Source organism: Xyrauchen texanus, chromosome 26 (genome assembly GCF_025860055.1).
Source record: "Xyrauchen texanus isolate HMW12.3.18 chromosome 26, RBS_HiC_50CHRs, whole genome shotgun sequence".
Classification (NCBI taxonomy): Eukaryota; Metazoa; Chordata; class Actinopteri; order Cypriniformes; family Catostomidae; genus Xyrauchen; species Xyrauchen texanus.
The window spans coordinates 30,826,376-31,114,733 of record NC_068301.1 but is presented as its reverse complement, the minus strand read 5'-3'; the positions used below and the strand labels follow the sequence as shown (position 1 = coordinate 31,114,733).

Below are 288,358 nucleotides of genomic sequence, written 5' to 3'. Positions count from 1 at the left end.
CTCTCATCCTCCACAATATTAATCAGCCGGCAGCCTGTGACTGTCATGCAGCTGCATTCATGATTCACTTCAGGGTGTCAGTGCCAGCATCAAGCGTCACTTTAAATTCCACAGGAAAAGCGCTTGCAAACTAAGTCTAGTTCTGCATTTTGTTGGTATTGGTTAAGACTTCTTAAAAACTTCTGGGGTTTTTAAATTGTGCCTTACAGAGGCTGAAAAATACTTTATATCTTTAACAAGTCTTGGGCTTGTATTTACAGCAAACAGCGTTAAGGGGTCCATTTCCCATCATTTAATCACTGACATGACTGTTGTGTGCGTGTTTGTGGTGTGTGCGTCAGTGTAATCACTCTGGGCAGACACATCACAAAGATTCCATCCTCCTCTGACCTGTGCATATTCTGGTTTATGCTTTAGTAAAAGTAACTGTATTCATCTCAATTAAGAAATTAATGCAATAAACATTTTAAAATAAAGATATGATCTGTCAAGGTCCGTTAGGAAGGAACCAAATGCAGGGCTTTTATTTAAATAAACAATTAAAATACAAAATACAAATCAAAACTCACAAGGGAGAAGAATAAATAACAGAAAACAAAACAGAAACTAGACAGACTGAAACTGGAGACAGGGAACAGACCAGAACACGCTCACAGAGTTGCAAAACAGTAAAACAATCCAACAAATACAGAACAAAGGAGAGAAAATATAGGATTTGTTAATTGGAGACAGGTGCCGCTTGGCACCAGAGCTGACATTCTCCACGTGGCACCTGCAAAACACAAGAGGGAGAGAGAGGGAAACACACACACACACACACCAACACACTACAAGACAGACAGAGGGGACTGTCCAGCCTAGACAATAGTTTTTCCTCCAGTGCTGGTAGAGTACTTGTTAATTGTAATCAGGTATTAATTACAAGTTACATGAAAAAAAAATGCAATCAGGATTTTAATCTCATGGATTACATTTTGGGGTAACATAATCTGATTACTTTTGGATTACTTTCAACCTAATTCTATTTTATTTGATGATACATGCATTTGAGTAGGATAATCATATTAATATAAAAGTATAAGGAGGAATAAAATGTATTCCATTCTTTATTACTAACAAAAAGAGCCTCACAAGAAGAGCTACTTTTGACATTTTTAAAAAGTGCTTTAAACATTACATGAATAAAATAAACAATACATCTAAAAGCAATGACAGTGCCAAAGTTTAACTAATTAATTTCATTTTAAGTACATAAAACTGTGAGACTCATCTGTGAGATTTTGTGCTTCAGTGTAAAAGTATGATGATATTGATTTGAAAATTATCAATAAATTATTAGCAATTTAATGCAGTTGCCTTGTTAATATGTAATCATTTAATCTATAAAAAATAACTGTAGTCTGATTATGAGTATTTAAAAAATTGAATCCAATTATAAATACTTGGTTTTAGTAATCTGATTATGTAATCCAGATGACAGGTAATCTGTTACTACCTAGCACTGTTTTCCTCATTAAAAATGTTTTACTGCTAAAGAAATGAATTATAATTTTGAAACATACGTTATAAAATAATGACCAATGTCATGAGGAATCCAGTCATATCAGTAACCTTAAAGCTGTTTTATTCAACATAGATAGGGCCTCCTCATGGTGGTTGCCATGTTGAATTCACACAATGTGTCATATACTACTCGCTTAATCTCATAACCGCCCTGTTATTGGACACATTCACCATATGGATTAAATTAATAATGGCTGACCATGAACAGTGATTTTCTACAATGGCATCTGTAACTGTAAACTATTGATTTTGAATGATGCATCCAGGCCGCTAGGTGTCACTGTAAGACCAAGATGGCATCAACAAAAAAGTTACTGAGTGCACCTTTAATTACACGTGTTAACGTGTTAAATGTGATAGCTCTCATTTTTGCTCTACTGACGGTAAGGTTTATGGTTTTGGTTAAGGAGGTAGAGTTATGAAATATGCATTCCTGTTGACTGTATTACATCATTTACAACATCAAAATCTTGCATTTGGTGCCACTCTGTGGACATTTCAACTGGAAATTGGTTATTAACACTTCCAAATTCAGCAACTGTTTAGTAGTTTGAATTTTGGTTCAAACCGATTTCGGAAGCAGAAGTTTCCACCTCCTCTTGCAAATTTCCGGAATGTGATCAGTCTGGAATGGTTGCCAGGGTGTTGCTATGCATTCTGGTACATTGCAAGGATGTTCTGATTGGCTTCTAGGTGGTTGCTTACAGGTTTAAAACGAGCCACCTCACCACAACAAGAACAATTTGTAAAAAAGAGGGGCATGAGGACAAGTTATTTTTGGATGAACTATCCCTTTAATACACATTTGTTAAATGTTCAGTTTAGTGAGCTAATCGCTTAGAACAGCTGTTTACTGATCTTTCTGTCTGTGAGTATATCAAGGCAGCAGGGAGCATTCTACTCCATACTTGCTGTTGGGATTCAACAGCTGATTTTTTTATGCTGAACAGCTTTAAATTATCACATGCAAAACTGCTGATTAACAGGCTAATTAAGAGCACTCCTCACTGCCTCACCAACTGAAATCAACTGTGCATCAAAGTACTCCAGTAATCCTTTAATTCTGTTTCACTGTTATAACAGAATCTTATCTGGTGCGTTTGGCAGTAGAAATACATTTTAATTACTTGATCCTAATGGCTCTACATTGCTGTTTTATAATGGCCCCTTTTGCTGAGGTTTGTTCTTTGAAAATGACAATCCGTAAGAGGAATGGTTCACCCAAAAGTGATCATTTACTCACCATCATGTTGTTCCATGTCTGTATAGAAAATTGTCAGAATGTCTAAGACGTTCTTTTTTTATGGTGCTCTAAAAAGCACCATAAAAGTGCATCATACCACTAGTGCACTTTATTCCAAGTCTTCTTAAACCATATGATACCTTTGTGTAAGAAACTGAACTTTTGAATTGAATGCAAGCTCAAATAACATTCTAGAGTTATGGTATAGGGGAAGTTCAATCACATCATTTGCTATTCTAGTTTTTATTCAATGCAACTTGGAGTTATGTTCAATATGAGTTTCACAGAGGCAAATTGCCATGATGTCCAGAGGGGGCTCAGCTGCAAATTAAGGAGGGTTATCGACTGAAACACTTTTCCAGAAAGCACTGCCTGTTCAAGGCTTGCCACTTATACAGGTTTTATTGGTCAAGTAAAATTACTTTTTGCTCTTATGAGGAATTTCACTTTGCAGTTGATGACATATGACAGACATTAAATAAGAAAATTAGTACAGCAGTTCTACATAAAGATGCACTAAGCATTTTTTTTCCTCATTAAAAAAGTTTCACTCCAAAAGACATGAATTGTAATTTTGGAATATAAGTAAGAAATCACAAGCACTCACATTAAAATGAAGATTCCAGTCATACCAGTAACCTTATAAAAGCTGTTTTATTCTACATGGAGAGGGTCCACACATGGGGGCTGCCATGTTTGAATCACATGACCAGCTTAATACTACTTGCTTAATCCAGATATTTGACACTTTCACTCATTGATTAATCATGGCTGACTGTGAATACTACATTTCTACAATTGCAGCTGAAACTGAAAACTATTGATTTTAAATGATGCTGCATCCAAACCCCTTTGTGTCAGTGTAAATACAATATGACTCAAAGACAATTTTGCACTTTTAACTACAAATCATTCAAGACCCAATGAAATCAAAATGGAGTTTTGTGACTTTTACTCCATATCGATTAGCTTTGAGGTCTTATATATGCATGTATACACCTAAAAGATGACAACTGTACTTTTAGCAAATATACACTTTCAAATCTACTGTATTTTTCTTACAAGAACACGGACCAAAAATATCGATGACTCATTTTTCTCTACACAGATTTATGTCCAATCAAATGCTCTCTAGAAAGAAAATGTCCCTCCCTCTATACCACCAACCTCCAAGCAAGTATTAAATTATGGGTCATGGCTGTAAAGAAACTATCAATCTTCACTTTCACATTCTTTTTTTTTTTTTTTTGGCAAATCGCATTCTTTGTGCATATCACCGCCTACTGGGCAGGAAGGAGAATGTATAGTAAAAAAGGACTTATAGGTGCTTTAAGTTATTTTTTCCTCATTAAAAAAGTCTTACTCCTAAACAAATTAAGAGTCATTTTGAAACATAGGTATAACACGTCCCTCGCACTCTTTAAAAATGTGATTTTTGCCCCCCACGCACACTTTATAAACAAGCCTTACATAATAGGTCGTCAGTCAGAAAGTCTAATCAACGCGGCTTTGTTCATTTCTACAAAGTTGCTTTCAATTGCTCATTTATCCATGTTTTTCATCAACATTGATGTTGATCTAAATGAATAATCTAGAGATGAGAGTTATTTATTGGCATATTGTTCTTGATTGGCAGCATTACATGAAATGCACTGCAGAAAAAACAAAGGACAATCCTTCTTTAAAACACACATTCATATCAGTGCCAGAGTCTTCATTAAGTTATGCTTTTAACATTATGTCTCTGAGGTAATAATAATAATAACTTTATTTGTATAGCACCTTTCATACATAAAATGCAACTCAAAGTGCTTTACAATATAACAAAAAGAGAAAAACTAAACACAAAATAGAAAAACAATAATAACATGTAAAAAAAAGTAGAAAAAGATAAAGTACACTAGATTAGCTAAAAGCCTGCCTAAATAAGTAGGTCTTCAGTAATAGTTTGATCAGTTGTTTTTGCCAATTTAAGGAGATTACTAGATCTGTGTTAAATATGTAAAGCTTTTTTTTTCATATCAGCTCCTGTTTTTACCTCTATGTTGATGTGCAGTCGACAATTTGTAGGATTTAGGGAAATATAGGTCTGCTGTGTTCTTTGGACACTTACTGATGTGAATAGATATATATAGACAAGCTTTTTATACATGAAAACATACAAATGTTATTCAAACTCATAATTATTATAAGACTATTATTGTTGTCTTTTGATAAAAGTCATGCTCAGCAGCTCACAATCTGTAAGGAAATTATAGATTTGCTTTGTTCTTATAATGCTTAAAACTTCTATTACAGTCTCTTTGTAGGTCTGTAGTAGGCCTGTCACGATTATTAAATAACCGTCTTTAAATCCTTAAAATGAAATCATAGTTTATCACTATTTTATTATTTGATATATATATATATATATTTGAAGTTAAAGGGCACCTATTATGGCATTTAAAATGTTACTAATATTGTTTTGGGAGTCCCCAACAACAGTTTTACATGCATGCAATGACAAAAAACACTTTTATTGTCTTATAATATGCATTTATGTTTACCCGATTTGCTCACCGACTCCCAAATGATTCGTTCAACGACTCATTTTTCCAAACCCCTCCTTTGCGTGACGCTAATCTGCGGTGATTGGTCAGATGACCCAGTCAGTTGTGATTGGTATACTCTGTGCAGAGATTGTCGGAAACGGAACGCCCATCACCGCTTTGTAGTAAAAAAAAATCAAAATCAGAGAAGGAAGTTGATTTATGTTAGCGATCATAGCCCAAAGTTTGGTGGTAAACACCCAATCAGTTATTGTTTGCGTTAGCCCAATGCATAAACATATTGATAAAGCACTGCATTACTACAAGTTATTGCTCTATTCTTTATGACAACTCCAATAACATCGACAAACATTTCACATATTTCAAAAAAATTGACATTGGAGACCTAGTGTTACGAATGGAGGCAGCGAAGCAGACGAGGAGATGCGGATCCAATCGCAGTTCAACTTTATTAAGTAAACAAGCAAGAAAAAACACAAAGGAAAACCCTCAATGGGGAAATAAACATAAACTAGAAAACACAGGCAGGGAACACACACCAGGCTAACAACATTCATGCACATACATCAAACAACGATCGACAAGGACTGAACAAGAAACCAGGGTTTAAATACAAGAGGAACAAACAAGGGAATGAGGGACACCTGGAAGAAATAATCAAGGGAACACAATCATAATAAAAAACTACAAAGGACTACAAAAAACCAAACAGGAACCAGGAAACAGGGGCTAAACTAAACTACAAAATAAAAGCACGAAGACAAAAGACACCAATGAACATGACAGAAACCAAACAGGAAACAGGAACCAGGAAACAAGGACTAAACTGAACTTCAAAATAAAAGCACGAAGACAAAAGACACCAATGAACATGACAGAACCCCCCCTCAAAGGATCGGATTCCAGACGATCCAAAACAAAAAAAAACAAAAGACAAAAAAGACCCACAAAGAAAAAAACAAAATGAGGGCACCAGGGGCAAACAGACAGTTCAAGGGGGCACAAGGGGCACAGAGACAGTTCACGGGGGTACAAGGGGCACAGAGACAGTCCACGGGGGCAATTAGGCAGTCCAGGGAGGTGGAGAGGGTAGACAGGCAGACCAGGGAGGCTGAGAGGGCAGGCAAGCAGTCTATGGGGGTGTGTCAAGGGGCCGGGGTCAGGTGGCCTGGGGGACATCCACTGGGTAGGGACAAGCTTAGGAGGCCAGGGAGGCGTCCACAAGGCAAAGACCAGTTCATGGGGCCTGGGAGGAGGAGTGGCCACTGGGGAAGCTGGTGGAGCCAAGGTGGACTTCTGAGGCGGAGCAGTCGTGGCCTTGGGTGGCGGCGCCGAAGGAGGCGAATCAGCGTTGGGCGGAGCCAAGGGAGGCGATGGCGGAGCTGGGGGAGCCACTGGAGGCGGAGCCAAGGGAGGTTCAGGAGGTGGAACTGAAGGAGGCTCTGAAGGCGGAGCCAAGGGAAGTTCAGGAGGTGCAGCTAAGGGTACCTCAGGAGGCGGAGGCGGAGGCGGAGCCGAGGATGGTGGCTCCGTAGGAGGCTTTAGAGGTGGAGACCTGGAAGACTCTGGAGGTGGAGCCGAGGGAGGTGGCGCCGTAGGAGGTTTCAGAGGCGGAGCCCTGGAAGGCTCTGGAGTCTCTGGGAGCAGAGCCGTAGGAGGCTCGGGAGGCAGAGCCGTAGGAGGCTCGAGAGGCTCGAGAGGCGTGAGAGGCAGAGCCCTGGAAGGCTTGAGCGGCGGAGCCCTGGAAGGCTTGAGGGGCGGAGCCCTGGAAGGCTCGAGAGGCAGAGCCCTGGAAGGCTTGAGAGGCTTGAGAGGCGGAGCCCTGGAAGACTCAAGTGACTTGAGGGGTGGAGCCTTGGGAGGCTTGAGAGACTTGAGGGGCGGAGCCCTGGGAGGCTCGGGAGGAGGAGCTCTGGAAGACTCGAGAGACTTGGGAGGCGGAGCCCTGGAAGGCTCAGGAGGCGGAGCCCTAGGAAGCTCGGAAGGCGGAGCTCTGGAAGGTTCGAGAGGAGCCCTGGGAGGCTCGGGAGACTTGAGAGGCGGAGCCCTGGAAGGCTCAAGAGGAGCCCTGGAAGACTCGAGAGGCGGAGCCCTGGGAGGCTCGGGAGGCGGAGCTCTGGAAAGCTCAGGAAGCTCAGAAGGCGGAGCTCTGGAAAGCTTGGGAGGCGGAGCTCTGGAAAGCTTGGGAGGCGGAGCTCTGGAAAGCTCAGGAGGTTCGGAAGGCGGAGCTCTGGAAAGCTCGGGAGGCTCGGAAGGCGGAGCTCTGGAAAGCTCGGGAGGCGGAGCTCTGGGAAGCTCGGGAGGCTCGAGGGGCGCAGGCTCTAGGACGGGCATGACCATTGGCGCTGGCTTTTGGTCAGTCCAGGCTATTGGCATTAGCCCGGGAACGGTCGAGGCTACAGGCGCTGGCTCAGGGACGGTCGAGGCTACAGGCGCTGGCTCAGGGACGGTCGAGGCTACAGGCGCTGGCTCAGGGACGGTCGAGGCTACAGGCGCTGGCTCAGGGACGGTCGAGGCTACAGGCGCTGGCTCACTGGCCTCTGAGGTGACAGGTACTGGCTCACTGACTGTGGTATGCGCTGGCTCACTGACTTCTGAGGCGACAGGTAGTGGCTCACTGACCTCTGAGGCGACAGGTACTGGCTCACTGACCTCTGAGGTGACAGGCTCTGGCTGGGTGACTGTGGTATGCGCTGGCTTGGGTTCGCTGACCGTGGCTGACGAGGGCTCTGGCTCGCAGACCGGGGCAGGCGAGGGTTCTGGCTCGCTGACCGTAGCTGACGAGGGGTCTGGCTCGCAGACCGGGGCAGGCGAGGGCTCTGGCTCGTGGCAGACCGTGGCAGGTGGAGACTGGGGAGCAGAAGCCTTTCCTCTTCTCCTCCTCTGCCGGGCAGACGAAGCTGACAATGCTGGCTCGTTGGCCGTGGTAGGCGTGAAGGGACGAACCACGGGCGAAGGGAGAGTTACCACTGTGGGAGGAGTGGCAGGGTTCTCCTCGATGACGCCCACAGTAAACGGTGAACCGCAGGCCAGCAGAGTCTCCTCCACGAACGCGTGGAGCGCCCAGCCAGCGTTGCCTGTGGCAACCGCTCCTTGAGCGCACTGTTCAGGCTCGCCCGGAAAAACCCCACCAGGTCGGAGTCAGGGAATTCGGTGGCACTCGCAATCACGAGGAAATCGCGGATGTGGTCCTCCACCGGACGATTTCCCTGACTAAGGCTGAGCAGCTGACAGCTAGCTTTTCCAACCGCTGGATCCATGTTTGGTCGTTCGTTCTGTTACGAATGGAGGCAGCGAAGCAGACGAGCAGATGCGGATCCAATCGCAGTTCAACTTTATTAAGTAAACAAGCAAGAAAAAACACAAAGGAAAAACCTCAATGGGGAAATAAACATAAAACTAGAAAACACAGGCAGGGAACACACACCAGGCTAAAAACATTCATGCACATACATCAAACAACGATCGACAAGGACTGAACAAGAAACCAGGGTTTAAATACAAGAGGAACAAACAAGGGAATGAGGGACACCTGGAAGAAATAATCAAGGGAACACAATCATAATAACAAACTACAAAGGACTACAAAAAACCAAACAGGAACCAGGAAACAGGGGCTAAACTAAACTTCAAAATAAAAGCACGAAGACAAAAGACACCAATGAACATGACAGAAACCAAACAGGAAACAGGAACCAGGAAACAAGGACTAAACTGAACTTCAAAATAAAAGCACGAAGACAAAAGACACCAATGAAAATGACACCTAGAAGCTGCGCTGAGCGTAACTTACACAACACACACAAATACTTATTAAGCATGCTAAAAAACACATAAAAGCAACAATTATTAATAATACTTACAGGTTGTGATTCGGAGGAGGTAGCTGATCCAAATAAACTTGGTACTGAACCTTCCTTCAGTATCAACCGGCTCGCGAATCCACACTTGAAAGCATTCGTGTTCGTAAAGCAATCGTCATTAAAATGACGCGAACACAGCACAAGGTTCGGCTATACTTGTGTGGTATAGTTGTAAATATAAACTCTAGCCACTGATTCTTCACATGCTCGTCCCTGGGCAGTGAAAAAAAGGTCGCTTTTGATATGTACTTCAGAACACAGCGTCTTGTTGTCGACATGATGTTTTCAAGTTTTCCCTGGTGTCTGCGCGCACAATGAGTGGGCGCGGCTAATTTGATAATTTTTCGTCTTGACGTCACAACGAAAAGGAAAATGACTCGTTGGAAAAACGATTCATTACATTGACTCAGAGTCGACTCCTACTTTTGAGAGACAATAACTTTTTTTACGGTGAACTTTCATATATAAAACTTTGCAGGATGTTTTTGTTCACTTAAATCTGTTACACACTACATGAAAGGTAATTTTCAAAATTCCAAAATAGGTGCCCTTTAAATATGTAAAAATGACATCTTAAGGTGTAGCCATCAAGCAGAAAAAGCACACCTTAAAAAATTATGACAATTTATATGAAAATTAATCATAAAAGCCCTTAACGAGACAATTAGCCCTAGAATTAGCCTTAGGGTCACAGCCCTAAAACAGACAATTAAACGTCATAATCGCAATTATTTATTTGACAATTAATTGTCAGCCAAATTTCATAAGTGTGACAGCCCTAGTCTGTAGATATACACATTTTAAAGGATTGAAATCTTTTGATCTTTGATTCAGTGACTAACTAATTTCACACAAGACACTCATTCTGGTATCACCAGAAAAAGTCACTGAATCATTAAATGGATCTGAACGTATTTTGGTGAATGTAGTAAAAAAACTTGAGCCACTTGGATATATTTAATGCTACAATTAAAACATAATTGCACATGCATAATTGTCATTATTGTAATTGATTAAATAATTTATTCAGGACCAGCTTGTGCTCAGTCTTTTATTGTCATGTGTGAAACAGAAGCAAGTGCTCCACAAGATGCCCTTTTATTTTTGCATCTAATTCTGCCAAATTTTGCAATTAATTGGCAATATTTGAATCTTTAAAATACTACAAATATATTTGTATATTTGTACACTTTTAAAATGACTGCTACTACACAAATTCACAAAACACAACACAACAAGATGGTAAAACCTCCCGTAACAATCCAGCTTAATACAATACATGCAATGTTTGGATTATTATATGTGTGTTCTGAATATGCATCAAAATGTTTAAAAATCTTAAAGCAATGTACAGGATTGCTAATGGAGTTTCTATAATATTTTAGAACCAAGAATCCTAAAGGATCCCAATGGGGTCAAATAATATATGAAGAAGTAAACCAAATCCATTTGGATAAAATGTGAAAAAAGGAAGAAAAAAAATAGGATTTTCAGTGAGTATTCATATTTGATCCCATTAGAACCCATTAAGATTGTTGGTTCTGAATTATCATTGTACATTTCTTTATATATATATATATATATATAATTTCAGAAATACTAACTATAAGCATTTAGACTAGTGATCTAAATCTTTCAGACCCCACTGCAATTGACTTTTGGCCAAGCAGGGTGACATTCATGGCTCATGCTGTTGGTTAACTAATCCTCATTGTACTGGGATAGTAACGATGTATTTTAGCTATGATTTGATGTTGCATGTTCCCGATCATTCAGGTCACTATTCTTTCTCTCCTCTAATGTGCATGTTCTGACTGATGCACAGCTGTGGAGGTGGCCCTGAAATCTGCTCCTTGTGTTTCTGTGTCATTACCTCTCAAAGAGTAAGAGAGCTGGTGTGAATACCATTGTGAGCTTACTGGGAGGAGGATCAAGTAGATTTAGAAAGACAGATGATGTGCCATACCTCACCTTGAGATGAGACACCAGTCCAGCATGTTAATCTACCATGATAAAACTGAACTCTATCGTGTCATGTTGAGTGTGAGAACAATCAGTGCTGATAACACCAGAGGTCCCCTCGTAGTGAGACAGATACTGTTTATCTCTAATCTATATGGACTGCTAAATGAATAATTACTGGAAGCTGTTTAAGCCATCTAGTATACTGCTGTGATAAGCAATACAGAGGTTAATCAGTGCAGTAGGGTTTCTTAGCAAGGTTAAGGTTCATATCTCATCTGAGTGAGTGTTGGTCTTTTTTTAAGCATTTGTGTGAGTGTGCATGAGACTTACTGTCAAACAAATCTCATGACTTGCATGCAAAATCTGCTACTTATGCATGTACTTCCATTTATCAACATGCAACCACATATTAAATAACTTAAAGTGAGTACTTGTTTGGATAAATTAAATGAACATTTTGCACATTCTAGACTCGTTCTTGAATTTCCACCACTTTTACACTCTGCAGTGACATATTAATATATGTTTTGGCCTTCCAGACTGAGACAATGTTTTTGACAGTTAAAACTGAGCTTTTTTGAAAATGCTCTTCCAAGTGGATACATTTGAAAATACAGTCTTCACGTTGTAGTGTGGACAGGGGAAATGGAGATATCTAAAAACAATGGCATTTTCTGTCATGTAACGCAGTCAAGTGATACATTGAACCCAAAACAATCAAGATGGTGGCCCATGGTTTAGCGACATTGTTGTGCCTGCTACACACTTTGATACTGTTGTTAAAAGTAAATGTTACTATGTACAACCTTCACATTGCATACCGTCAAAAGAAGTTTACTCGGAATATCTGTCTAGCAAAGAAACACAAGGAGAATTTAGTTTTAGACCGTACATGGAACGGTGATTTTACACATGTGCAGTAAGAGGATTTAAGCGTTTTCATTTGTTTCAGTGTGGACAAGAAACTTTTGGAAAATGCTTGAAACAACAGTGTGAACAGAGAGCGTTTCAAAAACGAAATGCCGTTTTTGGATGTGGCTGGATTAATGTAGACATAATCTCAAGAGTTTTGATTGCTCTAAACCAGTGTTTCCCAAACTGGGGTAGGAGTACCCCTGGGGGTACGAGAGGTGACAATGGGGGTACGCGAATACAATTCTGAGATTTACCTTTCTTTTAAGTTCATCACAGTCTAAAATAACATTCATGTATTTCTCACTGGCAAAAAATATTTTGTGTGCCCTCTAGTGTAGAAACACCAAAATGGCTGTGTCATAAAGGTCAGATAAATATGCAATGAAATAACCCTATCTTTTGCGGTTAAAAAAAATAAATACATCTACTCATGTGTCGTGCTTCGCACAGATTTATTTTTTCACATTAAATTGATTCTTCACTGTTTTACCAGACTAGCACATGTAAGTCATCCACTATTTAAGTTTGTCTGTTTATTGTTTAGTTTTTTTGCAGATTAAAATGTAATTTGTACAGCTACGTTCCTGCAATTCACGGCCAGCAATGCCGTACCTGCAATGATGCGTAATTCCAGGCACAGATCTGAACACTATTCTTGCGTACCCCTTCATGATGAGGGGGGAGTTTTCAAGTTATGCAGTTTATATCATATCCAGCATACCCATCTCAGTCAGTAAGCCATTTATTCAATATGTATATGATTAATATAACATGTAAAAAAAAACATGCACAAATATAACATGTTTAATAAAACTTGTATACTTGTGTAAATGTTATCTATCAGAATCAGAATCAGCTTTATTGCCATGTGTACACATACAAGGAATTTGACTCTTGCTCACGATGTGCTTACTCATACAAAAAAACACAATAATAAAATAAAATCAGACACAGGCTACAGTGTAGACAACACAAATATGCACACTATGAACAAAAACAATATAGACATATTGACAAATAGTGCAGTGATCAGAGTGCAAAGGATACAGGAGTAAAGTTATTATTATCATACATTATGCATACATGTACACAGTGCGATGAAGCATAGTGCAAAGGATGCTGGAATGAATAGTATAGGTATTTTGTGCAGGAGTTGTGACTTGAGGTAGGTGGATTGGTATACAGTGTATACAATATGACAATATAACAGTATGAACAGTATGAACATTATGAACAGCTCTGAAATAGAGAATGATTAATAAAATTAAGTAGTAACCAGTAAACAGGTCGCTGATTAGAGACAGAGTTACTGGGTTATTGCACAGTTCAATTCAATTCAATTCAATTTTATTTGTATAGCGCCTTTCACTACACAACACACATCGTTTCAAAGCAGCTTCACAGAACATCAGCATTAACAGACGACAAAAACTGCAACGTCCATAAAGTCGATTAATCATCATTGTGTAATTTAGACAAAATTTGATTTTAATGGTTTAAAAATAATTAAATGATAATTATATTAACTCTTTCCCTTCCAAACACGGAATTTTCCGGGTTTTATGAAAAAGCTTCCCGCCAAACACGGAATTTTCCTGGTATCCGTGTTTTAGGTGGAATACGGTAAGAAAGACCCGCGACGCATGTTTTGAAAGAGTACGCAACTCTTTGATCAAAGAAACAGACTGCGATCGCCTTAAACGTAAGTGGAGTTTTGAGAATGTAGCTCAAAATGTAGATAGAAATGCCTTTTTCTCAGCTTTTTGTCCTAAATGTTGTTTTTGACAAAGCCTACCTTTAATGCCTTAATGGCATTAAAAATAACAAATGAAGATAAAATAAAATCGTTTTTTATTTGCCTAAAAGCAGAGGCTCAGATCTTTATTTTGATATATAGCATCTTCATATATTCATGGAATTAAATATTCTATGGGCCATTAAAGTTTTGTAAAATCGCCAAAATCCTGGTGTGGCTGGCAACTTTTTTTTTTAAAACGCTGGCGGGAAAGAGTTAATAACCCCAGTGAGCAAGCCGTAGGCGTACTGTGGCAAGGAACACAAAACTCCATAAGATGTAGATTAATGGAGAAAAATAACCTTGGGAGAAACCAGACTCACTGTGGGGGCCAGTTCCCTCTGGCTAACATTATGAATGTAATGTAAATATTAATTATGTATAGGTAAAATCATGTTTTAAAATCATTAAACTAAGTGTTAAGGTGTCAGTGAGTAAAAATCGATTGTGTTTGAACTGTAAGATTAATGACCAAAGTCTTTGAAGTCCATCTAGATTAATTGTAGAGGTTCTACTTGTCCTTGTAGAGGATTAATTGAAGTGTCCCTGTCAATTGGCCGACGAAGGCTTTTGTGGGCAATAGTTAGTCTATGCATTCCATTTCACGATCGTAGTCCATCAATCGACCGCATTTAGTCATCATCATTCAGCGACATGTAGCAGTGGAGTCCAACATGAAGCAGGAATGGTGCTGGATCCAGCCGGTTCTGGTGACCTCAGGATAGGAGTCCCGAGGTTGAGACAGGGAAACAAATAAAAAGATGTAAGCGTAGATGCCATTCAATTTATTGCAGAGTTTGAGATCATGCTCAATGTTTCTAGTTCCGCAGACTCAACTAAAGCAGCCTAAGTGTGGGATAAATTAGGTGTATGCCTGGCTAAATAGATGAGTCTTTAGTCTAGACTTAAACTGAGAGAGTGTGTCTGCATCTCTAACAGTGTTTGGGAGATTATTCCATAGTTTAGGAGCCAAATATGAAAAGGATCTTCCTCCTTTTGTGGATTTTGATATTCTAGGAACTATTAATAGGCCAGAATTTTGCGATCTTAATGAACGTGTTGGAATATAGCGTGTTAGAAGATCACTTAAGTATCAGTGGAGCTAGACCATTCAAAGCTTTGTAACGTAGATAACAGAATTTTAAAATCAATACTGAAATTTAACAGGTAGCCAATGTAGCGATGATAAAATGGGGCTAATATGATCATATTTCTTGGTTCTCGCCAGCACTCTGGCTGCTGCATTTTGAACCAATTGAAGTTTATTTATTGATCTTGCTGGACATCCTCCCAGTAATGCATTACAATAATCTAGTCTTGAGGTCATGAACGCATGAATTAGTTTTTCGGCATCAGCAACCGAGAGCATGTGCCTTAATTTAGCAATATTTCTTAGGTGGAAGAATGCTGTTCTACAAACATTTGTAATTTGATTTTCAAAGGACAGATTTGTATCAAATATAACACCTAAGTTCTTTGCTGTTGAAGATGATGTAACGGTACATCCATCTAGAGTCAAATTATATTTTAGTGGCTTATTTTTAGAGCTTTTTGGTCCAATAATTAGAACCTCTGTTTTGTCAGAATTGAGTAGAAGGAAATTTCTGGCCATCCAATCTTTTATTTCATTGATACACTCTGTTAATTTTGATAATTGTGAAATCTCATCAGGTTTTGAAGAAATATAAAGTTGTGTATCGTCAGCATAGCAGTGGAAACTTATTCCACGATTCCTGATAATATCTCCCAGGGGAAGCATATACATGGAGAAAAGCAGAGGCCCTAAAACTGATCCCTGTGGCACTCCATATTTTACTTTTGTTTGGTTTGACAATTCCTCATTTACATAGACAAAGTGGTAACGGTCTGCTAAATATGACCTAAACCATGCTAATGCCACTCCACAAATTCCAACATAATTCTCCAGCCTATTCAAGAGAATGTCGTGATCTATCGTGGTCTAATGCAGCACTAAGATCTAAAAGCACTAGAAGAGAAATGCTGCCGCGATCAGATGATAAGAGCAAGTCATTTGTAACTCTGATAAGTGCAGTCTCTGTACTGTGATGAGGCCTAAATCCAGATTGAAATTCTTCATATATACTATTTTTCTGTAGAAATGAACATATTTGGGAGGATACTACCCTTTCTAGTATTTTTGACATAAACGGAGATTTGAAATCGGTCTATAATTAGCAAGTTCTCCAGAATCAAGTTGTGGCTTCTTAATTAGCGGTTTGATAATTGCCATTTTAAAGTTTCTTGGGACATGTCCTAAGCATAGCGAGGAGTTAATGATATTAAGAAGAGGTTCTGATATTACAGGAGATACCTCTTTAAGAGCTTAGTTGGTATTGGATCTAACAAACAAGTTGTGGCTTTTGATGTTTCGATAAGTTTTGTTAGCTCTTCATGACCTATGATAGCTAAGGATTGAAGATGCACATGAGGGAAATTAGTCGACTCTGATTTCTGAGGTGCTATGACAGATGATTGCATAATTCCAATTTTATTTCTGATTATTTCAATTTTATCTGTAAAGAAAGTCATGAAGTCATTACTCTTGAGGTGTGACGTAATATCTGGTTCGGTTGAGGCTTTATTCCTAACCAATTTAGCCACAGTACTGAATAAACATCTAGGATTGTTGTGGTTATTTTCTATGAGTTTACTAAAATATGCTGACCTGGCAGCTTTTAGTGCGTGTTTGTAGCTACAGATACTATCCTTCCATGCACCCTGAAATACTTCTAATTTTGTATTTTTCCACATGCGCTCCATTTTCCGAGCTGCTCTCTTGAGAGCATGAGTGTGATCATTGTACCATGGTGCAGGGCTTATTTTTTTATTTTTTTTAATCGAAGTGGGGCTGACAACATCAAGGGTGCTAGAGAAGACTGCATTTAAATTTTTTGTTATTTCATCAAGTTCTTCTGGGCTTTGCGGTTTATTGAGTATATGAGATAGATCTGAAGAGTATTAGTGAAGCTATCTTTAGTGGTCGAAAGAATAGTTCTACCTAAACGATAGCGTGGTGTAGATTGAGTAACAGTAGCTGATCGCAGCATACAAGAGACGAGGCAATGATCCGAGATGTCATCGCCTGCTGCAGAATTTCTATATTATCAACATCAACTCCATATGAAAGAATTAAGTCTAGCTGTATGATTATGGCGTATGAGTTGGTCCTGTTACATTTTGTCTGACTCCGAGAGAGTTGAGAATATCGATAAATGCTAATCCCAATGTATCATTTTCATTATCTATGTGAATGTTGAAGTCACCAACAATTAAGGCTCTATCTACAGTAACTACAAGATCTGATAGAAAATTTGAAAATTCACTAAGGAAATCTGAATAAGGCCCGGTGATCTATACACTGTAGCAAGGGTAAAGGATCTACAGAGATTTTTTATTTATATTTGTATTTGACGGTGTCACATTAAGCATTATTAGTTCAAAAGACTTACATTTATATCCTGTCCTCTGAGTAACACCAAAAACTTCACTGTAAATTGTAGCAACACCTCCTCCTCGGCCCTTCAGACGAGGCTCATGTTTATAACAATAACCTGGGGAGTAGATTCATTTAAACTAATATATTCATCCGGCTTAAGCCAGGTTTCAGTCAAACAGAGCGCATCCAATCTATGATCTGTAATCATTTCATTGACAATTAGTGCTTTGGTAGCAAGAGATCTAATGTTTAGTAGCCCTATTTTTATATGATGTTTATTTTTAATTTGTTTGTTTTGTTCAAGTTTGACCTTAATCAAATTTTTTTCTAAATGATTTAGTGAGGGTATTGTGTTTGGTAGTTCGGGAACAGACACAGTCTCTATGAGATATCTAGGTGATACTGTCTCTATGTGTTGTAGTTTATGTGACCTGTGTGACGCCTCATGGCAGCTAGCAGACGCTCGGATTAACCAGTTTGTCTGCTTCCTGACCTGGGCCCCAGTTAGTCAATTAATATCATTAAGTCTATGAGCCAAATTACTAGAGAGGAGAGCTGCACCTTCCCTGGAGGGATGGAGTCCGTCTCTCTTTAGCAGGTCAGGTCTACCCCAAAAACTTTTCCAATTGTCTATAAATCCTATTTTATTCTGCAGACACCACTCAGACATCCAGCCATTCAGTGACACTAATCTACTATAAACCTCGCCACCACGCCGAGCAGGGAGGGACCAGAGCATATTACAGTGTCTGACATCGCTTTTGCAAATTTGCACACCTCTTTAACATTATCTTTAGTGATCTCCGACTGGCGAAGCCGGACATCGTTAGTGCCGACATGGATAACAATTTTAGAAAATCTACGCTTAGCATTAGCCAGCACTTGTAAATTTGATTTGATGTCAGACGCTCTGGCCCCCAAATGCAATTAACAATAGTGGCTGGAGTCTCTATTTCCACGCTCCTTACAATAGAATCACCGATAACAAGGGCTCTTTCAATATGATTCTCAGTGGGTGTATCACTGAGTGGGGAGAATTTATTGGAAACCCTAACAGGAACGGGAGAGTGGTGTCTCTTTGCTGAACGAGTATGCCGCCGAGACGCCACCCAAATGCCCTGCTGCAGGGGCTCTATAGCCGAACCAAAGTGTGTGTCTTGCTCTCTGTACTGCCCGCGATCCGAAACAGTATCTACCGGCTTCTCTTTCTCACTGACCTCTACTAGCGTTCGGATGCGAGTCTCTAACTCATTAACCTTCTCCGTCAGCCTGACTAATTCCTTACATTTATCACAAGTGAATCCCTCACTGCTGACGGAGGAGGCTATTGTAAACATGTGACATGCAATGCATGAACAAATAACATGAGCCGATGCCATGACTTACCGCAAATTGTTCGTGCTTTGAGATCGATGCAATAATCTGTGTACCGCAGAGGAGAAAAAATTGTTTCTGGAATTGTTTCTGACACTGTGAGTCAGAAATCAGCTGTTCATCAGAGTGATGGTTTGTGGGAAGAAACTGTTTCTGTGTCTGTTAGTTTTGGCATACATTGCTCTGTAGTGCCTACCTGAGGGGAGAAGCTGGAACAGGTTGTGTCCGGGGTGAGATGGATATGCAGTGATGTTTCCTGCCCGTTTCCTGACTCTGGAAATGTATAAGTCCTGAATGGAGGGCAGGTTGGCACCAATGATCTTTTCTGCAGTCCTGACTGTCCGTTGTAGTCTGCTCCTGTCCTTTTTGGTGGCAGATCCAAACCAGACAGTGATGGAGGTACAGAGAACAGACTGGATGATGGCTGTGTAAAAGTGGATCAGCAGCTCCTTAGGTAGGTTGAGCTTCCTAAGCTGGCGCAGGAAGTACATCCTCTGCTGGGCCTTCTTGATGATGGTGTCAGTGTTGGACTCCCAGTTCAGGTCCTGGGATATAGTGGAACCCAGAAACCTGAAGGATTCCACAGCAGACACAGGGCTGTTGAGTATGGTGATGGGGGGCAGAGTGGGGGGGCTCCTCCTGAAGTCCACTGTCATCTCCACAGTTTTGAGCATGTTAAGCTCCAGGTTGTTCTGACTGCACCAGAGAGCCAGCTGATCAACCTCCCATCTGAAGGCCGACTCATCACATCCCGGATGAGGCCGATGACCATTGTGTCGTCAGAGAAGTTCAGGAGTTTGACAGATGGGTCTATGCGTTAGAGAGGGGGTACGTGAAAGGATGTTGAATGTTTGGAGGTGTACGCCACTGTTAAACGTTTGGGAACCACTGCTCTAAACCACAGCAGATGTTTTTTTTACAACAGAGCAGGATTATCTACATACATTATCCTCCAGAGACCCAATCATGAATGCTGTGTGCATTTTCCATTTCCCTTTTTGATTCGTAATTAGTAGTTCCTAAGAAACATGAAAAAAAAATGACTTGACTCGGACTCAAGCCTTTGGGACTCTTTTTGGGACTCTTCTTGGGATTTTTTTCCAAGTCCAGAAGAGTCCATGACATACAGTATGTGATGCAATGGAAAAAATACAAATAAATATAAAAACAGAAATGAATGATCGCATCTCTGTCTGCATGCAACTGTATTATCCCCTGAAGTCATAGACATAGCCAGAGTTTTTCACTGTGTTTAAGCAAATCACACATACACACATACACACGTGCACAGGCACACTCATCAGTCAACCAATATGCTTGAATGTTACTACAGAGACTACTGTATAACATTGATTTCCGAGGTGGCTGGCATGACGAAAACATAAAGATGTGTATGTATCCAATGTAATAGAAACTAAACAAGGCAGTTCCCTTCCGAGGGAACTCGCACTGCGTCGTTGAAAACAACTCTTTGGGGAACGCTCCTTAGCGTGCGCCTCTGAATTATGAATGAAACTATTCCAATCTTGATTGGTGTTGCGTCATGACGTAACATGTGACGGCATAACCGGATGCATAAAAGTGACGCCGGCACACAAACACATTAGCTTTCGCTCTTCAGCAAGCGCTCTATGTGTATTGTTTGTCTTATTTGGTGTTGTTTGTCTGATTTAAAAATATTATGGCCACCCAACAGTTCATGAAGTGCGTGCACCCCTGCCCTCGTTTCATTACGGGTAGGGACACGCACGCTTTATCTGTGAATTGTTTGGAAGCGCAGCATGCACAGGCAGCTCTCGAGGGATCTGCCTGTGAAAGTTGTGAAGCACTACCCATGAGAGTGCTGCGCTCCCGGTTGGCGTGCTTTGATGATCACGGTCAGGCTCGCGTTCCCCACGGATCTGGTCCCGCGTCTGTTGAGGCAGCGCGGCGGTTGAGCTCGTGGGGTTCGCAGCGGGATCTTGCAGATGAGAATGAGACTGCTGCGGCACTTTCTCATTCTTCGTTTGAGGATCCCGAGCCTACTGTGAGTGGTGCAGAAGCCCGCGTCGCGGCTTCTTCTGCCCACGATCAGGTCCCAATGCTTGAGCTCTCTGCTTCCGAGGAAGTGGATATGCTCAGCATTGATGCGGATCGACCGTGAGTCAAGCACGCCAGTTTTCGGCCAAGCTTATGAGGAGCTGATTGAGGTTGTGACGCGTGCCGTGGCCAGACTTGATATCAGCTGGCCACAAAATGAGCAGGAAACGCAAGTTGAAAGACAAATTAGATGAGCGTTTCCTGCGGCACAGATCACAACCTCAGCGCCGGGGTTTGCCGTTTTTTCCCCAATCTCCACAAAAAAAAATATAAATATATATCTCGAGATCGTGGGGTAAACCGCATTCGTCCCATGTCTCCAGCCCCAGTGTGGTGATTACAGACGATGTTTTGGGGGCACGGGATATGGGCTAAAACCCCGGCGCTGCCTAGTAAGCCCTGCAGGGATACATCTGCTTTAATAAGTAGGGCTTACATGGCGGCAGGTCGGGCTGGTTCTTGCCTGCACTCAATGGCTATTGGCCGCTCTATGGCAGCTATGGTGGCCACAGAGAGGCATCTGTGGCTGAATTTATCGGGGATAAAGGAAAAGGTTAGATCTTTTCTGCTTGATGCTTCCCCCGTAAGGTAAGTCTAAATCGAGTAGGGCAAGCAGATCAGCCCCAGCCATCAGTCAGCTCCTCGCACCACAGAGTTCCCCCCCGCTGCAGAGCAACCGAGGTTGTTCTCGCAGCGGCGTCCTCAGGGAATCGGTGTCGGTTTCCCGCCGTCTCTGATGCTTCAGGCCACATCAATTTCCAGCGAACGCACACCGTGCCGTTCGTGTCAAAAAAAAAAAAAAAAAAAGTATCCATTGTGGTCACAAGAACCGTATCAACTAAATCCTGCCGGTCTCTCGCTTCAGGAAGTCGAGAACAGTGCTCGGGAAACACCCGAGACCAGACTCGAGAGGCTGGTTCCCTTAGTAGATTTTGTAGAGGCATGGAATCATCTTCCCAACATATCTGCATGGGTCCTGCATATAATAAATTCAGGGTACAGACTGCAGTTCGGGCACCGCCCCCCAAATTCTCTGGGGTGGTGCAGACTACAGTGGTTCCGGAGCAGACTCAGGTGATGGAACAAGAAGTGCAATCTCTGCTGCTAAAGGAGGCCACAGAACGTGTTCCTCATGCAGACAGGGAGTCCGGATTTTACAGCCGGTACTTTATAGTTCCAAAAAAGGATGGGGGGTTGAGGCCGATTATAGATCTCAGAGTTTTGAACCGGCCTTAGAGGAGGTTCAGGTTCAAAATGCTTACTATTCCTGCCATCGTGAGCCAGATCAGATCCGAGGACTGGTTTGTCACGATAGATCTAAAAGACGCCTATTTCCATGTATCCATCCTTCCATGTCACAGGAGGTTCCTGAGGTTCGCTTTCGGGGGCAAAGCTTACCAATATCGGGTTCTTCCGTTCGGCCTAGCACTCTCTCCCCGCACATTCACCAAATGTATGGATGCAGCTCCTGCTCCTCTGAGACTTCAGGGCATCCGCATACTGAATTATATCGACGATTGGCTCATTCTGACCCAGTCTCGAGAAATGGCGGTTAGGCATCGAGATGTCGTCCTTGGCCACATTCGAAGTTTGGGGTTGAGACTCAACACAAAAAAGAGTGTGTTACAACCATCCCAGTGCACAACGTTTCTGGGTGTTGTGTGGAACTCGGTTACGATGCAGGCACGCATGTCTCCTGCACGTATCGAGTCCGTTCTGGCGATGGTGTCCGGGTTAAAGCTAGGCCAGGCCATCACTGTAAAGCAGTTTCTAAGACTGCTGGGCCTCATGGCAGCGGCATCCAACTTTATACCTTTGGGCCTTCTACACATGAGGCCCCTCCAGTGGTGGCTGAAAGCCAAGGGGTTTTTTCCCCCAAGGGGAATCCATTTTGTAAAATCAGAATAACGTGCAGATGCCTTCATTCTCTGCTAATATGGAAGAAACCTTGGTTCCTGTCCCAAGGGCCAGTGTTGGGAGCGTCATGTCGCCGGGAAACCGTTTCGACAGACGCCTCCCTCACTGGCTGGGGCGCGGTCATGGACGGCCGCTTTGCCAGGGGTCTGTGGCAGGACCATCATCATTCTTGGCACATAAACTGTCTAGAGATGTTGGCTGTGTTCAGGGCTCTGAGGAGCTTCCTTCCAGACATCTAAGGTTACCATGTCCTAGTACGTTCGGACAATACATCAGTGGTAGCTTATCTGAACCGACAAGGGGGACTCAGATTGCGCCCTCTGTGCAGACCGGTGCATCAGATAATTTCTTTGGTCCCAAGGGAAAATACTGTCTATCAGAGCATGTATGTTCCGGGGGTTCAGAATCAGGGAGCAGACATCCTGTCGAGGCAGGGGCTGAGGCCCGGGGAATGGAGACTTCATTCAGAGGTGGTGAAGTTGATATGGGACAAATTTGGACCATCGAAAGTGGATCTATTCGCGTCTCGAGAGACATCCCTCTGTCCATTTTGGTTCTCCCTCTCACATCCAGCCCCACTGGGGTTGGATGCCATGGTACAGGCCTGGCCGAGGCTTCGCCTGTACGCATTTCCCCCGATCGCTCTGCTCCCGGGAGTCCTGGAAAGGGTCCGCCAAGAGGGCATCAGTCTACTTCTGGTTGCCCCGATGTGGCCGGCCCGAGTAGGGTTCTCAGACATAATCTCACTCCTGATAGCTCCGCCATGGCAGATTCCTCTGAGGAGGGATCTGTTGTCTCAGGCAGGGGGCACAGTTTTCCACCCTCGTCCAGAGCTGTGGAAACTGTGGGTCTGGCCCCTGAGGGGTTCAGTACCTAAATGCTGGTCTATCAGCGGGGGTGGTTGAAACCATACTTAACTCTAGGGCTCCGTCTACTAGGAGATTATATGGCCTCAAGTGGAATGTGTTCTCCACTTGGTGTAGAGAACATGAAGTAGATCCAGTTAACTGCCCGGTGGCTTCAGTTCTGGAGTTTCTTCAAGATCGTTTCTCTCGTGGTCTCTCCCTTCCACACTTAAGGTGTACGTGGCTGCCATTGCGGCTTTCCATGCACCATTGAGTGCTGGGCCTCTGGGGAGGCACCAGCTGGTCATTCGTTTTCTCCGTGGTACATGGAGGATGAGACCGACAACCAGGTCCAGGGTTCCTGCCTGGGACCTGGCGGTGGTTCTCGAAGGGTTATCCCTGGCCCCCTTCGAACCCCTTCAGTCGGCCTCGCCCAAGGACCTGACGTTCAAGATGGCTCTTCTCTTAGCTATTACCTCTCTAAAGAAGGTGGGAGATCTTCAAGCCCTGGTAGTAACACCAGCTTGCTTGGAGTTTGCCCCTGGCGGAGTTAAAGCCATTCTGCACCCGAGACCTGGCTTTGTGCCTAAGGTGCCTTCTAACACGGCACGGTCTACGGTCCTGCAGGCATTCATCCTCCACCTCATGTGTCGGCAGAAGAAGAGAGGCTCCATTTGCTCTGCCCTGTCAGAGCTTTGAGCGTTTACCTCGAGAGGTCCTCTTCTTGGAGGAGATCGGACCAACTGTTAGTGTGTTTTGGGTCACCTAAGAAGGGGCTCCTGCTTCGAAACAAACCATTAGTAATTGGATTGTTCAGGCTATTATCTCGGCCTATAAGGTGCGTAATTTGCCTTCACCTTTGGCCATAAGGGCTCATTCAACTAGAGGCATGGCGTCCTCTAGGGCTCTCTTATCGGGAGTGCCCCTCCAGGAGATCTGTGAGGCAGCCGGTTGGGCTACCCCGCACACTTTCATCAGGTTTTCTGCACCTCCCTAGTACGCCTGGCGCACGTGTGCTCTCGTCCTAGCTGAGTGCCTGAGTTCAGTTTCACTCTAGGGCAGGCCTTTTTGGCACGTGGCCTAGTGGGCATTCGTTCCCCAAAGAGTCGTTTTCAACGTCAGGCGAATTCCTCGAAGGGCGTCTATAGTCATAACTCGAGACGCTTGCTTCCTGAGAGGAACTCGACACTGCGTCGTCCTGCCACGCCCCTCAATGCCTGAGAGCGGCTTGCTTCATCGCTAGGCTAATGTGTTTGTGTGCCGGCGTCACTTTTATGCATCCGGTTATGCCGTCACATGTTATGTCATGACGCAACACCAATCAAGATTGGAATAGTTTCATTCATAATTCAGAGGCGCATGCTAAGGAGCGTTCCCCAAAGAGTCATTTTCAACGACGCAGTGTCTCGTTCCCTTCTCAGGGAACAAGGGTTATAGTCATAACCCGAGACGTTTATCTTGACACGGGACCTGAAAATTGCATATGGTTTTTGTGCAGCCAAGACAGTGCTCGCATTGTGGTTTTATCATAGTTAAAAACTGCTTCCATCCGGGCTTTCTACAGCCCTTACTTCATCTTACCCAAAAAAGGAGATGGGTTGAGTCCAATCTTGGACCTGTGAGTTCTCAACCGGGCTCTGCACAAACTCCCGTTCAAGATGCTCACGCAAAAACACATTCTAACGTGTGTCTGGCATCAAGATTGGTTCGCAGCTGAAGGACACATACTTCCACGTCTCAATACTGCCTCGACATCGCCCCTTTCTACGGTTCACGTTCGACGGCCAGGCATAACAGTACAAGGTCCTACTCTTCGGCATGTCCCTGTCCACTTGCGTCTTCACGAAGGTCGCAGAGGCAGCCCTTGCCCCACTCCGAGAAGCCGGCATTCACATACTCAACTACCTCGACGACTGGCTCATCCTGGCCAACACCCGAGAGTTACTATGCACCCACAGGGACCAGGTGCTCAGGCACCTCAGCCGTTTAGGGCTTCAGGTCAACTGGGAAAAGAGCAAGCTCTCCCCGGTCCAGAGCATCTCTTTTCTCGGTCTGGAGTTAGACTCAGTTCCAATGACAGCACGTCTCTCCAACGAGCGTGCTCAGTCAGTGCTGAAATGCCTCGCTTCCTTCAAGCCAGGCGCCGTGGTCCTGCTAAAACGTTTCCAACAGCTCCTGGGGCATATAGCATCCTCCGCAGCAGCTGCGCCGCTGGGGTTGATGCATATGAGACCACTTCAGCACTGGCTCCGGACTCGAGTCCCGAGATGAGCATGGCGCCGCGGCACGCACAACGTAAAAGTTACCTCTGCCTGCCGCCAAACCTTCAAACCCTGGACAGACCTCTGCTTTCTAAGGGCAGGAGTACCCTTGCAGCAGGTGTCCCGACACGTTCTGGTCATAACCGACGCCTCCAAATTAGGATGGGGCACCGTATGGAACGGGCTCACAGCCGCAGGCCGGTGGAACCGAGGCCCGCTGCGCTGACACATCAACTGCCTAGAGCTGCTGGCTGTTTTTCTGGCCCTGCAGAAGTTTCTTCCGTTAATTCGGAACAAACACGTCCTAGTCAGGACAGACAGCACCACGGTCATAGCCTACATAAACCGCCAAGGCGGAGTATGCTCCCTCCACATGTCACAGCTCGCTCGTCGTCTCCTCCTTTGGAGTCAGCAGCGACTGGAGTCACTGTGCGCCACTCACATCCCCGGCAACCTCAATATGATAGCGGACGCGCTGTCAAGACAAAGCTTGCCTGGCGGAGAGTGGAGGCTCCACCCCCAGTCAGTCCAGCTGATTTGGGACCGGTTCGGCAAGGCTCAGGTAGACCTGTTTGCCTCCCAAGAAACCTCCCACTGCCCGCTCTGGTATGCCCGGACAGAGGCTCCCCTCGGGGCAGACGCGTTGGCACACAGCTGGCCGGCGGGGCTGCGCAAGTACGCATTTCCCCCAGTGAGCCTTCTTGCACAGGTGCTATGCAAGGTCAGGGAGGACGAGGAGCAAGTCATTCTGGTAGCCCCTTACTGGCCCACCCGGACTTGGTTTTCGGACCTCACGCTCCTCACGACAGCCCCTCCCTGGCGAATTCCCCTGAGGAAGGACCTTCTTTCTCAGGTACGGGGCACGCTCTGGCACCCGCACCCAGACCTCTGGAACCTCCACGTCTGGCCCTTGGACGGGATGCAGAAGATCTAGCCGGCATACCAACGACCGTCATAGATACAATCAATCAAGCCAGAGCCCCCTCTACCAGGCATCTCTACGCTATAAAGTGGCGTCTGTTCGCGGACTGATGTTCTTCCCGAGCCGAAGACCCGCAGAAGTGCGCAGTTAGGTCAGTACTCGTGTTTCTTCAGGAGAGGCTGGAAAGGAGGCTGTCCCCCTCCATCGCGGCCCACCACGACATGGTAGATGGCAAGCTATCGCGGCCCACCACGACATGGTAGACGGCAAGTCTCTTGGTAAGCACGACTTAATCGTCAGGTTCCTAAAAGGTGCCCGGAGGATAACTCCCTCCCGGCCTAACCTGTTCCCCTCCTGGGATCTCTCGGTCGTCCTTACGGGACTCCAGAGAACCCCCTTCGAGCCGCTTGACTCAGCTGGACTCAGGGCCCTCTCTCTCAAGACTGCCCTGCTGATCGCACTCGCTTCCATCAAGAGGGTCGGGGACCTGCATGCGTTCTCTGTTAGCGACGCTTGCCTGGAATTCGGTCCGGCAGATACTTTCGTGATCCTAAGACCGCGACCGGGCTATGTGCCCAAGGTTCCTACCACGCCCTTCAGGGATCAGGTGGTGAACCTGCAAGCGCTGTCCCGGGAAGAGGCAGACCCAGCCCTTTCACTGCTGTGTCCAGTACGTGCTTTACGTATTTATCTGGACCGCACACAGAGCACCAGACGCTCTGAGCAGCTCTTCGTCTGCTTTGGGGGACAGCAGAAAGGGAACGCTGTCTCCAAGCAGAGACTCGCCCACTGGGTTGTCGACGCCATTTCCCTGGCTTATCATACCCAGGCCGTGCCCCCCCTTGCGGGTCCGAGCTCACTCCACTAGGAGTGTTGCATCCTCATGGGCACTGGCTAGGGGCACTGCCCTAGCAGACATTTGTAGAGCAGCGGGCTGGGCAACACCTAACACTTTTGCGAGATTCTACAATCTCCGAGTTGAGTCAGTATCGTCCCATGTTTTCTCAGGTACCGAGCCCATAGAACTCGGTGGCACGCCCACGATCTGATCGGGTGAATCGCTTGCACCTAGCGCCCTTCCCCCTAACCAGGGGAAACAGTGCGCCTTCATTCCCAGGAGATCTCAGGTCTGGGACACTGGTTGATTCCTCCCTAGCCCTCGTGGGTCGCAGTTCAGCAGAGGAACTCGCTGACCCAAGCCACTGCGGGTACCGCAAGCTACCCTGTACTGGTATAGGTGCTCTGCAGGTAAGGCCTCCTTCGGACTCCCCCTGTGTGTAACACCACGGTTCTGTCCCCTCTGGTGAGCTGACTCCCGTGTTTCCCTTAGGCAGTCACGGCTGCCTCAGTTGCCGTGCTGTATGTTCCCCCTCTATGAGGCTGGATCCACCACCGCACCGACTTTTCCACATAGGCCCTAAGCAGGCCTCTGATGGTTTTGCCAATTAAACTTGCTTCCCCTCTCGGGTAGGCATGGCCTCCGCAGGGTCTTCTCCGCCCTGAATAAGGGCTAAGACCCCCTTCCCTCAATGCGTGTAAGGGCCCCAGCCTTAGTTGCTCTATGAGAGAAACATAGAGAGAAAAGAGGCCCGGCCAGGCTTGGCCCGTTCCCAGGTTGGCGGCCAGCACCTTGTTCCCCCCTCCAGGGTAACGATAAGGAATCCTGATGGCTTAAATGGGGCATTGGGGAAGGGTACGTGCAGCCTGATACAGTTGGTCGTCCTGCATGTAAGAGTACCTGCTCGCTCCTGTATCAGCAGTTCACGTACACGGCTCAGCGCATGGCACTTTTATAAGTGGACCCCTAGTGTCGCTTCTCTGACACAACGTGGAGAAAGCGACAGAAGGGGAACGTCTAGGTTACGTATGTAACCTCCGTTCCCCGATGGAGGGAACGAGACTTTGTGTCTCCCCTGCCACGTCGCTGAGCCGAGCCACTGTTGTGGCCGGACCATTTCCAGCTCCTCTGAAAAATCCTGAATGAACTCCCGTATTTGCACCGCTTAAATACCCGTATGTCCGGGGGCGGGACATGCAAATACTGGTTGCCAACTCTCATTGGCCTTTTTTCATAGTCCAGAGGTGAATATCGGCGCTCAAGAGAGACCCCTAGTGTCGCTTCTCTGACACAACGTCTCGTTCCCTCCATCGGGGAACGGAGGTTACATACGTAACCTAGACTTTATCTATCTATTTTAATATTTTCGTACCTCCACTTACAATGATGGGGAATGTAGTTTTGTTGCGCATGCCAGTCGCCTCATAAACCAGCTAAGTAAGTCTTATTTTCTGTAAAACGTTATCACTACTCTTCATTATCGGTAACAAATATGTACACAAAATGAAATGTACTGTCAAAATCTACAAGTAAAACTGAATTATAAACAATACTGATTTGCTTCTGCCGTGATTATTCAGCATGCCCCCCAAATCAGAAAGTAGGGTCATGAGACATACTTGTATGTCTCATGGATGGAATAAGCTAGAGCATTAATTTGTACATGTTTGAATTCAAGTATGAGAATTTGTTGAATTGTAGAATTTATGTAGAATTTACTTAATATTTTTAAGTTCACGCTTTAACTTATTCAGTGCAGGAAGTACTTATTCATTTCTGCTATATTTACTTCTAAATCTTATTTTTTTCAGTGTACCCTCCACACTTTACCCTTAATGTCTACTTCATATAATGTTTAATATGGTTAATTTTTGCAAAACAATCAAATAAAAGGTGAGTATAAAATACAAAAAGCTGAGAGAAGAACAGCAAAATACTCAGGGTTGCATATTAATTGTATTTCTGCATCTAAACATTTTTACAACTTCTATGTTGTGCAGGGTCATTCCATAATGGCTTTAAATTGTCATCTAATGGTGTGGATGCATCATTACAAAAGTTTTTAGTTTCCGATGTCCTTGTATAAAGGAATACCCCTATTTGCATATGTACAGTATATACTGTATATCACCCATAATTAATGTATAATAGGTAACCGGAAGTATTGTGTACTCATAAAAAAAGGTGAGAGCAATTCAGAGGTTGCATTTTTCAATCTTAAAATAAATGTTTACTCATCTGATGGTTAGGTTTAGGGTTGTTTGGTTTAAGGATTAGAGTTAATAAAATTAATTAATAAAACATTTTTGGTGCCACTCTGTGGACATTTCACCGACACTGGCCTTGCTTTCCAAACGGGATAAATCAGCCTCTTTGAAGGGGGAATGGTCGTGGCCGCCATGTTAAAAGGTCGTTCCAAACCAAAATGCTAATAAATGGCTGCTTTGAAGGGTCCTTTGAACAACCATTTCCATAGGGTTCAACTGATGAACAATTTGTTCCCAAGCAGACCGAAAACGGACCATATGTCATAAATCTGCAGGTTTGCCAAGTATTAAGTAAATTTACCCAGCTGCAACTGCAACACACTCTGGTTCAGTAAACAAAAAACTTTGGTCTGTATATAAAAGCCTTTTATTGGTATAATGAGCCTTTTTTAAAACTATGGTTTTCAGTTTGAAATGGTTATTGCTTATTTTATTTTACTGTAAATTTGTTTAATCTGCAATTGTAATATAGGGGTTAACATTAAATGAGTATGCACAGAGGCATTTTGATTATATAAAGGTGTACTCAGTAATTTTTCCTTGATTCTTTGATTTTTAATGACAACAAGGCTGTGAGGGTTAGTCTTGCCATCACTTCAATGGCACGCACTGTATAAAACGAATCGGTTACCTAACGTAACCTCGGTTCTCTCTAGATGAGGGAACGAGTATTGCGTAAGCTAGCTTACGCTACGGGAAAGATTCATCTTTTCTGAGATATTGAAGCCAAAAAATTATCCTTAATTTTGTATCCATTGTCAACGCAGTGCAGCAGCTGCATACCTTGAGCGGGCTAGCTAGCGAGCTCATTGGTTGCTCTGCGGCAACTGCTGCAGCCTATAGACGAACTTGAGTGAACTCGCATCCAATGACGATGCCAGCGCCGTCACTGTATCAAAGCCCGCCAGAATGGGCGTGGCTAGAGTGCATATAAGCGTAAGTTCGTAGGCTGGAACCCTGGTTTTCATTGAATGAAGCGAAAATCGCTCCTGGCGCGAGCACAGCTGGCTATGCAATACTCGTTCCCTCATCTAGAGAGAACCGAGGTTATGTTAGGTAACCGATTCGTTCGCTTACGAGAGGTTCTCTCGTATTGCGTAAGCTAGCTTACGCTACGGGAACCCATTGTCAATGCCGTGCACGCCAAGCATCCACTGCATGAGCCCCGGGGTTGGGGGGACCCGGGGAGCCCTTGTGAGTGGGGGAATAATATTTGGCCGGCAAGAGTGCGGGTCAGTGTGTGTGTAATACATAAGCACATAGTGGGAAGGGAAAGACAGAGCGGCGGTGCCGGTCTGTGTGGAATGTGTCCCGTCAGTGCAGCTCACCAGGGGAGCTGTAGCGTATTAAACCGCTAGCAGTTTTGCCTGCAGGGCGGGCACTTCCAGATTGTAAAATCTGACAAAGGTGGAGGGGGAAGCCCAGCCCGCTGCCACACATATGTCGTGAATGGAAATCCTGCTGGACCATGCCCACGAGGAGGCCATGCCTCTAGTGGAGTGAGCCCTAATGCCTAACGGGCATGGTAGGTCTTTTGACGCGTACGCGGCAGCAATAGCATCCACTATCCATCTAGACAGTGTCTGTTTCGAGGCGGTGAAACCTTTGGTGCGCCCTCCGAACGAAACGAAAAGCTGCTCAGAGCGTCTGAAAGAGGCGGAGCGCGCAGTATACAATCTCAGTGCTCTGACTGGGCAAAGGAGATTGGCGTCGCGTTCGCTATCGGATGCTGGCAGCGCCGATAGGGAAATGATTTGTGCTCTGAAAGGAGTACCTTGGAGTCACTTGGTCCAAACTCAAGACACGCAGCGCTGACAGACAGCGCGTGAAGGTCTCCCACACGTTTAACTGATGACAGGGCAGTTAGAAAAACGGTTTTGAGTGAAAGGTATTTCAAATCCACGGATTGAAGCGGTTCGAAAGGGGGGGCTTTCATAGCTTCGAGAACTACGGAAAGATCCCAGATAGGAACCGATGGGGGCGCGGGGGGTTCATCCTTCTAGCTCCCCTGAGGAAGCGGATGACCAGCTCTTTTTTCCCAGTGACTGGCCGTGCAAGGGTTCAGCGAATGCCGCGACGGCCGCCACGTACACGTTGAGCATGGATGGGGATCTGCCCTTATCCAGCAGCTCTTGTAAAAACACGAGCAGCGACGACACCCCACATGTCCGTGGGTCCAGGTCTCTGTCGGTGCACCATTTTGAAAACACAGACCATTTGGACGCATAGAGTCTTCTCGTGGAAGGGGCTCTAGCGTGTATGATAGTGTTTATTACTCCTTATGGCAAAGTGACGGGTAGTCGTTGATCACCCACGCGTGCAGCGCCCAGCGCTCTGGGTGGGGATGCCAGATTGTGCCGCGAGCTTGAGAGAGGAGATCTGCTCTCACTGGAATGGGCCACGGGGCTGTCAGTGACAGCTGCGTAAGCTCCGGGAACCATGTCTGATTCTCCCAGCGCGGGGCTATGAGGAGCACCGAGTGACGTGTTTCCCTGATCCTCTGCATTACCTGTGGCAATAGCGAGACGGGAGGGAAGGCGTAAAGCAGGCGGTTGGGCCAGTCCTGGGCCAGCGCGTCCTCGCTTTTCGAGAAAAATACTGGGCAGTGAGAGTTCTCTTCTGACGCAAAGAGGTCTATCTCTGCTCTGCCGAATATGCTCCATAATTCTGGACTGTTTGAGCGTGCAGGGACCATTCCCCTGGGGAAAAATTGTCTCTGGACAGTCTGTCTGGGCCGTCGTTCAGGTGGCCTGGCACGTGCATCGCCCTCAGCGAGCGCAGGTGGCACTGGGACCAACTCAGTATGCGTTTTGTCAAATGGAAGAGGTTCCTGGATCTGACACCGCCCTGACGGTTTAGATAGGATACCACAGATCTGTTGTCCGAACGGACCAGGACGTGGTGACCCTGAATGACCGGGAGGAAGCGCACGAGCGTGTACTCGACCGCTATCATTTCCAGACAATTTATGTGAAGGAGCTTTTCCTGAACTGACCATAGGCCAAAAACCGGAGAGCCTTCGCAGACCGCGCCCCAACCCGTGTTGGACGCGTCTGTCGAGATGACTTTTCGGAGAGATACAGCTCCCATCGTCACTCCCCGCTGATACCATTCGGCCACTGCCCAGGGCTGCAAAGCTGAGATACAGGTCTGAGTCACTCTGATCGGCTGGCGGCCCGTGTCCCAAGCCCAGCGAGACACGCGGGTGTTTAGCCAATGCTGAAGCGGGCGCATGTACAGTAAACCCAGCTGAAGTACTGCTGCTGCTGAGGCCATGTAACCTAGCATTCTCTGAAATTTTTTCAGAGGCGTGAGGCTGTTCATCTGAAAGGACGCGGCTAGTCGCTGAACACGGCGCGCGCGCTGTGTAGATAAGCGAGCCGTCATCGCCATGGAGTCTAGTTCTATTCCAAGGAAGGAAATTGCCTGACTGGGCTGTAGTGAGCTCTTGGTCCAATTGACTGCAAGACCCAAACTGTTCAGATGACTGAGGAGAACTGTCCTGTGAGACAGAAGCTCCGTATGTGACTGTGCCAAAATCAGCCAATCGTCCAAATAGTTCAGAATTCGCAAGCCCTGACTCCGCAGGGGTGCGAGCGCCGCATCCATGCACTTCGTGAAAGTACGGGTGCTAAAGACAGGCCGAACAGAAGGACGGTGTATTGATAAACCTGGCCGTCGGCTGAATCTCAAGAATGGCCTGTGACGGGGATTTATCTGAATCTGAAAGTAGGCATCTTTCAGATCGAGAGAAATAAACCAGTCCCCCTGGCGCACATGCGCGAGGAGTTTCCTGATTGTAAGCATTTTTAACGGTCTTCTGGCGAGCACCTTGTTCAAAACCCTGAGATCTAATATTGGTCTGAGGCCGCCGTCTTTCTTGGGGACAAGAAAATAACGGCTGTAAAACCCCGACTCGCTCAGAGAAGGTGGCACTCTCTCTATGGCCCTTTTGCACAGAAGGTTTGCTATTTCTGAACGAAGCATGCAGGCTGCTTCCGTGTTCACAGTAGTTTCGAGCCAGCTCTGAAGCGGGAGGGCGGCGATCGAACTGTAGCAAATAGCCCTGTTTTATTGTGCTTAACACCCATTTGGATATCCCTGGGATAGCTTTCCACGCTTTGAAGCGTAACGCTAGAGGGTGAATGGCCAAGTCGCCCTGATTGCCGCACACAGCGAGCTGAACAGAATGTGTGAGCGCGCTTACTGTGCTTATGCATGACTGCTCGCAGATAGCAGGGACAGGCTGTTCTGTGAGTGACTTCCCGATTGAGGTGAATGGGGAAAGAGTCACATCTGTGAAGTGATGCGCGAACATAGTCACGGGCATGGGACTTACATACAGAGAGGTGTTTGCTGGCCGTGTGACAGAGCGGGCAGAGAAGGGGCACGCGCACGGATTCGTGGGCGCGTTTATTGACTCTAACACTCGAGCTGGCTGTGCCCGCTTTATGTGAGTGGGCTCTGATAGGGACACGGGAAGTGTAATGCTTGTGTGTAGGGGTGAACACTGGATTGTGGGCACATTTTCTACACATAAGGCATGTTTGCTTTTTACAAGATTTCTTTGGGTCGCCGTGAAAACGGCATTTGAGTGCAGGCAAGCGGGCAGTATCTCCGGCTTGTTGGCTGCTGAATCCACCACTGCAGTAGCCTGAGAGAAGGGGACTGACAGGGGGCGAAGCTTTGACGGTGGTCCGGCTGCGGCGGGACTGAGCCGTCGTTTCCTCAACAAAGCTAGGAGGACTTCGGTTGCTCATGTTTCAGCGCAATCTTAGGCCAAGGCCCGCGGGGGGCGGCGGTCTGCGGCAGCTGTCTGAGCACGTTCTAGGGCGGCCGCCCTGTCGACGCTGAGAAGTCTGGCTTTGCTGAGCTGGGCGCTGTGAAGAGGCTCGTGCAGGAGGCTGGTCACATGGGCGGCCTGCAGAGGAGCTAGCGCGACGAGGCAGGAAGAGATTCATGGCTTGGGTGGCTTTCTGGACTTCCGAGAAACGGTCAACAATGCCACTCACCGCGGAACCGAAGAGACCGGACGGAGAGAGCGGCGCGTTGAGGAACGTGGAGCGTTCAGCTTCTCCCATGTCGGCTAGCGTTAGCCATAGGTGTCTCTCGGTCACAGTCAGCGCGGCAATGCACTTCCCTAGGGCTTGAGCTGCAGCTTTGGTGGCGCGAAGGGCGAGATCCGTCGCGCTCCTTAGATCTGAAACAGCCTCTGGGTGCCTGCCTTTCTCATCCCACTCTCGAAGAAGGTCTGCTTGGAGGATCTGTAAAATGGCCATGGAATGCAGAGCAGATGCGGCTTGGCCGGCGGCGGCATAGGCGCGGCCAACACAGGCGGAAGTAGTTCTGCAGGCCTTAGACGGGAGCACTGGCTTAGACCGCCATCTCGCGGAGGGCGGGCAAAGGTGTGCTGCTACCGAATCCTCGACCGGGGGGATGGAAGAGTAGCCCCTCTCGGTGGCGCCGTCCACCGATGGAGACATGGGATCGGTTCCTGGCCGAGAGAGGTGCGTTCCACGATTTAGAGAGCTCGCCGTGGAGTTCCGGCAGGAAGGGAGCGGCCCGGGCCGCGGGCGCCACGCGGCGATGGCTCTAAAGAAAGCAGCCGTCGAGTCTGTTGGGAGCCTGCTCAGAGGGCGGTGACCACTCGAGCCCGAGGCGGTTGACGGCCTGTGTGAGGAGGCGCGTTAGTTCTTCCTCGACTCCGGCGTGGGTCCTGCTGGATTCCTGGGCCGTGGAGGAGGCTTGGGAGCCTGACCACTCCTTGCTGTCCGAAGCCATGATGGAACAGCAGCCCTTATCTTCCGCCGCGTCATCCGAGATGGCAACAGTGCGGCCGCTCGGCGGCAACTGCCCGTCCCGGGGGGGCGGGGAGGGTGAAAGCGAGGCTCGAGGGAGAGGCTCCGGCGAGGTAGTCGCTTCTAACACCGGTTCCGGCAGCCTTTGGAGCGGCGCTTCTTTCTGCGCGGCGAAACGAAAGGCGGCACGGCGGCTTCGGTTTTGAGTGCTTCGAGTCGAGCCCGCAGGGTCGACATCGGAAGCTCCTCGCAGAGGTCGCATCCGCCGTCAGCGAGGGCGAGCTCTGCATGTTCCAGTCCCAGGCAGAGAGCGCAGATGAGGTGGCGGTCTCCGGCGCTGAGAGGGGCGCGGCATGAGGCGCAGGTGGTGCGAGGCATCTTTAAAAAGACGCTCGTTGCTCTTTTTGTGAAGTTCGCTGAGGAACTAGCTTGCTCTAAAAAGGATACGTCGCCGGATGGCGTAGCTTGCAGGATGGCTGAAGGTGGCGAAGACGGCCGGCTTCTTCGAGTGCTGTCCAAGCTTGCTAGATGCCCCTCGAACGACGACGCGGCTTCTGCAGTTCAGAGATGCGAAGAGCTTCGCTGAATAGATGAAAATCAGGGTTCCAGCCTATGAACTTACGCTTATATGCACTCTAGCCACGCCTATTCTGGCAGGCTTTGATACAGTGACGGCGCGGGTGCCTGTCATTGGACGCGTGTTCACTCAAGTTCGTCTATAGGCTGCAGCAGTTGCCGCAGAGCAACCAATGAGCTCGCTAGCTAGCCCGCTCAAGGTATGCAGCTGCTGCACTGCATTGACAATGGATACAAAATTAAGGATAATTTTTTGGCTTCAATATCTCAGAAAAGATGAATCTTTCCCGTAGCGTAAGCTAGCTTACGCAATACGAGAGAACCTCTCGTAAGAGAACTGTAAAAATCTCCTAGATCACATCTGATTTTCCACAACTCATGTTTTTTGTCAATTGAATGAAAGTACTAGTGAAACATTTCACTTTTGCACCTTTAACAATGGTTACCATCCTGTAGTATTATCTCTTTGGTTTTGTAATTAATAATTTTGTACATTGTCTAAACTGCTTATGGCCTCAGTTATGTTGAATGAGAAAACTTACTTTTTTGTCATTTACATTTTATTCACACACAGGATGAGTGGAGCCAGTGGTTAAATTCCTCATAGATTCATGTTGATGTGGAAGGTAGTAACAGTGGCCTAATTTGCAAATGTGTGGATAGAAGTGTGTCTCTTTCAGATAAATATGATGTTGTGTCAAGATGAGCCACATCCCTGTCAAAATAACATGATTAGGACCAGATTACACCTGGGGGTGCAATATCCCACACATCTCTCTATCTCGCTCACGGCTAGATTCTGTAACTGTTCTGACATTTTTGTTCAACTTGTTTTCACTGAGATTATTACTTCTGTAACTGTCTTCTTGAAAGTATCTTTTGTATGGCTGTATCTTTCATGTTTTTGCTATTGATTGCATAGTGTCAAGCCCTTAAGTGGAGATATAAATTAGATTGCAGATGAATATATTTAAATATAAAGTATGGTAGATAGGTAGAAAAAACAGAGATGGTCCTAAAAAAAGTGCCCAACGTGGTCTTCAGCTATTGTAGCCCATCCGCCTCAAAATTCAACGTGTTGTGCATTCTGAGATGTTATTCTGCTCACTACAATTGTACAGAATGATTATCTGAGTTACCATAGTCTTTCTGTCAGCTCAAACCAGTCTGGCCATTCTCCATTGACCTCTCTCATCAACAGGGTGTTTCCGTCTGCAGAACTGACACTCACTAGATGTTTTTTGTTTTTGGCACCATTCTGAGTGAACTCTATAGCAGGGGTTGGCAACCTATGGCACGTGTGCCAGCATTGGCACACAGAGGGGTAATCACTGGCACATCAGCAACAGCGAGAAAGGAGTAGACCTTTTTAATATAAATTCTGCACCTGCATTCCAATCTACATCTTGATGTAATCTTTCCTCAGCAGCCATTGACCAGGAAAAGAAAGAATTACAAATCCATGACATTTGACACTCCATGTCAAAAAGGTTGTCGACCACTGCTCTAGAGACTGTTGTGCATGAAAATCCCAGGAGATCAGCAGGTACAGAAATATTCAATCCAGCCCGTCTGGCACCAACAATCATGCCACGGTCAAATTCACTGAGATAAAAAGGTTTCCCCATTCTGATGGTTGATGTGAAAATTAACTGAAGCGCCTGACCCATTTCTGCATGTTTTTATGCACTTCTAGCGAAATTGAAGAAAGAACTGGTGTGACATCATTTCGAACAAAATCTTGACAATACAAAGTTTTTGAGTTTGTTGCATCAACATCTTTTCCCAGTGAATTGCTTCACTCAGTTGAGATCAGTAAACGCGAACACACTGGAGTGCCATTTTATACAACCATCTTTGCAGTAGTATCAATGTCTTCCTTTAAAAACTTTTTTCATGTGTGTATTCTTTTAACAAAATTTAACAAAATTCAATACCAGTGCATATTATGACCATGTTAGCATTAGCTTCATGAATTCAGAATGTAAACATGATCGTCATCGAGTGGTTAAAAGAGCTTCATTTACTGAACTTATGTGGATTATATTCATTAAATGAGGTATGTAGTTATTGATAACATATTTTAATGTCACTTTATGTTTCACAAGTAGTTTTTTTTTTTTTTTTTTGTCAGGACAGCATGCATCTCATATTAAACTTCTCTTCTAAATGCCTCCCCCAGCAGCATGGCCTGAGTCTGAATGTTTGCAAACAGTATTGCTCAGCTGTTTCTGCCTTCTTTCTAGCTCTGAGCAAAGAATGGCAAATAACTTCACTGTGAGTGTATCTGAGCCTTAACTCTAACCTAATCAGAGGGAAATTATAGATTGGAAAGAAATATTGTTGTTCAAGTCCCTGTTCCCAGCCCTAACCCATTAAAATTTGATTGGTTGATAGGAATGTGGAATGTTGTTCCAGGACCTACAAGGAACATGTCCTATTTGGGTTTTAAGGCAAACATAACCATTGAGGATTGGACATTCTGTGACTTTCAGAGCTCTTTCCCATTTGATAATTTGCCAATTGGAACTGTTTTTGGAAAGCTATTCACTATAAAAGATAAAATATGCCAAATCCCCAACATTGGCAATAGGATGCTGTACCAACATACCCAGCACCCTGACAAATACCATTTTGTGGCTCCTATAATTAATAATACACTGGTTATGCAATTATTTCTAGCCCTGAATTTATCAGTTTTACATTCTTTGGTTCAGAGCTGGAATGTCACATGTTTCTCTATGACATCATTGTAATGTCCTTCATTCTCCTCTGTCCAGTCTCACAGAGAGCGGTAATGCATGTTCAGCTCTAAATCCATGGAAAACACAGATGGGCAATTATCAGCAACCATACCTCATCAAAACCCAATATTAGTTAAAAAACAATCAGCTACATTTACAGCTTCACCAACCTGATCTGATAAAATAAATAAATGTTTCATTCAGTATGCAGCACACCGAATGTCGGAACTTTCCCGCTCATATGTGGTGCAGTTGAAGTCCACGATGTAGGAATAGGCCTACGATAGGTATTTAAAAATAACGTTTACCCAGTTTGCAAATTGTGACGAAAAAAAGTCCTCAGGGAATCCTCCAAAGTTAATTAATTGTCAAGTGTCAAAGTTACTGCTATATTATACATGACAAAGTTTGTAAATTGCAGTGCAACATTTAGCATACAATGTGTATATTACTAATACATTTTATTTGAAAAGTTGAAAAAGTGCTTAAGGCATACAGAAAATAAAATGGCTGTGCTAGTCCAAAAAAGAAAAGAAAAGAAAAACACCAACAAATAAACAGCAAATTAATAATAATTTTTGATTGTAATAAATGCTAATGTCTGAAGAAAAAGTGTATAGTTCTCTTTCGATTATGGTTCACTCGACATTGCAGTAAATCCTTTCGTGGAATTCCTTCTCCGACGACCTAATTGAAGCCCTTGTATAATAATGCCAATCCTATGACTGGCTATGGTGTTTGAGGCCGCCCCTTTAGGCAAGCAGTTGGCCTATATAAGTGGGTGCCCAATCATCATTTCTTCAGAATTTTCTTCCTTCAAGATCGACATCGTCTCGTCTTGACTGCAACTACATCTCGTCTTGAAAAGCCCTCTTCGTCATTGACATACACCCTTCATTGGACGGCAGATGCAGAAACGTACCCGCCCCCTGCAGTGTTCAGGCGAAGATTTTCTCCGCCTTGCCATAGGCAAGGGGTTCTTTGCTTCAGACGCTCATCGCCTTGACAACAGCGCCTCAGCGAGACTCCTACCTGCTTCCCACAGTGTTCTGGCAGGAGCTGTATCCTTTATATATAAATCCATCCATGAGATGTTAAAAGTTCTAAAAAGAGCCACTTGCATGTTTGCATCTTTCTCAAGATGTCATTCTGTAAGTGTTCTGCATGCAAGGCGACACATCGCTCTGCCAGATCAGCTGCCTGGGCCGCACCCATGTCAAAGCAGCTCTCATGGGGACAGATTGCCCTCACTGTGAGAGCTTGAGTCTCCAGATGCTCCACTCAAGGGTTGCCCTTGTTCTGAGGGATGATTCTGCCTCCAGCACCCTCCCATCCATGAGGTAGAGATGCCGGCACAAGCCCCTGGTCTGGTCACATTTAGCGGTTCTGAAGGTGGAGATGATGCCATGTCCCTCGCAGCATCAGACATGGGTAAATAGTCCATGGAGGATGTTGCCGCCCCTTCCCCAGCAAGGGTGAGGAATGTGCACAGGCCACTGACAGAGAGCTCATTTGCATCCTCACATGGGCAGTTGAGGATCTCGGTATCAAGTGGTCCCCTCCAGAGGAGCTGGTAAAGTCCCATCTGGACGAGTGGTTCCTGCAGGCCGGCCGTCACCAGCAGAATGCGGTCCGGAAAACTGCACTATTTTTTCAGAGGTCCGCATAGATCTCATGAAGACCTGGCACATGCCCTACTCGTCTCGTGTCCAGATCAGAGGAGCTGCAGTTCTAGTGGACCATGCAGAGTAGAAAGGATATTTGATGCTTGCCCCTATTGAAGAGGTGGTTGCAGCCCATCTCTGCCCAACTACCACTATGGGATGGAAGTCCCACCCTACCCACCCCTCCAAGTCATGTTGACTAACGTCCACACTGGCTGGATGAGCATATATACAGTTGCGGGCCAGGCCAGCTCTGCACTTCTTAGCATGGAGGTGCTTCAAGTCTTCCAGGCCAAGCTCCTCAAAAATATAGTTAAGCAAGGCCTGAACCCTGAAGTGTTTAGCCTTTTTGCTGAAGAGAAACGTTTCTTCTCATCCATCCCACTCCTGCTCTGCTTCAAGCTACCACCTGGCGAAGAGCCCAACTCCTGCCGCCTCAGCGCTATGACCATGTAAACCATAGCCCAATTGAAAGCCTCACCCACTTCAGCCCTCCAGGGCAGCAGGCGGGTTCCTGACCGGCTCTGTGAAGAGGAATCTGGAGACCACTGTTCTACTAGGCCCATATCTGAAGAAAGTCCGGTTCGGGATGTTATGCAAAATGTTGTTTCTGTATGTTGTGTACAAATAAAAAAAATTCAAAAGAAAAGAGAAAAGTGCTTGTTGCGGATGCACATACATTCTCAAAGAAAGGGTTAATTTCTCAGAAATGCCATGCACACAAAGTGTTTTACAGCTGCTATTTTCTCATTACAAAAACAGATGGCGTGCTTCGACCTATTTTAGATCTGACATGCTTGAATCGCATGCTTGCAAAACACCTGTTCAAAATGTTAACTCAGAAACAGATCTTATCACATATCTGTCCACAGGATTGACTTGTGTCAATAGATCTAAAGAATGCATACTTTCATGTTCGAATCACAGTCTTTTCTTGAGATTTGCATTCGATGGAACTGTATATCAATTCAAAGTCCAACCCTTCGGACTGTCTTTGGCTCCCCGCACATTCACGAAATGTGTCGATGCAGCGCTCGCCCCTTTGAAGATAAGCGGCGTGCGTATTATAAATTACCTTGATGATTGGCTATTAATTGCCTGATCAGAGGCTCTGTTATGTGAGCAGAGAGACTTGATACTTCACCATTTGAACAGCCTAGGTCTCAATGTCAACTGGGCGAAAAGCACACTTTCTCCCAGCCAACAAATCTCCTTTTTGGGAATTAACTCGATTCCGTGAGTATGTACGTGCACCTCACGACCGAGCGCGTTCGGACCATTCATCAGTCGCTGTCTCTGTTCAAACTAGGGAAAGCATTTCCACTGAAGTAATTTCAGATAATGCTGGGTTTTATGATGGCAGCATCCACGCTCATACCGTTAGTTCTTTTACACATGAGACCTCTCCAGTGCTGGCTCAAACATCACGTACCACGGCACACCTGGCGCCAAGGGCTTATGCGCTTCACTGTGACTCGTTGCTGTCTGGCTGCTCTATGCAGGCTGTGCAATGGATGCCTGATTTCGGCATCTGGACAGGTGCAAAACTGGCGTGGCACATAAACTACATGGAACTTATGTCTTCTTAGCCGTGAAGGCTTTTTATTCTGGCATAGTGAATGTTCTGATGATTATGTTCTGATCTGGTCGGACAACATGTCAGTAGTGGCGTGCATAAATCAAAAGGGCTTGATCTCTACCAATGATAAGCCAGGTGCAGTGCCTCAGCATGTAGAGCAAGTGCCATCTCCTTTCCTTGCAAGCGACTTATGTCCCGGGCCGATGAACTGTGAAGCGGACAAGCAGTCATCCCAGGACCGATGGTGAGGGAATAGAGACTTCATCCTCAGACGGTTCTGAGGATATGGGAAGTACTCAGTGAAGCAGAAATTGACCTTTTCACCTCCATGGAGACCACCCACTGCCCTATTTGCTATTCCATGACCCAAGCCCCGCTGTGGGTGGATGCATTGGCTCATAAGTTGCCGGTGAAACGCAAATACGCATTTCCCCCAGTACGTCTACTTCACTCTGTCATCTGCAAAGTCCGAGAGGATAAGGAAGCGGTTCTGTTGGTCATGCTGAAATAGCCCAACCAGTCCTAGTGTCCGGAAATAATGGATATATTAGACGGCCCTCCATGGGAAATACAGCTGAGGAGGGATCTCCTCTCTCAAGCACAGGGCACGATTTGGCATCCCCAGCCAGAGCTGTGGAACCTACTTGCGTAGCCCCTAAACGGAGCACAGAATTTTCTTATTTGGTAATAAACACCGTTTTGCAAGCTAAAGCATCATCCACAAGACGCCTCTATGCACTAAAATGGTGCGCGTTTGCAGATTGGTGCGCCTCATGTGGCAAGGACCCAGTGAATTGCTCCATAGCAGAAATTCTTACATTCCTTCAAGAGCGGCTGGACACAGGTCTTACTCTGTCAGTGCTTAAGGTCTATTTAGCAACTATCTCTGCATTTCACGCCCTAGAGGCTGGCTCCTCTATATGCAGACATGATCTGATCATAAAGTTCCTTAGGGGAGTGAGGCGCTTGTACCCCCCTCGCCCTGCTACATTCTCAACGTGGGAATTAAATATGGTGCTGAGGGCACTCACAAGCCATTTAAACCATTAGAATCCATTGAGTTTCATGTTCTTCCTCTAAAGACCGCACTTATGTTGGCACTGGCCTCAGTTAAATGGGTGGTGATATACAGACACTGTCTTTTTCCTCTCTCCTCCACCATTTAATTTGGATGAGGAGCTGTTAGCGCATTTATTATGCCCTGTGCGGGCATTACACACAAATGTGAAGTGCAGTTGCCAGTTTAGGCTTTCAGATCAGCCCTTTAGTTGTTATGAAGGAAGCACAAAAGGCATGTCCATATCTAGGCTAAGGCTCACTGGATCGTTGATGCAATCGCCCTTGCCTATAATTCACAGTGCGTGAAATACCCTATTGTTGTGAAAGCGCATTTAGCTAGAGGCATGGCCCCTTCATCTCAGGGAACCAAGGTTACGTGTAACCAGAGATGTTTCACATTGTCGGTGAAGTAAATGTTTTTATTTTTAGGAAGGTAAGCCAATTTAATATTAAACTAAACTACAAACGCAATTACTGAATCGAATACACAACTGTTGCAGGGCAGTATCATTGAAATGTATTCTTGTTTTTAAATATAATTGTTCTATTATTTAATATTAATAATATTAAAATGCACCTTAATACCTTGATTATTTGTTTGTTTGTTTTTTGTTTGTTTGATTTTATTTTATTTATTTTTTTTACTGTTATCACTTTATTGTCTTTGGGAGGCATTTCAGTTGGTAGACAGTAGCCAATAACACAAAAACAATTAACATTAAAAATATATATATTATCTTATGAGCTATTTATAAAAGTAGGCCTAACTGCCAGAATAAAATAAATAAAATTGGCTTTCATGCAAATCTCTTACAGGGGTCAGGGAGACACACCATCCTTGCGTCAGATTAGTTTACCATACGTAGTTTATTTGTTTACAAGATGATGAAAGAGTACACAATGCTTTAGACGTCTCACCGTGATGTCACTTTGGTCTTTACGATTGTTCCGGGATGTGTGTGAATATGAGCACAGATTACGGGAATGCTCTTGCACTGTGAATGAACAGATTTTGTAGTCCGTTCTTGAGTTAAAGGTGAAGTGTGTAATTTCTGCACTATTAGTGGCACCAAATGGAATTACCAAAAATAAAGTATGTTTTCAAACAATCTTTGCCAACGCCCCTCAGACTAATCATGCCCTTTCACTCTCTCTGATTCCCTATGAACAAATAAGCTATACTAAATAAAAGGTGATAAAGGTTTAATGTCATAATGAAAAAGACCACTATAACATATACACACCAGACAGAAAGAGTGTCTTTCTCCACTCTGGTTTTCCTCCGTTTTCTGTCTCTGTGTCTTTTAGCAAGCCTTCAAATTTTGGCGAAGCTAAATTTATTTTCCTCTGTACACATCTGCCAGTGTTTTTCATATTCCCCTGGCTGAACAAGTAGCCACGCCCTAAACTAATATCATATGTTTAGCTAGAAAGGGATGGGCAAGACTGGGCGGGCTGCTCAATCTTTATACTTTTGGAGGAGGTAAACCCACAAATGACTTACTTAAAATTGTCAATAAACGATAAACTGGGATAATAGAATGTATTTTGACATAAAAACATACTTCACCTTTAACTGAATGGCGATGTCTGTATCTACTGTTGAAGTCAGAAGTTTACATACACTTAGGTTGAAGTCATTGAAACTCATTTTTTTACCAATCCACAGATTTCATATTAGCAATCTATAGTTTTGACAAGTTGTTTAGGACATCTACTTTGTGCATGACACAAGTAATTTTTCCAACAATTGTTTACAGACAGATTGAAGAAGATGCATTCTGTCTCCTAGAGATGAACGTAGTTTGCTTTGAAAAGTGAAAATCAATTCCAGAACAACAGCAAAAGACCTTGTGAAGATGCTGGAGGAAACAGGTAGACAAGTATCTATATCCACATAACCTGAAAGGCTGCTCAGCAAGGAAGAAGTCACTGCTCCAAAGTTACCAGAAAAAAAGCCAGATTACAGTATGCAAATGCACATGGGGACAAAGATCTTTCTTTTTGGAGAAATGTCATCTGGTCTGATGAAACAAAAATTTAACTTTTTGGCCATAATTAACATTGTTATGTTTGGAGGAAAAAGGGTGAAGGACACCATCCCAACCGTGAAAGGACTGGTGCACTTCACAAAATAGATGGAATCATGAGGAAGGAAAATTATGTGAACCTATTGAAGCAACATCTCACGACTTCAGCCAGGAAGTTAAAGCTTGGTCACAAATGGGTCTTCCTAATGGACAATGGACCCCAAACAAACCTCCAAAGTTGTGGCAAAATGGCACAAAGTCAAGGTATTGGAGTGGTCATCACAAAGCCCTGACCTCAATCTGAAAGAATATTTGTGGGCAGAACTGAAAAAGTGTGTGTGATCAAGGAGGCCTACAAACCTGACTCAGTTACACCAGTTCTGTCTGGAGGAATGGGCCAATATTCCAGCAACTTGCAGTAAGAAGCTTGTGAAAGGCTACCCAAAACATTTGACCCAAGTTAAACTATTTAAAGGCAATGCTACCAAATACTAACAAAGTGTATTTAAACTTCTGACCCACTGGGAATGTGATGAAAGAAATAAAAGCTAAAAAATATAATTCTCTAATTAATCTGACATTTCAAATTTTTTAAATAAAGTAGTGATCCTAACTGACATAAGACAGGGAATGTTTTTTATGATTAAATGTCAGGAATTGTGAAAAACTGAGTTTAAATATATTTTTTTATGGTGTATGCTAACTTCTGACTTCAACTGTAAAAGTAAACTGGCTCTTTAACCTGTAAGACGGGGCTTCCTTTTCTACACCAGGCACTTTTTTCTCCAATTTCTCCCATTCATTTTAATACAAGTGCTCCGTTTCCGGCTAAACAGTCTTGTGCTAAACAGTCTCTGGCACAAGCCATGATTATCCGTAGTGCAAGTGAACCTGTACATAATGTAGTTTGGGTTGTAACTTTTACCTTGCATGGTTTTGTTCATGGTCTTGCAGACAAAGGCATGACTCACAACTCGTCCATGTTGGCATCTGCTTAATTTGACTAGTTTATTTGAATTTGCTCAAACATACTGTAGTGGACAGACAGCCTTTGAAGTAAAAAAAAAATATGGAAAATGTTTTCTCTTCCCTTTTAAATGTTTATCCTAACTATACACAAGGATATAGTTAAGTGCATTTTATTATTAGCTTCTGTATTATTTTTTTCCTTACATTCGTGACCCCATCAGAACAGTCCTGCGATCCATTTTTGGGTCCCCCCAGTTGAAAACCAATGATATAGAGAACACCTACATACACAAATTCTAGTATCTTGCACCAACAATTCAACTTAAGGGACACATACTGTCTGTGCACACAAATTTATCAAGACTGTTGTCATCTTTTGCCGTGAAATTGCATGGAGAGAGAGTTCTGAACTGGCAATGTGTGGGCAGGCTATGGTGAGCAGAAAATATACATCTTGGCATCTCTTGTTTGTTGTTTTCCTCTCCAAGCAGCCTCAAGTGCTCTGCCTATCCTGATATGATGTTCAGGGAACAGTAAGTGGTGTTTGGGAACAGGCACTGGACCAAAGGGTGACTGTTCCGGGGCTGTCTCGCACAACTCTACTACAAGGTTATTCTGAGGTCTATAAAATATAGAAATCCCTGTGGACTGTATATGCTCTGTCATGACATGCAGAACATTAGAATGGAAGGTACATAGATGCTGACTCTCAGAATATAATTTGTTTATTTCTTATTTTATTTATTTTTTGCCTGTTTTCTTCCTGCAACTTAAATATTCATTATCATAAGCTTTTTGGGTGATGTCTCACTCACAGTGTCAACACACTCTTCAAGGGAGTGTTCCAGGCAAACATGCATAATACATGTGCAATGTAATCTCAAGTCAGTAGCATGCTGGCACTCACTTTAGCTGTCCTCTGGCACTGGACAAGATAGAAGGCTTTAGCTCAGGTCCACTTTCTCACTCAAGAGATATATGCTAGGGTTTACTGAAGTTTCCTATAATGATTCATCCATCAGTCAATCCATCCTTCCATCTATCCATCCATCTATCTATCTTTCTATCTGGTCACTCTTTTCCCAATAATGATTCATCCATCCATTCATCCAGTCACTCTTTACCCTATAATGATTCATCCATCTATCCATTCATCCAGTCACTATTTTGCCTATAATGATCCATCCATACATCTGTCTATCTGGTTACTCTTTTCCATAAAATGATCCATCCATTCATCCTTCCATCTATCTATCTATCTGGTCACTCTTTTCCCTAAAATCATCCATCCATCTATCTATCTTTCTATCTAGTCACTATTTTAAATAATTAATCCATCCATCCAGTCACTCTGTTCCCAATAATGACTCATCCATCCATCTATCTGGACACTTTTTTTCCTAAAATGTTCCATCCATCCATCCATCTATCCATTAATCTAGTCACTCTTTTTCCTATAATGATCCATCCATACATCCATCTATCTATCAGATCACTCTTTTCCTAAAATGATCCATCCATTCATTAATCCATCTACTGTATCTATTTTTCAGTCTAGTCACTCAATTTAATATAATGATTCATCCATCCATCCTCCATTTATCTATCTTTCTATCTGGTCACTCTTTTCCCTATAATGATAAATCCATCCATCTGTCTATCTGGTAACTCTTTTCCCTAAAATGATCCATCCATTCATCCATCCATCTATCTGTCATTATATCGGGTCACTCTTTTCCTTATAATGAGTCATCAATTCATCCATCCATCTATTCATCCATCTGTCCATCTATCCATCCAGCCACTCTTTTTCCTTTAATGATTCATCATCCATCCATCTACATGGTCAATCTTTTAACTATATTGATCCATCCATCCATCTATCTGGTCACTCTTTTCCCTAAAATGATCCATCTATTCACTCTTTCCCTATAATAATTCATCCATCCATCCATCCATCCATCCATCCATCCAGTCACTCTTTTCCATATAACGATCCATCCATTCATCCATCTATCCAGCCATCTGTTTATCTATCGGTCTAGTCATTCTTTTCAATACAATGATTCATCCATTCATTCATCTGGTCACTCTTTTCCCTATAATGATTCATTCATCCATTCCTCCATCCAGTCATCCGGTCACTCTTTTACCTATAATGATCCATCCATCAATCTATCCATCCAGTCACTCTTTTCACTATAATGATTCATCCATCTTCCATCTATCCATATCTCTATCTGGTCACTCTTTTGCCTATAATGATTAATTCTTTCATCCATTCATCCATCCATCCAGTCACTCTTTTCCCAATAATGATCCATCTATCCATCCATCCATCTATCTGTTCACTGTTTTCCCTAAATTTATTCATCCATGCATCCATCTATCTGGTCACTCTTTTCCCTAAAAATGTCCATCTTTTAATCCATCCATCTATCTGTCATTATATCGGGTCACTCATTTCCCAATAATGATTCATCCATCCTTCCTTCCATCCATCTGCCCATCTATCTATCTATCTATCCATCTATCTATCTATCTATCTATCTGGTCACTCTTTTCCCTATAATGATCCATCCATCCATCCAGTCACTCTTTTCCCTATAATTATTCATCCATCCTCCATCTATCAATATCTCTATCTGGTCACTCTTTTCCCTGCTATGATTAATTATTTCATCCATTCAGTCACCCTTTTCCCTATAATCATCCATCTATCCATCCATCCATCTATCTGGTCACTCTTTTCCCTAAAATTATTCATCCATCCATTTATCTATCTGATCACTCTTTTCCCTAAAAATGTCCATCTTTTAATCCATCCATCTATCCATCCATCCATCTGCCTATCTATCTATCTGGTCACTCTTTTCCCTATAATGATCCATCCATCCATCCAGTCACTCTTTTCCCTATAATGATCCATTGAATAAAGCACCATTATCCATTATCATCCATACACCTACGTATCTATGTTTCTACTTTATCTAGTCACTCATTGTCCTATAATGATTCATCCATCCTCCATCTATCCATATCTCTATCTGGTCACTCTTTTCCTTATAATTATTTATTCTTTCATCCATTCATCCTTCCATCCAATCACTCTTTTCCAAATAATTATCCATCTATCCATCCATCTATTTGGTCACTCTTTTCCCTAAAAATGTCCATCTTCTAATCCATCCATCTATCTGTCATTCTATTTGGTCACTCATTTCCCAATAATGATTCATCCATCCTTCCTTCCATCCATCTGTTCATCTATCTATCTGGTCACTCTTTTGCCTACAATGATCCATCCATGTCTCTATCTGGTCACTATTTTCCCTATAATGATTCATTCATCCATCCATCCATCCATCCATCCATCCATCCATCTTTCCAGTCACTCTTTTCCCTATAATGATTCATCCATCAAATCATCCATCTATCTAGTCACTCTTTTCCCTATAATGATCAATCCATCCATCCATCCATCCATCCATCCATCCATCCATCTATCTCTCTTTCTATCTGGTCACTCTTTTCCATCAATCTATCTATCTACATTTTAAAGACCCCCTCTAGTGAAAGTCAAGTTTGCAACCTTGTTTAAGGAACATCTCGTCAACTTGCGGGGTGGGGTTTTCCATATCAATAGCATACGCTACGGTGAAGTAGCAGGGTATCAGAAGAAGCCAGGTGTAGTTATGTATCAGTATTTTGCAAAACATGTCCCAGCAAAACTTCCAGAGAAAACTCAGGTTTGCAGTAGTCATTTTCCAGAGAACTGTTTTGAAAATTTTACCCAAAAACAGATGGGTTTTGCCTCTAAACTTATATTGAAGCCCAACGCAGTTCCATCAATTTATCTTGGGGACACAGCGAGAATGAGCCAACATGTCGATCAAATGGTAAGTTTGTTTTTCTTGTGTTTTATCCGTTGACTGTGTCCAACAAATCTGCAGTGTGCTAGATAAAGTTAGCCAATGTTAGTGTGACGCTCTTGTTCTACCCTCTCTGTAGGGGACTCGAACCACCATCTCTGGCGTGGGAGGCGGGTGCTCTAACAAGGATGCTAAAGGCTACAGCCTCTAGCATCAGTCGCTAGTGCACCTCTTGAGGTCAGGAGAGTGAGGTTTACACACTGCACAGCTATCTACCAGCTGGCTCCCGTTACATTAGCATGCCAAGTTACATGATGATTCATTTCAAATGCTGTCAGGAAATTGTATATGGCTTGGGAATGTTGACAAACAATTCACTCTTCTTCTTCAGAATCAGTTTACGGTTCGAACATATATGGCTGAATTACCACTTGCCATTGTGTAGTTTTTAGTACTTTTACAGTGAACAGAGTTGAAGGTGAGCAGTGCAGGGGCAAGTGGAGATGGAGGCGGGGACTAATTTGCATATTAATAGATCTACGCATACTAAATGAGGCAAAGGTGTAGAGTTATACCTAAGCCATTTTAAGGCATGAAGGGATTATTTTCATGGAATTTATTTTTTAAATATTTAATTTCGATTAACAAAGATTAGTTTTTAGGAGTTAAACCAGTGAGAGGGACTTTAAGGGGTCATGACATGTCTTTTTTATAATTTGTATATGTTCCTTGAGGTTCGCTTATAATATTAGTAAGGTTTCTTGCACATATATTTTTCCACCCTCATTCTGACCATCTGTCAAAATGAGGGTTTTGGTGTTGCTTCGACTTTAAGACTTGACATTAAATGCCCACTGTTATGACTGGCTCTTTGCCCTTTACTGAGCTGCTCTCACTTGCCATCTCACTTCTCAATGCTGCTGGGCAGCTGCGAAAGTGATAAGGTAAATGTGGCGTTGATGTGTTATCGTGGAGGCAGTCAGATGTCTACCATATTGTGACATCACAATTTGGAGGAAGTGTTGAACATTTCATTTTTGGCACTCTTTTTGCAGTGAGGGGGTAGTGTTGAGTTCTTAGGATTTTTTTATTATTCTTAGACTTACCGTATGCTTGTACAATTACCTCATAAAATGTCAAATATCAAGGAAAATATGATTCCTCATGTCATGACTCTTTAAAATTCTACTAATAGAATACAACGCAACAGTAGAGGATGCTAGTGGTGTCTATAATACTACAGTTTTTCTCAGATGCTTTGGCTTATTTTTTTAAATAGTCTTAACATTCTCTAAACTGTAAGTGCAATTGTCACAACTGTTTTATGGGACATCACAACTTTATTGCATGTCTGCAAAATGTAGTAACCCACCCAAAACAATTAATTCATGCTTCAAAACCTAGTTATTGTGTCAGTAAATTGGCCAATGCCACCAAAATGAAACTTCTTTTTTTTTTTTGTCATTGTGTGAGCTGTACTGGTCAAAATGTTTAGATGTTTTTTCACCATGGCAGTCAACCCTGGAAATGTTTGTTATATACAAATTTTATTTTTGTTCTACTTTTTTGATGACAATGAGTGCTTACTGTAATATACAAGAATGTCAGTTTTGTCTAGCTGAATGCTATTGTGTATCACACTGAGCTTTTTGGAAACCGATTTCAACAGTAGGTAAAAGTTTACTGGGAAATGTCAATAATGTACAATACTGTGATACACAGAAAAAAGATATGCACATTTCTGTGTATACAGTAAATGTATTTTTGTAGCAATGTGCAACGTGTAAACAGAAAATTCACACTTGAATGTCAATTTTTACACATTTCTTACATGTAAAGTCATATATAGTGAACAGAAAATTGCCACAAAATGACACCCATGCAAAAACTAAATAAAAACACAACAACAAATAAGCCTGCGGTAGTTCTGTAAAAAACAATAAATTGTACTTCTTCACACTACGTAACACTACAAGTTCCCATCTTCTGGGTGGACATCCTGTCACTCTTGTTGGACTAGCCAGAGATTTAGCAGACATCACAAACATTCCATGTTATAGATATTCAAATCAAAATCAAATCACTTAATTGTCACACTACCATGTACACAAGTGCACAACAGTAGGTGAAAGTCTTGTGTGCAGTTCCGAGCAACATAGCAGTCATGACAGTGACGAGACATATACCAATTACAATAAACAACATACTTACACAAAACAATTTACAAATCAAATGTACACATACTTACACAACACAATAATTATATACAATGTACAGTAAACAATACACACAATATACAATACACAATATACAATACTTATATTTATGGAACATACATGTATGGCCTGTGTCTGACTGCATGCGATGCCTCACACAATGAAAGAATGTTTAGAAGTTGTGAAGAGTATGACAATTTCACTGAGAATCAACTCATCAGTTTTAATCAGCAAGCCATGTGCATTTAGTTATTGTGCAAATTGTAGACAATTGTACTTAATCTTTTGTATATGTGCCAAAACACGTACAGTTTGCTTAAATGAATAAGAAATTAAAATCTGGTGTGAACAAGAAACTAATTTTTCAGAGATTTGAACTTAATGTTTTGACAAAAATAATTCTCATTCGAAAATTGAGCCAAAGCGATAGAGGAAAAATTGCTGTTGCTGTCAGAGCTTTCGCCCTAGGCTATGATACGCATATTCTGATTGGCTGTTGTGGATGTAGGCGGAGCTTAAATGTTGCTTGTTTAATATGGAGCAGGGCAACGCTGAGCTCAGAAAGGAACAGAAGGCTTGAAGAAAGTGACCGAAGGGCTGATGTATGGTTCTCAGAGAGGAGAACAGAACAGTGAGAGCTGTTTTTAGTGTTTTTCACAGAGGAAGAGTAGACCAAAGACAAAACATCCCTCCAAAATGCTTTGCCATGTAACTCGACCGGATTCGGTGGTAATGGAGATTGAAGTAGACGCGAAGGCAAACGGAGAAGACTGCCTGAACAAGGTAAGATATAATGCTTGGACATCTCAATGTGAAACAAATGGGAATTATTGTTAGAAATATGTTGTGTTACGATCTGAAATGCGCACACTGGTGCTTTATTCCATATATAAATAGAAACAAACAACAACAACAAAAATACCTGTGGTGAACGCCAAATGAATGAGTTGATGTGAGACACAATGGAAACTTGATGTTGTTTATCTCTTCGGTTGCATGTTTATTTGGGTAAAAGTGAGAGATCGTATTTTGCACGTTAAATTTCTGTGTATTTATATATATTAAGAGTTGTCACATTCAAAGTTTGCCCGTAAATCAATCAGTCTAATTATCAAATATTAGGGTACATGTATGTATATAATGAAAATAAGTTGCCGTGATTATTAACGGACACGTGTTCTAATTTACACTTTTTATAGTTGATTATTATAGCGATTGAGTTTGAGCTACTCTAAACAAAAGCGGGCTCTTTGCATGTGTGATCTGATGCATGCTCGAGGTTACTAAAGTTCATTTGCTGCAGCGCAGATGAGTCTCGTGCATTGAACTTTTTCAAACATAAATTGGTAAAGTGAGAGATTTGACACCTTAATATAACTTTTTTTTTTTTTTTTTTTTAAGAGTATTTTAAAGATATGTGCGATCTTACAAATTTATGTTTTACAAAAGAGAGCCTAATCAAACGTTTTAGTCTGACAGCAATTTGGAAAACTAAGAAATCATATTTGTGTGCACAGAAGGCTTCCGAACGTGGCTTTAATTGGATTTAAGTATTTATTCCGCTTCTCTCAGCGTGTCATTGCAGTCTATGTTCATTAACTTTGCGGAGTACTTTCTAGCCACACAACAGTGCAGTAATTGCTTAATTTTGTAGTAAAGCACTGGGGATTTTCGCTTCATACCGGTTCTATGAAGGTTACGTAATGACTCATTTAAGTAGCCTACTTATTTCACACTTCTGACCCTTTTACACATGCATATGCCTACTTTGTTGGATTTTTGGTCTTGTTTTATTACAATAAACTGCTGCATTTTCCCTAATGAAACTTCCAGGTGAACAATACATGCATGCGCTACAAAATTCCTATAAAAATAAGAATAATTAATTTTGTGGGGCTTGGAGGAACCGTTTACCCCCAAATGAAAACTGTCATTGTTTACTCCACTTCATTTCATTCCAAACCTGCATTAATTTCTTTCTTCAATGGATATATGTACTACTTTTATAAACTTTTTGCTTTAATTGTAAATGTTGCACTTTTCAAGGCAGCCTTCAAAATATTTCCTGTATTACACAGAAGAAAACCGAATCATATGGGTAGGGTGTGATAAATGATGATAGAATTTTCCTTTTTGGATCAACTATTCCTTCAAAACAAGTGAAAATCTTTCAATTGAACAAAACAAAATGCACTTAAATTCAAGGTTCTTTTGCAGAAAACAAGTCTTAAGATGTTAAATTTAAAGGGATACTTCACCCAAAATTACAAATTGTCTTCTGCTGAACACAAATGAAGATTTTTAGAAGAATATCTCTACTCTGTAGGTCCATACAATGCAACTGAATGGTGGCCAGAATTTTTATGGTGTCTTTGTTATTTTAGGATCTTCAAAGTAATTTATAAGACTCATGTGGTTTAATCCATGGCTTCAGAAGCGATATGATAGGTGCGTGTGAGAAACTGATCAATATTTAAGTCCTTTCTTACAGTAAAGCTCCACTTTTTCATATTTTGACAGTGAAAGTGGCACTTTATAGTAAAAAAAAAAAGGACTTAAATCTTTGGGTAAACTGGCCGTATAAGGGGTTTTACAAGGATGTTTAGACATTTTTACTGTAGAATAAGTTAAGTATATGCTAATTCTTAAGAATAGGATTGTTTGCCAGGTATGCAAATAGAGTTCTGGAATACTCCTTGCTGCCTAATCTTGCCTAGTGAAGTTAAATATAACCCTCTCTTTCCCGAAAAGGTATGTCAGAAGTTGGGAATCATAGAAATTGATTACTTCGGGCTGCAGTTTTCTGGCAGCAAGGGAGAAAACCTGTGGCTGAACCTGAGGAACAGAATCTCCCAACAGATGGACAATCTCACACCCTGCAGACTACGACTCCGAGTGAAGTTCTTTGTGGAGCCTCATCTTATTTTGCAGGAACAGACGAGGTATATAAACACGTATGCACATTACAATGATCAAAATAGGCATTGTTTGAGGAAGCTGTGAGAATGAACATTTCAGCATAATTTGTGGGTAGACATTTTTCTTTTTTTAAACATCCGTTCCAGTGCAGTGTGAAAAAAGAGTTTGAAGATGAAGAACAGTAGGAAAATAAACTTTCTCTTCTGTGTCTAATGTGAATTCCATGCCTGAATCTAGCCGTATCTCGTATTTGGAGCATGCCTGTGTTAAGATATAACTGCAAAAATCTAGGGCATGTTACATATTAAAAATTAATTTCACAATGCTGGTTTTAGAAGCGTTTTTCAGATACACATCAACTATGGTCATGTGTCTTGGGCAGGGCGAAAGAGAGGCTTTGCACAGTAGCCTGTAAAGTTTTTTTTCTCCCCCAGTACAGTGAACTGCCCTGTAGTAACCCTGCTCCCTGTGGGTTACTGTAGGTCATTGTGCTGTGAGCGGTAGCAGGAAATGTAATTCACCCCCAGCTCACAAACTCATACCCACAGAGACCGAGCTAGCAGTGTCACCTACCATGGTGCTCATTTATTGTAAATGACTTTTTTTTTTTTTTTAACTAGGGACTTTTTGTGGGGCAGGGTTCCGGCTTCAACACAACTTTGACATCTGTGGCATAATGTTGATTAGCTCATCTCTCAGTTAATAAATAGGCCATTGTTAAAAATTTTACATTTAAAATACAAACTTTGTGGAAGTAAAGCAAAGTCTGTACAAAGTTATTTCCATAACTCATGTCATGACCAAGCTGGTGAACCTGTAATTTTCATATGATATGTGCAATTTTCGTAGAACAGTAGTTCCACTAAAGTGACTATTTAGACAACTTTATTGCTAAAATGAAACTTGTTTTATTTTTTAATGAATGTGTTACAAGCTCAACAGTTCTGCTTTTTATGGCTCTGTGTGCTCCTATTGTAAGTGTCATAATGTAACTGCATTTAAAAAAAATTATAATAAAAATACTGAGGGATGAGGTAACATCATTTTCTGTAGTAATGGACCTTATGCCACAAATGATGTCAATATAGCTTAACTTGTTTTAAACCCGGAACATTCTTTTAATAATGTATGAAAATGAAAGTACCAATTTGCTTGATCTTTTTTCTGAACTCGTTTTTGTAGAAATGTAACCTTAAAAATAGATTTAAGCCATCATTCCAAGATATTTATGCACATTACAGACTCGAACTTCAAAAACCTCCCAAGAAAGTCTGAGGATCATTTTACTGGGTAGTTACCATGCTTGTCATGTAAATGAACTCTGCTTTGTTTCAGGATGTCGGACCCAGAAATGTTTGTCTGACAAAGATGCAGAAACAAGTTTTAACAAGCGTTTTTCCACTCTCCCTTTCTTTGATGTTATAAATAGTTTCGCCCATGAACTGCACATACATGGTTCATTAGCATCAGATTGTGCGTAGCTTTACTTTCCAGTGGAGTAATTTATCTGCAGCTTACTCTGATAATCACAATTCTTTCTCAAAATTATACTAGATTGAATGATCCATGATTGGAATTTTATACAGGCAAAGATTACTTGCCCCTATGCTATTACCAAAAATTGTGTTTTTGAAACGGATCGTGATTCCCTGACTCAAAGCAATTGTGTAATTTTAAGGTTTCCACCCCTAGAGTGAACTCTCTGTGCCAGTGCCTGCCATTATTTAATATTCGCCCCATTTTGAAGTCTGATGTTCCTTGCACTCCAAGCTCAGCTGGTTTCGTTTCATTAAACTAAAACCAGTTTGTTTGCCAGCTCATGCAGGCATTCCCACAGCCATGTGCCCTCTAGGCAGAATGACTCTTGGCAGAGTAGCATGTTTCCGTTTCCTGGTTCCTGGACAGTGTATTTTTGTGATTCAGAAGCCACTTTTTTTTGCGTTTAGAGAATGATTGCTTGGTCTTGGATGTTGGTGGGGGCTTGGACTGCTAATTAAAAGTTGCACCCCCCACCCCCCCAGAAATGCCACATAAAAGATCATTAAAGCTGTTATGGAACCTGGTTGGGTTTCCAATTGGCAATGATCAATTGGATCATTGTTCCAAGTGGCTTTCAGTGTGTGAAAGCTGATGTGTTGGGTGAATTTGATATGGCAAGGGTTGAGACTGTTTCTCAGCTGACATCAACATAAGAGCAAAGCTTTGATCAGCTTTTTGATTCAGTGTTTAATAGAGGAAACATGTTAACTTTGTATGAAAGTGAACACCACTAGATTAATTGTAGATGCATATTTGGATCCCACTGTATGTTTTTAGTAATTCATTTGTTCCTATCATGTCTAACAGTTCAATAATGACGTAGGTTGACTAAAGCACAGTTTTAGTCACATTCCAGGAATGATATTGTGATGCATCATGATAAATTGATGACAGATGTGTTGCGATTATGAGAGCATATGTTGTGATGTGACATGACCTCGCCCTATTAAAAAAAGAGCTTTCAAAGTATACTCTTTTGAACGTGAGGTCTTACGGACCGGTTCGAGCACACTATAGCTGCTTTGTGAACTCTTTAGTACAGTCAATGGCAGGCACATGTGCTGGCGATACTAGAAAAACAAGGTTCCTCGCGGACCGTCCGTGGAAACTGCTGATTATGAAAGTTGTATTATTCAAAATGTGCACGAAAATCAAAGTATACTTAAGTAAGAGTAGTAAGCTATATAAGTAGTATGCTATATTTCTAGCTTCTGTCTTTGCCTTCACAGGCATACTTTCACACATTCTCTTTCTTTATCATGGTGAATGATAGAAGAATGTTGATGGACTCAAGAAAGTGACGCACATGGCCGATTATTAGATGTTTGCCAGGAATTTCTAAGTGTTACTCAGATTGCTGTTCCATTAAACCAGTCCTTTGTTCACCCTCTGGCACTGTTGTCGACTGTTTGTGTGTGAGCGTGTGCGCACATGCATGCATTATGCACCCCTGCCTCCAGCCACCAGGGTCATGATTTCCAACCTTCTTTGTGCAATGACCTCTGCCCTACTTTGACACTGTGTGCCAGTATGCATCGCATTGACCGCAAGTGAGCTCTGGCATGTATTCACTACATGCTCCTACAAACACAGCCTGCAGCCACATATTTTTCCCTACAAAAAAATGTAAGCAGAATCGTGCATAAACATCAGGTATGATCTGTGTTCACATTGTGGACACTTTTGCTCCCGTTTTGTTAGCTCTGGAAAAGTCAACATCTTGTAGACTTTGGGAAACTTTTGGGATCCAGAGGACCAAACGCTCTGATTTACAACTGAAGAGAGTGCAATAGTGTATGCCCATGCATAACAGGAAAATACTGTTCCAAACATGAGAGGGGCTGATTGGGCCTCGTCTGTCACTGTCAAAATGTACTGTGACAATATATAACTTTTCAAAGTCAAAGAGCCCACAACACATTTTACTTTCGTAATGTGATGCATTTCCAAGTGAAATGTGATATTCAGTGCAGCAGCAACAACCAAAAAAAGGATTGTGAGCCATAATTTTAACCATGTGAAATCATTGGATCAAAAAAAGTGTGTGTTGCTCACCAGAACAGAACAAGGTGGTTTGAGGGGAGGGGTTTTAAAATAAGAGGACTTTGTAACATCACCCAAAAACTAAAGTTATTTCATAGTAAAAACGTATTGCATACTCATTCATTATATTGGATTAATATGTCGGTAATGTGGAAACGAGAGAGGGCCGAGCACGGAGCCTTGCATTCAGCTCCTCTCCAGGGCTGGAACCTTATTCATGCTTTCACACTCTCTCCAATTCCTTTCTATCTCTGTCCGCTCTTATGTAAGATGCACTAAACTGTGCACAGGCCTCTGAATACAGGCAAGCTGCTTATGTAAGACCTGGAGCGGGCTGAATGAAAAACTAGCTTCTGTAGTCCTTTTATTATGACAGTCCCTCATGTTCATTAGACTAAGTGCATCTTCCAAAAATAGATCCTTATACTTTCCCAGTGCAGAGTGCTGGTGGATGATTGCCAGACATATTTAGAAATATTTACTAGTATGGAAAAGGCACCCAGCAGAAATTGTTATGTTTACAGTCCCTGGACATCCACATTTTCTGTTTTTAATTACAGGTTGGATAAAATCCTTAAACGAGGTATAGTTTAAGGATAAGTGCCGGCCTTGGGGGCTTTATCCTGCTTGGAGCATTACTCGATCCTTTGAGGATCAGGGCAGCCCCACCCCTCCTCTTCACCACAAACACTCACACTCTTGCTCTCACCATGTGTTAAAAAAAATCCAGCTTCCTAAATGCCTCTTAATCTGCCCTGCTCTATTTTCACCATGAAAAAAACAACGTGATATTCAGTGTTATCTGACTGCTTTCTAAAACACTGTCTTGCAGGGCTGCATGCAACCTTGGATTCCGAAACAAACGCAGCTTCATGTGATATAGCGAACAAACTTTCCTGCCAAGGGCACTTGCATACTAGTGAAATTTCTGAAGCGTTTACCAGACCGAAATGCATAAGATCCTTTTTTTTTTAGGGCGCGAAAAGAGCCTTGTCTGTTTGAAATTAAGCGGGAATGTGGTGAATTGGAATTTTGAAAGCACAACTGGACCAGCATCTCTGAAATTCTCATTTGTCTGTTAAATTGTGTTTCAGCAAAATGTTCATAACTTTAAGTTGCATCACAGACTATCACAAACCCTCGAGTCAACAAATTTCCAAAATGTAGAATGGCAGGGCAAGAGTTGTTTATGTCCATGAGGAAAATGCTACCTCATTGGTTGGAGAAACTATAACCCAATCCTAACCGTTCCCCTAAACCCAACCATAACAAATCAGGTAGTGCTTTAAATGCCCTGCTGGGAAAAAAAACCCCAGCTAAAACTGGCCTAAGCTGGGTTGCTTGTCGACCAGCATGATCAGGTTAGTCAGTTTGCTGGATTTAGACTGGTTTTGAACACATTTTAGTTGTTCAGACCAGCTTGCCTCATCTAAACAAGTTGAGCACAAGCTTGGTACCATTGCACAGTACACTTTTTAAATAAAAAAAAAACAAGGGCTCTTTTAAACATTAGTCAGTCCACAGATTTAACAGCAGGCTCTCAGGAAGGGGAGCAAATAATGCTTAAATTATTAAATTGTGCACCTACTCTGACCCTGATTCCTCTTCAAAAACATGAAAACATCTACACCATTCTCATACATGCTGCAACCACTGGTTTTCTTTACGCCTCAAAATATGCAAATCACACCTCCATAATCTCATGGCTTATGTTCACAGTCCTGGCCCTGGGTATTGTCATCAGGAACTGGTACTCTGTGCTATTCAGGGTCAACATGAATCTGAACAGGCAACTGCCGAAACAAACCTCGCCACTCTCACCTCACGTCCAATCCTAGCAAACAGGTCACCAGCAATCCCTGTAAGCTCCTGATTACCTCCTTAATACAGGACATCTCTTGAAAACACGGAGTACAGTGACTTACAAGACCCTTCCACAAAGAACACTGTTTGTGCTGGAGCCGTAGCCTAGCGGTTGCTGCAAATGCTTTAAAACATGTTGTGCTGTGGCACTCATGCTGAAAACATGAATTCGAATCCAGCTCTCTTCATTTGCAAATCTAGTGTCCCCTCTCTCTTTCACATCATTTCCTTTTATTCTCTCTCTTCTCCCCAAATACGGTGGCCCAAAGGCCAAAATAGGGGGGGAAATTACCATCACCAAGGCAAAGGTGAATGTGTGCTGTTCCAAAAGCCAGAAATATCCCTTTCCGACAAAATTTTTAACCAATTACTTAATTGCTAAACCACTTCCTTTGCACCAAACACATGTATATTACTAAATAAATGTGGTAATATTAGGTTAAATTTACATGTTTGCATAACAGGATAAAATTTCACATGCTTCGCTGTCATGTTCAAATGTTTGATACTCGTTGGCTGCTTTTCTTTCACATTCTGAACCAACTCAACCGTTAAAAACAAATAATAAATCTTGATTACAATTGTAGTTGTGTAAGGAAATGTATATTTCACTACAAGGCTAATCTCAAGCATTTTAAGCTTTTTTAAAAAATTTTTGTCAGATGTTCATTTACTAGTTAAATCACTAGAGCAGTTGGTGTCTTGCTGAGTTACTACATTCAGGGCTCCTGACTGCGACTAAAAATAATTGATTGCGACAATTATTAAAAGAATCTAGTCACCCTGGCGACAGTCGGGTTGTATGCGGTTTTGTCACATCATCTTGTGAGTTATTCAATATGTTTAATGGGATTTCATTCAGTTTGCACTCTTGTAGTGTCTGAGGCCATCCGTAAAAAAAAAGACTAAGGCAATATTTTAAAACAAAATATATATAATATATAATATATATATATATATATATATATATATATATATATATATATATATATATATATATATGTGTATATATATATATATATATATGAATGATCAAGCTTTTGACACTTAGGAAAATTGAGGGACTTGTACACAAGGTGTAAACATTAATTGATACTCAAAAAGACAACACACTTCTATATGAATAATATACTTTTATGTAAATATCTGTAATGTAGATTCTGAAGAGCAGTACTAAATGTTTTTTTTTTTTTACAAATTTTTTATATTTGTATAAATTATGAAAGGGTTGTGAACATTGAGACAAAAGAAAATGCAAACTTACCTTGTCAACTATATTTACTGTTTATTAAAACTTTCGTTCTTGTTTCGGAACAGCTATTTAAATTGAGAAAATCTGTGATTTGGCCATTTGGTCCCTAATGTTTTAGTTTAGAATGGCTCCTAATTCATTTATTTTTGTCAAGCCCTGTACATTGCTGAGGATGACATGCGCTCCAAGACCTCAGAACCGGTTTAACCACCTCTGTGGATGAACTAAAGTAACCTCCAGCTTTCTTAAAGTAGGTATCATTCAGGAATGAAGTTTGTGTTGGCAATTAAGTTTTGTGGGTATTTTATTTTTCGCCCACATTGATTGCTGTTTGCAGAACCCTTCCCTTACCAGAGGCATTTACTCAAAACATGTCTTTGTTTGAATATCGGTTGTTGGTTGAATACTTCTCTTAATTCGGATTTCAAGTTTGGACGAGTGATTAACACTTTTTGTTTTATCAAGGAAGTGTTTACCTGTGATGCACAGAACTGATGGCAGGGTTTACTAAAGTGTGTTGACTGCAAGTAACCCCCGCTGCATGGCTCAGAGCAATGTTATTTGACTAACTCTGAAACCACATTGTTTTAAAGGGCGCCTGAAAAGAATGAAAGTCCTGTTTGGATTTGCCTCGTTGTTCTAGTCTCTGGGCAGAAGCATCTCGTTTCATTTCAGAGGAATGTTTTGTTCTTTTGGGGCCAGATGTTTGGGAGTCTGGCACAGTGACTCTGTGTGTGTGTGTACAAACATATTATATATACGTTTAATTACACACCGCATTTATTTGTTAATATAAATGAATAATTAACACTTGTATAGTAATTTTAGATAGCTAATTAAAAAACAATCTTTTTTTATTTTTTTTTTCCCCCTTTTTTTCTTTGTTTTAAAGTGTTAATTTTTGGTTTAGTTAAGTGGAACTAAAGTTAACTAAACTGCCTTTATATATATTTATTTATTTATTTATTTTTCAGTTTATTTTATAGAAATATAAGTTTTAGTTTGGTTGGTTTTTGTCCAGAATCCAAAGATTAACTGGAAAGACTTGCGACATTTTCTCGATTGAATTTTTTTCTTCGACATTGGTTACTCAAAAATGTACAATTCTGTAGATTTTGCTAAAAAAAAACATAATACTGCCCATGTCCAGCCTTTATATGTAAGCCCTTTTAATGTCTGGCAAATCCACCACCAGCAATTTTTTATGTGAAATTCTGCTTGGCTTCTATTTGAAACCAAAAATTGTGCTGATAAAAAAAAACCTGACGATTCGCTAAATTGAATCATTTGATAACTGGATGATTCTATAAACTTTCCCTCGAGCTGTCATATCTCACACAGTGACCCATTTCTTGTCAGTTAAATGATGCAAGCATTTCTAATTGAATTCTTCGACATAATCAAGTGCTAAGCATTTTAGCTACAAAGTGAAGATTTTCGTTTCTTTTTGTGGGGATATGATTGTGTATTTTTATTCTGAAATCACATCAAATGCTTTCTGTGAAAAGCAAAGGAGAGTTTGTTAATTCTGGGATGGTGTAGGATGGTCAAAGCAAAGGGCTGAATAAAAACTATGTGCATTAAATTATTTTATTTTCATTTTATTAGGTTGTCTGTAATTGCTATAGTTTCACTTTGAAATACTTCGATGAGGTATGGCCAAACTTTTCAGTTAAAAACCTCCATGATCTGAAAGTAAACGCAATAAAATGGGGTGTGGATCTTTTTTTTTTTCTAGGCAGTGTATGTACACGCATGCTTGCAGAGCTGAATGGAAAAATGGACTCCGTTTTGTGCTCGTCTATTGTTTAAGGCCCCTGGCAGATGTTTTCATTGCTGATAAAAGTTATGGACAAACTTAATGATGTCTGTTTAAACTCGAACATGAAAGCCCCAGGCCTCAATCCCATCTTGTTGAAAGGACCAATAGAATTCAACAGGTGGAGGCTCTTTAGATGGAGGGTAAGAGAGAGTTGGGTGACACCTGTTCCCTCCAGACCCCCATTAACCCCACTAATCTGATCTGATAGTATAAAGATACCTGATTTTACAACAGCCAGATTCTTTTCTTTTCTCACAGACAAGAGCTTTGTGGCTGACATTGCAATTCCACGTGCCTTGTTTGATGTACACGAGCCTGTCTGTAACAACTGAAAATGTTTAAATCGTAAAACAGATGGTTTACATAGTTACTACAAAACATTAGGCTAATGAACTATATTACTTGGTGGTTTATTGTGATTTGTTATTAGTGGTAGACCAAAATGGGTCTTTAACTGCAGACCTTTATGATATCTTTTCATAAAATGTATCATATGTTTTATTTCAGTTGTATGTTCACACCAGCTTAATAGACCTGCACATGCAGTGTAAGCTGTTGAAGAGCACATAGTGTGCCAGGGCTTGTTGATGGTGATTAACTGCATCATCACAGCTGCGTGTTTCTAAGATTAGCAGTGTAAAAAGCTTGACTGAACCGGTGCTGCATGTTTCATCCTAGACAACTGCATTTGACCGCTAGTAACCTTTCCATGCCCCCCTCCCTGCTGTCCCCTATCGGCTGCCTTTGTTTTACCTGCCAGGTAATTCATCATCACATGAGTGTGATGTCACCAGGGAAGTGCCGGGTGAGACTCCCTTTGTCAAACTGCAGGTCTTGTTTATTTGTCTGGCCTATGAATCAACCTCCATCTTTTACTTTAACAATTTAACTTTTCATCCAAACTCAGTGTTTATCAGTACAGGGTTTTGTCGGCAACATTGTGTGAACTGATATGCTGGTGTTTGTTTTTCATAAAGATCCATCGCCTGCGTGCAGGAATATATCCCAGCCTGTTTTCAGAGTTCCCATGCTCCTCTGTTGGCCGGGGGGAAAGAGGCATGCTGGGGGAAAACATCAGTTCTGTTTGGTCTAAACTTCATCTCAGGAGACATGCTTAATTTGACATTTGTTTTGTGAAGTTGGACATAAGGGTACAGGGACACAAGGGCTTGGGGTCAGATTTATGTAATCGAAAATAAGCTGGTTTTAACTTTACACTGCAGGAAGAATAGAGAGCAGTAAGGATGTTTCGACGGTATATCACCCGTCAAGCTGTTTGACAGGTTTGTAAAGAAAACCACTGGAGCAGATGAACATCTGATACAGCTTGTGATGTGTTCATTTGTATTTTGAAATAGCTTGTTTTCTCCTGAAGTGAACTAATGAAAACACCTAAACACACAATGCTGTTTTTTGTTTTTTAACATTTATTTATTTTTAATTTGAATTGTTGGTTTGGTTTTATTTTTTGTTTTGATTTTTCTTTACATTTTTATGGTTTATTTTGTTTGTTTTGGTTACATGTTTTGTGGCATTTTTGTTTCTGTTTTAGTTTTGTTTACATGTTTTTGTTTTATTGTTTGTTTTTAGTATTTTTATTTTGTTCTGGTTAATTTTGTTGTTTTGTTTGTTTTTGGTTGTTTAAATTTTGGTTTTCCGTTCTTTTGTGTTTTGTTTCCATTTTATTTTTTCATAGCCATTTTATTTGAGTTTCTAGTTTTGTTTTTTCCAGATTTTCAGGTCCCTATAGATATAATCAGCATTTAGTGACTATTGAACAGTGACTATCATTACAATGGAATCTGTCTACAGTATTCTTAATTTGCCACTGAGCAGGAAGTAGTCGGACTCTTTAAATGTGAGAGAGAGAGAGAGAGAGAGAGAGAGAGAGAGAGAGAGAGAGAGAGAGAGAGAGAGAGAGAGAGAGAGAATCAATAAAAAATATAAATAAATCAATGAAAACTTGTGAGGGGGGGGGAAAGCCTGGTTTATGTGACTTTAATGTCAAGGTTTAACCCTGACACCTCCCCATCCATTGATTGATCAAATAACAAATGCTGACAATCCCGCAGACAGCTGAAAGGACACTTGTCTTCACAAAAACACATTAGCACTCCTGAATTACAGGTATTTATGTCAGCTTATGTCAGTACTTGTCAGCTGTGTGTAATGAGTGCGATATTCATGTTTTCTGGGAGGATGCAGGCTTATCATTTTGCAATATGCTGTCGGATTGTGTGTTGGGGACTGTATAGCTGCTAGGGTCATTTCACTGCCAGATAAGAGACACAAGTCAATGAGAAAGGAGTGAAAATCAAACCGCTTCACACATGCATGAACATACATGAGTTACAGGTTTTCAAGTTTGTTTTTAAAGTGAAAGTGACCATCAGTTGTTTGTGTGTTTGTGTGTGTGTTATGGCTGATGTACAGAAGATGGTTGGTTCTTCAAAAGGTTACATTTTTAAATGTTTTAATTTTTGGGGGTAAAGTGAATGTTACATTTAAAATTGTATTTCTAAGTTAGTCAACTGGAACAAATGTGAGAGCATGTGTAAGGCGTGTGTTTGTAATCCAAGTTCCCAGTCACCTGCTCTAGTTTGCACGCACGCTAACTTTCCTGTCGTACCACCTGTTGAATTCTTCCATGTGTCGCCCTCACGTTCCACAATACGACCAGCCAACTGCCTCCAATTACAAACACTCACTTTCTTTATCTCTGTCTTCTGTTCTGCAGACACTTGTTTTTTATGCATGTGAAAGAAGATCTTCATCGTGGACATCTGCGGATGTGCTCTGAACAAGCCGAAGAGCTCAGCGCCCTTCTCGCCCAGGCAGAGTTTGGTGACTACAACCAGAACACAGCCAAGTATTGGTACACTGAATTGTGTGGCCAAGAGCCCAACCAAGCAACCATCAACAGGTGAGCCTACATGCCAGTCACATTTATCTCTCAGACTTTCATCTTTGTGTTTTTATGACAGATTGTTAATATCCTGTAATGCATTCAGGTCATTAACACGTTATAAATCGATAAAGAAATGAAGATCATCTGATGTGGAGTAATGTTTGTCTAGCCATTTGCACTTTTGTATTTAGTCAGATATTTGTCTATAATTAAAAATGTAAAAAGTCACATAGTGAATGAAAAAAGCAAGCCTAACATGCATTACCAAGAATACATTGCAGGCTAGTATTCTGATAACAGGATGTAAACATGCCTTAATATGAACGCAGATGAAATCATTGTCTACAGAAATGGAAGTGAAACCCACAGCTTCTGTTAAAATGAAATTGCAGATCCTATAAACTGCAACCTAAAAGAAGCTAACGGAGTCCTTGCTTTCCCATAGTATTTCTTACAGTTCACAATAGTGGCAAAAGGGGTCATTTCACCCTCAATTACTTGGTCTACTCTTCAAAAGAGAGCTAACAGCTGACTATATCCTTAACCCTCGAGTATGGGCAATAGTAATCATATAGTAGTCTCATAAAGTATGTTTAAGACTACCTTGACAAACTTGGAAACTGAACAATAAGACACTTAACAAGAGAATACCACATTTTACCACCAAGCTTTGCAAATAAAAGGATCGTTTGTTTGTGCTTCTGCACAGAACGCATTCATATATTGACTTTAAGACATGCATGAACTGTAACATTTCTAATCTGTATGCAAACACACTGATGAACACTTGTTTTGGTTAGATAATGGACGGCCTAAGCAACTGCAATCATAGCGAATTAATCAAACCTGTCTGCAGTGATTGATCATCATATTTAAACTTGCTTTAATATCAAAAGTCTCATCAAGACTGATGTATAGAAGAAAAAATGTCAAAAATTGTAAATGGCAACACAGAGATTTACTTTTTTGGTGGCTGAAATGCTAGATATTAATGTTAGATACAACATTTAACTTATTTATTTTTTAATTTATTGACGAAAATATCTGCAGTAATTCCACTTATTTTTTAGATATATATATTTTAATTTTCCAATTTATCTGCCAATTAGATATTGGCTGTGGTACTTTCTACATTCAACTCCTTCTCCCTCTCTTTTCATTTGATCAGTCATTTTCATCCCAGTCTCAAAGTGTTTCTGTGTTGTTTTTTGGCAGTATCATAGCCAAGCACAAGGCTCTGGAGGGTCTGAGTCAGGGCTCTGTGGAGTATCAGGCCCTGCAGCTGGTCGCATCACTGGATCATTATGGAGTGGAGTGGCACTGGGCGCGGGACGCAGAGGGACAGAGGTTGGCGATTGGAGTGGGGCCAGAGGGTATCGCTATTTGCCGAGATGACTTCACCTTAGTTAACAGGTTAGAAAACATTGTGATGACACAACCTAAATTTGCTAATTATATATCAAGAACAGTTACTTAGCCAAAAGCACAATCAAATCTCAAATAGTACCTGACACTGTCACATATATTATATAGTACAGGGTAAACAAAGGCTTTGTTCACACTGCACCCAAATCCAATATGATTTTAATCTTTTTTTTTTTTACTTTTTTTTTTTACTGATTGACTACACTCTCATTTTGCAAGTGGAAAAACTAGCTAATGTAAAACGGAGTGCAATTCCTAAAATCTGATTTTTAATCCGATTTCAAAATATATGTGGATGTGGTTTGAATTGAGTTTGTAAAAATGTCATGTTGTTTAGAACAATGTTTCTGAAACTTTTTTGCCATCAATACTCCCAAAGCGCCATCAGTAAGGCTGAAGTACCCCTTCATCAACACAACCAAAAATATGTACCAAGGACTATAAAATTAAAATGTATTATTTTTAATGATAATAGTCAATTATGTTTCAGGAATTGTTTTTAGTTATAATGTGTATATTTGCTTACAAATGAAAAGGTTTCTCTGAGCTAATGCTGTTAATTATACAGGGGATTTATTTTAGCAGTAGTTTTTCTTAATTTGTCAAATTTTAGCTTTTTAAAAATTAAAAAATTCCATGTATTCTATCAATATAATATCTTGAAATTGAATATATTATATTGCATAAATATGTTTTATTGTCTTTATTGTTTACCTGCATAATTTGAACTATTTACAAGTATTAACATCGATAGAACAAGACATTATTCAATGACGACTGGATTACGTGGATCTTGTCTTTGGACACATTACACAGGATGTTTAACCAAACTTTTACTCTGAACACGCAGTAAAAATTACTTCGCTTTGAGTAAACAATCGATATCATGGTCAAATAAAGATCTTGATTAATTGGAAAATCATTATTTTTAATATATTTATTTTTATTTAAAGCCATTTATGTGATTTTTATTAGGTTCAACGTAGCAAAATCTAATTATTTTTGCATACCCCCTAGAACCTACTTGTGTACCCCTGGTAGAGAATTACTAGCTTCGAGAATGAACAGTTTTACAAATTCCCGATACCCCAAATCGAATATTGGGTACCTGTTTTAGCAAAGCCGAAGAGCAGCACTGCAAAAGTAAAAAATAATTATCTATTAGGGCTGTCACTGCCTTTTGCATAATGTCTCTTATTGTTCCTTTTATTGCAGGATATCCTATCCCATAATACAAATTGCCACGCAATCAGGGAAAAGTGTGTACTTAACAGTCACCAAGGAAACCAGTGACAGTGTGGTCCAGCTGTTCAAGTTGATCAGTAATCGGGCAGCCAGTGGACTGTACCGGGCGATCACAGAGACGCATGCCTTTTACAGGTGAGATGAATTAAAACGCATGAACAATCAAACCCTTGAGTGAGCACAACGATGCATCATTACATTATTAAATGGTTCTTAGTTGTTATTTGTTCCACTTTAAAATGCCTTTAAGCAGTTGTCACCTATTCACCAGTCTCACCACTACAAGCCTTGTGCACAGGACTTCTGTTTCTTAACTTTAAACTCTATTCTAAAACCTAGTGAGCTGCCAACCTTTGGATGCATTTTAATCTTACGCACACTCTTGTCATGATGGCTGTTCCAAAAGATTGGCTGCAGCATTATGCTGCCCTATACCTCATTTTGGCCAAATTTGAGGCAGCATAGCTTGTCTTTCATAGAGAAGGCAATCTTTGAATGCATTGCGATGAGATTTATAAATATGTTCATCCAAAATGGCAGACGAGTCACAAGAAATACAGACTACAAATATAATCAAATATACCGGATTGAATACTGAATGTTCAATAAAAATGGTGTTATAGTATTTTATACTAATTTTGCATTGTTAGCTTGGTAACATGCTAATGCCAGTGTTCATCCAAAATGGTGGACATTGTTGGTGCGGGTCAAAGCGGGTTGCTCAAAACAAACGCAGGAATTTTTAGTGCCACGGAGACACTGTGTTAACAGTCTTCGAGAAAATGTACCTATGAATGGCTTACTTATAGTTGTCTTTGCAAATCTGGGGTAGAAGTATTTTAACACTGAAAAGTTAAATATTTCAGCTATAATATACTGAACATTTTCAATAGAAATTGTGCCATGTATTGTTATGCTTATTGGAAAGTTCTGTTAGCTTAGCAACATGCTAATGCCAAACTCTATTGGAAACATTTGTTGAGTCTTCTGTGTGTTTATGGATCATTCCAAATCAGGTCAAGATTCTGCTTTAGAAGGTAGCTGCCTCTGTAGGCAGTAGACCGCAAGGCGGCTCACTAGGTTTGGGAACAGAGTGTCTATCCTGGTTTAGCTTATCTGTTAGCCTCCTGACATAGTCTAAACCACTCAAAAAACAAATTATAGACATTATCACAGACAAGTAATCTCTTTTTGGCCTAGTTATTGTTGGTATAGCTCTCTTGTTGAAGTGTTGTTTCTTAGTAGAAGCCAACTGTGTCAGCAGTTTGAATTGTTATATTGTAAGCTGCAAAAGCATGAGTTTTGTCCTTGTTCGGTTGTTATTGTTTTGCACTTTCTCTGTACATGGTACACTTATTAGGAAGAGCACCGTACGCTGTTAAAATGATACAAAGTAACCAAGAACAATATATCTGTACCAAAAATCTACGAATTAAAAGAATATTCTGGGTTCAATACAAGTTAAGCTCCAATTTGTTGCATAATGTTGATTTTATTTTTTTTCACCCTCCAATTTTTTTTTACACATTTTAAAAATAATAAATAAAAAATTGGAAATGGAAATAAATTAGATCTGTCCATAAACCCTAATATACAGTTTCAAAAGTATAGCTTTACACAGGTAAGGTTAGTAGTGGTTTGTTTACATATTGTTGCTGTACTTTTGGAGAAAGAAAAAAAAATGTAGCTATTCACTACATTGTAAGTCTGTTACTGTAACTGCTTTTGTTTTTATAAACGAGTCAAAATAATTTTTTGTTGTAATCAACGGTATGCCACAAAAAGCAGCTAGATACCAGTGATCGAATTTGCACTGTAGCAACACATGTTCCCATTAATCAAGCTAGACAGGAGTGACAGCATTACATAACCCTCGACATAAAATGGCATGCTTGACTCTGTTGCCTTTCACCTATTTAATGTGTTTGTGTGTACATTCATGACGCTGTTGCATCATACTTCAGTCCTGGATAAAAGCCTCAATTGCCCAGTCGTTGGAGAACCCTGTCAGCTAGTGCTCTTTGCTCTTGAACGTCTAGCAAATGGTGCCATCTTTTCATTTCCATAACAACAGCACCTGTGGCCCATCTGTATACTGCATCATGGATCACTTGATCTGTTTTGTGTCTGTCACTGAGCAGATAATTTGCTAACGTGTAATGCGCTAACCGGTAATGTTTTTTTGTTTTTTTTCCCACAGATGTGACACTGTGACCAATGCAGTAATGATGCAATATAGCAGAGATTTCAAGGGTCATCTGGCTTCACTTTTCCTTAATGAGAATATCAACCTGGGCAAGAAGTATGTATTCGACATCCGCCGCACCTCCAAGGAAGTTTACGACTACGCCAGGCGTTCGCTCTACAATGCTGGTATCGTGGACATTATGTCCAGGCCAGGCGAGTGCACCCCTTCATCGCGCTCGCCCTCACGTGACCAGGAGGGGGTACTGGACTGTGGGGGCTGCCAGCAGAGCCGCCTGCTGCAGGAGAAGCTGCAGAAACTGCGGGAGGCGCTGCTGTGCATGCTGTGCTGCGAGGAGGAGATTGATGCCGCATTTTGTCCCTGCGGTCACATGGTCTGCTGCCAAAACTGTGCTGCACAGCTGCAGGTAAGGGAACTTGCATGTCAAAGGGACATTTTGCTCTGCAACTTTGTAACTGTGTTCCATATAACTTTGTATCAGGGGCATAGAGGTGTGCACAGGCCTTAATTTGAAGCCCGATTCCAGAGACCATGTGACTCAAACTGTATCATCAAATTTTAAACCTGAACCTAAAATCGCTCGCAGTCCTTTTTCGGAAAGCCTTAAAATAACATCGCTCACGGGAGCGAGTTCCTATTTGCCTACGATTTCAGGCTTTTGTCGCGATCTCCACAAAATTGTTGGCGAGCAAAATCGGGCTTAAAATCGTGTAAACTCTGCATAAGTTTTGCAAACGCATCGTGGCTTTCTATTTCTACCCCATATGGTTTTTTTTTGTCTAGTCATACATAGTTATGTAACAATGCCTAATGCCTGAGTGACTATGCCCCTGCTTTATATCATTATATGAGGGCAATATAACAATATTCCTGGCATGTTGTAATTAAGCAACTGACCCATTTCAAGATGTTTAACCAAGTTAATTGTGTTCTCTTTGCAGTCATGTCCAGTGTGTCGGTCAGATGTGGAACACGTCCAGCATGTCTACTTGCCCACATGCACCAGTCTGCTCAACCTGACCATCACTGGTGGCAATAGCCCTGAACCCATCCACCGCGGAATGGCGGCCCACACCTGCACTACCAATGACTACTCAACCAGTGAGAAGATCTACCAAAACTAAGCTTGCCTACCGGTCCTCCATGAGACTTCTATTTAATTTGACTTAGTGGCCGACTAAGAGTCCACACGTCATTATGGTTGAGTCACAGGGAAATGTTGTTTTTGGAACCATTGACGGACCCTGGTCTTTAATATTTGTTTGTCATGTGACTTTGTCTTTTTTTTTTTTTAATTAATTGTATCAGTTGATCTGATAAATATTTGTTTGTACTTTAAAAAAATATATAATTTTTTACTTTTCAGTACTCCATAGCATGCTGCAAACATTTGCCTCATAACCTGCACAAATCTGTTTTAAGTGACGAGGAATGATATTGTTTAGATGGTAGCTTTTGTTTTCCTAATTTAATTGAGTTTTACATTGTGCTTTTAATATGCAATATCCACTTTTCAATATGTTCCTTTTGCAGGGGATTTGAGTTTGTTTTAGGTTTTTTAGGTCTTTGTGGTTTCCATGCCAATGACAAGGTATTTATGGTGAGGGGCGCCAACCCTCGCAGCACTTTGAGTAGAGAGAACGTTGTCAAACTACTGATCCTCCGTTTACATGTTGATTCACTGCTTCTATAACCAGCACTCCAAACCCTGAATGGGCATTAGTGGATTGTGTTGCCCAGTGGTTTTTGCTTTCTTAAGCTTTTATTTCACTATTATGGTCAATCTGTGATTTGCTTTGAATTGAAAGGGTACTGAATTCTCTTATCAGTGCAATGCTAACCCTAAGAGATTAACTTTTTTTATTATTGCTTTTTTTGTGTGGAATTTATCTGTAGGAAAGTAAAAAATAAGATATATCTTATCGCCACTGTCACTTTACTAAGGAGTTTCCTAAGTGTATTGTTCTTAGGGGTTTGCCTTAATGTAGCAGCAACACTGTGTGTTTGACATGCATTCTTTCTTTGCACAGACTATTATTGAAAAATGAAGAGAAATATTTTCTCTTTTTTTTTTTTCAATTTGTACAAGTAGGATTTGTTTCTGTTTGTTTGAAGCAAAAACTATGCGCTGTAAATAGAGAAATAACTCAAACTTTTATATTTCTTTGAATGAGCGGTATTAATAAAGCTGTTTTTTTTTTTTTTAACCTGCCTTGCTTTTGTGTTTTAGTTGTGTGCTTGGTCATGTTCTTGGATAACTGTCCTAGTTATCTGCTTTTTGTTAGTGAGGGAAAAAAAAAAAAAAGTAAATTTACTGGTATGAAATGAACTGAGTTTATACATTTATAATAAAGTAAAAGTTTAAGCTAGGTTTATTTTAATACGCGGTGAGACACTTTTGTTAGACAAATCTACGTCAGTGTGATGTAATCAAGTCATTTTGTTGTTATTTGACAAGAAAACAATTAATCAGGAAATAATCTCAAAGAGGACCCCTAGAAACCCATGACTGTGTGTTCCATTCAGAAGTGATCATTCCTATGCCCTATTCACTTTTGAAGACTTTACCATCCACTGTGAGAGCTTTGGGGAGCTTAAAGGGATGGTTCAAATAAAAATTAAAATGTACTCCTTTATCGCAGAGGATTTTCTTTCTTCTGCAGAATGCAAATAAAGATTTTTAGAAGAATATTTCAGCTCTGTAGGTTCATACAATACAAGTGAATGGATGCCAAAATTGTGAAGCTCCAAAAAGCACATAAAGGCAGCATAAAAATAATCCATACGACTCAAGTGGTTAAACTTGTTGATATGAGGCGATATGATGGGTGTGGTTGAAAAACAGAACCAGTTCTTTTGTACTATAAATTCTCCTCACAGCCCTGTAGGTGGCGATAAACACAAAAACAAAATAAGTAGAAAGTAAAAGTGGAGATTAATAGTAAAAAAAGAAAAGACTTAAATATTGATATGTTTCTCACACACTTCTATTGCCTCTGAAAACATGGATTTAACCACTAGTCATATGGATTACTTTTATGCTGCCTTTATTTGATTTTTAACCTTCAAAACTTTGGTCACCATTCACTTGTATTTAATGGAACTACAGAGCTGAGACATTTTTATAAAAAATGTCATTTTGTGTTCAGCAGAAGTAATAAAGTCATACACATTTGGGATGGCATGAGGGAGAGAAAATGTGAGAAACAGAATACAAATATTACATTTTTAAGAACTTGACGCATGCATTTTAATCTAGATTTATTTTAAAGGTAAGTCATCTTTACATATTTCCTTTTTGAATCTGATGATGGCTAATATGCAGTAAGATGTGTCACTGAACCAATATACTGTAAATAGCACGTGTCTATAGCATCAGTTGTTGTTCATGAAGGCCACAGTTGATCTCCCTTTGTTTACCATACTTCTGCTTTTGGGCAAATAGCTTTGACCCACATGACATCCTACATACAGACTGTGTCTTTCATGTTTAAATTAAGTGAGGTTGCTTCAAAACAACCATGTAATGACCAGCCTACTTAGAGAAAATGTAACTTTGAAAGTCATGGTCGTGTGCTTTACCTCTTTAAATTGTGCGTCTACTTGCAATGGACTCTTATAGGATTGCCACCCATCCCTTAAGATACTGTATCGTCCCGTATTTAAAGATAAAGTGATTTGTCCCGTATTTAAGCTGGTCAGATGGTGTCACAGTGAAATCGTTACAGATTGCCAATTTAACATATAAATTGGAAAATGTGCCTATGGTGGGTAAGGGACCATCTGAAAAGTCCACACATTGTGCTAAAACGTCCTAATACTGTGGAGGGTGTGGTAAGGGACTGTCTGGACAGTCCACAAATGGTGGTAAAACTGTGGAGTTTTTTTAAATGTTAAAAAGATCAAAATAAGTCCAGGTGTAGGTGGAAAAATAAACAAATAAAATTAATAAAATTATAAAATGTTTTTTTTATTATTTTAAATAAAAATACAAAATTAAACAAATATATTTTTAACATATAAAAGATATATATATATATTTTATAGGTCATGGGTGACGCGTTTCCGCCTTCTTTAACGACATATATGTAGCGAACTTTTTTATATTACCTATTTAAAAAATATTTAGTATAAATGTATAAAATTGCACTTTGTAGGCTATTATATGAAAACGTTTATTAATACGTTTTTAACCACTGCTGAGGGAGTGACAGAAAATGTGTCCGGTTTCTCTCTTGTTATTGCTGTTATCTAGCATTCTAAATTTTTAATCTTCTTTTGCAAAATTGTGGAAGTGTAATCGTTGATTATTATTATTTTTTCTTCTTCTTCTTTCTTGTCTTTTGCTGTTGGAGCAAACGGGTATTCAAACATTTGCTGTGGTTCCCCATTCGCCGCATTCATGTTTGCCCTGCTATGCGTCTACTTCCGCTCTCCAGAAACACCTACTCGTTAACTCTAATTTGAGTGTCAAACAGAAGTATGTTTACCAGTTTGCAAACAAAGATAATTTATTTCCGTTTACTCTGGTCATCGCTATTAATTTATCAGCATGGATTGTTGTATCAGAACTATTTATTGTCAAGATTTCCTACATAAAATGTTACACCTACAGAGATATTCAACAAATATATGTAGGCTAATATTAAAAAAAAGAAATTGTATCAAAGGGCTGAATAGGGTATGGATGTCTACTTACAGTCTGACAGCACCCTCTAGCGGTTCAGGTCAATGTTGCTGTCAAAATTGGCTAGCCGCTGTTGAAAATAACGAGGCTTAAAGCTAAATGTGATTTCAGATTTCTAGATGTTTAAAGACCATATTCCACAGTGAATGGTGGATATGCTGACATTTGATTCCATTCATAATGTCCAAGCAAGTAAAGTAAGATCCACCATACCTACAAAGCCATTGAATACTCTCTGCATATTGACTCATATGTCAAGATTTGGTTCTGGCAGTGATGTGAAAGTAAATGAGATGATGAGGTGCTTGACAAAACTGATAAAAACAGAAGTTACATTTAAGGTTAAAAAAAAAATCACTTGTAAATAATGCACCGAATCAAGTCAGTGTCAAATTCAGATACTGGCCAATGCTCAGAATAATAGCATAGTAGTTTTACTATTTCTGCAGTATATGGTATATGGATGCACGTCTTCTGGGATATTTTGAACACATGTAAAAACACTTTAGACAGAAGGCGGCGCCAGTGCTCCAAAATCACATTGGTTTTTGCAAGTTATTATAGATTTGGGTTTTGTTTCCATCTTCTTGCCTGTTTGATTTAAGGGATGTGAATCAATAGATCATAACCACAGAGACCAAGATAACCACATTTGCCTGTGTATGTATATAATTTCATATTATTCTTCGAAGTAGAATTGTAAACAACATGGTAGATTAATCTGGTAAACATTTCTTACCATGGTGTATGTATATCAAAGTACCATGGTGTTACTATCTGATAACATCACTAAATAATTATACCATCACTACTTTTTATAAGTGTGATCAATTAAATTGTCTACAGTCTGACAAAGTGTCATGAGGGACTACATGTATAGCAGGTAAATGTATATCTTCAAGGGAACTGTGTTTGACCTTGTCTTAGTGAACTCAGTAGAGCTCTTTCTGCTTCAGCTCACAGTAACTTGGATGGGTTGACTAAAAAAAAAAAACATTTGATTCAATAAAGTGCATCTGCAGAGGCTTCATAAACATAAAATGTGCCTGCTCGGACCTGAACGGCCTCTAAGCAGACATTTATTTTGGTCTTATCCACAGTGTTTACGAGACCAGATCAGCCCAATTATCCTCCTGTGGCTGAGAAGATGGGCTCCCTCTAGCCAAAGTACTTTTTTTTTTTTTTGAAGTACATTTGCCTTCAATGTGAAAACACAGATAGATTTCAGACCAGGGGAACAGTAATAATATGAATCTGTATATGGATTCAGCCATATTTGTGATCAAACAGAATGTTGAAGGTGGCTACCTATAGGCTAATGTTTTAATTAGGGCTGTGAATCAATTAAAGTTTTTTAACTAAGTAATCACACAGTTTCCTGTGATTAATCAAGATTCATTAATTGGGAGGATTAATTAGTATCCTCCCATATATGTTCATTTCTAAAGAGAAATAGAATATATGAACAATTTCAGTCAGGATTTAGGCCCCATCACAGTATATGCACTGCACATATCGGAGATACAAATGACTTGCTCTTATCATCTGATCACAGCTGCATTTCTCTTCCAGTGCTTTTAGATCTTAGTGCTGCATTTGACAAGATAGATCACGATATTCTCTTGAATAGGCTAGAGAATTATGTTGGAATTTGTTGACTTGTATTAGCATGGTTTAGGCCCCATTTAGTCCCATGTAAATGAGGAATAGTCAAATCAAACAAAAGTAAATTATGGAGTGCCACAGGGATCAGTTTTAGGGCCTCTGCTTTTCTCCTTGTACTGTATATGCGTCCCCTGGGAGATATTATCAGAAATCGTGGAATAAGTTTCCACTGTTATGCTGATGATAGACAACTTTATATTTCTTCAAAACCTGATGAGATTTCACAGTTCTCCAAATTATCTGAGTTTATCAATGAAATAAAAAGATTGGATGAAATTTCCTTCTACTCAATTCTGATCAAACAGAGGTACTAGGACCAAAAACCTCCAAAAATAAGCCACTAAAATCTCATTTGACTCTGTATGTACTTTTACATCATCTTCAACAGTGAAGAACTTAGGTGTTACATTTTATATTTGAAACACATTTCCAATGTTTTTAGAACAGCAAGTTACATCACATGCTCTCTGTTGCTGATGCCAAAAAACTAATTAATGCATTCATGACCTCAAGACAAGATTATTGTAATGCATTACTGGGAGGCTGTCCAGCAAGATCAGTAAATAAACTTTAATGGGTTCAAAATGCAGCAGACAGAGTGCTGACGAGAACCAAGAAATATGATCATATTAGCCCTATTTTATCATCGTTACAATGGCTACCTGTTAAATTTTGTATTAATATAAAAATTCTGTTAAATACATATAAAGGTTTGAATGGTCTAGCTCCTCAGTACTAAAGTGACCTTCTGACACGCTATATTCCATCACGTTCATTAAGATAGCAAAATTCTGTCCTGTTAATATTTCCTTGAATATCAAAATCCACAGAAGTTAGTAGATCCTTTTTATATTTGGCTCCTAAACTATGGACATCACTGTTCGAGATGCACACACACACTCCCTCAGTTTAAGTCTAGACTAAAGACTCGTCTAATTTATCCTTCAACCCACAATTAGGCTGCTTTAGTTAGGTCTGCCAGAACCTGAAACATTGATCTTGATCTATAACTCTGCAATACATTTAATGACATCTATGCTAATATGATTCTATTTGTTTCTATGTCTCAACCTCGTGACTCCTATCCTGAGGTCACCAGAACCGGCCGGATCCAGCTCCATTCCTGGTATCAGACTCCACTGCTACATGTCACTGTGTGATGACGACTAAATGCAGCTGGTGCCAGCCAGACATCACTTCAGTCTATTACAATAGACTTTAGAGGATGAACTGATGCCAACTTCAACCATAAATCATGGGATACTTCATATGCCATTGCCTGAACCTTGGATTTAGGACAGACCTCACTGAAATTACCGGCCGGTTAAACTGTGATGCACCTCACCGATCTCTGCCTTCATCACCTCGTTCTAATGATGGCCTAACCTCTTATAATGGAATACATCAACTATCAATTAATTGCCAACAAATAAAATGACGTGACTTCATCATGATATATCGTACATTAAAACAAACATCAACATATAATCATAAATATATTTTTTACATTGTCTCTAAGAACTTGCAGGAAAATGGTTAGTCGTCATTTATTTTCCCTAAAATCAGTGGACATGCTGTAATAAAAAATAAAAAGATGTGTTTTACAGTGAACTCTATTAATAATAGGATGAAATGGTCAGATTCAGTCCCGGCGCCATGGGCGCAACTCTACGTCACGTCTCACATCTCATTTCATCGCGATCTCACAAAGCTCTTTTATTATGCAGCATGCAGAATTCAGCACTGAACAAAAACTCCAACGTTTTGAGCGGTGAGTGGATTTTATCTGAAATGCATCTGATTGGCCATTGCGTTTCTGAAATGCATCTGATTAGAAATCAACACATATGTCTGTGATTGGCTACATTGCACAACGCTGCAAAAACACGTTATAATGAGAACATCTACTTATGCTTGCGACTGTAAATCGTTATTTTGTTTAGATGTTCTTATTGCTTTTGTGCAATAGATGAATAACAATGTATTTGTTTTTGGATGTTTTATTTAGATAGGGAGTCCCACGAATCGTTTTATTCTCCCGCAACCCATTACCGCCCGCGACCGCACTCGACCATAAAATCTAGTCGTGAATGTTAGTAGTCCCGCGGGAGTCGACCAACCAGTCCTTGCTTGTTTGCACTTTTATTTATATATTTTTTATCAATAGGCTACTGTAACTTTCGTTACAAGTTGGTAAGTTGTCTTTTTGTATATACATGATGAATAAACTCCTGAATAAAAATAAAAATGTGTTTGGTCTGATTTAAAAAATAATATTTTTAAATGGATTTGATTGGTTTGTCGATAGTGAGCGTGGGAATGTTTGTTTGTGTCCTAAGCATAGTAGCGCTTAATAACGATAGCTGTTATTTTTTTTTAAAACAACTATGCTGAGCTATTTCGTGTGACAGTTACCATGGATATACGGCGTTTCTTTAATCAAAGACCACCAAAGTTGGCAGAAGAGAGCAGCGAGGTAAGGGGAGAAGACCCAGCGTGTAGCAGTTCACAAGAGGTCGATCCAACTCCCAACACTGCGGAGGCTAGCCATTCCAGCGATACTAGTTGGTCTATCGTTACTTGCCAAAGCCATAGCATCAAGCAAGGGACGTCACGGCCACAGGTGGGTAAGGGATAAGCGGCTGCGGTGTTAAGCGAGTCATTGAGTCATTTGTTCAAACGATTCGTTCAAACAGCTGATTCATCAAGAATAAAGTAGTCGTTCATGAATGGGTCATTGAATCTTTGACTCAACCGATTCGTTTAAACACTGAATCATTTAGTAATTAAAACACGGTTGACTGTGAGATGCGTTCTGTTTCTGCTGGGATCTTTGTTTTAAAATAGAACAAAAAGTCAATATTGAACTAAGTGACTTAATAAGTGACTTAATATGAATTACTTGTTTATTGAACTGTCGAAATCAGTGTTACATTTTCAATCGTGATGGTATTCAGCACTTGGTTGTATGGTGTTGCTTCATGTTATAAATATAAAAACTAACTTACACATTTTGAATTTTTTACCGCAGTATGCTAACTGAGTTTCTTTGTGTGAGCTGCAGTTAGGCCTATTTGTTTCATCGAGAGGCTGCGCGAGCCTAAACAGCACAAATCTTTAGCGTCAGTTATGAATTTGAATAGCGTCAGTACATTATGTAACAGGCTACTATCGATCATTATCATTGTATCATACATATTCAATTCATAATCGGTCATATCATTTAATGTTATTATGTAATTAGGGAATTAGGTTTATCTCAGTTGTGCCCCCCTGAAAAAAATGTAATGCCAGTCCGTGAATTTGTGTCTGGCGCCGGGTCTGGTCAGATTCAATTTATGTCAAGCTTTATTGGCAAGATAAACTTCAGTCTACATTGCCAATGCATTATTAGAAACTATACATACCGATATTAAAACAAATTTAATGCTGACGTTTAATTTGCTGAAGTTTAAAATCTCAAAACTATTATTCTCTCTGGCTGCTGTTCAATATCTATCGGGTCTCTCTGGTTTTGCTTTTGACACTGGTTCAGAAGACAATGAGTGAGCTTTTTTTTTCAGGCAATGCAAAGAGTTATGGCAGCTTGCCCGTATCTCTCCCACACCTGGCTCACCACTTGCAGGTGAAGTCTCTGTTCTCTGTACAGTGAATCTTCTCCTGTGTTTATTATGCCCGGAATATGTGTCACGCATAATTAATAACTATGTTGTAATGTTGTAAATCTAACAAATAAAACTATGTCAGATCTCTAAAAATGAAGTGATGGCTTTGACTTTTATAAAACAACCTTAATTAAATACACATAATAAATCATGAATAAACGGTTATTAGCCATTATACTATTAAAAGATCGATTTTGAGATCGTGATTAAGGAAGTTGTCTATAGATATTATGTCACATGGACATTTCTTTTGTGAAGTACCTTTGCAACCCTTTAAATATGTTTGTATACCAAGTATTTCTTTAAAACCAGAATTTTAGAAATATGCTTTTCAAGCTCAGACACTTAAACTTTATCACATATTTCTTGATTATTTTCACAATGGCAAGGCATTTTAACCATCTCTCGAACTGTTTATATTTTTATTCTGATATCTGTGATTTTATCAAATTGAATGTAGAGTTTTAGAGTTAGACAAACTAATACAACAAAACACAGAATTCATAAAATCCATTGCTAATACTTACCAATTTCATCCGCAAAATCAAATTAAAACAGCATAATTGTTTAAAATGTACCCCTAGTATGTCCATTTAATTGTGATATTGTGACAAAAGACAAGTACTCATATGATTTCCATCTTTAAAGTTGAGTTTAATATATTATCTAGTATATTCAGACAGATACAGTATGATGGGGACATGAAAATACTGCATATTGAACATATCCTTTGGATGTATATTAAACTGATATAGTAGAACTTTTCCATGATATCATCCTCCAGGTATTTTCGTTATAAACATAGCACCAATCTGAATAGCAGCAAGTCCCAGCACAGACACTGAAGCACAGCAGGGGTAATTATATTAAAACTGAATTAAATTAGTCACATACAGCCATTTCTGTTTTACCTTTAAATATATTTGTCCACATATCAGTGCCAGAACTAGATAGTACACATTAAAATTTCTAAATGACCAGCCGTAATTGCAGATGATCAAACCAGAGTGTTAAGCACAATAACTGAACGTCAATAAAACATAACATAATCAATTTCTTGATTCATTCCCCTTGGAAACAATGCATCCAAGTGGAATATTCAAAAGGTTTCACTAGATTTATGAAGCATATCAATGTTTAAGCTAAGGATGGATCTGATTTTAAAATATAACAATGTTTTTGGATTATAATACGAAGTTCTGGGCTTTGGGGAGTATATTTGGTAATAAAATGAACTGGAGAACTCTTTATAGGAACTCTATTTGATCTTGAGGTGCTCAGCAACTGTTCCCTCTGTGTATCTTTTAGTTTCTCTTCAGCTCTATCTAGCCAGCTATTATTATAACCCTTCTCTCTAATGTCTAGACAAATGTCAGTTTTTCTAAAATTTCAAGAATTCTTACTTGAATGGTGGTGGTGGTCTAATGCAAATAACTGGTAAACTGGTAATCAGAAGGTCGCTAGTTCAATTCCCACAGCCCCCACCATTGTGTCGTTGAGCAAGGCACTTAACTCCAGATTGCTCCGGGGGGATAGTCCCTTGTAACGGTTACCCTGTCTTGTCTCACTGTTGCCCTTTGTTTGTAATTTTGTCACTTTTGTTATTCCTTAGTTTTCACTTTTGTCACCCTTGTACCTCCATAGTCTTCCTGTCAGCCCTCGTGTTCACTGTTCATTGTTTTCACCTGGCCTTGTTAAGTTTGCCATTTGTTTCCCTCGTTATCTTGTTTGGTGTTCTGTTTGTTCATTGGCCCCTTAGTTCTATGTTCATGTGTATATATATATATATATATATATATATATATATATATATATATATATATATATCCTGGTATTTGGTTTAGTCCCTGTCTTTCATTGATTGTTTGTGAACGTGGTTGTATGTAAGTGATGTTCGTTCCCATGCCTGTGTTCCCAGTTCCAGTGTTTTCGTGTTTTGTTTTCATTTTTGCCCATCGTGGTAGTTTTGTTTGTTTGTTCATCTCTGTTTGTTTCCATTTGTTTAAATAAAGTTAACTGCACTTGGATCCTCAACCTTTGTCAGCCTCAGTCCTCAATCGTTACATCCCTGTAATAAGTGCACTGTAAGTCGCTTTGGATAAAAGCGTCTGCCAAATGCATAAATGTAAATTAATAAATGTGCTTTATTCTGTGTAACTCACTGGAATGCTTCTCTTAAGAGAATTTGGATGACAGCTGTGGGCATGTAGGAAATTATTTCTGTCTGTTTTTATTTAGTTTTTTCTTAAAAAGAATTCATTTCCTAACTTAGTTATTTCTTCTTCCACAAATTCCAAAGTGTCTCCATTGAAAGTCATGGGAAATTGTAAATGTTCAGTTACAGAATTCAAAAACTGGTGAAAGGAGAATAGCCATGTATTTTTAATCAAATAAAATTGTAGATCTATTTTTGCTTAAAAAGTGAGTGTTGCACCTCCCTCTTTTGAAAGAATGACATTTTATAACTTTGGTTGCACCTCCTCTTTAGTTGGCTGAGCATCTTTTTTCAACATGTTTGTAGATAATCAAACCAGCCCATTTTCAGATGGAGGTAGAGAGCATGCTGTTGGTGGATGTTAGTGAAGGGGCAGCACAGGGATGGAGCTCTATTGTGCACTGTGGAAAGCTGTTTACTATTGATAATCTATATGTTCATGTCTTACTGACCACAATGCCAATAATTCTTTCATACGGTCTGTCCTTTTCATATCTTACCTTCCCCCTTAAATCAATAGATGCAAAAACTACAGCTTACACAAGACTAGATCTTTAAATGTGCTGTTTTATCGTCAACCATGTGAAAATGATAAGGCTGATTTCTTAGAAAGAACCTTTCCTCAACAAGCAAAATTTTTTAGGGTGATATTCATGTTTGTAGCCAGACTGATCACACTGAACTCTGCAAAAGCAGGTCAAAAGTTCTGGAGCTGAAATCTGTGCATCCCCCAGTGGTGAAAACTGGAAGTGTTTCCATTGTGAAATATCCACAGGGTGGTGCCAAAAGCAAGTTGTAATGTATTTTTTATTTTAATTTGATCCCCTTTTATATTCCCTATTCCCACTACTTAGTAAGTACTCGTGGTGGCGCGGTTAAGTAAGTAATCTGGATGGTGGATGAAAAGTCTCAGTTGCCTCCGCTTCTGAGACCGTCAATCCATACATCTTATTACGTGGCTCATCGTGCATGACACCGTGGAGACTCCACATGTGGAAGCTCATGCTATTCTCCGTGATCCACGCACAACTTACCACACGCCCCATTGAGAGCGAGAACCACTAATCGTGACCACAAGAAGGTTACCACATGTGACTCTACCCTCACTAGCAACCGGGCCAATTTGGTTGCTTAGGAGACCTGGCTGGAGTCACTCAGCACACCCTGGATTTGAGTTTTCGACTCCAGGGGTGGTAGTCAGCATCAATACCTGCTGAGCTACCCAGGCCCCCAGAATGCATATTTAATTAACTCTACCCTCTAACTCAAATCCTTACCCTTAACCATAGGCAGACTAGGCAATTTTCTAGGACCTCTGCATTGCCAGGGGGCCTCCAAAAGACATGTGAACTTGGTAGTTGTTAGGTTGTTCAGTGTTATGATTACAAATTATGTATAAATATTATTAAGTTCGAGCTCCAGAGCAGTTATTTTGTTTGCCCGCAATTCTGTGAGTATCTAGATCCTTCACTTATAGAGAACGAGCTTAAAGATGGTGAGCTTTTACTCAGAAACACTGAATTGAGCATATTTCTTAGAGAACACAAATTTTTCCTAGGGCCTCTTAATGTCTAGAACTGGCCCTGAATGAAATCCTCCGAAACACGCTCGTCATTAATTGTGTGAATGTAATTACTTCCTGGTTTCCATAAGACCAGACCCATATTTCAGAGATTGTTTGTGCAACACACTATCAGTTACGCCACTGGAGAAGGTGAAAACATTTAAATTGATGCAAAAATGTCTGATGGGTTAATTTGTCAGTAATTTACCAGAATGTTTTTTTTTTTTGCAGGGTACATAAAGAGCTCTAACGTTGTGGGACGAATGATGTGCCTAATTTCAAAATATAGGGTAAGGGATTTGAAAAAGTAGGGCAATAGTAATAGTCATGCTTACCTTAGCACTACATAGAGCCTTTACACATTGTATGCGTGGATTGCCTTTTATTATATTTAGGTTTAATAATTAGTCCAGACAAAATCTGAATCAAATCACGAAGTCGTATGGATCTTTAGCAGAAACACATGACGGGAATCACACTGAGCAAACAAGTGATTACACCGTGCCCATCCTCTTTCTTGTGTTTGTCTGTGTATGTGTGGAGGATTGTCTAATCTGACTGGCAAATTATAACTTTAACTGCTATCAGCTGAAAGCCAGGGATGGATTACCGACCGGGCCAATGGGGCCAGTGCCCAGGGGCCCTTGACTGCCAGGGGGCCCTTGACTGCCCGGGGGTGCCCTGGGCTTTAAGGCTCCACGATCTAGTTTGGTGATCCCCTGCTTGAAAACCCTTTTGGGCATGAACAACGAAAATGTAATTGATTTTAAACTATATCTTATAAACCTTTTAAAGAAGATGTCTATCATATTTTGTAATATCTGTGAAAAGCACCCTCGTTCTCTCTCTCTCTCACCCACACTTTCACACACTGACAATCACACACACACACACACACACACACACACACACACACACACAATAAATCAATAAATTGTTGCTCCAATAAGTGCTTTAGTAACTGTGGTATAAGCTAAATAATTGATTCCAGCCCGTTGAATTATTGAAAAATAAGTTGCTTCATGTCGTGACCGCATTACCACCTTGGGTGTGCTTTATTTTTCAATTATTCAACGGTCCGTCATCAATTATTCCTTACTTATGCTTTATGTTTTCTGAATGTCTCATTTATTTCAATTGTTTCATGCTCTAAGCAGCCAATAATTCACAATTTCTATAATAATTTTGGCAGTGGAGGCATGGTTGAGCGCCCGTCTGGAGAGAGAGAAAGCGGTAAGGGCGCTTACACCTGAGCTAAATTATGTCTAACACCTGTCTGTAATTCCAGTGAGCATGGGTAGAGGGGCATTCAAACAGCCACGCCACCGCCATAAGTGAGAGAAAGCGATGGAAGTGTTTTCTCTATTTATTTTTCTATCCTAAATATGCACAGTTATGGTTAGTTACATTTTATTATTTAACTTTTAAAGAGGGGAATAAAATAACTGCAGAACTCAGAATACAGGCTCATTTATTTACTCAAGGTACCTTGAGAGAGGCTGATGGCCAACACGTTGGTAAATAAATGAGCCTGTATTCTGAGTTCTGCCATTTTTGCCATAATTTGCACCCTGAATTTAAGGTGTGCATTTATTGAAGTATCTTCTAAAAATTATTTAACATTTAGCATGTTTTTCCCTGCCATCCGTGGAACTCTCAGAACAGACCTGCACCCATTTATATGTTGTGACTTACCAGTTGAAAAACACTGCTGTAAACGACTCAGTGCAATACTAATTGAATAGAGATGTATTGTATCGACCAGTGGTCAGACCCCTGCTTGTGTTTATTTAATAATGAGCAACCATTCTTCAAGAATAACAAAGCATTTTATTGATCACTTTCAACAGATGTTCCCACTAAAATGTTCAGTTTTCTATTGGTAATAAATGTGAATGAGTGAAATCACTATATATTGCTCAACAAAGAGAGTGAGTGAAAGTGATTTTGCTCATTCACAATTATTTAGGCTGTGTTCTATTCTTGGTTAAATTTCTTTGAGCTCATTAATGCAATGTATGCATATATAAAGCAATACAAACATAATATGTCATAATTGGAGAAGAACAGTTAACTTACTTTGGTCAAATGGACGCAAACAGTTTGTGGTGGCGGAGGAGTGGTTGAGTGTCGGCAAGTTTTGTGGTGTTTATACCAATAAATTACCTTTTTGAGTTGATTTTCGTCCTGCTTCCTCCTTGCACTCCATCACAAACTTTGTTATACTGGTGCTGAAACCCAGGAGTTGAAGGAGGAAGAACACCGGCATGGAGGCCTCACCTCTGGAGGAAACATTTAAGACCCTCGCCAGCATCCACTAGTCGCAGCATCTGGCCCTTCTCCAGCTGTGCACGGAGCAGGTGCAGCGGTTCGTCATGCTCCTCCAGGCCCAAGCGGAGGACCATCAAATGCACCAGAGCTTGCTACACCAGAAAAGGGCTGCCTCTGCGACCCCATGTATGCACCACCCCATGCTCCCCTGGTCAAGATGGGCCCCCAGGATGATCCAGAGGCTTTCTTGGAAATCTTTGAATGGACAGTTTGGTAACCCCTCCCAAACTGACTCCTCGTCTCCGGGTACTGCACAGCCCACCAGTGTTCCCTGCCCCTCTCTGCTCTAACACCCAGATTTCACTGCAATGACAAACAGCTATTAGAGACAATCATTGCCAGGTGATGATACTTACATTTCCCATCTCCTGATCTCGCTCTCCCACCACCACACATAGTTGACAAAGATTGAGTCATAGAGACTAGAAGAACAGATAAAGGAAAACATTTATTAATTAAATAAATAAATATTATTTAAAAAAATAATACGAACCAACCAAAACATATTGTATATATAATTAAGATTAAGAAGATAATCGAATAAAATACAAATACACATATTTTTACATGTATTTTCCATGGGTCAGGAAAGTTCTCATTTTAGCATATAAGAAAGGAAATATTTTTTTTATTATTAATTAATACTCTTTATTGCTAAAACTATGAAGCATGTGGTAAGGGGTCATGATATCTGTGATTTAATTTTTTTTATCTTTCTTTTTTTTACTTGTCAAAATGACAGAAAATATCTGGTATTATCCATTTAAAAATCACGGAAGACTGACAAGCACTAGTCTCGAGAGAGCGATCTCTCGCTCACACACAGAAGTATACGCAGAGAGAGAGAGAGAGAGAGAGAGAGAGAGAGAGAGAAAGAGCACACGTGAAAAGGGGCATATATATATATATTAGTTTTTAACACAGATGTTCCTCAAGTTTTCAGACTGTCTAGAAGCATGTGCAACCATGAAAATATGTTAATGTACTCGCACTAGGAAATATGAAATGTTGGCAATTCACATTCTTTGTGCATATCGTCACCTACTGGGCAGGGAGGAGAAATTATAGTAAAAAGGACTTTTATCTGTTTCTAACCAACACCTATCATGTCTCTTCTGAAGATATGGATTTAACCACTGGGGCCTTATTGATTACATTTATGGGTTGCCTTTATATATTTTCTGGAGCTTTAAAGTTCTGGCCACGATTCACTTGCATTGTATGGACCTACAGTGCTGAGATATTCTTCTAAAAATCTTCGTTTTGCAGTAGAAAGAAAGACAAACATCTGGGATGGCATGTGGGTGAGTAAATCATTTTTGGGTGAACTATCCCTTTAAGGGTCAATAATAGAGTGAAAGGTGAAGTGTCTTTTATTTACAGTGTCAAATTCTTATAATGATTTATTTACATTATTACATATAGCATATTTTGAATTGCTGTTTAAATTTGTTGAAGAGATGGGAAATGTATTTAAATGTGAGGCATACTTATAAAACTATTAAAACATTTAAAAAGTAGGAATGTGATGTGATGTATTTTGCTAATAGTCCCATGTATCATTTCTGTTTTTATTGCAGCCAATTGTGGACAGTCAATTTTAATGTCACTATGACTTGGATTCCTCCAATATATGCCTACCCAATGGCTCATATGCTTATGCTTGGTTGGTGTGTCTGGATTGTTACACCTGTTTTACATTTCATTAATCAGTCTTGTTCTGACTCATTGAAGTGCAGTATGGTGAAAGTTTCATTTTTACATAAATGTTGTTGTAAACATGCCCTTAATTATATTTCATGATCAAACAGTTGAAAAGACTTTTCTTCCCCTTCCCAGACGACAACATGGATTAAAACATGGATTTAAAACAGAACTTTTAACAAGATCGTGAGTCTCAGAAGAGATGTCAGTATTTTTGGGGGAATTACTGGAACCTCTACCTTTTTTAAGGACAGCACTTCATTTATTTATTTTTTATTTATTGCTTGATTCACTCAGTAAGGTTGGTCTCAGTGATGCCAAATGCCAGTCAAATGTACAGGTCTTTAAATGAAGTACTTCCGTTAAAGTTTTCAAATGAGCAGCCATTGTAGTTCTACTTTTCTCATCTGAATAAACATTTTTAGAAGTAGGTTTGGCAAGGACAGACAGAGTGCAACTGACAGTGCTTAAGATATTAGTAGAAATGTAGTTTTCCAGATGGAATTTGTGAAACAAATGTTGCTTACCAAAGTTTGCAGAGACCAGGGAAGAAGTTCTGAATTTATTAGTAGCAGAACTGTCAGATTCTTAAGGTCCTCTATCATAGCAGGGACCACAGCAGAAGGAAATTGCTTCTGTTTTGACAGAAATTCAGATTCAAAGGCCAGTATTTTTCCCCACAGATCTAGTTTCTTCTTGGTGACCTGTTTCATAGTGAACATGAAACATGGTGACCCCCTTTCCTTGTAAGCCCAGACTGAGATCATTCAAGTGGCTGAAAACATCAGCCAAGTAGGCCATCTTGCAGAGACAGCTAAAATCACAGAGTGATGCTCATTTCCCATCTCCTTATATAATAAGTAAAACAGATGTGTTTGTAATGGATGCATCTTGATAAAGTTCATAATTCTGACAGGTTCGTCCAAAGCAGATCTTAAACCTGCAGATATATTCCTTGCGACCATGCTTGGCGATGAGTGCAATTTGCAGAGCCATGTCTTTGGTCCTGTTTACGCCCATTATTAACATCTGTCTCAGGTGAGAAAATCAGTGCACCACTTCAACCAAATACAATGGCAAGAAAAAGTATGTGAACCCTTTGAAATTAGCTTATTTTCTGCATTAATTGGTCATAAAATAATTTGAAGAAACATATCGAGGTAAATTTAATATTTCTGCTTACTAGATTCTGTGTGTCAATAACGTAGCCTGTAAATGAGCTATCTATCAGTGAGATTATTGGGTTTCATATGTGAGATTAATGCAATGTTATCAATAGGGCTGGGCAATAAAACAATCTTAATGTTTAACTGAAAAGAAAAAAAGATCGATATCGATGATAAATATTTGAGTAATTTTTTATATTTAGCCTATGTTCTATATCTAGAACAGGGGTGTTCATTACATCGATTGCGATAGCAAGAGCATCACTGGTTGGATGATCTAGATAAAAAATAAAATATTGACTTTTTATTTCATGAAGTCTGTCGCTGCACGCTGTTTGATTGACAGGCGGCTAATGTTTGAGCGCTAATGCCGGTTTGCGCCTAAACTATCAAATACACTTTATAATTCCGTCAATACCCGTCTTGGTGAGGCATTGATGTAAATGCAGTTGGTTTGGTCTAAAGTGAGCTTAAACAGTGGGACAAAAAGTTGGACTTGAAGTGTACATGTAACGGCTTAAAAGATACAACTAAATCAATGCGAGACATTGTATCACAAAAGGAGACACAAATTAAGATTTTTTGAAGAATATTTCAGATCTGTTGGCATACAATACAAGTGAATGGATGCCAAAATGTTGATGCTCCAAAAAGTACATAAATGCAGCAAAAAAGTAATCATATGACTCCAGTGGTTTAATCCATGTCTTCAGAGCTGATATGATATGTTTGGGTGAGAAGCAGATCAATATTTAAGTCCACATTTGCTAGAAATTCTTTACCCTGCCCAGTAGATGGCGATATGTATGAAGAATGTGAATCACTAAAAACAAAAGAAGAAGAATGTGAAAGTTTAAGTGGAGATTGACTGAGCAGGGAAATTTTGGCACCCATTCACTTGCATTTTATGGACCAAAAGAGCTGAGATATTCTTCTAAAAATCTTAATTTGTGTTCTGCAGAAGAAAGAAAGTCATACACATCCAGGATGGCATAAGGGTGACTAAATGATGAGATTTTTTGATGTGGCCCATGTACCAAACCACTTCTCTACTGCCTCTATTGTGCAGGACATAACGCACCAAGTTACCCTGTTTTTTTAGTGGGTTTTCATAATTTATTTTATGAAAACCATATCTTTATGGTATACTCACACACACTGGGGTCCAACCTACACTTTGAATGTTTAAATGTACAAGAACAATACAATAATTTGTGTGTTATTAGTTAAAACAAATTGTGTTTGTTCATTATTGTAACTTAGATAAAGATCAAACCAGATTTTGAGACAAATTTATACAAAAGGGGTTCACATACTTTTTCTCGGCCTCCGTAAACTATAGATTTTTTTAGTGGAATTCTCCATTATTTTTGAGTCTCTGTATTAAATGAACTTTGGAAGAGCATGCTTTACATCATCTGTGTCACTTCATGTTTATATCACTGAAGAAGTGCTCTTGACTTCTTTTGATTTAGTGCAATGGATGATTTACAGGTGAGGAGGTCATCTTTCACTTCTGTCCAGAATGCATTAGAATGGATTACCATTTACACAACAAATGCGTTGTGGTCATATGCATTTTCATCCACCTCTGAGTGTGGTTTGTGTGATTGGATAACAAACATTTTTGGATCCTGTTAACAATTTTATTTAGAGCTGACCACTTGAGATTAGATCACACGAGACTAGAACTGTTAATACCAGGAGTAGACATAGTTGCCCAAGCATAGCGCAAGTCCCACACATTTTGTCCAAGCAATACTATTGGACACAATATATTTGTTCAAAATATCAAAAAATAGCTTCAGCTGTTGCATGGGAAGATAAATGTTTGCCAAAACAAATAATATTTCTCGATTTAGCCATCGCAGTCGTAACAAATGAATACAAGTAAGTTTAGCAAATAATAAAGCCGTCTTACCATAATGTTGTTTAGAAGCTGCTGGAATACATTCTCTCTCATGTCACTGATTCAGTGCTATCTGTCAATGGAATCAACTTCAGTTGTGTAACTGCCCTTTCTTCCAGCATATCACTGACCATAGCTTTGTCAGCAGGTAAAGTTACATCCCTCTCGGTTGCATGTGACTTTCCAGCTTTTGCTAATAGTTTTGAATCTTCATAAGATGCTGTTACTGATTTCGTAATTTCTTCTACAGTCACAAATAAAGGCTCAATAACATTTGTACAGTTTTAGTGTTCCTTCAGCATATTGTCAGAAAAATCTTGTTTTCTAAATGTTGATGCTGTTTGGTAGTTTGAAATCCTCATTAGCTGTCCTCAGATACAACACTCGTAAATCCTAAGGACAGTTATTCACTACTATACAGTGGTGAAAAGAGTACTTAAAAATAATACTCAAGTAAAAGTACAGTTTCATCTTAAAAAATGTAGTATAAGTACATGTCCTAAAATCTACTCAAGTAAGAGTAAAAGAGTATCTAATTTAAAAGTACTCATGAGTAGTGAGTAGTGAGTATTGATTACTGAGTGTACCCCTTTAGAATAAAAACTCTATGCTGCAATTTAAGAATGTAGCACACATACCGTAATTTACATTCCCTTTTATGGCTGTTTGCCAGGAAAAAAACATTAATGTTATAGGTGTTTGTGATTGACAACTGTAACGCAGTTCAATGGAAAGGAGGAGGCGAGAACCGGCCTGGCGATATAAACAATATTTTAATGATTAACTTAAACAAAAGACAAACACACACACACACACGATGGACATGTCCGTAAACGAACTCTCTCTCCTCGCACCACCGCCTGCCATCTGCCTTTATCCCTCTCGGAGGCTTAATTAGCCTGATAAGGGACCGGGTGTGTATAATCACGACCCGGCCTGCCCTCCGCCCTGTCACAACAACTTTTTAAATACATCACTTATCTATGATACTGTAAACACTACATGAATCTGAATTTTAAAAAAAATAAAAGGGCGACATGATTACAGAAATGAAAAGATGAAAGTAATTTTCAATATCATAATGTATGAAACAATTACATTAAATTTGGTTTATGTATAAGATCTAAACTTCTCTTAATGCAGACAGAGCGTTATTGTTGTGCATAAAACATGTTTAAAACAATGCAAGGGATGCAACAAAAAAATAAAACACTAAAAAAGCAGGGTCACACAAAAAAAAAAATTTGTGTGAAAAAATATTTTTTTTATGCCATCCCAAATGTCTATGACTTTCCTCAGAAGAACACAAATTAAGATTTTTAGAAGAATATCTCAGCTCTTTTGGTCCATACAATGAATGGGTGCTAAAACAATCACATAAATCAGAATAAAATTAGCCTAATCCACGTCTTCAGAAGAGATACTGTATGATAGGTTGGGTGAGAAACAGATCAATATTTAAGTACATTTTTGCTAGAAATTCTCCTTCCTGCTCAGCCAATCTCCACTTTAAAATTCACTTTCTTCTTCTTTTGTTTTGGTGATTGACATTCTTCATGCATATCGCCATCTTTCTAGCAAAAACTTAAATATTGATATTTTTCTCACCCACACCTATCATATCACATCTGAAGTCATGTATTTAAACACTGGAGTCATATGGATTACTTTTGTGCGGCATTTATCCGCACAAAAGGAGATTATTGGAATCATTCACTGGTATTGTATGGACCTACAGAGCTGAAATATTCTTCTGACAATCTTAATTTGTGTTCTGAAGAAAGAAAGTCATAGACAGATGGCAAGAGTGTGAGTAAATGATGAGAGAATTTTCATTTTTGTGTGAATTATTTCTTTAAGTAGCACATGGGGGGCCACCTTGTCCTACTTTTGTGATACAATGTCCCGCATTGATTTAGTTGTTGCATCTTTTAAGCCAAGAAATAGTTGTGTTCTCATTCTAATGCATGATGCACCATTTTCTGAAGTTTGTGTCTGGTGGAATATTCTGTCTGAAATATTGCTCAGCAAATGTTGATACTTTTCTATCAGGCATTAAAAAAAACATGATAAAAGTTAAGTATAATTATAAATTATTTTATCATCTCTACTTTCCTGGTAATTTCTTATACAAATTAACACTCTGCATCAGGGGTCGGTATTATAAAAAAAACTAACAATATTATAAAAAATATCACTGTTTTATTACATTGATATTTTTATAGCTACTAAAGTTATTCAGCCAAAAGCAGAGAGTGGTTTTCTCGTTTCCTTGTTAATGTTGTTTGATTAATAGACTTTATATGACATAGCCGACTAGACAGTGCTCAATTCGGTTACATGTACTCTTCAAGACAAATATTTTGATGCAAATACTCTTTTTGTCCCACTGTTTATATTCACTTTAGACCAAACCAACTCCGTTTACATTAATACATCACCAAGATGGTTATTGGCGGAATTATAAAATGTATTTGACCATTTAGGCACGTACCCACATTAGTGCTCTCCGAGCACACACACAGCTGTTATTAATCACTCAATCAATCAATCTGTTATCATGTATTAATAATAACTATTGCTAATGTGATAATATTTTTCATATTATCAATTGCTAAATTGAATATTGTTTTTTATTTTATTGCTGAAATAGTTTTTGGCCTAAATTATATATAAATATATATAAATGATGTGTATATTTACAGGACAGTGGACAAGGGGTTCATATGTGCCCCTGTTGGATATTTTGAGGAGTGGTGAGGGCATAGTGGGTTAAAGCACAGAACTGGTAAGCAGAAGGTTGCTGGTTTTAATCCCCACAGCCACCACCATTGTGTCCTTGAGCAAGGCACTTAACTCCAGGTTGCTTCAGGGGGATCGTCCCTATAAGAAGTGCCTTATAAGTCACTTTGGATAAAAGCGTCTGCCAAATGCATGAATAAATAAAATCATGCAAGAAGAATTTCTCTTGATATTATTAAGAGACCTTTGGGTACTCTCTGGACCCTCTATTCTGATATAATTTCCTGTTATATAGTTTCCTGCTTCCTGCATGTTGGTTACACCCAAGGGTTCAAGGTTTGGCTGGTTAACGTGGGCATTTAGTCCCTGTTGGTATATGCTGTAACTTCATCATTATTCAGATAAAAATATATTTCTCCATTGACAGCCATTCTAAAAGAGCCGTGTATGCACTTGCTGAAAAATGCACCAATGCGATAAATGAGACAAAAATGGCAATGAGATAAATAGGAATGCTAATGAAAAGCTCTCTCCAGGTATTATAGACTGTTTACACCACACTGATTTTACTGATTTCCTGAGCAATGATACTCGGCCAGATATCAGGTGGATAATTGCCAGCAGCCGATAAGATATATTTCACTTGCCTTCTAGTATTTCCACTAATAGAGAAGATTTGTGGGTCATAGAGGTTATATGGTGAAATAAAGTGGTTTCTCTGAATCATTTTGACTTGGTTTAAACTTCTTAAAACTGGAGTAGAGCAATTAGTGATCGTGTCATTTACAAACTTCATATGCATTAATCATTATTGTTTCACAGAAATTCATGCTAAGAAGTTTCACTTTCATTTGCTTTGTGCCTGTTCTACAAATTAGGTTTGAACAAGATCATTCTTAAAATTAAGCTTGAAGTGAAGACAGTGGTGACCATGATCTTTCCATGATCCATGAGTTTTAAACATTGATAATTGCTCCACTTGTTGCTTAAGAACATTATGCCAGTTATAGTACCTAACACTTGCCTTTATAGGATAGTGTACAGAAGGATTTAATAAAATCCATTAAACTTTCTCTTTAGAAATCTTTTAAAAAAAATCAAATCAAGATATAATAGTTGTTTTGTTTATTATTTTGACGTATGTCTGTAGCACGTGTGATTAATCCTGACGACTTCTGGTTACAAGGCAACTGCCCAATAATGGTTGCCATGGGAAACTTGAGTATGAGTAGGAATTGAGCTGTAAGAGAGGCCACAGGTTATTTTTGTGTATGTGTACTGTGATTCAGATTATACTAAGATCTGCTGATATCTCTACCCAAATTATGCACCATTTCTGCCTAATGATCTCCAGCAGCAATAAAATGTGTGAAAATGATGGTTAGCCCACGAGATGACACCAAATGTGTATTGTAAAACCAACAGCGCTTGAGAGAATATGCTTGTTGCACAGATTGCAAAATCATCATTCCATGTTATTATTTAAAGTAATAGTTCTGTCACCAAATTCACTGTGTGATCAGTTTGAGAAAATTGCAATCATCAAGTCATTTCATGGGGTCTTTAGATATTAGACAGGAAACTAAGTAAAAGTTTTTTGTGAGGAAATAGAAAGGAAGAGGGAGAGCTTCCGCCCACATACATACGCAGGAAATTACTGCTGAGCAGATGCAATGCGTCATTAGTGCAGCTGACTTATTTGTGCTGAGGTAAATGGACCAGTTTTCCATCCAGATGAGAGATAGGATACAGATTAAATATTTAGATAGCTATTAAGATCAAGACACTTGACACACACTTACACACAAAGACTCTTCCTCCTTGTTAATTTCCGGACCGTGATTCTGGGCCTCCTCATGCTCCATTGTGAGGTTGAGAGGGCAGTGACCAGACACCACAAAAAAGACAAAAGATCAGCCCAAACATCCAAATAAGCAAGAACAGTACATGCGTATGCTATTTTGTTTTTACCTTAAAGGGATGATTACATACATCTTTACTGAAGACCACTTGGAGTCTTTTGTAGTGTGTGTGTGTGTGTGTGTGTGTGTGTGTGTGTGTGTGTGTGTGTGTGTGTGTGTGTGTGTGTGTGAGTGAGATGGAAAATAAAGTTTGAATGTGTAGGTATTGGATGTTCAACTTCTCTAAGTTTGAGTGAGTAATACTTAAGAATGCTGGGGAGAGGCAGGAGAGGGATGCGATGACAGGAGGTTACCAGTAATAACAACCGGGAGATGCTAAAAAGAGTTGGGCTATGTTCAGAATGGAATAGCAGCTTATTGCATACTGTGCAGCATACACTCACTGCTGCCTACTATTTTTAAAAGTAGTGTGTGTAAGAGAATGTATTATGCAAAAACATTTAAAAAAGTATCAGGAGGCGTTCACACAGAATGTGCTTTTGCGTCCATCTGCTCTGTTTTATAAATTGTTTTTCTTTGTGAATAAGCACAAGCTGGGCATCTAAGATGCTGTGTCAAGTTAAATGAATTTCAGCTTTTAATATCACAACTCAACTCTCTCACCCCTTTCTGCCTCATTCATTGCACTGTGGCTAGATTTTGGGTCTGAATAGCCCGTTATGCTACGTAGATGTCACGTGACCTTCTTATGTTTGTTCTTTAATTCTGCAAGTGGCATCCACTTATCATCTATTGAAAACGGTTATTTCAGTACTTGCAAGGAAGCACTATATAACCGATAATACTAACACTATATAAACCCTATACTGTATATCACTATATGTACAAATTTTTTTTTGGAAAATCTTGCATTAATATAATTTACAGCATGTAACAAATGTAACAATAATGATGAAGTCATAATTTTTGCATATTGATTATGATTGGCCTTGATTCTTACATTTATTTGCATAACAAATTGTGATTGGTCATCTCTTCCTTGCATATATTAAAGCATTTATTACACCACACAGTGATTTTGTTAATTCTTCTCGCAGCCGAATGTAAACAAAACGTGTGCTGGCATTTCACTGATGCAGAACCAAACCAAATCTGAGCTTACCTAAACAGTTAACTGTTTTGTCCAATCAAAGATACAGCTGATATTACTTTTGTTTCATATGTCACAAGAAAATGAAAGGTAAAATGAAGTGCATTGCATTGTGAGATACAGTCTCCCATGCAGTGTGCTCTGTGGTATACTGCACATTTTGGCAAAAATAATAAGTCGTCTATGGATTTAATGCATACAAAAATGTGCTATACATAGTTTACATATTATATGCTGCAGAAAAATAAGAGTAGCTTACTTTTGGTAGTAGTATGGTAGTGTGCTACTCCGAACATTGCTAGAGCAAAATGGAAAGAAAGAGAGAGAGAGAGTGACAGAGAGGGACCGGGTGCATATTCGATGTATCCTGTTTTGGAAACTGTAGTAATTATTTTTTCTCTGTCTTTCTCTCGCTGTGTGTGTGTGTGTGTGGTTGACCGGATGAGGTCAAAGGTACAAGGGGCTCCGGATAAGCAGAATGGGCAGTCAATAAATGAATGGAAGGGCAGTTGGTAAGCTGAATCACAAGGGAATTGGAAGAGTTTGAAAGTAACAAAACATTGGTCCTCATGCAGGCTTGGAAAGGGAAAGTACTTCACAATATATCAGCCATCAACCACTCATTTACAACCAGCTTTAACTGGGAGGTGCATGGCTGGCACGCAGCATGTCTTTCCTGGCTCGCTGTACATACGGGAAGCCAGCAGCCGAGGTCCTCCCTGCGCTGTATTGATCTGGAAGTTGTGACTGCTGAGTACAGCGCAAGATGAGACACTGTGGGAGAAGGCCAAATGAAGAACAGAACAAAGGCAGCAGAAGTAAAGGTGATGGACAATATATAGAACATTCACAGTAATTTTGCTAGCAATACAAAACTAAGGACCAAATAAGGTGTTTTAGCCCATACAATGTAAGTCCAAAACTTTCAAGCTCCAAAAAGGACATAAATGCACAATAAAATAAAATGTATTCCATACAATACATTTTTTTTTAATCCATGTCTTCTAAAGCGATACAATCACTTTGGGTGAGAAACAGACCAAAGTATTTATGTCTCGGTTCTGTAAATCCACAGGTTTGTTTTGTTTGTTTTGCCATTTTCTCTCACTCCTGTTTTGCAGGCGTGCTCGACTGGCATGATCAGCTTTTCCATGGGAATGTTCATTGTTCTCTGGGAGGCACTGATCATGCCACTGATTGCTTGTCGAGCAACACCTGTTCTGATTGCACTCCCTACATATGCCCTAATGTTTCTCTGTTTCTTTGCCAGATTATGCTAAATTGACTTCTAACCTCACTGTCCTTGTCTAGCTGGTCCTTTCTTGTCACTCAGTTGGTTTGTCCGTGTTGTTTGGGTTATGGTTCGTCTTCCAGTTCAGCCTGGCAATCCGCAAAGGAATTCTACTCTATGCCCGCGTGCTGGGGATCTACACGTCTGCTGTTGCTCATATAGTCTGCGGGATATCTCTCTCCACTTAGGATTCAGCCAAGCTCTTTCTGAATTCCACGATGCACACACTCCACTGACGAACACACTACTCTCTACTCTGCGTGGTGGCACATTACTGATTTTATTAATAAATATTTTTGTAACTTTTACCTCTGCTCCTGGGTCATTCTGTCCAGCACCTACACGTTACACCTTATTCACTACAAATCTTCACATCCGCAGTCTCCTTCGCTCGTTCACACACTTTTACGTGCTCGGATACAGTGTTGCCAGGTTCACGGGTTTCACGCCGTGAAATATAGGTGTGAGTTAAAATGATAGAGTCACAGGTTTAGGTTTTTTGGGATACTTTTAAAATGTCCCCAAAATATTGATGAAAATCCAATATCTTTTTTATGTATAATGATACAGGGATTGAGAGAAGGCAATTGCGTGCAACAAAGTATCATTGTACTAAAGCCTACTGTGTTCCAATCAGGACGTGTGCATAGACAAGTATAAGGACTTACATTTTGGACCTTCAAAACATCTTTGTTTGTGTTCCGCAGAAGAAAGTCAAATGAGTTTGAGACAGCGTAAAATGATAGGAGAATTATAATTTTTAGATTAACTATCCCTTTTTTTTTCTGAAGAGTATTTCATTACACTAGTTTTACAATCCTGTCTTGTTTTACAACTCCTGAGGATGAGAGCGTTAGAACATGTTTCAACAGTGTCTCTGATTTAAACCTCAGTAGCAAAAATGGTGTTAGAGTTGATAAGATAAATTCATGTACATGAATTTGTTCAAATTGTCCATTTCAATTCATCAATTCAGAACTCTGATTAAATTATTAATTCACTGAGAAATGTTCACTTGAGACCCTACATTGTATTTTTGATTTAGTAAAATGTTTTAGTAAAGGCATATGTAGATATTTATTGTTATTTACTACTATGTACTGTTATATTGTTTCATGTAAATGACTATAAAAAATATCAATCTTCCTTGTGTTTATTAGTGAAAATGGAGTGGACATTTATGTTACAGTATTTTGCTTTCAATATTTTTGCTACAACATTTACAAGTTCGGTTGAAATGATTCTTCCTCTGATTACTTTTTTTCCTCAATCGCTTTGGCACAATTGTTGAATGACTATTACATTTTGTCCAAATATATGACTAACTATATGGACATTAGGTCATTTGTTCACATGACTAAAGTCATTTATAATTGCTTTGGCACAAAATGCATTGAGTGAGCCTTGCAGATCAAAATAGTTTGCATTCATTTGCTATTGAATGAAATTACTCTAAAATGCAATTATACACATGTCCATTGTGTAAATCCCTACATGCTAAATAGAACAACCAACAATCACAATAACCTGTCACACTTATATTAGATACATCGTAGTTGTATCGTTGTGGTATTGTTGTAATAGTTGTCAGATGTCAGACTTAGGCTAGGTAGGGAACAATTCAGTTTCCTCACAATTTAAAGCAACGTATGTACAGGTAAGAATTCATCATTGTACAATACACAGTGCTGTAATCTCCTTGTCTTTCAGTATTGACAAGTACTGTAATGATTGGAGAATAAGGGAAAGGCAGAAGGGTGTGCGGATCCAAATGCAGCTTTATTACAGTACCAAAACAAACAAACACTGGAGCAAATAAACAGTCCACGAGGGGAAAAGCAAACTCAGACACTAACTAACATAACACTGAACACGAGGAGACAGAACATCCACGGAGGGCTGGGAAACCTGGAGTAAACACGCATAGAGAGAACACATGCAACGGCACATACAATCAACGAAAGACAGGGACTAAACCAAAAACCAGGATATATATACATGAACATAGAACTAAGGGGCCAATGAACAAACAGAACACCAAACAAGATAACGAGGGAAGAAACAGAGGCAAGTGGCAAGTTAACAAGGGACAGGTGAAAGCAATGACAGAAAACACGAACGCTAACAAAGAGACTATGGAGTTACATAAGGGACAAAAGTGAAAACTAAGGAATGCAAAAAGTGACGCAAATGGTAAACAAGAGGGAACAGTGAAACAAGACAAGGTAATAAAAGAAACTACAAAGGACTACAAAAACCAAAACAGGAAACAGGAGCTAAACTAAACTTCAACATAAAAGCACAAAACAAAAGACAACAGTGAACATGACAAGTACAACCTGTATATGCAGAATATGTTTCATAATGTGGGATATGTGTAACTGCATGATTTACAATATCTACTGTAAATTATTTCCTTTATATATCTTTTATAGAGAGTGATGAAGCTGGAGGCTCATTAATCCCGACACATTTTTGTGTATGTTGTATGTGGCTGGATTCAACTTGACCAAAGTCAGGAGACGTGGCCATAATATTATTGGTCTCTGAGCCACTGTTGATGTGCCAGGCCAGCGTCGAGGGAACATTACAATGTGCGCTGCCATATGTGGGAAAGGTGTTCTCAGCCACATTCCCATCACTGGGCCCTATAACACACAACGTCTCCTCAATTACCTGGAAACTCTTTACAGGGATCTCATTCCTGAGAATGAGAGGAGGTTGGTAAGAAATGATTTGCCAATGTATGTTATAGTTTGGGACAACGTACTTTTCCATTGTTCAAATACAGTCAGAGAATGGTTTGTTTCCCACCCATGTTTTTTGATGGAGTTTCTCCCACCATACTACCCATTCCTAAATCCCATTGAGGAGTTATTTTTTGGAAAATGGAAGGTCTATGATCACCGTCCTCATGACCAGTTGTGCTTACCGGGTGCAATGGATGCTGGTTGTGAGGATATTACAGCAGATTGTTGTTGGGGGTGGCTATGTCATGCCAAAAGATTTTTCCCTCGTTACATAGCAAGGGAGGATATCAGGTGTGATGTAGATGAAATGTTGTGGCCAGACAGAGAGGAGAGAATGGAAGACCCATGATGTTGATGAACTTGCAGCAGATTTTCTTTCTTCTTGCACATATTGTAGTTCCTGAATTTTGCTGTTGTGTATATGTTTTCTGTACAAGCTTTCTTTACGTATTTTCGGTTGGCTGTAAAGTGTGTACATACAATGATGAGAAATGTTTGAATAAATGTTTTATTGAAAGTATAGTGTGTGCCATGACTTTTTGACGTCAATACTATTCAGCTGCCTACATGTACAATGTTTGCAATTGGACAATATTACATTGTGGGTAACTATCACATGTTCAGTGTACACTGTCATTTGACAAGATGTCTTTGCATTTTGACTGTCTTGGTCTAAACAATGATAAAGGAATCTTTAGTTTTGATGGCAATGATTTATTCATTGATGGATTTGTTTACATTTGAAACATGGGTTAATTCTTTTGATTGAGTAATAATCTTTTGTAGGTCACATAGAGTGGTGTGCTGAATGTACCATGTGATGTGAGGATTGTACCTAGAGTTTTGACAATTATAAGTTTGTTTCAGTTAATGTGCCAAATCGATTGAGAAAAACTGTAAAAATAAATAAAGAAATAAAAGCCTTTCGAAGCCATTTCAAAGTAAATACATAAACATGGAGATTTGTTTATACTGAATATTGTCAAGATATGATTTGTTCTTGCTACAGTATATCTCCCCATAAGCAGAAGCCAATAAAAGTGTAATGGACTCAACAAAAATAGAATGTTTTAATTGGGAGGAAGCTGGAGAAAAAGCTGGAACAATGAAGAGGAAGACAGACATGCGATTAAAATGCCGGAGGTCGAAAAGGACCCCACCTCACCTAACAACAAACACTCACACAGTGTCAGGGACAACAAGGCAAGTCCTAACCCTATCATCTCTCCACAGAGTCGTTTTTCCTGTGTATTCCCATGCAAGTTATTGTTGCACAATGATAAAGTGGCCATTCATGCTGTGAGGGGCACATTGAGTTTTTTGCTACAACAAAAGTGTCAAGCACCAAGTTAGTACCCAAAATAATTCTATCTATTTATCTTTCCATCCATCTGTCTGTCTGTCTGTCTATCTATATATCTACTCTCCATCCAACCATCAATCCATCTCTAACTATTATCAGTCAGTCAGTCCTTCTGTCTGTCAGTCAATCTGTCTGTCTGCCTGTCCATCTGTCTGTCTATTGTATCTCCATCTATCCATCCATCTGTCCATCCGTCAATCAATCAGTCCATCCGTCTATCTATCTGTCTGTCTATCTGTCTGCCCGTACGTACATCTACTGCATCTCCATCCATCATCCATTGATCTATGTCCGTCCGTCCGTCCGTCCGTCCGTCCGTCCGTCCGTCCGTCCGTCCGTCCGTCCGTCCGTCCATCTATCTATCTATCTATCTATCTATCTATCTATCTATCTATCTATCTATCTATCTATCTATTAGGGGTTCTCATGACATAACAGGATAATAATACCATATTCTCCAAACTCTCTCTCTCCTCCTCACACCTTGAGCTCAACATAGCACTGACTGGACCTAACACTCAGTGGATGAGGGTGAATGTATGCCCTATGTGTACCTGTAGAGTTCAAAACTTAGTGTTTAATAAATAAAGCTGAACATTGGATCTTATTGTTTTTTTGAGGATGCAAATGTGAGCGCTTATTTTACTTAGATTTCACTTGAATGTCTTGAAATCGCGCATAGTGAATGAAATCCATGTCAGCTGGAATTTGCTTATCTTCTCTGGTCGGGAAAACAACAGGGAGGGGAGGACAATGCTGGACAATATTTAACAACAGAAGCCTCAACACTCATTAACAAAGTTTCCTAGAAATTCAATCTTCTCTAAGGAGAAGATTTCCTCTTTGCGATTTCCAGCTTCCTCTGCACACACACACACACACACACACACACACACAGAGAGAGAGAGAGAGAGACAGAGAGAGAGAGAGAGAGAGAGAGAGAGAGAGAGAGAGAGAGAGCTCATGTTGGCTTCCATTAAGAGGATCGACAGACGAAAGTTTCACTGCTGTAAATTGAATGCGTCGCTTTGAACTGCGATAGTCAACGCGTCTGTTTTCTCTGAGGGAATAAGAGTTTTGCCGCCACCTTCACGAGAAGCGGATTATAAGAGCAACGGCAGATATTTACAAGGGAACATGACTCCAGATGACGTCCTCATCTTTGGTAAAATTAAAGTTTATGTATTTTCTTATTGTTAAAGTGATGCCTATTGGAGTGTTTTATATAATGTTGAAAGGTTGCAGCGCGTTCACTCCGGACATCTCTCCGTCTGTGAAGTGTTAATGTAGACATGCTTTAGACGGATGTCTTGGGAAGTTGCGTCATGTGTGTCTCACAGTGTTTTTAAGAAGTGTCAAGTTTAAAATAGTTAATCTTGTAAAAAAAAAAAAAAAAAAACGTCCCTACGTTGTTTCATTCCTTCACGCTTCGTATTGTTGTTTTTGAACGCAAGAACGCATCCTGTTTGAACGCGGTTGAAAACGCGTCATTGCTTTTCAATCGTATTCTTATGTCAGCACGCGCAAGGGTCTTTGACAGTTGTGCCGCATCCAAAGGTTATTTCAGCATCTCGATCGCTGCGGATTTTAGAAGCCGTGTCAGGAAAAAACAAACACAAACTCAAAATAAGTCAACTTTTGAAAGCTTGTCTAGAGACACCTGCGTTCTGCCTATGCATTGCGTTACGTCTAGCTTTTTTAAAGGAATATAATCAATATGCATGTTAACAGGATTTTAGTGCAATAAAATCGCGTTCTTTTCTGTGTAAAATTATAGCATATTTTACAACTTCGTTGCAATGATGATGTAATGTCAATAGATCCTAAAATTACCTTAAAAATTACGATTTAAACAACTTTGCAGCTCAAATAATACATGAGGTTTAACAGAAGAATTAATGTAACCGCTTTTATCAAATTAAAAGCTTCACGTTTCTGCCTTTAAAATCTAAAAAGAATTGGCCCCATGCGTCGCTTTGGATGGACAAGTCTAAATTATTTTTTGTGGTTATCAACATTATGCACAAATGCAGTCGATTGAGCTTAACTTGTATTGCTAGCTATTCCTTTAAGATCTATATCACATCCAGTTAGAATGGCCTCTAATGAATTAAACTTATTTTGCTATGTAAAATCTTAAACAATGAAGTATAGACCTATATGTTTTCCCAGTTTAACGCATAATACTTGTAATGTTTAAATCATCTAATAGGTTAATTTTACAGTCTTTATCTAGCTTTGTCTTGTTTTTTCATTTCTTTATTGAGGAACTGATTTTTATTTGAATGTTTTTGTGGCTAATTTGGACATTTAGTGTTTTCAACACAGTGTTTCCACATTTATTGAAATATCAAATGTTGCTAGAATTATTCATGAAAATATTAGATTAGGAAAATCATACACTGTCATGTGGATGTACAACTTGTAGTGTAGAATTACAGTGTGGGCCTTATCAGGATTAAGAGAATTAAGCTTACATTCATGATATCAAACGTTTCTCAAGTGTCTCTCTCTCTTGATGTTTCTAGATTCTTAGTCCATCCCATTGGTTTTGAGAATGAAAGAATTCTGGATGGGGCCATTGAGGCTCACTCTTCTAGTTCTGCTGAGCGGTGTGTCCTTTGGAGTAGTTGAACTTGAGCCTCTCCATAAGAAGCAACCTCTGTCTCTCAGTCCCCATATTCCTCAACAGAACATCACCCTGGCTGTCATCCTACCTTTACACAACACAGAGTACCCCTGGGCTTGGCCCCGGGTGGGCCCTTCCTTGCTCTGGGCTCTGAATAGGGTAAACTCTGACCCCAACCTTCTGCCTGGTTACCATCTACAGGTGGTGTTCAACAGCAGCGAGGACAAGGAAGGATTTTGCTCAGATTCAGTAGCTCCTCTCATGGCCGTGGACCTTAAGTTCTCATGCAACCCCTGGGCTTTCTTTGGACCCGGTTGTGACTACTCGTCTTCACCTGTTGCTCGTTTCACCACGCACTGGGACGTTCCGATGATCACGGCTGGGGCGAGGGCTCTGGGCTTTAATCTGTACTCATCCATCACCAACATCGGCCCCACGCACAAGAAACTGGGCGAGTTTGTGGTGAGGATGCACCAGCATTTCGGCTGGCACAAACACGCCATGCTCATGTTTAGTGATAATAAGAATGATGACCGGCCATGCTACTTTGCCGTGGAGGGGCCCTACACAGAGTTGCGCAATGACAACATCACGGTAGATGACTTGGTGTTTAATGAGGATGACGAACCAGTCCAGTATGGAGTACTTCTCCAGCATGTCAGCCAGAAAGCTCGCAGTAAGTGTGACACATGGTGGGTTGGTCATGGGATTTCAATTGGGAATTGAAGGCTGGTGTAAAATGTCAGATTTGTCAGATCCCTCCCTGAAAAAGCTCATTCACAATTTTTTCATGACTTGACATATTCATAGGTTTAGTGAGGAACCTCACTGTTGTTTTTGCTGCTATATCCTGCTGTCATTTAGCACATCCCACTCTCTGGGTGTCACCTTCTCTTTTTCTTAAATAGTCATGTGCTCTCAAAATACTTCTATTTAGAAATAAAAAAAAAACATATTTCAAATTATATTATCAGTATAACAATTTGAGTGAAAAGTTGAATTGAAAAAAATATACATTTCAGATTTTGCAGCACTTTATTATTATTATTATTATTATTAATGCGGTCCAAAACAACTTAATTTGCTGCATCTTTTCTCAAACATTGTGATGCCATTTGCAGCATTTATTGTGTTGTTTTGCTCTGAAATTTGTATAATTTGTGTCAAAGAGAGCTGAAGTGCAATTACCTGTAAATATTTTATTGCATAATAACTGAATATTCAGTAAGCAAGCAAATTTTATTATCTAGAAATGGGGTTTTCCAACTGGGGTCCAAAATTCCATGTCTTACATCAGTTAGGATCACTAACTGGAACTTTATTTTAAGAATGTGAAATGTCAGATTAATGGTAGAGAGAATTATTTATTTTAGCTTTTATTTCTTTAATCACATTCCCAGTGGATCAGAAGTTTACATACACTTTGTTAGTATTTGGTAGCATTGCCTTTAAATTGTTTAACTTGGGTCAAGCCTTTTGGGTAGTCTTCCACAAGCTTCTTACTACAAGTTGCTGGAATTCTGGCCCATTCCTCCAGACAGAACTGGTGTAATTGAGTCAGGTTTTTAGGCCTCCTTGTTTGTATATGCTTTTTCAGTTCTGCCCACACATTTTCTATTGGCTTGAGGTCAGGGCTTTGTGATGGCCTCTCCAATATCTTGACTTTATTGTTCTTAAGCCATTTTGCCACAATTTAGAGGTATGGTTGGTATCATTATGCATTTGGAAGACCCATTTGTGACCAAGCTTTAACTTTCTGGCTGATGTGTTGAGATGTTGCTTCAATATATCCACTTAATTTTTCTTCCTCATGATGTCATCTATTTTGTGAAGTGCACCAGTCCCTCCTGCAGCAAAGCACCCCCACAACATGATGCTGCCACCCCTATGCTTCATGGTTGGATGGTGTTCTTCGGCTTGCATGCCTCACCCTTTTTCCACCAAACATAACGATAGTCATTATGGCCAAACCGTTTCATCAGACCTGAGGGCATTTCTCATAAAAGCAAGATCTTTGTCCCCATGTGCATTTGCAAACTCTAGTCTGTCTTTTTATGGCAGTTTGGGAGCAGTGGCTTCTTCCTTGCAGAGCAGCCTTTCAGGTTATGTCAATATAGGACTCATTTTAGTGTGGATATAGATACTTATGTACCTGTTTTCTCCAGCATCTTCACAAGGTCCTTTGCTGTTGTTCTGGGATTGATTTGCATTTGTTGCACCACATACGTTCATTTCTAGGAGACAGAATGTGTCTCCTTCCTGAGCGGTATGATGGCTGTGTGGTCGCATGGTGTTTATACTTGCATACTATTATTTGTACAGATGAACGTTGTAACTTGAGGTGTTTGGAAATTGCTCCCAAGAATGAACTAGACTTGTGGAGGTCCACAATTTTATTTCTGAGGTCTTGGCTGATTTCTATTGACTTTCCCATGATGTCAAGCAAAGAGGCACTGAGTTTGAAGGTAGGCCTTAAAATACATTCACAGGTCCACCTCCAATTCAGTACACCTCCTATCAGAAGCTAATTGTCTAATTGCCTAAAGTTTTGACATAATTTTCAGAAATTTTCAAAGCTGCTTAAAGGCACAGTTAACTTTGTGTATGTAAAGTTCTGACCCACTGTAGTTGATATATATACCGGTAGTCAATTAAAAGTGAAAGCATCTGTCTGTAAACAATTGTTGGAAAAAAAAACTCTTGTCATGCACAAAGTAGATGTCCTAAAAGACTTGTCAAAACTATAGTTTGCTAATATTAAATCTGTGGGGCGGTTAAAAAAATAGTTCTAATTACTTACAGTATATACTGTATATATACAGCTCTGGAAAAAATGAAGAGACCACTCCAAAATTATCAGTGCCTCTGGATTTACTGTTTATAGGTATGTGTTTGAGTAAATTTTTGTTTTCTATAAAGTACTGACAACATTTCCTCCATGTCCTCCTTTCAATTGTTTTTCATATAAACATGCGCTAGATTAATGTGAACTTCAACTGTTAAAAACACAGCTCGAGACACCTGCGTTCTGCTTTATTGCACTGCATCTTGCTTTTTAGCACAGGAATGCATTTGGTCTGAACCAGGGTTTGAAATTATCAAGGGCTCAGGGCAAAAATGCCCCTGAATATGACAAAAAATGACCCCCAAATTGAAAATGTGGGGGCAAACTAATAAAAAAAAAATGCGACTTATGATTTCTATTTCTTATTTGTAACAACGGATATCTATTTTTTTTATTCTAGACCTAGTATATACGTATCACATGAAATTATTTGATGTTCATTTAAATGTATAGGTAACCTGATTATTCAGGTTGAACATGTTTTTTAAGGAATTGATTAATTTGAAATATTTGATGTAACACAATGACGTCCTATTGTCATATTTTGTATGGTTAGAAAAAAATATGCTCTAACAATTCCTTCATAATGGTTAATAATGCCCCTAAAACAACACCAGGTGGCAAACGTTGCCCCTTAATAGAAAAAGTTAATTTGTGACACTTGTCTAAATAGCATCTTTTAGACATGCTTTAGCCAATTGTTACATAAATGCTATACATACTCAAGACAATAATAATAATAATAATAATAATAATAATAAAATGCTTCTCTCAAAGTCACCAGAGTTTAATGATTCGGTGCTGTTTTGCCAAAAAAAAAAAACAACAAAACAAACCTACAATAATGGTGTTTTTAAATATAATAGAATAACAAAGAATAACATATGTTGATAGATGTATGTAACAAAAAATTTCGGAAAAGCGGGTCTGATATTGTGACGTAATGAAGCTAGGAAGCAAGTTGCAAGTTGACAATTAGTTTATTGACAGTCAAATTGAGAAGATAGGGAAAAGTCGGGGTGATGGTCTAGTGGGCTAGAGTCTCCAATGGTCAGATGATGCGTGGTGAGAAGAGTGAAGAGAAGTGTTGAACAGACACGGCTGAATCCGGGTAACAGCAAACAGGACACTGAAACAGGGACAACGAGAGAACTGGACTGGAACTCTGAAGAGCGAACAACACCGGACATCACAAACAACGATCTGACAAGGAGATGAGAGAGTGGTGAGAATTTAAAGGGAATGGGAATGAGTAACAGCTGGTGAGAGGAGTGATTGCGGCAGAAGCTAATCATGGTACAAACAACACGCCCACACATTCACGCACCCACACAACACACACTAAGAACAAGGCACGAGACAAGGAAGAGACATAGGATTAAATACCGTGACAGTACCCCTCCCCTAAGGCAGCCTCCTGGCGTTCCCAGGCTCCCTACCTGCCGATTGTAGTCATCGATAAGGGAGTGATCCAGAATGTCTCTGGCGGTACCCAACCTCTCTCCTCCGGACCGTAACCTTCCCAGTCCACCAGGTACTGAAATCCAGCGTCCCCTCCGTCTTGAGTCCAGAATACGGTTGACCGAATAAGTAGGTTCCCGTCTACAGTCGGCGGGGGAACGGAACCGGCGAGTTAATCGCGGGAATAAAAGGCGGGTTTTATTTTGGATACATGAAATACGGGGTGAATTCTCCTATGCAGCTGGAGGAAGGTTGAGGCGGACTGCCACCGGACTAACGATCTTGGTGACAGCGAGCGGGCCAATAAATTTAGGTGCAAGTTTATTAGATCACGGAGCGTAGAGGAATGTTCTTAGTAGAAAGCCACACTTTTTGACCAACGGCGTATCACGGGAGGCCTAGACCGGTGGCGATCAGCTTTGGCCTTGGTGCGTGACCCCACTTGGAGTAGAGTCTCCGGGCCCTAGTCCAAGTCGCGGTGACACCTCTGGACCGAGCGTGGCCGGAGGGACACGACTCAGTTCCAGACTAGGAAAAATAGGTGGCTGGTAACCTACACTACACTCAAGCGGAGATAGGCCCGTGGATGATACTGGTAGCGTGTTGTGGGCGTACTCAACAAAAGACAGTTGCTGACTCCATGAGGAAGGATTCTTGGATACCAAACATCGTAGCGTTCTCTCCAGATCCTGGTTGGCTCGCTCAGATTGACCATTGCTCTGGGGATGAAACCCTGAGGACAGACTAACAGTCGCTCCCAGTAATTTACAAAATTCTCGCCAAAATTTGGACACAAATTGGGGTCCTCTGTCAGAGACCACATCTGTCGGGAGGCCATGTAGCGAAAGGCGTGGTCAATGACAATCACCGCTGTCTCCTTGGCAGAGGGTAATTTGGGCAAGGGAATGAAGTGGGCGTCGCCGAGAACCGGTCCACCACGGTTAAAACTACCGTGTGTCCCTGTGAGGGTGGGAGGCGGTGATAAAATCTAGAGCGATATGGGACCAGGGTCTCGATGGCACCGGCAGCGGTTGAAGTAACCCGTCTGGGGGTCGATTGGAACTCTTACCAGTGGCGCAGACTGAGCAAGCCAAAACAAAACTGTGAGCGTCCACGAACCATCAAAGGCCACCAGAATGCGTTGCTTGACTAAAAACTTAGTTCGATTAACTCCTGGATGACAAGCCACATTAGAACAATGTCCCCACTGAATAGCAGCTGGACCGTAACCCCTCCGGCACAAACAAGCGGTTCGGTGGGCACCGAGCGAGCGTTACCCTTCTAAGGCCGTCTTGACCTTCGATTCGATCTCCCATGTGAGTGTAGAGATGAATAGAGTCTCTGGTAAAATGCACTTTCGAGGAGTAGGCGAGCGTTGGAGTGATCAAAAATACGTGATAAAGAATCGGGTTTGATGTTCTTGGAACCCGAGCGATGCGAGAGTAAAATCAAAGCGACCGAAAAAAGAGCCCACCGAGCCTGCCTGGAGTTTAATCTTTTAGCTGTCGCGAATATATTCCAAATTCTTGTGATCGGTCCAGGCGATAAAAGGTACCCCGAACCCTCCAACCAGTGGCGCCATTCCTCCAAAGCTAACTTGACTGCCAACAACTCTCTGTTACCAATGTCATAATTACGTTCGGCCGAGGACAAGCGATGAGAAAAAAGCAGCGCAAGGGTGTATCTTGTCGTCTGAAGGAGAGCAGCTGGGATAGCACTAGCCTACCCCCACCTCTGATGCATCGACCTCCACCACGAACTGGCGTGATGGATCAGGGGTTATCAGGATGGGGGCTGAAACAAAGCAACCTTTCAGTTTGGCAAGCGCAGCCTCAGCTGCGTCTGACCACCTGAGCGTTGTTCTGGGGAGGTCAGATCGTTCTGTGACGTAATGAAGCTAGGAAGCAAGTTGCAAGTTGACAATTAGTTTATTGACAGTCAAATTGAGAAGATAGGGGAAAAGTCCGGGGTGATGGTCTAGTGGCACAGAGTCTCCAATGGTCAGATGATCGTGGTGAGAAGAGTGAAGAGAAGTGTTGAACAGACACGGCGAATCCGGGTAACAGCAAACAGGACACGAAACAGGGACAACGAGAGAACTGGACTGGAACTCTGAAGAGCGAACAACACCGGACATCACAAACAACGATCTGACAAGGAGATGAGAGAGTGGTGAGAATTTAAAGGGAATGGGAATGAGTAACAGCTGGTGAGAGGAGTGATTGCGGCAGAGCGCTAATCATGGTACAAACAACACGCCCACACATTCACGCACCCACACAACACACACTAAGAACAAGGCACGAGACAAGGAAGAGACATAGGATTAAATACCGTGACAGATATACTATTCCCTGATGTGGTTTGGACTTGAGCAATAAAACTTTTTGCAGTTTGTAGTCTAAGCTGTAATGCAAGTGCTTTACTCGGTTTATCACCAAACTCATACTATCGGTGTCGTGACTTAAGTAGAAGGTGTTCAGCATAGCTAGTGGAAAGAAGATTATATTCAGATAGCAAAAAAGCCCTTTCCTTATGTAGTAATGGGGTTGGACGTTGTGCATATTTCTGGTCCAACTGGCCAATCTGTCTAGAGAGTTCACAGAGCTTTTTATCTCGCATCTTTTTGATATAAGCAGAACGAGAAATTATTTCTCCACGCAAATAAGCTTTGAGCGTGTCCCAGAGAAGAGATACAGAAACCCCTTCCGTAGAGTTAACCTCAAGAAAAGTACTGATCTTTTCGGAGATAAACTCAACAAAGCGACCATCTGACAAGAGTAACACGTTCATTCTCCAAAAGCGAGAAATTATAGAACCACCAGGGAGGGCCAGTTCGAGAATTACTGGAGCGTGATCAGAGATGACTATACTATCATAAGAGGAAGACTTTACTAAAGGAGTAAGTTTGCTGTCAATGATAAAATAATCTATACTGTGAGTAAGTATGGTGAACTGGAGAAAAAAATGAGAACGTTTTAGAAGAAGGATTCAAATGACGCCATATATCAGTTATACCGTACCACTCCAAAAATGAGTTAATTGTTCTAGAAGATTGGGACAAGGAAGCTGGTTTGGGAGAAGACCTATCTAAAGCAGTATTCAAGACACAATTAAGGTCACCTCCCATAATCAGTTGGTAAGTATTCAGGTCAGGGAATTTAGAGAAAAGTTTTACAAAAAAGTCTGGATTATCCCAGTTAGGGGCATAAACACTTACTAAAACAACTTGATTATCATAAAGAGTGCCTGAAACGATCACATATCTACCATTGGGGTCTGAAATAACTTTAGAAGGATTAAATGGGGTATTCATGTTAATTAAAATGGCTGTGCCTCTAGCTTTACAATTAAATCCCGAGTGGAACACCTGTCCCACCCATGACCTCATCAAGCTTTTATGACTGGAGTTCTTAAGATGGGTTTCCTGCAAAAAGCATATATTGCCCTTCAACTTTATTAAATTGGAAAAAACTTTTATACTTTTCACTCGATTGTTTAATCCCCTTACATTCCAACTAATTAATTTAACCCTGCCCCCCCTCCCCTGAAGTGTATTAAGCATTATTAACAAACATTAGCTTTAATAATGTTAGGGGAAAAAAATAATGATTTTAAGAGTAGAGCATGGCAAAAGAGGCTGCCAAATAAGAGATGGTTGAAGGTGCACGAAATAAATATACAAAAAGAAAAAAACTATTCCCCCTTTGTGTCCAGAGCTGACATAGGATCTAACATATCTAAAATTAACAAACCTAACTGAAAGGAACGTAACAGTCAGGTAAAAAAAGAAGTAGTTAACTAGTTCTTGCAACTTTAGCTGCCCTTTCGGCAGTGCTCCGTGAACATGAGTAAAGTATAGAGTTTATTCTCTCAGCAGTATGATGTATGGCATCCAACTTTGTTACGCTGAACTTATGGAGCAGGAATTATTATTATTTTTTATAGACTTATAGAGTGGTCAGGATTGTGTGTGGGCTAACGTTACCTCCCTTTTCAGTAACACAAATTTAAAGCACGCTTACTCACTTTAAGAAGGGTGGCAAACTCTTTATAGATTTAAAACAAGTCCGTCACTCAAACCTTGCCGGATACGGTCTTAGTGACCGTACTAACAAAGTCCATCGCTGCCTGCGGAGTCTGGAATATATGACGCTGACCTTGGAAATCGACGCGGAGTCTGGCGGGATGCAACATTCCGTAGGTGATGCCAGCATTGCGAAGTGCTGTCTTCACGTCTTTGAATTCAGCACGGCGTCTTGCCACCTCAGCAGACATGTCCGAACAACCACACCATTAAACTCCAAAGAGCCCAGCTCGCGACTCAGTTTCAGTATGAGTTCTTTGGTTTGGTAATGGTGGAGTCGGACCAGCATATGTCTTGGAAAAGAGTTTTGTTGAGATTTTTGGCCGACTCGATGAGCTCGATCAATTTCCAAAGGGCGCATAAAGGCGCCGTCACCAAACAGTTCAGTAAAGAATGAGGCCATGAAAGCAACCGGACTTTGGCCCTCCGAACCCTCTGGTATTCCAATAATCCTTAAATTCTGCCTCCGCGACCGGTTCTCCAAATCGTCCAGCTTGAGTTTGAGGCTGGTATTTTCTGTTTGCAGCGTGCTGCACAGCTTCTCCACTGCTGTTAACCGGCCATCTGAGTCGTTAAGTGCCTCTTCAATGTCCCCGATCTTTTGAGCTTGCGATGACAGGGTCGTTTGTAATGTGGAAACGGCAGAGCGAATTTCAGACAAAAATTCAGACCGTAGTGAAGAGATTTCTGATCGGATGGTGGATGTAATTAAGTCCTTCAAGGAAGCTGGCGTGATCTCTTCCTCCACCTGTAATGAAGTGGTAGCATTAGCCTTAGCTGCCTGCTCGCTCCCCTTGTCAGTCAGCATTTCAACAATGTTTCGCCCTGATTTTCCTGGTTTTGGCATTCTTCTTTATTAATGTATCATAAAATCGATTATTTGGTAAATATATGACAAGATAAATGACACTGCTGAAAAGAAAACGAATGAGTGTTCACGGAGCGACTTCCAACCACGTCTATTCACCACGAGGCATACCGGAAGTCCCCGATAAATTTCCAATTCAAAAGAGAATGACAACCAATATTAGCCACAACATGATTAAAAGAAAATATATCCAAGCAGTTAGCAAGTAAACAACTTCGTAAATCAGTTAACTTCTGCCGTACTGTATTCTATTGTGTATTGTATATTATCTTGCATATATTGGAGATTTCACTGGTTGAACAATATGTACATTATCCTATAGCAACCCATTCTTAGATAACAAAAAAGAGAAACATAACACTCAACTGCTTAAGAGGAATGTGACTGACAGGTTTATAACTATAAAGACTTTTATTAAGTGCAAATGTATTACTCAGAGGTTTGTCTGAGAGCTGCCACAGGACTAGCATAGGTGAGGACACAGAACCCTGCTGAGCTTATCTGTGCCTGTGGCAGAAAAATTAGTTCACCGAAGCACAGCTCTGGATACGATTAACTCAGAAGAGACTCAAGAGCACTCTACCTCGTCCCTGTGCCCCTATTTCAAGGGTATGAAAAACAAAACAATTCAACATCTCATAAACGTTAATACAGGTAATAAAACCTTTGAAAATTGACGATGTGACAATTAAAGAGAAATAAAGAGAGAGAGAGAGAAAATTGATGGGAGGGGTAGTTTTGTGGACGAAATAATTATAATTTAGAGAGAATTGCTCACTGTTGACTCCACATACCAGGGGAAAGTTGGATTGGCTTATTCAGAACCAGTTCTATAAAAAAAATAACGTAATAAAATTATTTTTGTGATGAGATGCGGGTCTTGAATGTGCATTCTTCTGCCAATGCGGACAAAACACTCTACTATAGTAACTTGTTCTATATGCTGCTGCAGTGCTATTGACAGCGTGGAACATACTAGTGCAACTAGTGTGGTCTGATTCACCAACGGATGACTCTTATGAGTCAGTTCTTTTTTAGTGAATCAAAAACACACAGCATGACCAGTGTAGTCCAGTTCCCAAACGGATTACTCTTATGAGCCAGTTCTTTTTAGTGAATCAAAAAACACAGTATGACCAGTGTAGTCCAGTTCCCAAACGGATGACTCTTATGAGTAGGTTCTTTTTAGTGAATCAAAAACAGAGCATGACCAGTGTAGTCCAGTTCCCAAACAGATGACAATACAGGGCTCAGAATCAGCTTGAAAGATCCAAATTGAGTACAGCATTTTGTGGGCTCATTTGCTCTGTTGCCTGATCTGCATAATCTGCGTTTTGATACATGGTATATGTCATGTTATAATGCTATTTTAAATAATTTGATCATTATTTGATTATTTACTGCTGATTTGATCGTTAGTATAACATCTTTTAAAATACAATTATTTTACCACCTGCATTCATCCAGCAGTAATAGCATGATCTAAATTTCACCCAGCATTTTTTTGTGAATGAAGCACAATCTACAGTATAATAAGCCTAATTTACATAGAAAGGAGGTGTGATTGCATCGAAAGGATTGACAATGACAATTGAAATACTCAAGATGCAGCACAATTTCAGTGCTGATTTTGTTGGTTAAACTACATCAATAAGACGGGTTGTAAATAAGACGCAGGTTTTAAAATCATGTGCAAAACTGCTTTGTAAATTTACATTCAGTATTAATAATCAGTATTTGTTGTTTATTTGTTTGTTTAGTATTTCCAATTAATATATTGTTAGGACCACTTATTGGATTGGATTTATGCCACCTTGGTGCCTCATAAAAAAGTCTGTGTAAACACTCCTTGTGCAAGAATTGCTTTCAATTTATTTTTGATTTGTTATATTTGCTTGAAATATAAAATGATCTCATCATGAAGCAACAGACTGCAGAGGGCCGTAAATTCAATAAGAGTCCATGTCATCTCCTCATAAGAAAGAGGGTAAAAGGCTGAGAGACAGGTGGAGACTGATAGATGTAGATGGAGCTGTTCACCTTTCCCTGTAGTGCATTGCATGAGCAATCTCAGAGATGGTTCTGTCATAAATTTATACAGAACATATATACACTGGCAGCCAAAAGTTTGGAATAATGTTCTGATTTTGCTCTTATGGAGATAAATTGGTACTTTTATTCACCAAAGTGACATTCAATTGATCACAATGTATAATCAGGACATTAAAAACTGAAAAATTACTATTACATACAAAAGATTTTCTTTTTCTGAACATCTTAAACTACTTCAATGTGTTCTTATCAAAAAATCAGAACACTGATAAGACACATTTTGCAGGTGTTAGTTTGTCCAGATACTCAGGTGACATTTTCACTTCCTGTAGCCCTTGTCTTCTCGTGTACTTCTCGCACACCTTACAGTCTAGCTGATCCCACAAAAGCTCAATGGGGTTAAGATCCATAACACTCTTTTCCAATTATCTTTTGTCCAATGTCTGTGTTTCTTTGCCCACTCTAACTTTTCTTTTTGATTTTCTGTTTCAAATGTGTCTTTTTCTTTGCAATTCTTCCCATAAGACCTGCACCCCTGAGTATTCCCTTTACTGTTGTACATGAAACTGGTGTTGAGCAGGTAGAATCAGAGGCGGCGGCAGCCGATTTTGCCGGGGCTTCAGCCCCGAATGTTTTGAGTGTAGCCCCGAATGTATTTTGAAAAGTTGACTGACAAATATGAAACCGGACAAAAGCCTATTAAAACCCCCGAAATCATAAGTTGCCTTATTTCATTGTGCTTTGGCTTTGCACATACTGCATACAGCCTGTAAAAATAGACATAGGCATGATCTACCCTATAGAATAAGTTCCTTTGCTGTCGGTAGCCTATGGGCGACTCCGTTTCTTCCTCTCTGTTGAATATGCAGCAGGTAGGGGAGGAGCTTGCACAGTCGTTGACATCAACTAACGTTACTTAGTGGCGAGTTAACAGCAGTTCGCAGGAAAGACAGCAAAAAATAAGCAAATGAGGCTTTAGGGATTTTTCCGAAAGAAGTCAGTGGGTAAGAATTCACATTTGTTTTTGTCCTTAAAGTCTAAAGATCATCATCTAGCTGGCTTTCACCCACCTCATGAGGTCCACTACCGACTGCCATTACATGTTGTAGCCTCCGTGTATAGACTGATGCATCTTGGTAGCTCCTCGTTAGCGCATCTGCATCTCACGCCGGAGACCGCGGTTCGAGTCCCGTTTGGAGTGTACTTTTCTTGTTTATCAGGTGTTGTTTTCGCTAAGGATAACCAATAAGCATTAGCATAAAATGTATGTGTGACTTGTTTTGTGATATTAGTTTGTAGGAAATATACACTTTGATTTGATTAAATGGTTTTGTAGAGGGTAGCAAAGATGAGCAACAGACTGAGGAGCAGCAGCTGTTCCAGAATCAGGCATGGAAACTGGTAACAATTAATCAGTCACTTTACTTTAGAGAAAGTTAAAAGTGAAACATTGTTTATCCCAATGATCCTAATGAAAGGATTTTGACAGATTAATTATTCTCATAGAGATGATGAGAATTATATAGAGTTCGATGCCATGGTGTGTCAATGAACTTAGACTAAAGTTATTCATGTATTGCTTTAACTTAGGATCTTATACATCATTTTGACTATTTATGTCAAAAAATATAAATTATTTATATTCAGTATTTTTTTACCTCACTTTACTCACTATAATATAACTCTTTTGTGATGACTTTATGGTAATGTCCATGAAAATTCAAGAATCATGATAGATATTAGGGCAATCCCACTGATCTGCTCTTCCCAATACATTTTCTTCAATGGTATTGGTCCACAAATTGACATATGTAACACTTGATGAATTAGTTGTTTGAAGCTGATTTGCAATAAGTTATGTGCTGTATCTGTTCTTTTGCATCACAGATGATTCAGGGAGGAGAGAGGATGAGTTAGTCGAGGATATACTAGAGTGGAAGATTTAGGAACTGTAGAAACAGGCCCAGCCAGAGCAAAACTCAAAGAATACCCTCTCACCAGCTTTGGACTACAGATTTGCTAGTGTGAAAATAAAATTGTCTAAGCCCCGGATGTCCTTCAATGCTGGAAACGCCTCTGGGTAGAATTCAATGAAGCTGTTAGCTGAGGACATGTGAGGCGTCTATTTCTCAAACTAGAGACTCTGATGTACTTATCCTCTGTTTATTTGTACATCTGGTCTTCCACATCTCTTTCTGTCCTTGTTAGAGCCAGTTGTCCTTTGTCTTTGAAGACTGTAGTGGACACATTTGTATGAAATCTTGTCAAACTATTGCATACTGTGGCAACTCAAAAACAAACACAAAGGCAATGTTAAGCTTCAGTTAACAAACTAAATAGCTTTCAACTGTGTTTGATATAATGGCAAGTGATTTTCTAGTACTAAATGATCAATTAAGGATGATTACTCAAGGATAAGGTGTTGGAATGATGGCTGATGGAAATGTATATACACTCTGATGAGCCAAAACCTTATGACCTGCCTAATATGCTGTTTGTAACACAGGTAACTATAGGGAGTAAACTAAATTAAACTGGAAAAAAGGGAAAAATGAACAATAGCACTAGAATTAATGACAATTTTAATATTTTTCAATTTACATTATCAGAACTAATTTTGATAACCAATGACAGTGACTTTGAAATTAATGTCATCAAATATGAAACGAGAGTGTAGATGAAATTAGATTTAGCTCTGCCCCCGCACCATGTTCTCACATCGCGCTAGGTGAAACACTCTTTTTTGCCAGAGGAGTGCAGTCATTAAGCCTGGCTTGAATTCCCCTCCCACTTTAGAGACCGTGAATGAGCACCTGATCTCAATTACAGTGAAGGATTAATCTGGAGAAACTGAGTTTCCATATGCTTGACTGTAAGTGTTCACTATATTAGATTTCAAATTGATTCCAAATTGTATTGAAGTGTTGAGAGAAACTTTTCTCCATTGAAAGTGTCAGCGCAATCATCAGTACTGTAAATCAACGATACTGCTGAAAAGTGATACAAGATGGTGACACCCCTAATCAAGGATTCCCGACGCAAAAAATATACAAGGATGACTTGGTATTACGGTGGAATTCGCCATTATGAAAGCCGGACTCCATGCACCACGAGTGTGTGCGATCTTATAAATAATCCTTGGTGAGTGAGATCTTCAAATATATGAATCTAACAATAGAAAATAAGGAATTTGAGATGGATTGATGTCGATTGTTTTAATTAGGTAATGTATCACCAACACGTGTGTGGCCATGCTTCACACGTAATGCTAATGAAACATGTGCTGGAGTTAGGCATTGTATGTATGTCAGCATCTATTTAACACAATATTGAGCTAAAAGAATAAATATACAGCGACAGTGAGCGAGAACACATGATTTTATAGTAAAAGTTAAAGGATACAGAATTCAGATACATGTACAGTATGTTGCAAAGAATTTGAAGTGTTTGATCTGCAAAACTGAATATTGTTGTATTATGAGTTGATAATATGTGGTTATAATTTGGTCTTAAATGAAGAGATGATTAATGAACCTTTTGGCTTTGTGTTATGCAAGGCCGTTTAAAAAAAAAATTATGTTTCCCTTGTGTGTATGTTTAACTGGCTGTGACAACTTCTGTGCTTCAACACTATTAGATGTGATCTTGTTCTTGCACTGAATATCCTCTTGAGTATCAAATGGTGTTTGAACACGCTGTGCCAAACAAACGATTCCATAGCCTGTGAACTGAATCACTTATGTGTTCAACAGAGTGGTAGGAAAATTTTATTTGTTTTACTTTGAACATTGAACTCCACGAGAACTTATTCATTGAACTGATTCATTCGCAAGAGTCGATTACCCTTGAATTGATTCACAGAACTGCATTCACTGAATTGAACTGATGTATTGAGCCTACTGAGTCAAATATTTGATACTGAGTTATTGAGTTGATTCTTTTAACAAACAAACAAACAAACAAACAAACAAACAAACAAAAAAGAAGAATCATATTGAAATGGATTCATTTAACCATTCTTGCACCAGAGTGAATCAGCTAACCAGAGTTTTGAACCTTGAGTTTATTATAAATATTTAATTAACTGAGAACATTGAATTGTATTATATATTTTGTATTATTATTATTGTGATATACTGTTCATATGTTGAATGTGTTTCACACAATGTGTGGATCTGAAGTGAACTGTGAGATTTATGTTACAAAGAGTTAATGTTTGAAGGTGATTCAGTTGATTGAAAGAAGAAAACATGTAAACATTTATTGAAATTGAACAGGAAGTTCATTCATACTCGTGACGGGGAGGAGGGCATGGCCGTGCTGTGATGATGCACGGTCGGCACTGAATTAGATGATCATCGGGAGAGTAAGATAAAGGGGAGCCGGAGGCACCAGTTCGAGAGAGAGAGAGAGAGAGAGACGCACGCTGCTGTGCTGCATGTGTGTTTGTCTTATGTTTTATATTGTTTTAAGTTTGTTTTCATTGCTTTCTCTGAAATAAAAGAAAAGAAAAGAAAAAAGAAACTATAAGAAGCAACTCATTTAAAATATACTTACCTTCAAAACTGAACTGAGGACTCTGTGAGTTATTCACCCCATGTTCTACACTCTCCAAAGCCAAATCCTAGCTTCTGATATCTGGTCCATAAGCATATGTTACATGTTGGTCCTCTGTGTGCTGCCAAAACAATGCTTACCCACCATGGCATGGACTCTACAAGACTCCTGAAGGTGTCCTGTGATATCTGGCTCCAAGACATTAGCAGAAGAGCCTTCAAGTCCTGTAAGTTGCGAGGTGGAGCCACCGTGGATCTGACTTGTTGGTCCAGCACATCCCACAGATGCTCAATCAGATTAAGATCTGAGGAATTTGGAGGCCGGGGCAACACCTTGAATACTCTTCATGTTCCACAAGCATTCCTGAACAATGTGTGCAGTGTGGCAGGGTGCATTATCCTGCTGAAAAAGGCCTCTTCCATCAGGGACTACGATTGCAATGAAATTATTTTCCTGGTCTGCTACAATGTATAGGTAGGTGGAACTTGACAAATTGACATCCTCATGAATGTCCGGATGCAGGGTTTCCCATCAGAACATTGTCCAGAGAATCACACTCCCTCCACCGGCTCATCTTCCCCCAGTGCATCCTGGTGCCAACACTCACTCTCCTCATGCAGCCGACGACTCTCTCTCCTCATGCAGCCGGCGACTCTCTCTCCTCATGCAGCCGGCGACTCTCTCTCCTCATGCAGCCGGCGACTCACTGTCCTCATGCAGCCGGCGACTCACTCTCCTCATGCAGCCTGCGACTCACTCTCCTCACCCAGTGAAGGACTCACTCTTCTCACGCAGCAGGCGACTCACTCACCTCACGCAGCCGGCGACTCACTCTCCTCACGCAGCAGGCGACTCACTCACCTCACGCAGCCGGCGACTCACTCTCCTCACGCAGCCGGCAACTCACTCTCCTCATGCAGCCGGCTACTCACTCTCCTCACCCAGTGGAGGACTCACTCTCCTCATGCAGCCGGCGACTCACTCTCCTCACCCAGTGGAGGACTCACTCTTCTCACGCAGCCTGCGACTCACTCTCCTCGTGCAGCCGACGACTCACTCTCCTCATGCAGCCGGGACTTGCTCTCCTCACGCAGCCGGCGACTTGCTCTCCTCACGCAGCCGGCGACTCACTCTCCTCATGCAGCCGACTATTCACTCTCCTCATGCAGCCGGTCACTCGCTCTCCTCACGCAGCCAGCGAATCACTCTCCTCATGCAGCCAGCGACTCACTCTCCTCACCCAGTAGTTATTATTGGACTCACTCTCCTCACTAATTCATAAACAGCTTAGCATTTCACAATGTAATATTTCATTGTAATGTAAATAAAATGCATTATTATGGTGATACCTTTAGTTTATAGTTCAGATGTAAAAGTAGGTTCTTGATGAACTTACAAATATTTTAAACTTTATTATAATCTACTTAATTGAATTTTAAACAGCTATTGTCTTGCATTTAGAACCGGAGTGTTGCCACAAAGCATTTGTTTGTAAAAATGAGTGCAAGTGTGTGGGTCGCCAGCTGCGTGAGGAGAGTGAGTCCTCTGCTGGGTGAGGAGAGTGAGTCACCGGGTGTGTTAGGTGTGTGGGTCGTCGGCTGCCTGAGGAGCGTGAGTCCTCCACTGGGTGAGGAGAGTGAGTCGCCGGCTGCATGAGGAGAGTGAGTCACCGGCTGCGTTAAGTGTGTGGGTCGCCGGCTGCGTGAGGTGAGTGAGTCCTCCGCTGGGAGAGGAGAGTGAATAGCCTATCCAGATGCACCGATTTGAACCATTTGGCATGCTATACATCTGTACCATTAAACCAGTCACCAGTGTGTCTCATCCCTAAATGCCAGTAGATGCATCTTATAGAATGTACCTTTGAAATAACATGGGCTAATTGCATCTATCTTGTGTGATATTTGAGGAGTGAAAGATATTTGAGAGTGAATGGTCTTTAGTCAGGTTTCTATGAGATTTCTTTCTGCACTCAAATGGGGCCTAAATATTCTCCCGCTGTTGCCTGAGCGTAGGTGATTAAATAGGCTCAGACATCAGAGGAGAGGTTTGTTAGATGTCGAGCAGAACATGCCGTGCTTTTAATAAGTGCTCCACCTTCCTTGATCTCAGTGTCACACAAACACATGTAAACATTCATTCGGAAATGATCAAACACACATACTGTATTTCTCAGACTTTATGTACACATTTCCTTGCATTCAGCAAGACATTTGCTCTATGTAGGCAGCTTATTGAGAAAAAGATTAATAATGTAATCATGGTTGAAAGTTAGTTTGATATTCTCTGATTCTATATAATTATAGCATATTGCAAAATAATCATCACAATACAAATATATATATGTGTGTGTGTGTGTGTGTGTGTGTGTGTGTGTGTGTGTGTGTGTGTGTGTGTGCATTCATAGAATTCCTTTATGAAATATTTTCTGGAATGTTTGGTATTTTTGCCAAGGCTGTCAGCATTTTTTTGGAAGGTTTAAGAGACATATAATACACTATCTTTGGCTGTTGGTCTGTGCATATATCCAGCAGTCGCAGTTGGGACTTTTAAATAAAGGGGAAGCACAGCAATATCTTTTTTATTTTGGTTTATGCAATGTTGCACCCAACAGCTGATTCTCAAATTACTACCCAAATGAAAATGCATCGAGACTGATATTTAATATTGATTATTTATTTTTATATTAAACATGTCATGGATGCTGTTTTTATGAAATTTTAGGGGCAGATGTGCCTCCCATGTAGTTTTAAAGATATTGCCACTGATATCCACATATGGATTTTTCAATAGCTGATTTGTTTGTATGCACCAATATTACAATACAACAATATTACAATTTTAGTTATGACTCAAGCAGATGTTTTTTGAGGTTTTCATTGAAATCGTTTAAATGAACTAATTGACTGCGCTCCTGTTCGAATTGATTCGAACTTCCCAACTCTATCTGAAGTTTAAAATAATGGGTTAGTTCACCCAAAAATGAAAATTCTCACATAATTTACTCACCCTCATGCCATCCCAGATGTATATGACATTCTTTTTTCTGCAAAACACATTTGAAGAAAAATAGAAAAATATCTTAGCTCAGTAGGTCCTTAAAAGGCAAGTAGATGGTGATATGACCTTTGAAGCTCCAAAAAGAACAGACAGTCGACATAAACGTCATCCATACGTCTCCACTGGTTAAATAAATGTCTTCTAAAGCAAAACAATCACTTTTTGTGCAAAGATATCAATATTTAAGTACTTTTTAACTATAAATCATCGCATCCGTTCAGCAGCAGTATACACATTCACGATAGGGTGGAGTTCACACGGTATTTGCGTTGGCATGTTCGGATGTAATCTCACAATTTTCTCTCAGTTTAGACATCCAGGATATGCACACAAACACCCCATTGTGAGTAAACAAACAGATACCAACAAAGTTTCTGTACAGTGTTTCATCTACTCAGTTGTAAACAGCCCCATACTTCCGGGTGTGTCGTACGTGCATCTGTTTTATCACGAGCAAGCCAACGTGATTACGTCAAGCGCGTGTGTTGCTGCTGACCGAAAGTGATAATTTATAGTTAAAAAGTACATAAATATTGATGTTTTTCACACTAAAAATGACTTAAAATGCTTTAAAAGACCAGTGGAGATGTATGGATGACATTTTTGATGACTGTTTTTTTGATGGTCGGATCACCATCCACTTGCATTTTAAGGACATACTGAGCTGAGATATTTTTCTATTTTTCTGCAAATGTGTTCTGATGAAGAAAGAAAGTCATACACACCTGGGATGGCATGAGGGTGAGTAAATTATGAGAGCATTTTTAGTTTGGGGTGAACTGTCCCTTTAATGGCCAAACAAAAAAAGCTAGCAATATTCATAATATGCCATATTGCTTTCAAAATAATATTGAATATATTGGAAATATCCAATGTATGACAACATCACAGAACAAATTCACATGAGAATGTTTCTCTGCAATGAAGCCTTGTTGTTTTCAAACTGGTTTTACTGTCACTTTCTGACTGTAACATGGTTAAGGATGGGCAAGGAGGAGGCGAGAACCGGCTTGTCAATATAAATAATATTTAATGAAACTCAAAACCAAAACACACAAACATAAACACACACATGACAGACATGCCCGTAATTCTCTCTCTCTCGAACCATCGTCACCGGCCGCCTTTATCCCTCGCGCGCCTCATCAGGCCGATTGGGGACCGGGCGCACAATATTCCGACCTGGCCCCGCCCCCCTCTGCTCCACACTGACATTTTAAAGTAGTTATACACTGTATTTAATGAGTAGATGTGCTTTGAGATGAGTACTGTGATTTTCATTGTGCTCTGTTTATCAGAGCCTTTGGTGCTGGTAAGTCTGGTTGTGAACATCAGTGCTCTGGCTGAGATGTAGGCGTAGGAGCTAATTCAAACAGCATGGTTTTGTCCCAAGTGCTGGACTACATTCTGAATTTGTGCCTTATACATCAGTATTTACCCTCAGAGCGTTGTTTACTAAATCAAAGCTGGAATTTGTGTCTCTTTGTGTAGAAAGAGGGAGAATGAACAAGAGCAATATGCCAGCATGTAGTATCCTTAGGGATGTTGTTGTGTTATCACCTATAATGAAGGGAATAGATCAATTCAATCATTATAATGATTTACTAATGTTGGTCTCAAATGTGTTTTTTTCACGTTTACTGTCACACATGATTATATCAGGGGTGTAAAATAAATGCTTGTTCCTACATGGCAACACAGCTTCTTTTAGTGAGGCAGAGATGGCAAACTGTAATTGTAATTGAAAAGAAAATGTGAGTGGTGCATGCCTGTGCAATACTCGGTGCCACAAGGCTAAGGTTTTGTGGGTGGTTGCTAAGGCGTGACTATGTGGTTGCAGTGCAGTTGCTATGGTATTTTGAATGGATTTTAGCACATTGCTGTGTGGTTGCTATAGACTACAGGGTTGCTGCTAAGGTGTTACTGGGGGGTTCAGGATGGTTGCAAGGTGGTTACTTGGTGGCCCAAGTTGGAAAAAAAAGAGCCCACTTCCAAGTCTCTAGGGTATTGAGGTTCTTAAATATGGCTTGGATGAATCTATGGCAAGGGTGGGCAACCTATGGCACGTGGAGAGTATCACGAGCCGGCACCATCACGAGCCGGCACCGCTTCACTTTCGGTTAATCGCATGAGTAAACGCGCCTGCTTTGCTTCGTTCAGGATGCGCAGATGACAGCCTACATTCTGTGATTTATTTGTTTCTTTTTGCTTTCAGAACAACACCTTTTGAGATTTCATATACAGGTACACCCTCCTTAAACCATAGTCACACTAAAAACTACATTAAATGATTAAAAGAGAAAACATAAACCCACATCGTGGGGTGTATTCAAAATATAAATTAAACCTGGAAATAATGTTTTAGGATTTTGCAGGTGCGATTCACCGAAAAGGGCTAAATAGTTGACCGGCTTGTGTTGCGCGAATGGCTTGTACGTACAGCGCGTGTCTCATCACACCTTAATAGTGTTTAGTCTCCCATTCGGCTGATGAAAACATGAGGAATGATTACATCAAGATGTAGACTGGAATGCAGGTGCAAAAAACTTAAGATAAGTAAAATAGACTGCTCCTCTCTCACTGTTGCTTACGTGCTAATAAGTACCCTTCTGCATGATTTTGAAAAATGACATAAGAAATATTTAAGATTCCACAATTTTGTGATCAGTTAATAACTGTGCTAAATCTGTTTGAACAGAAGGATATGTTTTCTTTCATTAAAGCTCTTTCACAAGATGCTCTGTGAAAATGTACTTGTAGGATCATGATTATATCATAATCATCGGGTTTTGCTCAAATCTTATGCTGATCATTTATTTTGTAATGATAGATAAACAATTAAATTAGGAAAAATGCTACATATAAATATTTGTGTACTGGTGTATTTTGGGGAGGAATACAAAACTCCATGTCAAAAAGGTTGCTGACCCCTGGTCTATGGCATTGTTTTTGTTCCTGTTCTGTAAAAAAAAAAAAAAACTTTACATTTTCTAATGAAAATAGGAGTGATTGCCCCTGGAAAACGTCTTGGTTACTATCGTAACCTCTGTTCCGTGATGGAGGGAACGAGACGTTGACACTAGGGGTCGCTCTTGGGAGCCCGATCCACCTTCAGATCTTTGAGAAAAGGCCAATGAGAAGTGGGCGAATTGGTGAGTTGAATTTGCATGCCAATCCCCCCGGGTATAAAACGGAGATCTCCATGTCGGGGAGTGGCATGCAAATTCAACTGGCCAACTTCTCATTGGCCTTTTCTCAAAGATCTGATGGTGGATCGGGCTCCCAAGAGTGACCCCTAGTGTCACTATTCGACACAACGTCAACGTGAGTGACAGAAGGGGAACTCATCATCATGATGTTAGTGTGTTTTTCTTGTTTTCCAGTAAAACATTTTTTTAATATTCTTAAAACAAGATATATATATTTGGCAAGAAAAATAGCATGTCATTATGCCTGTTTTTCAGAGGAATCTGAGCTTTATGCTTAAAAAAGAGAAAAAAATCTGTCAGTGAGGTAAGAAAAATAAACTTTAATAAATACAATTTCTTAAAATGTGACTCCAGCCGTGTCACCTAAGCAACCAAATTGGCCCGGTTGCTAGGGAGGGTAGAGTCACATGGGGTAACCTTCTCGTGGTCACTATAATGTGGTTCGTTCTCGGTGGGGCACATGATGAGTTGTGCGTGGATGTCGCTGTGGATGGCATGAAGCCTCCACACATGCTTTGTCTCTGTTTCAACGTGCTCATCAAGCCACAGGATAAGATGCGTGGGTTGACGGTCTCAGATGCGGAGGCAGCTGGGATTCGTCCTCCACCACACGGATTTAGGCGAGTCACTACGTGAAGTGTCCCTCCCAAAAGTCTCTAGTTTCATCCGATATTTACATTTGAGTAATTTGTCGCAAAATGCCACGCTGCTAAACACAATGTACACTAATGTGAACAATAGCGCAAGGCTTTCATTAGAATTTACTGAGCATTTTCACATTGAGAAAAAAATATGGCTTTCAGAGGTTTATATGGAGCTAGAATAAAAATGCCATGCATTTCCAACTGTACTGAGCCCAGTGCAGACAGACAGCACAGGTTATGTCATTCCCTGATTAGGGAGTGAGGGAGCATCCTATAGCTTTCCTATGTAGGCAAGTGCATTCACTCTTAACATCTGGTCAAAAGTTCAGTTTCAGGCTGCAGATGAAGTTTGGAGCCCTCAATATGTTTTGCAGACATGGGACAATGATAATCAGGACATAGATTCAGAATGTATAATGTATAATTTTATTTTAGCATGATTGGCACTGATTGGACGATGCTGGCCTATACTTTACAGAATTAATTATGCTAATTTCGGACTGGTAAAATACTTCAGCACTGGCTATCACTTGTTTGTTTGACAGTGCAAAGAGAGAACATTGAGATTTTTTGTTGCCAAAGAAAAAAAAACATTGTAAAATAAAAGTCAAAGTAAGTCAAATTATTTTTATTTGTATAGTTTAATTTGTGCTTTTCCCAATACACATTGTTCCAAAGCAGCTTTACAGAAAACCATCTTTAATGTCTATAACATCTCAAAAACATGAATAGCCAACATTCCTGGAAACATAATAATAATAATTTGATAAAAATAATTAGATTTTCTATAACTTAGTCCTACTGTCCAAATATATGAACATACATTTTAAGAAAAACTATTTGCTGTAGATTTAGTTTTTTGCATGTTTATTAGGTGCTACTGGTTACAAATCAAAAGGTGAAATGGAAAATGCATACAGCAGTCACGCTTGGGTTTCAGAAGGTTATGTTGCCTGTTTATCATCTTCCAGGCCAACATTTTAAGTTTGATTATCAAGATAAAAAGCCTCAACAAGCTACATGATTTGAGGTCAATTATGTCCGTAGCGCACACAGTGGATGAGTTACATGCTGATGTTTAATACTATTGGTCGGGGTATTGAAATATCCCTAATGAACAATTGGAATAGGGATACTTGCCTTGCAAGCAGCACCACTTATAATTCATGCATTTCAATGACACATCCTGTGCCTATTCTCCTGTGCCTTTGGGAGCTTTCTACCAACCACCATTGTGCGTAATGGATGTCTACGTCTGGTGTTTCCATGGATGAATTACCTCAGAGTTGGGCTTCGCTCCACACAGTGGTTCGACTGAGTTAACACTTTCAGAATCCTCTGGGCCATGATTGAATGCCACTGAACAGGAACCGGGGTGTTTCCATAGCGACAGAAGAGCATCTGTCCAAATGCACAAAGTCAAGTGGGTGTGACAAAACCTGTCACCTGTCGACTGAATCGTATGTTTTCATTTAACATGGACTCAAACTGTCGAAAAAAAGAAGCAGATAGACCACAAACACAGACACAACATTTGCACACACATTTTCCAGATTTTTTCACACAAAGAAATTTTTACATTTAATCTTTTTCTTTTAAATACACCAATGTAACATTAATTAATAATTAACAGCATTATCTACACATATTTTTGCAAAAAAAAAAAAAAAATGTAAATTGTGAAAATGCCACAAAGGGAGCTCATTGTTGAGGGATTGTGCAAACGAATAATTTAATTTGATTTCTTGAAACAGACAGTGTGAAGCAATTCACATAAATGAATTGAACTTACCAACTCTAACTGCATTTTTGCTTCTGAATTTTATTCAGAGAAGCTATTAAAACTTCTGACATATCGCTCGCAAGTCGCAAAACTAGGAGGGATTGACAAAATAATCTGACATGCAATATTCATGATATTGCTTACTTGCGACTATTATAGTTGCAAATATACTGCAAATCTATAATGGATACTGAGTCAGGATTGTGAAACTACAGTACAGTCATGACATGCTGTTTAGAAAACGTAATAACCAAATAAAAACTGCATTAACATCATTGCGATATTCATGATGATTCTGAATTGCAAATAAATCATGAATATTGAGACAAGTAGGAATCGTGAAACTACTCTAATAACATGATGTTTAGAAAATGTATTAATCAAATAATAACAGCATTAAAATCATCGTGATAATTACGATGTTTCTTAGTTGAGGCTATATCATAGTTGCAAATATACCACGAATATTCAGACAAGGATAGATCACGAACCTAGCCTAATGACATGCTTTTAATATAACTGAACCAAATAAAAACCACATTAAAATCATTGCAATATTCTCAATATTGCTTAGCCACAAGATTTTATACATTCTCAAAGGGTGTTTTAGAACCAAATACCACATGTTGCTTAGTTGTAACTATATGTTTCATAGTTGTGAACATATTGCAAGTACAGCATGAATATTCAATATGTTGCCTAGCTCTACTCAAAAGTAGCCACAGAAGATACCTTTACATGCCTCAGTGCCCACACAGAAAAGCACATACACATTTTCACTATCAAGGTGGTAAGAAGATGTGAAGAGATGCTGCAACAGTATCTAAACATAAAACTGCTGTTGATTTTATCACCAAGATATTCTCAATGAAATTTAAGGTCTTTCCCAGCAAGTCAAGCATGCATGACTGCAGTTGTAGGTGCTGTATTTAATGTGATGCTGAGCTGCCATAACGCTTTCTTACCGAAATCTTATTTCTCGCTCGAATCTCATTCACAAATCCACAAGTGCAAATTAAGTTTTTGTGTAGTCTTCTCTTCTTTCTTCATCTTGTTATATGTTGCAAATGAAGTTCTTGTGTGTGTGTGAACTACCCCAAGGCTTCAAATTTGTGCTTGTTAACACTATTTGCCCCTAGTGAATGGGGTCCCAGTTTTAAATATCTTTTAGGCCTGCAAGGGAAGACAGGTGAAAGCTTGGCGTTCGGCTAAATGTTAATCGGGAGTAACCACTTACTAATGTGCCCACGTTTCAAATGGGCTTGGAACGACACTTTAATGTCAGTCATTAATAAAGACTGATAAGATAATCAATGAATTTTCATGGCATTTCTGGGATGTACCAAACCTCCAGAGACCCACAGCTTACTGAATAGTAATGTGCCTTCTGCAGCTCGCCCCTCAATGAAGCAATCCAGTTTGTTGACGTAATTCATGGAAAGTTTCATGGTTTAAACAGTTCCATTCATGTATTTGGCATAATTGTGCCTCTCACTTTTTTTTAACAGACATCTGGTACAAATCAGATCTTGTTTCATGCATCCAAACAACGGAAACAAATACGATTTGAGTTTTTGGCATCCAATTTCAGCAACATTCAAATGGTGGTTTAAATCTGATCCATTCACTCACTGAGCACTTTATTAGGAATATTATGGTCATACTAAAGTGCCCGATGTAGTCTTCTGCATTTGTTGCAAATCTGCCTCAATGTTTGACATGTTGTGCATTCTGAGATTCTATTCTGCTCACTACAAATTGTACAGAGTGGTTATCTGAGTAACCATAGCCTTTCTGTCAGCTCAAACCAGTCTGGCCATTCTCTGTTGACCTCTCTCATCAACAAGTCGTTTCTGTCTGCAAAACTGCTGCTCACTGGATGTGAGACTGAGACTGATGTGCGTGAAAATCCCTGGAGATCAGCAGTTACAGAAATACTCAAACCAGTCTGTCTGTCACCAGCAATCATGCCACGGTCCAAATCACATTAACTGAAGCTTGTGACCTGTATCAGCATGATTTTATGCATTGCACTGCTGCCACATGATTGGCTGATTAGATAATTGCATAAATAAGTAGGTGTACAGGTGTTCCTAATAAGCTGCTCAGTGAGTGTATATCTACCCTGATTGCTCATTTCCTATTCTCCTCTTAACTGAAGATTTTTCATCATTGTTATGCAAGAGACAACAGGTAAAATTACTGAAGGCATGGGAAGGCTATATGTGAGTCATGGAGGGACTACAAACATGCCAACATTGGCAAGTGAGTGACTAGAGTGAGAGTGATCAATATGTATTTATATAGTTGTTTACTTTTGAATTTTTCAAAGTCCTTTGTATGAGCATGTCAAATTACCCATTAAAATAACCCATCCTCATGGCACACAGCTTATGTTATTTTGTTATGTGGTCTATGGGAAGCCAGATACTCCAAAAGAGGGATGAAAGTGCGCTACTTATTTGAACTGTGCAGCGTGCACCAATATTAACCCACAGATCAGTGACGAGTGAATCCATTTACATGCACAAGCCACTGTTAGCACTTAAAAAGGCAACACACTTGTCTATGCTTTTACTTCTTTAAAATCTTTATTCACTTGCCTATGTTTTGTCAAGTCCAGGTCTTTGTTTTCATTTTCTTGATAATTATTTGGTCTATAATGACAGATATAAAAGAGCATAACAGAAATAACTCTGGTCTGGAGGGGTATTAAAGTAAGTATGGCTAAAATATGGCTCTGTGCATAAGGCCTTACAGTGCAAATGCATCCTTAATGAACGTGAGCAAGGCCGCACCGATGATGCATGCAGCATGATAGCCAAACATTGCTCAGCCACCCCCCCTACTTCATCTCCCAGGTTTAATTAACTCAGAGTTTCTGTTTTCTTGAAAGACTGAGCCTTTTCTGATAAATGTCTCTCGAGATCATTAATTCTGATGGTCTGACACTGGACAGCTATTTATCACAGGGAGGAATGGATGACATTCCAAGGGCATTGGAGCATCAACCACCTTGAAGACAGAAAGAGACGGGAGAGAAAGACAGAGAACGGTGAAAAATTCAGAAAGAATATGCTCTCTTAAAGTAATAATGACACTCTTCAGCACCACTCTCACATTCTTAACAGTCGGTAAAATATATCTCCTACAAGCGTGGTCACACTAGTCACAAACATTTCCTTTCAATGGAATCTGTCTCAGGACTTTATTAAGAGTATGAAAACTGAGATCTCAACTGGCGATGGGTGAGAGGTGTCAGTTTGGGCCATGTTTGCATTTTATTTAGGCTTTATTTAGGATATTTTTAGTTTGTCAGAGAAGGCAGCGTTTAACTGCGGAGAATTCCTTAATCAGTAACTTTAGGAAATACTTCATGTTATTACATAAATCTCCATATTATATGCAGTTGCAAATTACCTGAAAAAATAAAATCGCGTTTGATCTTCAATTAAGTATAAATAATGAACAAACAGTATTTTTAACTAATAACATAAATTATTGTATTATTGTAAATTATCTGTCCAAATTTTCTATAAATGGAGACGATTTATTACTGTGGCTACTCTCCCTAGAAGTGGCCGTCCAGCCAAGATGACTTAAAGGGAACACAGCAGAATGCACAACGAGGTAAAAAAGAACCCTAAATTGACAGTTAAATACTTGAAGGAATCATTGGAATCTCTGTACATGTGTCTACTATACGGAAAACATTAAACAGGCATGTTGTCCATGGTTGGACACCACAACAGAAGCTGCTGCTTTCCAACAAAAACATTGCTGCATGCCTAAAGATTGCCAAAGACCGCCTTGACACTCCAAAACACAACTAGAAAAATTTTATGTGGACTAATAAAACTAAGGTTGAATTGTTTGAGAAGAACATGCAGCACTACGTATAGTTGAGGAAGCATCATGATTTGGGCTGCTTAACTGCTTTGGTGCCTGGACCGCTTGCCATCATTGAGGGAAACATTTATTCCCAAGTTATCAAGATATCTTACATGATAATGTCAGGCTGGCTGTGCACCAGCTAAAGCTCAGTAGAACAAAATTAACTACAGAATGGCTTCAAAAAAAGAAAATCCAACTTTTTGAGTGACCTAGTCAGAGCCCAGACCTTAACCCAATAGAGATGCTGTGGAATGACCTCAAGAGAGCCGTTCACACCAGATATATTAAGAATATAAGTTCTGTAAGGAAAAATGGTCAAAAATTCCTTCTGAACATTGTGCAGGTCTAATCCCAGCTACAGGAAATGCTTGTTTGCGGTTATTACAGCCAAAAGAGGATCATCACCGGTAATTAAATCCAAAGATTTGCTTTTTCTACAGCACTGTGAATGTATAATGGGACGTGTTCAATCAAGACATGAAAGATTATAATTTGTTATGTGTTGATAGGTGAAGCACATTGTGTTTGTCTATACTTGTGACTGATGAAGATGAGATCACATTTTATGACTAATTGATGCAGAAAACCAGCTAATTCTAGGTGTTCACATTTTCCTTGCCACTGTATATTTAACTTTAAAATCAGAAATTAAAGGGTTTGTTTGCCTAAAATTGGATATTGTCTTCAGGATAGTCATAGTTTACTCACTCTAATATCATTCCAGATCTGTATGATTTATCTTTTTTCTGTGGAACAATAGAAGATGCATTTTGAAAAAATTCCTGCATGATAAAAGTGATTAAAAGTGAACAGGGACTGAGGCCTAACATCTCCTTTTGTGTTCAACGGTAGACATACAGGTTTGGAAAGACATGAGGGTGGGCAAATAATGACAGAATTTTCATTTTAGGGGGGAACTATCCTTTAGCTCTGTAGCTCTGCTGCAAACCATACCTACCTAGACAGCATTTTAAAGGGGTCATGACATGGTTTTTTTTATTGTATTATTACGTTCCCTTAGGTGCAATTATAGTATTAATATATTTTTTTTTAAGAAAAACTTTTAAAATCTAGTGATTTATGACCTTTTCCCACCCTGTTTCTCATCCCCTGATTCAAACAGTCTGTTTTGGGGGCGTTTTCCATTTAAGACTTCAGTGTTAACGCTCACTGTTATGATTGGCTAACGTCAGTGCCTATGTATCAATTATTGACGCTCCCAGCCAGAACAATATGCAAGTAAACTAAGTAAAAACACTGTGATTATTCATAATGAATGAAATTGCGCTTTAAAAAGTAGTTTAAAGTTTAAAATAGATTACTTACAGTTTGCGTCGTCGTTGTTCCCAGAATAGTCGGCACGGACTTATCTTTGAGCAACAGTTTTCTGGCAAAGCCAGCATCATATTGAGATTTGTTCTCAAAACAGTCATCCTTAAAATGTACAGAACAAATGCTTAAGTTAACACTGCCGTGACTGGAACGTCCGCAAAAAATAAACTGCATCCATTTTTCCCTGACGTCTGGATCTTTCGGCAGCTTATTCAGAGGTTTTGTTTGACCACAGCCAGGAACAGCACATCTGTGTGGCATCGTAATTTTCCTGTGCACAAGTAGTCTCTGTCAGAGCTCGCTGTCCATCGACTGAACACTTGTGAGGCGCACGGCGATACGAAATGAGCGTAGTTGTCTTGTGTCTAACCGACACGTCACTTCTAACCATGAATCCAGAACGAGCTGTATTTTGAGCTTGATTAAATAAATGATTCGTTTAGAATGGGGAGGACGTCTTAAAATATTAAACTTGCAGGATGTTTTAATGATACAAAGACCTCTTATATACCAAAAGATCAAGGCAAATTTGGTTTCTCATGTCATGACCCCTTTAAGTATCCATATGCATACTCACAAAATGAATTCTGTTCCAAAAGGTAGGCAGCAAAATTATGCTGTTCTCTAATGCTGTGTTTCATTTAAAAAAAAATCTGAATTTCCAACCTTCTACTTAGTGCAATAGAAACTCAAAGCTCAATTTTGCAGGTGTATCACACAAACATCTAGAGAGTTGTAGCCTACACAGGTAATGATAAGCATTGGCTTTTAAGTTAATAAAATGCATCAATGATTTGCTGTTTAGCAAACATTTGCAGAGACAAATGTTCACAACATGGTAACTCTCTGTTCCCCGTCTGTCACACACTCGACATTGTGTCGAATGAAGCGATACTAGGGGTCCTTCTTGGAGACCTCGGTTACCTCTGAACTTGAGAAAAGGCCAATGAGAAATTGGCAGACAGAATTTGCATGTCCCTTCCCCGGACATACAGGTATAAAAGGAGGGAATCGTGCATCTGTCTAGTCAGATATTTTCTTTGGAGCCAAGCGGTTGTGTGTTCAGCAAGCTGGTGTTCACTACTGTTCCACTCGCCTCTAAGAGCATTGCTGTTGGATCCTACGGCGCATTACCAGCGGCTTTCTCCCTTCTCTGCACGCCAGTGCAGTCCATGCCCCTGAGCACTTCGACAGAGTTTCCTTAAAGAGCAAGTAGACCTTTAAAAGAGTATATTTTCTCTAAAAGAGTATACACATTGGCGTTGAACGTCTTTTTAAAGACGTGTCTTTTTAAAGGAATCTTTCCGCCTTTGTGTAGTTCCTGGATGCGGCAGATATCTCTCCGATTCTGACGGTCATAAGAGCTGCCTCGCATGTCAGCGTTTTATGAATGGTTCACGTTCTCATTACGAGAACATAACCATGGCAATGTTGCGGTCACGGCTTTCTTTCCTCCGAGAGAAAGCCACTTCAGTTTTTTATTCTCAGCACAACTGTTTCGGGAGGCAACTTTGCTCCTCGACATAAAATTACCTGCTCCCTCCGCTGCGAAGCCCCACCAGGTACGTCATATGTGATCGTCCCCTTAGTGCCCCCCGCTCGGAGCTTGGATGCGTCACTTACGCTTACAACCTGTTGCGCTGGGAGGCCGGGACCATCCGACTCAGCTACGCCATTTAGTTTGCCAGGCACTCGCCCCACAGGGATGCGATAGAGCCGTCCCTCCAGCCGAGATGAAGCCAGGGTTCTACAGCCCTCACTTCATTGTACCCAAGACAGGTGGTGCGTGGTGGTCTATCTTGGACCTGCAAGTTCTGAACCGGGTCTCACACAGACTCCCGTTCAAAGGTGCTCGCGCGGAAACTTATTCTAATGTGTGTCTAGAATCTAGATTGGTTCGCAGTGGTAGACCTGAAGGATGCATACTTTCACGTCTCACCTTTGCCTTGGCACAGACCCTTCCTACAGCTCGCGTCCGACAGCCCAGCATACCAGTACCAGGTCCCCCAGGGGACCGCGGGGCCTTTTTCTCCTGAAAGAATAGGAGTTGGAAACTCTTGACCCCCCCCCTCCCTCACCCCCTCGCCGGAACCTAAAAAGTTTATGAAATTTTTATGGGGCATTGGGGAAGGATACCTGCAGTCTGATGCAGCCTGCTGCTTTGGCACGCAACTGCCTGCCCACACCTGCATCAGAAGTTCACGTACATGGTTCAGCTTATGGCGTGATTGAAAAGGGACCCCTAGTGTTGCTTCAGTCGACACAACATTGAGTGAGCGACAGACGGGGAGCGTCTAGGTTACTATTGTAACCCCCGTTCCCGGACTGAGGGAAAGAGACATTTTGTCCCCCAGGCCACGACGCTGTACCGAGCCACTGTAATGGCCAAACCTTATTCTTGTCTCCTCAGTGCAAAACCTGACTAGACAGATGCATGATTCCTTGGAAGGGAAATGCAAATTCTCATTGGCGTTTTCTCAAGTTCAGAGGTAATCAAGGCCTTCAAGAAGGACCCCTAGTGTCACTTCATTTGACACAACGTCTCATTCCCTCCATCAGGGAATGGGGGTTACAATAGTAACCTAGACGTTAAGGCTTACATTGCATAGCATTGTTAATCCTCTAAAATTTGGTTGGTAGGAGCTTCTGATATACTTACATTTCATTAAATACTGTCTAGTATTAAGAAAATGGTTGAATTGAAAATAGACTATTTTTACCTAATATTTGAAAATAAGTCATTTTTGAGGTTCTATATTGGTTAGGATACTGCCTTGGTAGTTGCCTATGATGGCATTATACAGCAAGGCATGTGCAATAGAGTTTCTAAGCTCGGAGAATCATGTGTATTGTGAGTTCCCATGTTTTGTTTTGTTTTTACCTTTTTTGACTTTGTTGGTACACAAGCCAAGAATGGTAAAGTCCTCCATGCAATAATGAGGCTGTTTATACAGTCCTGAAAGTACTCCTCCACATCAAAACATTAATCTGTCAACACTGACTTATATAAATGGGAGGTTTGGCAAGAAGAGTCAATGTATAATGGCTTGTTAATGGTCTGGGAACCTAACTATTGAGGAGGAGGAGAGTGCTTGATATAAAATATTGTGTTTGCTTCATATATTTGTCGTTGAGTTCTTTGTACTTTCTAAGGTTTTTTTCATACAAGATCTCACAGGGGCCATATACATGGCTGGTCTGTCATAGCTTTGCAAATCTGAATGAATAATTTTACTTTTGGCCAGTCGTTTGAGGTCTACTCAAACTATAGTTGACTATAGGAAAATAAAAATGCTCAAAATTTGGTTTAAGCGAAGTGACTCAATCTGACGAGAGAGGAGTGACCGCGTGAAATGAAATGCGAAGAAACTGAAGCAAAACAACGAGAGGAATTTTTTATATTCCCAGACCTGTCTTCTTACATTAAATATGACTAAGAAGGAAAAACAGAACTATATCAAATAGTTCCCAGCAAATATGGCCTGTTTGATGTGCCAACAATTGTTTAAAACCACAAACAGATAATTTTGATACATTTTATTATGAAAAGGGAGTTTACATGACTGCCTCACTGGCTAGTATGATTCAGAATATTGTACTAACTTACTGTTCTTACTTGTTCTGCAGAATTGTGTGCTGTATGCACATTTCCTGGATGCATGTAGTAGATGAGTGACCTAGTACATTTGACAAAATGTGAAGAAGGCCTACACAACCAAGCACACTGTGTGGACTACTGTAAGGCACAATGCAGTGTGCTCACTTAATGAACTGGAAGTAGTAGCAGCTGTGATCTTTTAAATCTCTTTAGTGACTAATTTTTTAAGGACTGCTAAATATTAAGAAATGTTACTCAAATTTGTGCCAAAATTCTCAGTAGCCATTTTTATTTCTGAGATGAGGTCAAGTGACAACAATATACTGTAGCATGTTACGGTTTGGAACTTGTATCCAATGGATTCTGTTTTGCATATTATTGTTAGAAATTAGTAGGCAGAATACAGTATATACTGTGCAGAATTCTATTATTCCATTCTGAACATAGAAAAGCTCTCATTCAGTAATTGAGAGCTTGTTTCCTAAACACTGATTATGTTAGGAATTCCTTGTCTTGTTTCACTGTTGCCCTTTGTCTGCCATTTTTGTCACCTTTGCATTCCTTAGTTTTCACTTTTGTCCCTTGTGTAGCCCCTTAGTCTCTTTGTTAGCCTTCGTGTTCACTTGTCATTGTTAAAGAACTACACTTCCCAGAATCCACCTGCCATCATCACTGCCATTTTGTTCTCACCTGTGTCTTATTGTAACGAATGAGGTCGGAGTCAGACAAGGGATGAGGATCCAAATGCAGGTTTATTTGATTGAAGGATACAAACAGGCATGAATAAACAAAATTACCACGATGGGCAAATGAAAACAAAACACGAAAACACAGGAACTGGAACACGGGAACACAGGCATGGAATAAACAAAACTACCACGATGGGCAAATGAAAACAAAACACGAAAACACAGGAACTGGAACACGGGAACACAGGCATGGGAGCGAGCACAAACTACGTACAACAGCATTCAACGACAGACAAGGACTAAACCAAAAACCAGGATATAAATACAAAAACATGGGAAAAAGGGGCCAATGAACAAACAGAACACAAACTAGGTGACAAGGTGATTAACAGAAACCAAAGGCAAATTAACAAGGGCAGGTGAAAACAATGAACAGTGAACACGAGGGAAAACAAGACTATGGAGGTACAAGGGTGACAAAAGTGAAAACTAAGGAATAACAAAAGTGACAAAATTACAAACAAAGGGCAACAGTGAGACAAGACAGGGTAATAGTTACATAGCCCCCCCGAGCTTTCCAGAGCTCCGCCTTCCGAGCCTCCCGAGCTTTCCAGAGCTCCGCCTTCCGAGCTTTCCAGAGCTCCGCCTCCCGAGCTTTCCAGAGCTCCGCCTTCCGAGCATCCCAGAGCTCCTCCCGAGCTTCCCAGGGCTCCGCCCCTCGAGACTTCTAGAGCTCCGCCCCTCAAGCCTCTCGAGCCTTCCAGAGCTCCGCCTTCCGAGCCTCCCGGCTCCTCCTCCAGCACCTTCTACGGCTCCACCTCCAGAGCCCCCTACGGCTCCGCCTCCCGAGCCCTCTAGGGCTCCACTTCTCAAGCCTCACGAGCCTCCCAGGGCTCCGTTGAATGTTGTTAGCCCGGTATGTGTTCCCTACCTGTTTCCTCAGTCTTGTGTTTATTTCCCCATTGAGGGTTTTTCCTTTGTTCCCGAGTTTTCCTTGTATCTGCCTTGTTTGTTTGGTTAATAAAATTGAACTGCATTTGGATCCGCATCTCCTCGTCTGCCTTCGCTGCCCATTCGTAACAGATTAAGCCAGAGTCAACAATTAAGCTAGATTTTCAATAGGCCATCACAATAAACAGTGCCGCAGAATAGCTGCCAATCCTGAATGGTACATTGCCGTAAATTGCATTTGACTGGGCTTTGATTTTGATTGGCTGTTGATTAGTGGAATGAGGTGTGGGGATTTCTTTGTTGAGATTTATCAGTGATAATGATCAGATGATCACAGATGGGGGTTTAGAACTAAACATTTTATTTTCCACTAACATCCAAAATCCTCGCAAATCTGCACAAAAAACTAGCTCTGTTTCAAAACCTAGTGAGCTGCTTTTAAGGCAGCATCCTAACTCTTAAGGAACCTCAAGTGACTGATTTTAAATGCTCTACGTAGACAGTAACTCTGTGTGGCATACCAATAGCTCATGTGAAGCACACAGAGATGCATAATTGATTCCAGTGAAGTTTGATGTTAGCATGTTGCTAACATGTGCAACATTTGTACAATGCCTACCAGAGGTGGGATCAAGTCATTGTTTTGCAAATCACAAGTCAGTCTCAAGTCTTTGCATTCAAGTCTCAAGTCAAGTCCTAAGTCAAGACAGACTAGTCCAAGTCAAGACCCAAGTCCTCAACTATAAGCGTCAAGTCTTAAAGGTCCCCTGACATGCTTCTTTTTGTAGGCTTTGATATAGGCCTTAGTGGTCTTTTACAAAATTCAGCCTTGGTACAGAATTATAGCCACTACAAGCCAACCCATAATGAGCTTTCCTTCAGACGTGCCGTTTCGGTGTCTGTAGCTTTAAATGCTAATGAGGAGGCGAAAGGCGGGGCAAGGTGTAGTGTTCTAGTACGCAGAGATCTGAAACGTTTGTAATTTTGTAAACATATCACCAACAGGAGAACGGATATCCAAATAACAAAGAAGTGTACAACACTTGCGTTACAGTGTGTGTATTCACACATATACCTGATGCTATCTACCTTTACATTAGCGACAGTAACTCGGCTGTTAGCTGCATAGCTAATGTTACAGCCACATTCTACGTGTAACAAGCTAGGTAACCATAAATAGTAAAGCAACACAATTATATATAATTAGTTGACTTACTTGTCCGAGGTTTGTAGGTGAGCCAAAGAGAGTTGGTACTGATCCAGACCTCAGTTTCAGACGTTCAGCATGCCAAGCTCTGAACTGACCCATGTTTTGAAAACAGTCGTCTGTGAAATGTTTGGCGCAGACATACAAAAATTTGGTGTGTTGTGTCGGTGCATTCCCAGAGCAAATGAAATTTATCCATTGATCCTTCTGGGGATTGGATGAAGGAAGTAAAAAAGACTTCTGTGATCATTTGTGCATTCAATTATTGAGCAACTTTTGTGCATCGATCGGTCACACGCCATGATATCTCTCGAGGATAAACTAAAATCGCGCGCGCGTCCGTACTTCCTAGCTCGTTTTCTCATGGGCGGGTCAAATTCTCTGGGCGGGCAAAGCAGAGAAGGGGGAGGTAACTTTCCCCTGTATGACGTCATATAGGGGAGATTCAAGATCAGCCCGTCTGAGATCTCATTTTCTCACAGGCAGAGAAAGATAGCCAAAACTCCGTTTACACCGACTGAAATTTCTAGACACGAGGGGACCAAATACAGGCTAGGGGAACTAATATTAATGTTAAAAAACCTCAGAAAGTGAAAATTTCATGTCAGGGAAACAAGTCATTATTGCACTTTGCCCAAATTAGTGTCTGAGTATTAATTACTATAGTAATTACACCCTCCACAGTATTAGTACGTTTTACTCAATGTGTGGAATTTTCAGACGACACCTTACCCACCCATAGGCAAAATATCAAATATCATGCCAAAACTAGCTGCAGTGCACTGAGCTCTGTGTAATAAAGTAGCTTGCTAGCTAACCCACCTAACACAAAATGTTTTACATTTTAGCTTCACAAAAATTGGATGTTGTTGATGAAGTGTCTGTAATTTTTGAACCACAGGTTCTAGATGTTGCAATTCTTTGTTGCCTTTGATATTGAACTCTTTATATTCAAATGAAAGTACTTTTGGTATCATTTTGGCTGTGTAATCCAAAATTGGTCCTACTCTCATGAAAAATTATTTGTTTTTTGTCGGATTGATTGAATGTGGAGCATGGAAATGCAGATTTAAAAATCAAATTGATTGCTTTTTGGGGAAATGAATCATTGATTGGCTACACATTTTGAAATGTACAACTTTTTGTACAGGTATACAGAAGGTTTTAGAAGGTATACAGTCTTTTCAAGTCAGAGGGCTCGAGTCCAAGTCGAGTCCAAGTCAAGTCGCAAGTCATTGTTGTCAAAGTCTTCTTTGGTTATGTTGAGTTGTAGTGCAAATCATCAAATTTTTGACTCGATTCCAAGACAATTCCAAGTCATGTGATTTGAGTTCACAACCCTGATGCCTACAGCTAGATAACACTGAAAAAAATCCCCAGAAGAATAAAAACAATATGCTCTGATTTACTTAAAGGCACCTTTAGTACATCAGCAGTAGTACATTAGTACATTATTAACACACTACTTTAACATCTACACCACAAATCACATCCTTTTTCAAATTCGATCGATTGTCAGTGCATGCACTTCCGTTTTCACCAAATGAAAGCTGACAACAATACAAACTAAAACACGGCCTCATGCTTTGTTCCTACGATGTAGGTCCAAAAATACTGAGGGGTGGAATGGTCAAAAAAATTTGAAGCACATAAATATTTAGATAAATTTTGCCCACAAAAAAATCAATGAAGTTGCATAGAGAAAGTGATGTTCTTAAATTGAAGGCCTTTAGACTTCATAAATCTCTGCACAAGTGTGATCAGAGTGATCACTGTATTAATGCAGTGCTATAATTTAATTTAGAAGAAATCGTATTTGTGTGGAGACAAATCCTTTTCAGAGTATTACCAGAGAATTCAGAGTGCAACACAGAGTTGGTGACTGCTATTAATGAGTGAAGTGAAATTAAGCTAGGCTTCTCCACATGATGGTGGGTGTTTTATTATTGTTGTGAATAAGAGGTATCTGTAAGCCCTCTATTCTGGGACCTGCTTATATGAAGAGAATATATTTAGAGGGAGCTTCATTTTGCATCTAAGATTTTCTTCATGAGAACTTCACTTATACTATATATTATGTACTTCATACAAAATCAAAGAACGAATGGGTGTGACGTCATTTGGAAAAAAATTTGGCCAAAAATGTGTGTTTGCTTTTGATTCAGTGGTTCGTAACAGCACACCTAAGTGAACTTTTAGGAAAACTTCTAAACAGCTACTTCTTACTGCCATTGGTCCACATCATCGGTAGATATGACCTGATTGCACCCAACACTACTTTGTTTACGTTGTTCAGTCAGTGTTCATTAACACACCATCATGCAGCATTACTGAACTAGTGCAAATGTTCCTTACATCTGTATGATCGGCTTGCATAAAGACATTTAAAAAAAATGTCATGCAATTTATTTTGTTGAATTAGTCTACAAAAGAAATCAAATCTACTCAAATACTCTCAAGTGACCATTCACTATATTAACATGCATTAACTCTCTTTTATACATCCATCTTTGCATTAGTATCAGTGTCATCATACATTAAAATAACAGTGTGTAACCGGTGCACTCTGTCCTGCAGGTTTTGTTCAAGTCTTCAGGACATTGAGCGGAACAGTGACATAACATCTTTTTTTAGCTATACACGCATTATATTGTAGCCTAACGTGACCATGCCAGAGCTCTTTGCAGGTCTGTAGTTGCTATTCTTGCAGAATTTGATGCTAACCGTGGTGAAGCAAGCACCTTTTTTCCTGCAGGTGTTGTTGGTGGAGTCTGAAGGGCAGTGATAGTGGCACATGACAACATCTCACAGTCCCTCAGTAAGGTGCTGTTCAGCACATTCACTGCGTGAAAGACAGCACTAATAGGACTATAACATGCAGCCCCGGGTAAATGAAACAATAATGGACAGCCTTTTTCAGTGTCATGTCGTTGTCCTTTCACTATGTTTCTAAAGATGACTACGATATTGGTACTGATCATCAAAGCTCCCTACCTTATAGATATATTGATAAATAAGAGTCAACACTTCAACTATACTTATGCAGCTAAAGCCTAAAATATACTTCGGACAGATGCTAGTGATGAGTGTCCGCGTAAGGGCAGCGTGACGCAAATTTCGTCATCAACAGTGTGCTTGAGTGCAGCCCGATTTTTCTAACCGTGTGTCTTTGAACAAGCTGAATGCACCTGGAATTATTTACACTAATTAGTGGTTCCACAAGGTGGCAACGCCTGTGAATGCGCACACAGTCATGTGATGTACAGTATACTTTGACAGGCTCGCGTTCGACTGTACAGAGACGCTAAGCGATCATGTCAAAATGGAATTATACTTTGGGCTTAAGTGTGGTGACACGTGTGGTGAATGTGTACGTTCTTTGCTCAAAATTCTATTCCAAATGTGTGGAGAATTACAACCGGGGTTATGCTTACCCCAGGGAGTACGTAAGCAGGTTCAAGGGGGTTTGCGAAAAGTGCTGTGTTAAACCTAAAATATTGGTAAAAATATTGATTTTACCATTTGATCGCGACCTTCATTTGAACAATCCCTAAATCAATCTTTCACTCTATATGAAGTTAGCCACAGAGATCTTGTTGTCTGGTAGTCTGGTTTGATTTCATTCTGTTTTGGCTAATGTGTGCCCAAAGATGAGATCCACGCGCCAATCATTGATTAGTCAGTTATTGATAAAAATAAAGAAAGAAACATTAATGCTAATCACACATAGCACGGATGTGCTAAAGCAACCGTGCACGTAATATGTTAGTATGCACTTAAGTCAACTTTTCACTGTCTCTGACATTCACATACAACTGTCATATTTCTCCCCTTAGTGGAAGTTGTGATGAACTGCCATTTTGCTCGCAATGGATTTTATTCATGGAGGACGTGGCTACGCTTTGGCTTGTATACAAATTACTTGTTTAAATTACTGTATGGGATTTTGTTGAGCAGACGAATTAATTAAATAAAATTCAGGATTAATATTCACTCGGTATTTATTATTATAAGTAGTTTATCATCATTACTGTTTTTATAGTTAATATTATGATAATTAAAAACAACCATAATTCAGCAAATATAGGAAGCATAAATTCATAGATGTGAATTTAAATATTTAGGTTTAGCATGTGCATAAATAAATGGCACATGGACACATTTAATAAAAAAGCTTTTGGTGATATTTTTGCAATGTAGACAATCATTTGTCCAAAATACAGAAGCAGCAGGCATTTAGCATAAAGTTTAGGACAATATCAATTGATATTTCTCACTTCATGCTGACAGTTTTGCAGTAATACCTCACTAGCACAAATTGGATACGAAAATGTTGCGTCTGGAGACGATCAGAACCCCACGCAGCACCCCTGCAACTCTCCATTGGAAATGCAAAAAATCGGCTTTAGTGGCTGAAAAGCTGTCAGTCTTAAAGAGGCAGTACCGTTTTAGCTCATCATCGACATATCATAGTAAATATTTGTAAATAGTAAAAATTATGCATGTTAACAACAAACATGTTATAAAACATACTGTATATATAAATATAATATATGCAATTTCAAGGTATCATATTTATTGTTGGAATACATGGAATTTGTGTATTTTTAAAAAGCTGAAAAGTGACCAATATTATGATAAACTAATGATAAGATAAAATTGGTAAAAAATTATATTTTGTATTGTACCAAGTTAAAAGGTCCACTGTATAATTAACAGCATTAGCTGTGTGAGAATTTCTTACATATATAAGTAAAAATGGGCATTATGGCTGAAATATACCCAAATTAATCATATTTTAATCAGAATCAAATCGAGAGTTTGTAAATCAGAATCATATCAGTAAATCTTTATGAATACCCAGCCCTAATGGCTATTAATAAAGGGATGTAAATAGATCAAACCAATACTGATTGATCAATAATAATAAATATGAATAATAATAATGCTAAATGTTGTTTAGTCTTTGGTACACATCTTTGGTTCGGTGTAGATGAAGGGGGTACTTCAGCCATACTGATGGTACTGTGGGGGTACTTATGGCAAAAAGGTTGGGAAACACTGGACAAGAGGATAATGACTTGTGGGTGCTTCTCAGTGCATCGTAAATGGAGAGCTGTTGGTGGACCTGGTTGGTAATCTTTTCATCCGAAATAACGAGCCCGCTCACATCTGTCACTCTGATTTAAGTCCCACCTGCCGTGAATCTACAGATGCAGCACTGAGGATCCACACCTGAGAGACACAAGTGCTTTTTGTTATTGTTGTAGTATGTGATTATGTTTTATTACGCCTTAGAGGTTGAACATAAATCAGTTGCGTATACGTGGGAATCAAAGTCCTTTTCCGAGCACCATAGTAACAGATAAAGCAATTTATCTTACGTCATCGGCAGTTCCCTCATGATCAATTATTTATTAAATTACTTCACAAAAATAAAGGCTTTCAAAGGTTCTATTCAACTGATGATACAGAATTGGATCACTGAAACCACATTGGGAGGTGGTCAGGGATGGATTACACCAAAGAAGGTGTAAATGCAAATGCATTTTCATTAGCCAACCCTTCTATCCTCTCCTGTCATCATTTTTTGTCTTCTTAAGCTGCTGTTGCTATTAATGCCTCACTACTTACTCATCAAGCCCATTGTTATAAGCGGGGTCTTTAGATATTTGCCGTGACGATCTGACCCCAGTTTGGCAATTAAGAGCGTGAAGCACATAACTCCTTGTCCCCACGGCTTCATATTCCCGATATATGCTATACTTCAGTGACTGCGACAGACTGAGACAATACCTTCCATCCCTCCCTCGTTGCATTACCAAAATATTCTGTGGAAAGAAGAATGAAAGTAGGGAATGAAAAACCATCTTCTCACCCTCTTTGTCTCTTTCAAATAACCCTCCTCATTTACAAAAAAAAAAAAAAAATTGTTAATGCCTTTTGTTAATTCAACTTCAGGTTAATTCAACTTCTTTAAAAAAAACATTAAGTAGGACATGTTCTCAGATCAACATCCACTGTTGGTAAAATGTTATGTAGAAGCCCTATTGCTGTGTTCCTTTCAAAAACAGATCTGCAGTATTCCTACTTGATATATCTGTCTTCCGAAGTGTTATATGTATACATTAGGGGTGGGTAAAATATATAGATTTTACTAAGCGCAACACTCTACTAAAATGAGAAGAAATAACTATGCGACTAAAAATGTTTACATTTCACTCACCGGTGATTGTGTATTATAGTCTTGGAGTATTCAGCAGCAAGATCATTTTACTAAAGGTTGAGAGAAATAGTTGTTCAGAGAAATGTATGTCTTTCTTAATACCCTTTCTGTTCTTTACTGAATTGTTGATCAAAAATAACAAAAAAGAAACATTTTATTCTAGGCATGGATGAGATAAACCATTTGAGTCTCCTTGTGTATGTGCTGTCCAGTGCCAGTTCATCTTGTTTCATGTCCATGTTGGTGTTGTTCATGTCCCTGTTCCTAGTTGGTTCCCGTCGGTCCTGTACCCAGCTCGTCCCACCCAGCCCAACTTCAGTGTGCTCCAAGCCTGGATTGTGTTATTCCCCTTGGGTCCTGACTCAGCGAATCTTGTGACATTGATATGGAATCGAAACGGAATCAAGACGAGAGCTTATGAATCAGAATCAAATAGAATCTGGAAATCTGTATCAATACCCAGCTGTTTTGTTGTCCAATGCTAAGAAGATATTTAAAATAAACAAAGCGGCAATGCAAGCATTTGTTTTGCATGTGTATGTTTATCAGAAGAGAGAATCATTTACAGTGTTTTACACACTTCTCTTTAAACGTTTGCCAAGCAGGTTTTACTACCCTACTAATGTAGGAACTTTGGCTCAGTTGTTTTTTTAAAGTGATTGATTATGTGGTGTGTGATGTCATGTGTTTTTCCACATAAATTTTCAAGTTGTGAAATTTCATCTTCAAATGGCATTCTATTGCAGTTTTCCGAGTAGGAAGTTGGAAGTTCAGACTTTCTGAATTTAATGGGATAGCATTAGGCTTAGGGCTGGAGCTTTAACAACAATCTTTTAAACCAATAATTTCCCTCTGATTTGAGGGGTGATTTTCATGGCACCAGGTGATTGTGTAGTACTTGTCCTTGTATCCATGTCCATTTGTCCTGGAACAGCATTCCCATTAAAATCCCATAAAAAATCAAGGTTACATTAAGGCACTTTAAATTAAAATGATATGTGTCAGCATAACTTTAGTGTGATATTAAGTGATTACTAACCTTATCTGTCTAAAGTTATATCCAATATTACAACTTCATTATCATGTCAACATAAGGCTGGTAAACCCAGTAATCTGGTAAATGCTATAACACTGATAAAAGCAGACATTGTTGCTATAAAAATGTCTGCGTTTATCATACTAAAATCATGTTAACACATATATTGTGGTTGTTTTTTTAAATAAGGGACAACATTTTTTAATTTTTTGTGGTAATCAACATTGTGCCACAAATGCTGTTAAAGGAGCTTAACTTGTATTAAAGCATATTCTATTCTAGTAAAAGGTGTAACTGAGTTCTCATTAATCCTGAATCTCTTTTTCTCCAAGAATCACCTTAAGACAGATAATTGAGTTTTTCCATCATATTTTTGCAGTTGTGTATGTATGCTGCAAGCGGGAAACGTTCCGTAAGATGATGGTGGAGTTCTGGAGGTTGGGTTTTCCTCAGGAGGAGTACGCCTTCTTCTACGTCGATCTGTTTGGATATAGTCTGCAGAGCCACCCTGCCAAACCATGGGCACGAGGAGATGCTGATGATAACGCAGCCAAGGAGGCATTTAAAGTAAGTCTGATATGTAAAGACAATGTAGCATATTGTCATGGAATCTATTTTCACGGAAAGTCAGATTTTTGTGGTCTTTTGAAATAGAAGAGTTCCATCTTTTAAGTTGACTTGCATTACCATTCAGAACATAAAGATCTCTCTCCGCAGTCTACCAAGACCATTTATTGTAAATAATCTGCAAAAATGTCACAACAATTTTGTACATTAACATATAGATTTCCCTTGAGAGTTAAAGGACTTGAGCAATGAATTATTGCCTTAAATATTATGATTATTTTTCATTTATTCGATTTTAGATCCAAAGTTGGTTTGCCAGCATAAAGTTCTATACTTCAGCCACAGCATAATGGGAGCTTTGTATCATACTTTAATTTGAATGGAAATTCATTGGTGTTAAACTTTGAAAGGGTTTTACATTGATGTTGAGACAATATTTATTATACAATTAATTTCTATTTAGTGATTTTAGACAATGTTAGAATTGCTACAACTGCATATAAATTTGCTTAGATACAAAAGAGGACTGAAACGCTATATTTTATATAACAGTTATTTGAATATAAAAACATTAAAATAAATGATAATTTATGATATTTTGTTAATAAATAAATGACCTCAAATAAGTCTTATTAATATCAATTTAGAAATAAAATAGCGACATTGCATTCACTTCCAGTGTTAACAGTGTGCCAGGGTCATAGAAAGGGCAAATAATGACAAGACCTTGACTAACATTTTAAGTGGACAGAAAGGAAATAATAAAAAAACTTTTTATATGGCCCTTTAAAAGTGAAAATGAGAAATAGAAAAATAAGCAATAAATAGAATAAAAAAAATTTAGATTCCAAGCATACCATTAGTTGGTAAATGTCGGGTCATGAAAATACTAAACACTGTCCACAGGTTTAAAAGGGAAATGCATAGGCATATTCACAGTAAAAACAACTTTGTTGACGTGTGATTAGCAGCCAATAGCAGCTGTGCTTCCTCTCTTCAGCTAAGATCAGATAGAGACTTTGTTGTTTGAGACTCAAAGTCACTAAGAAATATGACTGGAAATATAAAATATGCAGAAATATGACAGATCTGGGGATGATTGTGAAGGATGTTGCATGGCTTCTGAGTCTTCATGTGGCTCATTGCCAACTAAAGATCCACAGACACCATTTTTTCTCTTCGATCTAATTTTGATACCTCAAACTCTCAGTATGGGTGAGGGTTTGGGGCTATAACCGTAACCCTCTAACCTTAACCCTAACTTAACCTTTGCATATAATCTGATGCAAAGATACAAACACATCTAACTACACATTACTTCATTATAAAATAGAGAAAACAGGATCATGCAGCAGCAAAATGATTAGTAATTCCAGTGAAAGTCTTCAGTAGAAAAGAACCAGTTCTCTACAAATGTTTTCAGCTTGTATCTGGACTTCAGACCTCTTTTTTGTTCACTTTAGTTGTAATAGGAAAATCAGTCCCAATTTTTTTGGAACCCAGTCATCTTAAAAATTATAGTATAAAATAATAATCAAATAAAACTTCAAAAAACATTATTGTTATTATTATTAATAATAACAACAACAACATTAATAATACATATTAGAATTTTGTTATACAATAGCAAAGTATTTCACTCAGAAATTAGTGTCTGCATGTTGGCTAGTTCACAGTAGTTTAATATGCTTTTTATTCATGTTCTGGGCCGGTTGACCGGTTATACATAAGTTACAACTCAGACTAACTGTGGCATAAATGGGCACTAAATCACAATTTATGCACTACTATGTATTTCAGTGTTGCACCATTAAACTTAGGTAGAATGTAACCCTACATGTAAACAATATTTACATAAGCCTCTGATCAGGGGTAATGGTTGGAATAAAAAAGCAGACTAATATTTATGTAAAAAAAAAAAGACTAATTTTGACTAAAAATTACATTTCAATTGACATATTTTATCTCAAGAAATAGCAAAATATATATATATATATATTCAATAGAAGAATCGGTATTGGCGATATTGGACTTGAAATTATTGGTATCGGAACGAAAAGAAAATAAGTGGTATCGCCCATCCCTTCATAGCCTAAAAAATAGTCCTTGAAATCAATTATTCACTCACTCTCTTTGTATTGCAATATAAAGGGAATATTGAGCAATGTCAGACTGTATTAACCAGTTAAAGCAACACACCGGTTGATTAAAGTTACCTCTGATTGATCAATGACAGGGGCAAGAAAGATAAAACATTCTCGTGAACGTGCTTGACAAGAGGAGATGCCTACTTTCTGCCGCTTCTCCCTTTAAAAATGGTTAGGGATCTTGCAGGTACTGCATACCGTGCCAAACTGCCTTTATATGCTGCTAATAGAGAGTTTTTAATTTTATGATCCTGCTTGATTTAAACATGGGCCTTATCTATCTGCAAAAGACAAGTATAGCATAATTATTGGTGCAATAAATGTTCACGTGTCTGTTTGTGTGTGTTTGTATCAAGACATTATGTTATCCTTTATTCATATGAGATCTATAAAGCATATAACATTAGGACATTTGAATATACAGCCACATATACTATAAGCCAAACCTCCTTAATGCATCTGTGACACTAGTGCTCAAGTCTGGTGCAAGTCTGTGCTGTCTAAATTGAATATATTCAGTATAAACTTTGAATCTTTTTTCTGCATAATTTTGAATATAATTATGATTTGTTTTAAAATAATTGATTTCACCATGCATTGTAATCATATTGTAAAGAATCGTAATTAAACTGGTGTCGGTGCAAATATTTACACCCCTAATAATCATGCATGAAAACAAAAAGAGCTGTGTACTTTTCTTGCCATATGATTAACAAGCAGAATATATATCAATAAGACAAAGAATAACCTCCATGAAAAGCAATAGATAAGGGAGAAAAGATATAACAATTTTGAAATCATTTGTGATAATAACATCAGTGGGCTTTAAAAATTATTTGTGAAGTGGGGGAATGGGCTGCTGGAAACAGCTGCTATCCAGAGCAAAATTATCTCTCTGCCTTTGATCAGACATCTGTGGAGGCACAACCTTAAATTCAGGGTGCAAATTATGGCAAAAAATGGCAGAACTCAGAATACAGGCTCATTTATTTACCAACGTGTTGGCCATCAGCCTCTCTCAAGGTACCTTGAGTAAATAAATGAGCCTGTATTCTGAGTTCTGCAGTTATTTTATTCCCCTCTTTAAAAGTTAAATAATAAAATGTAACTAACCATAACTGTGCATATTTAGGATAGAAAAATAAATAGAGAAAACACTTCCATATCTTTTGTTTTTGTGTGTCAAAAATTTGCATCTAATCAAACTCAACAGGAATGTGCTGTAAATTCATCTGGCATTTGGTAGAAGTTAGACAAATTAGGCAGATGACAACACGGAATATGAGTTAACTTGAAATTATTAAAGAAATTGTGAATTATTGGCTGCTGAGAGCATGAAACAATTGAAATAAATGAGACATTCAGAAAACATAAAGCATAAGTAAGGAATAATTGATGACGGACCGTTGAATAATTGAAAAATAAAGCACACCCAAGGTGGTAATGCGGTCACGACATGAAGCAACTTATTTTTCAATAATTCAACGGGCTGGAATCAATTATTTAGCTTATACCACAGTTACTAAAGTACTTATTGGAGCAACAATTTATTGTGTGTGTGTGTGTGTGTGTGTGAGAGAGAGAGAGAGAGAGAGAGAGAGAGAGAGAGCTTGTGCCTGTGTGAGATTACCTATGTCTGCTGCAGCTCTCTTCGTCTGTAACGTCGCTTCAAATTGTGATGTTGTTAGTTACTTCACTTCTCAGTAACAGGGTGGTAGTGTAGCCATTTTTGGCTTTTCAGTCTGCTAAACTGCTGGGGTGCGTTGATATCAAGGCTCTGTGTGTTGCTCGCTCACGAATGTGTGTGTGTGTATGTGTGAGCGTGTATTTATCACTTAGTAAAACCCGAAATTTTTGACCTTGTGGGGACATTTTGTCAGTCCCCATGAGGAAAACAGCTTATAAATCATACTAAATTATGTTTTTTGAAAATGTAAAAATGCAGAAAGTTTTCTGTGAGGGTTAGGTTTAGGGGTAGGGTTAGGTTTAGGGGATAGTATATAAAGTTTGTACAGTATAAAAACCATTATGTCTATGGAAAGTCCCCATAAAACATGGAAACCAAACGTGTGTGTGAAATAATTTGCCGAAGTGATATTGAACTGACATGCCTTCAAAACCTGAAACTACTTTATGGCTGTGCATTAATGGAAAAATAATAGAGTGCAACAGTGCCCAGCCACTTTACAGCCAACCCTAAAACAAATTTTTGCCATGGTTCTCTGATTGGTGAAGCTTTCTCTGCTGGACTATGGGTAATGTAGTTGTTTACCAGGAATTCCACTTTCAAACATGATTTTAAACAATGAAGTTGATATAATGGAAGCCTATGCCATCAATGAACAACCATGTAGCTCACATTATGTGTTCCTTTAAAAAAATAAAAATAAAATGGGGCTGTGGAAAAAATTCATGGGATTTTTACTTCCAGAACCAGACTGATTAGCTCTGTTGCACACCGTAGAATGTCTTTCAACCAATACAAATCAAACATTCAAGAGCCCTGTGGTATAAATTAAAGACAAATGTTAAAACAAAAATGTCAATCTTCCTATTCAGTTTATGTCATGCATGTTTTGAAGACTTGAAGACTTCGGTCCTTTAGACAAACAGTATATGATGATGTTGGCATTTGCACTCGTTTACATTTACAAGAGAGAGAGAACATGTAAAAAAAAGTTCTTTAGCAAGAAACTGATCTAACGGTGCACTTTCCAGGGTGTGTTGCCCGGTGTCAATTTCAACACATTCAAAATATACATAGGATATTAAAATTATTAAATGTCTATTTTTCCAGCCTGTTGTATCAGTGCTTATTTATCCCCCCTTATTTATTTTTGATACAGTTCCTATATATTGAATAGGGCAAATATACTACTTATAAAATCTACTTTTATTACCTGTCATATTTCAATGGGGATATAATTAATTACAAATGACTGTTACGTGAGCAAACAAGGTTTAAACATTAACCAAAACACGATAAAACTGAAATTCACGGCTTTTGAACACTTCTTTGTACAAAACAGGTAAAGATCATAGTGTGCGACTATGTGACTATGCGACCACATTAAGTGCTGACTTGGTTACAAACAAACTAGTAGTTACTAAACCCTTAGCGTGAACTTTACGTCCCAACTTACTTGAGTCTATGCACAGGTGGTGCAACCATACCCAGGTGAAGTGCTTTTCCAGTTCTGATCTCAATGCGTGTTATAAGTGAACCAAACTATCGAGCATCTACATCTGAGATGAAGTTTGTGTGGAGCTCTCACATATTGTGCAGCACTCATTTACTGAAGTTCACTGTGCATGCAAGTTATGCAGTGTATTCAGAAATTATTCAGAACGCATCATTTTTTTCACATTTTGTTGTTGCAGCCTTATGCTAAAATGCTTGTCGTACTGAAACCCGATCCGTTTAAAAATATCAGTATCGGAGCATCCCTACTGCCAACCAAAACCCCCTGCTGTGCCAGAAAATTAACATTACACATGTAGAAATCAGCACTGAACTAGACTACAAATAGCTATATATTTTAAGCTGTTCTGCCAAAGCACTATTTTTGGAAAATTTTGATTTGTATTTGTCTCAAATGACAATTTCATCTGTGCATGGTTTTATCAGAAACACATTTCAAAATTGATGCATGATTACTTAAAAGCTGTTATTTATTAATTTGAGTGTTTAATGGGATCTCATTGTGTCATCGCCTAAATTTCCAGTTTCTGCATGTTTAGCTTTGTCATTTTGTCTTTACAGTTTCATTAATAAATATTCAAAATCCATTTGCCCTATCTCTAAGGCAAACATTTCTATTATTATTGCTCATACTCAGGGTTAGGAATTTGAACAAACCCTTATGTATTTAACTTCAGTGAGTAACTCACCCCATATTGTTTGTGCTACAGACATGACTGATACCTCAATTTGTGTGGCTTGTTGAGGAGAGGTGCTTTGCTGAGGGATAACATTTTCACCTGGCAGACAATAAGACAGCCCTTAGACTAACACTGAAGTAGGGATTTTAGACATATCATAGGGGCTTGGGGTGGGTTCTTTTGACTTGGGCCAGTAAGCAACCACCTAGCAACCCCCCGAATGCCCTTTAGTTGAAACCTTTTAGTAACCACTCAGAACATGTTAGCAACCGCATGGCAACTGCCGAGCATTGTGGTGGAAATTTTTACATGAGCTAGTTCCATAAAAAAAAAAAAAATTAAGTGTCTCTTCTACAAAAAGAACGATTATACAAATTGATTCTTCAAAATACAATTAAATCATAAACATGTTTGATTTCACATCATTGAACTGATTGGGGAATGTGTTGTTTGACTGAACTAAATGTCGTTTCACCCCAAGGAACTGCATTATAATGAGTTCTCACACAGATTATTTACATTCAGTGGCATTAACTAACAGCTGTGGTGAGCTGATATTTACATGCCAACAGACAGCAATCATACCATTTGGCCTATGATACAGCTAACAGTTTGTACAGAAAATTATTTAATCAATTGTTTATATCAATCAATCAATCAATCAATCAATCAATCAATGTTTATTTATATAGCACATTTAAAAAGTTGACCAAAGTGCTGCACAATAAGTAAAAAGACAACAATCAAGACATGTAATAACAATAAACAATAAACTTACAAAGATAAAAAGAGAAATGGTCAACGAATGTTAAAAGCCAAGGAAAATAGATAAGCTGCAGCGATGAGCCTAGCCGCAGCGCTTTGAACAAGCTGAAGGCATGAAATAGACTAATAAGGGGCACCAATGTAAAGTGAGTTACAGTAATCCAGGTGAGAAGTAACAAAAGCATGCATCGCTGTTTCAAACTTGCTTAATGACAAGAGTGGCTTAACCTTAGTTATCATACAAAGATGATAAAAACGTGATTTTACCACAGCGCTTATCAAATTTAAGTTTGCTGTCAAACAGAACACCCAAGTTCCTAGTGCACATGGTCCTATAATGTGAGAGTGAGTCTATTTCAAAATCACTTGCACTGTTGTTATTGGAGCCAAACAGGATGATTTCAGTTTTACTCTCATTCAGCTTTAAAAAGTTATTTGTAAGCCATAATTTAAGTTCATCTAAACAGTCTAATATGGGCTGTAAGGCATGTTTGTTGTCACGCTTTAAAAGGAGATAAATTTGGGTGTCGTCAGCATAGAGATGAAAGGACACTCCATATCTGTTAAATATGGAGTCCAGAGGAAGCATATACAGAGAAAACTATACAGGGCCAAGAATTGAGCCCTGTGGAACGCCACAACTTAGATGATAATCAGAGGAAGAATGATGTCCAAGACGGACAGCAAACCTCCTATTAGTAAGGTATGAACGAAACCACTGCAACACTGTGCCCCAAAGGCCCACACATGACTCCAGTTGAGAAAGAAGAATATTGTGATCAACCAAATCAAAGGTGGAGCTAAGATCTAACAGCACCAGAGCCATAGATTTCCCAGAATCAGTGGTTAGTAAGATGTCATTTGAAACTCTTAGGAGAGCCGATTCGGTACTGTGACAAGCTTTAAAACCTGATTGGAATATAATGATTGGAATAGACAAAAAAGATTGTAGTTGAAATAATACAATTTTCTCCTAGATTTTAGAAACAAAAGGCAAGTTGGAGATAGGGCAAAAGTTAATTAGGGAAGTGGGGTCCAGATTTTTTTTTTTTAAGATAAGGCGACACCGTAGCATGTTTAAAGCAATCGGCTACAGTTCCAGTGTATAGACATTTGTTGATGACACACAAATGTCCAGGGCCGACAACATCAATGATTTGTTTAAGGAAGCGTGGGGGAATAACATCCTGAGGGCACATAGTAGGCTCAAAGGCACAAATAGAGACAGACGTCTCAGGGAAGAGATTTACAGTGGGGTTGAGAACAGAGTCTATGGTGTGACTATTTTATGTGATTAGCTCTGGATTTCATATGAGACCTGTAATCTGTCCTTTTTCCATTTACATTCCACTCTTCTACAGGCCTGTCTAAGGGAACGATTAGTGTCATCATGCCAAGGTACTGGAATAGGTTCATGTTTTTTTTATGGGGCAATGGAGTTCAAAATGTTGGTGCAAGTAGAGTTAAAATATCTTAGATGTTCATCAGCATCTAAGTGGTGCAATGAAGATTGCATGTCCTGTGAAGTGCATACTTTTAAATAAGCTGTAGAAAACTCTTCACTTGAACGAGAAGATAAGCCAATGAGCCAGGGGTGGATTTCTGTAGGTATTTCCAGAGAGAGTTATAGAAAACAATACATGCATATGATCTGAAAAACTTGTGTGGTTAATGTCCAAGACGGATAGGCCGTGTGATAAAATCAGATCCAGAGTGTGGCCCTGAGAATGCATTGGGCCAGATACTCAGTATCTGGCCCAATGCAGGTTTAAAAACTCTTTTGATAGTGGCTTAGAGTCACAGCGTATATGAATGTTAAAATCCCCCAAAATTAATATCCTTTCATAAATGGTGACAATTTCCCTAATAAACACAGCAAATTCATTAAGAAAATTCGTATTTTGTTGAGGAGGACGATACACCACAACAAACACAATAGGATTAACCAAAACAACTTGAAATAGTCACACTTCGAAGCTGCAGTAGGCACCTGTGGGTAAGGTGCTTTAACGAAACACGGCTTGTAGCAAAAATAAATAGGCTTTAACGAAACACGGTGTGGCAGCGGGGGCGTGGTCAAGCGCCCGTCCGGAGAGAAAAGCGGTAAGGGCGCTTACATCAAGTGCTGAAAACTGTCACACTGGTGCCAGTGTGACAGTTTTCCCAAGAAGGACACATGAAGCAGGGCACTTGACGTTCCAGGTAAGGCTTTTAATGGCCACAGCAATGTTTACAATCAATTTTATAAAGTTTCTCAATTCTTCGTCTTCTATGCGCCAACACTAGACTGACGTGTGTGTGTGTGTGTGTGTGTGTGTGTGTGTGTCTGTCTGTCTGTCTGTCACTCACTCACTCACTCACTCACTCACTCAGCTGCCTTTTTATGCCGCTCTCCCCACGCTTACTGAAATTAGACACAGGTGTTAGACATTAGCTCAGGTGTAAGCGCCCTTACCGCTTTTCTCTCCCGGACGGGCGCTTGACCACGCCCCTGCTGCCACACACGGCTTGTAACAAAAAATAAAAAATTAGCAGTAAACAGTAGCCTAGCAAGAAAGTCATTGGTCACTATCTTCCTCTTGTGCACATGAAACCAATGAAGTCATCTCCTTCGGTGTCGGAGTTGAATAGCCTCAGCTTTAGTTGTCTTTTAGAGTCAATTCATCACGCTGCTGTTTCCAACGTCTTCCGTGCAGCAGCTCTATTTCCTTTTCCAACAGCCAGATCAATCGCCTTCAACTTGAAAGCTGCATCATATGCATTTCTCCGTGTCTTGAGGGTGACAAAATGACTACCGTAATCAGAATGATGGGAAGTTTGAGCGCGCTCGATTTAATCTAAACAGTAAACAAAAAAGTTGTTTGACCTTAACCCGTTCGGCAATCTCATTGGTCTAATGAAAGCTTCATGCCGGCAAAAAACTGAGCACGTCACAGAATGTTTTTTTTTTTTTAAATAAAATTTGAAAGCGGGAAAAATCCATATATTAGCCGCGTCGTTGTTTAAGCCGGGAAAAAAGTCGCGGCTTATAGTCCAGAAATTACGGTATGTGATCAAATTTGAAGACTAGTGCAATGACAAATAGTCTTCATTTTTTATCTTCTCTTTAACTACAGTACCAGTTACCAGTATGTTAAAATGAATACTTGGTTTAAGGTAGAAAAGCATTGATTAGATCTGTTTAGAACAAATTAGACCGCAAAAATAATGACAATTAGCCAACAAATTAGGAGTATTTCTGCAAATCAAACTTAATTCTAAAGTTTCTAATAATTGCCTGTGCAAAACTTTTTTTTAAATGCACACAATCAATCATGCCCCCTCAACTGTACATCATTTCCAATGTAAAAGTATGCATTTTCCTATGCACTTCAAACTTGTAGTACATGTGTTTTTATGAGCCATGTCAGTAGGGGGAAGTCAGCGAGCCTCAACAATCCACACAAGAATTGCAGCCAAAGAGTGAAAGTCACATGTTCAGTGTTACATTAAAGCACTCATATTTCATACTCACGATCTTGACAGCTGTCACTCGAGACATGATTTTTAAAGATTCAACAACTTTTAACTTGACACTGCGTTCTAACTTCACAACGTTTATGATGCTGAAAGCCATTAAGATGCTACAATAGCATCCGTTTGATGCCCACATATGAACAAAGACAACAATTAAAAGTAGTGCAGACAAAATACAGAAATGCGTCCTGTGAAAACAGGGCAGACTGATTAACACAGTCTGGTTAAGTTTTGGGGGGGTTTTCTCACCAAAACAGTAATAATTTTGTAAAATATGATAATTATCCACCCTGTCTCTGACTCTCAACACAACAGGCCTAAGTGCCTCTTTAATATAAATGCTCAGTGTTACGATTGGCTATCATCGTGCAGCCACTCGAAATCAGCCTTATTTAAAACTAAACTGAAAGTTGAAGAATGAACAACCCCACAGTATTATAGAAAAACCATTCAGGGTTTACACATAATGCACATCCAACACATTGCATCCGAATATATTAAACTGTTCACTTACTGGAAGCACAGCTGTGCCATTAACTATCAAACAGTCATGGCATTTAAAATATTCATGAAATAAATGGTTTACTTACTGTTTTGCAAGTGTTATTAATTGCCCAATCCTACAATAATAGTTGCTTTGTAAAGCTTGAAATATTTTATGTCTGGTTCACAATAGGGGAAACGAGGGGGCACTCGGGTACTCGGACGTGGCAGCAATGATCGATCATGAAAGCAATGATTGATAGTGATCACACATGATGTGACTTTTCACTTAATTCAATTACAATTCAGTTACAATTACCTGACAACTAAACACAAATGTGTCAAAGAGGGAGCTTATTTTTTATTTTGAGATTGATTACGTTGTGACTGAGGGGTACATTGATTATCAGAGACGTCTTATTATATCCAAGTTTATGGATATTATTTAATAAAAGTGAATGATTGTCACTGAGTAAACCTCCCTGCCCTGCGTGATGTAACACACATCTGCATATTAGTCGAAATGAATGAAGATTTCCGTTGCACATTCCTCATTTGAAAGGTGGAAATTCAGACTCTCTGAGTTGAATGGAATGCTTCATGAATCTCAGCAACAACAATACATGCTATACACACTATGCGCATGTGCCCGTGTACAGCATGTGAGAGAGTGCAGTTAAATGGAACACAATGCAGCATCTTCAAAACTGAACTTCAACTTAACATGCATATTAAAACGCAATGGTTATGGCATCTCCTGTTATTGGAAAATAGATGGTTCAGACAGTCACTAAAAAAAACTGGTGTGCACTTACTAATATTACTACGGTAACCTGAAGGAAGAACAGACAGACATGTGTTGTGCACATTCTTTCAGAGTTGGGCAGCGATTCTTCACATAATGACAAAATATGATGCATTATATTTTGATTATGCAATCTTTTGTACATTTTGTAACATACTATTTTATAACAGCCTATAATAATGAATAGATGATACACTGGAACAACAAGACGTAATGCAGCAGCCATAGACATTTGTCAGACATGTTATTATATATACAGTTATGAATATGTAATTACCCCTTGAGTACTCGACGAGTACTCTAGTAATTAGTACTTGACTAGACAAAATGACCAAAATGCCCATCTCTAGTTCACAAGCAATCCACACTGATATGAGCCATAAAAACATGCAATCCATGCTGAAATATGATGAATCCACATGACACACAAACATAGTCCAAAGCAGTGTGAAATAGACGCACACATTATCTTAATTTGCCTCACATCACCGGAAACTTAAAATGGTCAAAGTCCTCCATTTAACGCATGTTTTTATACACCAACAATTAAAAAAAGCGTAGATCGGTGAAAAACATATTCATGATGTGTTTGAGGCAGCAGATGAATGAATCCGAATTGAGTTGTAACTTGACAATGCATCTTTTTAATGCAGCCCAAGATATGTATCAAGTGGTCAAAGATGTCTGTATAATGCAAGAATATTTACAAAAATAAATATCCCCTTTGAAAGGTCCCCTTTGGTGTTTAGGAATAGTGAAACCACACGATAGGCCTGTCTGTGGGCGTGGGCAAGTGTGCAATGATTTTAAGTAAGTGTTAATGTTTTTTCGCTAGAGAGGTTGTCATAAATTAATGTACCCCTGGTGACGAAGGGTAGTTGTGGAAGTAGAGAATGAGGAGTTTTTGCAGCTTGGTTTCAATAAATGCTTTATTTTTGATGTTTACCGAATTTTATTTTTATAGTAGAATGACCTCTTATATGTCAAAATATCAAGGAAAAATGTATTCCTCATGACCCCTTTAAAAATTTGAATTTGAATTAGATCATATTTGGCCTCATATCTGTCATACCAGTTGCATATTCAAAATCAAAGCAGCTGTTTGCGATTCTGAGTTTGTCCACTCACCAGTTGCGGGTCAATTGGGTTTTATTAGAGCAGACTCAATAAAAATTAGGATGATCCATGTAATATTTTAATTTATGTAATATCCTGAGTTTGGCCTTATCAACTGATCCAGACAGAAGTCATAAGAAGCCCAATCTGAAATACGCTTTTAGAAATGGAGAGTTTCAACTCCATTAACAGCTCATTTTGGCATTAGCGCAATTTAAAAGAAGCACCCATTGAACACAGTTCTGTTCTGGTGTGCTAAAAGAACCCAGAAGTGTCACTTCTGAGAATGTTTTAAACAGCATCTGAAGTTAAAGTGATGCTTGCCTTAGGATAAAATCTAATTGGATGTCTGCTCTAAAATGTAATCATGTTCATCTTTAAGTTTGCTTGCAATCTGTTTTGTCCTCCTGTGTTATCTATCCTGTTGGTTATCCTATGTACGCCAGCAGGAGCTCTTTCTTTCGGAGGGTCAGACACACAAATTCAGTTTCCTCAGAGAGAAGCACAGTGTGACACTGGGACTGCTTTATCTGTCTTTCGCTTTGTAGGATTTGAAAATGTATCTACTTTTTTAGATAATAGCCTCCTTTCTCAGCTTGTCGTTGAATTACAGCCTCTTCCTGCACAGATGCAAAAAATATATATATTTTATGAGATTCATTTTAGTACAGTGCAGAATTATCCAGAAAATTAATGTCAACAGATCACATTAAAAAGTTTTCTGAGAGAAGCTTACCTCTGTAAAAGAGAGAAAACAAAGCACTCCTGGCTTTGTGGACATGAAATACATATGAATTTTTTTTGGTCCTTACTCTGGTTCTGTTTTGAATAGGGCTGTCAATTTAACATTTAACATAATTTTCATAAATAACACATTATAATGCAGTTGCACATAAATTGGATTTGTCATGACCGGTTGGTCTTGGCGTTAACTAAATGCAGCTCTTCAAACATACCATCTTTAATTCACATGAGAGGCTGAGACACACAAATGATGTGTCGTTACACAAATAGTCATTAACACTAGAACGGCCGAGCATGCGGTTATCTGACCGTTGTGCTTGAAGAAAAAATGTATCTTTGCACTCGATCAAATTCCAGGGCCATACTTTCTTGAATTTTCCGAGTTTTATCACCCAGTGTGCTTACATTTTCAAAATCGTACCAGGAAAAGCTAGTTTGAAAAGTATTTTTGCTTCTAATTCTATGAATTGACGGCCGCCTCGCATTCATGTGCCTTTCAAGGCTGCGATTCTCTTTTCTCCCAGCAGATGGCGCAGGGGCGCACTTGTAGTTCCGCAATAATTTTGTATGCATGTGTGTAGTGTGTATATATATCTATATATACACACCTGTAAAGTGTATTATTTTATAACTAAATACATTATATTTACATTGAAAATATAGACAGTAGACCTATAGCCTATATATTTAAAATAATGCAAGTATCTATGTGAATATATTGTGTATATATTCATACTTTTTTTTTATCAATTAATTCGATATCAATTGCAAATAAAATACCATTCATGTATTTTCAGTCTTTAAAAAAATATTTTCACCAAATAAATTTAATTCTTTACATCCAGATTTATTCTGTTTGCATTACCATTTCAAAATATTTAAGAAGCCATTATTATTATCTTAATATTATAATTATTATTATGATATAAGGACATTGCTAATAATTTTTTTGTGTGAGCGCAATTATTTCCAGTGTGTTCATGTATAGATTTTGTGTTTATTAAAAAAAAGTTGGCCTATAAATGCCTATAGTGCATATATATATAATGCATACTTATGAACCACGGATCGAAATATGAGATCAATTTGCAAACATGCTAAGGTGATAAATATGCATGCAAATTTCACCTATTCAATATATAATGAATAGAATATACAATTTACAAGTAAGCTGATAAGTGGGTGGTGCTATTATGATCTATTATGTATCGAGAGCTATAAAGTAGCCACAGATTGCCTGGAGCTCACTGTGTAGTTCTCGTTTATTTGAGAGGTGTTACGGGAGGCAAAAGCATGAGATTGGATGACTATTGGTGTAATAAATTTGGACACTCTTTTTTCAAAGACACAATGTCGCGCCAGAAATTTCGAGATATCATGCGCTGTCTGCGCTTTGGTGACAAGAACACGAGAGCTGCCTGCCTTGTGACAGATAGATTTGCCATTATAGAGATATTTGACAAATTTGTGAAAGACAGCATTGCTTCATACACGCCCGATGAGAACATAACAGTTGATGAACAACTGTTCCCTACCAAGGGCGCTGTCATTTCACACATTACATGGCCAATAAACCGGACAAATGTGGTATAAAATTCTGGGTGGCCGCTGATGTTGAAACAAAATACATGCTGAACACATCCCTATCAAGGGAAAGACGACAGTAGGCCGGCTGGTCAGTGGTTATCGGACAATGTTGTCATGCTTCTGGTCGAGCCTTTCCTGGGAAAGGGAAGAAATGTAATGACGGGCAATTTCTTCACCTCGTTGCAACTGGCAAACAATCTTTTGGTGAACAAAACCACCATTGTTGGCACAATGAATAAAATCAGACGAGAGATGCCCCCATGTACACAGACACAGTCTGAAAGATGGTAAAAATGCAGCCTCTCTCATGTCTTTATTGTAAACTACACACTCAAAACAACGACACTTATACACCATGTGCCGTTTTCACAATTTATTCAAAGAGTGTCTCCCACTTAAGGTCCTGTGAGATGGTAGTGCCCAGGAATCTGAATGCCCAAATTAGCATTCCATTGTGTGTGTGTCGGAGAGGGGGTTGGGATGTTGGAAATGTATATGGTGGAGTTACAAATATCTCAACATTCACAGTTCAAATTACTGATTCAATAGCACGTGTAAGCACATTTATTTCAGATTATTTTAATGTAAATACATGTTAAGATATCGAGAATTCAATGATTTAATTAGGAATAACAGCACTAAAATTATTATTATTTATACTATATACACTACAATTATTATTGATTATATTATAATAATTTTTATTGCAAGACAAAGCGCGCCTTTGCGAAAAATGAATATAAATATAAACTTGCGCTCCTCCAGTTACAAGCCTTCAATCACAATGTAATTTATGCCAAACGAGAACGAAATTATACAAACTAAATATAGGAGCATATCCTAAAATAATTGTAAGAAAATGTTGAGAGGACAAATGGATCTGGATCAACCATAGACCGAATGTAGATACATTCAGTCTATAAGCATTTATAGGCCAACTGCTGCCTAACTCACAGTGATATTTTTAAGACCAATCCATTGGCTACGCGCAAGAGGTGCCATCTAGTGATCATTATGTGTCAGTAGCAGTGTCCCTGTCTGAAGACTAGCTGGTCATCTAACCTCTGAATTCACTCTATTCGTAGGTTACAGTGGCTTGGTGCTTCTAATGTTAAGGACTGAAAAAGAAAATTAAGAGATAATCAGTTGAAGGCTAGTGCACTGATTCCTCTGGATTATGTCATGCATCTACCTTTAAACAAAACATAAGAACATCAAATTGTAAAAATAAGTAAGTGTTGTGCAAACTCCTTGTTGACCAGCTCTTTGGCTTTATGTGGCTGTCCTTTAGCTCATTTGTTGATTTTGATTAGTTGAAAAATATCTAGATGTTCTGCTTGGCTGTGACTCATTCAGTATATGTGTAACTTCCTTCATGGACATGACCGGTGAGTGTGTTTGTGTCTTTTACATTACAGACTGTGCATAAAATTTATTTTTCTGTTTAATCCCAACAGAGCGTGAAGATCTTGACCTACAGAGAGCCTCAGAACCCCGAATACAAGCACTTTGTGTCCAGATTGAAGACAGATGCCATGGACATGTTTAACTTCAGTGTGGAAGATTCTCTGGTAAGAACTACCAGCAGATTTAAAGGGTCATGAAACCCCCCAAAACATATTTTGTGTGATGTGATAGGAATAGTTCACGCAAAAATGAAAATTGTCTCATAATTTACTCACCGTCATTGTAGCGAAGACACCAGGGTGGTAATGTTAAGATCCATATGCAGTTTAATAAAAGTATAAACAGTACAACAAAGTAGCAAAACAAAGGGTAAACAAAAACCAGGCAAGAGTTCGGTACACAGGAAGACAGTCCAAGAACGGCAAACCAAGTAAATCCGAGAGACAGAGGTGTAATCCAGTAAACAGGCGATAGGTCCAAAAACACAAAAGCAGGCTGGGAAATACAATGAACAGGTAGGAGTCAAAACACAGGGAAAAAAGTAATTGTAAATAATCATCAGAAATGCAGACTAGGCAGAACAAGACTTTGCATTGAATGTGTGTAAACACGGAGCTTAAATAGACAGAGATAATTTGAAACAGGTAGGTACTGAGTAATCAGTCTGAGTAGAGGGTTATGGTAAACATAGTTTGTGAAGGAAGGGTTAGTATTCTGGAGATGACGACCTCTGGCAGCGTTCAGAAGAGATGGCAGGTGCTGCCAGTGTAATAGACAATTAGAGAAATCGTGGTGGAATTCAGAGATGAGAGCAGGGTCCAGAATGTCCTCTGAGTTCGTCCAGGAACTCTTCTCAGGACCGAAGGCCTCCCAGTCAACCAAATATTTGAGAGTCCAACTCCGGTGTTGAAAGTCCAGGAGCTTTTGTACCCAAAAGGCCTCCTCTCCATCAATGAGGAATGGAAGGAGTCTTGAGAGCCCACAACTCTCAGAGGTGCCGTGGGTTTGAGCAAGGAATCATGAAAGGTGCAGGAAACGCGATAATTAGCTGGGAGCTTAAGCTTGAAGAACACAGGCTTGATTTGACGAAGGATTTTGAAAGGACCAACATACCTGGGACTTAATTTCTTGCACAGGAGCCGAAGATGAAGCTCTCGGGTGGATAGCCAACCCCACTGCCCTGGAGCATAGTTGGGGCCAGGTCAACAATAGAGACTGACCTGCTCTCTCTGTCGGTGAATAGCATGTTGTAAGTGGACGTGAGCTTGATCCCAGAGCCTCACTGCACTGCATCCAGTCAGTGACTGCAGGTACATCGAATGGCTCTCCAGACCAGGGAAAAAGTGGGGGTTGAAAACCTAGGATGCACTTGAAAGGTGTTGTTCTGGTTGCCGGTTTGAACAGGGAGTTTTGAGCATATTAGGTCCATGGAAGGAAACGGCTCCAGTCGTGCTGGTTCACTTAACAGTAAGCCCGGAGGAATTTACCTAGGTCCTGATTTAGCCATTCAGCTTGTCCATTGGATTGAGGGTGATATCCAGAGATTAGACTTACGTTAACGTTGAGCAATTTGAAGAATGCAGACCAGACTTGGGAGGTAAATTGGGGACCACGGTCATGAACAATGTCCTTAGGTAGGCCATAGAAGCAGAAGACATACTGGAACAGGTTCCCAGCACATTCCATAGACGAGGGGAGCTTGAGCAGAGGGATGAATCTACAGGCCTTAGAGAAGCGGTCCACCACTGTTACAATGGTAGTGAAACCCTAAGAGTTGGGTAGATCCATGACAAACTACAAAGTGATTTGGGACCAAGGACGACAAAGGGCAGGCAGAGGATGTAGGAGACCAGACGGGAGCTGTCGTACATACTTGGAGGTGGCACACACATTGCAGTTCTTAACATAGTCATCGACCTCAGTCGCTAGGTTCTCCCACCAAAACTAACCTGCAAGTAGCTTGTGTGCCTGGATGTCCGGAGTAGGCCGAGTCATGTAATCACTGAAGAACTCTGTTTTGTAAGGAGCTGAGAACAAAGACCTTATCAGGAGGGCAGTCAGTGGGAGTGGGTTCTTGTTTCTGAGCTTGGGTGATGTCTGCCATAATGCCCCATTGTATGGGAGCGACAATGAGAGCTGGTGAGATTTTCGATAGTCATAGGGTTGTTGCAAGTGGTGGACCCATAAATGGGGGACAGGGCATCGGCTTTGGTTTTCTTGGAGCAGGTTAAAAGGTTATTGCGAAATCAAACCTGGAGAAGAATAGCAACCATCGAGCTTGACATGGATTTAGATGCTTAGCAGACTGTAAGTATTCCAGGTTGCGATGATCCGTGAGCACCAGGAAAGGATGAGGAGCACCCCCTAACCAATGTCTCCAGTCCTCGAAAGCCAATTTCATGGCCAGCATTTCAATGTTACTGACGTCGTAATTTCTTTCAGCAGCAGACAACTTGCGTGAGTAGAAGGCAGAAGGATAGAGTTTGGCAGGAGATCCTTGTCATTGAGAGAGTACTGCACCAACTCCTGAATCAGAGGCTTTGGTTTTCTTGACAACTTGCGTGAGTAGAAGGCAGAGGCCCAGTCTAGTGCCTTTCCTGACAGCAGTGATACAATAAAGGAAACACAAGCTTCATCATTGGGATACATTTGAGGTAGTTGAGAGAAAAAAACTCCTCAGGAAACGAGGGTCAAGGATTAACAACAGCTGTAGAGTACAATGTGCTGCTGGCAGAGTTGCTAATGGAAACCCCCAATGGAGCATACTTGCGGTTTTGGCTACACGGATTTAAAGAGTTCTTCCGTGATAGAAGTGAGCTTGCACAGCTGCTGATGGTGACTTGTAAGCATTGCTGCTTGTGCTGTAACAAGCCGGTGTAACTGTTGGAAGGCTGCTGGATCTAGGTTTGGCGAAGTCTTCTGTAGCGAAGACACCGGGCGGTAATGTTAAGATCCATATGCAGTATAATACAAGATTTAACAGTACAACAATGTAGCAAAACAAAGGATAAACATGAAGCAGGCAAGGGTTCAGTACACAGGAAGACAGTCCAAAACAAGTAAATCCGAGAGACAGAGGGGTAATCCAGTAAACAGGCGATAGGTCCAAAAACACACAAGCAGACTGGGAAATATGATGAACAGGCAGGAGTCAAAACATAGGGAAAACAATAATGGTTATGAAGTTCCATTATTAGAAAGATAGTTCATGAAAGAAGGGTTAGTACTCTGGAGATTGCGAAGTCTGGTGACATTCAGGAGGGGTAGCAGGTGTTGCCGATGTGATAGTCATGCCATCGTAGATGTGTATGACTTTCTCTCATCTGCTGGGCACTAATGAAGATTTGTAGTAAAATATCTCAGCTCTGTAGGTCCATACAATGCATGTGAATGGTGGCCAGAACTTTAAAAAAATTTAATTATAAATCTCTATATGTATATATATTAGGGCTGTCGATTTAACGCGTTAATTCAGTGTGATTAATTTGACAAAAAATAACGTGTTAAAAAATTTACGCAATTAATTGCACCATAATAAGGAAGATTCCTTAGAAATGCAAGCTTGTAGTATCACCTGTTTACTCCAGAGGGCAGTAAGTGAAATTTCAGCTGTATGAGCAACGCACAGTTTATACAGTGAAGAAAACAACCCACAACACAGACATGTGTTAGGTTCTTGCGTTCAAAACACTTGAAGGAGTGCAAATGCTAACTAAGGGATCTCAAGATGTGTTTAAAGATTGAGTATTAAACTATATTTAACTTGAAACAGTGAACTAAACATTTTATGTTTATGACGCAACACACCCGAGACGTCTGACGCTGGTGTAGACTGATGGGCTCTTAAACAAGCCCACATAATAAATCTCCAACTGATTGACAAATTCACTTGTGAAATGGATTGCTGTGAACTGTATGCCAATGATTGACTTATGTTCAATAATATGGTAGTAAACAATACATTGTATTCTAAAGCTGCTTTTTGTATTGTCTTATCCATGATTAAAACTTCTGCTACAAGAATGTAATGCATTTTAATTATCAGTATGTATATATATATATATATATATATATATATATATATATATATATATATATATATATATATTTTTAAATATTTAAAGATAACTATGTATAATTATATATTGATATAAATATGTTTAATATTTATATATTGAGATGTGGATGTGGAGGTGAGTGTGAGTGTATGTCTGTCTATGTGTGGCCCTGCGATGGACTGGCGACCTGTCCAGGGTGTCCCCCGCCTTTCGCCCAATGTTAGCTGGGATAGGCTCCAGCCCCCCGCGACCCTGTACACAGGATAAGCGGTTGACAATGGATGGATGGATGGATGGATTTATATATTGAATTATTGTTATATGAAGGGCTTTCTCAGCAAATATTTGTATATGTGATTAATCGCGATTAATTAATCGGGACACCGTGTAATTAATTCGCTCTCCAATTTCAAATTCTTCTTCATATTGTTTTTTGGTTATTTGCATTTTTTGTGCATATCGCCACCTAGTGGGCAGGGAGGACAATTTATAGTAAAAAAGGACACAAATGTTTATCTATTTCGCACCCACACATATTATATCGCTTCTAAAGATACATGTATGTATTTAACCACTTTATGTGTTATTTGGACCTTCAATGTTCTGGATACCATTCACTTGCATTGTATGGACCTACAGAGCTGAAATATTCTTCTAAAAATCTTTGTGTTCAGCAGAAGAAAACATCTGGGATGGCATGAGGGTGAGTAAATGAGAGTATTTTAATTTATGTTTATGTTTAACAGATACTTACAGGTTGCACAGCATTGAAAATAATTATAGCAGCTCATTATGTTTATTCTTAAAAGGAAAGTGGTTATGTAAATTGTTTTAGCCATTTTGTTCTTCCGGTTTAAAAACGAAACTTCATCATAACGAAGAAACGTCAAAATATATGAGGTTTATGTGTAAACTCGTTGAGTGTTTCTTCCTATTATTCATGAGAGGCTATGCTTCTATCCAATCACTGCGCATTACAGCAGAGAATTGAAAACCTCTCACGGATATGATAGCGGTTCCAGGTAGGCGCAAGTTCAACTGCACTCGCAGAACAGAAATGAATACGGAATTTTACACAAAACAAAATCACTCACCAGAACGGACCACAGTCCATAACCGGACCAGAGTAAGCATGATTCTTGGCCGCAGTATTGCTACTCTAACGCTCCAAACATGCAGCAGCTGTTTAGAGATGCACATATTCCATCGCGTCTTTTCCATACATTTGATCATGGACAGGATAACATGACGGCTTGTTCAAAAACAAAAAGAGTCTAAATTATTTTCTGTGGTAAATCAACATTATGCCAAAAATATTATTGATCTAACTCTAGAGTTTAACTTGTATTAAACCAGAAACATTTATTGTAAGAATAAATATCTATGAATGTATGTTAAGTCTCAAAGTAGTCTTGATTTTGGTGGCAATTTCTGCTCTGTTCATATTAAAAAGTTTGACCAAACCATCACATCTTTGATTTGTAAACAGTTTTATAATCTTCTTCACACCTTTGTCTCATTATTGATATAAGTTTCCAACATCAAATATTTTGTCTCCACTCATATTTTGATGTTTAGGCATCTCTGTTGTGAGTGATGAAATTTGTTAAATAACGATATACAGTAGGGCTGTTTATTCAACTATGGGCTCTTTTGATCTTGTTGACAAAATAAACTCCTTCAAAACACTCGTTTCATGTTTATTTAAAGGCGCTGTAAGCAATTAAACATTCAACAAGACTGAGTGGTTAAATTAGTGCCATGTCTTTCCAAAACACTGCCCTCCAAAGACTCTTTTGTCTTAGGCTAAATGAAGACATTTGAAGAATTTAGATATCTTTTTCTATTGTAATTTTTCTATATTAACATTGTACAAGGCTGAAAAGTGATACAAAATAAACTAATAATAACACAAATATATTTAAGCAATATCACATGAGCAAGAGTGCGATATGGCCCTACATCAGCACTGCTGTGATTCGGCCGCAGGCCGAGTGCCGTAGGTAATTGTGTGTGTGTGTGTGTGTGTGTGTGTGTGTGTGTGTGTGTGTGTGAGAGATAGACAGAGAGAGAGAGAGATGGAGCGTGTGCGATCACCCCACACCCCACACCCTATCAGAGATGCTTACAGCTTTCCGAAGGTAAGCTTTCTCAGTGGAATAAAGATGTCAAAGCGGGGTATTCCTCTCTATTTCGGGGTAGCCGGTGCGCAAATGTCATTCACTATAGAAACAGCGATGTCCTCCGCTATTTTAAACAGTATGTATCTGTAACACAATTAATGATGGGCAAGGAGGAGGCGAGAACGCATGACGGACATGCCCGTAATTCTCTCTCTCGAACCATCGTCACCGGCCGCCTTTATCCCTCACGCGCCTCATCAGGCCGATTGGGGACCAGCGCGATATTCCGACCCGGCCCCGCCCCCCTTCGCTCCACACTCCTCCCAGCGTTATCTCAGGCCGGGGTGCCACCGACATGACGTACACCCCCCCCATCCCTGGGGCGGGGTGTATCTTGCGTCCCGCGCGGTCATCCCCGCCTTCCTCGCCCTGGGAGGAGACAGGAGGGGAAGACAACAACAAAAAAAAATAGGCGAGGGAAAAGGCCAACACGGTGCGAAAGAGAGAGAGAGGAGAGAGAGAAAAAGCTCACTCACCGGTTCTCTGATGTATCGTTGCGTGGTCCTTGAACACTCCTCCACACTCAGGCGGATGACAGCTGCTCCAACCCCGGGTGAACCGGAGTCAAACCTTCGACCCCCAGCGGGCAGAACGCCCCTCCGCTTTTCTGGCAGCAAATGGGGACAGTCCTTCGCCCCTGGCAGCGGCTCTACCGCTCCGGGCGGTCAGAGAGTTTCTTCCCTCCTCCCCTCGCGGACAGCGGTCTCCCTCGACCCCTCCGCGTCTCTGGGGACGGCAGGGCACTCCTCTGCCCCCGGCATCGGCTCCCTCGCTCCAGGCGGTCGGGGCATCCAGTCCCCACTTGCCCTGCGGATGGCGGCCGTTCCCTGCATCTGGGCGGTCGGGCTACTCCGTCACCCGTCAGATGGCAGCGGCGCTCTCCTGGGTGGACGGCAGTGTCGAGGACTCTGCAACGGGCATCCCTCCTCCTTCCCGGGTTTCGGCACCAATGTTACACAATTAATGATGGGCAAGGAGGAGGCGAGAACCGGCTTGTCAACATAAATGATAATTTTATTAAACTCAAACCAAAAGCACACATGACAAACATGCCCATGTAAAACTATCTCTCTCTCTCTCTCTCTCTCTCTCTCTCTCTCTCTCTCTCTCGAACCATCATCACCAGTCGCCTTTATCCCTCGCGCACCTCATCAAGCCGATTGGGGACCTGGCGTCGCGATATTCCGACCCAACCCCTCCCCCCTCCGCTCCACAGTATCCATTGTGGAAACTCACAGTGCGCTGTTCTATGTAAACAATGACTAACTGGCTCATATTACACACAAAAAGGATCTTTTGCCACCACCTGCTGGCTAACACAAGACAGTAACTCCTAACACATATGCATTACGCTTACACTTTAGATTAGAACAGCACGAACACAAGTTTTCATGTGATAACACTGAAGAAATGACACTTTGCTACAATGTAAAGTAGTGAGTATACAGCTTGTATAACAGTGTATATTTGCTGTCCCCTCAAAATAACTCAACACAAAGCCATTAATGCCTAAACTGCTGGCAACAAAAGTGAGTACACCCCTAAGTGAAAATGTCCAAAAAAAGTCTTTTTTTTTATTGTAAACAGATTGCTGTCTCCATAACTTCCGGAATCATCTCTTGAGTTCAGTTCAAGCCACAGGAATGTCATCTTTGTTCCAAAATTAATTCCTGATGAGGTTTTGAAACCACATGGTTCCCATGTCCAGGGAATGTCAATCACCTAAGACCCTGGTGACCTTGAAGCTTATAAAAGATTGAGAATGATTTCTCTTTCTCCTCCAAGATGCAGTATATGCCACCTTGCCTCAACTGATCACAGCTGCATTTCACTCTTTTTTCAGTTCCTCTTTGAAATGTTTCTCAAATGGAATGACCCAAAGATCAGAGTCCAATAATTCACCGAACAGTTTCGTAACTTTATTGCACAGTATTTCAGTGCAAAGCCTTAGTCACATAACACCTACACTTCAACTTAACGAAGTGTTATATTCAGTACACTGGTATAGCACTACACAATATGCATTTAAATTGAATCATTGAATTTAAGAATAAACAATTTACTGAATTCACAAATGTCAGCACTTTTCATCATCTATCACAATGGGTAAGACCAAAGAATAAGGATATGATGTGCGGCAAAAGGTTGTTGAGCTTCACAAAATGGAAAATGGCTGTAAGGAAATAGCTAAAGCTTTGAAATTTCCAATTTCAAAACTTCACATTGATGCATTGTCCTTTGTTAGTTTGCTGATGAAGGGGTTTGTTGCCATTGCCAATTAACTGATAGTCTGTGTATTCCATTTTAAGAGTGTAGTCCATCATTAGATCAAGGTGATGCAGGCAGAGATCAGTGAGGTGCATTGCAGTTCAACCAGTTGGTAATTTCGGTGAGGTCTATCCTAAATCCAAATTTCAGGCAATGGCATATGATGTATCACATGTCTTATGGTTGGAGTTGGCATCAGTTCAACCACAAAATCAAGGTTCTGCCATGGCCATCCCAGTTTTCTGACCTGAACCCCATAGAAAACCTGTGGGGTGAACTGAAGAGGAGAGTCCACCAGCGGAATTTGAAGGATATTGAGAGATTCTGTATGGAGGAATGATATCAGATCCCTTGCCATGTGTTCTCCAACCTCATTATACATTATAGGAGAAGACTCAGAGCTGTTATCTTGGCAAAGGTAGGTTGCACAAAGTATTGAAATAAAAGGGTACCAATAACTGTGCCACACCAATATTTGACAGAAATATGAGTATTTTGGTAAAACTTGTGTTGTGTTTGCAATTGTATTATATCCTTTAGAGGATATATGTTTGTGAATATTTTTCAATAAAGGATAAACAATAAAGACTTTTCACAGACTTCTTTGCTCATATTTATCAAGGGTGCCAATATTTTTGGACACCACTGTATATCCAGATGCACACTGTAGTCAAGCATACTTTCTGCATTGCAAAGTGCCAGTTCTGGTGCTTGGATAACACTCTTTGAACGATGCTGTACAGTCTCCGCAAAGCATGCCAGATCACGGAAGTCTGCTGCATCCTCTATAACCTAGAGCAAGCTGGGGAATTTCCCTATGCAAATTGCAATCAGCCCTAATTTTGTGGGTGTGTTAGCACCATTACTGATTAACCTTGTTTGAATTATTGTTTTAGTGAATCCAGTGCCAAAGCAATGCTAGAATGTGTGTAAAGAAACAACACTATCAGGAGCAATTTATTCTCTGTGCATTCCACATTTTGTGTTTTATTTGTGGGAGAATATTCCCCTACAGAGGGTCTATATATACTGTACATCCAACCACAATATACAAGCCTCATGGGTAGGGAGCTTTATATTTAAAGAGGTTCTGTGGGGATTTGTGGTAGAAAGGGAAATTGATTCCAGAAAATAGACTGAGATGGCTCTTCTTAGTCAGAGAGATTGCTGAAGTTGCTGGATATGTTTGTTTGTGCTCTGACAGTAAATGTCACCCAGCATTCGCCCTGAAAAAAGCTCCCAACTCACGTGTTTATGTGAGAGATGAGTAACCTTTCACTGACAGTGGGGAAGAATAGTAATTACCCTTAGCGGTAGGTCTCCTTGTGTGAGTCTGTAACCACAGCACAGTCTGTTAGCTCGAGATCTGCAAAGTGCTATTGAAGATGCGCCCAGACTGAGCCCTCTGTCCACCCTTCTATTCAAGCTGAACTACATGCTTTTGAGTGTTGTACAAAACACCTCCACCAATGAGGTTCTAGGGGCATGGATTTTGGTTTTGATCTTCTTCAGTTTGAGTTCAGTTGTGATAGTTGTACTTGCTGGTTCCATTTATTTTCTGTCAGCTTTAAGACTTTATTATAATAATATTAATAACTTCATTTTTTAAGCACCTTTTTAGCAATTTAGCACAATGTGATTAAAAAATAAATCAAATCAAAACACACTTAGTAAAACTCAAGGTAACAACAAACTAAAATTCCTAAAGTAGTAAAAGCAAGTCTATACAAATCGTTTGGCCTTCACTACAAAAGCTCTATCACCTTTAGTTTTGTATCTGGATCTTGTAACAGCCAACAGTTCACGATAAGAAGAACTAATTGGTCTAACTGTTTCGTAAGGTCTTAAAAGTTATGCTAAATAATCAGGGACCAAAACATGTAATGATTTGTATGTAATTAATAAAATCTTAAAATCGACCCTAAAATTAATTAGTAACCAATGCAAAGAAGCTATAATGGGAGTAATATGATTAAAAGACCTAGTTCGTGTCAAAAGACTAGCTGCAGTGTTTTGCACTGATTGAAGCCGTGCTAAATTGCATTGATTTAAAGTTGAAAACAGGGCATTACAATAATCAAGGTGAGACGAAATAAAAATATATATAAGATTCTCTGTATCCCTAAAACTCAAAACATATCTCACCTTGGAAATGTTCTGTAACTGATAAAAACAAAACTGAACTAACTTTCGCACATGATATTCAAAATTGGTATTTGTATCAAAATAGATGGCCAAATTCCTCACTACTTGCTGAAAATGTGGGACCACCAGATTAAGTGTCGAATCAATCTAACTTTTTTAAAACCATGACCGATTATAACAACATCTGTTTTGTCAGTATATAACTGCAGAAAATTACAACCTGATGTCATGAAAAGTCGTACATGATTTACAGGGGTGGAAAGAGTACTGAAAAATCATACTCAAGTAAAAGTGCTGTTACTTCCCAAAAAATGTATACTCATGAGTAGTACTGAGTTGCGAAACCTATCCCCCATTATATTGAACACTGTATGCCAACTTTTAAAATACATCACTTATCTATGAGAAAACCTGCATGAATCTGATTCCAAAAATATAAGGGAGACATGATAACAGAAATGAAAAGATTAAAAAGTTATTTTCAATACAATGATCACCATTTTAAATCGTAATATATGAAACAATTACATTAAAATCAGTTTATGTGTAATTGTTGTGCATAAAACATGTTCAAACAATGCAAAAAAATGCACACAAAAAAATGCTAAATAAGCACTTTGCACATTGTGTCCTGCACAATAGAGGAGGTAGAGCAGGCATGGGAAAAATTGTTTGGTACATGGGCTACATCACGCTTAAAAAATAATAATTCACCCAAAAATGAAAATAATCTCATAATTTGCTCACCCTCATGCCATCCTGGATGTGCATACCTTTCTTTCTTCAGCAGAACACAAATTAAGATTTTTAGAAGAATATCTCAGCTCAATCTTCACTTTAACTTTCACATTCTTATTTTTATTTTGGTGATTCACATTCTTCATGTGTATTGCCACCTACTGGGCAGAGAGAATAATTTCTAGCAAAAACTAAAATATTGATCTGTTTCTCACCCACACCTGCCATATCAATTCTGAAGTCATGGATTAAACCACTGGAGTTGTACTATATGTATTTTGGCACCCCTTCACTTACATTGTATGGACCTACAGAGCTGAAATATTCTTCTGACAATCTTCATTTGTGTTCTGAAGAAAGAAAGTCATAGACAGATGGCAAGAGTGTGAGTAAATGATGAGAGAATTTTCATTTTTGTGTGAATCATTTCTTTAAGTAGCACATGGGGGGCCACCTTGTCCTACTTTTGAGATACAATGTCCCGCATTGATTTAGTTGTTGCATCTTTTAAGCCAAGAAATAGTTGTGTTCTCATTCTAATGCATGATGCACCATTTTCTGAAGTTTGTGACTGGTGGAATATTCTGTCTGAAATATTGCTCAGCAAATGTTGATACTTTTCTATCGTTATAAAGGCTAAGCTTAATTATTAATTATTTTATCATTTCTACTTTCCTGGTAATTTATTATATCAATTAACACAATCTCTACATCAGGGGTCAGTATTATAAAAAATTTATAATATTTTCAAAAAATATTATAAAAAATTTCACTGTTTTATTCTATTACATGAATATTTTTATAGCTACTAAAGTTATTCAGCCAAAAGCAGAGAGTGGTTTTCTCGTTTCCTTGTTAATGTTGTTTGATTAATAGACTTTATATGACATAGCCTACTAGACAGTGCTCAATTCGGTTACATGTACACTTCAAGTCAAATATTTTGATGCAAATACGCTTTATGTTCCACTGTTAAAATTAACTTTAGACATAAACGACTGCGTTTACATCCATAACAATTGGCACCAGATCTACAGCTGCCGTTCAAGTTTTTTACGTGTGATTTGTTTTGACAGGAGTCACGAGACTCTCTCTAGCTAATCATGTTGATATATAAAAATAAAATCAGGACAGGGAAGTAGGGAACTCAGACGGTGAGAAAATAGCGCAGTAAAAGTAGAGTTACATCACTTAAAATATACTCAAGTAAAATTAAATGTATACCATTTTTAAACTACTTAAAGTAAAATTCTTGGGAAAAATTTGTTAATTACAGTAACGTGAGTATTTGAAATTCGTTACTTTACACCCCTGATAATTTACGAGTTGGCTATTTTGTATGGTCTCGAACGATGTTGTTCGCATAAACTCGTAAAACATTATCACGCGCGAGTTCCCGGATGTCTAATGCGGAATCGTGAGTTCAGTGCATGAGGCTTTAAGGACATACTTATTAATATTATGCCCTTTACCAAACCCCTTATCTAAACTTAACAGATCAGAAGAGTGTATAAACATGATAGGAAGCTGTTGTGTGTGACAGAAGCAATTAATTGTCGCATCTTAGATGGAAATGATGTCCAGCAACACCATTGGCTTTAGTGAAAGTCGTTGCATGTGTGCAGTCCCACGATATCATAAGAATTATCCAAATTTAGAAAAGTAGTATGAATCATGATGATTTCATCATGAGACTGTTGGAAAATGACATGCCATCCATTTTTTTATACCTGCTATACAAGCTTGAAGAACATTTCGATTTGTCAGATCATTAGGATTTAACGACAAATACAACTGTAGGTCATCTGCATTGCAATATGTGTAGATATGTAGTAATATATAGAAAAAACAAAATTGGCCCTAACAGGGATCCTTGCAGAACACCACAGTTTATTGTTGAAGAGGAGGACATCTTATCTCAAACAGACACTACAAAATGTCCTTTTCGACAAATAGGAAACAAACCAATCTAAAGCCACCCCATATATTCTCACCCATCTCTTCAGTGTATCAATTAAAACTGAATAATCAACTGTATCATATGCTTCATTTAAATCAAGCAACACTAAAATGGAGCACTCTCCATTGTCCTCCATCATCAATAAATCATTGGTCATCCTTAAAAGGGCAGTTTCTGTACTATGGTTTTCTCTAAAACCTGACTGAAATTTCTCTAACTTTTTGTTATCCTTCAATACCTTCAACAGTTGCTTTGCTACTGCTTTCTCTATCATTTTTTAGATGAAAGATAATTTTGAGATTATATGAGGTCTATAGTTATTAGCAACCAAAGGGTCTAATGAGAGCTTCTTCATAAGCAGTTGAACTATCGCAGTGTTAACTACTCTTGGAAACATCCTGACACAATGGGGCTATTTTCTATAGTCAACAAAGTAGGGCCTAAAGTCCCAATAACTTTTTGGTGCAGATCCTGCCACTCTTAAAGAAAAACTTCAATGGTACTTCAGTTTAGCTTCACTTTAATTCAGAAATAAATTATTTTCTTATCAAGAACCATTTTTTTTCCCCTGTATAGGATTGTTGATGTTTGGTTATTTGGAGATTAAAACAATGTCTTGATCTTTCATTTATAGGTTCTTTAGAACAGTGTATTGGTGAGTGGGTTCAGGAATAGTTTATTCAAAAATGTATATTTTGCCATTACTTACACTCATTTTGTTCCAAACTGTTTTAATCTGGTCATTGACAAAATTACTCACAAAAATGTTTGTTGACGAGGGTTTTTTTTGTCAGTGGTAACAAAGACAAGATGAAAAAGAAGCATTATGACAATAATCAAATGGTTTTAACTGACAAGAAAAAATAATACTGCAAAATATTAACAATGCATGTTTTTTTTTTTTTTTAAGAATCTAGAAAGGATTGATTCAAGTAATCTAGTCATAGTATGTTGGGGATTTCCCTGCTTGAGCTGTGTTAGCCGCCAGAGCCAATCTCCTGTACAATGAACATTACTAAAGGATTAATTATCTCACTCACACTAATCATATATATATATATATGAGATTGATCAGATATATCCACAACATAAACAAAATATTAAAACTTACTGTTAGATTATTTCTCCTATAATCTATGTAGTTCGTAGTTTTCACCCCCAGGACTCTCCATTGTCCTCTCGCTCAGGAGTATGCTTGCCAGGGAAGAGACTCAATCAAAGCGTCTTCAAAGGTTTACTGACAGTCAAACATATTTATACCATGCGTCAAGGATAACAGACATCTCTATATGTGTGCCAGTCTAAACAGTGCTATCAGAATACCAATTTATACCAGTTTGTACTGAAGGATGAGCTTGAGATATCCTTGAGCTTCAGATGAGGAGAGCAGAAGGAACAGAAAAACAAGTGCTATGTGTCAGTAAAGACTAGTGACAATGGTGAAAAAGTAGGCCTGAAACTGAGAGCAAATCTGTTTATCAGTAAAATCAGTTTAGTTCAGTAAATGCATGATGAACTATTTAAGAGTGGTAATTTACAATCCAGTTTCTCCTTCTGCACTGTCTATTGACCAATCATGTGTCACCTACTTTCTTACCAACCAAACTTATTGTATATTACCATTCTTCGGACAACAAACCAAACATCTCTCTCCCGAATAGACTAGGAAAGAGTAAAAGATTTGCATCCACTAATCTAATTACCAATCAATACAATGAAATTTATTTAAAAAACAAATTGATTACAATTGATTTCTGGTTACACAAATAATCAAAGAGTGGTTTTAATTGTTGTACATAGATTCAGTTCTAGCATGAAAAATAGAATACTGAGTAGATACAAGGGTATTCATTGCCCTATTAATCAAATAATTAATCAGTGGCAAAGCACAGCAAGCAATAAAGGCTAATATCAAAAGGATTACACCAGTGGGTATTAGTGCATTCAAAAATATTCAGCCAGGCCAAAATACCATTTTCACCTCTACTTCGTAAATCATTAGCAGTTATTGACATGTTCTGAAAACCTTCATCAATCAAATGTCCATCAGCATCGTTATCAGGGATAAATGTACAGCATGTTTCTCCTACAAGAACACAAACTCCTCCTTGGATAGAATCTTTCTTTCTCTTTCTCTTGTTATCATCATTCATCGATTCAGACAACCGTGTTGCTCCTCGTTATTGTGCTTTCTCCATGGCTTTCTCAAAATCAGGTTCTCCAGAACTCTCAATCTCAGATTCTCCCGATCTCAGTGGCTCTTTCTCTCCTTGGGCTGCTTTCACCCGTCCAGCATGGATCCACTGTGGCTGTAAGTCAGTCAGCAACCCGGTCTGTGTCACAGCAATGACAGTCGTGGGTCCCAGGTACCTTGGCTCTGCAACATTAGTGGTCTTCAAACACTTCACCAACACCTGCTGTCATGGAACAATGGAATGAATCTGCTTTTCAGTTGGCATAGGAAGAGACAAAGAAACATCGCCATTGATTCCATTCAAAGTTTTAATTAGGGAATCCACATAATCTAAAATCAGCACCTCCACGTCTCTTGTGGAAAGATTGCCAGCACGATCTTTGAACCATGGGGTTGGGAAAGGTCTACCCATTAATATTTCAAAAGGTGACATCTTTGTGATTGAGGATGGGGTCATTCTTATCTCTCTTAACACCATGGGAAGTACATCTACCCACTTTAATCTCGTATCTAAGTAGGCTTTAGTTATTCTCTCCTTAACTGTTCTGTTAGTCACAAGCATATACTAATTGTTACCAAGGCAATTCCGGATGTGGGAGGGATTCATGGGCCACTGATTTATGCCTATTCATCTGGGCTCATACCAAGCAGGAATCAGGCAAAAAAGAGACAATCCTTCTCACATTCAGGATACAGGATACCTTTATTTTCAGGGCCCATCTCCCAAAATGGCTTCATGTCTTTCCATATAGAAAATGACGTTTTCATGTGATTATAATCCCATGCTGGGTCTCCCCAGCCTCCCGTGACCATAGATTTCATGCTAGCCATGTCTGTGGTTTTAAATGATCCTTCCCTTGGATAAGGATCTATATGAGTTTTAAACCCTGACCATCCTGCCATATTACTCCAAAACAGTTCGGTGTTAAAGCCTTTATTACTTCTGAACATCCGGTCTCTGGGTGTTTCCCCCAGAATCTTCTGACTTATCTCGTTCCTCATTCTCACAACTCAACAAGGATGTTTCCTCCTCAGTGATACAGTAAACACAATCAATTTGATGACCAAATATTCTGCAAAAAAATACTTTTTGGCTTTAATTTTGCTCTGAAAACTCTTTTTGATATAAAGAGGTATAAAAATTAATTTGTGAGCGAATGACACAGAGTACTATAGGAACAGGATCCCACTGAAAAGTTTCAGAAAAATATTTAATCTATTTCTCTTCCCATGTCTATAGCTCGTGAGGCTCCCACTTCCCAACGGAAGAACCGATCTGTAATAATAACATATACTAAAATATGTTAAAGATCTTTTGGGCGAAAACTAATGTATTTCTCTGCAGACAGGAGTGAAAACAAAAATACGTTTCTCTTACCTGTCCAGGGAAATCCCCATACTGGCCACCAAAATTGTTCGATTATTTCTCCTATAATCTATGTAGTTCGTAGTTTTCACCCCCAGGACTCTCCATTGTCCTCTCGCTCAGGAATATGCTTGCCAGGGAAGAGACTCTGACACAAAATTTATATCAAAGCATCTTCAAAGGTTTATTGACAGTCAAACATATTTATACCATGCGTCAAGGATAACAGACATCTCTATATGTGTGCCAGTCTAAACAGTGCTATCAGAATACCAATTTATACCAGTTTGTACTGAAGGATGAGCTTAAGATATCCTTGAACTTCAGATAAGGAGAGCAGAAGGAACAGAAAAACAAGTGCTATGTGTCAGTAAAGACTAGTGACAATTTAATTAAAAATGAAAAAGTAGGCCTGAAACTGAGAGCAAATCTATATTTCTTACACTTACATCTGCAGACAATGCTGCGAATGAACTGGTGAACTTGAACTAAGTTACGCACTAGTCAAAATGCATAACTTTCGTTGTGAATACCCCGTTTCCTTAACACTCTACACGTAACGCAATATCTTTAGCTGTCTACACATGAGGGGTAAATTAAAAAGTAGCTAATTCCTCAGTATGTTTATTATATATATATATATATATATATATATATATATATATATATATAGACACAAACAAAGATTTATTTTTTTTTTGATATTCAATGCAATGAGAGTCCATGTGGCTCAAGTCTTCTGAAGACATACGGTTTTGGTGTAGCTCGGGTTTTCAGGACTGTGTTCTCATGTTGTTTTATCTTAAATATTAAACATTAATCTTACATTTTTATACAGGTTTAAACAATTGTTAGTTTATGCGAATTTCAAAACATTTGAATACTTGATTAAAGTTTGTTCTGTTGCAGTTTGATTCATGTTTTTGTCATTTTGCATCTCATCAACTAAGATGTTTGTTTTTTGTTTTTTACTAAAATGATAGGAAAATTGACTAAAATGTATGAATATGACATGATGAAATATTGACTAAATGCAAAGGAAATTTTCATCAAAAGACCAACTTTATTGCTAAAATAAAAAGCTGTGTAATAAATTCAATGGTTTTGACCTGTATAACACAAAAGGAGAAGCATGTCCAATCTGCGCTTTCCCGTACGGCGAAGGCAGACATTGACCAGGGGCTGTCAAGCTTTAAAAAAACAAAACAAAGCACAGTTAAAGTAGTCCATATGACTTGTGCAATGTATTACAATACTTCAATAGCCATAACATGAAAGCTTTGTGTGAGGAACAGAGCGAAACGTAACAAATTTAACAAAATTGTATAATTTCTTCCCCCGTAGTTCTGAAATCTCATTTGCGTTATATATTTAGACTTTGTTGTGTGAAGACGCATCACATCTAATTTGATTTGAAAACCATATTGGTTTTTGCAAGTCTCATAACCAATCACGGCACGGCAAGTTTGTCCAAGCTGAAGCATGAATAATATTTGAAAGTTATGGTGAAGGGTTTTGATTTTGAGTGAATAATGACTTATGATTATTTCTGTCTGATAATTTACCTTCATGTCGTAACTTCTATAAATGTATTACTTATGCGGAACACAAACAATGACGGTGGATAGTGTTTCAGTTTCAAGCTTCAAAAAAGTAATTATGCAGCTCATGTCTCATATTCCAAGTCTTCTGATGACATCCAATATGTTTTGGTGAGTAGCCAAATTTAAGTAATTGTTTTGTGAAAAGCCGGTAAAGGTTTAACACTCATTAAAACACACAAAGACACAAACATTCCAACATGTAAAGTTGCCACCCTGCTTGCCTGTCTTTGAGTATGTGCTGCCACATACAACATTGCAAATACATATTAGCAGTGCCTTGAAAGAGTTCCAGCTGTGTTTCCATTTAGATAACTATTAGATAAAAAATGCTGGACTCTGTGCACAGTCAAATTATTTTCTGAACAGTAATAAGGTGTCTGCAACTCTTCCCAGCATTCAGTTCTTCTGCTCTCTGTTAGCCTCGCGCATCCATTTCCCCAAGGCAGTGAGCTTATTTTGAAGGTTCCTACTGCCCGCAGCTCACACGTCTCTCTCCAATTAGTTGCTCCATTTATGCTGCCACATTATCTCTCTCTCTCTCTCTCTCTCTCTCTCTCTCTCTCTCCCTTGTAGAAACCACTGGTTTCAACCTGGTCTCATAGATTCATGTTACTATAGCTACATTTTTGCAAAATTATTTTTACATGTCTCATACGTACAATAACAAAGCAATGTCCTGGGGAAATAAACATTAGGTGCAACAACATGACATTTATTCACTTTCACACAAATCATGAGTAAAAGGTCACATTATCAATATTATATAAACACTTTTCGCCCTGAAAATGCTATCTTATGACATCTAAACACTTTTACTGCAGAGTATGACTTGTAAGGCGATACATTTTAACATTTACATTACATACCCTACCGCATTTACAAGCTTGTTCAAGCGCAGTCAAATTGTGTGGTAGATAGTAGATTGCACTTGCTATGCAAAGGATCTGACAAAATGATGTGGTTGCCTCAGAAATTGCGTTTTTCAGCTCTCATTTGCTATTTATGACACCTTGTCAGTATGGGAGAACATTGAAATTGCTTTAAGCACCACACACAGTGGACATTTCACTTTGGAACGTTGTGATACTTGTAAGAAACGATGTAATGTCATTTTGCAAAAATGCCGCCATAGACATGGGGGGGGGGGTCGCACACTGGCCGCATCTGGCGGACGACATGATTCGTTCTAAATTCAAAACATTTTTTTTTTTTTTACAAAAGGTACACACACGACGCAAATGCTCAGCGTCAACATTCTGAGTGCCACGGAGCGCTCCGAAAGACCTATTCATGGCTCCATACATAGAAATTGCATAATAAATGTTGCGCAGTTTCACCAGTTTCACTAACCTGCAAACTCATCACGTCATATTTTTCATTCTTGTAATTTTTGACTGCCAATTGTGCCACTTCAACTCATCCTGTGTGTGTGATCGTGACCACGACAGGCTTCAGTAAATTTTATATCACCCTCTTGTGGTCTCCCAATGCTATTACACCACACAGTTAAATAAAGGCCAACTGAGTGAATTGGAAAGCACACAAATTGGGCTTCTAATTTAAATGTTGGATCATTTTAATATATAGATGCCTCAAAAATATATCGATAAAATTATCCAATCGATATATCGATATTTTATGACATCCCCATAAAAATCCCATACATTACATTAAAGGAGGGACCCGAGCCATCTCTATCTTCTACCAAAATATCATAGAGACTTGGGGTGGGATTCTTTTTTATTCAGTGCAGTAAGCAACCATCCAGGCACACTAGCAACCACATAGCAATGCCCTGCAACCACCCAGAACACCCTATGTTCTTATGTTCTTCAGAAAAAGAAATAAAAATCCAAACTAAATTATAGTTTTTAATAATATGTAGTCAGTCTGTTAGTCTTTGTTACTCCCAGATCAGCATACTTTTTGCTTCAGGTTTTGCTGTGGTGTTGTTGTTTTGTTGCTCACAGTTGCGTTTATGGGCTATATTGCTCTATTTTTCTGCATCTCTCTCTGTCTGATTATGTATTTTCTCTCAATCTTTTCTCACCAACATGTATTTCTCAGTGTCTTGCATCACTGTCTCAAGATCTCTTAACCTGTTGCATTTAAAAAAAAAATTCGGTCTGATTGGATTACATTTTTTGAGTCTACTATATCTCCCACTCTCTCTCTCTCTCTTGTTTACCCTTGTACCTAGAATTTGCATTTCAATTCACCTTCTATGCTGTCTCTCTTAAGACTCACGCAATCTTGTTTCCTTGTTCCGCAATCTCCATATCCTCCATCACCCACAGATGTTCCGTATTGATGAGTCCACACTCTTTCTATAGTTGCTATGACAACCACACTTTTCTACATCCTTCTGAATCCTTTCATTTTTTTTGGAGCATTTTCCTTCCACTTCATTATGGTATAGCAAAGCTCTGAGTTTTGCCAAGAAACATCTGGCTATGTGCCGTGGATTTCTCTGCTGAATTGCTGTAGCTCAGTGTGACAGTCATATTGGTAGGGCCAGTTACTTCATTTGACTAGATTATATAATTTAAATGAAACTATATGTTGGCGATAGAAAAGCCTCTTACAAGCACTAGGGAAAGTAAGATATTGATATAAACAGTAGTGAAATGAATTCATATGAAATTGTCTCTCTCTCACTACTATTGAATCCCATTTAAATATAAAAATGGCTTGCATTTACTGCTATAGTGCTCATACATATACTGATGTAACTTAAATGGCAGCAATAGATCTGGCACCAACTGCTATTATTCATGGGTGGGTCAGATGACGTAAAGACTTTTAGGCTACAGCAGTTACGTCATGTACGGGTTACATAGGTGGCACGTGTCGGACCTAAAGAAGAACGTTGTCGGAAACGTAACAATTAATGAGCATGAGGAGAGTCAAACATCTTCTGAAGACAATTAATTTGTGGTGAAAAGAGGTCACACACCTTATGTTGGATTAAATCCTTAAAGGATTATACTTCTTGAGCTTACCCTGTGGAGTTTACTTGTTCCAAAAAATTAAGCAAAATGAATTCAAGCAAAAATTAAGGTTACAGTGAGGCACTTTCATTGGAAGAGAATGGGGACAATTTGAGAGGGTTTAAAGGCAGAAATGTGAAGCTATAATTTTATTAAAGCACTTTTTATTGTTGTTGTTTTGTTTTGGATTTTCTCCCCTTTCTCAGAAATTTGGTATGCCCAATTCCCAATGCACTCTATGTTCTAGTGGTTGCATATTGACTTGCCTCAATCCGGGTGACAGAGGACGAATCTCAGTTGCCTCCGCGTCTAAGACTGCCAATCTGCGCATCTTATCATATGGCTTGTTGAGTGCGTTTCCGCAGAGACCTTGCATGTGTGTAGGCTTCAAGCTATTCTCCACGCCATCTACGCACAACTCACCACATGCCCCTTCGAGATTGAGAACCATATTATAGTGACCACAAGGAGGTTACCCAAATGTGACACTCCCCTCCCTAGCAACCGGTCCAATTGGTTGCTTAGGAAGCCTGACTGGAGTCACTCAGCACTCCCTGGATTTGAACTTCCGACTCCAGGTGTGGTAGTCAGCATCTTTACTTACTGAGCTACCCAGGCCCTCTTAAAGCCCTTACATTAATTCTTCTGTGAAAATTGTGGATTATTTGAGGGGTAACGTTTGTTTAAATCACAATTTTTACAATCATTTTAAGGTTCCGGTGTTTCATTGTCATGGTAACAAAGTTGTAAAATTGGCTTTAAAATAACTTTATAAAGCTAAGGTTAGTAAGTGATTTTTATCATACTAAAATCATGTTAACACGCATATTGTTTACATCTTGTGGCTATACTTTTTAACAGTGAGTATTTTATTGTTTACGGATTGCCCCCATTGACTTCCATTGTAAGTGCCTCACTGTAACCCAGATTTTTGCTTATTTTTTAAGAAAAGGAGGGTCCAATCTAAATAAATTTTTGTGGTAATCAACATGTAAAAGGGCGGAGGGTGGGGCCAGGTCGTGATTTTACACACCCGGTCCCTTATCAGTCTAATTAAGCCTCCGAGAGGGATAAAGGCCAACTGCGGATGGTGGTGCGATAGGGAGAGAGATCGTTTACGGGAAGCTGTCCGTCATGTGTGTGTTTGTGTCTTTTTGATTAAGAAGTTTTTCATTAAAATATTATTTATTTTGTCAAGCCGTTTCTCACCTCCTCCTTTCCATTGCACTCCTTTACACTGGTGCCGAAGACCCAGGAAGGAGGAGGTATACGCCGTAGTGGAGTTCTCGCCACTACCATCCACCCCAACGGAGCAGCCGTGGCCGTCTTCTGGGGGAAGGAGGAGCTCGGCCACCTGGAAGTGGAGGAATTGGTCGCTGTCCGCGAGGGGAGAAGGGGCTCCTAGCCAACCGCCTGGAGTGGTCAGGGCCACTGCCAGGGGCAGAGGAGACCCCTACAAGCTGCTGAAATGCGGCGAGGTCTGAGACAGCAGAGCGGTGAGGGGCTAACTTCCGACCACCTGGAGTGGGGACTGCCTCCGATCTGCCTGGGGAGTTGCGGCTGTCGTCCACTAGAGGGTGGAGGAGTGGCCGAGGACACCCCCCCCCAATCCATATTTTAATTATTTTTGTTTCCTTTCCACTGTCCCCTCCCAGATTTAGGAAGGCAGGGATGACCTGCCGGCAGATTCCATATTCCGCCCTACCACTGGGAAATTGGTGTACGTCATGCCTGAGAGAACAAGGGAGGAATGTGACAGGACGGAGGGCGGGCCGGGTCGTGATTTTACACACCCATTACCTTATCAGGCTAATTAAGCCTCAGAGAGGGATAAAGGCCGACTGCGGATGGTGGTGCGATAGTGAGAGAGATTGTTTACGGGCAGCTGTCCGTCTTGTGTGTGTTTGTGTCTTTTGTTTAAGTTTTTCATAAAAATATTATTTATATTGTCAAGCCGGTTCTCGCCTCCTCCTTTCCATTGAACTCCTTTACACAACATTATGCCACAAATGCCGTCAATTGAGTTTAGCTTTTATTGAACCTGGAATATTCCTTTAATACTTAGTAAACACCACTAACAACTAATTTCTCAGTATTTTAAAATTATATTAAGTTATTTTTCATTAACAGCATTTATATTAAAGTTGAAATACACATGTCGGAGCAGGCAAAGCAGGACGTTTTTCAACACTTCTTGTGAAACAGCACAGAAGGAATGTGTGAAAAGGCGAGAAGAAAATGACGGCAATGTGTGGAATGCTGCCATGTTTCCTTGCACGCACTCCTGCTAGTCATCGAATTACACTCTTGCTATGATGAAGTTCTCTTAAATACTGTCAATATGGTATCTAGAGAGCTAGTAATCTAATAAAAGTAATCTAATTTAATCTCCAACTATTGTGAATGTGCTAATAATTTGTGCACTTCACATTTCCAGATGAATCTGATTTCCGGAGCATTCCATGATGGAGTCATGCTGTATTCTCATGCCCTAAATGAGACTCTGGATAATTCGGGTGTGAGGCCCCAAGGGGACGTGGTCACTAAGAGGATGTGGAATCGCACCTACCATGGTCAGTCCTGCTTAAAATAACCCATAAGTTCTTTTTCACACCGCAAAGCAGCACATATTTTTTTCCGTGTCCATATTAACAGGTTGGAGCATTCATACTAAAGGTTTCAGCACTAAGCCTAATTTCTTGATGTGGCATTTTGAAAATGCTCTAAAATAGTCTTTTTATGGCTCAAATCAAACATAATTGTGGAGGACACTTCTCACCCATTGTTTGTTTGTCTGTTGGACTTAATGCAAGTCTCACACACAGTGACAGATACACAAACAACTTACACTCTATAAATCTGACTGATTCCAGATATACAGTTTATATTCTGAAATTTAAATTCTGAAATACTTCTGTTAACCACTTTATAAATACTGAATGTAGATACTTAGAAATCACAGCCTGTGATTCATGACATTATTCATTGTTTCAATGGTTGTTGGGTTAACACTCTCACAAGGATACATTGATCTACAGTACCAACATTTATCTGTGCATGGATTCCATGAAGCCTTGGTTATCTTTGAACTTAATTTCAAGCCTTGGTTATCCTTGGATTTTTTATTTATTTTTTGGTCATTCACACAATAGTTAATGTACTGCAGTGACAATTATATTGGCGTAATGCTTTTGTCCCTACTTTTATATTCACCATCTCTCGATGTGATCATCCAAACACATCATAACATCTCAAGTTCAATGAGGCTTTTTATTGAATGTTAGGTTTGGACAATTGATTCTGGTGTTGTGGCCATTTACAGTATTTATTTGCTAAGTAGCTGTATAATAAATGGGATAATGGGTCAGACATAGTTGAGTTCAGTGTCTCTTTCTTTTCACATACAATAATAATATAATTTTTAACTCAGATTAGTATGTTCATGTATATATTTATTTGGTGAGTAACCCTGTAATGGTTTATTTTGTGGTTATAATCCAAAGGTTCCTCTGATCAACATATTGGTTCTAGGTATCATCCATTAATAGAGGTAACGCAAAGCCCTCTTGTGTTCTTTAAAGCACCAGTCTACACTTGAATAAGCTTGAAAAGCTATTTGTGGAACTTAAAAAGTTTGTTGTAGCGTCAGACTGTAAAACCCTTCCTTTTTTATTCTAATTAGAAATTGTTACTTTTTAAGAGAAGGGACCAGCGTGGAAATGAATTTTGGTCACTGGGATCAGCGTGTGGATTTTTAGTAGGTCCACTTCTGATAAGTCATGTGGAGATGTTCTGCTGCTGCTGAAGATGTCTATATCTATAGGTAGCAGCTTCAAATTTCTTGGCAAGAACTGTCTAAGAAATGTTTGAGTTTGTTTTTTTTAAAGAAACAAGGCACTAAAAGAGGAAAAAAATAAATGCTTGTCTGTCATCGTCTTCCATCCTTTCTTTCTGTCCTTTTTCTTCCTGTTCTCGTTAATAAGCTGTTTAGCTTGCTTTGCAATCAGTTTTTAAAATCCCCTCAAGCGTCCGTATAGCATCGCTAAAGAGCACACATGGCCAGTTGGCAATCCAACACCCACAATCAAGTCCCACTCAATCACAAAGCAGTATGTTTCAGCTATTTCAGAGGGAGGGCATATACAATCTGAAATAGGCTATGGTGGTAATCTGTGGCTGAGATTGGATCCTTAGGCGGAAATTGTACTGGGAATTTAAATGCTATGAAACTTCTTTAGGCCTACACAAATCTGCTTGTGTGTGATAATGGGATACATAGCAAATCGATTAAAACTTAAATGCTTAAAACTTAAGCCCACACATACATAAGAATGTGTTTTTGTGTGACTGTAAGAGATAATAAGAAAGAAAGAAAGAAAGAAAGAAAGAAAGAAAGAAAGAAAAAGAAAAATAATGAAAAAAGGATCAAAACGATGATCAAACAAAAGAAAAAAACTGAGCAACAAAAGAAGAAAATAAAGAAAGTATTAACAAAGGAAAGAAAAAACTAGGACTGTCAATCGATACAGTTTTGTAATGGAATTGCATGATGTGCCAATTAATTCTTTAAATTAACCACAAGTTGGCACATATCAATATTTACTGAGAAAGGCCCCCAAATAAAGATCAATTAGTATATAACAGCTGAAATAATTTGAATATATAATAAATATAATTCAGATCATTCAAATCCATTACATCTTATACATATATCGTGGCAGCAGACAAGTACATAATTTAAACAATACAAAAAGTCAAAATATAGTTTGATTTATTTTCATATCATTGAACATATCCCTGTTCTTGTTCTTGTCTTCCGTTTGTACTATTTTTAATTGTTGGTCTATGAACCCATGTGTCAGATGGATGGTTTTGGAGCATCTCACTTTGGTTGCATCGCATCTCACTATGTTTCAGTGTCTCTAGTCATAAGCGCTGTGTTTTAGAATGTTGTGTCAAGTTTTGAAACATTTTGAAAAACTGGTCTCGAGAGCTCTGAATTTTGTTGTGCTAGGTCAAGCTTTCTTTGAGCACAAGAGTGGAAAGAGTGCATCATCTGTGGAAGGCTGAGCTGCCTGCTCTCAGTGGTTTGACAAGGTGCTTTACCTTTACAGCTGGTGTGCTGCATGCCCCCTACTGCCATATATTCGTAAAAACATTATTTAATTTTTATATATATAATTAAAGGTGCACTCAGTATTTTTTCCTCATTAAAAAAGATGTACTCCTTAAGAAATTTATTTCATTTTTGAAATGTGTAAAATCATAAATACTCCACAGAGATGAAGACCCCAGGCAAATCAGTAACCTTATAAAAACAGTTTTATTCTACATGAAGAGGGTCCTCTCATGGGTGCTGCCATGTTAGAATCACATGACTAGCTGAATACAACACGCTTAATCTCAGTAACCACCCTATTATTGGACACTTTCACTCATTAATCAAAGTAATCGTGGCTGACTGTGAATTTTTACATTGGCATCTTTAATTGCACCAAAGTAACATATTAAATTGCTATCCCAACAATAAACTAATCATCAAACAATATGGCAAACAAAATAAAGAAGGCAAATAACAAACTAATGATCAAAAGAAAACAAACAAAAGAAAGACCTAACAAAAGAACAAACAAAATAACGAATCAAAGGACAGAAAGAAACTAATCATCAAACAAAAGAACAAACAAACAAAGAACGAAACAGGGAAAGAAACGAAACATCAAACAAACTAAAGAAGTAAACAAATAAAAAATAAACTATACATCAAACAAAATAACATCTTGGTTACTGTCGTAAACTCCGTTCCCTGATGGAGGGAATGTGTCGATGTAGTGATACTAGGGGTCGATCTTGGGAGCCCCAAACACCTCAGATCTTTGAGAAAAGGTTTGCATGCCACTCACCCAGACATACGGGTATAAAAGGAGCTGGCTCGCAACCACTCAGGTTTTGTGCTGAGGAGCCGAGGCAGGGTCCTGGACATTTCAGTGGGTAGTACAGCATTTTGGCAAGGTTGACACAACGTCTCATTCCCTTTATCAGGTAACGGAGATTATGACAGTAACTGAGACGTTCCCTATCTGTCACTCACTCGACGATGTGTCGATGTAGTTACACTAGGGGTCTCTATACAAAACACCACAACAGCTGAACTGTGAACTACATGGTCTGCTGATGCAGGTGCAAGCTGGCTACTGCGTGCGTAATAGCAGATGCACTCGGACTGAACATAGCCTACCCCAATGGCCCAAAAAAACATTGTATAGTTCCCCACATCCCTGGGAGCGAATAGATGTATCTAGTATGGGAGCAGGCAGCGCCAACCGCAGCCTTTTCTCTATGTTTTCTCTCCACAGAGTACTTTTCCGGCTGGGGCCTTTTAATTATATGCATCGGGAAGGTGTTCTTTTCCTTTCCTATTCTTTCAGGGGGAAAAGACCGCACAGAGACCACATCCTGCCCGAAGGGGAGGTTAACATGTGGCAAATACATCACGTGGGCTCACAGCGGCACATGAAAGGTCCTGCCTCAAAAGGGAGGAGCTCTACAAACACAGTGAACGGGGCAGAGAGGGCTCTGCCCAAGGGAGATGCATGTCTACTGATAGGTAGACTGTACCGCGGAAGATACATCACAGGGGGTTACCGGTGTAACCGACACCTGTGGAGCACCTACCCCGTTACAAGGCATGCTAGCACACGTACTGGGTCTGACTACGAATTCCTCCGCCAAATTCACGAGCCACAGGGCTAGGGAGGAAGGACATCCAGGGTTCACGGGTTCGTGAACTCGCATGGGGGGAAGAAGTGCACGTCTTTGCCTCATGGAGGGGAAAGGCGCTATACGCAAGTGATACACCTGGCTAGCTGCCCGCATTCACAAACTTACTTGTTCGTACCTGACAAAACACGAGATGAAACCGGCTCAACCCGAAGCTTGGTGTTGCCCAGCACACTGCCCTGCAGATGTCTGCTAGAGAGGTGCCGTTGGCCAGTGCCCAATAGGTTGCCACACTCCTTGTAGAGTGTGCTTGAATTCCCAAAGGGGTGGGCACGGCCTGGGCCTGGTATGCCAATGCGATGACATTCACGATCCAGTGGGCAAGCCTCTGTTTGGAGACAGCGTTCACTTCCGCTGTCCACCAAAGCAAAGAACTGCTCAGAGCGCCTAAATCTCTGCGCGCAGTCCAAGTAGATGCGCAAAGCATGCACCGGACACAGCAATGACAAGGCTGGTTCTGCCTCCTCCCAGGACAGCGCTTGCAGGCTCACCACCTGATTCCTGAAGGGGTTGTGGAACCTTGGGCACATAGCCCAGTCGGGGTCTCAGGATTACGTGAGAGTCCGTCACGGGGGATGGCTGAATTTCGTCAGAAAGCTTGGTTATTTTTGCGATTAGTGGCATAAAAATTACATAATTCAGATTTAATTGACACCTAACTGACAACTCCATTAACTCATGAGCTATGAAAGAGCAGCCACTGAGTAATACTGTTTTCCTTTGGAACAGACACAGCTTACTGAATTTTGTTCCAAAGATATCTCACAATTCTACGGGCAAATGAGGTGAGCTCTGACAAGTTTTTGCAGCTCTCTTCTCTCCTAACTATACTTTTAAATTTTCATCACACATCTCTCTCATCCAATTCATGCTGGCCTCTTTTACACATTTCTTTATTTCTTTCCTTCATCATCTGAAGTGTATTTATTCAGGTGTGTGGGGGCAGAACAGGCTATCTGTTCCAAAAAACAGGGCATCTGTTTTTTTTTCCTGTAACATCTGCATCCCCTTCTCAGAGACTGTCATCTGCAGACTCCTCTCTTCCACCCAGATTGAACTGCTCTGTTTTCTTTCCCTCTCTGTTTCCTCCCCCTCTTCCTCTCACACTGCTTTCCTTGACTCCTGTGTTCCCTCTTCCTCTGACACAGATCTGTCAACCTCGTCTCCCACTTTCATGTTCTCACTCTATGTTCTGTAATTGTATCTCATGGTTCCATTATAGATCCATCTTCTTGCAGTTTCTGCCCTGTTTGCTCCACTATTTTTCTTCAACTTTCTCCTTTCAATTTTGTTGCAGGCATTTCATCCATATGGGCAACTCACGCTCTCTGTGTTTCCCTTCATTCTATTTTTTATTTGACTTTCTTGTCTACATGCCTCATCAGTCATTTGCCACACATGACTGGCTGCCTGGCAGAAATCTTTGATGCGAGTTTAGGATTGGTGAACTGGAGTCTGGTATGGACTTTAAATTGAGACAACGATAATTGCATTTATGCATTTCGTAGACACTTTTATCCAAAGCTACTTACGGCAGGTGTACATGGTGCAACTGTAGCCTGATATGCAAGCTACTGATCAATTTCTTCCAGTTGGGAGAAATTTAGTGGAAATCGGTGATTCTCATACACTGACTACATTTACATGCACACCAGAATGCGAGTTTTTACAAGAAAGCAGTGTTTTGGTTTACATACACTGTAAAAACAGCATACTCTTTACTCCTGTATACATGTAGCGTGGTCAGTAAGCAGCTTTCTCCACAGCAATGCAATTTCCTTGCGATGATATAACAAACATGGTATCCAAGGAAGACTTCATTATTTCATTCTCTGCTGCTTCGCTTTATTCAGATATTCCAGAGTTGTTGCTCTGTTTGTTTCCTTATATTTCTATCACGACCTGCAGAAAAATGCCAATAGTGGGGTTTCCCTTTACCTAAAACTCTGGGTTTCCATTAATGTATGAGTACATACAGTATAAGTGAACATGAGGGATGTCGATATTTTACAGTGGTATTTATAAATGGGTATTGTTTATTATGTTTGTGCTTTTCCTACTGTACTCCCAGCAATGTTTTGTTTCCATTTTTTATCGGGCTCCTACGACATTTGATATTTGTTCTGTTCCTCGTATATGCGCACTCCCAAAATACCTGTTGAAAGTCACTGTATGTGTGTACATGGCCACAATAAGCAGCTTTCTCTCTGAGAAACCTAGGTGTGTTAAACAAAACAAACTAGTTTGAAAGTAAGTAGATTTACTAGGGAGTGAGAGAAATGAGAAGGAGAGAGAAGGAGAAACAAAGGAGAAAGACATAAGGGGTGGAAGGTGACAGTGTGAACGATTTCATGAGACGTCGTTATAATGGTACGAGAAGGCGAAATCGTACAAGTTGGATCGTACAAAAACATATGACTTCTACTCCCATCTAGAGAAAAAACTAACCAAAGACAGATGATATTACAATTTTTCCTAAATTTAACCCCTAACCTACTGTAAACCAAACCATGATTTTGCAAGGAAAATACATTTTGTGTAACACGAAAGACAGAAACCATCAGGTTTAGAATGGGACAGGGAAAGCATGTTACAGTTAATGGAAAGCTATACATTATGACCACTCACAGGTGAAGCAAATAACATTGTTCATCTCCTAACATGGCCACATGGTCAAGGTTTGAGGTTCCGTAGATTAGATGGTTAGCGAACAGTCAGTTCTCGTAGTCAATGTGTTGAATGCAGGAGAGATGGGAAAGAGTAAAGACCTGAGCGACATTGACCAGAGCCAAATTTTTATGGCCAGACGACTGGGTCTGAGCATCTCTGAACTGACAAGGCTTGTGGGGTGCCCCAGATCAGCAGTGGTGAGTACCTACCGACAGTGGTCCGAGGAGGGACAAACTACAAACCAGTTGTTAGGCTGTTGGGCATCAAGGCTTAATCGATGCGCAAGGGTAATGAAGGATATCCCGTCTGGTTCCGAACCAACAGAAAGTCTACTGTGGCACAAGTCACAGAACATTTTAATAATGGTTTCTGAATAAATGTGTCACAATACACAGTGAATGGCACCCTTCTGCGTATGGGACAGCGTAGCCACAAACTGGTCAGAGTGCCCATGATGACCCTTGTCGACTGTCGAAAGCATCTACAATGGGTACGCAAGCGCCAGAACTGGACCTTGGAGCAGTGGAAGAAGGTTGCCTTGTCCGATGAGTCCCGTTTTCTTTTACATCACGTAGATGTCACTTCAATTCAAGAGTCACTTCAAAACTGCAAATGTGGGCCTCGTGATCTTGTGCCCGAACTTCGATAGATTCCAATCTCTCAAGGACAGAAAGTTTTCTTAAAATTTGTCAAATCTTTCATTGATGGTTGCCAGAATCTTGTTAGACATCTTTTCCCACATCAATGGCACATCATTGTCGATAGAGTCCTGACTAGCAGGTTGATTAGCGGTGTCGTCGCTAACCAGCTACTAAGGCCCAACACCTTTAGAGGCTTTTGAAGGCATTTTCGCACATCAGAATATAACACAAGCACAAGATGCGAGTTAAATCAAAACTGCCAATGTAAATGCATAAAATAAAATTAGGGACGGCAAGTAATTTCACTGTTTAGAAACATGTCAATTCCATGCTCAACTCAGCAGTGCCCCTGGTAAACTATCCCTTTAAGTTTGTTGGTTCAAACCCCAGAAGGGGTGATACAATAACAAGGCACTTACCCTAGGTTACTCCAGGGGAATGACCCTGTAGTAAAAATATACTGTTGCTTTGGATAAGAAGGCATCTGCTAAATGCATAACAATAATAATTTTGTCTTCTTTTGTTTATATTTAAACCAGTCGGTGATGTTGCGACCCTGTGATTTATGTCATTGACATTTTGATTTCCTCAAGCCCACACAATTATTTTACTGTATAGTTAATAACCAGCAGTAAAGAGCATTTAATAAATGCTTCAGTGCACACACCACACTTATCTAATAGTGGCATTAATGGCTGTGCAGCTGAGCTCCCATAGGAAAAGGAACATTAAACCGGCATTCACTTCCATTACTTTAAGTGCTTTCCACCACTATCTTTCACTGTTCCCCCTTCCTCGGGTCTTGCCGCTCTGACCCTTGCGTTATTACCCAAGAGAGCCAGGTCATAAATTCTCTGTAGTGCTTATGACCTGAGCTCAGGTCAGTGGGCAAAAGTTCACAAATACAATACTTTTGAAGACCTTCAGCCCTTAGGTCAGCATTTCACGTGGACTAAATCTTCTCACAGCAGTGATGGAGGGGCACTCCAGTAAAGAGGGTGACAGATGATGGAATTCGGATTCAACAGGAAACACAAAACCAAAAAGCACAGAACAAGTATATTATATGACATATGCGTTATATTCCAAGTCTTCTAGTGCTTTATGATAGCACTGAGAGTGGAACAGATCTGAAAATCTTCCCCTTAGCATAGTTTTCAAATCTCAATCAATGTATTCAAATTTGGTGGGTCAAAATGTCAGTGGTTCCTGTCTCATCATAGACATAAAACATTTCACAACACATCTGGCCAAAAAAATATATTCAAGTATTTATTTGTGTTTTGTAATTTTTGTAGCTCGACAACCTCAGTCCCTATTTACTTTCATTATATGCAAAAAAGCAGCCCAGATAAAGTCATACAGTTCGGAACAACAAGTGGTTTAATATTACACAACCTACACAAATATTGGGTAAAATTGTCTATTTTTTATGAGAATGAACTATTTTAATAACATTTAAGAATATATTTTATGGAAGTCAATAAACGTAACAGTAAATATTTCTCTCCTCCACCATCTTGGATGGATTTTTTCACTGAGCTAGTTCCATCCACTCTGGATATACCTTCTCTGTGAAGGATACATGTAATCCTTCCTTAGAACTGAGTCAAAATCAAATTAGGAATGTGCCAGGGTGGTCGACTAATCGACTAGTCATCCAACAACTGACAACTCTATTAGTAGGGTAGACTACTAACATTAATATTCTTGGTGGTTGTTTTAAAGGGTCATGAAACACTACAACACATTTTTTTGAGATGTTAACAGGTATATATATCTTGCTCACAAGGGAAGAGAATGTTAACATTCATTATTTTTAATTTCAAGACAAAAAGGGTTCATTTGGATATTTTTCTGGCTATTTTTCTCTTCCTGGTTTGAAACATACATCGAGTCAACACCACTGGTCGTGACGTACCAGGTTAATAATTAATTATAATTAATTCCTTACATTTATATAGCGCTTTTCTAGGCACTCAAAGCGCTTTACATAGTATAGGGGGAATCTCCTCAACCGCCACCAGTGTGCAGCATCCACCTGGATGATGCGACGGCAGCCATAGTGCACCAGAACGCCCAACACACACTAGCTATTGGTGGAGAGGAGATGGTAGAGTGATGTAGCCAATTCAGGGATGGAGATTTTTAGGAGGCCATGATAATGGTGGAATTTTGGCTAGGACACCAGGGTTACACCCCTACTCTATACGAGAAGTGTCTTAGGGATTTTTAATGACCACAGAGAGTCAGGACCTCGGTTTAACGTCCCATCCGAAAGACGGTGCTTTTTATTTTTTTTTATTATTTTTTTTTTTTTTACAGCATAGTGTCCCCATCACTATACTGCTGCATTAGGACCCACACAGACCATAGGGTGAGCACCCCCCTGCTGGCCTCCCTAATACCACTTCCAGCAGCAACCTTGGTTTTTCCCCAGGAGGTCTCCCATCCAGGTACTGGCCAGGCTCAACCCTGCATAGCTTTAGTGGGCAACGAGGCAAGAGCTGCAGGGTGATATGGCTGCTGGCCGTCAGTAAGTTTAGAGTTAATAGTACTGTGACACAAGTCCCCACCTCTCTGCTGACAGAGGGGACAGGACAGTCTTTCAGTCAAAGACAACACCTTTTAAATGTTCGCGCAGGATGCATTTATTAATGTGAGTGTTTTGAGATATGCTGTGATGTGCGGTGTCTCTGACTGGGACTTGTTAGATATGCGGTTTACATTGATTGTCCCAGATACAAATGCCATCCATCCATCTATGACCCATTCATCCATCCATGATCCATCCATGACCCATTCATCCATCCATGACCCATCCATCCATCCATGACCCATCCATCCATCCATGACCCATCCATCCATCCATCCATGACCCATCCATCCATCCATTATCCATCAATCCATCCATTATCCATCAATCCATCCATCCATCCATCCCTAATTTAAGTGTGTTAACTGATGTAAGCACATATATTTGTAAATCATTGTCTTGGAGTAAGTCTCAAGTTTTTAAAGTGTAAAATACATTAACATATTTTCAATACTGAGAACATGGCATGGCATTTATTTTCATATTAAATTACAGATAGAAATTACTAGTGTGAGTAATGTATTGTGAGCTTACAAAACAGTGTATAATTTATTTGCGCATTCTGTGCAATTGTGAGAATCTTTGATGCTGTTAACTGCAATATTAAAACTGGATCTGACAGTTGTTGGGTTCACTCCCCCTTCTCCTCGTACTACGCTACTGATCACCCCCACTTTGAGTACATTTAAAAATGTGGTGAGAGCTCAACTGTGCTGAAACAGGGGGTGTTGCGACCCTTTAATGGGAGACACATTTGTCAAATTAATTGAGAGACGCATAGAAGAGACTTCTTAGAGATAATTTTTGCCTGATGTTAGCTTGCTGTGCTTAACAGTGAATAACAGCTCTGTAAAACCTTTTGCAAGAAGTTTTGTCTCTTTAATGCTTTAGGTTTAGTCCTTTTATGTGCTGCTGTTACAGCAATCAAAGTGGCGAATCAACAATACATTTCAAGACGATCATTGTTAGACATTAAATCCTCTGCTCAGAGTAATATTCCTGTATTTGAGGTGTTGTGGCGAGATTAAAATCTTTTGCTGATTTTGTTTGACACGGTTTAAATATATTGTTGCTGTTAAAAAGGTTTAAACTGCTTGATGTCGTGAACTAGAGCTGTGGTGTGCCAACTTTCCCCTGTGAACTAGAACCCGCAATATTGTCTAGCAGTTCTGCGATTTTAAATGCGCAGGATCGCCCTCAAGCACTCCATTCTGTGTTCAGGATGCGCATAAGTGGTTTCTCATGCCACTCTTTAATGGAACCTTTCTCATTTATTACTTTTCTTACTTTCCTCTTTTGAATGTTTTGTGTAATATGTTGTTATAGTTATTTAGCATATTTTTTGTTGAATATACATGTCGTTAACCATGTTTAAATGCTGCGCCTAACATTAGTATATCCCTCAAAAATGTGTCTGATCGTGTTCTTGTGAAAATATCAGAGCCTAAATCCACATTATTTTCCTTAACACTGACTAGTCAACTACTCGTTCAAACAACCGATTAGACAGTAATGAATATTGGTAGATTTGCACATCCCTAAACCAAGTCTCAGAATGCAGCATAATATTTGTTCCTACCTAATGGAACACATTTTAGTTCTGGAGCTCGCCACTGATGCCTTAAATAGTCTAGATCAGTGTTTCCCAAAATGTTTTGCTGTAAGTACCCCCACAGACTATCAGTAAGGCTCAAGTACACCTTTATCGACACAAAACCAAAGATGTGTACCAAAGACTAGATATTATTTAACATTATCATTAATATTGTAATATTCCTGATGTACAAAATGAAATTTTTTTCCAGTTATGATGTGTATTCATCAACAACAACAACAACAAAAAATCTGGGCCACATGAGTCATGAATACTCACAATTAGAACAGACTAATACTGTTACTTATACATGGGAACTTGGTACATTTCAAAATATAAATTTTAATTTATCATTACTTTTTCATCATTTTGGTAGACAGTATACATATGTATATTTTGTCATATTTACAAGTTTTTACATTGATATGTAGTACAAGTGTTAAAACAGAACTGTCTCTTTAAGAGTACCGGCAGTTCAGCATTTTGTTTTGGGTCCTATTGCTTCTTTTTATGGAATTTACATTTGTAAAAAATAAATTAACAACAACTAGCTGTAAAGAACAGAAAGGGTATTAAAAACAGACGTTATTCACCGACAACTGGATTGTGTGTACTTCGTTTTTGGACGCGCTTTAATCCTTAAACGCATGTCTTTAGAGACCCGGAACCTCATTCCTCCCCCTGAACCTCATCCATTTTTTCGAGTTGTGCCCAAACCTCTTTAGAATTCCTCAATCTATTTGAGACATGATATTCATTGTCTTCAGCTTCCTCAATGTAACCAAGCAAGCATTTGCATACTAAACTTGACATTCTTTCATTAATATTGTACGTGTAGGTAACAAAACATGAAAATCCCTGGTTACAAATCATACTGGTTAATTTATTGGTTATACAACGTGGATAAAACATTACACACATTTAAAAGAGGTATATCAAGCTATAACCATTAACTTGTCAGTTATACAAGTTACCAAAGCAATTGTCAGATTTACCTAGCAAGCCTACGTATTGTATACATCGTGGATTTGGATGCATTCTGTACATTGTAGAAGGTTAAACTGGTAAAGTACAGAGACTTTGTGTGAGATGTTTCTGGATTAAGGAATGTCCTTTTTAAGATGCTGTTTGCTGAATTCTGTTTGCTGATGTCATGTGATCAGATGAGTCTAAGTGTAGCAAACTGGTATATATCAGAGGACAGAATTTTGTGTGTCCCGAGTGTGTGTTCTGTCTTTTATTGCTTTGACATTTGAACTTAGGGCCTCTTTGCACAGACGTTTTCAAGTCATATGGGATCTAGACAAACAAGTCTCTTTGTTAGTTTTATTATCCAGATGTGAGACTTACTGGCACTGATGTCTTTCCATTTATGATGTTGTGGAATTCTAGTAAGATTGGGAAATCCTAGATTCAAATCACGTAGTTTCAATTCTTCTGCATGTATAATTCAACACTCATGAGCTGGATCCCCCGCACCGCACACCGAGCTGTAATCAACTCAGCAATTTTATCTGATTGCCTGATTCCTCTTCCACACTTTCTGTCCAGTGTGTATATGTTATAGTGGTCTTTTTTTTTTACAACGTTAAATGTTTATCACTTTTTTCACTAGTTCTCCTCAGAGGCGTTTCCAGCATTGAAGGACATCCGGAGCTTAGCCCAGACAATTATATTTTCACACTAGCAACCACTTCTCTGTAGTCCAAAGCTGGTGAGAGGGTATTCTTTGAGTTTTGCTCTGGCTGGGCCTGTTTCTACAGTTCCTAAATCTTCCACTCTAGTATATCCTCGACTAACTCATCCTCTCTCCTCCCTGAATCATCTGTGATGCAAAAGAACAGATACAGCACATAACTTATTGCAAATCAGCTTCAAACAAATAATTCAAGTGCTACATTATGTCAATTTGTGGACCAATACCATTGAAGAAAATGTATTGGGAAGAGCAGATCAGTGGGATTGCCCTAATATCTATCATGATTCTTGAATTTTCATGTACATTAACATAAAATCATCACAAAAGAGTTATATTATAGTGCGTAAAGTTAGGTAAAAAAATATTGAATATAAATATTTATATAAAAATTTATATTTTTGACATAGTCAAAATGATGTATAAGATCCTAAGTTAAAGCAATACATGAGTAACTTTAGTCTAAGTTCATTGACACACTATAGCATCGAACTGTATATAATTCTCATCATCTCTATGAGAATAATTAATCTGTCAAAATCCTTTCATTAGGATCATTGAGATAAACAATGTTTCACTTTTAACTTTCTCTAAAGTAAAGTGACTGATTAAATGTTACCAGTTTCCATGCCTGATTCTGGAACAGCTGCTGCTCCTCAGTCTGTTGCTCATCTTTGCTACCCTCTACAAAACCATTTAATCAAATCAAAGTGTATATTTCCTACAAACTAATATCACAAAACAAGTCACACATACATTTTATGCTAATGCTTATTGGTTATCCTTAGCGAAAACAACACCTGATAAACAAGAAAAGTGCACTGCGATCGGGACTCGAACCGCGGTCTCCGGCGTGAGAGGCGGTTGCGCTAACAAGGAGGCTAGAGGCTTTACTGTGGGTAAAAGCCAGCCAGATGATGATCTTCAGACTTTAAGGACAAAAACAAATGTGAATTCTTACCCACTGACTTCTTTCAAAAAATCCCCAAAGCCTCATTTGCTTCATTTTTGCTGTCTTTCCTGCTAACTGCTGTTAACTCGCCACTAAGTAACGTTAGTTGATGTCAACGACTGTGCAAGCTCCTCCCCTACCTGCTGCATATTGAACAGAGAGGACGAAACTGAGTCGCCCATAGGCTACCGACAGCAAAGGAACTTATTCTATAGGGTAGATTATGCCTATGTCTATTTTTACAGGCTGTATGCAGTATGTGCAAAGCCAAAGCACAATGAAATAAGGCAACTTATGATTTCGGGGGTTTACATAGGCTATTGTCCAGTTTCATATTTGTCAGTCAACTTTTCAAACTACATTCGGGGCTACACTCAAAACATTCAGGGCTGAAGCCCCCGCAAAATCGGCTGCCGCCGCCTCTGGTTCTCCTGCTCGACCAGACCGCTTTTAATGGTAAACTGATTTAGCTTGCTGTCTCGGATGGATCGAGACTCAATTTGAGCTCCGGAAACACACACACCCTTTACAGAATAGAGTAGAGAGGTTAGAATATTGTAGAATAAGGAGGAGTTGGGAAGGAGGCTGGATGCCGGAAGAATTTTCCCGGGACTATGGTACATGGCTGCTTATACATGCTAGTTGCATGATTGACAGATCTGAATGATCAGGCTCCTCCCAAACTTTCGCTTAGTACTTCATTTATTTATTATGGCCTAATTGGTCGAAGGGAATCAGAGAGAGCGAAAGGGCATGATGAGTCTAAGGGGTGTTGGCTAAGGTTGCTTGAAAACATATTTTATTTTTGTGATACTATTTGGTACCACTAGTAGCACAGAAGTCACACACCTCACCTTTAACTTTGCATATTAATAGACTGATCTTGAGATTTTATGAATCAGTATCGAGATGGTTCAAATGAAGATTGCGATTAATCAGAAAATTGACATTTTTATCTAGTCCTAATTCCTATTATTTTTATTTTAAGTCATCGACTTTGTTTTATAGGTTAAACAAAGCAAAATCCAGTTATTTTCATGTACCCCCTGAAACCTGCTTACATACCCTCTGTGGTACGCGTACCCCTGGTTGGGAATCACTGGTAGACAGTTCACTTTGTAGATGGCTCTCTTTATTTTGGAAGAGTTTAGTGACACATGTAAACAAATAAACAGTCATAATCTTGACAAAATGGGCCATAAAAGTTGGTTGATATACATGCTCTTTGGTACGTAAATGTTGCAGTGTGGTAATATGATAAAAATATTGTGCAGAGTCACGTGGGTTTATGTTACACTGAGAGAAGAGCAGGTTTTGGTCTGTTACTGGCCGAAGAGAGCCTCAAAACGGTGCCAACCCCCCATCAACAACATTTGGGTCAGTTTCTATGTAAAATCCCGGGCCGATTTCTCTTCCCAATCCAAATTGACCATATTGGCATTTTGTTAAATTAGATTCAGAATTTGGATATTGGGGCATCCCTTCCCAAGAGTGCCATTATCTCCATATACAGGAAACAGCAGTCCAATAACTCTTCCACTGTCTCAGTGTTGTTGTCCATGTGGAGACAGACATTTAATTTTTGTCCCAGAGCACTGCATAAATATGACCGCTTTGCAACATCATTGATTTTTAGCATCCCTTTGGATAGTCTTTTTTGCATCTCGATTTTCCTTTCCTGCTCCATGGGTTTGCTGCAGTCAAAGAGATCATCTTCCCAGTGACATAATCGCTGTAGCCCTACTCCCTGACCTCTCCGATTTGTAACCCACATCCCTCCATCTCACCCCCCTCATAGTTCATGAGGATCTCTTTTCAGTATGAGCTAACACCATCTTCAAAATATGGTTGACATCCTCTATCTGTATGGGCTCATCTTCTCCATGTTCCCTGTCTCACCCGGTGTCCCCCACTTAACATGTCATCTCATTCTGGAGAGGGAATATGATCAGGGGATAAGCCTGTCAATCAATCCCCTCCCGTCTCAATGACAATTAGATTAGCTGGCACCCGCAGCTGAGGCTAGTGTCATGTCACTTCCCCAGATGGATCCTGGTTTGCCTGTGAGCAGAGATTTGTCACACAGGAGCAGGACCCCTCCGAAAGAGCCAGTTGTGATTTTCCACTGACTAGCAGCGTGTTTTCCGTGTATATCCATGTGAAGGTTGAATATATTGAAAGTTATCCCTAGCTAGTTATACTTTGTATGGTTTTTGGAGACAAATGATTACATTTAACATTAATTGGCCAATATATAGTGGCTGAGAAGCTATTACCATTGTGCCTTTACTGTGAACTAGGCATTTAACATCAGGTTGCTAAATGAGGACAGTCCCTCTAATGGGTATAATGTCATGCACTAACATAAAAGCATTGGCTGAATGACAACTTTCTATAACTGCATACTTAATATGAATATGTATTTAGTATTTAGGTATTTAGCATATATTTATTAGCATAGCAAATGGAAAATGAAAACAATCAATGTATTACAAGAGTAGTACCGGTGTTAGATGCATTGAACACCATAGTAAACAAATATGGGTCATATAGAACCCATATATGAATTCTAATGCAAATTCTCTTAGAATTAAAAAAATATTCAACTAAATGTTAGAAAGTCAGTTCACATGATCAAAGACACCTTAACTAAGGAATAACCTGAGTGTCAGATGAAGACATTATAGTTGAAAAGTAGACGGCCATGCTATTTTTTACCCTAATATGCATTCTAGGGTTAAATGTTAAATTTAATGTCACCCTAATTAAATAAATCAGGTTAAATTATTTCATTCTACAAACAGCACTTCTAAAATAGTTAATTAAAAAATATATATTTAACCAGCTTTAAAGGAATAGTTCACCCCAAAATGAAAATTCTCTCATTATTCACTTACCCTGATGCCATTCCAGATGTGTATGACTGTCTTTGTTCAGCAGAACACAAATTAAGATTTTTAGAATAAGACAGAGCTCTGTCAGGTCTTTATAATGGAAGTACATGGGTGTCAGCACTTTGACGGTCCAAAAATCATATTTAGGCAGCATATTAGTAATCCACACGACTCCAGTTGATCAATGAATGTTTTATGAAGCAAATTGATAAGTTTTGTAAAAAAATAAATCGGTAATTAAAACGTTATTAACTTTTAAAAAGCACTTTCTGACTCGAAGCGTGACATAAGGGCATCGGCGAGTTCACGCACCGCTTATTTACAACAGAAGAACGAACGTCACGTAAGAGTTCGGCCATTTCAAACAGCAACAGAGCCCTGGATGGAAGCACCGATTTAAAGTTTAAAACATTTTAATTATCGACTTTTGTCTTATACATAAACCTATCTATTCGCTTCAGAAGACATTCATTGATTGACTGGAGACGCATAATTAATTATGACTAATTATGACTTTTGTACCGTCAAAGTGCTGGCACCCATGTACTTCCATTATAAAGACCTGACAGATCTCTGTCGTCTTCTAAAAATCTTCATTTGTGTTCTGCTGAAGAAAGACAGTCACACACATCTGGAAAGGCATCAGGGTAAGTGAATAATGAGAAAACTTTAATTTTTGGGTGAACTATTCCTTAAATGTTGTTAGCTTCTTTTTTTTTTTTTTTAAAGAGCAACTTGACTGTAGTTTAACAGTCGATTAAAGGAATATTCCAAGTTCAATACAAGTTAAGATCAATCAACAGCATTTGTGGCATATTACATGAAGAATGAATCCCTCCAAAAATTATCCCCATTCATTTCCATTGTAAGTGTCTAACTGTAACCTCGATTTTAGCTTAGAGGGGTTTTCATTTATTAATTTTTTTCAAATTTATTTTTGTGGTAATCAACATTATGCCACAAATGCTGTCGATTGAAGTTAACTTGTATTGTATACAGAAAATTCCTTCAAGTTATGAGTAGCTTGTAGATTAGAAAGCTACAGTTTCAAAGTTGCTTCCCCAACACTGAATAACAGTTTCTACATTCTTCTTATTACCTCACTGTGAAGGGCAGCCAATTTGTTGCACCCTGTTGGTATCGCTGATAAGTTAAATGTGTGCGGTCAGTTACTGTATTAGTCTGAAATCTGAAAGGAAAGGAAAGTTTTCTAAGCTCGGATACAATATATTGTATTTTTGGAATAGAGAGGAATTTAAAATTCTTTTTAAAAAAAAGGGTACAATATTTTTCATGGTACAATTACCTTTTCTTTTAAAGGATCAAGGAGAATTCGATTTTTTGCGAATCAACCCTTTTAACAGCATGTAGATATGTAAATATTGTATGTACACTAGAGTTTGCCTAATGGATTTTAATCCAAGCTAAAAGATTTACAGCTAAAGCACACACGGATACCTTCCTGAGCAACAGGAGAAATTATTGAACTAATTTAGAGCCTCTCAAATCAAACCATGACCTTTTATTATCTAATATTTGCCAGTCTTCTGTAACAGCAGTCTGTCCACACCAACTCTCTTTCATCCTCCTTGTATTCACTGTTGGTTTTGATCCAGGATGAGCTCAAGTCTCCAGCTAATCAGAAGTAAATACAGCTCATTTAATGGCTATGCATTCCTTATCGATCAGAGCACTAGACCTGCCTTGAGCCCTTCAAGATCACTCAAAAGATCCATTCTACTCTACAAAAAGCTAAAAAAAAAAACTATTCTCCTCTGAAAAGACATCAGACCGCACAGAGAGAAAGAGATAGACTAGGTAACACAGACTTACACAAAGCAGACTCCTCAAAAGTGCCCTATGTTTACATCGTTGAGCTTTTTCTTTACTCATATGATCAATTCTATCCTTTTACTTCAATTAATTGTCACTCTTTAGTGGATCAAAACTGTACACAGTGTTATAGTATGCTTGGACAGTGTTTGAAGCAAATCGTCCTTAGCTCAGATCTTATGAAATATTAAACTTATGTTTTTCCCCCTTGAAGTTTACTTAAGTTTTGTTAAATAATGTGGTATTACATTACCTTTTCTGGTCTCTGGCCTTCTGTCTGAAATGCTTTGTTTCCTTGTACTTCACCTTTAAGACACACCCATTGTCGTGATTGGCTAATGTTTTGAAGAGCAAACACCCCCACTCTATCTTTTACCCTGAAAATAACGAATGCTGTGGATGTAGGACTATTCAAATTAACACCAAATTTTGACGTCATGATATGGCCAATGTTAAAACGATTCGTTTTTGCAGGGTGGAAACAATAAATGCTGTTTTTGGGCTGGAGAGGAAGTTTTGAGTTCTGAAACTTACAGTATGATTTATAATACAATGACGTCAAAATATCAAAGAAAATGTGATTCCTTATGACATGACCTCATTGAAGGATTTATTATTGATCCATATATACGTATATATATATATATATATATATATATATATATATATATATATATATATATATACGTATATATATATACACTATAACCTCGATAGAATATAGACACACAAACATAAAAAACACAAAACTAAAACAACAACAAAAAAAGAATATACAATAATCAAGTATACATAAAAACTCTAAAGTACTCTCTCCTTTCTAATTGAAAACATTCAAAACAGTCCCATCCTTCTGCTCGACCCCTCCTCAAACGCAGCCACCCTCCCCATATCCGCACACCACTCTGGGAATGAGGGTGCTCCATCTGACTTCCATCCTCTTAAAATAAACAGCCTAACAATCATCACACTGGTCAAAACCCAATTTTTATGTACTTATTCTCCAAATGTATGATCTCAGAGGCTGGAGCAGAACAAGTTTTGAGTGTTCAACTCATCACATACAAACTTTGCACCTTTTACCAAAATTCTTGGATCTTACGACACCCCCAAAAAACATGGGTGGTGTCTCCATCTTCTGAATGGCATCGCCAGCAGGTGGGTGTGTCCTTAAGATCAAGCCTTTACAACTTAGAAGGTGTCCAATAAAATCTATGTAAAATCTTAAATTGCATAAGGCACACTGGTGGGTGCATGCCACTCCCAAAAACAATGCAGAGTAGGTGGGGCAGCTGTAAATACTTGTAAAATTGAGATCTGAGAATCCCAAATTGTTGAATAAAATTTTCAAAAGATCTCAATACTCACCGAGTGTATTAACCCCCCCTCACAATCCAATCTGACCAACATAAAGGGGACTTATTAATACATAGTTTAGGGTTCAGTCTATGCTTGAGGCTACGTTTAAATAAATATCCGAGTTAAACAGTCTGGACACTTTTGTCCATATCGAGTGTAAATGCGAGATAACGTGGTGTGAATTAACTTCTCCGATTAGTTTGATTGAAAGGCTTTGCAATGGTGAGATGGGGCAAGAACTTGAAATTTAACCTGGGAGGCTAACCATGAAGGACTTCGCCATGCTATCAAATTGCTTGAAATAAGAGAGGGGGACATCTACAGGGAGAGATTGTAATAGATAGATGAATTTTGGAATACGATTCATTTTAATAACATTAACCTTCCCAATCATAGATAAATGTAATGAAGCCCACCTGCTCACATCGTTCGAAAATCTTTGTATTAAGGGATCAAAATTAACTATGACTAAATCAGAGAAATTCCCAGATACTTAATGCCCTGTTTGGGCCACTTGAATGCACCTGGCTGGAAGGCCGTTACTGGACAGTATGCTGTCAGAGCCAAAGCTTCGGATTTAGACCAACTGACTTTGTATCCTGAGAACTCTGAAAAGGCAAGGCATAGGTCTAGTGGGGTCAGAGACAAATGATAAAATATCATCTGCGTAAATCAGAAGGTTATGCGCCACACCTCCCGCCACCACCCCTGGAAAACCATCATGCTTTCTTATCACGGCTGCTAATGCTTCCTGGGCAAGACTGAACAATAATGGGGAAAGAGGGCAACCCTGCCAAGTACCCCTATCCAGAGTAAAATAATCGGAAATTAATCCATTTGTTTGTTCCGCTCCTACAGGGTGTCAATAAAGTAACTTAATCAACCGATAAATTTACTCTCGAACCCAAAAAGATAATCACATTCTACCACACCAAACGCCTTTTCAGTGTCAAATGAGATGGCAACAACCGGAGACTGATCATTCTCTACTGACCACACAATATTGATGAAATGCCTAATGTTATCAGAAAAGCTACGGCCCCGAATAAACCCCACCTGATCTATATGTATAAGAGATGTCATAACTTAATCGGTTAGCCAAAATTTTTGATCTAGCTGAACAGGGAAATTGAATGGTAACTTTTACACTCACTTGGATCTTTGTCCTTTTTGAGGATCAGTCTGATCCGGGCTTGTGTCATGGTTGGGGGAAGCTTTCCATTTTTTAATGATGCCGTATAAACTTCTAACAAAAGTGGAGCCAATTCCGTTGCATAAATCTAAAAAATTCAGTGGCAAAACCATCTGTCCCTGGAGCCTTGCCTGTAGGTATGGTCTTAATTACCTCGTCAAGCTTGTAGGATATTTGGTATGTGACATTTAGGAGGGAACTTTAAATTGACCTCATTCAGCACACCATTATATTTAAGATATTTGGTATTCTAAATTTAAAAGGGAATTTAGGGTCTCTAAATATGCGAGCTGTGAACTAAATTAAACTGTCCTTATTGTACATTATTAGGTAATGAAATGTATAATGGAATGTGTCGCGTTCGACAACATTATAAAGTAGATAAATGACAAATAACTAGATTATTTGTCTTGATAGATTCTCCACCGTTGAAATCCTAATACAATGTCTAGTTGTATCCACTCACAATTTCTACTGTAAGGAATTAGGAATTATGATTAATTCACTTATTGGAGTGATATTAATCTCATGGCTTATTGAAAATAATATCACACGTATTTAGGTACAGCTTTGAAGTGAAATCTTTCAGAAACAGGGATGAGATTATTTATCAAAATATACCACAGTCACGTCGTCTTTGAACACAGACAAACTTTATTACTATTCTAAACATAAATCTAATCTAACACATATATACATAAGACAGGTTGGTGAAAAGTAACAGAATGTGAAATAAATGACCATTACAGTGAAAATGAACTTTATGGAGTCTGTTGACAATACCTTAAGAACCATTTATCCTTCTTTGAATCTACATCGATTTGCTATCGGATTACCCAAATAATTTAATTAGCACTGTGAGCACAATATTGGAGATGTACTTGCATGTCTTTGTGGTGTTTCCTTGCATTCTTTGTGTTGCTTGGTTCTTGGCGCTTGGTCGAAAGAATGTTTTTGACCTCTGTATGATCAAATTTATTGTCTGTATGAATGATGAGGTTAGCTGTGAAGAGAGGCCTTCTCATTCCTTCTTGGGACATTGAATCCCGAGCTTCCTTGGGTCTCACATGGCATGGACCTGGCAGTCAGCCGAGCGACCAGCACGTGCAGGCAGAAGAGAGAGCCAAGGAGCCAAGAGAAGAGAGGATGAAGAGGAGTGTGTTCTTCCTGTTTGGAAATATTTGAACTGAAATTGGCTGCATCCCCAAAGGTGTCCTGTGCAATCAGAAGTGACTTTTCAGAGTCACATGGTCATCTGGGCTGTCTTTTCCAACAGTCAATTTATGGTCCTTTGTTCCAGAATCACCCGCTCAAAAATAGTGCATATTTAATCATGAGCTTTTATATCTTGAGAATGGTACAAGAGACATGATATTCGTTGTCATCGGCTTTCTTTGCATATGCCAGCGAATGCTTACATAATAAACATGACATTTTTTTCATGGATGTTATACGTGTAGGTAAAAAAACATGAAAATCCCTGGTTACAAAATAATACTGGTTAATTGATTGGTTATACCACATGGATGAAACATTACACACATTTTAAAGAGGTATATCAGGCTATAATCATTAATTTGTCAGTTATACAAGTAACAGTTCAAAGCAATTTCAGAATTACCTAGCAAGACTAGGTCTTGTATAAATCACAGATTTAAATGCATTCTGTACATTCTAGAGGGCTAAATCTGTAAAGTATTATGACTTTGTGCAAAATCTTCCTGGATTAAGATTAAATGTCTTGGTATTCGAGTCATGCAAATCTGATGGTCTTTTGGAAGCCTTTCAAAGAGAAGTCTGCTTTAACTCTGTGTGGAAGATCAGGAGGTCAGGCTGCGGAGGGGCCTTTCTGACCAATGAGGATGCCTAGGCCATTTGATTTATGATGGTGAAGAATTCCAGGATTGCAAAAGTTGAAAATCCTAGATTCAAGTCATATTGTTTCAATTCTTCTGCATGTATAATACTACAAGCTCCACAAAGGTTATCTCAGAATCAAGAAAATTTTTTGCTTAGTCAATTTAGAGAGTTCTAATGGTCCCACAAATTTTCTAATATACTCATTAGTAGACGAAGACGTGGAACAATAAAGATCAAGGTAGAACTCTTTAAATGCATTATTAATATCAATGGCAGAGGTAAAAATTTCACCACCAGCAGATTTCACTGAGGGAATGGTAGAAAAAGATTCTCTCTGCTTGATATATCTAGCTAAAAGCTTCCTTGCTTTTTACCCCAACTCAAAGTATCACTGCCCTGAATAACCAAAACTCCACTTTACAAAATAGTATTATATCTGTATTTCAATCGGGTCAATTCTCTGAGGACATCAGGTGACATTCAGCACTTCAGCTCTGCCTCTGCACTTTTAATTTTCCCTTCCAACTCCATGAGTTCTTGTCTTTTGGATTTTTTGGTAAATGAGGCATACTGTATGATCTGAACCCTAAAAACTGCCTTAAGTGCCCCCCAAGCCATGCCCACAGAGGATACTGAGGACCAGTTGGTCTCCAAATAAACATTGATTTCAGTCTTTAACATTTGTTGGAAATCAGGATTTTCAGGGGGACCTGAAGGGATACATTAAAGCGCCAACTATATTATTTATTTTTCTCTGTATGTAGCACAGAGTAACACCCCTAAACTCACCAGGGCGTGAACTGAGACTAAGATGTTTCCAATTGAGCAATCCATAACAGATGAAATGAGGGACTTAGATATAAAAAATATCTATTCTAGAATAAATCTTATGGACTGGTGAACAAAATGTAGTCCTACCAGATGGGTTCAAAAGTCTCCAAATATCTGAAAGATTTTTACACATCCTGTGAAGCATCAATGTTGATCTACATTGACACTTTTGCTTCACTATGATTAAGTCCATCAAAAGATTAAAGTCTCTTCCCAATATTTTATCATGAGGGGTGCCAGCAGCTTGAAAATTCCCTTCAAGATCAATAAAAAACCCTGATCATCAACGTGAGGCATGTAAATATTAGCCAAAACCAACCTTTGCCCCAGAATGTCTGCTAAAACTATAATGATTCTCCCTAATTTATCTTTAATCTGTTTGAGACATTTGAATTATAGATGTTTACTTATCAATGTAATGACTCCCCTGCTCTTACTTGAGCCAGCACTAAAGAAAATATGTCCACCCCATATCTTCCCAAATTTTTCAGCTTCCTGCAAGGAAAGATGTGTTTCTTGAAGAAACACTATATCATATTTCTTAAGCTTAAGAAAAGAAATAACCTTCCTTCTTTTTATGGGGTTCACCAACCCATTCGCATTCCATGTGGAGAAAGACAACCCACTCATATTAACATTTGACATTTTTATATAATAGACAAAATTAACTGTGTGTCAAATACACGATTATACAGACCACATGCCAACATTATTGCAACAATCAAACCCGAACTCCCCCCAGAACCAAACAAAGAGGAAAAAGAAAAACTTGCGCATTAACCCTGCACACAACAGCGCCAACCAGCGTCTGTCCCTCTAAACTCAAAAGGTCCATGTAAGCCTATGAGAGCCCCTGCAAAAACTTTGCCATCGGACTGCTCAAGTCTTCTGCACATATTTTGTAAGGCAAAACTACATTACAGAAGATACTTTGTAAAACAACCCCAGCCAATAGGCAGAATAAACACAAAGAACATGTAGATTCATTCACAGAACTATCTCGAAGGTGTGTTCCTCCACAAAAAAATTCCTGCTGATATAAAGCCATTCAGTTTCCTCTAACAGCCAAACAAGTGTTCAGTGAGACGGCTGTGTGGGCATGTAGATATTTTGCGGCCATCCCCAGCATCCACTCTCAATCTGAACGGGAACCCCAGTGCAACAGCAATCCAAAATTAAAAAACTTTTTTGAAAGAGAAGTGTTATTCCACAAAACAAACTCCAGCCGCTAGGTGGAACCAACACAACAACAAAAAAATGGTGCCCAGCTTCCTCAGACCTACGAGTGTATGTTCAGCGAGTCAATCCACTCACAGTGCTTGTTTGGGACACGTAAATACACTCCGGACATCCTTTGTTTCTATTCTCAGTTTGGCCAGAAACATCAGTGCAAAAGCAATCTTCTGTTGATGTAAGAGATTCTTACATTCCTTGACTTGATTGCGTTTCTCTCTTGTCGAATTCTTTCCGCGTCTATTCTGGTCGCGAGCGAATTAGCGGATAATTCCCTTTCCAATGACTCCTATTTACCTCAAAGAACAAATATGTAACTGGGTGTATCGAGTCTCACTGGATTATAACATGAAAATCATTTAAAAAAACTAGCAAAGTGTGCAGAGCTCATGGTTTACAGGTCTGCTCCTCGCATGGTGTCACGTGACCTCCATTTCAGAACTTCTTAAACTACTTCAAAGTCCTCCATGTGCAGCAATGACAGCTTTGCAGATCCTTGGCATTCTAGCTGTCAGTTTGTCCAAATACTCAGGTGACATTCCCCCCCACACTTCCTGTAGCACTTGCCATATATGTGGCATTGTCTTGTCAGGCACTTCTCACGCACCATACAGTCTAGCTGATCCCACAAATGCTCAATGGGGTTAAGATCCATAACACTCTTTTTCAATGATCTGTTGTCCAACGTCTGTGTTTCTTTGCCCACTCTAATCTTTTCTTTTTTCGGTTTCAAAAGTGGCTTTTTCTTTGCAATTCTTCTCATAAGGCCTGTACCCCTGAGTCTTCTCTTTACTGTTGTTCATGAAACTGGTGTTGAGCAGGTAGAATTCAATTAAGCTGTCAGCTGAGGACATGTGAGGCGTCTCTTTCTCAAACTAGAGACTCTGATGTACTTATCCTCTTGTTTAGTTGTACATCTGACCTTCCACATCTCTTTCTGTCCTTGTTAGAGCCAGTTGTCCTTTGTCTTTGAAGACTGTAGTGTACACCTTTGTATGAAATCATCAGTTTTTTGTTTTTTCAAAACAATGATTGACTGATGAGTTTCTAGAGAAAGCTGTTTCTTTTTTGCCATTTTGTTTACCTTATATTTACCTTAAGGCATGCCAGTCTATTGCATACTGTGTCAACTCAAAAACAAACGCAAAAACAATGTTAAGCTTTATTTAACAAGCCAAATAGCTAAATAATAAAAATGTGTTCATTTAGGCACAAATCAAGTCATTGATTCAATTTTATTTGTATAGCTGTTTTCACAATACACATCATTTCAAGTTTCGCTCTGGCTATACAACATAATGCCAATATCAATTAGCCATGTCTTTTAGATGTCATGTATTAAATGAGTAAACTGAGAAGTTTTCGGTGGGCAATTTTAAACTAAAGGCTATTTATTGAATTGTAAGATTAATGATTAAGTATCCATCCTGAATACTGTGACTGCGGAAGCGCACGTAGATGTAGTGTCCTTTGTTAAGTGACTGATAATGGCTTTAGTTGGTAATTTATTGTCTGTATGTATTACATTTTAAGAGGAGTGATGCATGCAGTGGTCAGAGAAGTTCCAAACCACACACTTCTACACTATTCTACACTAGTGGAGTGTGTAATGTTGGAAACTTTATGCACTCAGTGCTGGTGGCTTGAAGTAAGTAGCAGAAAGGGGTGGAGTTACCCGTCTGCGATTCTGGTCTGACTAAACAACGAAGAATGTAGCAACTAGATAAACTTCAGTTGAATGCTTTAACATCATCCTGCGCTGTGTGAATATGTATGTTTTTTTAGATACAAGTGTTGAACTAAGGTAAAATAATGCGCTAAACCTAGCTGCAACACATTGTATGTGTTTGAAACGTCACTTCTGTCAGCTGTTAAACAGCTAATTATTTTGTTTAGAAAATAAAACGTTAAGTGCTCCATTTGGGATGATACTACACTTTGAAATTCATACACTATTATAAGTGCATAGTGTATAGTGTGTCATTTAGGACACAGCTTAAGTAGGCCTATATAATGTTAAAAACAACAAAGACTTTGATACTTGCTAAAGAACATATTTTTGAAGAAAGGATCTGCTGAGCAATATAAAAATATAAATTTGCTGTACAAGTTGAACCATCTGTAATGCACATGTTTTGTCCAGCCTGGGAAAATAAAGATTTAGAAATATTCATGTTCTGCATGTGTTTTTCTGAAGATGAGAAGATGTAGCTTTGTCCATTGCCACACCCAAGCAAACCATCAGAATTTTATATAAGTCTCTTCCCATTACTCAATAGCTGTCCACAATCTCTCTGGTGGCTATATGATTGTAATGGAATCTTAGTTCATGGGCAATGGAGGAGTCAGGAGACAACAAAGCAGGTTCAAGGTCAGTCATTTATTCTCCTTTTCACACACACTCAGTGGTATCCATCGGTAACCAAAGGAAACGTTCTTAAATAAATTAAAGCACTCCAAATAATAAAACTCTCTCGGAGCATGGTTGTTGTGCCTTCAGGTCCCCCACTGATGCTCTGGCATTCCTTTTTGGTCTACCTCCGCATCACTATAACGAGAGACAGGTGTTAGGGATAATTTTGAACCAGGTGACGAGGCTTACCGCTCTCTCCCGCAAACCGACATATGAACACGCCCCCTGTCTGTGGACCACCTTGAACTTAAAGGGTTGGAGAGGCAGATACCAATGGGTGATCCACGTGTTAGTAACCTTCATGTGGTGGAGCCGCTGCAGAGGAGTGTGATCAGGACAGAGGGTGAATGCCCGCCCCAGCAGGTAGTAGCGGAGGGTCAGAACAGCCCACTTAATCGCAAGACACTCCTTCTATAAGGTACTATATTTTGTCTCCCTGAAAGAGAGCTTGCGACTAATAAATAGCACTGCTCCCCCCACCCTCCAACCTCCTGCGAGAGCACCTTGCCCAGCTCCCTGTCAGATGCATCTGTCTGCAAAATAAAGGGGAGAGAGAAGTCAGGTGCATGTAAAAGCAGCCCCCACACAGTGCAGACTTTACCTTAACCCTCTGGGGTCTTGAGGGTGTTTTGGGACTTGGAGAGGCCTTGTTTTGACATGCCTTGACATTTGTGCTTTTTTTGCACAAACTGGGCACAATAATATGTTTGTATTTTTGAGAAAATAAAGTTTATGCATGTTTTTTGAAAAAAACTAAAAATTTAAGTCATTGAAATAACTCCATATAACACATACTAAACATTTGTCCACAAGACTTTTGAGAACTGGATCTTGTAGCCTAGAGTTTTTGCTACAAAATGATGTGAAAACCATCCTGATCACTCATTCATAAAAAACAATATAGTAACTGAACTTTTGTGTTAGAAAGGTCATATGCGAGAAGGCGTGAACTATCATGAATATTGATGTATTTCACACCTGAGGAGACAAAAGACCCCTCCCCTGGGCCTATCACTGAGGAATGTGACAGAAAGAGAATTAATGTGAGGAGACTTAATGATCAAAATCAAGTTTTAAGTTCAGAAGTAATCTGACTATACATTCTCTTTACATAAAGACTTTACTTAATTTTAGACCTATACTACCATTTAAAAGATGTCTCTTCTGCTCACCAAGGCTGCATTTATTTGATCAAAAATACAGTAAAAACATTGATATTGTGAACAGTTTTCTATTTGACTATATTATAAAATGCAATTTGTAATCAAAGCTGAATTTTCAGCATCATTACTGCAGTCTTCAGTGTCACATGATACTTCAGAAATCATAATAATATGCTGATTTTCTAATATGGGCATATTTAAAGTGCATTTTACTAATTTAACCTGAACACATATTTGCAAGCACAAGCTTTGTTGATGATAATGAGGCAGCATAAACACTAGTTAAAATATAATCGAAACATTAATATTATTTTTATGCCATATTACATATCATATTTATAACATACAGCATACAATTTAAATGCATGCTTTAGCCGAAACAACATTTATATGTAACTAAAACTTGCTTATTAGGACATATTTAAAATGTCAATACTCTGAATCCTGGCTGGCAAGTCTGGAAACAGTCCCACTAGTAAAATATGTAAATTTTTATATAAAATAGCAAGTCAACTAATATGTAAGTAAAACTAAATGACTTACTCATCCAAAATTGTATCCTCGGCTGGATCAAGTCTCTCTTCAAATACAAATGTTCATCAGAGTACCGCTCTTCTTCTGAGGAAAATGTGAACTCTTCATCACTATCCAGGAGTTTCCTTACCTGTGTATCGTGCTGTCTTCCAAATGCACAGAAAGTGAATGAACTTGATGTCTTTAAGGCGCAGTCGGAGGCTTTTACCATTTGATTTGATCGTCTCAGCACATTACCGTATGAATAGCGCCCTCTGCCCGTGGGTGTGATCACATTAGGGATAATTAGCTGAGCCAGGTGAAATTGTACATTGCTTTGTTTCATACAGATTACATTGCAGGAGAATATTTGTTTAAAATTTGAATTGTTTTATTTAAAAGTAGACATTTTAAGCTTTCTTTAGACATATGTTTCATGTTTGTGTGATAAGTATTCACAGAGATTCAGTTTATTTTTTGTGACGTGTTTCAGATATATGCTCGCAAACCCAGAGACTACTTACAGCTCACCCTTATTATTTTCTTTATTTTACAAAAGCACAAGGTTTTGTTGTTATTGTGAGTGTACACATAAAAGTAAAAGACCCTTTATAGTCTCTAATGATGTCTTACACTTATCTGTATGCCCCAAAATGACAGATAATTTTATACTGTTTCCGCTGTAATCATGGAAATATCCAGCAGAGAAAAACCGACCCCAGAGGGTTAAGCCCTCATGTTTTCCATTGTCCTTCGTCAGGTATTGTGTATGTAACTTTGTTGTATCTTGTGTAGTCAAGCCAAGTCCAGTCAAGTCATGTTTTTTTTATGTCAAGTCTTTATTCAAGTCATTTCAAGTCTAGTCTAGTCATTCATGGTTATGTTTTGTTTTGATTCCCGTTTTTAGTCAGGGTTTTTGGATATCACGTTTTGGAAAAAACTGCACTTGGTTTCATCAATTTACCATCATCTCTTCATCTGCCTGTCTTGCCTTCCAGCATTGCTACAATGATCATGTACTGTATCTGGGATATTTAGTAGAAATTGATTGGAATATCTGGGAAAATACAACAGAACTGGTTATATTAGTGAGCCTAAAATCCTGTATTACACTTTTGAATAAAAAATATGGACAATCTGTTCACATGTTTGTCCCTCTGCAAAATATGTTCTGAAAGATGGGGGGATTACAATATTACATTCTTGTTTGTCTACTTTTCCCATTCTCTTTACCGAAAAAAATAAATTATATATATATATATATATATATATATATATATATTTCATGGCTAAATAAACACTCGACAGCATAAAATGCTTGAGAAAAGCATGCATCAGTCCAAACGCAACAGACAGAGTTGGCCTGCGTGCATTTCACAAATTCTGGTGTCTTGAACAACTTGAGAAACAACAAAGTTAAAGGGTTCACAGGTTGGATAGTGCAGATTCACTAGCTTTTTACCAGCATGTCAGTTTGCATGAGATTATAACAAGGGATTATTTTTACTGGGCGTTTTATAGAAGGTAAAATACTACGCTATACAGTAATCTTTATCAGTGTGGGGACATGCAGTCTGTAAAGATTACTGGCATAACCAGTTCGCATGGGATTAAAATCAGGGAGAAACTCTGGTAACTATTACATTTCCCCACGTCCCCATATAAAACTAGAATCTAGCTTCTATGATCCTCACAAGAACAGTAGAACATCAAGTAGGTTAAAAGTGTCAATCCTCTTTAGCCTTTATGTAAACTTCTGTGGAAATTTTGGGAAATAACTGCTCTATCTCTCTGTGTGTGTGTGCGTGAGTGTGTGAGTGTGTGAGTGAGTGTGTGAGTGTGTGAGTGAGTGTGTGAGTGAGTGAGTGAGAAAGAGAGAGAGCGAGCTCAACTGAGATGAACAATAGGATAATTCCAAATATATTTTCATAACTTATATTTTAAAATGTATTTCCGCAAAAAAAAATTCCCAACCGATAACTTCATAAATGCACATTTATCGACCGGTAGTAATATGGCTGCATCCCTAACATTTGGAATACCAAGAAATACAATATCAAAATAGATATTTTACTGAAGTTAATTTATCTCTCACATACACTGTTTTCTTAGGAGTAACAAAGACAGCATGTTTGGGGCTGTCATGGCTGTTATTGCCCTCTCGATGCACTATTGTCAGCCATGCCAGTAATGTTGGCATTGCCATTGTCTAGCACTGCTGGCACAAGGGGAAGGCTGTCGTGCTGATGTGTAATTGCACATATATAACCTCATAAAAATATGTTTTTCTCTGAGGCCAGTGTGAATAAATTAGCTGTTTCAAAGAGTAGACTTTGTTGCAGGCTCCAGTAACCACTTTCCTAATTCATTCAATTTGATGGTGTAAAAACAGGAACATTCTGGATCAAATATTGAGGAGGGAGGGACCTGTGACCTCGATAGGAAAGACAAACACTCCTGAGCATGCAGACATGCACGTAATCCCACTTAACACTCGTACACACGTGCACATTACACTGGCGCCTCTGTTAGTGTGCAGTGTCATGGCTGAAACTCTATGCTACTGATTGAACCTGGCTCTCCGCTGGGACCATGGGAGCCCAAATCACCATCACTAGCTGCACAGTGGGCGAGTGAGACGTGCATTCATGACATCTATTTTTATAAGACTCTCTCAACACAATGCTGTCTTTTAGTCTCTTTATTCAGCAATGATTTTTACCCATCCAGCATTATCTCATTAGTAGCAAGCATTTGCAGGCAAAGTGGGGTTCTAGTACATATAAAGTACATTGTATACATTGACATAAAGATTTGTCCGTCTCTTTGTACATACGTAAAGGCAGAGGTTGAAAGTTCTACTGCTGTAATAGGACTTTCCCTTCCTAAATTCGGAACCCAAAAAATCCCCAAAACTGCAAAAATGTCTGGGAGATGCCGCTTGTTAGTAATTCTGCATTATGGAGTCAAATTTAGGGTACATGATCATTCGGAAGCTGCATGTGGATTTCCTGTGTTGGTAAATGTGTTGACATTTTAGATGATGTCAATATGTTGATATGGTACATTTCAGTGTTTATCCAGATGTACAAAAATGTATACATTTGTAAACATTACAAACAAATCCTACTCTACAAATACTATGAGATCAAACTGTCCCACCACAATAAAACCTTAGTCTTGCAATATTTTATTTTTATTGTGTGTTCAGTTGTGTGTTCCATTTACTGCTTTCATTTCTCTACTCACAAGTCATTAACACGCTGTCTTGTTCATCTCCAGTTTGTCTCTCTCGCTTCCCATGCTGAGCAGTATTGATCAGTATCAACAGGCTAAGACACCCCACCAATACTGAGATTTTCACTGGACTTGTGACGTACATTTCAACTTAATGGGTTTAGAGTGTTTTTTTTGCAATATGGACATAAAAACGTCTCGGGTTACATGTGTAACCCTTGTTCCCTGAAAAAGGCGGAACGAAATGCTGCACTTTGCTAAGCGCTTTGGGAACAATCCTGCATTGTGACCAGCTGTGAATATGTGTGTAACACATCAATGAACATTGACCGGAATTTATAGCCTCGGCTGGTGAGATCATTAGATGCACCTGTGGCCAGGCTATAAATAGAGGCGTCACCAGCGTGTTGTCAGATATTTTTTCTGAAGAGCAGTCCTGGGACGTCCCAGTGCGGCAAAGAAGCTCAGCATCACATTCCGCCTTTTTCAGGGAACAAGGGTTACACATGTAACCTGAGACGTTCCCTTTACAAAAAGCTTCACTATGATGCTGCGCTTTGCTAAGCGCTTTGGGAATGCAATACCCATACCGCCACACTGGGGCTGTCCGGACCCCTACGGTTGTGAAGTGTGCTCACAAGAACGCGAGAAGTCTCAGACATGAGCTTAAGATGTCGACTCAAGGACGTAAGAGCCCGGAGTAGCATAAACATCTAACCCATAAAATTCGATGAATGTGTGCGGAGAGGACCAGCCTGCCGCATCACAATCTTGTTCATGCATGAGCTTGAGATGTCGACTCAAGGACGTAAGAGCCCGGAGTAGCATGAACATCTAAACTATAAAATCTGATGAATGTGTGCAGAGAGGACCAGCCTGCCGCATCACAAACGTGCTGCAGAGGGACCCCTCTAGCCAAGGCTTTAGAGGAGGCGACCCCTCTGGTGGAGTGAGCCCTGACACCTACTGGCAAAGCTTGACCGCGCGCCTCATAGGCCAGGGCAATAGCATCCCTCAACCAATGTAACATAGTCTGCTTGGTAGCGGCTGCCCCCCTGTTGTGGCCCCCATAGCAGACAAATAATTGCCCTGACTTACGCCACTGGCTAGTATGGTGGACATAAGTCTGAAGGGCACGGACTGGGCAGAGTCCGTGAAGTCTTTCCTGCTCCGGCGTTTAAAACGGCGGGGAGCAGAATCCTTCCAGAGTGACAGGATGTAGTGTCGAAAAAGGCACCTTAGGAAGGTAGTCAGGATGAGGATGCAGAATAGCTTTGGCCATACCTGGGGCAAATTCTAAACAGGCCGGCAAAACAGACAGAGCCTGTAGATCCCCAGTCCTCTTAATAGAGGTAATCACCATAAGAAAACCATCTTGAGAGTCAGAAGTCTGTAAGATGCTGACTCTAGAGGTTCAAAGGGGGTCTCAACCAGACCCTCCAGGCCTCAGTTACATGGCTCCACGAATTAAGCGAGCGAGTAGAGGATGTCTCCCCAAAGGCACCCCATCCATCAAGGCGTGGCAAGCCGAAATGGTGACTATATAAACCCTGAGAGTAGCAGGGCATATGCCTGTTGACAGTTTTTCCTGCAGAAAGTCCAGAACTGAAACAATCTGGCAGTTAACTGGATCTGCACCATGTGAACTGCACCGCTTTTTGAAGACACCCCATTTATTGGTGTAGATTCTTCTGGTAGAGGGAGACCTAGCACTAAGAATGGTCTCAATAACCTCAGGTGACAGCCCTGTGTCCCTCAGTTGGTACCCTTCGGGGGCCAAACATGAAGTTTCCACAATTCGGGCGGGGATGAAATATCTTCCCCTGCGCCTGAGACAGAAGGTCCCTGCTGTCCGGAATCGCCCAAGGCGAGCCGTCGAGGAGAGATATCAGCTCTGAGAACCAAATCCTGTTCGGCCGGCGAGGCGCTGTCAATAAGAGGCAAGACCCTTGTTGGCGAATTCTGGCCAAGACTCCCGGGAGCAGAGAAACCGGGGGAAACGCATTCAGACACACTCTGGGCCATGTATGCTCCATTGCGTCCAGACCCAGGGGGGCTGAGTGACTCAGGGAGAAGTAGAGGAGCCATTGCGCTGTTCATAGAGGTGAAGAGGTCCTCTTCTACCCTGTAAAATCTCACCCAGATTTGTTCCACTCACCCGTCGGTATTTTCTGTCTGGACAGTAAATCTGTTCCCACATACGGCCATCCAGTGATATGAAATGCCCTGAGTGACAGGGGCTTGCCCTGGGCCCCAAGGACAATCCGACGTGCCAGAAATTTAGCTGACGTGAACGTGGACCTCCTTGATGGTTTATGTAAGAGACTACCACTGTATTGCCCACCCGCACCAAGACATGGAAGCCTCTGGAGGAAGTATTTCAGGGTCAGAAATACAGCCATTAACTCATACAGCCATTAACAGTTACTGTGACAACCGAGCTGACAACCCTTCCATCCCCTTGAGCTGGACGACCACTTAAGACCGCTACCGAGCCCGTCAGGGAGGCGTCTGTCGTTAGCAGCCTGTGACGACGAGACGCACCTAGAGTGGGACCCAAGGTAAGAAACCGGGGTCTGAACCACATAGCAAGGGAACGAAGCACGCGGCGCATAACCCTTATTAGCCCTAGGGGACTGGCCCTTGGATGAAATCCCCTGGCTTTTAGCCACAGCTGAAACGGTCTCATATGGAGCAGGCCCAAAGGGATCACCGTGGACGCAGATTCCATGAGACCTAGTATTTGTTGATACTGGTGAACAGTGCAACCTTGACCTAGCCTGAGTTTGCTCAGGGTGTTCTGAATGGACGTGATACGAGCGGGAGACAACTGTGCCCGCATCATAACCCCCAGATAGGTGATAGGTAGGAGAGAGAAAGCTCTTTGACGTTGAGTCTCAGACCCGGAGATACCAGATGAGCTAAGACAATATCCCTGTGCTGAACTGCCAGTTCTTGGAGCTGCGCTAAGATGAGCCAGTCGTCTATGTAATTCAGAATGCGGATGCCCCGGAGTCGCGAAGGAGCCAGTGCTGCATCCATGCATTTTGTGAATGTGCGGGGTGATAAGGCTAGGCCGAATGGAAGAACCCGATACTGGAAGGCTTCGTCCCCGAAAGCGAACCTCAGGAACTTCCTGTGCTGTGGCAGAATTCCAATATGGAAATATGCGTCCATGAGATCGATCATGATCAGCCAATCGTAATGTTGGATCTGAGACAGTTAGCATCTTGAACTTGAACACCCTGACCGAGTGGTTCAAGCCTCAAAGATCTAAAATGGACGCAAAGCGCTTAGCAAAGCACAGCATCATAGTGAAGCTTTTTGTAAAGGGAACTATATTGATAGATATTGCAATTCTATTTTAAATTGCAATTTTGGCAAATGCTTTAATTTAAGTTAATTTTGCAGCCCTAAGAGTGTGCAGCTTGAGAGTATACCAAACCATTATAATGCAGAAAACTACTCAGACATCCAAACTCTTCTATTTACACCATTTTGCCAAGAAATTAGGTGGTAGCCACATGGGGGTTAAGTATATTTTGGGAATAGCAATTCTCAAAATTCTTGTAACTACAGTCAGACTGGTGTGAATCAGCCAAGTTCCACCACAAATCTTGTTATTTTAACATGACTGTTAACGATTGAGTAGTTAAAATACATTAAGTACTCCATTTAAGTACAATTTACATACGTTACTTTAAAATTTTCATACTATATATGTGTGCATTTTTACCTAATGACACCTACCTAAATAAAGTTTATATAAGTCTTTCAGAGGAGAGCGTTCATAAAATCATGCTACCAAAAGTGACCACTGGATTTAATGCTAAGGGTTGTTGCTTTCTGTTAAGAAAACATTCTTAACACCCTGTCTACACTGGACGTGAGCAGTACGTCACGTCAAAAGCCTTTTTTTCCATGCTTATCAATGACGCTGTTCACACTGGAAGCATCTGTTGCGGCCAACAGTAAACAAATGCCCTGTAGCAGAACTACTCCAACCCCTTTATAGTTCGAGCTTACAGCTGATTGGTCCGTTCTGTCTGTGCATTATTTAGAATGTTCACTTCAGTGTAGACAGCCTCAAGCTGTTGCATTGCGTCACATAGCATCAACAAACGTGCCCGGTGTAGACAGGATGTAATGCTTTTTAAATAAGAAGACAAATTTATTCATGCGTAACTCCAAAAAGGACAACAACAACAAAAAACACCAAAAAGTAGGGGTTGCACGACTACTGTTTTTTTAATTGTCAACTAGTCAAGCCCATAATTCGAGTCAATGTTGACTAGTCGTGATGTCGTACACTACACATGGTACAGTCCGCCAAGTCATTATACTCTAACTTGAAGTGCTTTTCTAACTGTTGCAGAATCGTGTTTTTGAAGGAGTGAACAGCAACCATGTCAGATGTCCAAATACACAAAGTTGTGCTGATGTTTAAAATCACTATCTAGCGCTAGCGGGTGCATTTTTAAATTAAATAATTATGAACAGCACTAGTATTTGAAGGCCACTTTGCATATATTGGAAGATACAGTAGCATTTGTGTCATCTTTATCAAAGTACATTTGAGCCACTTCACTTTTTCAGTGCAGAGCCATCTGCCTTTATAGCCGCTGGCAAGTTTCTAAAAAGTAGGATGGAAGGGGAAGAGTCAGTTATATTCATGATTAAATCAATAACTGATTGGACATGCTGGGCTCGGTGCCAAGCATCTGAAAAGCGTGATCAGAGTGTGCATATTAATACTGAGCACCAGGAAAGAGTCACATTACTGGCAAAAAGCACATATATATGCTTGCTCAGTGCTTGCAGAATCATTGATGAGAAAATCTACTGGATAAACTAAGTATGATTATCTTTTAGCCTCCTTCCCCTTGTGTGGTTTTAGCCAAGCATTTTTTTTTCAACGTCTGTTTATTATATTATTTTTTATTATAATTATATTTAAACTGCTACATCATGAGCAGATAATGATGTGTCAGTGCAGATTTGGCCAAATGCTAAATACAATGTTTCAGTGTCAATTTGACAGAGAAATGTCAAAGGAATACAATGGCCCGAACAGTATTTAGATTTATGCCACACTCAAAATGCATGAAGGTGCCATTTTTTTTAAGAAACATTGCACAAGCACACTTTTCAAACCAAATATTTCACACAAAAAAGTTCCAAATTGTATTATTATTATTATTATTTCAATGATTACAGCAGTTCCCCTTCTGTCACTCACTTGATGTTGTGTCGATGTAGTGACACTAAGGGTTGTTCTTGGGAGCCCCAAAACACCTCAGATCTTTGGGAAAAGGCCAATGAGAATTAGTTAGTGGAATTTTCATGTTCAGATTACGCCCCTGGGCACTTCGACAGCGCTACTAAGAGAGTATATTTCTGCTAAAAGAGGATATTTCCTCTTTAAGAGCAAACATATTGACATGAACGTCTTTTTAAAGATGTGATTCCTGGATGCGGTCGTTATCTCTCTGCCTCGGACTGCCAAGGTGCTGCCTTACGTGTCTGGGCAGCGATCACACTGAGGCAGCGTTTGTGGATGGTTCATGTTCTCTTTGCGAGAATATGACCATGGCAACGTTGCGGTCGCAACTTTCCTTCTTCAGGGGGAAAGCCACTCCAGTCACACAGTGGCTTCTACCTACAGGTACGAAGCTGGTACGGCAGGCGTTCAATGGGCTCGGTCTCGCCGTGTAAATCCCCACGGACCTCCTGTTCCCCTGCATACTCATTTGCCCCCATTGAATTCCGAGATGAGACCGCCTCGCCTCATGGCCAGCTTAACATCTCTTTTGCTTGCGAGCAGGATGAGGTCTCGATCTCTGCATCGGAGTGCGCACTGGCAATGTCAGACGCCGAGGACTCGACTGGGCTGCCACCTTCAGGTCTGCCTGCCCAGTCTGAGGCCGACACAGAGCTGACCGCTATGCTTGTCCGGGCCACTGAGAGTATCGGGTTGGACTGGAACCCTCTGTCCTCCCCTGAGCCCTCGCGGATAGGTGATTGGTTCCTGGGTGAAGGGCACCACTCACTTCCATGCCGTCAGACACCGATGCATCGTGTTGATGCATTTGAGACCACTTCAGCACTGGCTTCAGACTCAAGTACCGAGATGGGCATGGCACCACGGCACACCACTCTGGCGCCACTTATTCAGCCCTTGGACAGACCATGCATTTCTACGAGCAGGAGTTCCCCTACAGCAAGTGTCCAGATGCGTCGTGTCACCACAGATGCTGCCAAGTCGGGCTGGGGCAATGGGCACGCAACCACTGGTTCCTGGACAGATCCACGGCTGTGTTGGCACATCAACTGCCAAGAGTTGCTGGCTGTACTGCTTGCCCTGTGGAGGCTATTACCATTGATCCGGGGCAAGCATGTGTTGACAGTAGCATATAAAAATTGCCAAGAAAGCATACGTTCTCCTCGCATGTCGCTACTCGCCCACCATCTCCTTCTCTGGAGTCAGCAGCGGCTGAGGTCGCTGTGGGACACTCCTTCAACATGGCAGCTGTATTCTCTGAAGTCGTGTGTGTTCGCTAAGTGGTGTTCTTCCCATAGCGAAGATCCCCAGAGATGCACAGTTAGGTCAATGCTTTCCTTCCTGCAGGAGAAGCTGGAGGGGCGGCTGTCCCCCTCCACCCTTAAGGTGTATGTAGCTGCTATAGAAGCGCACCACAACACAGTTGAAGGTAAGTCTAGGTAAGCACGACTTGATCATCATGTTCCATAGAGGAAACAGGAAAACATAGAGAGAAAAGGCCACTGCTGGCGTGGCCGGCTCCCATTCTAGTTATATCGCTTCCCCCTCTCAGGGATGTGGGGAACTACATGATGTCTTTTGGGGCATTTGGGGAGGTTACGTGCAGTCTGATGCTCCTGTATTATGCACGCAGCAGCTTGCTCGCTTGCACCTGCATCGGCAGTTCACGTAACAGGGTTAAGCTGTTGTGCTGTTTTTCTATAGGCACCCCAAGTGCGTCGAGTGAGTGACAGAAGGGGAACATCTCGGTTACTGTTGTGACCTCCGTTCCCTGATGGAGGTACGAGATGTTGAAATGGCCGGGACTTTGTCTCGGCTCCTTAGTACAAAACCTGAATTAGAGTGGGCATTCCTTCTCCTTTTATACCCCTTTGTCAGGGGGAGTGGAATGCAAATTCTACTTGCCAATTTTCATTAGCCTTTTCTCAAAGATCTGAGGTGTTTTGGGGCTCCCAAGAGCGACCCCTAGTGTTACTACATCGACACAACGTCTTGTTCCCTCCATCAGGGAATAGAGGTTACGAAAGTAAGCGAGATGATATGCAATTCAAAATTAAGACAAAAAAGATTTGGACAATTTGTTAAACATTAGTGGGACATATCCATAGTTATGTTGAAGCAGCTATCAACTAAATAAGGTGCAAGAGTGTAATTTGAAGCCTGACCAACATATCAGTTATTTTGTTATCATACTTCTCCATCATCTAATTCTTGTTATTTGCAAAGGGGTCACTGGACTCGTTCAGCTAGATGAGAATGGCGACCGGGAAATTGACTTTGCTCTGTGGGACATGACTGACACTGATACAGGAGTTTATCAGGTATAAGGAACTTCATCTGATCACATACACCTCTTCATATTTAAAATTCATCACTGGCTAAATCCATCTCACCACCACAACTGATATGATCTGTATGTGTATGTTCTAGATTGTGTCTGTGTATAACGGCAGTCAGAAGCAGATGATTCCAGAGCCAGGTATGAAGGTGCACTGGCTGAAAGGGAGTCCTCCGCCTGATAAACCTCTATGCGGCTTCAAGTATGACAACCCTGCCTGCATGGCAAGTAAGCAGAACCCTATTTACTCATACAATAGGTTAATTAGTCAGTTAAGTAGGCCAGTTCATTAATTTAAAAGAACTGTGGCCCTGTTTTATTAAAGGTTTGCGTGTATAAAAACACGTGCAAACTTGATAGCATGTGCATAAAATAGCATGTCTTCACAATTTTTGTGTGTTACACCAAAATGAATATGCATTTAGAGGTGTGGATCCAAATGTGCAAAATAAAGGCTGGTGTCAATGCAAATGGTTTTAAATGTGATATTGAATTATCTTTCATTAAAAAATGGTTTTGGTTACTTTAGAACTCAAAATCATAAATGATAACATAACTAATGATTATACAACTTTTATAACAAAAACTAAATTTCTACAACCAATTTATGTCCAAATAATTTAGTATTTCAATTAGGGCTGTCTAGTTAACGCGTTAATAACACGATTAATTATACCAAAAATAACGCATTAAAATAATTAACGCATTTAATCGCAGTACCACCTGTATACTCCAGAGGGCAGTGAGTGAAATTTCAGCTGTGTGAGCAACAGACAGTTTATACAGTGAAGAAAACAACACAGATATGCGTTACTAAGGGTTCAAATGCGAACTAAGGTATTTCAATGTGTGTTTAAAGATTGAGTAGTAAACTATATTTAACTTGACACAGTGACCTAAACATTTTATTTTTATAATGCACCCGAGACGCTACACAAGCATGTCTGACGCAGGTCGTATGGTAGGGTGACCACGGGACAGTCCCGAAATTGGAAGCTTTGTCCCGTGTCCCGCAAGTTATAAGCAGTGTCCCACATTTCAATTTTGGTATTATTATTTCGGCATCATTTTATTTCATCGTCCTTTAATTACAAAATCACTATAAATAAAAGTTAATAAGAAAACACTGAACATGCGCAGCGCAGCCTTTTTTCTTGCCAGAGCGGGAAAACACTGGAAAAAAAACTGCAACAGATAATGGGTCTATCCGGAGCTCCCGAGAAGAAAAAGTGTCTTTGTTCGTATAATAAAGAATTGGAGAAAATATATACATGGTTAAAACCAGTTACAGGTGACCCTAAAAAAGGAGAGTGCAGGGTATGCCACCGAAGTTTCAAGGACAGCTCTGCTGAAGCAGTTCAGTGCCCCAAACGTGACAGCTCTGATATCTTTGGCTTTGAGCATTCCTGTCACCAACGCATTCGTGGAGAGGGTGTTTTCACTGATGACCGCTGCGTGGACAGAGACAAGGAACTGAGCATCTGTGGACCTCATCAAAAGTGAACTCCTGGTGAAAGTGAACACCTACACCTGCCAGGAGTTCTACAGTCATAATGAATGAGAAGGCCCTACTCGAAGCAGCCAGATCAGACAAAAAATGTTTTTTATTCAAGATGCACTAAACCCGGTAAGAACGCATTTAATCTTTCTAGTCTTTAATAATGGAATTGATGTGCTTGTTTGGAAATGTGCTTTTTAACGATTAGATTATTATTTTCACTTCATTATATTTACATTGAGTAGGTCTGTGCTGTTAAAATCAGTTTGTATCGTAGACCTTATGCCAAACTGAGTGACGTTCACAGCGCCGTCATTAACATTTACCATCACTGCAAAAATACATCTAATATAAAATCAATAGTTATTCACCTAGTACAATAATAGTAAGTTGTCTCTCCCTCGTGTCCCGCATTGTAACGCAAAATCAGGTCTGCTGACCTGCAACAGAGCAATAGCCAGGTGGTCACCCTATGTATACCCCTGGCTTGTTTCTTAAAAAAAAAAAAAAAAAAAATGTCTGACGCTGGTGTAGATTGACGGGCTCTTAAACAAGCCCTCATAATAAATCTCCAACTGATGGACAAATTCACTTGTGAAATGGATTGCTGTGAACTGTGTACCAATGATTGACTTATGTTCAGTAATATGGTAGTAAACAATACATTGTATTCTAAAGCTGCTTTTATATTGTTTTATCAATGATTAACACTTCTGCTACAAGAATGTAATGCATTTTAATTATCTGAATATTTTTTTATTTATATATATATATATATATATATATATATATATATATATATATATATATATATATATATATATATATTATTTACTATTTAAAGATAACTATGTATAATTATATATTGATATAAATATGTATAATCATTATATATTTAATTATTGTTTTAATAAGGGGCTTTCTCAGCAAATATTTGTATATACGATTAATTGCGATTAATTAATCGGGACACCATGTAATTAATTTGATTAAAAAAAATATCGATTGACAGCCCTAATTTCAATGTTTTAAACATTATTTTTAACTGCCGATATATCACTAAATACACGCGTTAGACCTACCTCAAGATATTTGCAGTTTGAAGTTCTGTTTTTGTTTTATTTTTCATCAGTGGTGTGATGTGGACATAATATTGTATTTTCTTCTTTGAAAATAATTCATTCGTCCTGCGCTCTGCAATCGTTTTGATTCACAATTTTAAGAAAAGAGTGTCATATACAGGTATTCTCATCAACAAGTTAAATACCAGGGATATTATGATGATATCATACAATCCTATTAATACATACATTTATAATATTAAATGTCATATTTACTAATAAATACAAATTTAGTAAGAGCCATACTGTGAGCATGCATTTGTTGCCGTTAACACACGTAAAAGCCTCATTTTGGAGGGTGTGTTCAAAATTGCAAGTGTTGTTATTTGTGCTGTCACGACGCACACCCACAATTTGATAGTTTGCATTAATAATTTGGCCATATCCCTCATCATACACCCAAAACAATATTTCTGTCTGTTTTTAAGATTTGGAGATTGAATAACATTCAACAGAATAAATGTGAATTATTTAATTTAAATTAATGTGGAGTGATCTTTAAAAACTTGATTTGTGTGCTCTTGGTTTCACTCCTCAGAGACTGTCACCATGCACCAGATGGTCTCCATAGTGGTGTGCTTCATTTTCATCATTATTGTGACGGTCACAGTCTTCATCTACAGGTCAGTCAAGACCCGCCCAGATCCCTGCAACACTGTGTCTACACTGAGAGCGAGCAACACAACATGACAAAACTACAATGTTCCCATTATAATTAAAGCTGTGCAAAGTTGCTTGCCTTTTAATCAACTTGATGAATATAACGTATTCTAGTTTTGTTGTGTCACTCACACACATGCATCACTGCATGTCTGGTGTAGTAATGTTTATATTATCTGGGTCTGGTATTCTATCTCTCTGTCTGTCTGTGTATGTCTCTTTCTCTTTATATCTCTTCATCAATTTGATCCTGGTGTTTAATTAGGGAGCTAACTTCCAGATCCCGCCAGAGACCAACTTAGATACATCAACTCAGTCTACATCTAAATCTCCATGACTTTATATGATTAAGATAATCAGTGACCGAATCAAATATGATTTCTTGTAATGATACCAAGCATTGGAGCCAATGATGGGTTTTCTTTAATTACATGTCAAAATGTTCAACAGTTTTCCCAATTTCAGCACATTTTGGTTTGTTCTTATGTGGTTTCCAGTGGTCTCCAGACAGCACAGAGCCATCAGAGCACTTCTATAAATAGCCCAAATGAACCCTACATTTTCTTTCATTTACATTTTATTTCAACATTTCATATAACAATACAAATATTCAATATTCTATACACATTTTTATATTTACATTTTAAGTTGGGACAAAGTTCATGTAAATAGCACTTACTATCTGTCTTCTTATAGTCCACTCAGTTTAAAAGTGACACATTAAATTATTGCATATAGAGTAACAAGTTTCTGAGAGAGAGAGAGAGAGAGAGAGAGAGAGAGAGACTATTGTGATGACTGTGCTTTCCTTAGATATTAAAAGTCATTTTGGGGGGGATTCAAAATTGTGTAAACACCTTACAATAGACTGACCTGGAACTACTTCATAGTCGGGTGACAGGCAGTTGATTTAATGATTGCAAAATGATTTAGCAGATAATGCAATGCTGTGGTATAAAAATTGTTTTAAATGTTTCAGAGAAATCATTAACAATATTTATTGAGCCAGTAAATCAAGAGATGAGATTATTATCCTTGGACATAAAAATGACAGCAGTGTTGTTGCCTGAAACAAAAGATAAAGAAATAGCAAATGGATGTTTTTGGGTAATATCAAACAAGCCCTGCAGATTATTTTATCCCTTTAATTAGCTCTAACTCACAATAAATTTGGAGATACCTGCTTTAGACTGTAAATCATATAAAGTATGTGTTGGTGATCTTCTGTTTCTGGCCAGGTGTATTTCTGAGATTCAATGTGTCTATTTTTACATGCACAATTTAATGAATAGCTAATTCTCCAAGTTGGTCATTCTACAATTGTGAAGACAGACACTGTTACTTGCTTTCAGAGGCAAAAATTCAAACTGCAATGTACATAATTCTTATTTAAAAATAACTACATTTTAGCCATAGTTTTAGTATTTATTTAATCATGACATATTCATTAATTTCAGTCAGTTTTACTCTGTTAATGTGCAAAGTGACAAACAAAAAGGTCAAACTTTAATCTTTAATCATATAGAAAAAAATGTGTAAACATTTTCTTAATTTAAACATGTATCAAACATATAAAAGATATGTTAGGCTATATAAAAAATACTGCACAACTGTCCTTGTTGTGAAAACTGAATACTGTATATACGCATATAATGAATTCTGACGTATTAGCTACTCTATAGAAGTTATTAATGTTCCTTGTTTAAACAGTTTAGGATATCGATTTGCATGTAGCTTGTTTTTAACGGAAGCATCGTATTCACAATGCATGTGACACAGTGCAAGTTACGCATATTATGACTAGCCTAGTGCGAAACGTCTCAGTTACTGTTGTAACCTCCATTCCCTGATGGAGGGAACAAGACGTTGTGTCGATGTAGTGACACTAGGAGTCACTCTTGGGAGTCCCAAACACCTCTAATCTTTGAGAAAATTTGAATTGGCAAGTGGAATTTGCATGCCACTCCCCCGGAAGTATGGGAATAAAAGGAGCTGGAATGCGACCACTCATTCAGGTTTTGTGCTGAGGAGCCGAGACAAGGTCCCAGCCATTTCAGCGGATAGTACAGCGTTGTGGCAAGAGGGACATCTCGTTCCCTCCATCAGGGAATGGAGGTTACAACAGTAACCGAGACATTCCCCTTCTGTCACTCACTCGATGTTATGTCGATATAGTGGCACTAGTGGTCCCTATAGAAAAACGCCACAACAGCTGAACCGTGGTACGTGAACTGCTGATACAGATGCAAGTAAGCTGCTGTGTGCGTAATAGCCAGTGCATCAGTCCGCACGTAACCTCCCCCAATGCCCCACAAGACGTCATGTAGTTCCCTACACCCCAGGGGGGGAAGTGAGGTAACTAACATGAGAACAGGCCACACCAGCCGCTGCCTTTTCTCTCTATGTTTTCTCTCCACAGAGTATTACATTTGGCTGGGGCAATCTAACACTGTTATATGCATCGTGGAATGTGTTCTTTTCCTTTCCTGTTCTTTCAGGGGGGAAAAACCCTGCGGAGACCACATCCTGCCTAGAGGAGAGGTAACGTGGTAATACGACACGTGGGCTCACCAGCCACATGTGGAAGAGGCGTGGTGGTAAGTCCTGCCTCGAGGGGAGGAGCTCTACAAACTTAGCGACCAGGGCAGAGAGAGCTCTGCCCAAGGGAGACGCGAGTCTGCCGACAGCGTTCCCTTTCCACTGTCCGCCGAAGCAGATAAAGAGCTGCTCAGAGCATCTTAAGCTCTGCGTGCGATCCAAGTAGATCTGCAAAGCACGCACCAGACACAGCAACGACAGTGCTGGGTCTGCCTCCTCCCAGGGCAGTGCCTGCAGGCTCACCACCCAATCCCTGAAGGGGGTCGTGGGAACCTTTGGCACATAGCCCGGCCAGGGTCTCAGGATCACGTGAGAATCTACCAGACCGAACTCCAGGCAAGTGTCGCTGACTGAGAACACTTGCAGGTCCCAAACCCTCTTGATGGAGGTGAGCGCAATCAGGAGGGCCATCTTTAAGAAAAGGGCTTTCAGCTCGACTGACTTAAACAGGGCTCACCGAAGGCCCAGGAGGACCATGGAGAGATCCCATGAGGGGAAGAGGTGTGGCCTAGGAGGATTCAGCCTCCGGGTGCCTCTGAGGAACCTGATGATCAGGTTGTGCTTTCCTAGGGACTTACCATCCACCGTGTCGTGGTGTGCCACTATGACGGCCACATATACCTTCAAGGTGGAGGGGGACAGCCGCCTCTCCTGCAGGAAGGAAAGCACTGACCTGATTGCGCATCTCTGGGGGTTTTCGCCTCTGGAGGAACACCAACTCGTGAACAAGCGCCACTTCAGGGCATAAAGCTGCCTCATAGAGGGAGCCCTGGCCTGAGTAATCATGTCTACCACTGCCGGTGGCAGGCCACTTTGGTCTTCCACGTCCAATCCAAGGGCCAGATGTGGAGGTTCCAGAGGTCTGGGCGCAGGTGCCAGATGGTACCCTGTCCCTGAGAGAGGGGTCCTTCCTCAGGGGAATTTGCCAGGGAGGTGCTGTCATGAGGAGCGTGAGGTCTGAGAACCAAGTCTGGGTGGGCCAGTAGGGGCCACGAGGGTGACTTGTTCCTCGTCCTCCCTGACCTTGCACAGGGTCTGTGCAAGAAGGCTCACTTTGGGAATGCATATTTGCACAGCCCTTGGGGCCAGCTGTGTGCCAGCGCGTCTGTCCCGAGGGGGGCTCCTGTCAGGGAATACCAAAGCGGGTAGTGGGAGAATTCCCGGGAAGCGAACAGGTCTAATTGTGCTTTGCCGAGTCGACTCCAAATCAGCTGGACCACCTGGGGGTGGAGTCTCCACTGGCGCCATGCCCATCTCGAGACTCAAGTCTGAAGCCAGTGCTGAAGTGGTCTCATATACATCCACCCGAGCTGCGTGACCACCGCCGAGGATGCCATATGCCCCAGGAGCCTCTGAAAGTGTTTCAGTGGAACCGCTGTCCTCCGCCTGAATTAGTTCAGGCTGTTCAGTGCCGACTGGGCGCACTTGCTTGTGAGGCTGTCAAGACTGAGTCTAACTCCATTCCGAGAAAAGAGATGCTCTGAACAGGTGAGAGCTTGCTCTTTTCCCAGTTGACCCGAAGCCCTAGACGGCTGAGGTGCGTGAGCACCAGGTCCCTGTGTGTGCATAGCCACTCTCGAGAGTGTGCTAGAATCAGCCAATCATCGAGGTAGTTGAGTATGTGGACACCCACATCCCTTAACGGGGCAAGAGCTGCCTCTGCGACCTTCGTGAAGACGCGAGAGGACTGGGACAGGTCGAAGGGGAGGGCCTTGATCTGATACACCCGGCCGTCGAAAGCAAACTGTAGGAAGGGTTTGTGACGATGTAAAACCGAGACGTGAAAGTACCTATCCTTCAGGTCTACCACCACGAACCAATCTTGATGCCGTACACACGCCAAAATGCGCTTGTGTGTCTACATCTTGAAAGGGAGTCTTTGTAAGGCCCGGTCCAAAACTTTCAGGTCCCAGATTGGCCATAACCCAACTCCTTTCTTAAGGGCTGTAGAACGCTTTCCTCATCTCGGCTGGAGGGACAGGCTCTATCGCGCCCTTGTGCAGAAGGGTTGCCATTTCCACACACTGGGTGGCGGCGTTCTCGTCCTGCCTCAAGGAGTGAGGAAACTGCTCTTTTTTTCGGCAAACACAAAACATAAGGAAACATAGGATTTACCTTCCGGCCCTTCACCGGGGGAAGGAGTGGTCTGGGTACTAGCTCCATGGTAGCAGCGGACATCTCCCTCATTGGTTCATCTGTGTCTGGGGCGCTTATGAGCCTTCAGCTTCCTTGCGACAGGTCGTGAGGAGGGGGGAGTCAGCTTCCTGCAGGGGAATGCCCTCTGGATCTTGAGGCATTGTGGGGCAAGATGTGCTGTATCACCTCCATCTGCTTCTTCAACGGCGAGAACTGCTGAACAAAGTTTGTGTCACCGAATAGGCCGATCTGGTAGAGGGAGCATTGAGAAAGCTAACTTTTTCGGATATCCCTCATCTCGACCAGATTCAGCCACAGGTGGCACTTCTGGAGCACCAAGAGAGCTAGCGTCGTGACCTTCGTTGCTCTGAGGGTGAGGCAGTCACCGAGCGCAGCTCCTGCATCATATCAGGATCAGGACTACCCATGTGCAGCTCGTTCTGTGCCTTGGCCTGGTGTACTTGCAGGGCGGAGGTGGCCTGTCCAGCGGCACTGTAAGCTTTAGTTGTCAGAGACAACGTAGTTCCCCGAGCACCGCCATGAGCCCAGAAACCAATCATTTAGCCACGAGGGCTCAGGGGAGGTTGGAGGGTTCTAGTCCAACCTGACAATCGTGGCGGCCCGGGCAAGCATGGGGGTCAGCTCTGCATCAGCCTCAGACTGGACAGGCAGACCCGAAGGTGGCAGCCCAGTCGAGTCCTCGGTGTCTGACATCGCCAGTGTGCTCTCCGATGCAGCGATCGAGGACTCATCCTGCTTGCGAGCCCCGAAATAGACGTCATGCTGGCCGTGAGGCGAGCTAGTCTCATCTCAGAACTCGACGGGGCAGACGAGCGTGCTGGGAAACGGGAAGTCCGCGGGGAATTATCCAGCGGGACTATGCCCATTGAAATCCCCAAATCACCTCCAGCGTCTGCCTATTAAAAATAATTACAAATCTTGTTTTTACTTTGGGTCTGTTGTTCTCCTCCTTTTTTTCCTGTCTTTATTACCTTTTTTTCTAATATTCCCCATTGCACCCCACCTTCCATTGTACCTCTCCCTGGCTTATGCTCTACTCTCTCTCTTTCTCTCTCTCTCTCTCTCTCTCTCTCTCTCTCTCTGTCTCTGTCTCTCACTCGTTGTGTATCAGGAAGCTGAAGCTGGAGAACGAATTGGCCGCTCAGCTGTGGCGTGTGAACTGGGAGGACATCCAGATGAGTAACATGGAAAAGGTGTTACGTAGGGCCTGCAGCAGACTCACCATGTCATTGGTAAGGGAACCCAAACACAGCACAGCATAATTTTGAATAATTCGGGTTCTAGGAGTTATAACCTAAACACACTCATGTGGTCATGTTCACACATCTCACTCATGGTTCCTCTCGCAGAGAGGATCTAACTGTGGCTCTCTAATGACCATGGATGGAAATTTCCAGATCTATGCGAAGACTGGATACTATAAGGTAATAGAAGGTTATATTTATACATTCACATATATTGAAATATTTGAATATAGAATATAATTTATTATGATGTTATTTATCTTTTGATGTTTGAGTGAAATATGACCCACACTTCTTGACAAGCTTCAAGATTCACTCAACAATCGACCATTTTCACAGACTGTGATTAAGCATTTCCACCGTATTTTGCGCTGCAAATCTAGACAATTTGTTATACATCTAACATTAAGTTAAGAAAACACTATAATTGTAAGTCTGTCGTCACTAAGGGTTTTCATAGATTAAGGGTTTCTTGCAACCGGGCCCAGGTCTATTATGATATTCTCAGGGCTTGTTTAAGGGAATTTCAGCAATTTTTAAGGGAGGCAACATTTTTATTTTTTTCTGATTTGATTGCAGTAATGCAGTTTTTTTCATTAAAAACGTTCTTTATCCAATTGAAATAAAATTGCTTAATTTTTTCCACACATGGTATCTGAAACAGAAAAAAACTGAACCATTTTCTTAAAATTTACACTTGTGTTCCCAGTCAAAAATGACAGCCATTGGAAATGTATGCATTAGACTACAAAATACATAAATATTAATTGTTAAGTACACCCGGTCAGTTGTTCCACGTTACTGAGTTCTACTGGCTCGGACCTGGGAAAACACGGGATGACCTACTCAACCCTGAGATTGTAAAATCTCGTGAAGTGTAACAGGCTTGGCTGGGGAGGGTTCAACCTCCAGGCGCCTGTAAGGAACCTGATAACCATGCTTACTCTAGGACTTGCCATCCACAGCGTCGTGGTGGGCCGCGATAGCGGCTTCATGCAACTTCAAGGTGGTGGGGGACAGCCTCCCCTCCTGCCGCTCCTGCAGAAATGAGAGCACTGACCCGACTGCGCACCTCTGTGGGTCTTCGAACTGGGAAGAACACCAATTCGCGAACAAGCACCATTTTAGGGCATACAGTTGCCTGGTAGAGGGAGCTCTGGCTTGGTTGATCGTGTCTACGATGGCAGGTGGTAGGCCACATAGATCTTTCACATCCCATCCAGGGGCCAGACGTGGAGGTTCCACAGGTCTGGGCGCAGATGCCTAAAGGGTGCCCCGTCCCTGAGAAAGAAGGTCCTTCCTCAGGGGAATTCATCAGGGAGGGGCTGTCGCGAGGAGTGTGAGATCCGAGAACTAAGTCCGTGTGGGCCAGTAGGGGGCCACCAGAGTGACTTGTTCCTTGTCCTTCCTGACCTTGCACAGCAACCATGCAAGTAGGCTCACTGGGGGTAATGTGTACTTGCTCAGCCCCCGGGGCCAGCTGTGAGCCAGCGCGTCTGTCCCCGTTAGGAAGTACCAGAGCATGCAATGGGAGGTCTCTTGGGAAGCTAACAGGTCTATCTGTGCATTGCCGAACCAATCCCAAATCGGCTGGACTGCCTGGGGGTGGACCCTCCACACTCCGCTGGGGATACCTTGTCGTGACAGCGCGTCCGCTGCCGTGTTTAGGTTGCCCAGGATGCAGCTGTCTCCAAATGAGGAGATTTCGGGTGAGTTGTGACAAATGACAAGACTGCACGCCGCCATGGCTCTTTATGTACACTACCGTTGCGGTGCTGAACGAATCAAGACGTGCTTGCCCTGAATCAGCGGGAGAAACCTCCGCAGGGCAAGGAATCCAGCAGGCAACTCTAAACAGTTGATGTGCCAATGCAGCAGAGGCCCTGTCCAGGAGCCAGCGGCTGCGTGCCCGTTGCACACGGCGCCCCAACCCTCTTTTGAGGCATCTGTGTTGACCAGAACGCGTCGGGACACTTGCTGCAGGGGGACTCCTGTCTGCAGAAAACAGAGTTCTGTCCAGGGGTTGAAAGTCTGGCGGGTGATGAACACCTGGTGCGTGCCTCAGCGCCATGCCCATCCTGGGACTTGAGTCTGGAGCCAGTGCTGAAGCAGTCTCATATGCATCAACTCCAGTGGTGTGACTGCCGTGGAGGATGCTCACATGGCTGTGAGCGGCGCCCGGACCCGAGGAACCAATCTTCTAGCCGTGAAGGCTGTGGGGAGGACGGAGGGTCCAGTCCATGCCCACACTGATGGCGGGCCAGGCAAGCATGTCAGCCATCTGGGATTCAGCTTCAGACTGGTCGTGCCAACCCGAAGGCAGCAGTCCAGTCGAGTCTTCCGCGTCAGACGCCGGAACGCTCTCCGATGCAGCGCAAACTCGTCATCCAGCTTGGGGGGGCTCGAGGGAGTAAGCAGACTGGCCATGAGGTGAGCCGCTCTCACCTTGAGCCTGGACGGAAGTCAAGTCAAGTCAAGTCAAGTGGTTTTTATTGTCGTTTCAACCATATACAGTTAGTACAGTACACAGCAAAACGAGACAACGTTCCTCCAGGACCATGGTGCTACATAAAAACAACAAAGGACCAACATAGGACCACATGAGACTACACAACAAAATAAAATACCTATATAAACTACCTATATATACCTATATAAAGTGCACGTGCAAACATGTGCAAAAAGTACAGGACAGTACAACAAATTACTGACAATGAACAGGACAATAGACAGTGCAGCGCCGACCAGTACTCAGTAGTGCAAAAAGATGACAGTTTCTAAAAATGTAAACATAACATACTATGAGATAATGTTCTATGCACATAGCAGTTATTGAGGTAGCAGACAGTTATAAAGTGACAGTTATTAAAGTGCAACTCAGGACACGTGTGTGTCAAACCAGTCTCTGAGTATTGAGAAGTCTGATGGCTTGGGGAAAGAAGCTGTTACACAGTCTGGCCGTGAGGGCCCGAATGCTTCGATACCTCTTGCCAGACGGGAGGAGGGTAAAGAGTTTGTGTGAGGGGTGTGTGGGGTCGTCCACAATGCTGGTTGCTTTGCGGATACAGTGTTTTTTGTAAATGTCTTTGATGGAGGGAAGAGAGACCCCAATGATCTTCTCAGCTGTCCTCACTATCCTCTGCAGGGCTTTGTGGTCCGAAACGGTGCAAGTCCCAAACCAGGCAGTGATGCAGCTGCTCAGGATGCTCTCAATAGTCCCTCTATAGAATGTAGTGAGGATGGGGGTTGGGAGATGTGCTTTCCTCAGCCTTCGAAGAAAGTAGAGACGCTGCTGGGCTTTCTTGGTGATAGAGCTGGTGTTGAGGGACCAGGTGAGGTTCTCCGCCAGGTGAACACCAAGGAATTTGGTGCTCTTGACGATCTCCACAGAGGAGCCGTCGATGTTCAGCGGAGTGTGTTCACCTTGTGCTCTCCTAAAGTCAACAACCATCTCTTTTGTTTTGTCGACATTCAGGGACAGGTTGTTGGTTCTACACCAGTTCGTCAGCCGCTGCACCTCCTCTCTGTATGCTGACTCGTTGTTCTTGCTGATGAGACCCACCACGGTCGTGTCATCGGTCAACAAGCTTGCCAGGGGGCGGGTGGTTTGTGGGGGATTTACCCGGCGAATCCGAGCACGCTGCCATCCCCAAATTGCATCCATTGCCAGCCGGGTCGTCCTCAATCCCTTGGGAAGAGGGGGCTGCTGGAGTGGCGTTCCTCTTTACAAAGGAAAGGTGGAAGGGCATCTTTATAAAGACGCATCCTTAAAAGGACGTTCAATGCCTGACAATTTCAAAGTGAGCGACAGAAGCGGAATACAACAATCTGTATCACACAGCATCAAAAAATACAAAGTTAATTTAAACAAATGTTTAATTAAATTTAAATAAGCTTAATTCTACATATACCTGTACAATAAATGCTAAACAAATGGACTTTCACTGATTATATAACTGTCATGTTTAAAAACTTTTTCTTTATTAATTAATAGTAATAGTAATTATTATTTAATATGTATAAGAGCATTTTCAGTTATTCTTTGAATCTGAATCATAACATGTACAATATTTAAACTTGATTATCAATTTAACCATGGATACAGAGAGACCTATTTAAAATTATTATTATTATTATTATTATTGGTTTATTTAAAATAATTGTTTAACTGTAATATATTGATGATAATTAAAAGAAATAGTAACCATCTATTATTTTAACACGATGTTCAATAACATGTTTGAACCTAACATAAAAAAATTAGGACTATGCGAACACAACATTCCATATCATACACATTTCACATATAATCAATGCATGTACATTTGTTTAGCATACATTTTATACGTACAATTAAGCTTATTTAAATTTAATCAAACATTTGTTTACATTTATTTTGTATTTTTTGATGCTGTGTGATACAGATTGTTGTGTTTAGTAGCCTACTCCTATGAAGTGTATGTGCTTTAAAAACTTTGTAAGAAAAAGTTTAAACATGATAGTTTGTTAAATAATCATTGTAAGTGCATTTTGTTTTAGCATTAATTTATACGGAAGACCATTGGTGGATTCTGAAAAAAAAACCTGCTTACTCATGGCTAGTAAGTTTGAGTAGACCCTCTTGTTAAATATGTCATTTTAAGTGAGTTACACATCTCACTCAAAACAGTAAATACAAGCATCACACTTACGTAAACAAATACATTTCTTTATATTTGCTTTTTTGAAAACATTTGGTCTATCATTGGAAAAATCTCATTTAGCACCATTACATCGCATCAGTGAAAATAAAGTTTGTTTCAAACACCTCACGCAACCTGAACAACACAGGCTCATACACAGACTGACAAGTCAAGAACACGGTCATAGTTTGCATCATCTGTGTCTTCAGAGACTGTATCAAAGGAATCAGTGTCACAGTCTACTGAGAAAGATGAGTCATCATCAGAATCTTCTGTATTAAGCCCCGAAGTGCCCATGGTCGTCCAGCTTCTCATTCATAAAATCAGAGACAACTCTGAATCATACATTTGGGGTTACGCCATTCCATACGATTATGGACAGAGGTGTGTCTCGGGTGTGTCTCGGGTGTCACACTCTTCCAGATGCAAATATAGGTATAACACCAATACACAATAAACAAAGGCGGATTGTCGAACGAATCATCATCAATTTCTCTAGTGTAGAAACTAGAATTAAACTCGAACCCAATAATGCATTCATGGGAAATGGTAAACTCACGCTTCACAATGTTCAATGTGGACAGACACAAACCATTCTTGCATTTCGGGGCAAAAGTCAAACATTCAGGTAATTGCACTTGCACCGGAGAAACAGCCATGGTCATCAACCTTGAGAATATTTTCTGAATGTGCCAACTTATACATATTTAGGAATATTCCCAACCTTTTAAAATGCATGCACAACAAAATGTTCAAAACTTTGAGCAGTTAAAACATCGGTCAACCTCAAACCAATGTTCAAAAAATTGTCAAACCAGAGGTCAAACACACATCCTGTAACCACAAACACACATTCTGCCAAAATATCTGGTATCTCAAAGATACATCTGGTCTACCGTTTCCGGCTTTTGTTATCAAACATAAACATCTGTCAACTACTTCTGGCCACGTGTCCTCATTAATGAAATTGGCATTTGCTATAATATGTCACTACTGATATTCATGTCCACAGGTCATCCCTTTTCCCATTAATTAGGATGGCGCTTAATTGGCACATTACGTGGCACTTCTCTTAAATGATGAAGTACTTTTTATCCCTCTTCAAAGCCTCCTGGCTCTTTACTAAGCTCATGACAGCAATCTGAGTGAAACTAATGTGCGTTGATGCCTCTTTTCCAGGGAAACATTACAGCCATTAAGTATGTCAACAAGAAACGCATCGAGCTCACCAGGAAAGTGCTGTTTGAACTCAAACATGTAAGTGTTCGTCTGTGCCATTTTAACCTTTAAGTTTATATGATGTTCTGGGAGATTAATGGGGACTTTTGGAAAAGAGGGACTAAACAGCTTGCTTGCTCGCTCTCTCTCTCTCTCTCTCTCTCTCTCTCTCTCTCTCTCTCTACTCATTTTGACCTTTTTTATAGATGCGTGATGTTCAGAACGAGCATCTAACTCACTTTATCGGCGCCTCTATCGATCCACCCAACATCTGCATCCTTACTGAGTACTGCCCACGAGGAAGCCTGCAGGTAAACCTCATCCACATGGGACTGCTTAGCGCATACACACACTGTCTTTTAATGCAGCTCCAGTACATGACTTAACTGTTATATTCCGTTACTGTGGATGTATTAATAGATAGTGTGTTTTCGTGTTTTTATGTGTAAGACCACTTGAACATTTATTTCTAGACATAAAAAGTCACTGTCTTGTATGTACATATTGTATGTTAGAAATGGTAACATAAATCTTGAAACGGATACGTAAAATAATAAATGCTAACCAAGGCAAAATCACACCAGTGTTGGGGTGTAACTACTAAAAATAACAACATTACTAACGTAACTAAATTATTTAGTGTCATTACAGTTGATACAGCTGACTGTGTCCAAAATAGTGTAGCTTTTATAGTAACAAGTTACTTCTTTTTTCTTTTCCCCTTTTTCTCCCAATTTGGATTTGCCCAATCCCCAATGTGCTTTTTAACTCCTCCTGGTCGCATAGTGATTCGCCTCAATCCGGGTGGCCATCCACCACTCACCACGCGCCCCACCGAGAACGAACCACATTATGGTGTTCACAAGGAGGTTACCCCATGTGACTCTACCCTCCCTAGCAACTGGGCCAATTTGGTTGCTTAGGAGACCTGGCTGGAGTCACTCAGCACACCCTGGGATTCAAACTAGCGAACTAGCAAACCAGGGGTGGTAGCCAGTGTCTTTACCACTGAGCTACCCAGGAAGTTACTTCTTTTTTTTTTAATTAGTTTTTTTTAATACTTTTTTATCAAATGTATCAAATGTGCTCACAATGTCTCTCAAGCCTCTGTATGTAGCATTTCATATGTAATTATTTTTAAATTTGTTTAAATCAAGGAGGTTTAAATCCCTGCAAAGTTACTGTGGCAACATTTTCCATCTTTTGTAAACGTACTGAAATACTGACAGGTCTAATGAAGAAATAGAATCCAACAGCAGATGCAAGTAAACAGCCTTTTATTTGAAATTAAGGGAACGGCATGACATAGCACAGATAGGGAAACTGGAACCGCTGGAGGCCTCTTTGGAATGAGTCATTTCCAACCAGGGCAAAGCTTCAGAGCATTTAGACATGCTTGGCTCAAGCGTGAGAATAGACGAAGGATGTACTGGATCTGGCAGCTTCCCGGGGTCTGAGAACCTGAAAGGAGAGCATACATGTGGCTGGCACACACACACACACACACACACACAGAAGAGAGGCAGGTGAGAATGGGTAAGTGTGATACAATGGAATATTCCATGGGAAGATGGAGATCGGAACCCAGAGAGACTAAACGATGCTCCCGCTTTCCAACAAAACTCCCTCCAGAAGTTAGACAAAAACTGGGAACCTCTGTCAGAAACCTGGCAAGGCAAGGCGAAGAGGTGCCTGGGAGGAGATCAATAGTGCAGTCATACGGGTGGTGAGGCAGAAGAGATGCAGCCCGAGCCTTGCTGAACACTGCTCCCAGGTCATGGTATACTGCCGGCACTCCGGAGAGATCGAACTTCCCTTCTTGAAACAGATAATACCATGGATTCAGAAGACGTGATCAACGACAGCGTCTCACCATCTCATGTTCTGAAGGGAGCTTTGGGAGTTAAATAAAACGGGCAAACCTTGAGAACCTGTCCACCACCATCAACACGACGTGTTGCCACAGGACGGAGTGCTGAATAAAGGCCTCAGTGTGCCTCATACCCAGATGACAGGCCATCTTGAAAGAATGACCCCATTGAAGGACAGAGGGGCAGACTGTCCGTGGTACAAAAAGCAGACCCACCGGTACTCCCTCACAGTTTTACAGAGTTGAGAGAGCGCATCAGTTTTGATTTTCTTTGGACCCTCGTTAGCAGGAAAGTGTAAAGTTAAACCTATCAAAAAAGAGAGCACAGCGAGCATGCCGAGAATTTAATCTTTTGGCCAATCTAATATATTCTACATTTTTATGGTCAGTCCAAACCAAAAAGGAATCTCTGTCCAATCCAGCCAATGATGGCACTCCTCCAAGGTGAGCATAACTGGCAACAGCTCACGATCACTGACATTGTTGTTCTGTTCTACCAGTGTGAGATGGAGTGAAAAGAATGCACAGGGGTGGATGTTGCCATCCCCTGGCGAGCGCTGGGAGAGAAATGCACCCACACCCACATCTGATGTGTCGACCTCCACCCAAAATTGCCGGCCCGGATCAAGAACAGTTAAAATGGGGGCAGATGAAAAACATTATTTAAGAGACTTTAATGCCAATTGAGCCTGTTCCGACCAAAAAAACAAACCCGTGAGGGGGCGGCTACCTGACTGTAATTTTTTATAATATGCCAGTAGAAATGGGCAAAACCCTAGAACCTCTGCAGGGTCTTGCGAGAGTCCGGTGTTGGCCAACTGGTGACGGCTCTCACCTAGGAAGGATCCATATGCACATAATCAAAAGTAATCCAGGTACACAAAGACAAATCTATTGATCATGCCATGCAGTGTGTCATTGACGAGTGTCTGGAAAACAGCTGGAGCATTAGTAAGATCAAAGGGCATAACTAAATATTACAAATTCCCAGTGGTCATGTTGAAAACTGTCTTCCACTCATCCCCCTCCCTGATCCTCACAAAATGATACATGTTGTGGTGATCTAGCTTTGTGAAGATTTCCGCCCCCTGCTATAATTTGAAGGTTGAAACATCAAGGGTAATGGGTACCTGTTCTTAACAGTGATGTCATTCAGCCCCAGTAATCGATGCAGTGGTGGAACAAGCCATCCTCCTTCCCTGTGAAGAAGAACCCCACACTGGCCGGGGAAGTGGAAGGGCAAATGAGGTCACTCACTTATATATCTCTCCATCGCATCCCGCTCCGGAGCTGACAGAGAGAAGAGCCATCCGCACTGCGAAGAGGTGCCTGGGAGGAGATCAATAGTGCAGTCATACGGGTGGTAAGGCAGAAGAGATGCAGCCCGAGACTTGCTGAACACTTCTCCCCGGTCATGGTATACTGCCGACACTCCGGAGAGATCGACCTTCCCTTCCTGAAACAGATAAACAGAGGGAGAGACAGAAGACTGTGCCAACCCTAAAAGGTGAGAAAGACAATAAGGGCTCCTTTCAGACACCAAATTGCCAGCCCAGTCAAAGTGCGGGTTGTGTTTCACCAGCCACGGATGTCCAAGAGTCACAAGGGAGGATAGAGTCTGTAGCAGGTAAAACACAACCACCTCCTTGTCACTCACCGGAATTGTGGCTTTGGTGATACGACCCAGTGAAGTGCCCCCGATTGCACAGGCTAAAACAGGAGGCTTGACAGGAAACACAGGTACGCCCAACTTGATCGCCAGATCGTTGACGTGGAAATTCCCCTCTGCTCTGGAGTTCCTCTCCAGGTGAGGAGAGCTGGCAGCAGTGTACAGAGAAAAGGGGACTGATCAGGAAGAGTGGCACCCACGCGCAGTCCCCTCATACTGGATGGGTGCTTGGATTTTACTTATGTGTAAGTATGTGTGTGTGTGTGTGTGTGTGTGTGTGTGTGTGTGTGTGTGTGTGTGTGTGTGTGTGTGTGTGTCGTTCCAGATGTATGTTTGGCTAGATCAGGTCAGTGTTTGCATGTGTGTCTCTTACCTGCACAGTAAACGCATAGACCCAAGCATCGCCGCGATCTCTTTCCTTGCGAGGTAGGGAGGTGCGACCCAGCTGCATGGGCTCCAACTCTGCTGAGGCAGATGGCAGAGGTGGCTGTTTAGGGCGAAGTTTCAGTGGTAACGGCCATATTAGCTGGCGATGGACGAGGTGATGGTCAACTCTGAGGGCCAGACTGATAAAGATGTCAATGCTTCATGGCAGGTCCAAGGAATTAATCTCATCCTTAACCTCCTCTGACAATCCTCAGAGAAACATGTCCCATTGGGCCCTCTCGTTCCACCCCACAGAAGTTGCCAGAGTACGGAACCTGATGGAAAACATATCCCTGCCAGAGCTCTGTGAGGCAGCGGGCAGCCTCTCTGCCATGTGCCGAATGATCAAACTCCTTCCTTAGCTCATCAAAAAAGGTCTGAAATGAGGGCAGCTTATTCTCCCATGCTGACGTTCTGTAGTCGTGTGCCCGTCCAGTGAGAAGGGTGATGATGTATGCCACTCTAGACATTTCAGTGGGAAATGAGGGTTGAGAGTAAATACCAGAGAACACTATAATGGGGCTTTTCCACTGCACGGTACAACTCAACTCAACTTGACTCTGCTCGCTATTTTGGGGATTTCCACTGTGGATAGTACCTGGTACCTTATCATTTTTTAGTACCACCTCGGTCGATTTTCCAAGTGAGCCGAGACGATAATAAATGTGACGTCAAAATCCTGCAGATCACTGATTGTTCAGGGAGATTGGTCACTACCGGCGTCACTGGATTTCCGACATGCTACATCAACCCGCAAGTTTTAAAGTTAGCAACAGCGATAACAGTATCATTTGTTCAAGTGAATTTTGAATTGTGAAAAAAGAAATGGCTGTGCGCAAAACCACGTCATGGTCAATAAACAAGGTGCAGACGGTCCACTCGTTAACGATGAGTGAAACGAAAAAGTCTCTCAGGAAGTGTCTCAGCTGTTGGCCACACATGGCTACCACCGGACCTAAACCTAAACCTGCGAGCAATGAGAGGGAGAGTGACCCGGACTGGTGTTGATCCATGATGGAGGGTGGTATGTTTTGTTATGTTAACTCTATACTCTGCTTGAAAGCTTCACTTTATTTAGTTGACCAGCTTCTGGAAGCTTGCTTCTAAAACAACCAGGCCAATTTAACTGTTACACTTGTGTAAAATCACTATTCAGCACAATGAGCTAGTAGCTAACAGCTAGCGGCAGTAGAGGTGGCGCAAATATGACAATCAGCCTATAATCCCACCCACGTTGAAATGGCATTAAAATGCAATGGAAATGCAAGCTCAATAAAGTAGCAAGTAGAGTTGAGGCGAGTCGAACCATAACGTGCAGTGGAAAAGTACCATAAGAGGAATGCCCTACATCCCTCTGGGTCTTCTACATAGGGAGCCAGTGGAGTAAGACGAGGCTCCCTAGCAGGTACCGCCAAGGTAGAAGGGCTGAAGGAAGGCATTTCAGTGGCTTTGGTGAGATGAATTTGCTTAACCTGGGCGGTAAGGTCAGATTTCTGACCTTATCTGAAGGTGAAACAACCGCCTTCCAGGCCTGATGGAATTCAGACAAGAGCTCAGAGTGGCATTCCAATAACTATTAAAGTGTTGACTTGCTGTGCCAATCCACAGGATTTGCACCTGGATATTCTGTCAAGTCTGAAGAAATAGAATCCAACAGCAGATGCAAGTAAACAGTCTTTTGTTGAAACTCAGGGAATAGCACGACAGACAACACAGATGAGGAAACTGGAACCACTGGTGACCTCACAGGAATGAGTCTGGTCTAACCAGGGTGAAGCATCAGAGCCTTAAGACACGATTTTTAAAATAAATGTATAGAATGATATAAGAAAATATCCTTAGTATAAAGGTTACAGACATTGAGACTACAAGAGTCCAAAATAATAAAATAGCAAAAGCAGTTACTTGTTACCAAAACCCCAATAATAGCTAGAAAAATTAAGATTTGGTGCATTACGGTGGACCTTCAACTTTAAACAATTCCCAAATACACTGGGGACTCATATTTTGAAATTACAGAGACTTGGCTAACATACAATACTCTATATGCAAGAATTTACTAAATAATGCTTTTTACAGGCTATATATTCACCAGATGAAGACTTAATATGTACATGTTTCATCGGAGTTAAGTTTCAACATTTATTAAGTTTATTGATGAGGGGGAAAAATTAGGGGAAAAAAGAATATATCGGCATAGATTATTGCAGCCTACCAACTTGGAGCAAATTAAACACTTCACCTTTAAACAGAAAATTATAATAACACATATTTTCCATTATTATGTGAGCGAATTTAATTAATTCCTGTCAACTATAAACTTTTCTAACAACTGTTGTTTAAGTTGTTTAAATATAATCCACTACAAATTTTAATCCTATTACTTTACTAATTACTTAATTGAAATGTAATCACATTACTAATTACTTTACTTTTAAGTTACTTTCTAAAACACTTTTCTGCTCAACAAATTCAAAATAATCTCTATTTCTTTCTTGTTCATTGTTACAAGTCATACATACAGCACCTCACATTTCTCCTTCACAATGACTCGTTATTGGGCCATAATTCATGTATTCTGTATAAATAATATATTTTTAATAATCTTTAAAAATAATTACGAATTTAAAATGTAATGCATCACACTACATTTTTGACTAAAAAAGTAATTTGATTACAGTAATTTATTACTTTGTAATTGGATTACACCCAACACTGTTCCCAACCCTTCTTGCCACATGGACACTCTCCACGGATTAAATAATGAGACACAAATGTACTGATGCATTGTGTGTGTGTGTGTGTGTGTGTGTGTGTGTGTGTGTGTGTGTGTGTGTGTGTGTGTGTGTGTGTAGGACCTCATGGAGAGTGAAGGGATCACGCTGGACTGGATGTTTCGGTATTCTCTGATCTATGACATTGTTAGGGTGAGTGCTTCACATCAGTCACAAAGACTCTTCTGCTCTTAAAATCTCATTCTAAGTGAATACACATCCCAGAATCCTCTCTTCTTAATCTTAAAGTGAGAAAATTGGATGAAGGGGAGGAAAATATGTTGTACTGTTGTATTGATGCTTGTTAAAGAATGCAAAGGCCAGTAACATACTCCATGCAAGTATGCAATTGCAAACATGATTGTTTGGCAATGAACTCTCTTGACAAATTCCGTAATCTGTCCTAAGTGAACAGAAAATGTGGGCTTGGTATATTGAAGGGCTTTTAGGAGTACACTAGCAGTTGCAGTAGCAGCTTTAAAACTAATAAACATGGACTAAAAGCCCCAACTTTCATTTCATGGGTCTTACATGGGCCTGACGTAACTGTCAGGACAAAAGGAGGTGGTAGAGTTGCCTTCAAATGCATATTTAACCTGAAAAAAAACCTGACTTTAGAAGAAGACCGTTTATGCTATTGCCTGCAATGGCGCCCCCGTTGTAGCAGCGCTGAATGTGCAACACGTACTAGCGCAGCATTATGAATGCTAGCTAGAAGCGTTTGCATTTACATACTTGTGTAGAGCATCTTTAGAGCCTTAAAACTGAATGCTTTTCATTATTTTTCTAAAATGTTGTTTTCTGTTACAGAGTGTCAGAATTGTAAAGGTAATTTTGAGAAGTGCGTAATTTAAAAGGTTTAATGGCAATTCTCTAAAATGGACAAGTTGTCATTTAAAAACAGCCGTTGCAAACAACAAGTCTGTAATTATTTTATTTTTTGTTTTAGTAAATATGATGAATACTGACAGATGTTTTTGTAAGAATGTCAACTCTTCACCACTCAGGGAATGGCGTTCCTTCACAACAGCGTGATAGTCTCCCACGGCAACCTGAAGTCTTCCAATTGCGTGGTGGACAGCCGCTTTGTGCTAAAAATCACAGATTATGGTCTGGAAAGTTTCCGCAAGGAAAGCAGTTTAGAGGACACTCACGCTTTCTATGCACGTATGTAACCTTGATCTTAGACAACACAGATACAAATGATTAAAGTGTGCAGAAGCCTCTAACATCAGTGTTTTCAGGTAAGCTATGGACGGCCCCTGAACTTCTGCGTGCCGATAACCCACCTCCATGTGGGACACAAAAGGGAGACGTTTACAGCTTTGGAATCATCCTGCAGGAACTGGCCCTGCTGAAGGGTGTCTTCTACCTGGAAGGCCCTTTTCTCAGCCCTAAAGGTCAGAAGATACACATGAGTGATCAACATGTCTTTATATGATAAATAGGAGCAAAATGAAATTAGTTAACTCAAAAAGGAAAGTTTAGCAGAATGTTCTCTGAAGATTCTTCCAGTTGCAAGTAAATAACTGTTACCATCATGATTTGTGCGAGAAGTTTCACAAATGAAGCTGGTGATGCACTTCGAACTGAGCCAGAGAAGGATAAGGTGGTGGAAATCCTCCCGATATGAACTGAACATTTTTACACTCATGTCAGACCATTTTATTGACTTCTTGAACTGTTTGACTCACAGAAGTGTGTCATATGACAGCAAAATGCAATGAGAGTAAGTCCTCACTTTCTTTGAGCTGCTATTGTGCTTGCTAAATCAGAATTTTACGATGTGAATGCACTTAATTTATAAAAACTATTTCATTACTGTTCCACATAGATGTTAATGTCTCCGGTTACACATGTAACCTTGGTTCCCTGAGATGAAGGAAAAGAGACATTGCAACAAACACTATGGGTAAATTCCTTCTCCGGCGACTAGTTGAAGCCCTTATACAATAATGCCAATCTTGTGATTGGCAGTGGGGTAATACTTTATTTTAATGGTCCCAAGTAGATATTTAACTGAATATCTGTGACTTATCAACTAGCTTGCTATAGCTAGTAAACAATGTTTCCACAAACATTCAGAAGACTATCAATAGCCTGTATAACAGCTTATCGACTGACTGGCCATAGCTATTAAACAGTGTTTCAACAAAACACCTATAAATCAAGCAGAGTCGAGTGGAGCTGTATTGTGCAGTGGAAACGCCTCATTTGTTAAAACACTGTTTACTAGCTATAGCAAGTCAGTCAATACGCCTTTATTTTGCTGCTGTTATACAGGCTATTGATAGTCTACTGAATGTTTGTTGAAACACTGTTTACTAGCTATAGCATGCCAGTTGATAATTCAGTTATAGTCAGTTAAATATCTACTTGGGACCATCAAAATAAAGGGTTACCTTTTGCTTTGTCATTATGGGGTATGGAGTGTAGATTGATGTGGGGGAAAAAAAATATTAAAAGCATTTTTAGCATAAGGCTGCAACATAACAAAATGTGAAAAAAATGGGTCTGATTTATATAAAGGAAGTCACAGGCCAACAGGACTGGGTTTTCTCCATTTGAAAAGGGCCAGTTTGTAAGCACATGCCACTTAGCATGTAGATGCGTCTCATGGATGGTGCTCTAGCCTGCAGAATGGCATTCATCCCTAGCGGGGTAAGCTACTGTACCACTGTCATGTTGTCCAATAAAATCAGAATGTGGTGATTCACTACCTCAAAATGAAAAAGCCTTTAAGGCTAAGAGACAGCTTCTATTTCCAGATGACTGAAGTGCCAGGTGCCAAAAGCCAGGCATCCGCCACACAGTGCACCTCAGCCTGCGCTGGACGCATCCGTGATTACCAACGTCCACAAGACCTGACACAGCATGATGCTGTTAAAAGTTTGGAGCTGTCCATGGTGCTAGAGCAGCTAGACAGTGGCGAGTTATGCCAATTTGCATGTGCCCTTGTCACCAGGCATGCCGTGGTACATGATGTTTGAGCAAGAGATGTATGGCGTTATTTCCCTGTCAAATGTCGAGAGCGCATTATTGTAGCGCGAAAGTACATTAATGTTATCTTGTGATCGCTGAATCCCTCTGCTTTGCATGAATATAATCGCCGGCTGAATCCCTCTGCTCTTGCGAATATATCTGCGCCTAGCGAATCCCTCTGCTCGTCATGGAACTGAGCGCAGCTCTCAGATACTACGCTGCTCTTGAAAGAATTTTCTCTCGCTTCGCTCAGAGAATATGCCTGCACTTAAAAGCGTGTTCATTGCAATCGCGAATCTCTCCTCTTAAGCTTAAAGTAAGCGTGTTTGTGCTTAGACTGTGTCCCGTGCGTTCGCGCATGCCCAAATACTCTTCTCTTGATTTCTTTCTCTTTGCTCTTGGCATAAGCGGCTGTCAAAGCGGCAACAACCAATCAGAAAAGGCTTCAGCGACTGACCAATGAAAACGCGACATCGTACATGGAATCTTATTGGTTGATATTGAACCGCACATGTTCATGTGTTCAATCAAGACGATTCAATTCAATCAAGGCGAGCGAGATGGATCCACTAGAATCGGCGATCTCAGGTAAACAGTTTTATTTGTTTTGATGTTAAATATGTCAAATGTATCTTAGAAATGTCTGGGAAGAGGGCGATTGGATTATTTTACATATAAATGACCTAGACTGTCAACCACATTCATACTACAGAGCTATGCCCATTGTAGTGAGATTTTTGAGCCAAATAGATTTGAAAGCCGATTCCAAAAGGCAAAAATAATATTTTGAGTCTTGTGTGTAAAAGACCTTATAAGCACATGATTCAAGCATCTCAGATTTAAAATGGGCTGAAGCCCACCGCCTTACTCCGGAACTATGGCTGTAGAATACTTTTGGGCACCACAGTTTGGATCAATCTCTATCGCATTCTTTGCAAGGAGATTGCGAGTTCCTTTGCACAACATCCGCGCATCCCATGACAAGGACCATAGATGACAGAACACTAAAAACGGGATCAAGGGCGCTCTGACTCGCTCACTAGAGGACATAGATCGCCGATTGCCTCCGGAAAGCAGTTGTGCACAGAGTGTGGGGTAAGAGAAGCTTGAAGGGCTTCTTTGAGAGTGTGTGCACCTCCTGCCGCGCAATGAGAACTCCCTTATTCAAACATAACAACATTCTCCATAATATCCCTGTCCCAATGAACTCCAGCAGGTAGGGGAGTGAAATGGCATGTGAATGTGCATGCGTCTCTTGAAGGCATCACAAGCAGATTCCTCTTTTTGTAATAATCATCCTTATTGAACACATCTTACGGAAACTACATACTGTGTAACATCCCGGCAAACTCCGGTGGGAAGTGAACAGCGTCTGAGTGTGCATGTGCATCTCAATGAGCGCTTTCTCTTTTATGTGAGAACATTCTTATGTGAACACAACACACAAAAATACATTTGCGTACTATCCCGGCGAACTCTGGTGAGGAAAGAGTTGTATGTAAATGTGTGTGCGTCTTTTGAAATGAGTGCTTTCTCTTTTACGTGAGAACATTCTGATGTGAACACAACACACATTTGTGAATAATCCCGGCAAAAAACTCCAGCGAGGAAATAGTTGCATTTAAATGTATATGCATCTCTTGCAATGTGGGCTTTCTCTTTTGTGTGAGAACATTCTGATGTGAACAACACATAGAAGCCCATTTGTGAATCATCTCTGTGAACTCCGGAGGTGAATAAGCACATTTCTGTTTTATGAGATATGTTTATATGAACACAATCATACAGAAATTATCGAAGCACTTTCTCTTTTGTGTGAGAACATTCTGATTTGACACATTTGTCTACCATACCCACGTACTCCAGTGGGGAAAAAGTAACATAAGAATGTGTGTGATTTTTAGCACAACAAGAGCCTCTTTTGTGTGAGAACAATGTATATGTGAATTCAACACCTAGAAACACAATTGTGAATCATTCCGGCGAACTCTGGTGAGGAACGCGCAGCGTGTGAATGTGTGCATCTCGAAAAGGTTTATGAAAGCATTGTATGTGAACACAATCTTACAAAAACAACATATAAGTTCGTAGTTTGCCAGAACATATAAGTTCTGGCAAACTACGGCGGGGAGGTGAAATGAACAGCGTGATTGTGTTTGCATCTCCAGCAGGTGCAATGAGCGCTTCTCTTGTGTGCAACAATGAGAACAATTAGAGAACAATGTTTGTAAACATCATAAAGAAATAACACATAATGCAGCCTCCCAGCAAGTTGGAGCAGCAGGGTCTGGATTCTCCACTGAGCATTGACCCAAAGTAGAGCAGTGAGTCATCAGACTGAGTTACCGTTGACTTTGTGGGACCAGCAACGTCATTTTGAAGTAACCACGAATTTCGTGTCACTTCCATAACTCTGTCATGGCACTTTTTGGATTGGCTATGGCATGGGCCCTGCCCTGGCAGTGAATGCATCTCTCATATTCATCTGATGATGGTATGTGCCACTCACATACAGAACACTTGCGGATGACATGCTAGCGCCTCTTTATTGATATACATTAATACATATATATATGAAAAGGATAAAAAATATCCTTCCCGAACACTGTGGGAAGTGGGTGATGTCTTGCTAAAGCGCTTTGTTTTTCAACAGCAAGCATCCTAAGGGAAGAACCAGTTTACCGAGAAGCATGTCTGAAGAAATTATGATTTCTTACCGCTTATATAGGCCAATTGTGCACCTAAAGGGGCAGGGCTTAATCACCATTGCCAATCACAAGACTGCCTTTATTGTAAGTCGTCGATGGAATTTCCCAGTAGTGTTTGTCGCAATGTTGAGTGATCTGAATCGGAAGGGAACAGCATTTACTGACGAGTCTGGTGCTTTCCTTATATGGTGTTTTCATGGGTGAGGATTATGATAATTGTGAATGAAGATGCACATGCACCCTCTTTACAAATATTTGGAATTCACTAACATACACACGTTTTATTAACAAATCTGGGGAGTATGAAGCTTTTGTGAATTTGCAGAAAGTTTTCAGGAAGGTTCGTTTTATGAGCAAATTACTAAAAAATGTTATGAGGCAGCTTGCCAGTACAGCTGGCACGCTGACTGCCCCTACTGCATAAAGGTGGTACATCAAGCTTGTATCACTCCGATAGTAGAAACATTCCTTATTAAGGAATTTACGTACTGGTCGGAGGCATGATTAATTTTTTTTTCATATAATTTATCGCACTAAATTAACGTGTTAATTACACAGATAACACAGGTGACTTTTTGTCACTTTTCTTTTTGTCCTTTCATATTTGTGTCTGCACCCAAATCTGCTTGCTCAAGATATTAAGATATCAGTTTTAAGTTATGCTGTACATTAAATTTTAAAGTATTTTGTGTTTGTGCAAAGTCATATTCAGCAGTAACAGCTCTCTTTGTCTCTCTCTTTTTATAATCCATTTTAAAAAAAAAACAGTAAATGCAGAACTTTTTTGCCATAATTTCTGTCCAAAGATATACAAAGAAGAAATGTGATGAAACATTCTTTTTACTTGGAGCAAAAATACACTGGAAATTACATGGGTAACACATAACCAAAAAGTTCCTCCACCTAGAAAAGTAGTCCCAAATGAAAATTTAGACGACTAAAGAGCTCAAATAATAATTTTATTTCACTGAATAAAACCCTCTGGTGCCCATAGACTTCCAATGTAACTGCATTTCTGTAAACACATTTCAAGTTGAAATATTTTTTTATTGTAATTGACAGTATGCCACAGATGCTGTCCACAGAGCTTAAGATGTATTGAACCCAAAAATTGTATTTAAAGGTGAAGGCTTCTACTATCTTATATACATTCCATCTTTGTCCACACATGAACTCAGCGATGTCACCCATACTTATAAATGGATCAGCAAACACATAGCAGTGGCTGCGTTTAAGTGTCTGGATGTGTGCCAACTCACCACGAGAACAAAGGGAGTTGGAGGCAGTAATATGAGAGACACTGTCATTATCACGTTACACCAAATGTAGGAGATGGACAGAAGAGTTTTTGCACAATAACGTGGGAAGACTAATTGATAAAGCATAAAGCGAAACATAAAGAATAAGGCAAGGAATAAATTTATAAGCCATGGGAGGTTGTGTCATACAGTGTTTCTACAGTGTTTGTACAGCAGTTAACACAGCCTCCCATGGCTTATTGTTTTGATTTACATTCATATATCAGAAGTGCTTTAGCTTCACATATCGTGCCTCTTATACAAGTACAAATAATTATGCTAATAAAAATAAACCTAGAATGCCTAATACACCTAACAAAGGCAGCAATTATGATGAAATACACCAATGTTGAAAAAATAAATAGAATTTTATTAATAAAAAAAAAATAACAACAACAACATTTTTACACTTTCTGAAAAGAAAAATGCAAGAGATTCTTGTTTATACCTGGTGTCCTGCAATACTGTTTAGAAAGAGTCAGTAGTAATAGTGCTGCTTGCCTTTGCAATTATCACTGATAATTAGTTTATTTAACCCTTTAAGCTTGAATGGGCCTGCCAAGAAAAAAATAATAATCAAAATACTAATTACTAACATACCAACACAGAATAGGTATAATTTTAATGCTTTGAAGCTGTACTTTCCAATGCAAAAATATAGTGAGTTATAGCTAAGTGCATTTCTTTGACATACATGTTACACGTAAACAGGTGTTGCTTATAGGCTGTGTTTTGGCTTATAACTTCACAAAAAATAAAAAGAATATAAAATATCACTTGCCAGTACTTAAAGGAGGTAATAATCTTTCAAACGATCTCACACACAACACAATCTGAATCATAGATCATTAGATAATCCACATGAAGCACAATGTGCAGACAGCACACATGTTAGCTTTCCTGGATCAGATGACTTCATCGGAAATTATGTTGCACTTCGTCCAGCATAATGGAATGCTAAACCATCCATATTAGGATTCAGATCACTGCAACTAAAGTTGGAAGTCATCCAAATATGGGCAGAGAAGATCATTTTCTCTAATTACATATGACCACCAGACGATAGAGCCAAGCACATGACTCAATGATGACTCAAATGACACAGAATGGAACTAAATTAGATCTCGTTACTCATGCCTGCATGCTTTGGAGAGAGAGCATACCTTTAGTCATTGCATTTGCATGTGTAATTATTTCTTATGTACAATTATTATGTTTTGTTTGTTTGGAGAGGCTTTTGGACAATTGGAAATATTTTTTGGACAATAGGATCAATTATATTTGTAATGCTATAGCTTTTGATTGCTTTGTTGTATCAACACAGAATTTTACTCAGTGGTCACACTTTATATTAGGTGGCCTTAACTATGATGTGCTAATATGAAATACATACAAGAAAATGTATTTACTGTGTAACTACATATTGTTCTGCAAAATTCCCACATTTGCTGAGACTGAGGTTGAGGTACAGGTAGGTTTAGGAGTAAGGGTTGGGTGAGGGTTTGGATTAGAGTTAGGATTTGGGGTAAGGTTTGGGTTAGGGGTAAAGTTAATAGTGTAAATGCTAATGTAATTAAATACAAGTACTTTAAATGTAATTACAATGCAACAACATGTATGTACATAATAGGTACATAGTAGTTAAGGCCATCTAATATAAAGTGTGTCCATATAGTATAATATATATATATATATATATATATATATATATATATATATATATATATATACAGTGTATATATATATATATATATATATATATATATATATATATATATATATATATATATATATATATTTTGTTATAAGCCTTTAAATGTGAAATATGGAATATATTTACTGTACTAAAGCTTTATAATTTGCAAACAATAAAAACATTGCAAACGTATACATTAGCTGATCAACTTTGCGGTGTACTGTAAGGCTCGTTGCTTGCTATTGTCAGTTTGCTCGTTCCTGTTGTGTGTCCTCAACCTGGCAACCCGTGTGAGCTTCGAGTCTGGGGAGGAGGGGACGGGGAGACAAATCACTCCAAAAAATTTATTTGGACTGCAGTACCCATTTTAAACGATTGATGTCAATGTTACATATTGCTCCTTTAATTTTGGGTATGCCACAGAATTTTTTAAAAACACCCTCTTATTAGAGATTAAAGGGTTAATGTAGTAATCACAATATACATTTCTTTCACCATGTGATATAGTTTATTTGTCTAATGTTTTGTAGCAACTACTACCACTAATAATCTTGTATTTCCAGATCTTGCATCACACTGAAAGGGTTTATTTTGCGATAATGACAGGCTAGCTGTACATTATCCTGCTTATTACATGGCTACCAAATAATTAACTACCGTAATTTCCGGACTATTGAGCGCACCTGAATATAAGCCGCACCCACTGATTTTTAAATAAAATGTTATTTTGAACATAAATAAGCCGCACCTGTCTATAAGCCGCAGGTGCCTACCGGTACATTGAAACAAATGAACTTTACTCAGGCTTTAACGAAACACGGCTTGTAACAAAATAAATAGGCTTTAACGAAACACAGTGTGGCAGCGGGGGCGTGGTCAAGCCCGTCCGGGAGAGAAAAGCGGTAAGGGCGCTTACACCTGAGCTAAATTATGTCTAACACCGGTGTCTAATTTCAGTAAGCATGGGGAGAGCGGCATAAAAAGGCAGCAGCCACAGAGCTGAGAGAGTGACACACGTCAGTCTAGTGTTGGCGCATAGAAGAATTGAGAAACTTTATAAAATTGATTGTAAACATTGCTGTGGCCATTAAAAGCCTTACCTGGAACGTCAAGTGCCCTGCTGAAAACTGTCACACTGGTCCCCGTGTGACAGTTTTCCCAAGAAGGACACGTGAAGCAGGGCACTTGAAATTAGACACCGGTGTTAGACATAATTTAGCGCAGGTGTAAGCGCCCTTACAGCTTTTCTCTCCCGGACGGGCGCTTGACCACGCCCCCGCTGGGGGGCCCCGCTGCCACACACGGCTTGTAATAAAACATTTGCAGTAAACAGTAGCCTACCAAGAAAGTCATTGGTCACTATCTTCCTCCTCCTGTGCACATGAAACCACTGAAGTCATCTCCTTCGGTGTCGGAGTTGAATAGCCTCAGATTTAGTTGTCTTTTTGCACTGAGTCAGTTCCTCACGCTGCTGTTTCCAGCGTCTTATCATCGACTCATTAAGACCAAGCTCCCGTGCAGCAGCTCTATTTCCTTTTCCAACAGCCAGATCAATCGCCTTCAACTTGAAAGCAGCATCATATGCGTTTCTCCATGTCTTTGCCATGGTGAGGGTGACAAAATTACTACCGTAATCAGAATGATGGGAAGTTTGAGCGTGCTCGATTTAATCTAAACAGTAAACAAAAAAAGTTGTTTTGACCTTAACCCGTTCGGCAATTTCATTGGTCTAATGAAAGCTTCACGCCGCCAAAAAACTGAGCACGTCACAGAATGTTTTTTTTTTTGTTTTTTTTATAAAATTTGAAAGCGGGAAAAATCCATATATTAGCCGCGTCATTGTATAAGCCGCGAGGTTCAAAGCATGGGAAAAAAGTTGCGGCTTATAGTCCGGAAATTACGGTACATGGACATGAAATATATATTTGAGTTGAAATTATTTTCTTAGCTGATTTGTAGAGCCTCCAGAGTAACACGAGATACAGAATGTGAGCAAAGCTATGTTACACAGTACCGCACTGCTATAACGGTCATTATTGACATTCAAAATCATTGACCAATCAGAAGCAAGTATTCTAGAAAGATGTGCAATAAATAGGAAGAAATGCACAGGGATGAAAATAAAGGTGCTTTTTTTTCATGTTTCTCTGTGTATTGAGATATGGAGTGGGACGGTCACTGATGGTCATGACAGCATAGCCATATCTCAGTCAGTGTTGAGTCATTATTACACGTGTTGATAGCTGTGAACAGATTTGTCAAGTCCAAGATCAGCTCAAGACCCATGAATGACACTTTCATGTCTTTTGCTCACATTGTTTCTCAAATTTTTGCACTTTCTATCCCTGTCTTTTTCTTTCTCACTCTTTTTGTCAACCCCAATGATGCATCTGATCACTCAAAAAATTTAGAAAGAAGAGAAATTCAAACTGTATATGCTAATTTCTGTATGTGTTTCCCCTTTTGTGTTTTTTGTTGTTCTTGTAAATATGTTTTTTTATATTATTATTATTATTTATTTATTTATTTATGGGTGACAGTGGTGGCTTATTGGGATCATTTTGCGTAATCATGTTTTTGCAGTGCAGTTCTGTGGAAATTTTGGTTAACATGGTAATTTTTGTGTGAAAGAGACACATGGAAAAAGCGTATTAATGTTTATTGATATTTTTTCTCTCTGCTGCTGCTGGCTGTTCTCACTGTTCTCTCCTCTTCAGAGGTCATAGAGTGTGTGGTGGAGGGCCGGTGGCCATACTTGCGACCACTGCTGTGTCCTCAAAGTCACAGTGATGAGATTGGTCAGCTCATGCAGCGCTGCTGGTCAGAAGACTTCAATGAGAGACCAGACTTCAGCCAGATTAAAGTTCTGCTCCGCAAGAATAACCGGTACCTGACACACATCCATACTAATCACCTCACAATACAAAAGATTCAAAAATGCTTTGTGTAGTGGACACATAAGTCAATTTTTTGTATCAACGTCAAGATTTTAGGTTGAAAGGTAGGTAGAAGAGAACATATATATTTTAAGTGGAGTGATTGTTCATCATTTCTTTTTCACGATTTTCACAATTTGTAATAAAAGTTTTGGCTTGACTAGTTAAATTCAGTGTAGTTATTGAATTGTAAATTATTTGAATGAGTTAAATGCTATTCCAATTTTTTAAAATAGCCAATGTGCTTTAGTTCACAGTCAGATCTGCTTAACGGGGAAACTTGAGATGCGATCTCAATACCAGTCAGCTTTTCTAAAGACTTGAGAACCGAACGATGATCTAACAACTGACAAGATTAATCTATAACCAGCCCATGAACGCAAACAGAACAAGGTTTCTGAACCTCTATGTGATGACATGGATATTGCTAAGTCTTTATAGCCATAAGAGAGAAACTATAGATTTGAAATGCGTATCTTCTGAAAACAGATTTTGTCAACTTTTATAAGTACACTAGCATATAGATGACCTTAAAGCTAATAGATATGGACTACAAGCAGCAAAACGTCTAGGTTATTGTCATAACCCCGTTCCCTGATGGAGGGAAGGAGACATTGTGTCAATGTAGTGACACTAGGGGTCTCTATTGAGAGCCTTGGTTGCCTCTGATCTTTGAGAAAAGGCCAATGAGAATTGGCAAACAGAATTTGCATGTCCCTCCATACAGGTATAAAAGGAGGGAATCGTGCATCCTTTTAGTCAGGTTTTGCACTGAGGAGCCGAGAATAAGGTTCGGCCATTACAGCGGTTATTACAGTGTTGTGGCAAGAGTGACACAACATCTCATCAGGGAACGGGGGTTACGACAGTAACCTAGACGTTCCTCTTCTGTCACTCCCGCTGCCTTTTCTCTCTCTATGTTTTCTCCCATAGAGTGATAGATGCGGCTGGGGCCATCGAACACTATACACTCATCGGGGAAGGTGTTCTCTTCCGATCCTATTCTGTCAGTGGGAAATCACCCCACGGAGACCACATCCTCCCCTGGCTGGGGAGGTCAACATGTGGCAAATACGTCACATGGGCTTACAAGCCACACATGGGAGTGGCGCGGTGGTAGGTCCTGCCTAGTGAGGGAGGAGCTCTACAAACACTGCGACCGGGGACAGAGGGGACTGCCCAAGGGAGATGCAGGTCCGCCGAGAGGGGGATCGTACCGCGGAAAATACGACACAGGGTTACCGTGATAACCGGCACCTGTGGAGCACCTATTCCAGTACAGAGTAATTAGTACCCGTAGTGGGTCTGGTCGGTAATTCCTCCACTGAATTCACGAGCCAGAGGGCTAGGGAGGAAGGACATCCAGGGAGCATGAGTTTTGTGGGCTCGCCTGGAAGAGAGGCACGTGTTCACCTCAGAAGAGGGGAAAGGCGCTATGTGCAAGTGGTACACCCGGTCAGCCATTCCGTATTACCGAGTTCTACGTGCTCGAACCTGACAAAACACGAGACGAGACCGACTCAACCCGAAGATTATAGAATAATCTTGGGTTTATAGAATAGTATTGGGTGTTTCCCAACCCGCCCCTCTGCAGATATCTGCTAGAGACGTGCCGTTGGCCTGTGCCCACGAGGATGCCACACTCCTCATAGAGTGTGCTCGAACCCGCACCTCTGTGGGTCTTCTGATCGGGAAGAGCACCAATTTGCAAACAGACGCCACTTTAGGGCGTAGAGCTGCCTGGTGGTGGTAGCTCTGGTGGGTTGATCGTGTCTACGATAGCTGGTGGTTGGCCACTTAGATCTTCCGCGTCCCATCCAAGGGCCAGACGTGGAGGTTTCAGAAGTCTGGGTGTGGATGCCAGAGCGTGGCCCGTCCCTGAGAGAGAAGGTTCTTCCTCAGGGGAATCTGCCAGGGAGGTGCTGTCGCGAGGAGCGTGAGGTCCGAGAGCCAAGTCTGAGTGGGCTAGTAAGGAGCCACTAATATGACCCCTAATATGCACAGCACCTGTGCAAGTAGGCACACTGGGGGAAATGCGCATTTGCGCATCCCCCGGGGCCAGCTGTGTGCCAGCGTGTCTGTCCTCCGATAGGGAATACCAGACTGGGCAGTGGGAGTTTTCCTGGGAAGCAAACAGGTCTACCTGTGCTTTGCAGTATTGGTCCCAAATCATCTGGACCACCTGGGGGTGGAGCCTCCACTCTCCACTGAGCGTGGCCTGTTGCAATAGTGTGTCCGCCGGCGTGTTTAGGCTGCCTGGGAGATGAGTGGCATGCAGCGAGGAGATGGCAGGCGAGTTGTGACATTTGATGAGAGTGCACGCCGCCTTGGCAATTTATGTATGCTACCGTCACGGTGCTGTCTGAATGGATCAAGACGTGCTTTCCCCAGCGTGAGAATTGATGTGCCAATGTAGACGTGGTCCTGTCCAGGAGCTGGCAGCTGTATGCCCATTGCACACGGTGCCCCAAATCAGTTTTTAGGCATCTCTGGTGACCACGATGCATCTGGACACCTACTGTAGGGGGACATCTGTCCGCAGAAAACAGAGGTCTCTCCAGGGGTTGAATAGCTGATGGCAGGAAGGGGTGAAGATCACACGGTATGTGCCGTGGCGCCATGCCCATCTCGGGGCTCGAGTCTGTAGCCAGTGCTGTAGTGGTCTCATATGCATCAACCCGAGCGGCGCAACCACCGCTGAGGATGCCATATGCCCCAGGAGCCTCTGGAATTGCTTTAGAGGGACTGCAGTGCTAGTTTGAATGAGGTGAGGCAATTCAGCACCAACTGCATATGCTTTGTGTGGTGCACTGTCATTGAGACTGAGTCTAATTCCATGCTCTGAACCGGGGAGGGCTTGCTTTTTTACTGTTACACAGTAACTCACATGAGTGAGCTAGAATCAGACAGTCCTCAAGATAGTTGAGCATGCGGATGCCCACTTCTATTAGCGGGCCAAGGGCTGCCTCTGCGACCTTCGTGAAGACACGAGGGGACAGGGACAAGCTGAAGGGAAGGACCTTGTACTCAAAAGCTCGGCCCTGGAACGCGAACCGTAGGAAGGGTCTGCGTCAGCGCAAGATTGAGATGTGGAAGTAAGCGTTCTTCAGGTCTACCGCTGCGAAACCTACCTCCTTTTTTGGGTACGATGAAGTAAAGGCTGTAGAAAACCATCTCCACCTCGGCTGGAGGGACAGGCTCTATCGCGTCCTTGTGTAAAAGGGTTGCAATTTCCGCCCGCAGGATGTTGGCGTTCTCGCTGTGCACCGAAGTGAAGCAGATGCCGCTGAAACGTGGAGGGCGCCTGGCGAACTGAATCGCTTAGCCGAGTCGGATAGTCCTGGCCAGCCAGCACGACGGGTTGGAGAGCAAAAGCCACACGTCCAAGCTCCGTGCGAGGGGTACTAAGATCGCATTTGACGTACCTGGTGGGGTACCTTCACAGCGGGGGGGAGCAGGTAGTATTCTGTCAGGAGGCAAGGATCTGCAAAGCTGTCTTTGCTGCACGTGGAGGATTTTTTGATGAGAACTATTTTAAGAAAAAAAAATCTAATTGTAATAGTAATTTTTCACGTTATTAATGTCCTGACTATACATTGTGATCTGTTGAATGCCATTTTGGTGAATAAAAGTACCAATATCATTCCATAAGAGACTAAATCTGTACATTATTCCAAACTTTTGGCCACCAGTGTACATATTATGAGTTACTGTAAACTTTCTTTCCATTCGAACCAGTCTAACCATTTCCATCTGCAGATGTTGGATGTTTTTTTTATTTGTTTTGCACCATTCTCTATACACTAGAGACTGTTGTGCTTGAAAAGCCCAGGAGATCCGCATTTACAGACATACTCAAACCAGCCCAGCTGTTACCAAAAATAATGCCACAGTCTAAATCACTGAGATCACATTTATTCCCCATTCTAATGGTTGATGTGAAGATTAACTGAAGCTCCTGGCCTGTATCTGCATGATTTTATGCATTACACTGCTGTCACATGATTGGCTGATTAGATAATCACATAAATAAGTAGGTGTACAGGTGTTCCTAATAAAGTGCTCAGTGGATGTATGCTGTATATACATGTGTATATAAACTCAGCAAAAAAAGAAACATCCTCTTATTTTCAACTGCTTTTATTTACGCTCTTATGTGTAAACATTTGTGAACATAAAATGTATTCAACAACTAAGACATAAACTGAACAAGTTTCACAGATGAACAGAAATTGAATAATGTGTCCCTGAACAAAGGGGGGGTCAAAATCAAAAGTAACAGTCAGTATCTGGTGTAGCCACCAGCTGCATTAAGCACTGCAGTGCATCTCCTCCTCATGGACTGCACCAGACTTGCCTGTTCATGTTGTGAGATGTTACCCCACTCTTTCATCGAGACACTTGCAAGTTCCCGGACATTTCTGGGGGGAATGGCCCTAGCGCTCATCCTCCGATCCGACAGGTCCCAAACGTGCTCACTGGGATTGAGATCCGGGCTCTTCGCTGGCCATGGCAGAACACTGACATTCCTGTCTTGCTGGAAATCACATACAGAATGAGCAGTATGGCTGGTGGCATTCTCATGTTGGAGAGTCATGTCAGGATGAGCCTGCAGGAAGGTTACCACACGTGGGAGTATGTCTTCCCTGTAAGGCACAGCATTGAGATTGCCTGCAATGACAACAAGCTCAGTCCGATGATGCTGTGACACACTGCTCCAGACCATGACAGACCCTCCACCTCCAAATCAATCCCGCTCTAGAATACAGGCCTCAGTGTAATCCTCATTCCTTCAATGATAACGTGAGTCTGACCATCACCCCTGGTGAGACAAAACTGCGACTCGTCAGTGAAGAGCACTTTTTGCCAGTCCTGTCTGGTCCAGCGAAGGTGGGTTTGTGCCTGTGACAGGGCGGAAGGTGGGGCCGGGTCGTGATTTTACACACGCGGTCCCTTATCAGTCTAATTCAGCCACTGAGAGGGATAAAGGCTGACTGCGGATGGTGGTGCGGGAGAGAGAGAGAACGTTTACGGGCAGCTGACCATCATGTGTTTATGTTTGTGTCTTTTGTTTACGTTTTTCATTAAAATATGATTTATATTGTCAAGCCGGTTCTCGCCTCCTCCTTTCCATTGAACTCCTTTACACTGGTGCCGAAGACCAAGGAAGGCGGCCGTCTTCCGTGGGACGGAGGAGCTCGGCCGCCTTGAAGCGTAGGAATTGGTCGCCGACAATTCCTATGCAAGGGGAGAAGGGCTCCTAGCCGACCACCTGGAGCAGTCAGGGCCGCTGCCAGGGGTGGAGGAGACCCCTACCAGCCGCTGAAACTCTTTTGTTTAAGTTTTTCATTAAAATATTATGTATATTGTCAAGCCGGTTCTCGCCTCCTCCTTTCCATTGTTTGCTTTACAGTGCCCATAGGTGACATTGTTGCTGGTGATGTCTGCTAAGGACCTGCCTTACAACAGGCCTACAAGCCCTCAGTCCAGCCTCTCTCAGCCTATTGCGGACAGTCTGAGCACTGATGGAGGGATTGTGCATTTCTGGTGTAACTCGGGCAGTTGTTGTTGCCATCCTGTACCTGTCCCGCAGGTGTGATATTTGGATGTACTGATCCTGTTCAAGTGTTGTTACACGTGGTCTGCCACTGCAAAGATGATCAGCTTTCCTTCCTGTCTCCCTGTAACACTGTCTTAGGCAGCTCACAGTACGGACAGTGAAATGTATTGCCCTGGCCATCATCTGCAGTCCTCATGCCTCTATGCAGCATGCCTAAGGCACGTTCACGCAGATGAGCAGCGACCCTGGGCATCTTTATTTTGTGTGTCTTTAGTGTCCTAAGTTTTTATAACTGTGACCTTAATTGCTTACTGTTTGTAAGCTGTTAGTGTCTTAATGACCGTTCCACAGGTGCATGTTCATTAATTGTTTACGATTCATTGAACAAGCACTTTACAATAAAGATCTGTAAAGTTATTAGGATTTTTGTCCTGAAAAAGGTGTTTATATATATTAAACTCCTATTAGGGCTGCATAATTATGACAAAAATTATAATTGTTGATTATTTTCATTGATTTTGTAATTGCGATTAATTACGATTAATAGAATTTACTTTAAATACTTATTTGTGGAGGATCAACTGCAAGCCGTATTCTTTATGTTGGCAAATCTGTAATAAGCTAAGAACTGTGTTCCTGAATTACTTTATTGCTGTTTCATATATCAGTAAACCTATTTTGCATTGGCCCTATCAGAAGCATAAAAAAGAAAGCTGTTATGCACATTTTTTATAAATTATACACAGGAGCAAGCAATGGACATGTATCTGATTGGTTAAAATGATCAACCACCTACATGAACTGCTATAACTGACACTTTTCATGATTAGATAATTGTGGCAGCTGTAATTGTAATCTCGATTATTTATTTGATTAATTGTGCAGGCCTGATTTATAAACAGTATATAATGTTAAGGTTAAAAACAATTCAGTGTAATTTTATACTGCACATAATGTAGCAGAACATGCCAAATTTGCAAAAGTATTTCATGTCAAGTTTTTCACCTTTGCAGTTCACTTAAAGAGCCTTTGGTGTAAAAAAATTTTTTTCTAAAAGTACATAACTTCTTTGTAGTTCCTCAGTTAATGTGAGGTTATAAAAACTGCATATAAAATAATTATATATTTTTTTTTAAGTTGTTTTAGATGAAGTGTAGAAAATCACACAGCAGGACACTGCAGTCACAGCTTGACATGTCATGTCAACTATGAAACCAGTTCCAGAAAAAAAGGAACATTTGAATTATGCAGAAATCTGTGGAGAATTTTGTGGCAATCTGTGTGCACAAATTATGTGCCGGCCTATTCATAAACCCAGTTTTTGCTATTTTAACCCCAGTGTGTTTGCTATAGTGATAAGACAGACACCCATCTCATAACTGCCTCGCCCTCTGTGTGTCCCACAGTGGATATGGCTCCAACATTCTGGATAACCTGCTGTCCCGCATGGAACAGTATGCCAATAACCTGGAGGAGCTGGTGGAGGAGAGAACGCAAGCGTACCATGAGGAGAAACGTAAAGCTGAAGCTCTGCTCTATCAGATTCTGCCACAGTGAGTTCAACACTGACCTTTGAAAATGAAGTTCAAGTTGAGCATTCAGCATTGTGGGGTACAGTACACAGCACAATGTGCTGTATTGTGTACCGTACTTCACAGTTTGTCATGTATAATATCTCATCCTGGTATTCTATGCATATCAAGAATTCACATTTTGCACACAGGATACATTTTTGTACCTGTATTGTTTGCTATTCCGAACAAAAATGTGGATTATTTGATTGAACCTGTTAGGTGAAGCAAACAGCCTGAAAAAGCGCTTCACTAAAATTAATCAGACTTTCCAAATGTGGGTAAATTAATTGTAATTTTTTTTTACATTTGTCTAGGATGAGAGTCTAGCCAAGCCATATCTCATTGTGTGTATATGTGTGGTGTTCTAGCTCAGTGGCAGAGCAGCTGAAACGAGGTGAGATGGTGCAGGCAGAAGCCTTTGACTCAGTCACCATCTACTTCAGTGACATTGTGGGCTTCACCGCATTATCAGCCGAGAGCACGCCAATGCAGGTCAGACACTCCACCACAGCAGGGCTCATTTACTAAACACTCCACAAGGACACATGGCAAAAATTACAAGATCATTTGTTATGTTGTTTAGTGTAAACATCATGACTGGTGCAGTATTGAACTCTACCTTACAATAGATTATGTTGATTTGTTCTTCCCACAGGTGGTGACGTTTCTGAATGATCTTTACACTTGTTTTGATGCAATCATTGACAATTTTGACGTTTACAAGGTAATGATAGGCAGTCATTCTGTTCATTCTATTCTTTTGTTCAAAGTCATTAGTGCTTTGTGTGGCTAAGACAATTCTTGCAATCACTTGCTTGTCAGTGTGAATGCACTTTCCACAAATGGGGCACACATCCCATGTTTTTAATTGTGAAAACTAACATAGCATAAAAAGTGGGTAGTTTTAAACACCAAAAATTTTGAATTTGGCCAATCCCGCCTCAGAGGTCTTGACCTTCTCGACTAAATCTTAACAATTAAAAACATACAACAGTGTCATAATTTTGACAATCTGTAATTGTGTAACGAATGTAGGAGTGAAGGCAGACAAGGAGGTGCGGATCCAAAAGCAGGTTCTTTATTATAAATCAAAGTGAGGGCAAACAAACAGGAACAAAGAAATATCCACGAGGGGAAAACAACATGAACATGAAAAACATCCACAGGCAGGAGAAACAACCATAACATTCACGTACAACAACATTCAACGACCGACAAGGGAATGAAGGAACAATCAGGGTTTAAATACACAAGGACAAGGGTAACAAGGCCAATCAACAAACAGAACTCTGAAACAGGATAACAAGATAATTAACTAAAACCAATGACAAACAAGAACTGAATCAAGGTAATCAAACAATGAACCAATAAAACCCAGATACAAAACATGGAGGGAAAACAGGATGTGACAAAACTAGGAACTGAACAGGAATTTTCAAAATAAAAGTACACAAAAGAACAAAGGACAACAATGAACATGACAGAATCCCCCCTCAAAAGGATCGGATTCCAGACGATCCTGAAACAAAAAAACAAAGACAAAAACCCACAAAAACAACATAAGGGCACCAGGGGCAAACAGACAGTCCAAGTGGGCACATGGGCAGACAGGCAGGTCACGGAGGTGCAAGGGGCAGACAGGAAGTCCAAGGGGGCACAGAGGGCAGGCAGGAAGTCCAAGGGGGAAATGAGACAATCCACGGGGGCACAAATGGACAGGGTTAGGGGGCCAGGGAGGTATCGACCGGGCAAGGATAGGTCTGGGGGACCGGGGAGGAGGCCACTGGACAGGAACAGGGTCAGGGGGCCTGGGAAGAGGCCACAGGTCAGGAACAGGGTCAGGGGCCCTGGGAGAAGGCCACCGGACAGGGGCAGGTTCAGGAGGCCTGGGAGGAGGCCACAGGACAGGGGCCGGGTCAGGAGGCCTGGGAGGAGGCCACAGGACGGGAACTGGGTCAGGGGGCCTGGGAGGAGGCCACAGGATAGGGGCCGGGTCAGGAGGCCTGGGAGGAGGCCACAGTACTGGGACCGGGTCAGGAGGCCTGGGAGGCGGCCACAGGATGGGAACAGGGTCAGGAGGCCTGGGAGGAGGCCACAGGACGGGAACAGGTCTAGGAGGCCTGGGAGGCGGCCTCAGGACAGGGACAGGTTTAGATGGCCCGGGGGCTGGCCATAAGGCAAGGGCCGGCTCAGGGGGCCTAGGAGGAGGCCACAGGATAGAGGCCGATCTAGGTGGCCTAGGAGATGGCCATGGGGCAAGGACCGGTTCAGGAGGTCTGGGAGCTGGCCTCAGAGCAAGGACGGGCTCAGGGGGCCTGGGAGCGGGCCACAGGGCAAGGATAGGTTCAGGAGGCCTGGGGGTTGACCACGGGATGTGGGTAGGTTTGGGGGACCTGGGTGGTGGCCGCCAGATAGGGACCGGTGGAGCCGCGTGAGGCGGAGCCAAGGAGGACTTCGGAGGCGGAGCCGTAGAAGACTTGGGAGGCTGCGTCGAAGGAGGCGTAGGCAGGACCGTGGGGGGCTTAGGAGGCGGAGCCGAGGGAGGTGGCGCCGTAGGAGGTTCTTCAGGCGGTGAGCTGGAAGGCTTCAGAGGTGGAGTCGAGGAAGGTTGAGCCGTAGGAGACTGGAGAGGCAGAGCCGTGGGAGGCTCGGGAGGCTGGGAGGCCGTGAGCCGGAGGCGGAGCCGTAGGAGGCTCGGGAGGCGGAGCTGTAGGAGGCTGGAGCCGTAGGAGGCTCGAGGCGGAGCCGTGGGAGGCTGGAGCCAGTAGGAGGCTGAGCCATAGGAGGCGGAGCCCTGGGAGGCTCGAGAGGCTTGAGGAGCAGTAGGCTGAGGCTGGAGCCATGGAGGAGGCGGAGCCCTGGAAGGCTCGAGAGGCTTGAGGGGCGGTGCCCTGGTAGGCTCGAGAAGCTTGAGGGGCGGAGCCCTGGAAGGCTTGAGAGGCGGAGCCCCAGGAGGCTCGAGAGGAGCTCTGGAAAGCTCGGGAGACTTGAGACGGAGCCCTGGAGGACTCGAGAGACTTGAGAGGTGGAGCCCTAGGAGGCTTGGGAGGAGCAGCCCTGGAAGGCTTGAGAGGCGGAGCCCTGGAAGGCTCGAGAGGCTCAAGAGACTCGAGAGGCGGAGCCCTGGGAGGCTCGGGGGGAGGAGCCCTGGAAGGCTCGAGAGGCTTGAGAGGTGGAGCTCTGGGAAGCTCGGGAGGCAGAGCTCTGGAAAGCTCAGGATGCTCGGTAGGCGGGGCTCTGGAAAGCTCTGAAGGCGGAGCTCTGGAAAGCTCGGAAGGCGGAGCTCTGGAAAGCTCGGAAGGCGGAGCTCTGGAAAGCTCGGAAGGCGGAGCTCTGGAAAGCTCGGAAGGCGGAGCTCTGGAAAGCTCGGGAAACTCGGAAGGCGGAGCTCTGGAAAGCTCGGGAAAGCTCGGAAGGCGGAGCTGTGGAACGCTCGGGAAAGCTCGGAAGGCGGAGCTGTGGAAAGCTCGGGAAACTCGGAAGGCGGAGCTCTGGAAAGCTCGGGAGGAGGAGCCCTGGAAGGCCTGGGAGGCACTGGCTCTTGGACGGTCATGGCTGCTGGCGCTGGCTCTGGGACGGTCGAGGCTACAGGCGCTGGCTCTGGGACGGTCGAGGCTACAGGCGCTGGCTCACGGATATCTGAGGCTACAGGCTGGCTCACGGATATCTGAGGCTACAGGCGCTGGCTCATTGACTTCTGAGGCGACAGGTACTGGCTGGGTGACCGAGGCATGCGCTGGCTCTGGCTCGCTCACAGTGACATGCGCGGGCTCTGGCTCGCTCACCGTGACATGCGCGGGCTCTGGCTCGCCACCGTGACATGCGCGGGCTCTGGCTCGCTCACCATGACATATGCGGCTCTGGCTCGCTCACCGTGACATGCGCGGGCTCTGGCTCGCTCACCGTGACATGCGCGGGCTCTGGCTCGCTCACCGTGACATGCGCGGGCTCTGGCTCGCTCACCGTGACATGCGCGGGCTCTGGCTCGCCACCGCGATACGCGCGGGCTCTGGCTCGCTCACCGTGACATGCGTGGCTCTGGCTCACTCACCGTGACATGCGTGGGCTCTGGCTCGCTCACCGTGACATCGCGGGCTCTGGCTCGCAGACCGGGCAGGCGCTAACCGGGAGGCAGAAGCCCGTCTTCTCACCCTCCTCGGGCAGACGAGTGGACCATGCAGGCTCGATGACGGCAACAGGCGTGGGGTTTGCACACTGACCGTAGGGGCTGGCGTGACAGGGAGAGCTAGGGACGACTGGAGAGTCACCGCCGTGGGAGGGAGGCAGGATCCTCATCCACAACATCCACAGTAAGTGGCGAGCCGCATACGAGCAGCGTCTCCGCCACAAAATCACAGAGCGTCCAGCCGAGTGTCGCCGGTGGCAACCGCTCCTTCAGTGAGGGGTTCAGGTTACCCCAGAACAAAACCACCAAGACCGAGTCCGGGAAGTCGGAGATGTTTGCCAGCTCAAGGAAGTCACGGATGTGGTCCTCCATCGGTCGGTCCTCTTGCTTTAGGCAAAGCAGCTGGTAGTTCGCTTGCTGAACTGCTGGATCCATAGTGTGGTCGGTCGTTCTATAACGAATGTAGGAGTGAAGGCAGATGAGGAGGTGCGGATCCAAAAGCAGGTTCTTTATTATAAATCAAAGTGAGGGCAAACAAACAGGAACAAAGAAATATCCACGAGGGGAAAACAACATGAACATGAAAAACATCCACAGGCAGGAGAAACAACCATAACATTCACATACAACAACATTCAACGACCGACAAGGGAATGAAGGAACAAACAGGGTTTCAATACACAAGGACAAGGGTAACAAGGCCAATCAACAAACAGAACTCTGAAACAGGATAACAAGATAATTAACTAAAACCAATGACAAACAAGAACTGAATCAAGGTAATCAAACAATGAACCAATTAAACCCAGATACAAAACATGGAGGGAAAACAGGATGTGACAAAACTAGGAACTGAACAGGAATTTTCAAAATAAAAGTACACAAATTGATAGTAATCATTAGATTAAATCAACCTACAAATGGCATATATTTGACATACCTACAAATGGCGTATTTTAGCGTCTGAAAAACTGCACACATTAACTACTTTTTGTCAGGGTCTAAAAATAAAATGTTTTTCATTTAGGTAAGTTCTTAGCAGAAACTGTATTTTTTCATTCTGGTTCCAGGGTTCCGCTGCCTTCTATCCAAATGGTAACCAGTTACAACAAAATTAAAGAATGATTAAAATGAAAGTACTCTGTGCTAATAATATATGTGCTAATATAGCAACCTGGTGAGGGATTTAGCAGCATAGAAATCATAACAAGCAGTATACAGTAACCTAAAATAATTTGTAATAAATGTATTCTTAAATCATTCAAATATACATCTGGCCATCTAAAATCAATTCATATTCTAAATCTCTCTCTCCTGCATGCATGCACACACTGTATGGACGTGTTTGGACTAAATGTCAACTTATGCAAGACAAATTATTATTATTATTATTTAAAACCGTGGTGGACCCACAGAGAGCACATGCACAGATCATGTTCTTCTGGAGCTAATACAATTCTGAATCAATTTATACTGATTTAATTACTAACACTGAGGTCAAACAGGAGGGAGCGCACATCCATTGCTCGTCATACATCAATACATCATATCTAATAATAATACTGTGAAAACTTTTTACTAATATTTTTCCTTGGATCTGGATTTATCAAGCATGTAATGTAGTAATGATATGTAGTTGTTAAAAAGGTTTTCATCATGTCATGGATGGCTACATCCACAACAATGGTTTTATGAAGGTTAAGCACCATTTCACTGACTTTATGGAAAGTGTCATTTAATTATGCCTTTTTGTGTGGCTCCCCCAGGTGGAGACCATTGGTGATGCATACATGGTAGTGTCAGGTCTTCCCATGAGGAATGGCAAACTACACTCCCGAGAGATCGCACGCATGTCTCTGGCTCTACTAGAGGCTGTTCACTCCTTCCGAATCCGTCACCGTCCAAACCAGCAGCTGCGTCTACGCATAGGCATCCACAGTGGTGAGCAGCATGAGTCATGAGGCAAAGTGAAAGAAAGAGACCCTGTATGACCTCAAATCTCAAAGCATTTCTGTTCTTTCGTGACTGACTAATGGGAACTATTGACCAATGATGATGATGTGTATGTTGGTGTGTTTTGTGATGTGTTCAGGCCCCGTGTGTGCAGGGGTGGTTGGTTTGAAGATGCCACGCTATTGTTTGTTTGGAGATACAGTCAACACTGCTTCACGCATGGAGTCCAATGGAGAAGGTGAGATGCCTGTATTTAGCATTTTTACTCAGTACACTGTAAAGTAGTGACTTTTAATTGTTATCTTAAAGAAATATTCCAGGTTCCATACAAGTTAAGTTGAATCAACAGCATTTGTGGCATAATGTTGATTACCACAAAAAAATGATTTAGACTTGTCCCTCCTTTTCTTAAAAAAAAAGCAAAAATCTGGGTTCCAGTGAGCCACTTACAATAGAAGTGAATGGGGCCAATCTGTATATGTTAAAATACTCACAGTTTTTTAGCCACAAGACGTAAACAATACGTTTAAACAATATGTTTTTGTTGTTATGATGATGTAACTAATAATACACAAGTTTTAACAGAAGAATACTTTTAAGTGCTTTTATAGAATTATAAGCTTCACTTTTCTGCCTTTACCCTCCTGAGACCCCGCGTCCACGTGCGTGGACATTACATTTTGGCTTCGCTATAGGCTAAACATAATTTTATTTTATATAAACCAACTGATCTCAGTTCAGGAGACTCTTGGCTGTCATTAAAGGATTAAACTTTCAATGCACCGAGTTATGTGACAAAACATTATGGCACCGATCTCAGTTGAGTTTGTCTTTGGGAGAAATTTCAACAAAACTACATCTGGTAAGAAACCTAATTAAGATTGTACATTGAAACCTGTTTGAGTCAAAAGAGTCTCTAGATTCATGTGATATGCCATTTTAAGAATTTAACAGATTTATTGTGAAATGGCACGCTGTTAAAGACAATGACAACATACTTAAAATATAGGCTAATTTTCTTTAAAATATCCTATATTCACTGTGAATCAATGAGAATCAGTGGATGCATCCAAAAGCTGGAAAATGTTGCTTTCAAAGGTTTTATTCAGAGTTAGAATGAAATGAGGTGCATTTCAAACTGTTCTAAGACTAGTGCAGACAGACAGCACAATGGAGGTTTAGTCATTCACTAATTAGGGAGTGAGGGAGCATCCTATAGCTTTCCTATGTATCCAAGTGCATTCACTCTTAACATCTGGTCAAAAGTTCAGTTTCAGGCTGAGATGATGTTTGGAGCACTCAATATGTTTGGCAGACAGGGGACAATGATAATCAGGACATAGATTAAGAATGTTTAATGTATCATTTTTATTTTAGCATAGTTGGCAACTGATTGGATGATGCTGACCTTTACTTTGAATCAGAATTAATTATGGCCATTTCTGATGTAATGTCTGTAAAATCTCAAACACATGAATCGGTATTATTAAGATTTCACAACTTAGTCTCGCTGTCCACATATGTGGACATGCATTTTTAGGAAAACTATTTGGTCTAAATATATATATATATGTATTTCTTTTTTGCATTTTTCTTAGGCGCTACTAGTTACTAATCAAAAAAGGGAATCGAAAATGCAAACAGCAGTCACACTCGGGTCTTTGAGTCAATCTAAAAATTGACCTCATTCACTTCTGTTGTAAGTGCCTCACTGTAACCTCAACTTTTGCTCTTTTTAAAGAAAAAAAGAGGGACAAGTCGATATTATTTTTGTGAGGTCAACATTACACCACAAATGCTGCCGATTCAACTTGTATTGAACATAGAATATTCCTTAATATTTAAGGTGTTTGATATTTAATAATGCCTGATCTAACTATTAAAAAAAATGTGTTGGTGTAACCAATTGTATATTTTGGTTGATTCAGTGCAGTTAAATAATATTTTTAACTGAATAAACAGTTCATTTAAATGTTACTGCACAAAGCACATTTTTAGGTTAACTTTTTTATCAGTGTACTTTTAACAGACATATTCTACTCTATTGTGGCATTTATTTACCCCTGAAGTCCACTTGTAAAGTTTGTCAAGGACAAATCTTAACCTCTGAAAGTTAGGATTAGTTAGTTAGTATTACTTCTACTGACCAGAAATCATTGGATTGAAATCATTGCGATTATTTACGATTTTGAGAAAAGAGTATCTGTTATTATTTCATAACTGACTGTGCACCCATCTCACTTCCATCAGCCCTGAAGATCCATGTGTCAGAGGCCACACAGGCCATACTAGAGGAGTTCAACTGCTTCCAGCTTGAGCTCAGAGGAGATGTGGAGATGAAGGGGAAAGGACGGATGAGGACGTACTGGCTGCTAGGAGAGATCACCTCCAACAATGCCTAGACAACATTAACAAAGAGAGATAGAGAGACAAAACTCAACAGTGATGAGAGATCATAACAAATACATCTAAACAGCAGAGTATTGGAGCTGTGTGGTGACAGAAGGGCAGTTTTCAATTGCTAATCTCCCAAAGCTTCAGGTTATTGCCTCCCACTACAACTGATTTTGCCAAGTACATGCAAAAGACACAAAACAATGCTTGAGTAGGATTGTTTGGACAAGCAAATGGAAGATGACATAACAGATCGTCAGATCAGTGACTGTTCAGCCGAATGATTGAGAACAGGGCCATCTGCTGGTGTGACGTCATACATGAAGTCTAAAGTTTACTGGTCTTCTAAGAGTTTTGAATTTCATTTGTCGTTACCAGTGGCGTCTCAGGGTTATCATTAATGTGGGACACAAACAATCACGAATAATTGACGAATAATTCCAAACACTGACGAATAATTCCAAATTCTTTTTGTCATTTTGACAGATAAAAAAGAAACAAGAAAAACATTTTAACCTAGTGCATCAGTTTTGACTTCACTCTTTGTCGCTCACATTCCCGCTGTGCATGTGCCCTGTTTATTCCCTGCTATGAATATGCATAATAGATGCGTATTAACTGGCACCATCATCATTTACCTGGTATTTTGCATCTCTTTTGTGTTTAGATTTTGAGTAGCGGGTATCTGATATCATGACTGCATACATCATTCATTACTTCAGTGTGTTAATGTATGATAATATAGCTCAAACTGCATAATAACAAAAAGAAAACACAAATAAAAGTAGTGCATAATTTCAGCCAATTATGCATGCATTTAACAAGAGCAAACAACACATTTAGAACAGAAGTGTCCATTATTTTATTGGTGTAACTGCCTTAATTGAGTTTCACAGATGTGCTTCTCATGCAGTACTGCCGCTCCCTATACGCATACTGCACAGTCTGCATAGGGCACCAACTACCTAGGAGGGCACCAGAAAGTCCACCGGCTGCCCTTACTCACATGTTATATACATTATAGCAGCACAGACGATTGCTTCACGCTCATATCACGCGACATATTGAGCGGTTGAAGTTTCACACTAGAACTCATTGGTTTCACCAGATTTAAACAAGGGGAATCAAGAAATATATAATCTGATCTACTGTCATTTATGTGTCATTATAATAGATACTATGCCCCTCAATGCCCTAGTGCTTATAAAATGAAAACAAAATATGACTGATAAAATTAGACCAAAAATAGACTTCCAATCATGATGCCACACAAACATCCCTAATAATGTTATCTCAGCACAAAACACCACTAAGACTTGCACGTCCATGTCAAAAAGCTCAAGTGACCGTGAAAGTAAACCGCAAATAGGCAAGTCGTCAAAGGGTGTGAATATTATCTCACTAACTCGAATGAATAGCATAACAAAACTAAACTAAACAAAATGACAGACTCAATATTTAGCAGTCATTGATATCTAATACAAACCAATGCATCAACAACACAACAGATCAATGTAATGGCATACAATTCAATGAAATGATGAACGGTGCTTAACTAATCCAACCAACATCACATTAGAAAAAAAAAACTTTTTAACTTACCAATGAAGTTCACTACACAGGTCTGCAGTCAAGAGCGGTAGCTTCCAATGTTTATGTCAACAGCTGACATAAATATGATCAAAGCTTTTGATTGGCTCAGGGGGAAATGCAAACTAGCCCCTCAGGCCATCATTGAATGCTTGTTGCACATGAGCATGATGTTCTCCAGATCTCCATTGATTAACATTGAGGATGAAGGGCTAGCCCCACGCATAGCAAATGAGAACGATTAAATGGCTTTTATGCAACATACCTTAATAATAATAGAATTTCTCAAAAGAATATATACTTTTCTATTGTATAATGGACATAAAACATGTTTAAGTTGCAGATCACACATTTATGATGATACCATTAAATTTGCACAACAGCGCCCCCTCTGGTGGGGCTTACATCACTTGTCCCTAATGTAGAGATGCGGCTGGTCGTTACTATTGCTGTGATGATAGGTCTTTATTCAGAGTTTTTAAAGCCAGATGTCAGGTATAGTTTTGGCCTGTTTGCGGATTTGTTGTTTATGTTGTTGCTGTTACAGAGACACAGTGCTGTAGTCCATATATATTTTCTGAACACTTTTCATTAGGTGTCTTTAACTACTGTGTACTTAAGAATTTGATACAATGTACTTATTATGTACATATATGTTATTACATTGTACTTACATCTAAAGTACCTGCATTTAATGACATTTTTAGTTACACTGTTAACCTTATCTCTAACCCTAATATAACCCCTAAACCTACCTGTACTTCAACCTCAGTAGCAGCAAATGTGAATCTTGTGAGAATTTTGTAGAACAACATGTAGTTACACAATAAGTACATTGTATTGTATGTATGTAATGTTAGTTCATAGTAGTTAAAGACACCTAATGTAAACTGGGACTGTTTTTCTAGCCATGAAAAATATTCTCTTAAGTCAAGACCTCCTGGGATGTAAGCTAATTTAAAACCTCACAGTAATGATACGATTAGTTGGGTCGTTTATCTGCCACTTTGAATCCACAGTTATTTGAGAGATTATGAACCACTCATTCACATAAGAAAAATAATAATAAATGTCAAGTTTGATTAAGAAAGTGTAGAAATTACATAAGTTAATGGTGCTATATGTAAGATTAACAAGCGTTTGAAATTGGTTCTGAAGTCCAAATTCAAAATATTGGTTGTCTGCCCTGCCCAAGACTCGAAGCTCATGCGGGTTGCCAGAATGTTGACATGCAAATTATCCAACTTAGCATCTGTTTTAAATGATTTCTGGGCTTTAAGCTGTCTCTATCTTCAAAAGGCATCTCCAGTATTTTTACTTGTTTTACTACGCCTCTGGTCATGGTGGTTTTTAGACGGATGGTGAGACTTTTTAGGTTGGGTGGAATCGGCCATCTCTGATCCAGTTAGTTTGCTGGCTTCCTTGGCTGCAGCAGTGTTGTTTGCCTGCAAACTTGTTCAAATCTGGCAACCCTGTGGTGTCAAAATACTATTGGTGAGTGGGTAGTGGGCTGGATCACACAGGACAAAACATAAACAGAAATTCTGGCCCAGAATGGAAACTTCAAAGTAGAATATACTAGCTGTAGCATTGTTATCATAGAAGCCAGTATTTCAACTTGGCATGTTTCCTAATTCTCAAATGACATATTATAGTCATTTTATGATTTAGTACAGTAAACATATTACATATAGCACCTTAAATGATGGGTTTTGTTCGCAGAACACAAGATTTCCCTGTAGAATTCTGCAAGTATTGGTGTTTCAGTTGAAAGATAATCTTATTGTGTTAATTTCACTGCAGTATTTTCTTTCCCCATAAAGACAACATGAAATGGCATTTGCCAATGTATTTATCATTTGTAATGTGACTTACACTGGCCCCAAAAAGTATTTGGACATTGTTTCATTGCATTGGATAATAAAACATTAAATAAATCAGATTTTAGTGGATGTACAGTTCCCCTTAAGTTCATACAGGTGTACTAGCAGAGTAACCACAGGTGTAGTTCATCACATTAACTATGAACATGTTCTACTAACATTTCCAAATGCCTTTTGTCTTCATTTTAATATTGCTTTTTTATATTTGTTTTGTATATATTGTATTATGTTTGTAAAATGTGTGTGCCATCTTTCTTTAAAATACATTTCAAAGACATTCACACATTTTAAGTGCAACTTCTGTGTCCAGTTTGTTTTTTGCGCTACAGTATTTTAGAGTGAAACTGAGTATTTGCTTTTATATTGTTGGTTAAACAACATAGCAACCTAAAGAAAAGTAATTTAAGTGGCAGAGCAAGTTATTATCAGTGTTGGCTAAGTTACTCAAAAAAGTAACTCACTACAAAAGCTACTTCTGTAATTACTTCTGTAAAGAAATTGTAATCAGATTATTCTACTGATTACTTCATTGAAAAAGTAATTACATAACAAATTATGTAATTGTTTTTCCGCTCAACTAATTCAAAATATTGTTTATATTTCCTCCTTGTTCATTGTCGCACACCCGCACATACATCCTTCATATTTTAAATGCATTAAATTAAAATAGTATTATTTACAAAAATTAGGGCTGTCAGTCGATTAAAACATTTTATTTAATTAATTTCACGGTATGCAGATTAATTAATCGCATATAAACATTTGTTGAAAAAGCCCTCCAAACAATAATTCAATGTACAATGATAAAATAATTCTAAATAAAAAATTATAATTTTGATCATTAAAATGCATTACATTATTGTGGCACACAAGTAAAACATTGAAGTACAAAAAGTGGCTTTAGAATGCAATATATTGTTTATTTCCATATTATTGAACATAAGACAATCATGGCCTAAAGTTCACTGCACTCCATTTTGAAACTGAATGTCTTTTCTAAGGGCACCTCAGTGTACACATGCATCAGAGGCTTTTGGAGCATCTCACTTTGGTTTCATTTCATCATAAACATACTAGTCAAGGCAGAGTCTCTGCCTTGTAAATACCTTATAAATACAAAATAAATACCTGTGAATGTAAATCCACCTCAGCAGTATCTATAAAAACCTTAATAAAATCCCCATCCATTAATAAACTGTCATGCTCCCATCAGTCTCGCCTTCCCCTGCTGTCACACGATCTAACTCACCAGTCTTCTGAGCCTCATCACTCATCATCAACACCTGTTCTCAATCATCTCATCACCAGGACACTATATATACTTCTCTACACCTTCATCACTTCATTATCTAGTCTCGTCTTTGACAAGCTCAAGACCCGACCAGCCTTTTCTAGAGATTTTAGTTTCATCCGTGCTAGATTTGTCAGTTATATTTACCATTGTTTTCTTCTGTTCCTGATATTTATTTAACTTCAGTTAATAAATATGCCTGCATTTGGGTTCAACCATCTTCTGTGTGCAACTTCACTATAACAGAATACTCGACCAACCATGAACCCAGAAAAACGTTTCACTCACCACCATGGTGAGAGATCCATTGAGGATTACACTGCAGAATTTTGCGACCTGTCTAATGAGGTGGACTTTACTGAGGACACATAAGGTCCTCTACCACTTCGGACTCAATGAACCATTGAGGTCATGTTTGCCAGGAGGTACAATTCATTGGAACTTGATTCAATTCATTGACTATGCCATGAGATTAGGTGGTTCGGGGCACAGCATGATCCCTCGACGATTCTTGATGCTAAGTGTGTTGCACCTGAATCCACGGCAGATTCTGCGCCATTAGAAAAGATGGGAACCAGCCATACTACCTGCTACACTCACTGCTCCGGAGGCCCTGAATGCTTCCTCGACCATGCCCAAATGTATCACCCAACGACCCAGTGCCCACGCCTGCCACGGTCCATGAGTCAGGAGCCTTGACCGTCCCAGAGCTAGCGCCTAAAGCCTCAACTGTCCCTGAGCTAGCGCCTAAAGCCTCAACCGTCCCAGAACTAGCGCCTAAAGCCTCAACTGTCCCAGAGCTAGCGCCTAAAGCCTCAACCGTCCCAGAGCTAGCGCCTAAAGCCTCAACCGTCCCAGAGCTAGCGCCTAAAGCCTTGACCGTCCTAGAGCTAGCACCTAAAGCCTTGACCGTCCTAGAGCTAGCACCTAAAGCCTTGACCGTCCTAGAGCTTGTGCCTAAATCTGACTGTCTCAGAGCTATTCCCTATAGTTTCAACCACTTAACCAGGTTTAGAGGCCACGTCTGTTTCGCTATGTCATGATGCCACGTCTGCCAGGTTATTTTGACACGTCCATCTCACCGTGTCAAGTTGCTACATCTGTCTCGCCAGGCCATGCTCTACAGCCCATGACCATCTGGTCTAATTTCAATGTTGTGTCGTTTACTGCTCCTGTGACTCTGTGGAGTCCACATTCTCAGAGCCCCAGGTTCCTCTGAGTTCAGGTCCACTTCGCTGGTGACTTCACATATGCTCCCTGTCTCAAACAACCATGTTTTCTTTTTTTTTAATATAATATATTTACTCTATTTCAGGAAAACATGAATACATAGCACATACTGTATTCAAGACAATCAATGTTCTTCTTTTTACACCACAGTTATCCAAAAATCACATAAATTAGGACAGGCCCAGAACATATTGGTCAAATCTGCTTTAGAAGCATGACATCGATCACGTGTGTCATCCATTTGTGAGTATATCTTTGACAGTCTGGTTTTACTATAGTGGAGTCGATGAAGAATTTTAAACTGTATTACGACGAGCACAATAAGTTGTTCCGTTTACTCTAGCCAGTGCACAATTCCAAGTTTCATCTGATACTTTCACTCCTGATGCTTCTGTCCAATCTGATGGAATTTTACCAAGAGCAATTGTTTTAAAAGACAGTATTATGGAATATATATATATATTAGAAATCTTACCCTTTAAAAGTTGAACCTAATCAGTGCCATTTTGTAAAAACAGAATCTAATTGAGATGGAAGAGATGATTATTATTTATAGGACCAAATATAGAGAAATCTAAAAAAACCGTGGTATGTACTGTGAAATGGAGAAGGACACCTTAGATAAAACAAGAGCTGATAGAGACAATGATGAGCAGGAGTTTGCCTCTGACTTGCACCATTCATCATTTAGGATATGGAGCCAACAAAGTACTTTAGATATAATTGATGTCCAATAATAATATCTAAGATTGGGAAGTGCTAACCCCCCTTGAGCCCATTGTCTCTGAAGAAACTCTTTACATGGGGTTTTGCCACCCCATATAAATGATTAGATCTGTCTATCTATTGATTGGGAAAAAAATAATTTGCAAGACACTGAAACAGGTAAAGATGTCTGGTCAAAACATTCATTTTTACTCAATTCTTCCTACTCAGGAGAGGGGAAACAAATTCCATTTGGAATCTGGAATCTGGAATTTTAATTTATCAAAATTAGATCTGAATAGCCATGGGTGATGTTGACCCCAAGATATTTAAAACAAGACTTACTCAAGTGAAAGAGTAGGTCTGTATCCCTAATTTATAGGGCCTTATTTTTAATAGGAAAACGTATGTTTTCAGGTAACTTTATTACCTGAAAAGGTGCCAAACTGCTGTAGTGTCTCTACTATTTGAGTGACGCACAAGTCGGGATCAGAAATGTACAATAGCATGCAATTTGCATAGAGGGACACTCTGAGTTCTGTACCCCTCCTGTTAATACTCCTGAAATGTTGCAAGTTTCTAATCATAAGTGATAGATGCTCAATTGCCAAAGTAAAAAGTAAAGGGATAAGGGGACAACCTTGTCTCACATCCCTCTTGATAGGAAGAACGTTTTGGAGCGTGTATTTTTATTTTTTGTGATGTATGCTTTAGGGGAGGAGTATAATAACTTAATCCAAGAAATAAAATTGGGTCCACGCAGAACAAGTACTTCCATTCCACCATGTCAAATGCTTTTTCAAAATTTAATGAAATGATTACCTCAGGAACCTTTGATAGAGAGCAAGAGTGAATTACCCCAGTAGTCTCTGAATATTAGTAAAAGAGTGACGACATTTAATGAAGCTAGTCTGATCCTTTGAGATCACATCCATCATTACTGTTTGTAGTCATGACTCAAGGGCTTTGGCCATCATTTTAGCATCTACATTTAAACGTTAAATAGGACTATATGAGCTACACTTCAATGGGTCCTTTCCCGGTTTTAACAGAAGAATGATTGATGCCTCGGTAGCCTCAGGTGTATCAAAGATGCAAAACTTTCATAATGGCTTCATGTACTTTAAGTCTGTTTATGTAAGG

At 40.4% G+C, this 288,358-nt stretch overlaps 2 protein-coding genes across 2 annotated transcripts; both read left to right on the top strand.

The window, feature by feature from the left end:
- Positions 1-52,910: 52,910 nt before the first annotated feature.
- LOC127619926 (E3 ubiquitin-protein ligase MYLIP-A) lies at positions 52,911-73,767 on the top strand. The gene is made up of 7 exons (XM_052092958.1): positions 52,911-53,143; positions 55,112-55,302; positions 66,536-66,721; positions 67,922-68,119; positions 69,347-69,511; positions 71,577-71,988; positions 72,524-73,767. Exons 1-7 carry the CDS (start codon positions 53,057-53,059, stop codon positions 72,704-72,706), a joined length of 1,422 nt encoding a protein of 473 aa, XP_051948918.1. The 5' UTR covers positions 52,911-53,056; the 3' UTR covers positions 72,707-73,767.
- A 30,811-nt stretch (positions 73,768-104,578) lies between these two features.
- LOC127620085 (atrial natriuretic peptide receptor 1-like) lies at positions 104,579-284,465 on the top strand. Its single transcript, XM_052093181.1, has 22 exons — positions 104,579-104,811; positions 106,175-106,951; positions 150,151-150,338; positions 166,841-166,954; positions 190,734-190,869; positions 231,261-231,355; positions 231,465-231,600; positions 234,530-234,614; positions 240,518-240,638; positions 240,756-240,830; positions 246,512-246,589; positions 246,757-246,861; positions 253,371-253,442; positions 254,297-254,456; positions 254,534-254,689; positions 264,691-264,859; positions 271,876-272,022; positions 272,412-272,535; positions 272,699-272,767; positions 277,936-278,110; positions 278,262-278,360; positions 280,373-284,465. The coding sequence occupies exons 2-22, from the start codon at positions 106,204-106,206 to the stop codon at positions 280,522-280,524; spliced, it is 3,204 nt and encodes a 1,067-aa protein (XP_051949141.1). The 5' UTR covers positions 104,579-104,811; positions 106,175-106,203; the 3' UTR covers positions 280,525-284,465.
- The last annotated feature ends 3,893 nt before the right edge of the window (positions 284,466-288,358 follow it).

Coding starts and splice junctions, on each gene's coding strand:
- LOC127619926 (XM_052092958.1), top strand. CDS start 53,057: ATGCTTTGCCATGTAACTCGACCGGATTCGGTGGTAATGGAGATTGAA. Junction 53,144..55,111: donor GAGAAGACTGCCTGAACAAG/GTAAGATATAAT, acceptor TTTCCCGAAAAG/GTATGTCAGAAGTTGGGAAT. Junction 55,303..66,535: donor ATTTTGCAGGAACAGACGAG/GTATATAAACAC, acceptor TCTGTTCTGCAG/ACACTTGTTTTTTATGCATG.
- LOC127620085 (XM_052093181.1), top strand. CDS start 106,204: ATGAAAGAATTCTGGATGGGGCCATTGAGGCTCACTCTTCTAGTTCTG. Junction 240,639..240,755: donor GCAGACTCACCATGTCATTG/GTAAGGGAACCC, acceptor TTCCTCTCGCAG/AGAGGATCTAACTGTGGCTC. Junction 254,690..264,690: donor CCCTTTTCTCAGCCCTAAAG/GTCAGAAGATAC, acceptor TCTCCTCTTCAG/AGGTCATAGAGTGTGTGGTG.